The sequence below is a fragment of the Emys orbicularis genome, chromosome 11 (assembly GCF_028017835.1).
Source record: "Emys orbicularis isolate rEmyOrb1 chromosome 11, rEmyOrb1.hap1, whole genome shotgun sequence".
Taxonomy (NCBI): Eukaryota; Metazoa; Chordata; order Testudines; family Emydidae; genus Emys; species Emys orbicularis.
In genome coordinates, this window is record NC_088693.1 from 39,241,008 (window position 1) to 39,529,365 (window position 288,358).

Genomic DNA, 288,358 nt, shown 5'->3' on the forward strand with positions numbered 1-288,358 from the left:
CCCCCTACAACCAGTTCTTCTACTAGGTCCTCACTACTCACCAATACCAAACCTAAAATGGCATCACCTCTCATTGTTTTAGTGACTATTTGGTGAAGAAATCTATCAGCTATCACATCCAGGAAAATCTGGACCCTACTATTATTAGTAGCACTTGTCCCTACAATCTATAGCTGGGAAGTTAAGTCTCCCATAATCACACAGTTCCCAGTAGTAGTAATTTCATTAAAAACATTAAAGAGGTCTCTATCCATATCCAAATTGGATCCTGGGGGTCTGTTGCTCACCCCAAGCACTATCCGGGGAACCCCCAAAATGATTTTGGCCCAGACAGACTCTCTCTTATCCATTCCATCACATCTGATTTCTTTACAGTCTACTTCATCATTAATATACAATGCTACTCCACCCCCTTTAACTGGTTACTTCTTTTAATCCACACAAATTACAATAATCAGCCTAGTAAAGGGTGAAGAAAGCTCAAATTGCTGTATTGGAACCGATTAATGAGACATCTAGTCTAGATCCCCATGCTGACAGCAGCCAAGAGTGTCACAGGAAAGTGCTAAATATTCATAATTAATCAAACTGAGCAAAAACACAGCAGGGGAGATGGAGGAGGATCCTCTAGGGCCAGGTGCAATGAGGTGAGGTGGAGGGATATATGGGGCTTTGGGGCACTTGGTTACAATTCTGCCCCCAAATGGAAACCTCTGCTGGAGTTCTACCTCTCTGAGCACTGCTCAGCTATCCCTACCAGAAAGGACTCTTCTCCAGGGCTCATTATATACTTTGGAAGAGAAAAGTATCTGCATTTGAAATGGACCAGGGGTCCCCTATTTTTTTTTTTTTTTTAATATCCCAATGCAGATGCCTCTCTGCCCTTCCTAGGTTCATATCTTTCTACCATTCTCTCACACACTCCTCAGAGCTACACTGTTGATTACTGTGCTCTGCTTTCAGCACAAGCTAATGTTTTTCTCAGGAACAAGAACACACAATTCCCCACAAGTGCATTGGTTTGGATTTGTTTGTTTTGTTCCCTCCCTGCTTAGTTAGGAGAAACCTTAGTGCTAAAACAGGAAAACACAGATGCCCAGCCCTTCCCCCTCTCTGGTGTTCAGCACAGACACCCTAGGCTGCATGCTTCAGCAACAGTTAAATTAGGGGATTTTCTATTTTTTCCATGTGAGTAAAATACTGGCAGCCCCCTAATTACACTGCTGATCTTCTCATTGGGTGAGCTGAGTCTACGCAGGAAGCCTCCCTCACCCACTACCCAAATGCCTTCTGACAAAAGGAAATGAAACCCCCTCTCTAGGAGCAGGTAACACACACACAGCCAGGCTTTGGGTGGCCAGCAAAGACTTAATACAAACATGAAAATAAACTCAAATTGAGAATAATTTGGTATGAGATGAACTGGACACATACCAAGTTCTTTATTGAGTCCTGGAGCGGTCTCTTCCACCCTTTGTAGTCCTGCTGTCTGCCTACCCTAAAACAGGGCCAGCTCTTCTTATAAGCTCCTGATTGGGTGATGAGTCTCACCTGCGCCGATTAAGCCCCCTTCACCAAGAGCCACAGCGGCTCTCTCTCAGCTCTATAAAGCCCAGGGAGGGAGGGAAAATGCTGCCTACTTTAGTCTCTTTGCTCCAGCTAGGACCTGAGCTTTTGAAATGTAACTCTGTTTTTCAGCTCCACTTCTGCTGCCCCGAATCTGTCCTGCTGCCCCAACCCAGATTTGTAGGGTTCCCCTCTGCTGGGAACTCAGGGGTGGCAAGTGCTCTGGTAGCAGAATGGCAGCTTTGGAGTGGCTGCACCTGGGTGGGAGGGTGGCCCAAGAAACAGCTGCTTTTAAAGAGCAGTGGCCCCTCATGCTGAGCTCAGGGTACATCCTTTCAAGTGTCCTGGCTGAAGCTACACACAAGCAGGTGGAGCCAGCAACATCACACACCACAGTTTGGGAAACACTTTGTAGACAAAGACATGTACGGCAGCAGTTTAGGTTGTTCCTTCCAGCTTACGTTATTTTGGCAGGTGAAGCTTAGTGTGGACAAATACAAAGTGTTTCCTGTATTAGCTAGCTTGGGAGATACACTAGCAGTTCCTGACAAACCCCCTCTAGTCTTCACCAATCTAGATAAATAGGCTGTCTGGAAACACTGCCACTTTGCCATACAACCTCTCTTTCAGATGGTGTGTTCAATACATTTATTATGAATACATTCTCTGTTTCTTGACTCTGTATTTTCTGACGTCAGAAGAGGATAGTCTGACTAAAGAAGGGTTGGAGTCCTTGAGATCTCTCTCCCAATTCCCAGAGACATGCTTTCCTTCCCAGGAATGTCACACATTTTGAACAGTTATTTTTAGAAGATGATGGCCTATTAAAAAGCATACAAATGCACTCTATAGATTCTAGAGCTCACCACAGCACAGGGGTTTGCTCATTGAGCATGGCATTTCCTTGGGTGCTGCTAAGTCACTTTGCTCCGACTCTGTCAGTGAACTCCATCTACACATACATTGTTTCTGTTAAAAAGACAATGGTGTTTCAGCTTCTCTTGCAGTCATTTACAAGGGGCATTCATCTGATTTTCTGAAGTTAAAGCATGTTTTGTTTCTGATTATTTCAAGGCAATTTTAATTAAAAGTGAAGCCAGATTAATTGCAATGTGTTTGCTTTATTAGGCTAGAGCTATTGCTGACACTTTTGAACACTCGAGCCTTATAAAGGCTCACTTGCGCTGCCGGCTCTGGATAGGTCAATGTATGTTGTCACACAGCAGTTTAACAAGTGTGAACTGTGGATCACAGAGACAGATACCATGAAGGGAAAAAGAGGTAGAAAAAGACCTAGAAGCACCAAAGATGGGGGGGGGGGGGATACTTTAAAAAAAAATGTAGGTCCCATAGCAATTGAAACATAAATGACAGAATTACCATAGAAATTTCATAACAATATAGCTCCCAAATAAAGTAACACCCCCGTCCCGAGTTGGAACAAACCTTTATCCAGGCCAAACAAAAGTCCTGAAAGTCCAGGCCAGACTAACATCAGTCCCAGGATACTTAAAGTCCTCCAAAGCTGGCACAGGCCTCTGCCTAAGCTAACTGAATCTATCGAGACTGGAGCAGGCTTTATAGTGCCAACACCCCTCGTCCATTAGGCTACAGCCAATTAGCCCCATCCACCTGACTCAAAACTGAGGCTCCCAGCTGATACCAAACACTGTGGTCTCCCTTTAGTTCCAGAAGCACTACCACCAGTATGGCTTCCCCAGTGTCAACATATTAGCTCAAAGGAACTTGGCCTGGAACTTAAAGAGAATGAAGAATAATTACCCATTAGACTTGCACTCACCCACCAACCAACCCCTTGGGTCTACCTGCTCCCAGTGACAAACTCCTTCACTGCAAAAGTAATGGAACATAACTAAAAGCCACTTGAACAGATTACAGTGACACGTACGATGTTCAGTGGGCACAGGATGTCTGGTGTGTAGATTCAGTTTTGTAAGTATTCATGATACTTAACAGATACCGTATGATATTTTGTACTTCTTTTGCACTCAAAGCACTCTACAAATGCCCAAGAATTTAGCCTGTGCAGTAAGGAAGTATTATTTGTTCTCATTTGACAGAGGGAGAAAACTGAAGCTCAGGGAGTGCGAAGTAACTTGCCCAAATTCACACAAAAAGTCTGTGACCGAGCTGGGAATGAAGCCCACATTGTGAAATTTAGACTTGAGCTTCTTTTTTGTATAACAATAGTATGCAGAGGCCCCTTCCACACTGCCCGGCCCGTGGCACCCTGGGCTCTGCCGGCGATTTAAAAGGGTCTGGGGCTCCGGCCACTGCTGCGGTAGCAGTGGCGGCTGGGAGCCCCGGGCCCTTTTAAATCTCCTGCCCCAGGACAGCTGCCTCAGTCCTGTCCCTCCCGCCCCACCCCATCAGTGGCCAGGGGAGGGGGCAAAAGGGGGCAATGACGTTAAAGCACCGCCACAGCGCTTTAACGTCATCCCTTTTGCTCCCCCTCCTCCCCCATCGGTGGCCCTGCTGCTAGGGTCCCTACCAGCAGGGCCGCCGATGTGGGGGTGGGGAGAAGGGGCAGCGATGTTAAAGCGACATATAAGGGGTCAGCTTGGGAGTGCTGATTAACCCGCTTCTCTCAGACACGCTTTGTTAATGTGTGTGCTCATCTGATTCTGGGGCTGGAAGAACCCAGCCCTGGGGAACCTAGGTCCTGCAGGATAGCTCCATTGGAGGGAGGGAACTTGCAGAAGGGAGAAGTAGAGCTCGGTATGAGAACACAAGTGACACAAGCAGTACATTGATAGAATTACTGAACATCCCCCCCCCCCCGAAAAATAACCCTAATAAATGAGCATACCCCAAAGTAACGGGCAAATCTGGTAACAACACAGCAGGATTCCTTCTTCCATGGCAATTCAATCCCTGCATATGTGGAATATACAGCACGCATGCACCAAAGTGGTGCTAATAACGACCTTTCAACACCATGCAAGTCCATTAATTAACCCACCCCCGAAAATATTCACTCTCTGAATTTAAGGTATAATTAAAAAAAAAAAATCATTTCCGTGTGATTTCACTTCTCCCAACATATCTTCCTGCAGAACTCTCACTCCTGTGACTCCAGCATAAGCCATGCAGGAAAATCCATCAGCTCCCTCATAAGATCCATAGGCCATTAAACCATCATTTCTATTTATCTAGTAAACACACACAGCACTGGTTCCTAAAACTGCACCAGAGGTGACATCTGGTAAGAATGGACACCATCAGAATAAGGGAAAAGATACTTGTTTATTGGTACATGCAATAAACTGACTAACCAACCTCTGGAGCTCCCTTAGTGTCCATCTTCATTGCACAAGAGAAACATCTCAATGGATTATTGTTTGACACCACCAATGAATGTTTCTCTGGTTGATGCATTTGTATTTCCCCTGCCTTTGTTACTTAGTACAAATAAAATAAAATGAAATGAATATTTAAGAAAAAAAAACTTAAATTCTGGAACAAGCTCAGCCAACATTAGTAAATAGGCCACATAAGGATCATAAATGGCAGGACTCCGAGAACCCATATAACTCTATGCGTTGACACCATCCTGGATGGTAAACACTTACCCGTCACCTAAACACTGTGACATCTTTTTAACATCTGAAGATCATAAGAATCCTATGCTGTCTCAGATGACAGCTTGGTGTAGCTGCTGTCTTGCACACAAATGAGCCACATTCTACCCATGTAAATCTAAAGTAACTCTACTGAGGTTACATGGATTTACACTGGAAAAACTGAGGGCAGAATCTGGCTCGTATTTACTGTCACCTGGTAACAAACAGGACAGTTCAATACTGCTGAGGTGAGCTTTGTAGAGACACACCTATGTTATTTTTCTTGGTCCTCAAGTTTACCCATTCCCCTCCAACCCCCTACCCCCTGTTTTTGTTTTTCTAGATAGATAGTAAAGTCTGATCAATGCACATCATGGCTACTTAACAGCTTTATAGCATGTATCAAGGGTATTTAATTTTAAACACACCTTGCCAACCACCTCTTAAGGCTTTAGGGGTTGCTAATTTTTATGTTTCATTCTAACTAAAATATAGCATCCTCCAGGGAATCTTGCTGTTACATCAGTGATTCTGCACCTAGCATCATGCATGACTTGCATACCGAAAGCATTCAGAGCTTTGTAATTCTTGAAAGCTCCACTAATTATGCAGCAGTTCACTAATAGCCATAGTGTGTGCAGTCAATAGGATCTGGGCAGGAGGCCAGCAATGCAACACAATTTCTGTCTTCTTGCTGGTATTGCTGAGGTTCTTGGGGCAAACTAAAACATTAACTAGTTTTCCTGAACACTGTGTCTAACAACTGACTGTACAATAAGATGTGGTACATAATGTTCTGCACTGCGGTTTGAACAAATCTGATATTAGTATCCAAAAGACTATTCTGGCATCTCTGAGGAGCTTGAAGAGGGTGTTTTGTGAGACAAGCCAACTATTGTTAACTGTGGTTAATGTGACCTGTAACAGAACACTATAACCACAGCTAACAATGTGCAGCTTTTCTGATTGACACTCCCATTTCACTTCTAGGTGAAGGCAAAAATTCTATATCTGACTACTTTAAGATTTATTAGACTTGTTTTTCTTAGGTTCATTATGAAAGTATGTTTATTTCATTTCTCTTTTTCTGCTAATAAGTCAGAGGATGATCTAAAAATTTAGTGACAGATCAATACGAGGTAAAAATTTTAAAATGTATATCGACTAATTAGGAACATACACATGCAGAGTATCAGATGCATGTGACATTCTCTATCACAAGCTACACTTGAAGCTCCAAGTGTCAGTACAAACAGAATTCCCCCCCAAACATACTCTACTGAACATTAGGCACTAGGTCAGGGGTTCTCAAACTGGGGGTCAGGACCCCTCAGGGGATCGCGAGGTTATTACATGCGGGGTCGCGAGCTGTCAGCCTCCACCCCAAGCCCTGCTTTGCCTCCAGCTTTTATAATGGTGTTAAATATATAAAAAAGTGTTTTTAATTTATAAGGGGGGGTCGCACTCAGAGGCTTGCTATGTGAAAGGGGTCACCAGTACAAAAGTTTGAGAACCACTGCACTAGAGGGTACTAACTTGAGATAAAACTGGTTTGTCTTATTGCAAATATAAAATGACTCCATGTACATAGTGAAAGAATATGTAAAAACAATATATTATGCCAGTTTAGTATTCTCCCAGATTTATACACCTTTAGTCTTGAAGAATCCCAAAGCTTTCTCCAGTCCAGGGATCATTTTTACTATTATAAACTTTTGGGGGGGAAGAGGTGTAAAAAGTCAAACAAATTTGCCTTCTACTGGGTTGAAAAGAAACTGAACAGGCATCGGTCATTGACAGGACACACTGACGTCTAGGCCGTTAAACAACAGTACAGTAATAGGAAAGCAAGTCTTCATTCTCAACCTTCCATTAGGTACATCATCAAAGCTATATTACAGTGCTGTTCCTGATAAATATCTTTATTTTTAAAGTTTCTGCATTTTCCCCATATCAAGTAGCCTTTTCTTCCCCCATCCCCTGCAACATGAGACAGGACCTGGAAGCAGAGCTCCTTCTTATGGCTTCCCATTTAGACTGGCCTTTAGAGCGAGGAAAGGTACATAAAAAGGTCACACAGTGCTCAAACTCTTCTGTTACCCTGAGCCAGTTTTCAATCACCTTTATTTTCATTTAACCATTTCTGGGATCAAAATGCCCCATTGAACTGCCTGGGGGAGCTGTAAGGCCTGATTCTGATCCGAACTGTGACATTGTGTATCAGAAGTAACATCAGTTAAGCTAATGAGTTACACAGGTGTAAAAGTGATGAAAGAAAAATCACTGTATTAAAATAGGCACCCAGGAGCCACTGATGCCCAGCTTCAAACTTTGTTTAAGCAAAGTTGGTGTTTTATTGTGTGATGTTTGGGGCTGCAGCACCTTTTCTATGGTACGTGGCTAGGAAGAGCCTATGTAGAAAAGCCACCTGGATGATAAAGCTATGTGAAAAGAATAGAATATGTTACAGAGCTAGGGCTCTGATCTGTATAAATGTTTGGTATAAAAACTTCCAAAATACAGAAAAACAAACAATTATGATATGTTCCACCATATCATCTCACATTCTGAACTGACATCAGGAAAAACTCATGTTGTCCATACAGAACAAAGCTAAACTCTGGTACTTCTGTAATTAACAAACAAATTCCTTCTTCCCGGGGCAGATGATGTTCCAAAGGCTCAGTATGTGTGAAAACTAATTTTTAGGTAACAACATTCATAAAATTGTAAGCTCTTTCGGGCAGGAACAGGCTGTATCTTATTAAAGGGCCTTCCAGGCACTACCATATAATAGATGTAATACATAATTAACACAATCTGAATAACAATACAATTTACTCAGTCCTGTATTTTTTTTTGGTAAAGCAAAAATAGTCCTTGACTTAATTGCAGACATCAGTACAGACATGGTGCAGGAAGGTAACACAACATTTAGAGTATCTAGAACATTTCTAGCTATGCCCCCTACCCCGATTCTCACTTGAGCTCAGAGAGCAAGAGAAACGGCTATGTCTTTGCAGTGTGGATGGTACAATGGGGAGAGGGCTCCTTGTACACCTGAGGAGGAAAAGTCACTATTTGGACCTAAAATGTTATGTTTTCTTCTGTGGGAAACAAAGAGTAGTTTGAAACCTTCACTTAAGATGATGACTTCTATGAGTCCCACTCACCACAGTAATGCCTCCGTAAGAAAGAACAGCAGCAATTTACTTCAATACCACTGTTGTCTGAAATATTTTGGGACCCTTCAAGTATTTAAAGATTTAAGTTCTACTGGCTTTTTTGTGAGCAAAATAATTGCTTTTAGCAGTGTCTGAGAGGTGTGGCCAAGCTGATTCCCCAGATGCAATAACTTTATACATACTTGAAATTTCAACTGTCATTGTTTATTACTGTTTTGGCTACATTCTCTACAATTTCAGCAGCATCTTAAAGAGACAGTTAATGTATCTTTATGTACAATGAAAACAAAATGGCTTGCAACATCAAAAACAAGAGCCACAGTTTAACTGTACAATATTAAATGAAAACCTGTGGTAATACAGCCTCCTTTTTCTGCAGCATGGACAAAATTACATCTAGGTATTCAGCATCATGAATGGGACAGTAAAAGGAATAATGTATGTAAGAGAGAGAGTTCTGAAAAATAAGTTTCTACCATACAAGGCAGTTAGAAAATGTTTCACATTTTAAAATATCTGTACAAGCCACAAGAAACATTTCCTTGTTGATAGGAACTTCCAGAAATAGAAAATAACCATGAACAACTTCTATATCTAGTATCACTGTGCTCCACAGGTTGAGAGCACAAGAAACTGACTTAAAGAACTGTACTGTATATGTCCAACACAGATTTCTTTTACATGCCTTGATTGTTAATGAATCATCTACTTTTAATCTCTCTATAACGTACAGCTGACTTGCACTTTAAGGAGGTCATTTGATTCTTCTGCAAAAGTAAAAGCAACATAATTTAGCAGCAATTAAAAGCGCCTTCAAGGAGACTTAAAAAAAATACAATATCCAATTAGAAAAAGCCATACTTTAAACATTTGTACAGGAATAAGTGGCTGAAATTTAATAACTAAAAATATGACCTCTGTACAACAATTTACAATAGCATTAGAAGGGAATTCATCATTATCCTGCATAGAACATCATACATAACCTGTCTGCACTTGGATATATGCTATCATTTACTTTTCTCAAAGGCCTGGAAAGTGGCAGCATTGTCAAAACTTGTGACAAGTATAATAAATTTAAAGAATGTAGATGGGTTCAAAATTAGCTATTTGAGGGATAATGTACCAGAAACTATGCATCACCCTTCAAATCTCAGTGAAACGAGGACACATGGGTTTTGAGGTACAGCCTTTAATAAGACCAAATAGCCAAACAAAAGATTATAACTTTTTCAGAAAAGCTTAATACAGAATACAGCTGTGACACTCACTTCTTACTTTGGTTTCAACCACTTGGGAAGTAGGTTTTTTGTTGTTGTTTTTTTTTGTCCAGACACTGAACCTTTCCTGTGTGTTCAAATTTGTCCATTACTTTTCTTATTTAAATAATGAAAAACTACCCTTCATGTTAGCACTCTCCAGTATCAACCAAATGTACTTTATAAGTATTAAAAAGATTATTTACAGTGTTCCCCAAAAAACCACAAAACCTTTTCTTTACTCTTAAACACAGCACATCGATTTGTGTGCAACAAGCAGTGTCATTCTTCAATGTTTAAAGGTTACAGTCAGAAGGGTATATTTATTCACAGTCCATGATCCATTCCCATCATACAAATGGACATTAAGCAGGAGGACTTCAGTCTGAAAACACAGTAATCAAAGTTGTCCTGTGTAAAAACACTCAAATGCTCACAAACTAGTCTGCATCTGGAAACTATAAATATATCATGCCAGTCTTCACTTGGAGAAATTTCAGTACGAAATAATGCTTGAAGTAGGTGGCGTAGGGGATGCTGCCAGCCCAGTCATATGTAAGTTTCCTGAAGAATTTGATCTTCTCATGTGAGGGAGAAGATAAGGATCGTTAGCCAGCTGGTGGACATCAAATCGATCTTCTTTGCGGTATGCTAAACAGCGTCTGATAAAGGCCTAGAAAAGCAGGGGGGGGGGGAAATTACTACTCTTCCAAATAAAACGAATGCTGCTTATGAGCCAATTCTTTCTCCAGTTGATTTAACAAGTTATAAACAGTATGAAGTTCTAGAAGAGTTGTTGTTTTCAAGCAGCTCAATTCAGCAGAACAATGTAATTTGTAACGGACTAGTGGGTCCCCAGAATTCTGCAACACTTATGTCAAAATGGTAGGAAGGGTACAGCAAATGCAGAGCAGACAGAATTCTATGGCAACTTTCAGTGACGCCTCTGGCATTTCTATGACAATATTAGCTTGTAACAGCAATGTTGAAGATAATCTTCCTTCTTTTGCCTACAAGGTTTTTTCATCTTAAGGATTGCAAAACTGAAAAACCTCTTCACTACCTTTCCCACCACCTATATTGATTTAAAGTTTGGCTTTTGTGCTCTGCTCTTCCCTTACTCTTGACTTTAAGCCAACCATTCCTCAATGGCACTTGTTACCATACTTGTTAATCTGCCAGCATGTAACAACAAAACTAGTGTCACTTAAAAAAAAAAAATCAATCTTATTTGAAAAACTTCATGAACAGACAAAAACTATGGAATCCACATTATACATGAAAACAAACATCCTTTAACACATTACTGTTTTGAAATAATATTTGCAATCAATAAATTGAAGCAAGTGCAGGAGAAGTCTGAGAATGTAGAGAGAGAATGCATGTTAAGTGTGTAGCCAGTGGGTTTCTATGGTCCTTCCAGATACATGCTTATTTTTCCATTCAGTGATGCTAGAAGGGTTGTTCTCTCTAGCAGATTTAGTGATGTTCTCTGTAATAATGAGGATAGCTATGGAAATGTTCCAGAAATAGGATATTGGCACCAGGGGTGGGTGGGAAGGAATCATCTTGGTCCATTTCAGAAAGATTGAATTTGGGAGGCTCTGTGGTAGTGAAATTAAGTAGCTGTCAAACTGTGCTAGGATTATTGAATGTGTAATCAAATGTATTTTCACAAGATCATATGGCATGAAAGAAATTAGCATCTTCAGAATTTAGAAGATTTCTGTAACTTTCCTTTGTGGAAACTGTAGGAAATTCTACTGTGAATCAGATGGAGAGTAGATGAGAAGTTGATTAAACTATTCCATTCTAGTTGTCCTCTGTAAATTAAGAAGGTTTTATCACACTGGTTTGCCTAGATGTGAGAGAATCTAGCAAAAAGCTACTCTTGATGGTCCTGGATGCCAGGCTGAAAAGGCACTGTACCTCTAAGCATCCTGTATTTAAAAAAAGTTGTCTGGAAAATCCCCTCACAGCTAACTCCCAGCCCCCAACCTACTTAGCCCACCTTATATAACCAGGCTTGACAAAATGTGATTTAAAAAAAAATAATTTCCGTGGATAATATTTATTTTTAAACATTTCCCCCCCACCCCAATTTTTAATTGATTTAAAAGTTTCACAGTTGGGGGAAAATCATGGGGGAGGATCAGAAAATAATTTAATAACAGTGGACATTGAGATTCAAAAAGTTAAAGCTTAAAAACATTAACACAAATGATCCTCTAAGTCCCAAAATAAAGTCCATCACCACAACACAAAAGCTCATACTCAGCTCTGGTGTCTTCATCCAATCCTGGAGCTGTTCTTTTATCTAAATCTGCTCTGCACCAAGCAGCCACTACCTGCCCTTCCTAACTAGAGCTCAGCCTTCTTCAGCTCTCTCTCTCTCTGGCTCAAAGCAACCAACCCTCCACTGCTGCTGTCCTGATCTTCCCCTAGTTACTCTCTCCTTCAGGAGTCTTGTTCTCTCTGCAGCCTCTCCTGCAGCTTCCTCTAGCAGCACCCTTACCTCCCTTGATTGAGAGAGGTCCTGGGTAGCCATCCTTCCCCTGCTGTTAGCTCCCATTTTATAAGGCCCCAGGGCCTTCCCTTAAACCCAACTGGACAGCATGTGTACTGGACCCTGCTCCCTCTTAGACAGGCCATTAACCCTGTTACACAATGCTATGGATTTAATTAACATACCATGAAAAAAATAATTAGTATTTAGTTAAGTAATTAGATTGTGGGAGGATTTAGGGAAAAATCCTCCTTTCCCTGATAAAGCAATTCAGTTTTTTACCCTTTGTCCTAAAATAAAGACTGAAGATCAAAGAAAAACATGCATTTGTTAGTGATGCGAATTTCATAGAAACCGGACATAGCAGTTTCATCATAATTTACTGTAACTACTGCGTATCCAATAAGTGCAGGTCTTTATATAAAAGTATATGTTACTTTCCTACTGGAAAATAAAGGAAAAAATCATGCAAATGTATGTGTTTATATATTAATATTCAGCAGTTCTTAGGCATTTTTGGATTTTAGCATTTTAACATTTTATTTAAAAAAAATAAATGAATTACTGAAAATAGTTTGCAAGGTCCTTGGGGCAGGGTTTTGTTTTTAAATCTTTGTGTACCTATAGCACCATAGGAACAATAACATAATGCAAAAGACAGCTAAACACAAATCGGAAGAAAATGACATGTGGATCTTAAAGTGCAGTCACACACTGAAAACTGACTGTAAAAATATCATCAAGAATATCTATGTTTATTTAATCTCAATAATTTTTAGATCAAATTTTCAGTTTACAATGTGTTTTTTCCAACTGCCAGGTCTGTCAATCTGATTTCTTTCTTGCTTCCACATTGTCATCAATAGAAAGTCTGCAAATGCATGTTAGTTTACACTTGGTGTACATATCAGAAAAGAATGCATCACTCTTATATAGGTATTGTGATTAATTGATGCTAATAACAGTAAAAGATAAGTAACAATTAATTGTTGTCATTAATGGCAGCAAATATTACTCAGAATACAGAGGGTAATAAATTGCCAGTTTTAAATAGCCATTTTCTGACTATAACCACATTTAAATAGCTGTTGCCTCATGTTTTCCTTCAATAAATTCAATCACAAAAAACCATTAGGGTCAAACTAAAAGGTATGGGGCATAAACTATTAAAAAATGTAAGCTTATCAGTCACATGCTGTTCTCATATCGTATGTGCCTGTGTCCATTAACTGAATACAAGAGACCCAATTTTTCCAAACCAAGAACAAAAATTACAGGACAAACAATTCTTCTTGAAATGTCTACATAAACTTTACGTGACCCCCTAACTGTAACTTGCTCAATATGAAATTCCTTTTAAGAATATCACCAACAGAAATGTAAGCAGGCAAACCATAACAAAAAGGCTCATTCCAAAAAGATTTTCACATCTTCTTGAAAAGTAGTCTCTACAGTTATTAAATTATGTCTACTTTGCCCTCTTAACTTCCAGAGGCAGAATCTTACTTATTTGAACAAGATTCCACATTGCTCCTACTTCTACACCATTTGGATCCCAAAAGATGTATTCCTTACATTGTTACATTAATTGTTTTGGAACACTGGAAGTAGTGCCCAATTGTCTTCCTATAGCATTATTTTGAACCAGCATCAAGTCTTTTGCTTGAGTCAGGGTCACTAATATCCAGAGTAAGCATAAGAACAATTTTAAATCAAGTACCTCCGATTTATTTTCTCCCCCAATTTCTAGAACCTAGTTCATGGTACAGCTGTCCACAGCTATAATCATCAAAGTCATTGGAATCTCCTTTTATCCTCACTTCTTTGTAGAATCTTGAATGTCCAGGGAGAAGGGGTTAGACCAGTGGTTCTCAAACTTTTGTATTGGTGACCCCTTTCACATAGCAAGCCTCTGAGTGCGACTCCCCTTATAAATTAAAAACACTTTTTTATATATTTAACACCATTATAAATGCTGGAGGCAAAGCGGGGTTTAGGGTGGAGGCGGACAGCTCGCAACCCTCCCTCCCCCGTAATAACCCCGTGACCCCGAGGGATCCCGACCCCCAGTTTGAGAACCCCTGGGTTAGACATTTCTTCCAGTCCCAAAATAATGTGTTTTTTTAAATGTACAGATCTCTGCCCTGCATGCCCTATGGCAGCCCAACTATTTTGATATTCTTGTCCCTCATGAAGTTGATCTGATCTTGAGAACATGTACTACTTAACCAGCCTAGAGTTAATGTGACTGGTACATTATGAATTTCAAAGGGAGCAATGGTAGAAGGCATTTTCCTGGTGCATTCCAGCAGTGAAGCTGGTTCTTCAGATTGAGAAAACTAGGTAACAAACATTCACTATTTTCAGAAGCAGCCTGTTACAAAACAAAATTTTAATGAAATGACTTAATTAGCTAATACAGTGAGGCAGCCAGAGTCTTCTAGGGAATAAACACCAAAACCAGACAGCATCAGTGATGCGAGTTTTTGGGAAGGCCTGGTTTGAAGCACCTTGGAGTCCTTCTGGAACAAAGGCACTATGTAAATGTAAAATGATGAAGTAAATCTTTCCCAGATTACTTTTGAGCATCTGATCTTGGATAAGTTCCAAAAGAGATATATTGTACAAAAAACTGAAATAATTTCAAACTGTAAAGAGAGGCTGTAACCAGGAATATCTGTCCATTGTGTCTTTCCCACTTACATGATATTCTTAAATTAGTGGTAATTTTATAGCTTGCTTCTAAAGTAAATACTCTAAAACCAATCAATAAATTTAGTATTTGCTTCATGCTACTCAATTAGGTTCTAAGAAAATTTACCTTGGCTTCATTGCTTACAACAGGTTTAACTGGGAACTGGACTTCTGTGGCTTTTAATATTGTGTTTTCTTGTAGGATATCTTGTTGTGATTGATTATGACCAAATGGCTGAAAAATAAATTCAGATAAATTTCCTCATAAAGCATCCAGGTATCGATTTCAGTGACAACATATCTTCATTCTAATTTATGTTATTTTAAACTGTCTGTGTGCTCACAAAAATATCTAGTAACACTTTTAAGTAAAATGACATTTTTATGTCAGGTTAGACTATTTGTTCCTCTGCCTCTTGTTTGCAAGAGGTATCAATGAACATAATATCAATGTTCAGAAACGGAAGTAACAAAGTCTTTATGACCACAATTTCAGTGCGTAGTGGAGATATAAGTAGAGAAGCTTGTCTTAAAGCTGTACAAAGTTTTTAAACACATTTTGTCTCACCTTTCTTCCATAAAGACACTGGAAAAAGATTACTCCAACTGACCATACATCAACCTTGTTTGAAATCTTTGGTGGCTCTTTGCCAACTACAAAACACTCTGGAGGCAAGTACCTGTAAAACCAAAACCTTCTGTCACTGCAAGTAAACCCACAATCTTTATATCATGTTCAAACACAAAGTTATACATCTGACTGCACCTGATTCCTTAACACTGGTACAGTTATTTCAAGTCTGTGTTTTGTTTTTTTAAATCAACAGTGACATTGTAATTTTCAATATTTCATAGTGTCAGACACAGATAATAGAGCTAATCAACTATATAGTGAGATTTCAATTTTTAGAAAGTGAAGTTAACGTTAAATAAAATAGACCCTATTCTTTATCTCATATTCCTAGGAGTGGGCAAAATAACTATTGCCTGAGATTTAGAGATTGGGGCCCTAGACTGGATATATACTCCTCTCTTTTAGTTGCCTGTTCTCACAGGAGGTAAATAAATTAAATATGTATTTATTGAAACGTCTGTGTAAACCACAAGATTGTTTTCTACTTATTATAGAAGACGAAAACGTTAAAAACGACTTTACAGTACTTTACATCTATCAACTTTAAAGCTTATGTAACCCTTTCATTACTGTCCCTTCTTCACACTTGATGACCTGCTGCAATGTACTGTATATCAATGAAATGAAAATACACCATATAGTACATACAGTAGGTCAGGGCCGGCTCTAGGTTTTTTGCCGCCCCAAGCAAAAAAAAATTTTGGCTGCCCCCCACCCGAGCCCTGGGCTCTCCCCCCACCACCAGTGCCCTCCCCCACCCACACCCCCTGCCGCCCCAGCCCTGGGCTCCCCACCCCTACAAACGTGATCTCCTCGTTCACCACAGCAATCCCCGTTTACACTTGCAGTGGGGATCAAAGCGTTTCTCCTATTTTTATTTCACTTTAGTATAAATCTCGCCCCCCCCAACCCCATCTTTAGTGCTCCAAATGCACATGGAAGGCATAGGGACTAACCCTCAAACCTTGTACCCGGAAAGGGATGGGGATCTAGTAAAGAGGGTTCAGGCAGAGGAGCGGATGTGGGGGTGCTTGGGGGCTCTACACTGGCAGAGAAGCGGGGTGTGATGTACTCGCAGAGGAGGGTGGAGGAGGAGAGAGGGTATCAGGAGGGTTGCGGGAGAAGAGGTGCAGGGGAAGGGGGAGGTGCGGGAGGAGAGGGCTGGGGGAGGGTACAAGGGGAAAGGTGCGGGTGAAGGGAGAGTACAAGGGGAGGGGGTGCAGCGAAGGAGCGATGGGGGGAGGTACAAGTGAAGAGGCTGCGAGCGGGATGGGGGGGTGCAAGGGCTGAGAGGGGCAGGCGCTGACAGCTGCTTCCCCAGCCCCGTGCAGGCAGAGCCGAGAGGACGGACACTGACCCCCAGGTGCCCGAGCTGCGGGGGTCCCCCGGAGGGGCAGTATCTCCTGCTACCCCGCTCGGAGCCGGGCTCTGCCTTTCCCCACCCCTGGCGCTGTGGGGGCCCGGGGCAAGCAGCGTGGGGCTGAGGCGGGGGAGGTGTGCGGTGGGCTGGGTCCGGGGGCAAGAGGGGGCAGCTCCCTGGCAGCTGGGGCTGCCCAGCCACTCGCCCCATCAGCGAGCGAGCCGGGATCCACGCCCCCTGCCCAGCCCGGTGGCGCCCTGCACAGCCTACTCGGGCGGGGAAACGCCGCGCCGCCCTGGGGAGACAGCGGTGGCGGCAGCAGGACCCCTCCTCCCTCCCTGCATCCCGGGCCCCGCTTCCCTCCCTCCCCGGCTCCTCACACACTCCGGGAGCCTCTCTCGCCGCCGAAGCCCGGGCTCGGCTCCAGGGGACGATGCTCTGGCTCTCCAGCGGCAGGGCTCTGACCAGGGCCGGCTCCCGGCTTTTTGCCGCCCCAAGCAAAAAAAAAAGAAGAAAAAAAAGGGGGGGGGCCGGAGTGCCGCCCCTTGGAAAGTGCCGCCCCAAGCACATGCTTGGAGCGCTGGTGCCTAGAGCCAGCCCTGCAGTAGGTAGTGAATAGTTTACAAGAGATACAATGAACATAGACATTCAGCTTCTGTACATGACAATTTATATAAATTCCTTATAAAATAACTCCCACTTCAAATTATCTTACAGCATTTCCTTCTATGAATCAACCGTTTCGAGACATACTCGGAGACAGAAAACAGCTAGTTTCTAAAGAAAATCCCATCATTTTAGCAATGTGATGTGTTGAAACTTAGTAGTGGTATAAAGGTCATGGACCCTACTATTTTTTGCATTTGTATTAATTTATAATGTAATTATTGCACATGGCATTTCAGACTAGTTAGAGGCCAAGGACCAAAATTTTATAACATAGACCCCCTAAAGTTACGCACCTAAATAAATATTGAGAGGCTTAAGTAGATATAACATCAGAAATAGTTCAAGGTGCCTAATATCTCTAAAAATAAAGCCACTTATTTAAGCTCCTAAATATGGAATTAAGCACCCAACTTTAGGCTCCCAAGATTGAAAATTTTGTCAGCTGATTTTGTGTGTATTTATAGTATAAATGACTACAGGCATTATTATGCTAGTAACAGAACATTAATATATCAATAATTTTAAAAGATGAATCACAGCAAATGATAAATTATACCAAAACATAGGGCCAAGCCGAAACATTAATGAAACAAAAGAATGTATACATAGAAATATTTACACAAGATATATAGCGTTGTGAACTAGAGAACACCTTTAGCCTGACACGGTGACTAGAAAGTGAAAAAGTCAAAAGCAAGTTGTAGAGAGATATCACAATTAGTGAAAAAATTCTAACACATCCATATTATTTAACATTTTCATTTGGCATAAATATTTCCAAATATTAATGTGTGCGTCTCTCTCTCCCACCTTCCTCCCCCTGCCAAATAGGTATAGTGTTTCCTAACTACTGAGTGCTTGACTTTGCAACCTAAATTATGTTTTTTTAACGTGGGGGGTTTTGTGTATAATTTCCTAGGGGTGGGTTCTGTGTTTTGTTAGCTAAAGAAAAAGGTAAAAACAAATTCTATTATGTAAAACTTAGTAAACAGAAAAAACTACAGAACTGATAGGCACAGTGTTAACTTTTCTGTTTAAAATTAAGTGTGAGCCCCTGACTTCTTTCCTTACTGCAGGTAAACTAATGAAAAGAGGCTAAGTGCTCAGAAGAGTTGGCAGATAATGAGCTGGCCAACACTACCCTCCTACTTACTCTTCAAACTCACTAGCAGGATTGACGGGCTGCTATGGCAAAGAGCAGAAAAGCCAAAAGCCCTATCAGAACAGGGAGGGACTGGGGAGAGCAAATCCCAGCCAGGAAGTTTCTATAGGCAATGACAATGCTCACTGCTTTTCCTGTTCTGCAGGCAGTTCTATCGTTACAGCTTTTTGTAAAAGAGCCCAAGTGCATGAGAGAGAAGAGATGGTTTATACCCAGCCTTCATTTCCACCCAACAGATACACTGGTGGGATGTCTCTGGGTCTCCTACCTACCTATTGAAGTTAGGATGAAGGAGGGAGGGGGAGAGTGTAATTTCCCTCTTTGGGGTATCTCAGGCTGGCTGTTCCCTGCCCTACAGCTGCTAAAATCCTCAGTCTTCAAGAGCGAGGGCGTTTCCTACTACAGAGATCTCCAATATTATTAGAGACAAATACTTTTAGGAATGGTAAAGTTGGAGAATAAATGCTACTAAGACTGGTAAGACCCACGTAATCCTGGATGTGATAGATGACAGTTTTCTTCCTCAAATCATCACTGAACCAATAAGAGTTGATGCAATTTTAGACTTGCTTTTGGTAAGTGGTGAGGACATCAAGGAAGAGCTAGTCATAAGAAATAACCTTGGATCGAGTGATCATGGGCTGATTCAATTTAAATTAAATGAAAAGATAATCAAAACCAGGTTGTCAACTATGATTTTTTATTGTAAAAGGGCAGACTTTGGTCAATTAAAAGAATTAGTTAAAGACATCAACGGTACTGAAGAGCAGAAAAAACAAATGTGGAGGTGGGTTGGAATTTCTTCAAATCAACTATACAAAACTATCTGAAATTTGCATCATAAGAAAAGGGAAAAGAACTTGTAGGGAAAGGCTACAGACCCAGCTGGATGAATAACCACCTAAAAAGTTTATTAGGAGTAATAAAGTAACAGAGAACCTATAGGGAATAAGAAAAGGGGTTGATCAGCAAAAAAATCTATATTGTGGAGGTTAGAAAAAGTAGGAGTAAAGCAAGAATTACCAAAAGTCAAGCTGAATTAGCTCTTGCTGTGGACATTTAAATAAATAAGTTTTTTAGTTATATAAATAAAGAGAGACTATGGAAGGACGAGGTTGGGCCATTATGCAGTGTGGATGGGAAGAAGATTAAAGATAATCTAGATAAAGCTCAAAAACAAAATAAATAATTTGCTTCAGTTTTCAGTAAGGATGACAATACAGAATATGTACATGTGATGGAAATGAGTGTCAAGAAATGGAAATTACAACATCTCAGGTGGAAGAAAACTTAAAGATCTTATTATGCTCAAATCAGGGGGACCAGATAACTTCCATCCCAGAACACTGAAACAACTGACACATGACATTGCTAGCCCGGTAGCAAGGATATTTAATAAATCTATCTATTCAGGGGTAATACCATATGACTGGAAAATAGCCAACATCGTATCTATATTTAAGAAAGGGAAAACAAGTGATCTGGCATTTACAGACCTGTTAGTCTGACTTAAGTAATATACAAGGTTTTAGATCAAGTTGTGAAGGAAAGAGTAATTACATTCATAGAGGTAAATGGTAAAGGGGATGTAATGTAATAAGGGTTAACATGACAGACTGACCTGATTTCCTTCTTTGAGAAAATAACTGATTTTTTAGATAAGGGAAGAGCAGTAAACCTAATATACTTGGACTTCAGTAAAGCATGTGACAACAGTATCACATGGGAAATTATTTCTTAAATTAGGGAAGACAGAGATCAGTACAAGTGTTGTAAGGTGGATAAATAATTGGCTGAAGGGGAAAAGGCAGTGGGTTATGCTAAAAGGTGAATTACTGGACTAGAGGGAGATTACTAGTGGAGTTCCTCAAAGATTAGTCTTGGGGCCAATCAACATTTTTATTAATGACTTGGCACAAAAAGTATAAGTGTGCTGATAACATTTGCTGATGATACAAAGCTGGGAGGCATCGTCAATACAGAGGAAGACTGGAATATTCTACAGGAATATCTGGATGACCTTGAAGACTGGAGCGACAGAAATGGGATGAAATTCAATGGTACAAAATGCAAAGTCATTCACTCAGGGTCCAATAATAAGTATTTCTGCTTCAGTTGGGGGCTCATCATTTGGAAGTGACAGAGGAGGAGAGAGACCTGGATGTGTGGGTCTATCACAGGATGATTATGAGCCACCAGTGTGATGTAGCGGTGAAAAAGGCAAATGTGATCCTAGGAAGTATCAGGTGAAGCATTTTCAGTAGAGATAAAGTAGTATTAATCCATTGTGTAATGCACTGGTAAGACTTAATTTGGAATACTGGTACGATTCTGGTCACTCATGTTCAAGAAAGATTAATTTAAACTAAAGCAGGTGCAGAGAAGAGCTAGTAGGAAGATAAGGGGAATGGAGCACCCATCTTATGAGAGGAGACTGGGAAAACATGGCTTGTTTAGTCTAGTAAAATGAAGGCTGAGGGGAGATATGATTGCTCTCTGTAAATACATTAGGGGATATGATTGCTCTCAGGGAGGTGAAGAGCTATTTAAACTGAAGGACAATGCTGGCACAAGAACAAGCATATATAAACTGCCCATGAACAAATTCAGGCTGGAAATCAGAAGAAGATTTCTAACTGTCAGAGGGATGAGGTTCTGTAACAGCCTCCCAAAAGGAGTTGTGGGGGCAAGCAACTTAATTATTTTTAAGAGAGAGCAGAACAAATTTATGAGAGCTACTGTATGATGAGGTGCTCGTGATGTTAGGGGGAAGGGCTCAATTGCTCTGGGGTTCACTTTTGGTTTATGTCTGATGCATCTGAAGCTCATGCTTCAGGGTTTCACCTGGCAACCAGCAGAAGTCAGGAAGGGATTATTCCTTCCCCCCCAGTATGTTCTGGGTGGGTGTTTTTATCTCCTTTCTTTAAAGCATCAAGGAGGACCCACAGCTGGAAATGAGATATTGGGCAGGGCTCTAAGGAAGCACCAAGCATTCTCTGTCTCTCCCAGGTGCTTGGATGATTGGTTCTTGCTTACATGCTCATGGTCTAACTGATCGTCATATGTGGGGTCAGGAAGGAATTTTCCCCTAGGTCAGACTGGTGGTGACCTTGGGGTTTCTTTTAGGGCGGTCGATTAATCGTAGTTAACTCATGCGATTAACTCAAAAAAATTCATCGCTATTAATTGCAGTTTTAATTTCACTGTTAAACAATAGAATACCAATTGACATTTATTAAATATTTCGGATTTTTTCTACATTTTAAAATATATTGATTTCAATTACAACACAGAATACAAAGTGTATAGTGCTCACTTTATATTACTTTTATTACAAATATTTGCACTGTAAAAATGATAAACAAAAGTAATAGTATTTTTCAATTCACCTCATATGAGTACCATAGTGCAATCTCTTTCACGTGAAAGCACAACTTACAAATGTAGATTTTTGTTACATAACTTCACTCAAAACCAAAACAATGTACAACTTTAGAGCCTACAAGTCCGCTCAGTCCTACTTTTTGTTCACCCAATTGCTAAGACAAACAAGTTTGTTTACATTTACGGGAGATAATGCTGCCCGCTTATTATTTACATCACCTGAAAGTGAGAACAGATGTATGCATGGCACTTCTGTAGTCAGCATTGCAAGATATTTATGTGCCAGGTATGCTAAACATTCGTATGCCCCATCATACTTTGGCCAACACTCCAGAGAACATGTTTCCATGCTGATGACGCTGGTTAAAAAAATAATGCATTAATTAAATTTGTGACTGAACTCCTTGGGGGAGAACTGTACGTCTCCTGCTCTATTGCATTCTGCCATATAGTTCATATTATAGCAATCTTGGATGATGACCCAGCATGTTGTTTGTTTTAAGAACACTTTTACACTGCAGATTTGACAAAACGCAAAGAAGGTACCAATGTGAGATTTCTAAAGGTAACTACAGCACTCAAACCACGATTTAAGAATCTGAACTGCCTTCCAAAATCTGAGAGGGATGAGGTGTACAGCATGTTTTCAGAAGTCTTGAAAGAGCAACAGTCTGATGTGAAAACTACAGAACCCGAACCACCCAAAAAGAAAATTAACGTTCTTGGTTGACTCATATGATGAAAATGAACATGGGTCAGTCCACCCTGCTTTGGATCATTATCGAGCAGAAACCATCATCAGCATGGAAGCATGTCCTCTGGAATGGTGGGTGAAGCACGAAGGGACATATGAATCTTTACCGCATCTGGCATGTAAATATCTTGCAACACCAGCTACAACAGTGCCATGTGAACACCTGTTCTCACTTTCAGGTGACATTTTAAACAAGAAGCGGGCACCATTATTTCCTGCAAATGTAAACAAACTTGTTTGTCTGAGCGATTGGCTGAACTAGAAATAGGACTGAGTGGACTTGTAGGCTCTGACGTTTTACAGAGTTTTATTTTTGAATGCAGTTTTTTGTACATAATTCTACATTTGTAAGTTCAACTTTCATGATAAAGAGATTGCACTACAGTACTTGTATTAAGTGAATTGAAAAATACTACCGTATATACTCGTTCATAAGCCAAATTTTTTTAGTAAAAAAGGGAAGCACCAGAGATGGGGGTCGGCTTATGAACGGGGATAGAGAGGGAGAGGTGGGACACAGCCCCTCCCCCCAACAGAGGGAGCAAGCAGAGGCAGCACAGCCAGCAGAGCCAGAAGGGAAGAGGCGGGGCCAGAGTCTCTCCGCTTCTGGCCACGCTGCTCTCCCACCAGCCTCCGAAGCAGCTGCAGCTCCAGGGCTGGCAGGCTGCAGCCGCCCAGCCCGGCCCGCCAGAGCAGGCTGCAGCCGCCCGGCCCGGCCCGCCAGAGCACGCTGCGGCCGCACTGCCCAGCCTGCCGGAGCAGCTCCAGCCAGGCCAGAGACATCCTCCCCTGGCCCCAGATAAAGTGGGAAGGGATGGGGAGAGTGTGGGGGTCCTGGGCTAGGGGTGGAGTAATGTGGGGGGTGGTCACAGGGGTTACTCCCCTGACCCCCAGCTTCTCCCCCCAAAAAGTTTCCCCACCAGTTGCTGTCCCGGCCCATCAGGGTAAGAAGCTGGCGTGCCGGGACACATTGTGTACTTAAGGTTTACCTCCGTGCCTGCGGACGCGTGGTAAACAAACCATCTCAGCCTGACAGCTGCTCATCCTGATGGCCCGGGAGCCAAAGTTGAATTATAGGGTCGGCTTATGAACAGGTCATAAAAATTTTCCATTTTTACGTATCCATCTTGTGGGGGGTCAGCTTATAAACGAACTGGCTTATGATCGAGTATATATGGTATTTATTTTATTTTTACAGTGCAAATATTTATAAAAAAATAAATATTGAGTACTGTACACTTTGTATTCTGTGTTGTAATTGAAATCAATATACTTGAACAGGTGGAAAACATCCAAAATATTTATATAAATAGAATTCTATTATTAACAGCGCGATTAATCACGATTAATTTTTTAAATCACTTGACAGCCCTAGATTTTTTGCCTTCCTCTACAGAGTCTGGGTGCGGGTCACTTGCTATGATTATTTAGTTGTATCTCATTTAATCATTTCCCTGCCACCGTGGGGTCCTTGAGCCCTGGTGCACCTCGGTCCCTCCTATTCGCTGACTGTGGCACTGAATAGGCTAGTCTCCTGTGGATTGTAATATTTTGGTCTAATTTTGGTTGTTGGGTTTAACGTGCAGGTGCTGGATGGTGTTGGTGGCCTGTAATATACAGAAGGTCAGGCTAGATGATCTGATGGTCCCTTCTGGCCTTAAACTCTCTAAGTAGCAGGAGAAGCAGGCACCCCCTCCACTTCCCACATATATTTTTCAAATAAATAGTCATATGAAGATATAAAACTGGCCATGCCCTTCATAGATTTTGGACTTTTGCACAAAGTGAGAGGTCAGTGTGTGTTCAGTCTTACTTTTCCATAAGATTTTTACACTTGCGCTCATTTGGAAAATGTATTTAGACATGCATTTTTTAAAATGTTTTGTTCAGGACATGTGCTGCAATTTCACTGCATGTTAATGAAGTTTCAGGTACGCATGTGAGAAATGCCTAATTCTCAGAGGCCCTCCTAAGGGTCTAACCTAGTGCACAGATTTTAATCAACATACACAACACTGGAAAACACTCCATAACAGTTTTATACTGACACAGTATATATTTATCCTATATGTACATATGTAATAAAAATTGCCAAATATATATTATCCCTACACATATAGTATGGCTGGTCAGTTTTCCAGTCAACTGAACCTTTAAGACTAAAGGAATTATTTTAATGTGTGTGTATACGTAGTCTGAAGAAGATAATGATCTGGGGATCTAAAGTTCTTGGAATTGATAACATTTCTCCCAGGAGGATTTCCCAGTGCTAAGCATCTATGCAAACCCATCACCTCTGGGAGGGCTGTCATGATCTTCCAAAAGCCAAAGGGTTTAATATATATTTTCTTCTTGGAAAATATGTTTATAACATTCTGAACTAAAATGGTGATTCTTTCAGAATGTTCAAATATATATCCTGGCTGCTGCCTTCCTGGAAGATTATGAGTGAAGTATAAACTGACTTCCACAGGAGAAGTAAAAATAGAAACATAGGAATTGCCATACTAGAAGTAATCAAAGGTCCTCCTAGTCCAATTTCATTTTTCCAACACCAAACACTTTGGGGGAAAAAACCTGATAATGAAACCCACATACTGCACCTAACTGTGCAACACTATGCTTTGGGCAAGGGTGATTCTTTCTTACTTCAGCTGATCCCCAGATTTGAAAACAGATTAGCTAACGTAACTGTAGAAGTTATTCGTACTCCTATAAACATTTGATTATGTTATGCATCCTACAAAATTCAGTAATATTATGTTCCTTCAACACTAAGATCCACAGGCTAAATGTTGCACATAAATCCTTTTCCTTCCCCTATTTTACATTTGATGCTTTTAATCCTAGATATCTGAGTAAAACTGATTTTACATTATTGAAATTTGAACAATAAGAGTTTAAATAGCATATCTGTCCAAACTTAAAATTACCAATAAGTTCCTGCCCCTTGTGAAGTTAAGTCCATTCCATCCACACCATAGCTGTCATCATCCATTATTTTAGAGAGACCAAAATCAGTGATTTTTATTTCTCCACATGCTGTTCCATCTACTAGAAGGATGTTACCTAACAACAACAAAACATTATGAATATGCAATCTTATCACAAGAATACTAAATAAATGCTTCTTAACAGGTTCAATCTGCAGCAGTGCCTGATACAGCTGAACACCACCTTTCTACCCTCCTCCTCCAACCATTTTGACCCCTGCGTGGCTCTAAGTTGCTCCCAACTGCAATGGCCCCCCCAAGGGACTGATTGGGTAGCTGGGAAACACCAGATCACAGCAACCCTGGCCATGGTGCTTTTTCCCACTTATTGTCCTGAAAACATGTTCTACCAGCACCACAGAATTCACAGGAAGCTGGTTAAACTGGCTTTAGGGACAGCCTCTATATGCCCCCCAAGAACAGTGCAAAGGGGCTGCAGATGGGCCAAGGATCTCTCCCTGTTTTTAAACTGCACAATGAATTTCTCATACTATTTTTGTTTTCCTTTAGCATTATACTTTATTCATCATTTAAACAAAACTTATTTTTTACCAATCTCTTTCAAAAATATTAAATTAAGAACATAAATGTCTTAATAAAAATATATTCAGAATTGCTCTATATGAGAACAGTCATCCCTGGAACTGTGTGCAAAAGAGCATGCATACTGTACAACTCTATCCTCTCTAAAAGAAAACCATGTTAAAGTTTCTTACTTATTAAGTGGTAGCTTGATGTTGTACGGCACACTACAAAAACACTATATTTGCCTTAAAGGGTTAACAATTTTAGATTCACAAAGACAGTACTAACAAACTAGATGGCCAACTGAAGCCCCAAGGTAGAAGATGGTGTAAATCTTTAGTCTGTTTAAAATGGTCACACTCACTTTATTTACTCTATGCCGAGTCATTATTGGAAGACTTAATGGATGCAGTAAGATTTAAGGAGAGATTAGAATAAAGATGATGGTCATTAGACATGCAAGAAAAATTGGGACTGTTCCAGGCATAAAGGGGCAGCATGGAAGAGGACATGAAGATGACAGTGGAAGGAGGATACAAAGGGAGCAGCTAGGAAAGAGGCCCAATTATAGCAAAGGAGGACAACACTTGTATGCATGAGTGCAATTACACAGAGACTTTAGTGTGAAGACAAAAGCCTCAACTAGACGTAGGTGATGATAGCCAGTGAAAGGATTTGAGTAGACAAGGAAAATGCACAATAAAGGAAAATGATTTTCACAGCAGCATTCTGGAAATATCAGAGGGGAAGGAAACAGCAAATTATTTTCTTTGTATTTCTGAAGGTGTCCGTCATGTTCTCTGGATCTGTGATGGGGTGTCTGCCCCACACAGGCATAAAAGGGGTTAATCATGCCCTGTCCAGGAAGGAGCAATGGAAGTAAGTTCTCCCTGCAGCCCAGAGAGGCTGTTTGAAGTACAGCCAAATAAGGAGGAGATGCAGGGAGCAATCCAGGCCCCGAAGGCTCAGATAAAAGGGAGCTGCAGGGCAGAGTAGGGTCAGTTGCTGCAGGGAGCCCAGCTGAATGCCCTGAGGTAAGGGCGAAGAAGGTGCTAGGGCCACGGGGAAGTGGCCCAGGGAAATATAGCAGCACTGATGGAGGTTATAGAGGAGCAGCAGGAGGCTGCTATTTACTGAGTCCCTGGACTTGGGGCTGCAGTAATGAGTGGGCCTGGGTCCCCCTGCAACTTGTCACTGGGGAAGTGACTCAACTGTTGGACAGAGATCCCCTCCTGGAAGCAGGAAACAAATGATGACCTAGCCAGAGGCCTGAGTTGAGAAGAAGATGCTGCAGTTCTGGGAGCTGAGAGAGGAGCCACAGGCGGGAGCAGAGACTGAGTGCCGGTGTGCAGACCGCAGATGTGGGTGTCTGCCTCGAGCTAATCCTCAGCATGACCAGGAGGAGGCACCAGTCTAGCAATGAGGGCTGCACCTTGTGACAGGTACTTACCCCATAAATTAAAATCACAAAATAATGCAAAATGACTAATGAGTTGAGGCAAGTGATAGCCAAAGAATAGACAAAGATTTCAGTAGTAAAGATGTAAGAGGAATATGGATTTTGGAGATATTTAAGAAGAAATGACAACCAGAAGTTAATCTGAGATTTTCCAACATGGATTACAAATAAAATATGAGAACACAAAATTATTGCATTTTCAGCTGTAACTTTTTTCATTTACCTGGCTTAAGATCATAGTGTATAATAGGGGGCTTGATCTCATTGAGATACCGTAGTGCATTTACTATTTGCATTACAATGGACCTAGCTTCTTTCTCTGACATCAGTTTATGTTGCTTGAGATAGAAATCCAAATCATTGCCTTCACAGTACTCCAACACCGTACAAAACCTAGAGTAAAAATTCAGAAATACAGTCAGATAAGGTAGAGTACAAATTGCCATCTAACTGCACAATCATATGAAAAAAAAGTAAAGACTGATAATGACAAGTTAACAATTTCACGTATATGAATAAAATAATCTAGCTTTTTTAATTAAGGGAATCTGGCATAACTAGTTAATTAAAAACCCAACATCAAAGCATTTGCATTCAACAGAAAAGAGACTACACAAATATTAGTGAGGCCATGTAAAAAAAAGACAGTTACCTTTCCCGTAACTGGTGTTCTTCGAGATGTGTTGCTCATGTCTATTCCACAGCAGGTGTGCGTGCTCACCACGTGCACTGGTGCCGGAAGTTTTTCCCCTAGCAGTACCCATAGGGGAGCGCCCCAGCGACCCCTGGAGTGACACCTCCATAGCGCAGTATAAGGGGAGCCGCGCGCTCCCCCCACCCTCAGTTCCTTCTTGCCAGACAACTCCAACAGAGGGGAAGGAGGGCGGGATGTGGAATAGACATGAGCAACACATCTCGAAGAATGCCAGTTATGGAAAAGGTAACTGTCTTTTCTTCTTCGAGTGATTGCTCATGTGTATTCCACAGTAGGTGATTCCAAGCTATATCTGTTGGAGGTGGGTAGGAGTTCACAAATTCTTGGGACGGAGCACAGCCCTGCCGAATCCAGCATCCTCCCTGGTTTGGGAGACAATTGCATAATGCGAGGTGAAAGTGTGAACTGAAGACCACGTAGCAGCCCTACAAATGTCCTAGATAGGGACATGGACCAAAAAGGCAGCCGACGAGGCCTGTATCGAGTTGAGTGCACCTTCACAATTGGTGGCGGAGGGATTCCTGCCAAGCCATAACAGATATGGATGCACGAGGTGATCCAGTTGGAGAGCCACTGAGTGGAGATCGGCCGACCTTTCATGCGCTTGGCCGAGGCGATGAACAGTTGCGAGGACTTGCTGAATGACTTAGTCCGCTCCAGGTAGAAAGCCAGAGCCTGTCTCACATCCAGTGTGTGGAGGCGGCACTCCTCACTGGACGCATGGGACTTGGGTCAGAGGACCTGCAGAAAAATGTCCTGACCCATGTGATAGGAAGAGACCACCTTCGGGAGGAACGAAGGGTGTGGGCGGAGCTGGACCTCATCTTTATGAAACACCGTGTACAGGGGGCTCGGAGGTCAGGGCCCTGAGTTCCGAAACCTGTCTAGCCGACGTGATCGCAACCAGGAAGGCCACCTTCCATGAGAGGTGTGACCAGGAACACGTGGCTAGCGGCTCAAACGGGAGCCCTATGAGACGGGCAAACACCAGGTTTAGGTCCCACTGCGGGACAGAGGGCCTAACATATGGGAAGAGACGATCCAACCCCTTAAGGAATCCGCCAGTCATAGCATGGGAGAATACCGTGTGGCCCTGCACCGGTGGATGGAAGACCGATATGGCCGCCAGTTGCACCCTGACAAGGGCACCAGGCCCTGGGCTCTAAGGTGAAGGAGAAGTCCAGAATAAACTGGATCGGGGCAGCCACCAGGGAAACGCCCCGCTCGTCTGCCCATCTGGAGAACTGAGACCACTTTGCCAAGTAGGCTTGGCGCATGGAGGGTCGCCTGCTTTCTAGGAGGACGTGCTGAACCCCTTCTGAGCACGTCCTTTCCTCCCTACCTAACCATTGAACAGCCATGCCGTGAGGTGGAGCGCTGCTAGGTTGGGGTGGAGGAGGCTGCCCTGCTCCTGGGAGAGCAGGTCCGGGCGGGACGGCAACGGCCACGGCGGGGCAATTACTAGGCCCGTGAGGGTCCTGTACCAATGCTGCCTGGACCATGCCAGGGCAATCAGAAGTACCCGGGCCTTGTCTGACTTGATCTTTTCCAGGACCTTGCCTATCAGCGGGATCAGGGGAAAAGCATAGAGGAACTGGCTTGACCAGGACAGCAGAAAGGCATCGGAGATAGCCCCCATCCCAGGCCCCCCTGGAGCAGAACCGGGGACAGTGACAGTTCTGCCAAGTCATGAACAGGTCCACCTGGGGAGTTCCCCACTCTTGGAAAAGACTGTGCACACCTCTGGGTGGAGAGACCACTCGTGCAGAGAGGAGATGTCCCTGCGCAAGCAATCCGCCCGGGCGTTCCAGGCGCCCGGCAGATGGAAGGCCTGTAAGCAGATGTCGTGGGCTATACAAAAGTCCAACAGCCTGAGGGCTTCACAGCAGAGGGCAGAGGATTGGGCCCCGCCTTGTCTGTTGATATAGAACATCGAGGCCGTGTTGTCTGTGAGAACCCTGACCACCCGGCCCTTCAGGTGCAAGTGGAAGGCCATGCATGCCAGCTGTACTGCCCTGAGCTCCTTGACGTTTATGTGGAGGGTCAGATCCTGAGCCGACCACAGACCTTGGGTCTGAACGTTCCCCACATGGGCCCCCCCGTCCCAGATCCGACGCGTCGGACACTAGATCCAGCAACAGGGCCCTGCCCCTGAACGGGACTCCTTGAAGCAGGTTTCTCGGGGAGGACCACCACCATAGGGAGGTGATCACTGGCTCGGGTTTTGTCCTACCTGGCCTGGGAGAACTCCGAGGCCAACCAGAGCTGTGGGGCCTCATCCTGAGTCCGGCATTACGGACCACATATGTGCACACTGACATGTGACCCAAGAACTGGAGGCACACACTGGCTGTTGTCACCAGAAACCTTGTGACCGTGTCCATGAGACCCTTCAGGGTCTCGAACCTGTCCGGTGGGAGGGAGTCTTTGGCTGACAAGGCGAACAGGACCGCCCCGATAAACTCTATGCATTGTAACGGGACTAACGTGGACTTGGTGTCGCTTACCAACAGGCCCAAAGTGGTGCATGTGGACAGAAGGAGCGCCACGTGATCCCGCACCTGAAACCGGGAGCTGCCCTTGACCAACCAGTCGTCCAGATAGGGGAAGATCTGGACCCCCTGGCGCCTGAGGTAGACTGCCACCACCGACATATATTTTGTGAATACCCTGGGGGCAGTGGACAGGCCAAACGGGAGGACCATAAATTGGTAGTGTTCCTGCCCTACCGTGACACGGAGGAAGCGTCTGTGCTCCTCGAATATATGAATGTGGAAGTACGCGTCCTGTAGATCGAGGGCGGCGTACCAGTCCCTGGGATCCAGGGAGGGGATGATGGAGGCCAGGGAGACCATGCGGAACTTGAGCTTCACCATGTACTGGTTCAGGCCTCGCAGGTCCAAGATGGGCCTGAGTCCCCATTTGGCCTTCGGGATAAGGAAATAGCAGAAGTAGTACCCCTTGCCTTTGAACTCCCCCGGTACCACTTCCACCGCTCCTAGGCCCAGGAGCCGCCCCACCTCCTGCTCGAGCAGAGCCTCATGCGAGGGGTCCCCCAGGAGGGACGGGGGTGGGGAGTGGTTGGGTGGGGAGGAAGTAAACTGGAGGGTGTAGCCCCGGGAGATGGTGTTGAGGACCCATCAGTCCAAGGTGAGCCGCGACCACTCCGGGAGGGAAGCACACAACCGATTGGAGAAGGGAAGCTTTATTGAGGGTGGATACCTGATGAGACCTGGCAGGGCGCCCCGTCAAAACCGCCTTTCCCCCACTTGCTTGACCTTGGAGGACCCAGGCTGGGTGGCAGGCCGAGACTGCCTCTGTGGGCGCCTCTTATTATCCCGCGAATTCTTATAAGGGGTCTTGTATTTTGAATGGGTGGCCTGAGCAGGAGTCTGCTGCGGCTTGAACTTAGGTTTAGTCGGAGCCGGAACATAGAGACCCAGAGTCTGGAAAGTCGTGCGGGAGTCTTTCAGGCCATGCAGCTTTGTATCCGTTTATTCCGCAAACAGAGCTTTGCCATCAAACGGGAGGTCCTTCAGGGAGGTCTGCGCCTTGCTGGACAGCCCAGAAAATAGGAGCCATGACGCCCTTCTCATAGACACCGTGGAGGTCATGGACCACACGGCCATGTCCGCTGCATCCGAACTGCCTGCAGGGTTGCCCTGGCAGCAGCTGTGCCCTCCTCCACCAGCGCTTTGAACTCCTTCCTGTCACACTCCTGGAGGGAGTCCTCGAACTTGGGCAGGGAGCCCCACAGATTGAACTCATACCGGCCCAGAAGAGCCTGGTGGTTCACCACTCGTAACTGGAAGCTCGAGGACAAGTACATTTTTCTTTCAAAGAGTCCAGCCTCCTTGAATCTTTATTTTTCGGGGTAGGGGCTGGTTGGCCCTGGCGTTCCCTGTGGTTGACCGACTTAACCACCAGGGAGTTAGGAGCAGGCTGGGTGTATAAGTATTCATGCCCCATGGCGGGGACAAAGTACTTGCGTTCCGCTCTCTTAGAGATGGGGGCCAATGAGGCCGGGGTTTGCCACAGGGCATTTGAAATTTTCACCACCCCTTCGTGGAGAGGCAAGGCCATCTGGCCCGGTGCCAAGGAGGACAGTACATTAAACAGGGAGTCCGAGGGCTCCTCCATCTCCTCTGCTTGGAGATGGAGGCTTGATACCACCCTTTTTAAGAGTTCTAGCTGGGCCCTAAAGTCCTTCTGCGGGATGGAGGGAGGAGGGGCTGTAACTGCCTCATCTGGGGAAAGTGAGGAGGCCGGCGCAGTATTTTGTGTCCACTGGCACCGGAGAGTCCACCAGCTGGTCGGTCTCCAGGCACGGTGCCGAGGATGTACATCCCACCGACTCCTTCCTCGGAGGTCTGGAGAGGGAGGCCGATGGTCCTTCTGAGGCTCCGGCCACCGAGCGAGCCCCCACCGGGGGCTGCTTCGGTGGCCACGGTGCCCACTGGTACTGTTGGGCTGGCCACGTGGCCGGGTGCCACTGCACCTGCTGTGGCACCAGCGGAGTCGGCTTTTTGGCCTGGCGGGCCTGGCCCATCAATGGACGACTACGAAGGGAGGCCGGGCTGACATACGACCTGCCGCTGTCCCTGGACTGGGAGGAGCGTCGGCAACGATGCCGACCACGGGACCGCGATCCCAATGTGGAGGACCGTTACTGTCGGTAACAGCTGCTCCGCGATCGGCGCCGGTGGATGAACCCGCGACGGTGAGACGACGGTGATCGACGCCCGCGGCCGCGGTGCAGTGGCGGGGTCCTGGAGCAGGACGCTGAACGGGACCGATGTCAACGTTCGTGCCATGACCGGCTGCAATAGCCCTTCCGAGACGAGGACCTTTGGCGTCATCTGCCTTGGTCCCGTCGGTCTTCGCTCCTCGAGGCGGAGCAGCGCTGAGAGTCTCGGTCAGACAGAACCCAACCAGACAGCCTGGTGGGCGTCGAGGGCGATCCATGTGGACTTTGCCCTGAATGGAGGCTGGGCGGCGAACCGCGTTGGGAACTAACTAACTAACTACAGGTACCATACACTGAACGAACAAGCAGTTTTGGGGATGAGCTACAGCAGAGCAGTTCCAAAGCACCTTCACTGGCGGCAAGAAGGAACTGAGGGTGGGGGGAGCGCGCAGCGCCCCTTATACCGCACCATGGAGGCACCACTCCAGGGGTCGTCGGTGCGCTCCCCTACAGGTACTGCTAGGGGAACAACTTCCGGCACCGGTGTACATGGCGAGCACGCACACCTACTGTGGAATACACATGAGCAATCACTCGAAGAAGAACTTTCCTTTTTGCATACTTAGACAAGTTTCTTGATAACAAACATAGTGTAATCTCTTACAGTGAAATTCTGTGCTGGGTCTCTTAAAGGCGCAACCCAAGGGAAGCATGGTAGTGGTTAAGGAAACTCCTAATCCTGGCCTCCACAGGGAACTGGAGAAGCCCCTGGTATAATTAAGACAGCCCCGGAGGTCTGTCTAAGTTGCAGTAGCTTCCCTGGACTGTCCTATGGACTACAGTGCTACCTGGACTCACTTGCAGTACTGTGTGCTGCAGTCCATCCCAACACGCCCCTTATACGAGGGTGTCCCCAGAAAGCAGCCTTACGACTGTCTTCCACATTGTCTGCACCATGGGGAATTTTCCCCCAGACAGAATTGGGGCTTTTAGAGCCCCTTTACATTATTGCTCCAGTCATTTTAGACAACGAGGCCAGAGCTGAGGTGAGGATGTCACCCTTAGTGTTCAAATACAGTCTTCATTTTAATATAAGTAAGGTATTAAAAATACTTGGAATGTTCTAAAATCAGTGTCATTTCACTTACGTATCTGTATCCAGGGAGAAGTAGTCATAGAGTTTAACTATCCTGGGATGATCCAGTTCTTTGTGTATTCTATACTCTCTGCAGGCATGTCTAAAAGAAGATGTTTAAGACGTTTGTTAACTTTCCATGATCACCAGAACACAGTTCAATTTACCACAAGAATCCTAAGTCATTAATATTTACTTGTGGTAGTTTTCCTTCTTCTCATCTCTCCAGCTTTTGTTAAGTTGGTGTATTTTCACAGCAGCGTATCTTTGTTCATAAAGATCAAAAGCCTAGAAAACCAGATATGGGACAATTACAACCAAAGATGACAAAAAACAACACTCAAAAAGATCCAAATTCAGCATATAATCCACAGATCTACAGACAAATTAAGCAAAATGAAACTATACAGATGTGTTATAGAAAAACACTTCATAATCGTGAAGACCCAGTTAATTTGAAGTATACAAACTTTATTATACAAGCAATACTACATGTAGTTTGTAGAACCATGGTGTTGCATTAGATAGCTTATCATAACATTGACAATTTTGTTCCACTTTCCTCAGATATTTTCTTATCAAGCAAGACTTCTGCCAATTTTATATTCAGAAAAATAAATGTATCCAGAGAAGCTATGACTAACCAAGAGGTTACATCTATGTTTGGGTTCATAAAGGCCCATTTCAGTGGCAAGCGCTCCCTTCTATGGCTGGGGTTAATTATCCCAGGTCCAGAAGGACTAAAACATTTTTAAAATTTGTACCACAAGTCCCTAATTTTCCAATTTGCTGTAATGCATTTTCCTTAGTGTACATATCAGCAAGTCTACAGTCACAATACTGGCTTCTTCCCTATTACCAATGGAGCCTTCGTCTATTGATTATATAAGTATGATCAGTGATGCTCAGCTCAGTGGTGCTCTCTGTGCACCCCGGACTTTCTCCCTGCCTTGCCCTTCCTTGCCAGGAGATGATCAAAAAAAGAAGCAACAAGCTACAAGCCAAACAAGCTACAATCCAAAAACTAGCCAACAAGCAACTCACAAGCCACGTAAGCCAAAAACAAGCCCAATTTCTGTATTTTTTTCATGGGTTTGGCATGTCTAATTAGAACCCTCTTAGTCCGGGAGATCAAAAGTAAGAATTATATAAACAAACGTATGTGGCTATGAAATATTACATTAGCAGACCAAAATACAGATTACCTTATATACTTCACTGAAGCCACCTCGACCAAGTAAATGAAGTAACAAATATCGTTCATTTAATGTGGGATGATCTTTGAACCTTAAAAAGAAAGTAGGAAGACTTCAAGTAACTGTTTGAGATAAATTTCAAGCTCTACTCTAGGTCCCTTCATATTATTTTAACCTAATTTATCTGAGTATTTTTTAATAAGAAAAAAAACTATGTTCAGTAATATTCTACTAAAATATAATTTTATGGTAGCACAGTGTAATATAGCTATGCAGTTTTTAAAATAGTAAATTAATGTTTTCATTCTATAATATCAAATCAACAACTGCTACCAAACACTGCCATTCAGCCACTTAGTTTTGTTCGTCTTTTTTTTTTGCATTTTTGAGAGATTATGAAAAAAGTCTTAAGTTTTACCGTTAAGCTTTTAACTATTTATATTTTTACAATACGTGAGTTGAGTCCAATGAGAAACAAAATTTCAGCTGTTCTTTTGGGTATGTACTGTTTGGGAAACAAGTGTTCTAGCTACTTTTGATTTTCAAATTTTATTGGATCAGTAACAAGACAAATTATATTTTCTATTTGCATTTTACATCTAGTTCCAGTTTCTTGTTTGTTTTCAAAAGAAAAACAAACCCAAAATATTTCTTAACATTCCTTTTTCCCTTTCCCTCATCCCTCAGTTTAGCCTTTGTCCCATATACTACAGCAGGGGTCGGCAAACTTTCAGAAGTGGTGTGCTGAGTCTTCATTTATTCACTCTAGTTTAAGGTTTCGCGTGCCAGTAATACATTTTAACGTTTTTAGAAGGTCTCTTTCTATAAGTCTATAATATATAACTAAACTATTGTTGTATTTAAAGTAAATAAGTGTTTAAGAAGCTTCATTTAAAATTAAATTAAAATGTAGAGCCCCCCAGACCAGTGGCGAGGACCCAGGCAGTGCAAGTGCCACTGAAAATCAGCTCGCGTGCTGCCTTTGGCACGCATGCCATAGGTTGCCTACCGCTGATCTAAATGGACGGTCCATGTAGATTTCGCCCTTTCTGGCTCCCATCTCTGCCTGCAATATTGATCCACACAAACACCCCAGATACTTTTCAAGTTCAGAAGACGGTAGCATGTGCATTTAAGAGGAAAAGCAGTGACTGTACCAGCAACGGGGGAGAGGGGGAGACGACACTGCTACCACATAAAGGAGCATTAGGAGGTTCTTTCAAATGAACCTGTGCACCAAATACTCTTATTGACACAGTGCCCAGGGGAGTTTCAGCTTCTCCCTTTCGGTGATGCCAATGGCTCAGAGAAGCAGCTCAGCTGCAACTCCTGACATGAAACTGACACAGCAGGGACTGGAGCTCTCAGAAGCGGCCCTTAAGACCCGGGTCCCTGCTGCCCAAAAAACTCATATGGCTGCTTCTAAGGACCACTGCGCTCCCCACTGCCTTCCCCTTTGAGATGCAGATCCCCTGCGATGCAAGACCTACCCAGATCACTCCGCAGTTTGAGCATTTTAAACCTGAACTCTCCTGGGGGCTGAAAGCTGCCCAGACAGGGGGCCACTATCGCCCGAACTGAAGTGCCACTGTGTTAGGATACACAGACACAGCAAGAGCCTCCCTGTCTCCATCTGGCTCTTTCCAGAGGCTGCAAAACCCCTCCAACCCCACCGCTGCCCGGCTCCCTCCTGGGCTGATGCAGTGCCAGAGAAGGGGAGAGGAGAGTGGGAGCATGAGGCGGCAGCGGGGCCATGCAAAGAGGGGGGCCAGTTGCGACTCGCGGCGCCTTGCACCAGTCCAGGCTCCCCCTTTAAAGTCCAGGGGCCAGGAGAGAGTCGCATAAGCCGCTCATGCAGCATCTGGGAGCCCTAACACAGCTGCTTCCCAGAGCCCAGTCCCCCCAGTGCTTCCTGAGCCCCGTGGGCAGCGGCTTCGGAACTCACATCCAAGATCACCGAGGTGCCTTTCCGCTGCCCCACGGGGAAGAATCCTTGGCCGGCAGCTGCCTGCCCTTCCTGGAGGAACTCCCTGTCGGAGAGCAGCAGACTGAGTGGGGCTGGCAGCCGGTACCCCAGACCGGCAGCGGGCTGAGCCGCTCAGCCCACCGCCGCTCTGGGGTCCCGGCTGCCGGCCCCACTCAGCCCACTGCCGGCCTGGGGTCCCGGCCACTGGCCCCGCTCAGCCTGCTGCCAGCCTGGGGTTTCTTTCACCCAGGCCGGCAGCGGGGACCTCAGCTGGCAGCAGTATGCCATTAAAAATTGGCTCCCGTGCCACCTTTGGCATGCGTGCCGTAGGTTGCCGACCCCTGTACTACAGGAAGACAAGACACCAGGAAGGTGGTTTAATTAGGCTGCAACTTTAAGTAACCCACCGGGGACCTATTTGGCTATAACTTGTCCAGCAAAGTCACCCTTTCTTGATAATCTGTTCTACCCATACCAACAGCCTCCTACCCCATAAACATGCTAGGACCCTACCACCCTTCCCTCATACAAGGATAAAGGGAGTGGAGAAGAGGGGGTTATGTCCTTACTATGCCAGACATTAGGAGCGCCAACCTCATTCTCCACTTTCTTTACGAGATGCCTTCTCCTAATCCACTTCCAATTCCAGTGCATCAGGGAAGTGGACCACTTTGGAACAATTACCTGCACTGCACACCTATCAAGTTGCAATAAAATTAATTTTACAACCTACCCCACCTTTCAGGTCCCCGGGCTGCTGAGAGGAAGTTGAAAAATGTACTTTGCCCAAGCCAAACTTCACTGAGGGAAAATTTCCTTCCTTCCCAGCCCCAAAACTAGTGATACTCACAGTAAGGCCCCAAAATCCATTCTTACTCTAATCCCAGGAGGAGGGAGGGGAAGCTTTCCTTCTCAGCACAGAATGGCATCCCAGGGCAGGGTTTATAATTCCTCCCTTTGGATACAAAGGAGACAGAGGCTTATGCTGCACTCTTCTGTCCAAACAATGAGCCACAGAGCTCCTCCACAAGCCCATAAGGAGGCTAAGTATCCATAAGGAGGAGAGGGCTCATGTACAAGTTCTTAAAGGGGCCAAGGGTTTTCTTTCTCCTGCTGGCCCAGACAAAGCGTGTCCCTGCTGCCCAGAGGCTGACAGGGGAATGGGAATGAATTGATTATCTTTTTGCCAAAATGTGGAATTTCCTAAATTTATATCTGTAGCACTGTATATTATTGTAATATGTTTCTTCAACAATGAATTGTGGCAATTCTTTAATTTTTTTTATAGCATCCTGTTCTTAACAGTCATATGTGCAAATCATCAGCCTTTTTGAATCTGTTCATTTCCCACTAACATTTTCAGGTTGTTGGGCTTAGCTATCTTCTACCATAGACCTCTTCCCACCCACTCAAAACTAACAAGGGTAAAGTAGTCCTAGTATTTCTGCTAGGAGAAAGTCCATTTGTCCATGTTCATACTGTAACAAACTCCCTGAATCCATCAGGCTTTTTAAGATGAGACAGGGGATGTGTATTTCTCCTTCATAAAATGTGCAATTTTGTTTTTAACTGTTGATCAGATGAGTACAGAGGTTATGACAGAGATCCATGATAAGAATAATCCTAATAGGTATGATTCTTGTATTTGTTGTAGCTGGAGCTATGTATTTCTCATATGCAGTACTACGACCTTTAACCAAATCTTCTTATAATTGTGCGCCCACCATGTGTGTATTAAGAATCCTCTCACCACATTGTTTCCAGCATAGTGGTGAGACACTGCAATGTACTTTTCTCTCTCTGATCTGGGACTGCTTCCTTATAGTTTTCTGCAGAATTTATGTAAGGCCTTGCATGTTAGGGTTTGCCAATAGCTGGGTTTTTATGTTTATATACAAGTGTGGGTTGGAAGTATTTTGGCATAGCCACAGTAACATGTAGTTACTAGAAGTAACAAGTACATGACTATCTACTGTGGCCATCTATAAAACATCAAAAGTTTCATTTCTCATTATCAAAATTTATTTGTCTGTTTTCGTGAACAGATATATATATATATATATCACCAACCCAATTCAGGGTATCAGATATAACAGTGGGGTTGATTGCATGGCTCTAGGGACACAGTGTCCTCCAGGAGCACCAGAAGCAGAGGATCCAATCTATTTTTTAAGTGATGGTACACACCTACTTCCATCCGCCCAACACACACACACAAGATAGGAAGTTTTTCATTTTCCAACACAGAATTTATAATCATCTACTGCAGAAAATCAGCACTGAAGTACATGGACTCCTAGAGAGCCTGTGTAACAGGTACTGTTCTCAATTTCAGAACAGGAAGCATAGTTGGGGCTTTCCTACTCAGGTACTAGGGTTGCCAACCCTCCAGGATTGGACTCTCCAGGAATTAAAGCTTAATCTTTAATGAAAGATTATGTCATGTGATGAAACCTCCAGGAATTCATCCAATCAGAATTGGCGACCACACCAGGTACTATTGCATAGGATAGCCCAAACCTGCCATTCTCCAAGAAACAGTAATTTCCTTCTTGTTGATCCTGTTTTTTTTATTTTAAGTATGCTTTCTTCTTAAGTTACCCAAATGTTCAGTTCAGCTGAGTTATATACATTGGACAGCTACCTAATGTCTAGAATTTTTGTCTTTATAAAGGACAACATTGTGACATTGGTTTTTATGCAAAACATCTATGTCAGTTACTTCTTGAATCCAAAACAGTGGCAAAATATGGCCCTAACGCTACAGCCTCACAGCAATCACAATTTCCCCAGCATATGGCAACCATTAAAAATATTGTAGATTAAAAATTCATCCAATTGTGGGCTTTAACACTTTTGGAAGTGCTGAAATCATATATGTATAGTTTCATTATATCCAAGAGTAAACATAAAATTGAACTTTCTGTATCCTCTACCATTATAGAGTTGTTCACTTTACTCAGTTATGTAATATATAGAGTCACAGTTAATTCTAGATGCAAGTTTTATCTTACAATAGATTACCACACAAATTCAAATGTTGCAATAGATATCAGTAACATATACATGACTTAGTCATTTGCTTTTCTGCGCTTTCTGGAGCTTTGATAAATATGTGAACAATACTGCAATAGAGCTGAATCTAGTGTTACACCAACATAAATTTTCCGCAAGTGCATCAAGATTTCACCAAGTTTATAGGCATTACTTTCAGATGAGTGGGTTGCTTTAGACTCCCCCATAACTATTCTTTATGTCAGAACTGTGATGTAGCAAGTTTTAGATGTTCTGCATTTTCAGCTCTATATGCTCAATCCCTCATATGCCCTGTAAATTATATTATAACCATTATTTTTAGGTAAAATTAGTCCATTTAAGACAAGATAAATATAAAAATAGGGAGAACACCTAATAAAAAGTTATAATATATCCTGTTCAATTTTGGTGAATGTAGTTTTTTAACTATATTAGGTTTTTAAGAATAAACATGCAAAATTAAAATCTAGTGGCTTACTGTGAATTATCTTCATTGTTTATTCTTTTGAGTTCTCGTATGTGAAGATTTCTAACTCTTTCCAAACGTTCGAGTTCTGCTTGTATTTCGGCTTCTTCCTGCAGATGAAATGAATGAACTATAAAAGCTCAATTTACTCACTGTTTGAAAAGGATATTTTTACCCATGCATCAATACTGGTAGTGATGGAGGAACGTTACATTACAAAACCCTGCTGAACCAGAAAATAGAACTGCTTTTCTTTTAAGGCCTGAAAAATTCAGAGATAAGGCATAAGCCTATTTCAAGGAATCCTCCTCTCCATGAAACCTATAAGTAATGGGATGTTCGGTTTTGTTCTGCACTGTGGGGATACTATTCAAACTGAGTGGCAGCTGGTTTTGTACCTCAGCCAGGGAGAGAGATTATCTGGGTCTGAAATTGATGTACACTGTGAAAAAAAATTGAGATGTGCAGTTTTAGAAAAGATGCTTTAAAATATTTTAAAGCTCAAGTGTGAAACAAAGCAAGACTATGAAAGAATATTCATAATAATCTAAATATTATTTAGTTAAGCATTTGATCTGTAACACTGATCAAAGAATTTTTAGTTTCAGAGTTCTCCCATTTATGTTATCAAGATCACAAATGCAGAATGTATGTTGTCAAAGTTTTATGGTGGGATTTTCAAAAGCACCAAGGTGAGTCAGGAGCAAAACCTCTAATTTAGGCACCTTTGAAAATCTCATCTTTACTCTACATACTTGCCTATTCAAACATCCTTTAGTTACAATTCATTTATATCAGTGATACTCAGACGGAGGCTCGCAAGCCACAAGTGGCTCTTCAATGTGTCTCTTTAATGCAGCTCTTTGCAGCACATGATATTAAAACACCATGTGACTGGTTAATAACTTAGATTGGTTAATAATTAAATCAAGATGCTTTTACTATGTTATTAACCAATTAAGTTATCAATTTGCACTGAGTTATTAACTTATTTGCTTTGAGAATTTTTATATATATATATATAAACAATGAATTCACACTGTTGTGGTTCTCTTGAGTATCACTGATTTATATCCCATAGTACAAGTACACAATTTAATGGTCCTTAACTTGCAGAAAGATAGATATTTATAATTGATGTTCTAGCATCAGTAAACATGCTTCCTACAAGTAGAAAATGAGTTCAACAAGTTTGAAATTTAACTTAAATATAAAATCATTGCACCAGCATCATCATCTTATTACTATGACTACTGTGCTGACAATGGAATACACCCTTTATTAGCTTTCTTAGTGTTCCAATCCAGTAGTATTTTGCACACATCTCAGATTAAGGCATTTCTAAACTATTTCAGAATAAGCACTGTGAAAAGAAAGTTTAGAACTTTATTACTACTTTCAAAGAAAGGTAGATACAAAAAAAAAAATTCAGTGTTTTTACATTTTTGTCCTAAAGTGACAACAAAAATCACACTGGTATGCCCTCTACTCCACCTTTCACACATGTTGTAATGTCTAGCATGAGAGTTGGGTATGAACAAGGCTGTTATATTTAACATAGCCAAACTGGGAGTCAAGGATTTTGAGAATTTCTGAGCAGCAGTGAGAAGTGCTTTTAAAATGTGGATCCTCAAAAGAACAGAGAAATGATATCTGAAATCCTGTTTATGTTAATAGAGAATAAACATAATAAAACCTGAAAATCAATACTGGCAGATAATGAATTATTCATTTAAAAAATAGGTGAATCAGTCTACAATTTTTTTCTTTATAAACAAAAGAATTGTGAAATGTTAATAAAAGTTATTTAGCATAGTGTCTACATAATATTTTATCCATTGACATACTGTGTTCTTAAGAACGGCCATACTGGGTCAGACCAAAGGTCCATCTAGCCCAGTATCCTGTCTTCCAACAGTAGCTAATGCCAGGTGCCCCAGAGGGAATGAAAAGGTAATCATCAAGTGATCCATTCACTGTCGCTCATTCCCAGCTTCTATCAAACAGAGGCTGGGGACACCATCCCTGCCCATCCTGGCTAATAACCATTGATGGACCTATCCTCCATGAATTTTCTAGTTCTTTTTTTGAACCCTGTAACAGTCTTGGCCTTCACAACATCCTCTGGCAAAGAATTCCACGGGTTGATCGTGCATTGTGTGAAGAAATACTTCCTTTTGTTTGTTTTAAACCTGCTGCCTATTAATTTCATTTGGTGACCCCTATCATGATTTTATAGACCTCTATTATATCCCCCCCAGTCGTCTCTTTTCCAAGCTGAAAAGTCCCAGTCATCTCTTTTCCAAGCTGAAAAATCCCAGTCTTATTAATCTCTCCTCATACGGAAGCCGTTCCATACCCCTAATCATTTTTGTTGCCCCTTTCTGAACCTTTTCCAATTCCAATATATCTTTTTTGAGATGGGGCGACCACATCTGTATGCAGTATTCAAGATGTGGGCGTACCAGGGATTTATATTGAGGCAATATGATATTTTTTGTCTTATTATCTATGCCTTTCTTAATGACTCCCAACATTCTGTTCGCTTTTTTGGCTGCTGCGGCACATTGAGTGGCTGTTTTCAGAGAACTATCCACAATGACTCCAAGATCTCTTTCTTGAGTGGTAACAGCTAATTTAGACCCCATCATTTTATATGTATAGTTGGGATGTTTTCCAATGTGCATTACTTTGCATTTATCAACATTGCATTTCATCTGCCATTTTGTTGCCCAGTCACCCAGTTTTGAGAGATCCTTTTGTAGCTCTTCGCAGTCTGCCTGGGACTTAACTATCTTGAGTAGTTTTGTATTATTTGCAAATTTTGCCACCTCACTGTTTACCCCTTTTTCCAGATCATTTATGAATATGTTGAATAGGACTGGTCCCGGTACAGACCCCTGGGGGTCACCACTATTTACCTCTCTCCAGTCTGAAAACCCTTTGTTTCCTATCTTTTAACCAGTTACCAATCCATGAGAGGACCTTCCCTCTTATCCCATGACAGCTTACTTTGCTTAAGAGCCTTTGGTGAGAGACCTTGTCAAAAGCTTTCTGAAAATCTAAGTACACTATATCCACTGGATCCCTGTTGTCCACATGCTTGTTGACCCTCTAAAAGAATTCCAGCAGATTGGTGAGGCATGATTTCCCTTTATAAAAACCATGTTGACTCTTTCCCAACAAATTATGTTCATCTATGTGTCTGACAATTTTGTTCTTTATTATAGTTTCAACCAGTTTGCCTGGTATTGAAGTCAGGCTTACTGGCCTGTAATTGTCCGGATCACCTCTGGAGCCCTTTTAAAAATTGGCGTCACATTACCTATCCTCCAGTCATTTGGTACAGAAGCTGATTATGATAGGTTACAGACTAAAGTTAGTACACCTCTACCCCGATATAACGCTGTCCTCAGGAGCCAAAAAAATCTTACTGCGTTATAGGTGAAACCGCGTTATATCGAACTTGATTTGATCCGCCGGAGCACGCAACCCCCCCGGAGCGCTGCTTTACTGCGTTATATCCGAATTCATGTTATATCGACTCACGTTATATCGGGGTAGAGGTGTAGTTCTGCAATTTCACATTTGAGTTCCTTCAGAACTCTTGGGTGAATATCACTTCATAATTGTGACAATACAATGTGTGATTCTGCCAGATTACTGAGCACCATTGTTTCCACAGAACTAGACTTGCATGAAGTGGGGGGGAGTTGACAGCCTTGCCTCAGTGGAATGACCCACTAAGGGAACAGAATACCTTTCTTTGCAACTACAAGCTTATAATGTGAAACATTAGAATAAATTTATTGGTAAACTGATCTAAGCTTGTTCAACAGAAAATGTCAGAGACCATGTTTTCATATTTTCCCTGTACTGTTTGTTACATGCTTCCACTCTAGATAGTTCTGCTTAGAAAATTTAAATTAATTGGAACGTAATTTAGAAAGAATGATAATACCTTACTCTAGAATAACTGCCTCTTTGGTTAACCTTTATAATTACGAAGTGGATTGGAAATCAATCCATACACAAAAGCAAGTAATTATGGAATTACTCTAAGATGACACCTACTAAGAAAAATGTCTCCTAGGAAAGAAGTGTTACCTATACGCATAATTGACTCAAAACTATGTTGTTGCTATCTGGAATATAAATTAAATGAGTATATCTCCAACAGTCTTAAGACACAGATCAATCAGAAGACTGCCAATGGAATCAAGAATCTCTCCCCATGACAGACAAGGCAAAAAACTATCTGCAAGATAAATTTTCATTCTGATAAGAAGGACCAAATCCCCAATTTTCAGCAGCTGGCTAGTGCAAGATGCCTCTTCTGCTGGCAAAACTAAATCAAGTATTTGCTTTTCCTAGTATATAATACTATTTGCATTTTCCTGTTTGTATGTTGTTAACAAGCAAATTTTTTCATATTTAGCTTCACCCTGGCAGCTCTCAGGTGAATACTCTGAAATAATATGCAGCTTCTCATAAGCCATTAGTCTTCTATAAAGAATTTGACACACACCCCTTCTTAAAAAATCCCATTTGTCTCTTCTTGTCCCTGTTATTCTCAGAGACTACAAGGACGGGGGATCCTATTATTTATTGCTTCTTTTGGATTTCTGTTCATATATTATGCAATTCAGTGGTCCTCAAAATGTGGTTCATTATACCAGTGCTAGTCCAAAGAGAACTGGCTGGTCTCGCAGTTTCCAGATGTTACTTCAGACACTAAGGTTTTGAATACCTGTAAACAGGAAAGAACCAGCTAAGCTCTCTCTCCTGCAGGTCACTGCTATGTAAAAATGTAAGAACAAGAACCATGAGGATCTAGCAGGAGAGAAATTTCTTGAGGAACTGGAGAACAAGAGGACCATTTGTAAGCAGCACACCGAGGGAGCAAAGAAAGGAGCAACATGAAAGCATTTAGAGAGTGAAGGGAAGGAGGACCAGGCAGCAAAGAACCAGATGGAGAGAAGGTATGCAGATGGAAAGAAGGAAGAGTTATGGCAGCAGAGAAACACATACCAAGAGAACACTAGTAGATGAGAAGAACCAATAAAAGTGAAGATAAAATGAAAAGCAAAAAGGAGACTATTTTTTCTAAAAAAGGACATCTTTATCACATTAGAGAGTTACAAATAAATATTTTTCTAATATTACTTTTTACAGACACACACAGACTTATTCTGCCACTGATTAATTTAGCTTTATTTTTAAACTGAGCCATTAGTGAACATGGACATATACTTGCTTATATACAGAATTCAAATGTAAAAATATAAATAGAATAATGTATATATAAACTCAATGAAAAGACAAGTCTAGAAACCTTGAGTTTTGGTGTGAAAAATAAAATCTGAAAATCTACATTTTTTTTTGTTTTAAACTAGAAGTCCCACTTCGGTGATTTTGACAATTTCCTTGACTTACAATTAATTTTAATATGAAGTAAATGGAGACACTTTAGTGAAACTTCAAAATGTCTACCTGCAAGAAAACTATCAGTAGACACATATACATTGGATTTAAGCTTTCATTTTAGTTCTCCTGTATTGCTGCATTAGCTTCAACCAAACTACCAGACCAGGTATATTACTCAATTCTAAAATGAAACACAGAATTATTTACAAGTAAAATAGTTTATAATTTTTAAGCATATGCTTAGCTTTTCTCATTTGAATGGCCCCGCTGTATAACAAAGGAACTGCTCACATGAGTAAAGTTAGGCATGTGTGCAAATCTTTGTAGCAGTGGGGCCTTAAATGCTTTTTTAAAAATCTATCTACGACAACTCAACTGTTGCTGAGTCACTCACTGACAAAAAGCGTTTCCTCACGAGAATGAAGTCTGAAAACATGCCTGCTCCAAGAATAGTAAGTGTTTCCAATTTGCTTCTTAACCACAAGAACAGAGTCAAATACATTTATCTTGATTAATTAAAACTAAATATATTTTCTTCTATTGTTCAAGAAAAATGTTTAAAAAACAAATAAAAAGTAACCATGCCAAGACAGAAATGAATGTCGAAAAAACAGTGATATTGGAAAATGTAGATCAGACGCCCAGATCACTGAGGCCATTAATGGTACTCTGTCAAGCAGGAATGAATAATAACTAAGCCTGAGTTTTTGTGTTTAATGCCTCTACTAATCAAATTATGAGGTGATATGCATTTTAACATTTTAAAATCCCCCTTTCCTTCCTTTGTGACACCCTTTTGGCATTTCCTGGCTGATTGAAGCTATTCCAGAATGTGATATAAATACCAAAACTGTCATTGCAACCTAGTCTATCCATGATATTTATGATGTTCCAGAATGATGCATTCTCAGATCTTTATTGAGTCAAAAAGTATCAAGAGAATTCACAGAGAGATTCAGCTTTAGTCACAATATGACAGATATAATTTTCATCTTGAAATGATAAATACAATTGAAAATAAAGGGTTTGTAAAACTTATCTCTGTGCTGAATGCCCCTGACAGCTTGGTTAGTCAGGATATTCAGCAAAGATATTTGACCTTAAATCAATTTTCATTTTTGCTTTAAAACACATTGTTAAAGGAACGGCTGAATTCACGAATTATTCTAACAGAGGAAGTTCATAACAAGAATAAAGCATATCAGCGCACCTGGAATTATGGACAGGGTATTGCCAGCACACCATATTTACTTCCACAGCATTGTTTCTTCTGTACACATACAAACTTGACAGATTCTAACATTCAGAGGTGTGACACTAGAGCACACAAAGCATCATTACACCAAATCAGTTAGCATAATCTGGGCCTAAACATTTTTAAACAAAAGAGAAATTCTTAATCTCCCTTCAGGCTGAAATGTGGCAGTTCTGGAAATGAAGACAGCCAGAGGGGAGAAACAAGAAGTTTTATTTGCATAAATAGAACACTGCTTGGTTACCAACAGTCTTGCTATTTCCATTCTAATTTTTCCACATTAACAATTCTAATTGTGGTATGTGTATAACATTCCTTGCTAGGGCTACGATTCTGTCACAGAGGTCACAGATTCCATGACTTTACAGGACCCCCGTGAGGCATGGCTAGAGCCAGCCCCCAGGCTGGGGGGAAATGGATGGGACACACCGGGAACAGCTGACCAGCGGCCAGCCCCCCCTCCTCCGGGGGGGAGGGGCGCTGAAACAGCTGATCAGTAGCAGTCTCCAGGGCCGCTGGAGCAGCAGCTGGGGTTGGGTCAGCCCCTGTGGGGCTGGAGCTGCAGCAGGGGGCTGAAGCAGCTACAAGCCCCAACAGTGCTCTGTTTGTCGCCCTTCCTCCCTACCCCCTAGGGTATTAATAGTAAAAGTCGGGACAGGTTGCGGCCAATAAACACAATTTCACGAAAGCCTGTGACCGGTCCCGACTTTTACTAAAAATACCCATGAGGGAATCGTAGCCTTATTCATTACATCTTGCATTGAAGCTAAGAACTGCAGTAATATCCCCTTTTCCTAAGCAGAGATCAGAAGTGTGATTTAGTGGAAAGGACAATGAGGTATGGAGCACCTCACTGCAGGAAGCTGAGTCCCCTCAACTCTCAGTGACCTCATCTGTGGGGCCTACAGAAAGGGAACAGTAGTATTGCTTATATTGATATTTCATATTTAATGTATTATTACATAGCTGATAAAATCTATATGCAGCAAATACCATTAATGCCAAAACAAAAATTAAAAGTCACCCTGTCTGTACCAGTCTCATCTGATAAGCTATAACCATTGCGTCAACCTTCCTTCACTCAGTGACCAGAAAACAATAATACCCATACATTATAGAATCATAGAACTGGAAGAGACCTCGAGAGGTCATCTAGTACAGTCCCCTGCACTCAAGGGAGAACTAAGTATTATCTAGACCATCCCTGACAGGTGTTTGTCCAACGTGCTCTTAAAAATCCCCAATGATGGAGATTCCACAACCTCCCTAGGCAATTTATTCCAATGCTTAACCACTCTGACAGGAAATTTTTCCTAATGTCCAACCTAAACCTCCCTTGCTGCAATTTCGGCCCATTGCTTCTTGTCCTATCCTCAGAGGTTAAGAGCAACAATTTTCTCCCTCCTCCTTGTAACAACCTTTGTTATGTCCCCTCTCAGTCTTCTCTTCTACAGACTAAACAAACCCAATTTTTTCAATCTTCCCTCATAGGTCACATTTTCTAGACCTTTAATCATTTTTGTTGCTCTTCTCTGGACTTTCTCCAATTTATCCACATCTTTCCTGAAATGTGACGCCCAGAACTGGACACAATACTCCAGTTGAAGCCTAATCAGCGAGAAGTAGAGTGGAAGAATTACTACTTGTGTCTTGCTTACAACACTCCTTCTAATATATCCCAGAATAATGCTTGCTTTTTTTTTGCAACAGTGTTACACTGTTGACTCATATTTAGCTTGTGGTCCCCTAGGACCCCTCAGATCCCTTTCTGCAGTACTCCTTCCTAGGCAGTCATTTCCCATTTTGTATGTGTGCAACTGATTGTTCCTTCCTAAGTGGAGTACTTTGCATTTGTCCTTATTGAATTTCATCCTATTTACTTCAGACGGTTTGTCCAGATCATTTTGAATTTTAATCTATCCTCTAAAGCACTGGCAACCTATCCCAGCTTCGTATCGCCCGCAAACTTTATCAGTGTACTCTCTATGCCGTTATCTAAATCATTGATGAAGATATTGAACAGAACCGTACCCAGAACCGATCCCTGTGGGACCTCACTCGTTATGCCCTTCCAAATTGACTGTGAACCACTGATAACTACTCTCTGGGAACGTTATGTACCCACCTTATAGTAACTCCATCTAGGTTGTATATCCATAGTTAGTTTATGAGACGGTCATGTGAGACAGTATCAAAAGCCTTACTAAAGTCAAGATATACCACATCTACCACTTCCCCCCCATCCACAAGGCTTGTTACCCTGTCAAAGAAAGCTATCAGGTTGGTTTGACACGATTTGTTTTTGACAAATCCATGCTGACTGTTATTTATCACCTTATTATATTCTAGTTGTTTGCAAATTGCTTGCTTAATTACTGTATTTGCATTGATCCAAGAGGTCAGTGCAGACGAATACAATGGACTCAGTACTTCATGAAGCTAAGCATGCTGTCTCTCCAGTACTCCCAGAATAATCCACGTTAGGGAACATGAAGGAATCAAGTCATTATTCAATACATAACTCTTCATTGCTTACTGGTATTTTGTAAGACAGCTCTAAAAAGTTTTTTTTACACTGTGACAGTATTAGTTTTTGCACTTCGATGCATGGCAGCAAAAATCACAGAGCAAATGACTACACATACCTTTTTAAGATGTCCTAATCTAAGTTTGAAAATTTCTTCCTGTTCATGATATTCTGCTAGAGTCAACCTGCAAAAATAATAATAATATGCAGTTTTAGATTTTACTATCTTATAAAAGATACAGAAATTGACATACACATTAAAATATGAATAACAACAGTAAATAGCATTCTTTATTTACCATTTATAACTACCAACACAAGGTCACATTTTAAATTGTGTCTGGATTTTTTTTTTTTAATAATCTGTCATTCCAGGGCCAAAACCCATTATTTATAGAAACCTATCTGGTACTCTGAAACATTAATTGTCTATGCTAGGACCACTTCCCATTCAGTAGACCACTACGTAGTACGAGATCTTCTCCTTGACCACTCCCAAATCTTAGCAATTGCCTCAGTGCTTGGTTCTCAAAATATGTCACTCAGTGCACTACCACGAAGGAATCCATAGACAGTTTGAAAGAATCAAGTTTAAGACTCAGGATTTCCAGGTCATTGTCTCCAATCATAGAAATTATGGAAGGTAGTTAGGAAGTAGTATGGAGCGGAACTGCGTCGTGCATCCAAGTTGAACAACCTCAACTACCCAGTGAGCTGTAATAATTCCACCCAAAACTGCAAGGAAACAGACTAAACAGATCCTCAAAAGAAGGGGAAATGAAGAAAAGCCAAAGTTAAAACCACCTCTCAGTTCTCATTCAATGTGTCAAATCTAAAGGCTTGATCCCAAAGATGACAAAATGAGTGGAAGAAGATTAATCAGCTCGCTGCCTGACACATTTTCCACTGTCCTGCCTCTTCTGATATTGCAAAGCCTGCACCTTTCAGAACTGAGGCCAAAACTTCAGAATGTCATGAAAGGTCTCCAATACCAAAACAATAAAAAAGAGAGTTCTCCCTCTTCAGGACTGATGGAAGGACTCCCCGAGAGTTACTGCTGTTAGACTTCGGAGTCTTTTATTCTTTGAAGCACCTCGTTCATTTTGAAATTGAAAGGGCACTCCACATCAAATAGGAGTAGGTCTCCACAGATCTGAGCCTTAGAATAATGTAGGAGTACTGAGGAAAAACTAATACCATCGTAAGAATCAAAGCATCTGACATGTCATGCCTGTAAGACATGCTAGGACGTTTTTCTGCTCGTCAGAAAGGTGGTCAATGAGAAGATACATCTCTTCCCAAAGATGCAATTGGTACCTAGCCACACAGATACTAAACATTCCTCACCAAAAGTCAAGCTTTTTGGTGTCTTTACCCAGTGGAAAGGTAAGAACTACCTTGGATTTTTCTCAACCTTTCAATGACTACTGACACCACCAATGAGCCAATACAGGTACAGAAATCCCTTATTGTCACTGCCTTTTTTAGATATGGCTGGGATTGACGTTGGAATCAATCAGATGTCTTTAGCAGGGTCCAGTAGCTCATTATTAATGTAGTGAGACTCTCTTTCTCTTAGTACTGCTGGATTTCATTTAATCAGTTAAAAAGGCTATCTATGGACATGTGAATTTCAGAGCTTCAGTTCTAACATCTCCTGAAATGGGCTGAAATCAGGGGGCAAAATAAACAAGGATGTGACCACTTCCCCAGGAAAATTTGAGGAAGAAGCAGTCCTTCCTTTCAGGACAATGTTGTTGCAAAGTGCCCTACACCTTCTTCCCTGTCGGGTGAAAGGTGGTCATGCACACCAACTGAGGGGACAATTTAACAAATACTGGTGTGGGCAGCAGAGGAAGCGGCAGTGAAGAAAAAACCTTAGCTGTCTGGGAGCAGCAGATGGGTGACTAGCAACAGGTTTTATGACTGATCTTCTTCAAACTCACAAGGGAGAGGAGATGCTGTCATTAAGGCCATATAGCCCATATGCTAAATGGAAAACAAATGAATGGCGCCTCAAATGGCTTGTCCCAATAGACCAGAGAAGTGAGCACAAGTGAGAACATGAGCCCTGGACAAACCAACCACTCCAGTTCCAAGAACTGTCACGATGAACCTGCCAACTGCACAAGACAGCACTAACGCTGAGCCACACAGACACAGAAGGAAGGCCCTGATTTAGATTTCTCCTCAAGGTCCATGTCCAATGTCTGAAACAGAGACTGGATTTGCTAGGTTTCCTTGATTAGAAAGGCAAAGAGCCTCGGCTGCCCAAAGGAGTGGAGTCAAGATATGATGACCCTACACTCATCATGGCAAGAACAAACTATTGGTTTGTGTGTCTACTTCTAGAAACATGGAGAGACACAATGCTCACAACCTAAATCTGCTGTTCTTATGGAGTACTTGGAGGCCACAATCAAAAAGTTAGAGGACCCCCTGATCTAGAATAAAGGCACAAACACAAACTATCACTGGAAACATAAGTTTTATATCAAATCCTCCAGAAATCACTCTGGGCACTGAGTGAAAGTCCTTCAGCCACAGCTAGCTGAAGAAAGGAAGGAACTAAGGCAGTTTAGGAAACGTGGTCCTTTCATAACCTTGGCTACCTACATGCAGGGCCAGGATAGGAAGTTTGTGTGGCTCCAATAGGCACTGCTTTACAGGATGTTCCTGAAGCTCAGTAACCCTTGAGAGGCACAACCCACAAGTATGAATATGCAGAGGTCACCTTGAAAATATATTACATTTCAAGTCAATCTCTCTCCATCCTTCCAGACTATGCCCAGTAAACAACTGTTTTTCTCACAGTATATTTTATTTACAAATCTAATGTGGTTAGAGGCACTGCATGATGCATAAGCAATTTAAAACTGTTGACATTCAATTTTCAGAGAAGCTTATGAAATGCTAAATTTTATTGTAGGCACAGTTAGTTTAATTTGTGTTAGATTACTGGTGAAGAGACAAACCTCATTCCCACCTGGATTCAAAAACAGTTACTTGCTAGAAGTAGGTTTATTGTTCCTTATTTGAACATTAAAGTGTGCTACACCTTACATATTAGTTTATAGAAACTTTAACAGAAATATTACTACTATTTATTATATGTTAAGTTCTAACAATGTACCTGGTGTTAATTTTTTTGGTTTATAGGCCACTACATCATTGTACTGCCCAGGCAAGTCACCCAAATTTTCAGGTTTAGTTTTTCTACTTGTAAAATGGGCCTCATAATTTAGATAGTCTCTTTCATAGATAGATTTCAAAGCTCTTGACAAAAATACTGAAGAGTACCCCTATTTGACTGATATATTTCTCTTCGCTCTCCTCTCACGCAAGAGCAGCTCACTGATTTTTTTCTTATCAAAAATAATCGTCAGGCACAGACCTACCATGGAAAATTTTAGCAGAAAATTGAAAATTTCAGAACGAATGACTGAAGACAAGGAGTTAAAACAGAAATTGTGATGCAACATAATTAAGGCTATTTTTTAGTCACTAGTAGTTTTAGTAAAAGTCATGGACAGGTCATGGGCAGTAAACAAAAATTCACGGCCTGTGACTTGTCCATGACTTTTACTAAAAATACCTGTGACTAAAACTTGGGGGGTGGGGGGGAGAGGGAGGAGTGGGAAAGAGGCGCGGGTGATCTGGGGGTGTTGCGGGTGCTGGGGGAGGTGGCCCAGGACCCTGCTGGTGCTAGAGGGGAGGGTTGGCAGGGGCTCCCTACCTGGCTCCGCATCCTTGCAGCTCCTAGGAGGTGGAGGGGCACAAGCGCCGGCTGCTGCAGCTCCCATTGACCGGGAACCGCAGCACAGAGCCCCCCCGCCCCCCCCCCCCGCTGCCTAGGTTTCTGCAGGGCCATGCCAGTGAGAGCCCCCCACCCCAAGGTAAGTGCCCCCCAACTCCCTGTCCTTAGCCCCCTCCCACACACACAAACTGCTGCCGCTGGCCCAGGGGCTGCCTGAGCCAGCACCAGCCACTGCAGAAATCACGGAGATCACGGATTATGTGACCTCCGTGACAGACTCGCAGCCTTAAACATAATCTATAGTGGATCACAACCAACACGGTGCTACTATTATAATGATCTCTCCTCTAGACATCCCCCCAGGGGAAAAAAAAGTGGGATATGAATACAACAAAATGCTCAAATTCTTCTGCTCATACCTTCCTTACACAACAAAAAGAAAATGTTTCAGGATGGAATTTTTAGAAGTGCTCCAGAGGTAGCCTAACTATTGCAGGTTTTTACAGAGTTAGACCAACACTTTGCACTTTCAAACATCTCTCCGATAATGTTCTAATTCAACATCTTTTCTGGGTCTTATCTATGTCTGTTTTATAGGCTAAGCTGCTTGGGGCAAGGGCGGTCTTTATTTGTCCTGTAAAGACCCAGGCACATTGTTAGTGCTTAAACATGTAATTCTGAAAAATTGCTGAAAACATTTTCTACTTCCTCCATGCCCAACAGAATGTTCCCTCTAAACAAGTTTGTTCAATTAGATTAGCATAACTGACAGCTTAGTATCCCCTCCCACAAACATTTTAAATTAGACACAGGGATCAGAACTGAAGTATTTGCATGAGACACTGCCACTGAATAAATGGAGTGACAGAGGAAATGATGTTTAGGGAGTCACCATGACCAAAACGGCTAAAGCTGAAAAGTGAAGGGAGGAGGAAGTCTCTATGGAAACCAAAATTCTTCTTTCTAAAAGCAATAACTTATTAGCCACTTGAAGAACATAGAATCATAGAATTAGAAGGGACAATTCCACAACCTCCCTAGGCAATTTATTCCAGTGCTTAACCACTCTGACAGTTAGGAAGTTTTTCCTAATGTCCAACCTAAACCACCCTGGCTGCAATTTCAGCCCATTGCTTCTTAACCTCTGAGGATAGGACAAGAAAAATAATTTTTCTTCCTCCTCCTCGTAACACCCTTTTACATACTTGAACATTGTTATCACGTCCCCCCTCAGTCTTCTTTTTTCCAGACTAAACAAACCCAATTTTTTCAATCTTCCCGCATAGGTCATGTTTTCTAGACCTTTAATCATTTTTGTTGCTCTTCTCTGGACTTTCTCCAATTTGTCCACATCCTTCCTGAAATGTGGCGCCCAGAACTGGACACAATACTCCAGTTGAGTAGAAAGGAAGAATTACTTCTTGTGTCTTGCTTACAACACTCCAGCTAATACATCCCAGAATTATTTTTTTTTTGCAACAGCATTACACTGTTGACTCATATTTAGCTTGTGGTCCCCTGTGACTCCCAGATCCCTTTCCGCAGTACTCCTTCCTAGGCAGTCATTTCCCCATTTTGTATGTGTGCAACTGATTGTTCCTTCCTAAGTAGAGTACTTTGCATTTGTCCTTATTGAATTTCATCCTATTTACTTCAGACCATTTCTCCAGTTTGTCCAGATCATTTTGAATTTTAATCCTATCCTCCAAAGCACTTGCAACCTCCCCCAGCTTCGTATCGTCCGCAAACTTTACAAGTGTACTCTCTATGCCATTATCTAAATCAGTAATGAAGATACTGAACAGAATCGGATCCAGAAATGATCCCCGCGGGACCTCACTCATTATGCTCTTCCAGCATGACTGTGAACCACTGAAAACTACTCTCTGGGAATGGTTTTCCAACCAGTTTTGCACCCACCTTATGATAGCTCCATCTAGGTTGCATTTCCCTAGTTTATTTATGAGAAGGTCATGCAGGACAGTATCAAAAGCTTTACTAAAGTCAAGATATACCACATCTACCGCTTCCCCCCCATCCACAAGGCTTGTTACCCTGTCAAAGAAAGCTATCAGGTTGGTTTGACATGATTTGTTTTTGACAAATCCATGCTGACTGTTACTTATCACCTTATTATCTTCTAGATGTTTGCAAATTGATTGCTTAATTATTTGCTCCATTATCTTTCCGGGTACAGAAGTTAAACTGACTGGTCTGTAATTCCGTGGGCTGTCCTCATTTCCCTTTTTATAGATGGGCACATAATGGCTGCTTCCAGAAATTCAAACAGTGGGGGCTGGCATTAAACACTTAATTGCCTTGCTTGAAGTAGAATTAAATTTGGGATAGATTTTTTTTTAAAGACTTGAGGAGTTTATCTGTGCACTTCAAGTTAACAATTGTTAAGGTACATTTCAACTGATTCCAATTAAGTGAGATTATAAAAAAAATTGTTTGTTCGGTAATAAAGAAATCTCACATGGAACCATTAATCACTTGGGACACCAAAAATTATTATGAGCACTGGCAGACAAGGACAGTGTCTACATAGCGCTGTTTATTTAGTCAACTGCATCTAAACACAGGCATTGAGGGTTTCTTCATGTGGTTAGTTGCCATCCTGATGAGTACTTTGATTCACTTTCAAACTCATTAGACAAACATGGTAAATTGTTAATCATCCAACTACATCAGGAAAATGACCTGTCACTGGCAATGCCTCAGCCATCACCTTCTTCTGGTTTTGAAAACTGTTTTTAAACTGTTCATATACAAAAAGCTTCTTTTCAAACCTGGTTTCAACCACACTTTTTTGTAACCAAGCTAAAAAATATTTGTTTTTGTCTACACAAAAAGCTAATCCATTGTAACAACTAAATAAGTGCCAGAGGGACTCACTGCTGACAAGCTTTGTTACCAGATCATTTTTTTCAGCATAGCAGTGTAAAGGTCTCCCTAATCACATACATGTATGTTGTACTAATGTACCTCTGTTTTAGTTCATTAATCTCAGCAGTTCTGTACTTTCCTCCAGCTAGGTATAAATAAAGCCTCTTCCCTTTGGCTATGGGCTAATTAGAACCATTATTCTCAGAGTGATGTGGGCACAGTGATGAGCACAATATGAATGCAGTAATGGTAGATTAGAAAGAGTAAATGAATACTGAATACTAGACTGGAAAAGCATAATTATTAATTGTTTTAACCAGCCACATGGACACGTGCTATCTGTCTAACTCTGTAACGGGGAGCAGCAGTTTTACTGTAGGTATCTTTCAGAGAAGAAGAGGTATCACACTAACAAGTAAGACTACAACAAATCCTAATTAAAAGTTTTTAAAACCCCCTAGAGCTCCTGGCAAAGGAACATGAGAGGGCCTTGTGTTCTGGTGATCCCGTGTCGCATAAAGTACCCCAGCAAATAACACACAATTGTTCAACAAAATAGGCAGGCAGTGTTATACATAAAACAGCAGTTATATCAGGACCAAATTAACATATACAAATGCACAGCTAGTCTTGATTCAATAATGATTAATATGTGTAAACTACCATTCGATTACTAAAATATAAAAAAAAATTGCAATTAACTTATTGGCTATACAGTTGTCAAAAGAAGTCTTCAATGCTCAATTTGTATTCAATTTACATGTAACAGCTTAATCAAACCTAAATTAAATGTGAATTTGAAAATTTTAAATATAATTACTTTGAGAATATTTTGAAGGAAGGACAGGAGTAGCTATTTGTGAATCTGGAACAAATCGGACAAGAGATATTCATGGTACAATTAAATATGCAATGCCTCTTGTGAAACATGCAACTGAAGCAAAATTTATCATCTACTAAAGCAGCAAAAAATCTCAGAAAATTTAACATGAATATAGACTAAAGACTTAGCCAAATATATTGGTCAGGTATATTAATGGCTAAGAGTAACAGTAACAATTGCTTGGCTTTTAATATATAGAACATTTATATTGTCACAAGCTTTGTTTGTATGGTAGAAAGTAAAAGCTACTACAGAGCTGTCCTGCAGATCTAAAAAACAATAAGAATGCTAAAGTCTCTACAAACACAACACACGATTTACAGAATTCCAATGTATGTATTCATTTTTCTTAAGTGGAACAAAGAGTTAGGGATTGCCAAACTGTGCAAGAAGAATGAGCTAGTGCCCCTGAAAACAGATATTCTAGAAAAGAGCCCATATTAGTTCCAGCATTATTTAAAAAGAAAACTTCAGAATACAGCTGCAGAGTGAAGCATGCCTAGCTTATATGAGAAAGAAGCACTTCTTAAATGGTAAGTTATATATGAAAATTTAAGGGTTTTTGTGTTTTAAATTAGCACCTCTGAACAGCCTTCCTACGGTAAACTTTCTGAGAAGCGTCACTTTTAAAAACAAACCACAATCAGTATTAACTTAAAAGGTCTAATGTCAGTTCTAAATCCTGTTGCAGACCCCTTTTATTCTTAATTATTTTGCCACCATGTGCAAAATGTGCCAGAAACATATGATGCAGTGGTGAAGGGGATATTGGATTTGATAATCAGAAAAAGCTGAACATTTTGTTGTCATTGTAAATATTTAAAATAATGATTTTTCTGATGATTAAAGGTCACAATCAAGCTGGGATCTAGCCAATTTCAAAACAGGAGTTTAAAAGAACTTTGAAGTACTGCTCCTGGTGCATTGGCCAACTTTTTGTAGTTTAATAACCACATTATCATATTTGTAAAAATGTGCTTCCCTCCTGTTGTTGTATGGAAAACTCAAACAAAAGAGGAGAAATGGATTATACAGGGAGATAGTGATAATGAATATACAGTATATATGATGAAGTGCAATCAAATGCAAAGTAAACAAATTGAAGGGAAAAAAAAAACTTTTCCTTTTTTTCAATCTCTTTCCATTGTACTTAACTTTACAGTTACTCGTAACAATAGTAGGTAAAATATTTTCAGACAGAAGGATAATTTTTAAATTGATGGTGTCCATTAAACCAGCACTAAAGCATTTAAATTAGAAGACACAAGATCATTTACTTTTTTTTAAGCGCGTTATTAATTTAGATGCAGGCCTTCAGATACTACGGGCTGTATCCAACTCCTTTAAAAGCCAATTGAAAGACTATTATCTTCTTCAGTGGAAGCTGAATTGGTCACCAAAAGCCTTCTTTACATCAGTTTAACTGAAAGGAGAATAAGGCTAACTCCACTGATTTCAGTGGATTTACAAGTGTAGAATACTAGAATTAGGCATGTCTAATTAGAGAACCATAGACACATTGCATCAGAGCAAAACAGACTGATGCAATTTGCAATGATACATTGCAGCTACATAGACTTTGGTGCAAGTTTTGTCAATTTAGACAAGCCATCAGTGAGAACAGAGTAAGTCCCTAACTTGCTGGCATATGGTGTAACTGCTGGGGTTATGCCAATGCTTGCACTGCAGACAAAATGGACAACATCTAGGAAACTATGAAAATGACTGAATTGGTAAACTTACAGCTGTGGTAAACTGGGTCTAAGAAAGGGATCATTTTCTGCCCCATTGACAGCTTTATTTTTCCTCTGTTTTGGTTCCGAATTGGCAGAAGGTGTTTGAGAATTATTCGTAGATGGAGGTTTTCGTTTGGCTAGGAGCTTTCTTTGCCTTTCGATATCTTCCCTTTGTTGATTCACCCATTCTTGTTGCCTGTAAAACCAAAAATATTGCATTAACTATTAATATTTGTACAGATAACAACATTTTAAAAAGCAGGCTTATAATAATGGCAATGATACATTCTAATCCACTGAATTACCATAATCTCTTTTCTTGGTAAAAATGAAAAACTCATGCGGCGTTCTTAACTAACAGGCACTGTAAATGTGAATATTAATTTTGGGGGGCAGAAGAAGAATTTGCATGATTTTATTTTATTTTGTATGTTTGTTTCTTGGTGTATTCTTTGTTGGATAATATGCTACAGATTTGCAATTTGGAAAGAGGATGGTAATTGAAAAGGTTGTACTTTTTCTGCCAGTAATCATTTTTGCACAAATGAAGAATAAGGGTATTTCAGAGTATGTTAAAAAGAAATAGAATGTTCCCTATTAGGTAGGAGTATTCTCACAAAGTTTTGGAAATATGTTGGTATAATTTTCTTTTGGAATAGGTTTCCAAAAGTGTAACATATATACTGTGTTCTCCACATTGGAAACAAATGATATTCTGACAAAGTGGATATTATCGCTTACAACCAACACCAAAAGAAAAGAAAAAGTCAGAGATGTCAATACAGAATATTAATATGGTTGTTTTACAAATCAGATACTTTATCTGAGCTGACCTTCCTAAATAAATAATCAGTTGGGTTACACAGCAAATATTGTGTGTGTGCACAAAACACATAAGGAAGACTGCAAAAGCTAAATCATTAGATATTAACTAGGTCAGGGGTTCTCAAACATTTAATGTGGACCCATTTCTGAAGAGTGTCTTCATAGACCAAATCCCTACGCAATCACAATCCCATTTGCATTCCCACATCTTTCTTGGCAAAACTAGAGTTTCTAGTGAATACATTAATACTTAACAATATAAAGGTCAAATCAGTTTACTTTCCAAAGCACGTCTCTGAAGTCATGAATTAGTTTCTTTCTCCCATTCCACCCTCTGCCCCGTCTCCCCAAGCTCCTTCTCTGCCCCATTCTCTGCTGAAGTACCTTGTTGAGGCAGCTCTTTTCCTGCTGGCGGCTACAGGCTCCTTTCCCCCATCCGCTTATGCTAGCAGCAGCCCCTAGTGGAGGCTGCTAGGTTTGCTCCTCCTCCTCGCTCCTCCTTCATTGCAATGAAGAGCCTGGATGTCTGTAGAAGCTGCTATAATGAAGGATGTGGAGCCAGCACCATGTGACCAGCAAGCCCTCCACAGACCATCAACTGTTCCACTGACCACCAGTAGTCGGTGGACCACAGTTTGAGAATCACTGATCTAGGTTTACAACTTTTTCTATCAATTGTGATGATTAATGAAATGCTGCTCAGTTAGTAAATTCACACTTGTTCTAAGACTTGTTAAAATCAAGTGAGGCCCAATCATCTTCTTTCAAAAAACAACAGGATTTAGCATTCTACATTCTGTCAGTTGATTAAGGGAGTTCTGTACTGTATTCTGAAACTTCAAAAAGCAAAGTGAAATACTACACATGAAAAGCAGCTCCAATCCTAGAAGCTCTTAGTAATAAAAAAATCCACTGGAGGGAACTGACAATTACTGAGAATTTTAAAAACATAACATTGACTAACTTCACAAGATTTTGAAATGCAAAGCCATCTGTCCACTGTTCAGTAAATGAAGCACCATGTCGAACTGTTGTAAAATGCCCGAGGCGTAGTCTGTCTTGCATACTCTTCTCTCTGCTTGCCAGCTTTTCTTGTGTGCTCTAAGAAAATCAAAATATTACCAGTTTTTCTAAAGTGTTTAAAAGTTAGCAAAAACACAGCCCCTCCCTCTAATGTCTTTTTTTGAGTAGTAGATAAAAGAATGATGGATGGAAATAAGTTTCAACTACTCATATTCCAATTAACACTGCAAAACCCATACATGTTATTTTTTCTGGCTTATACATTATCAGAATGGTTAAAAATTCTGCAGTAAGAATTTAGCTATTATTCATAATGATACATGAGCCAGAAAACCCAAGCTTGACTTTACTTGCAAATGTGACATGGAATTGAAAGAATGAGGGAAGAAGGCAGGGGGAATTTGAGCTACCTTTACACTGTCACAATTCAAGGCTGCTCAGCAGGCTGGTGTGTCCCCAGCACAAGAGCTGTCTATGGGATGCTCTACACAGTGGTTCTCAAAGCCGGTCTGCCGCTTGTTCAGGGAAAGCCCCTGGCGGGCCGGGCCAGTTTGTTTACCTGCCGCGTCCGCAGGTTCGGCCGATCGCGGCTCCCACTGGCCGCGGTTCGCTGCTCCAGGCCAATGGAGGTGCGGGAAGGGCGGCCAGCACATCCCGCGGCCGTGCCACTTCCCGCAGCCCCCATTGGCCTGGAGCGGCGCACCGCGGCCAGTGGGAGCCGCGATCGGCTGAACCTGCGGACGCGGCAGGTAAACAAACCGGCCCGGCCCGCCAGGGGCTTTCCCTGAACAAGCAGCGGACTGGCTTTGAGAACCACTGCTCTACACTCCAAAGCAGCCCACACTCCCCCAGTATGATGAACAACAGACCTGCTACATCCTGTTCCCAGCATACCCTGGTGCTGGGGCTAGCAATGGTGACAGCATAGATATTCAAGGTGACCCTCCATTGTGGGAATTCTTCCGCAGTCTCTTGCAGCAGAATGTATGCAAAAATTTAGTTTCTTTTCTTAATGTCCTGACTTGTCTTGTAATCATTGCATTAAACTAATTTTTGTATTCATTTTCCTTGACTTTTTGGGGTTGTTTTTAAGAAAAGCAGTATTGCTAGTGTTTAAGAATGTTGGCATTAAATTTGAAGTTCATATCTCATTTAGGTGAATGGGATGGCAGAGGAGTAAGTACCTGCTTTTGCTGCTCTTAATATTAAGCTAAAGACAGAAGGCAGCAGTGGACTGATTTACAGTGGAAATTCTCCTAGCTCTCTTACGTGCTTTTCACAAAAAGAATGTCCCCAGTTAGCATGTTCACAAGTGGTTTTTCAATCCCCTGTAAATTTATTTTAAAACAGTTTGCCCAAAGTTCAGAAAAAAGACTGAACACCACCCAGAGGAAAAGCCACATGCTAAGGTCATATCTTTTATGCTCAGAAGTTACTGAATTATTAGTGAGCAAAAAAACGTTTAAGTTAAAAAATGCATTTTTTCCCACTCTTCCATATTTCAAAAATGGCTGAAGGGATTTTTCTCAAATTTAAAATTAATTAGTTCTGGACTGAAACCAAAAACTTAGAAAGTTTCAGCCCAAACAGAAAGTTACGAGCAAGTGAAAATGGGGTGGAGGGTTTAATAACGGCACTCCATAGGTAACTATCTATAGTGCTTTCTACCACACACACTGAAAAAATAGTGTTCCACCTTACCTTTTCAATCAGAAGTTTCTTGCTCATTGAAATGCATTTGTTTAACCTTTCTTTATATTTTTCAAGTAGCTTTTGTTGTTCATCTATTTGTCTTCTAAGATCACAGTTAGCCTAAGAACAATATGAAAAAAAAATGTCTATTATATTTCACATCAATGTTATTTTATGGAAAATACTACAAATCAAAAACATATAACTATTATCAATACAAATTTATAGCTTCAGTGACATGCACTAAAGCAGGAATGCCTACATATATAGTAATATATAAACAAAACAACCCTATTCTCAGTATATCAGCCTCATCAGATCTGTATAGAGATGGCCTTACTTTTTTTCCCTCCCCCAAAGAAACTTTAGGTCCATGATCATTAAAGCTGCATACTAGAATGCTACCTACCATTACATAGATTTGAATTGTATCTTAATATTTAAGTGTCAGGGGCATTTTATCAGATAAAATATGTAAATAAATACATCTTATCTAGTACATTAGTACTAGTACTTTTCCACCCTTCCAATATTAAATAGGAAGCTCAATTCTAGCTCCAGTTCCTCTTCACACAAAGGATTTCAGGAATCAAATGGAAATACAGTAATCTCTTTCATAACCCACAGTAAAATAAAATTTCACACTGACAAATTCAAAATATCTGAGGAGTGGAAGGGAGTGAAAAGTTTAAAGCATGCTGTTTGTATTCATATTATGACCTAGGAAGACTGGAGTTATGTTGTTCTAGCTATAACATAATGGAATGTTTGCAATGTTATCTTTATTACTTCTATACAGTTTAGCAGGTAAAGACAGAAACATACAAGATTTTATGAACATATATTAGATAAGATATATACAATTTGTGAAGTTATTACAATCCCTTTTACTCATCTCCTTTAAAGGCTTCTATTTGTTCTATCTGCACACTGTTGTCTGCTTTTTGTCACATCCTGTTTGTCTAGTTGTTGATATAGTTACCTCTCCATCCCTACTACTTCTGGAGTATAACCACCCCAACTCCCTTACTCTAGTACAGGAACTTTCCAAAGTACTTCATTTTTTTCTCATTATAGGCAGTTATTTTGTACCCATGGTACTTCTGTCATGGTAATCTTGAAAACGTAGGTAATAAGAAGTTGTCCTACTGAGGAATGCTTTACTTTACAATTAAAACAAGAAATCTGTGAAAATATATCAAGATTTGTAAAAAGCCAAAGAAATTAAACTAACACACTGCCATATACAATATCATCCTTGTCTGGAGGCTGAAGAAGTCTATAACCATATTTAATAGTTAGATGTGCCAAAGACCTATTTCTTTTAAATGCTGAAGCAGAAAAAAAATGAGATTCATGCACTTAGTTATTGCATAGTATATGCTGCTTTTCAGAAAAAGCACGTATGCAGATTTTAGAGAATATTTTAATCTTCGCAAATCTGGTATTTTTGTCATATATTTATATTGAAAGTTTAAAATATTTTCAGCTTTATAACTTCGTATTATAGTACAGATATTTTCTATATACCATCACTAACTGATATTTTAAATAGACATCTTTTACTCAGTCTTTTACACTTACCCTGAGCAAATCATCTATACGACCTTCTTTCTTTTCCAAGTCTTGATTTTTATTACTTTCCAGTGCCGCTAATTTCAGCATCGTGAGATCAGTCTAAACAAAAACATTTTCAAATATTTAATTCCATTCTTTGGCAGATGTAACACATGATTTTACTCATTTTTGTATCAATATTGTTAATCATTTTAAATTATTATAATTGTCTTTGTCCATTAACAGGCTGGGTTGAGTAAAGAGTTTGGATGAGCCACTTTAACTGATAAAGTTCTTCATTAATTGAAAGCCAATCTATTAAAGAGCAATTAATTTTCTTTTCCAGTAAGGGATGAACACAACATGGCTTGAATGAAAAAGTCTACTAATAATACTGTGTTAAATTGTCTCTGGTCTGAAGTGGTATCCCTCTAAGTAAGGAAATTTTAAACTAACCAACTGCGAAAGACAGAGGGTCAGAGGACTGGGATGGACATGCCAAACGAAACAGCAGTTCAGCAATAAGCATGCTACAGAGCGTAAAAAGGATTGACATTTTAATTGACAAAGAACTTCGACTTTTAGTTCTGAAATGCCATGTTGTATCTGACCATATCTCATTGTCACAGTGGTTGCTATCTTAAATACTGATAGAGCTAGAAACCAACACTTTAAGATCAAATGACAGCCTGAATCTTGAGCAAAAGGTACAAAGCATTCATCTAACTCTAATGGTTCATGAAGTGCTATGCTGGAAGTAATGTGAGCGCAAAATGGTAATCAGAATGACTAGCAGCTCATAATTTATCAAGGACAGAAATATTTTTGCAGACCACTACAAATGCATGCAGAACCTGTAAATTTTCTAAATACTGGTCTTGAACCAGTTATCAGGCATGGAAATAAATGGTCACTGATCAATGTTTTCATGTATTCTAAAAATGACATGGGAAGTGTCTACACAAAAGTGTTTACCTGAGTGATTTTAAATGATAACTGTTTTGGCTGTGTAACAGGGTGGTCCCCAAAAGCTAATGCAGTAGGAGAAGGACTATTCTGTTGAACCTAAAATACATAAACAAAAGATATCAGCTTCAACTTGAAATACTCAGATTGCAAAGTGAAAGTATTATGAATGTCAAGTATCAAAGGGCTAGCCGTGTTAGTCTGGATCTGTAAAAGCAGCAAAGAGTCCTGTGGCACCTTATAGACCAACAGACGTATTGGAGCATAAGTTTCGTGGGTGAATACGTCTGACGAAGTGGGTATTCACCCACGAAAGCTCATGCTCCAATACGTCTGTTAGTCTATAAGGTGCCACAGGACTCTTTGCTGCTATTATGAATGTGTATCTCAAAATCCTGTGAAAATAACTACTTGACCGTTGGTTGTAATTAGCAAGGTAAAATACAAAACATGGAAAGACCATACTCTAACTATATGACAGATCTATCTTTAGAGTATTGTATCTAGCTGTTCACCATGCAATTAATCACATATTTGTTTTGGAGAGGATGCAACATACTCTAAAAGAACTATGATTGGATCCATTTCAAGGAAAAAGGCTGAGAGATTTGGTCTTATTCTCTATGGAATAGGAGCTATTAGAAAGTTTCTAAAGACTGTTACTTACCTTAAGAGGAATAGAATAAAGTTTGTAGAAACAGTCACAATACATATCAATTCACACTAATGCTCAATTAAAAAATAAAATTTTGGCATCAAGCACAGTAGTTAGATAGTATGAACAAAGCTGATCTAATAATTACTCTTGTATACCAAGTCTAACAACTTTTGTCTGGTAACAAGTAGTATCATAAGCTTGCCTCCTTTTCCAATGTCCCTTAGCTAGATTTTTGTGAGGCTTTGTCTGCACTACACACCTTTTAGCGACACGGCTGTGCCGCTACAGCCGTGCCACTAAAAGGCGCACAGCATAGCTGCTGTTTGTCGGCAGGAGAGAGCTCTCCTGCTGACAAAAAACTTCCACCCCCAATGCGCGGCAGTAGCTTTGTCGGCAGGAGAGCGCTCCTGTTAACAAAGTGCTGTTCACACCGACGCTTTTCGTCGGCCAAACTTTTGTCATTCGGGGATGTGTGTGTCTGTGTGTTTTTCACAAAACTGAATGACAAAAGTTTTGTCCTTCAATTTCCACTGTAGATAAAGCCTTAGACTAAGTCTGACAACTCAAAAATAACTAAACTGGGTTTCCTTTAGTTTTGGAGGGCTTCTCTGTCATTGGGGGCCCAGAACAGGGGAAACCTGTTGTATATTATGGAACCAGACATCACTAAGACATCAATCAGAAACCTTTAAGAGAAATCATTTTTGGAGGGGAGGAGAGGGAAAATATAAATTAGAGGGGGGGGGGGCTCTCAAGCAATTAAAAAATTAATCGCAATTAATCGCACGATTAAAAAATTAATCACGATTAATTGCACTGTTAAACAATAATAGAATACCATTTATTTAAATATTCATGGATGTTTTCTACATTTTCAAATATATTGATTTCAATTACAACACAGAATACAAAGTGTACAGTGCTCACTTTCTATTTATTTTTTAATACAAATATTTTCACTGTAAAAAACAAAGGAAATAGAATATTTCAATTCACCTAATACAAATACTGTAGTGAAATCTCTTTATCATGAAAGTTGAATTTACAAATGTAAAATTATGTACAAAAAAAAACTGCATTGAAAAATAAAACAAATGTAAAACTGTAGAGCCTACAAGTCCACTCAGTCCTACTTCAGCCAACTGCTCAGACAAACAAGTTTGGTTACATTTGCAGGAGATAATGGTGCTCACTTCTTGTTTACAATTGTGACGTTCCATATGCTATATGAAAATATGCCTGGAATGTGAATATAATGTAACTGGAAAATGCTTTATGCAAAAGGTCTCTTGTAAGGTATCATTACAAAGCTTATAATATACTGAGTGTATATTATCCTATTTGTATGTATGTATCATTCTTGTATCTAAAACTATATGAAGTTAACTCTGAGGTCCTATTGTAATTATGCAAAGTGTGGGCCATTAATGGTAGCTTAGGATCTTGATGGCTCCCATTAACTAGAACAATTGGTTGTAAATGGCTCTGTTTACTCACAAACCCTCCTGGATACCTGCAGGCCAACCCTGAAAGAATGGATAATGAGGTCTTACAGTGACATGTGATCATGTCACCTGGTACTGGAATCCATCTGAAACCTGGTGCTTTTCCATTTAGAAGGAAGGGTGGGAACCCAGAGAGAGACAAAGGATTCCTGTCTTGTGCCAAAGCTATAAAAGGGGGTGAAACAGAACAAAGGGGGCTGCCAGTCATGAGAAATCCCCTAGCTACCACCTGAGCTGGAACAAAGACTGTACCTGGGGAAAAGATTGGGCCCAGAGTAAGGAGGAGTCTAGTCTGTGAAAGAAGCTTCTTGGAACATCTCTGAGGGTGAGATTTACCTGTATTCAGTTTCTTAATGTAAACCTCTACCCCGACAAAATGCAGTCCGATATAACGCGAATTCGGATATAACGCAGTAAAGCAGCGCTCCGGGGGACGGGGCTGCTTTACCTCGTTATATCCGAATTCATGTTACCGCAAGTGGTTCCTCTGCGCCCGCCTGTTACTTGCTGTGGCCCTCCCTGGGGCCCCCCCGCCCCAGCTCACCTCCGCTCCGCCTCCTCCCACGAGCGTGCCACAGCTCCGCTTCTCCTCCCTCCCAGGCTTGCTGCGTCAATCAGCTGTTTGGCACGGCAAGCCTGGGAGGAAGGAGAAGCGGAGCTGCGGCGTGCTTGTGGGAGGAGGCGGAGGCGAGGTGAGCTGGGACAGGGGGGCCGCAGCTAGTAAGGGGGGGGGGGCGCAGAGGAACCGCTCCCCGCCTCAGCTCACCTCCGCTCTGCCTCCTCCTCCTCCCAAGAGCACGCCCCTCAGCTCCGCTTCTCCTCCCTCCCAGACTTGCCGCGCCAAACAGCTGATTGGCGCGGCAAGCCTGGGAGGGAGGGGGGAGCAGAGCTGCGGCGTGCTCGTGGGAGGAGGTGGAACGGCGGTGAGCTGGGGTAGGGGGGCCCCAGGGAGGGCTGCAGCAAGTAACGAGGGGCACAGAGGAACCGCTCCCCGCTCATCTCCGCCTCCTCCCCTCAGCACACCTCCGCCGCTCCGCTTCTCCCCCTCCCCCTTCCAGGCTTGCCAGGCCAAACAGCTGATTGGAGCGGCAAGCCTGGAAGGGAGGGAGGGAGAAGTGATGCGGCGGCGGCGCGCTCAGGGAGGAGGCAGAGGCAGAGTGGAGGTGACCTGGGGCGGGGAGCGGTTCCCTCTCCCTACCCTGATATAACGCGGCCTCACCTATAACATGGTGAGATTTTTTGGCTCCCGAGGACCGCGTTATATCAGGGTAGAGGTGTATTAGGCTTAGACTTGCATGTTTTGTTTTATTTTGCTCGGTAACTTACTTTGTTCCATCTGTTATTACTTGAAACCACTTAAATCCTACTTTTTATACTTAATAAGATCACTTTTGTTTATTATTATACCCAGAGTAAGTGATTAATACCTGGGGGAGAAAACATCTCTCTATCAGTGTTATAGAGGGCAGACAACATGAGTTTACCCTGTATAAGCTTTATACAGAGTAAAACGGATTTATTTGGGGTTTGGATCCCATTGGGAGCTGGAGATAGGTAACCTGCTGAGTGGTTTTCAGTTAAAGCCTGCAGATTTGGGGGTGTGGTTCAGACATGGGTCTGTGTTGCAGCAGACTGGAGTGTCTGGCTCTACAAGGCAGGGTTCTGGAGTCCAAAGCCATCAGGGAAAACGGGCTCAGAGGTAATTTCAGCACATCAGTGACCGAACCCATTACAACGTCACCTGAAAGTGAGAAGAGGCATTCGCATGGCACTGTTGTAACTGGCGTTGCAAGATATTTACATGCCAGATGCGTTAAAGATTCATATGTCCCTTCATGCTTCAACCACCATTCCAGAGGATATGCATCTATGTTGATGACGGGTTCTGCTCGATAACAATCCAAAAGCAGAGCGGACCGATGCATGTTCATTTTCATCATGAGTCAGATGCCACCAGCAGAAGGTTGATTTTTTTTTTTGTGGTTCAGGTTCTATAGTTTCCGCTTTGGAGTGTTGGCTCTTTTAAGACTTCTAAAAGCATGCTCCACACCTCATCCCTCTCAGATTTTGGACTGCCCTTCAGATTCTTAAACCTTGGGTCAAGTGCTGTAGCTATTTTTAGAAATCTCACATTGGTACCTTCTTTGCATTTTGTCAAATCTGCAGTGACAGTGTTTGCAAATCAAACAACATATGCTGGGTCATCATCTGAGACTGCTATAACATGAAATATATGGCAGATTGTAGGTGTGACGCAGTCTATATAATTTTATTAAAATATGCTAATGAGTGAATATAACGTAACTGGAATATGCTTCATGCAAAAGGTCTCTTGTAAGGCATCATTACAAAGCTTATAATCTACTGAGTGTGATCATCCTAGTTGTATAAATGTACCACTCTTGTATCTGAAACTAGAAATATGAAATATAACTCTGAGGTCCTATTGTAATTATGCAAAGTGTGGGCCATTAATGGTGGTTTGGAATCTTGATGACTCCCATTAACCAGGACAATTGTCTGCAGATGGGTGTGTTTTAGCTGTAAGTCTTCCTGTATACGTGTGTGCTGGCAAGTGGGCAATGAAGTCTTGCAGTGACATGTGATCATGTCACCTGAACTGGAATACATCTCTAACCTGGTGTCTTTCCATTGAGAAGGAGGGGGTGGAAACCCAGAAAGGGACAAAGGATTCCCGCCTTGTGCAAAAGATATATAAAGGGGTGGAACAGAACAAAGGGAGGAGAGGAGCCATCATGAAGAATCTCCTAGCTACCACCTGAGCTGGAACAAGAGCTGTACCAGGGGAAAGAATTGTGCCCAGGCCTGGAAGGTGTCCAGTCTGAGGAAAAAACTTACTGAAGCATCTCTGAGGGTGAGATTATCTGTATTAGGTTTGACTAGACATAGATTTGCGTATTTTATTTTATTTTGCTTGGTGACTTACTTTGTTCTGTCTGTTAATACTTGGAACCACTTAAATCCTACTTTCTGTATTTAATAAAATCACTTTTTACTTATTAATTAACTCAGAGTATGTATTAATACCTGGGGGAGCAAACAACTGTGCATATCTCTCTATCAGTGTTATAGAGGGCGAACAATTTATGAGTTTACCCTGTAAAAGTTTTATACAGGGTAAAACGGATTTATTTGGGTTTAGACCCCATTGGGAGTTGGGCATCTGAGTGTTAAAGACAGGAACACTTCTGTTAGCTGCTTTCAGGTAAACCTGCAGCTTTGGGGCAAGTAATTCAGACCCTGGGTCTGTGTTGGAGCAGATGGGAGTGTCTGGCTCAGCAGGACAGGGTGCTGGGTCACCGAGCTGGCAGGGAAGGCAGGGGTAGTAGTAGTCTTGACACATCAGGTGGCAGCTCCCAAGAGGGTTTCTGTGATCCAACCCGTCACAGTGGGTAAAACAGAGCAGGGAACATACAATTCTCCCCCAAGGAATTCAGTCACAACTTTAATTAACGCACTATTTTTTTTTATCATCAGCATGGAAGCAAGTCTTCTGGAATGGTGGCTGAAGCATGAAGGCGCATACAAATGTTTAGCATATCTGGCACGTAAATACCTTGCAACACCGGCTACAAAAGTGCCATGTGAACACCTGTTTTCACTTTCAGGTGACGCCCGTAAATGTAAACAAACTTGTTTGTCTTAGCCATTGGCTGAACAAGAAGTAGGACTGAGTGGATTTGTAGGCTCTAAAGTTTTACATTGTTTTGTTTTTGAGTGCAGTTATGTAACAAAACAAAACAAAAATCTACATTTGTAAGTTATACTTTCACAATAAAGAGATTGCACTACAGTACTTGTATGAGGTGAATTGAAAAATACTATTTCTTTTGGGTTTATCATTTTTACAGTGCAAATATTTGTAATAAAAAATAATATAAAGTGAGCACTGTACACTTTATACTCTGTGTTGTAATAGAAATCAATATATTTGAAAAATGTAGAAAGACATCCAAAAATATTTAATAATTTTCAAGTGGTATTCTATTGTTTAACAGTGCGATTAATCAACAGCCCCCTATATAGCAAAACTCAAACATTTTCTGAGCAACAGAGTGTAAGGAAGTTTGGAGATCAAATTCTGAAGCTGCCAACAAGCAGAATAAAGTGGATTTGTCCAGATGGGGGAAACAAGACAGAAATGGTCCTTCCACCTGGAGTTAAACAAAGGCAAGTCCAACGTTGACACTGCAAGCCTGTATATGAGGGGAAACTATTTATTTTCAAATTAAATCCCAACTTTCAAATTTCAAAACATTACTAGTAAGGAGAGTTATAAGGGATACAGTAGTCATGTATTTAAATTTAACTAGAATCTGTTGGTTTATCATTATCTTTGCTTATAACAGAACAACCTGGATTGCTCACTATATCCTTCCTAGTAAAAAGGACTAAGAAATTTTTTTGTTAATGTGTGTAGGGTAGATGTGAACAGATGCTATTATGTCCAGTTTTTGAAATTACTTAGTGAAAAAGTTATGAATTTATTTTAAATAAATGACTTGGAATTCAACAACCACCCATACCAGGTGACCATTTACCTGAAGTTATACAGTATAATCATTAACTTGGAGCTTCCCTTCAGATTTTACAACAAAGTTTCAATCAGACAGTAATCCTAGTTTATAAACCTAAAATTTACTGAAAGCATTTTTAAAAATTTGAACTTTATAATACTACTTGTTTGGTTTGAAGAAATAAGAACATAAGAACATAAGAAAGGCCGTACTGGGTCAGACCAAAGGTCCATCTAGCCCAGTATCTGTCTACCGACAGTGGCCAATGCCAGGTGCCCCAGAGGGAGTGAACCTAACAGGCAATGATCAAGTGATCTCTCTCCTGCCATCCATCTCCATCCTCTGACGAACAGAGGCTAGGGACACCATTCTTACCCATCCTGGCTAATAGCCATTTATGGACTTAGCTACCATGAATTTATCCAGTCCCCTTTTAAACATTGTTATAGTCCTAGCCTTCACAACCTCCTCAGGTAAGGAGTTCCACAAGTTGACTGTGCGCTGCGTGAAGAAGAACTTCCTTTTATTTGTTTTAAACCTGCTGCCTATTAATTTCTTTTGGTGACCCCTAGTTCTTGTATTATGGGAATAAGTAAATAACTTTTCCTTATCCACTTTCTCAACATCACTCATGATTTTATATACCTCTATCATGTCCCCCCTTAGTCTTCTCTTTTCCAAACTGAAGAGTCCTAGCCTCTTTAATCTTTCCTCATATGGGACCTTCTCTAAACCCTTAATCATTTTAGTTGCTCTTTTCTGAACCTTTTCTAGTGCTAGAATATCTTTTTTGAGGTGAGGAGACCACATCTGTACACAGTATTCGAGATGTGGGCGAACCATGGATTTATATAAGGGCAATAATATATTCTCAGTCTTATTCTCTATCCCCTTTTTAATGATTCCTAACATCCTGTTTGCTTTTTTGACTGCCTCTGCACACTGCGTGGACATCTTTAGAGAACTATCCACGATGACGCCAAGATCTTTTTCCTGACTCGTTGTAGCTAAATTAGCCCCCATCATGTAGTATGTATAGTTGGGGTTATTTTTTCCAATGTGCATTACTTTACATTTATCCACATTAAATTTCATTTGCCATTTTGTTGCCCAATCACTTAGTTTTGTGAGATCTTTTTGAAGTTCTTCACAATCTGCTTTGGTCTTAACTATCTTGAGTAGTTTAGTATCATAAACTACACCTTAGTTAATAGTTCCGCAACTTCACATTTGAGTTCTTTCAGAACTCTTGGGTGAATGCCATCTGGTCCCGGTGACTTGTTAATGTTGAGTTTATCAATTAATTCCAAAACCTCCTCTAGTGATACTTCAATCTGTGACAGTTCCTCAGATTTGTCACCTACAAAAGCCAGCTCAGGTTTGGGAATCTCCCTAACATCCTCAGCCGTGAAGACTGAAGCAAAGAATCCATTTAGTTTCTCCGCAATGACTTTATCATCTTTAAGCGCTCCTTTTGTATTTTCATCGTCAAGGGGCCCCACTGGTTGTTTAGCAGGCTTCCTGCTTCTGATGTACTTAAAAAACATTTTGTTATTACCTTTGGAGTTTTTGGCTAGCCGTTCTTCAAACTCCTCTTTGGCTTTTCTTATTACACTCTTGCACTTAAGTTGGCAGTGTTTGTGCTCCTTTCTATTTGCCTCACTAGGATTTGACTTCCACTTTTTAAAGGAAGTCTTTTTATCTCTCACTGCTTCTTTTACATGGTTGTTAAGCCACGGTGGCTCTTTTTTAGTTCTTTTACTGTTTTTCTTAATTTGGGGTATACATTGAAGTTGAGCCTCTATTATGGTGTCTTTAAAAAAAGGGCCCACGCAACTTGCAGGGATTTCACTTTAGTCACTTTAGTCCCTGAAGTTAAAGAAAAAATTAAAGACATTAGAAGTGATAAAAATAGACCACTATACTTACTACAGAGGAAATAGATTTCTTCCTGAAAATAAGTTTAGAAAGTTGCACTATTTACAGTTATCATTTATAATCAGCGATTCCCAATTAAGGTTACTTTCAGTGACTGAAAACTTTTGTACTGTAGGCTGAAATTGAACAGATTAATAGTTCAAACTTACAGAAGAAGGGGCGGAATGTGAATGTGAATTTTGAGGAGAACGGATTGCAGGAGATATGCCTCTTACAGGACTGGAGCCGTTTCCACCTTGGTACTGAAGAGGAAACATTGCCAAAGAATTAGTTAACATTCTTATCGAAAATGGATGTAAGGCAAAATAATAATAATATCACTTATTGTATTACTGCACAACCTATATGTCTAAAGGAAGGAGAGTGCAAAAAAAACCAAAACCAAAAAAAACCCCACTATTCAAGATGTAGCTTTCATTTAAATAGAAATTTTACAAACACCTCCAAAGACATTTTAAAAACTAATTATTTTAAACCGTCCATTCCCTCGTCCTTTTTCAGCTCCAGCAAGACCAAGAGAACATTTAAAAGACATTGCTAGCTCATAGTGTAGACATGACTTGTATGTGTGACTTTTGTATAGAAAGCCATGCATTTTGTTTCTAAATCAAGGCAGGTGACAATCCAAACAAATCTGTTGCCTGAGTAGTGCAATACTCTTTACATTTATGCTTGTGAATGTAACTAAATTTAGTATCTTATACAGTTACTTGCAACATTAAAGAAATCAAAAAAGTAATTTTCAAAATAAATAAAAAACTTACTTCAAAATAGTCACTAATTTTGTGACCACGTCCCCCAATACTTTTCCCTGAAGTTAAAGAAAAAATTAAAGACATTAGAAGTGATAAAAATAGACCACTATACTTACTACAGAGGTGAAAAGTACACAATATGTCAAATAAAGTCTTGGAATCTGCTAAGCAGTTTTCTGCGGCTTGGTGAGCCAATGGGTGATCTTTCTATCTAGATATTCATATGACATCCCATCAGCACAGCATCTGAGAACTCCATGCACTTTAACTAATTTATTCTCACATCATCCACATATGGCAATGAAGTATAATTATGCGCCCTTTTTTTTTTTTACGCGAACGGGAAACGGAGGCACAGAGAGACTGACCTGTTCAACTCACACAAGTCGTCTGTAGCAGAGAAGCCAGGAATTAAATCATCTCTCTTAATTCCCACTCCAGTGCCTTAGCCACAAGACTATCCCCATCTAACATGATGAGATGTTCATCATTAATGTCAGCAGACAAGAGATTAGGTGCCAAGCTCCTCCACATTTTAGGCACTCTGTCTCCAGGCTCACCAGTCAACGACTTGCCAAAAATGTCAAATCTGGTTAGCCTACAACTCACTTTCTATACTAGTCCCTTTGCTCAGTTCCTCAACCTGAGTGGGCAAAAACAGTGAGGACAAAATCTAACTCAGGGGTAGGCAACCTATGGCACTCGTGCCGAAGGCGGCATGGGAGCTAATTTTCAGCGGCACTCACACTGCCCAGGTCCTGGCCTCCAGTCTGGGGGGCTCTGCATTTTAATTTAATTTTAAATGAAGCTTCTTAAACATTTTAAAAACCTTATTTACTTTACATACAACAATAGTTTAGTTATATATTATAGACTTAGAGAAAGACGTTCTAAAAACAAACTATTACTGGCACGCGAAACCTTAAATTAGAGTGAATAAATGAAGACTCGGCACACCACTTCTGAAAGGTTGCTGACCCCTGATCTAACTAGAAGTACAGTACCAATTTATGGAGGCAACAATAAATTACTGACCAGCTAACTCAGTAGGCTGTGACAGCTGGGGCAATATAAAGGTGCAAAGGTGCTGAACAGAGTAGAAAGAATGAGTATCACCTTGTGGAGATGATAGCATCTCTTTTCCCCTTGCAAGTCAGTCATAATTCCAGCAGGGGAAGTTAATCCGAGGCTTTAAACCATTGCAGGGACTCTCGGATCATGAAGAGGGAATGAGACTTTCTGAACTCCTGTGTTTGAGACAGGGTACACCTTCACTGTCCCACAGATATCCAAACAGTGTCAGGGGATTTCCTCTGGGCTTTGGTGATCGGACAGAAGTTGGGGGAGGGGGGAAAAATCTCCTGGTTCAGATGAAAAGAAGAAACTGCTTTGGTAAGGAAGCTATAACAAGTGCACAGCATTAATTTTTCCTTAAGAAAAACAAGACAGTTTTGATAGCAAACAAATGCCATAAAAAGCGATAGAGTCCTGTGGCACCTTATAGACCAACAGACGTATTGGAGCATAAGCTTTCGTGGGTGAATACGTCTGACGAGGTGGGTATTCACCCACGAAAGCTTATGCTCCAATACGTCTGTTGGTCTATAAGGTGCCACAGGACTCTCTGTCGCTTTTTACAGATCCAGACTAACACAACTACCCCTCTGATACTAAATGCCATACACTGTCAGCTGAAGGCGACCTCGACTAAAGAATTCCACTTTCAAGGAAAGCACAGTAAGAAGCACCAAAGCTAAGAATTCAACAAGGTTTGAGCAAAGCACTGAGCACCCTATTGAGGACCCAGGGACTTCACAGGAGGCTTAAGATAGGACACAACCCTAAGGAACTTGTCCCAATGGGATGAGTCCTCATTGTGTATCTCTAGTGAAGTCCAAAGAAAGAAGGTAGGTTACTGAGGAGGGAGCAGGAGAGAAAAGCTCCACAGAGGAGTAAGTGTAGTAAACTGCTTGGGGTAAATTAGGGTAGAGTCCTTCAGTGTAGAGAACAGGTGGGCTTTGTATTCTTTTAGGTCCACGCAATGGTCTCAAGATTAAGCACCTCTGGCTCTCCCTCAGAACCAAGAAAGCACCTTGGGAATAGGTAAGGGACCTGGGGAAGCACCATAGCTCTTTTTCCCCTGCTGTTCTAGGCATTTTCTCTAGAATGAATCTAGTGGGAGTGCCCTAAAGTGAGGGGAGGCCACTCAATACGGGTTTACTCCCATTGGCAAGACAGGGGACTGCTGAATTGCTGACTAGACAATCCAGACACACCGGCAGTGATGGTTTGCAGGAAGCACCCACTGTCAGGCTACACTTTCCACTTCCAGAGTGTCTGTCTGTTTCCTCTGTACTATCTTTCATAGTGCCTGTGCTTGAGGTCTAAAGTCAACACATCGATGTGAAGCACTTTTTGTTTTCCTCACTGAGAGGAAGGAAGAGACTGGGAACAGTGCCTGAAAGGGGAGGGAGACTGCCTATCTTTTGCTCCTCCACTGCCTGACACCAGAAAAGAAGAACTGCGGAACCACACTGGGGAACCAAGCCACAGAAAATTTATTTTAAAAAAGAAACACATATGCATTTGTTTTCCAAAAAGTGCATTTGATATTTCAACCATTAAGCTTCTAGAGGTTTTTGTTCATTGGTTTAAGGTAAGCACTGCCATGAAGGTGCAGCTGTCTCTTACAATTACTGTAGACCCCATTAATTGTCACATCATGCTAGATATACAGCTGTTTCAAATTAAGCACTCAAACCTATTATCAGACGCACCTAGAAATACATTATGCTAGGAGATATTCCTCTATTTCCATTAATTGCCTTTACAAAGCATACAAATCATTATACATTTAGACATATTAGGGGCAAGATGGTTTATTGAGAAGCCATAAGAGATCAGGAAAACAGAAAGATGTGAACAAAGGAAAGAACCAGAGGGAAGCTTATTCTAACAAATCTGTACACACCTGTACAGAACACAACAGCATAGTCCCAAATGTATTGTAATTATCATGCTGAGTGACAACTCAGTGATAACTAACTCTACAACACATTAAGTTATTACAGTGTACAAGGCAACTTATATTGACTTATTCTGCCATTAACCAATTCTTACAGTTTTTGAAACACATTAAACAAACCTGTTCCCTTAGAATCACCCTACTTAAGCAGGATGGCATTTAATCACACAGTTTAGTGGATTCCACCACATACTGCAAGTCTCTTTCATAAAAGCCATTTCCCTACACTTACCTACCCCCTACTCTTCATGATTTCAGTAAAGAAAGAGATGGTTTATTAAGGTTTTTAAACAAATGCACCATTTTACCACTTTCTCCATCTCCACACCAGTCTTATCCCTTCAGGTCAGCTTTTAGATAATAGGCAAGAAAGGAGTTTGTCAGCTGAAAAGCATTAAAAGTGATCGGTAAGGGAAAAAACTGGGCTTTGTGCCTTTGCTTCTTTATAAGGAAGGCCAGAAAGGTCATCCTATGCTATAAACAGATTTTTTCGGCTTGTTTTTCACATTTGAAATTCATGTCCTATCTAGCATGGAGGACACTACTGCCTTGTCTACATTACGATACTTTGTAGTTATAAAGTTCTATTGGCAGTAACAGCATTGTAAACAGGGCATAAGAGTTTTTATTACCAGGTTGTCTGCTCTAAGAAATGGTTAAAATTTCCTGCTTTTACTACCACTTGTTCCACTTCATCCAGGGCAGCAATGATGGGAGCACTAGAAGAGCAGCTGTGGGAAATTTCCCAAAAAAGTTTAGAATAGGCAAAGCCTCTGTGAGGTGACTGTACCACAACAGTTAAGAGACCAAGAGTCGAGTAAGTGAAAGGAGAGGCTGTCAGATTGTCTTAAACTATCTTTTTTTAATTAGAACAAAATATATTATACATTTAAATAGCAGTAAACACTCAAATCAAAATGATGATCTAAACAGAAGTATTTTAACGCAACATATCTTCCACTTTGCTTTTTTGGCTTAACATGGGAAGGGATAGCCTACACTTCCCTGAAAAATGTAAAAAATATATATATATTGCAAGGCAAAGTTAGACTGTCTGCATTATTCTTTACATCATGCATAAGTAGCTAGAGGAGAAATTAATCTCGAGGACACATACTAAAAAATTTCCTAGAATAACTTCAATATTAAAAGAAATGGATAAAAGGATTGTTTTATAATGCAAGCCAGTTATTTATTTATTCATTCTAGTTTTCAGAGTATCTTCTGTAACAGTTAACAACATTAACATCTAAAGCATTATAAGGAATGCAGCTGCCTCCATTGTTTTATATGCCGGTGATGTCATCAGCTATTGCAGGGAACATATAAAACCCTAAATTCAGGTCTTGGCAAGACATTACAAGAAAAATTCCCAACTTATTTATCTGTATGTGTGAAATATTGCCACTGTAGCATCAAGCAGACCAGAGATATTTAATAGAAATCAGTTCCAGAGACATAAGTTTTCATACCCAAACAAGTGACTGTGATTTATCAAGTGACTTAAAACCATGTTAACATTAAACTAAGCAGTCACAAATTAACAAATTTCTCCAATCCAAAAATACCAAACATCCACTTGAAGGAGTTCTCTATCTTTGCTCCCAAGAAGGCTCTGTATTTAAAGGCCCTAAACTCCCCCTCCTTCCCAAGTAATTTCCTGGGCAGGTCATGCCTTATCAGTCACTCTGGTAAAGGGAAGGGGAACATCACACTACATTGTCTTTACGAATAAACCCCATAAGCCCTCAGAGTTGGCTCCAATTTCCTTTTAATCAGCTGACATTCTGTTCCTTCAGTTGCCAGAGCCACAAATTTCCCATGTGTACATCACCAAGGAGCCTAAAACCTACACCATCCTGCTCAGACTGGTAAATATACCCTTGGCTCAGGTGCTAGTGGCAGCTAAGCCACAGTATTTTAAAATAGCAACCTTGATCATTAGAATTAATCTACATAGTTTGAACTGCCAGTTCAACAGGCCTACCAGTGATTAGAACAGGTAAAGTATTCAAGTATCAACTCAGAGGCAGAACAAGAACCAACCACAAAGACAAAACAAAAAACACAGTAAATGACCAAGAGGCAAATGAACAATGCTCCTGGCTTATATATTTGCATTTAAAGGGATATTTATTAGTTCAAATGGAACACCAAAACAATAAAATAGGCCCTGTTCTCACAACTACTTTTTCTTTATATGCTAGATAGTTACCCAGAGACTTATGAATCTCTACCATTCCTGCCCTAAAAAGGTCACCTTAAAATGAGACAGGATATTTCAATGAACCCCATACTTGTCTGAACGAGTACCGATTAGTAAGTATCATGATGGTGTTTTGAGGAACAAGCATATACTTGTCCACTAGGAAATGGACGGAAAGCACCACACATTTCACAAAGGCTAAACCAGGGGTTGGCAACCTTTCAGAAGTGGTGTGCCGAGTCTTCATTTATTCACTCTAATTTAAGGTTTTGCGTGCCAGTAATACATTTTAACATTTTTAGAAGGTCTCTTTCTATAAGTCTATAACATGTAACTAAACTATTGTTGTATGTAAAGCAAATAAGGTTTTAAAAATGTTTAAAAAGCTTCATTTAAAATTAAATTAAAATGCAGAGCCCCCCGGACCGGTGGCCAGGACCCAGGCAGCGTGAGTGCCACTGAAAATCAGCTTGCATGCCACCTTCGGCACGCATGCCATAGGTTGCCTATCCCTGGGCTAAACAGTCACTGGATAGTAACAATTATGGCTGGATTCAAGTCAAAGCCAAGCCACATCAGATGGAAATCATCTATTTCACTCTACTGATTCTCTCCCCCCCCCCACCCCACCCCCCCAATTATTCTAATCCTCCCCTATGAACATTTGTTGGATGGAAAAAGGTCACTCAGGACAATAATGGAAATTCATCTGAAGATCAAGCAATTGAAAACTTTAAAACCATGAATTCCTGCTCATCAGCTGAAATAAGAAAAGTAACTGCGGAGGCACACTAGTGAGAAGAATTGTTGCGGTTCTGAACAAATAAGTAGAATGTCACAATGGCAAGAGCTAATTGCAGCCATGCAAAATTCTTTTACACATTTAACAGCTCAGATACAGAATCTACTTGCCTGTCCCTACCCAAGATTGATAATGGGGAAAAAGATATATTTTATTCACCATTTAAAAAAATCCTGTGTCTCATGCAATGAGTGTAGAACTCTGTAAGGCTGTCTAAGGGCTTGTCTACACAGCCCCAGAGTGCAGACTACTGGGTGTGAACTGTAGTGAGCACTAAAGTGTTGCACTGTAACTGTCCTGTGTAGACCCTGCTAGTATGAACTAAAAGATACCTAGTTTGTGTTAATGTAGTCCTGTTTGAAACACGAACTAAGTACCTTCTAGTTTGCGATAGCAGGGTCTATACAGGACAGTTACAGTGCAAAACTTCACTGTGCACTGCAATTCATAACCTCATAGTTTGCACTGCAGGGCTGAGCAGACAATCCCTAAATTTCATGTCTTCAAGCAAATATAATTTGACTAAATGCATATAATACCTAACTGATATCCTAAAATTCAAAAACTGTTTGGTGTACCTTGGCTGCTTTCACTCTGGTTCTCTGCTTTCCTCTTTCTTCCCCTGGAAGGTTCTGATTGTTTCTTCTCTGGAGTCTACAAAAAGCAAATTAATGTCTTTAAATGCAAAAGAATCTGATCCAGCAACAGCTCTACTTATTTATATTATTGTTACATGCAGTAAATAAAAAATCTCATTCTTAAAACATGGTCTCAGTTCAGCATGAATATAATTTCAGATTTTAACTGAAGGAAAAAGATGACAATATGAGTTCTTACTCTTGTACTCTCTCCCTTCAGAAGGTTTATTACACCTGTGTGTTGTGTTTACAGTAGAACATCAGAATTACGAACACCTTGGGCATGGAGGTTATTCGTAATTCTGAACAAAACGCTACGATTGTTCTTTTAAAAGTTCACAAATGAACCTTGACTTAACACAGCTTTGAAACTTTACTATGCAGAAGAAAAAAAATGCATATTTTAACTATCTCAATTTAAATGAAACAAGCACAGAAACAGTTTCCTTATCATGTCAAATCTTTTTTTTTTTTTAAAACATTCCCTTTATATTTTTTAGTAGCTTATGTTTAACACCATACTGTATTTGCTTTTTTTCCCCCATCTCTGCTGCTACCTGGTTGCATGCTTCCAGTTTCAAATGAGGTGCGTGGTTAATTGATCAGTTCATAACTCTGATGTTCGTAAATGAGGTTCTACTGTAGTTTTAAATTCGATAATAAGGTCTTACGGTCAAAGTCTGCTTTTTTTTACTATATTTGTACACTGCCCAGCTGAAAGGGGCCCAAATCCGAGCCGACAGCTCTGGGCACTACTGACTTCCATATACTGCACCGTTTTGATATAAGAATAAAAGTTTGTCAAAGCTATTTTCAAAATGTATCTTTCTACAGGAACACAGTGCTTACAAATGTTTCTCTATGTGATGTTTGTTGAGTGATACACTGTTATCTTAAGTTATGTTCAGTCTAAACATTTAATGAACATTCTGTGAACAAAGCAAGTTAATGTTAAGTGATAAATTGACAAGATTTAACCAAGTATTGATGACATTAAAAAGTAATCTTTTCCTCTCATCCATCCTTTTCTGCTTTCAGTTTCATTGGAAAATAGTTAAGTGATTTTATTATCAAATGTTATTCAATTATTAGCATTTTAATATAGCATCTTAAATAGCCAATGTAAATGCTGAGTATAATTTTAAAACTGTACAGCCTTTACAACTATTAAATATGTCTACACAATCATTTTCAATTTCCCCAAAAGTTAGTTATTCTGCAATTGTAAAAGTATCAGCTTTCTCATCTATAAACCTCTGTAGGAATTTAAATTTCATTTTGAAAAAATAAAAACTCCAATAATTTGTAGAAAAAATATTTCATTTTCTTTTAACCCTTTTCATTCCTTTTGTTTAGTTTAACCTTAAACTGCAAACAGTATTAGCACTCTAATAAGATGTCTAAAATTATACTGGAGGTAATTTTCACTTTTGGTAAATACAGTATTCATATGACAATGCACAATGCATATGCAAAACTCGGGCATATCAGTTCAAATCACCACAAAATGTTTTCCAGAAACCAATCAGCACCTTTCTTCTTCTAATGGAACCATATGAATTACAACAAATTCAAGAGCTATGGAGCTGGGGAATATCTGGTGAACACTCCCCAAATAACAAAGCTGTCTTCACTTATAAACGTCAGCAAAACTTACAAACAAGAAAAAAACATTTTTAGAAGTCCTCCAATGTCAGATTCCAGAACTATGAAGAAAAACACAAAGCTGACATGTTGCCAAGACCCCTATACTTTATGTCAGAGGTGGGCAAACTATGGCCCGCGGGCCACATCCGGCCCGCAGGACCCTCCTGCCCGGCCCCTGAGCTCCTGGCCCGGGAGGCTCGCTACCCAGACCCCTCCCCTGCAGCCTAAGTTCACTGCGCCGCTGGCGCAATGCTCTGGGCGGCGGAGCTGCAAGCTGCAGAGCAGCGGCCTGTCCCGGTGCTCCGGGCAGTGTGGCTGTAGCGCCGCCAGGCACCGGTGCTCCAGGCAGCACGGTAAGGGGGCAGGGAGCGGGGGGGTTGGATAGAGGGCAGGAGAGTTCGGGGTGGTGGTCAGGGGGCGGGGGTGTGGATAGGGGGTAGGGCGGTCAGGGGGCAGGGAGCAGGGGGTGTTGAATGGGGGCAGGAGTCCCCAGGGGGCAGTCAGGAAGGAGAGGGGGGATTGGATGGGGTGGCGGGGGGCAGTCAGGGGACAGGGAGAAGGGGTGGTTGGATGGAGCATGGGTCCCGGGGGGCAGGCAGGAAGGAGAGGAGGGGTTGAATGGGGCGGCAGGGGCAGTCAGGGATGGACGTTCCAGGGGTGGTCAGGGGGATTAGATGGGGCAGGAGTCCGGGGGGGCCTGTCAGGGGACAAGAAGCAGGGAGGGTCAGACAGGTGCTGGGGGCCAGGCCACGCCTGGCTGTTTGGGGAGGCATAGCCTCCCCTAACCGGCCCTCCATACAATTTCTGAAACCCGATGTGGCCCTCAGGCCAAAAAGTTTGCCCGCCCCTGCTTTATATGGTTCAGGTCCTGGTTTACCTGTATATTTTGTGGTTTACCACTTGTTTCTATCTTGGCTTGATAGTTTTTAATTTTGGCCTTTATATTTCCTTTTATAAAACGTATTCATTTGTAATAGTCTGCCTCTAAAAGAATTACTCTCTCTTTCCAAAATCGTGGGTTAAGATAGAAATACAGGTCTATATAAATATTTTATATTTACTTGCAGAACGATTCATAGTAGCACATACAATTTTTTCAAAGAAAAAAAGTGGAAAACCACCAATTTGTACTATGTGTCTCTTAAGTATGTAATGTCTTTCCCTCTTTATAGCAAACTTAATGGTGCTGAGATTTTCAGTTTTTAATAATCGTTACATTTCTCCCATGTATAATTAATGCGTTCGTATTTTTTTAAATTTACTTTCCCCCCTAAATCTTACCCCCTCCACCACTCAGATTTACAGCCATAAACTATAAAAAGAGTTTTAAAGAATTCTCAATCTGCAGAGAATAGAAAATACAAACTACAGTTACAAGGATGACTTTGAATTTGAAACTTATAATGGTGGGAAAGACCAAGGTATTCATACACTATCAGAAGCACTCAAAATCCACAGAACTCAATTTAAGATTAACCATGAATTGCACATAACCAATCTGTACTCCAATTAAAATCTACATACCTTAAATGTGAACAGAATCTAGTAAACTCATGTCATTCACATGTAAAAGGACACTGAAATACAGGTATAGTTTTCAGGAACAAACATTCAGTAAAATTATATACGACTATTTTGTATCAAATAAGTACAAGAAATACAGCATTTTCTAAGGTGTCTTTACATTGTCGCACCAAATCTGCAATCTGATCTGCATGGGTGGAATCCAACCAAAATTAGCTGAGGTCCACCCATGCAGATCAGAACCTATATTTGCAAGGCATTTTTATTAAAATTCTGCCATTCCAAAATCCCAGGTTTTAATACTAGTATTAGTGACCTAGAAAAATGATTATTTCTAAATTCTACTATGTTTTCTGCATCCTTGTCTGGCACACAAAACAAGAGATAAAAGTATCTCATGCATTGAGAAATTAAAAAATATCAAATAAAGATTTATTTTTATATACCACATTATCAGTAACAAAGCATAGCATGATTGCATCAGTACTGCATTACAGTTTGATAATAAACTAACATTCTCACTACAGAAACTAATGTTAGTGTTGTATTTCTAATCAAGATCTAAATTTCTACATTATTTTTCAAAATCTGTTGCAATACAGTTAAGGTCTCAACACCACAAAGGGAAGCTCCACTCACCTTATGAATATATCTTCAGGCTCCTACTGTACCTTTCATATGACAAATTGTTTACCATAACAGACTCTTTATTATGACACCATTTCAAAAACTCTTGTATGTAACATTAAAAGTTTAAATTTATTCTGTTAAAAGATTACATTTAGTGTGAAAACAAACCAGATGTTATTTAAAGGAGTAAAATGCTACAGTCTCTCATTATCATATCTGGCATAACTATAGACCCTTTGAAGAGAACATAACACCTTTTGAAAAATGGGTCAAGAAAGCACATTCTTTTATTTAGTGCCACAATTTTTCTGATTGCTCATTGAAAATGTAAAGACATCCTCCACTTAAATTTTTTAATGAAATCATCACAGCTGCAAAAAATAAAGCCATGGCATGGCAGAATTCCAGAAATCATCTTTCAGCGAACATGGAAGGAACCTGCAGCAGGAGACATAACGCAGCGAATAGTTCTGCTTAGGGCCCTTTAAAAAATTTTTTTTAAATGTGTGGTTGCTGAATTTTGGGGGCTCTTTTGTTACTTGTGGTTAAGAATCCAATATACAAAGATACTTTACAGTTTAGAAATAACCACCCCAGCCTTGGAAATACGGCCTTGTGGTTAAGGCACTGTACTTTGTGTCAGAAGATCTGGGTTGAATTCCCAGTTCTGGCACAGACTTCCTGTGTGCTTGGATAAATCACTTATTCTTTGTATCTCAGTTCCCTATATGTAAATTGAGGATAATGGACCTTCCTACTTCACAAGAGTGTTCGGAGGATAAATTCATCAGTGTTTGTGAGGTAGTCAAATAATCTACAGCCAAAATGCTTCTGAAATAAATGTAGTCAAACTTTACTAATTCTGGGTCACTGAGAATGAAAAAGATGCTTAAAATTGTTGATTGGCTCTAGTTTTCAAGATATGCTATTGGGTCAGTATATACGACCCTTGACTTGGGAATGGCGGAGGATAAGTGAGTTATAAAGGGAAGGGATCTCAATTTAAACCAGAAATGACTAAAATACATCTTTGACTGGATCTATGAATAAATCTATGACTGGGTTTGGACAGTACTTGCTTTTTAGGCAAAACAATGAATGATGCAATCTGAAGCTGGTATTGCGTCATACATGATATGAATTGCATCATGTTATTCCTAGAAGTCATGGATGATGCAATCATAACGAAGCTTACATCACTCTGCTGAACAAATTGCCCTATATCAGCTCTAGAAATCATACAGTGTCGTGCTCTCTTATTTGTCAGTGTTTGATTTTGCAAAGGGACACATTTCTGTTTAGCCGAAGTGAGCAGAAATGCCTCGTACTTGTGTGAACAGTGCAGATAACTTCTGCTATGTTTGTGGTGAAGTGACTTTTGCATCACAAAAGCGCAGTATAACCACTATGGTTAAGAAAGCCTATCACCTTTATTTTGGCTGCAAAATTGGAGATCAGGACAAGAGGTGAGCCCCACACATATGCTGCAACACTTGTGCAACAAATCTTCGCCAGTGGTTGAACAGGAAAAGGAAATCTATGCCTTTTGCAGTGCCAATGATTTGGAGAGAGCCAACAGATCATACCAGCAATTGTTACTTCTGCATGGTGCCTCCAGTTGGGAAAGGTGTGTCAGAGAAGAAAAAGTGGACTGTGCATTATCCAAACATTCCATCAGCTATACGCCCAGTACCCCACGGAGAAGGACTGCCGGTTCCTGATGCACCACAATCATTCTCACTTGAGTCAGACGAGGAAGAGGAAGAGGATGAAACTTCTGGTCCTGAACCATCAATGTCACAGGACCCACATTTTCTCCCATCCTCCTCCTCTGAACCACACCTCATAACACAAGGTGAACTGAATGACCTTGTCAGGGATTTGGAACTACCCAAGAGTAAGGCAGAGCTGTTGGGCTCCAGACTACAGCAGTGGAATCTCCTGGCAGGTGATGTTAGGGTTTCCATGTTCCGTGACCGTCAAAAGGATCTTGTCTCATTCTTCTTCATGGAAGGTGATCTTGTAGCCTGCAACAACATCGATGGTGTGATGGCAGCCCTCAACATCGTTCACGATCCAGATGAGTGGAGACTGTTCATTGATTCATCGAAGACGAGTCTTAAAGCTGTTTTACTGGATAATGGCAATGTTTTGCCATCAATTCCAGTTGGTCATGCAGTCCATATGAAGGAAACCTATGACAACATGAAACAACTTTTGAGGTGCATAAACTATGACCAACATCAGTGGCAGCTTTGTGGCGATTTGAAGGTTGTTGCTCTCTTGCTTGGTCTGCAGACTGGATACACAAAGTACTGCTCTTTTCTCTGCGAATGGGATAGTCGTGCAAGAGATTCCCACTACATCAAGAAAGATTGGCCACTCCGACAGTCATTGGAGCCTGGGAGGAAAAGTGTTCAGCATCCACCACTTGTTGAATCAAGGAAGATTTTGTTACCACCCTTACACATCAAGCTGGGTCTGATGAAGAACTTTGTCAAGGCCATTGACAAAACACAAGTACCTCCGTGGAAAAATTCCAAGGTTAAGTGAAGCTAAGATAAAGGAAGGGGTCTTTGTTGGTCCTCAGATTCGTGAACTTCTTCGAGATGATGCATTTGACCATGCACTGCGTGGCAAGGAAAAGACGGCATGGAAAGCCTTCCAGTTAGTGGCAATACATTTTCTCGGAAACAACAAGGCAGACAACTACAGGTTGTTGGTGGAAAACCTCCTCAAGGCATACAAAAGCCTTGGTTGCAACATGTCACTAAAGATACATTTTTTGCACTCTCATCTAGATTTTTTTCCACCCAACTGCGGAGCAGTGAGCGACGAGCATGGCGAGCGATTTCACCAGGACATTGCAACAATGGAGAAACGCTATCAGGGCAAATGGAGCCCATCAATGCTTGCAGACTATTGCTGGACAGTGACAAGAGATGCTCCATTTAATGAATACAAGAGACAAGCCAAGAAGCGCCAAGTAGACACTGAATAGGACTAAACTATGTACAGAATAGTTTTTTGCCTTTTGTTTCATAATCAATTTTATTTATATAACCCTTTTGCTGATTTTTAAAGTGTTACATAAACAGGACAGGTGAAATATTATCATGTAAAGCAACCATAAACACATGAAAAGACCTAGGTTTACAATTTATGATTAAAACTCTACTATCTACACAATATACATAGACATAAAATGTAAAAACTTAAATATCTTAGAAACAGTAGCCAATCAGTAGTTTTAATTGTCATATTTGAATTCAGCACATCAAAATACATAATAAATAGCACATTTTATCTCTGAAGCAGACGACTTCTCAAAAATTGTAGACCAGTGTAATCTATGGCAGGGGTTCTCAAACTTCATTGCACCGCGACACCCTTCTGACAACAAAAATTACTACACAACCCAGGAGGGTTGTGGGGGCCAAAGTCTGAGCCCCACCGCCCAGGGTGGTAGGGGGACCAAAGCCTCAGGGCTTCAGCCCTGGGAGGGAGTGGGGGCATGTAACCTGAGTCCCACTGCTCAGGGCTGAAGCCCTCGGGCGTTGGCTTCAGCCACGGGCCCCAGCAAGTCTAAGGCCAGCCCTGGCGACCCCATTAAAACGTGGTCGTGATCCACTTTGGGGTCCCAACCCACAGTTTGAGAACCACTGATCTACGGTGATGGATGTCATACAAGATCCTAGATCAGAGGTTCCCAAACTGTGGTATAGGAGATATCTCTGTGGGGGTAAACAGGAGGAATTGTGTAATGGTGGACTGTATTTTACTTATTGCATTTTTATAATAGGCTACTGAGACAAAGCTTTAAAACTCTGTGGGAATTTGTTATATAAAATATGGTAGTTAATTTACTTCAAGACGTACCAATGAGAACAGATACACAGAGACACTGATGTACAGAGCCCTCACCTCCAATCACCGTACAGCACAGGTTTAGTTGCCCAGCAACTGTCCAGTCTAACTGAGCTCAGAACTTAGGGGGTTTTTTCGGTTGTATATGTCACACTATAACTATATCTGTATGTAACAGTGAAATATGAACAGATGGCTAAAGACCAGTAGTGTTAAGAAAAACACACAAAGTATCAGTGATGAGAAGGGTAGAGGTATGTGGGCAGCTGGTAGATCTCGAAGGGGGCACACAACAAGAAAAGTTTGGGAAACTCTGTTCTAGATAATAGGCACTACCCTGATATAGGACCATATTTTTCTTTCACAGAATTGCAACAATGTAGCATAATTTCCAGCGTGTAATGGAACACTTCCACTGTCATCTCCCTTAACTTCCAACCTACACCACTGCAATACTGTTCAAAGAGAGTTCCCAGGCAGCACCATTAATTTCTTTGTATACTGTTAATAGTTCTCCAAGTAGTGCTATTAAAAAGTTAATTATGCATTTCTACATCTAGCAGTAACACTAAATTGCTTTCTAGAATTTTTCTACAAATTTCCTTCAAGATTAACCAGAAAGAGGTAAATAGATTATTGAAAAATTAAAAAAAAAATTCTATTTGAAAAACTGAGAAACTACCCAAGTAGATCATGCTCCATGTCTCAGACAATGCAAGATCTTCAACATGCAGTTATAGTTAGAAAATAAATTTTAAAATAGCAACTTACCTATCAGATTTGCTCCTGGCATACATTCAAAGGTTTTTCTGCTGTCTCATTTTTTTTTTTTTTACTTACATTGTTACTACTTTTTACACTTTTTAGCACTTAAGAACCAACACTGCTTTGGGAGGATGAACTCTAGTCTACTGGTGAATCACCAAAAGAGCTGTTAATTAAGTATCAAATGGAGGGACAAACTGGGCCTAGATCTTAAATTAAACCGGTATAGCCCAATTATAGACAATGTCCCAGAGATTCTCTGACTAGTTATGATGCACAAGCCAGAATGAACACAGATGAACTTTCAGACACAACGTTGAGTTTGCACAGCTGTCAGTTAGAAAAACGTCTCTCTAACTGAAAGTTGGGCGATTTTTGCTTATCAGTACTCTGGAAATTACACAATCTCTCTCAGGGGATTCAAACAAAATAAAGATCAGAGCTAGATCTATGCCACCCTTTAATTCTATCTAACCAGATACAATCTGAAAGCAGTATTGTAATGCCATATCTCTCTCCTTTGCCAAAAATGATGGACAACCCCCCCCCCCCCCACACACACACAGAATTAAGACTTTTCTCTTTAGTGGACTGCCACAGCAGAAAAGTGACAGTTTTGTTCTTGTGGGAAAAAAACAAATAAAAAGTATAGGCAGTCACACCCTTCTGGCCAAGAAAATCATCTATTTATTAATGCCAAGAAAATGCACCCAGGAAGGACAAGATACAACATTTATCTGGGTAGCAGAATTATTCAAAGGGGGTGAACAAACAAACAATGTCAGACTTAGGATCCACATCCTCTTTGTGACTGATAAACTTAGTATCAGACAGCCATCTTGGGGAACCTGTTTTGCAATTGACACACACTTACTAGACAACAGAAATAAGCTTCAGCAGCTTAGGCAGAATCTTAGCTCTCTACCTTATTAATTATAAAAACATAGTTCCTTAAGGGTTAAGTCACCTGGACATGATGAAACTCCTCCTAAAATGAAAGCACTCCTCGCTAACCAGCAATACTTCTAATTAGCAATACTAATTAACACAGCTTGTGACAACAATTCAGAGTAAGCAAACTATCATTCCAGCCAAAGAGTTCAAGATACCCATATTTAGGTCTGGTGCATATTAGATAAAGGACTTGTCTAGACTGGAGATTTGCCCGGATTACAGTAACTCCTCGATTAACGTTGTAGTTATGTTCCTGAAAAATGGGATTTTAAGCAAAACAATGTTAAGCAAATCCAATTTCCCCATAAGAATTAATGTAAATAGGGGAGGTTCCAAGGAAATTTTTTTCACCAAAGACTACACACACACACACACACACACACACACACAGTATAAGTTTTAAACAAACAATTTAATACTGTACACAGCAATGATGATTGTGAAGCTTGGTTGAGGTGGTGAAGTCAGGGGGTGGGATATTTCCCAGGGAATGACTTACTGCTAAACGATGAACTAGCACTCGGCTAAGCCCTCAAGGACTAACACGTTGTTAATGTAGCCCCTCACTCAACAAGGCAGCACAAATGGAGGGAGGGGAGACAGCATGGCAGACAGAGAGAGAGACAGAGAGAGAGAGAGATATGGATGCGCATTGCCCCTTTAAGTACACTAACCCCACTTTAAGTACATTGCCTTTTTAAGTATATTAGCAAGTTGAGACAGCAGCTCCTGTGAGCAAGCTCCCTCTATCCTGAGCGCTGTCATGTCCCCCCTCGCTCTATGGAGATGGGGTAAGCGGGGGGGGGGCAGGAGAAGGGGGGAGGGGGGCACCCTGACATTAGCTCCCCTCTATCCCCCCTGCACAGCAAGCAGGAGGCTCCTGGGAGCAGCTCCAAGGCAGAGGGCAGGAGCAGCACATGGCAGTGGGGGGAGGGACAGCCGAACTGCCGGCAATTGATAGCCTGCTGGGCAGCTGCCGCACAGGGAACTTGGAGGAGCGGGGAGCTGATGGGGGGCTTCCGGTCAACCCTGGTTCCAAGCCCCCACCAGCTAGCTCCAATGGGCTGCTCTTTCTGCAAGCAGTAGACAAAGCAGGCAGCTGCCAAACAACATTATAAGGGAGCATTGCACAACTTCAAACGAGCATGTTCTCTAACTGATCAGCAACCTAACAACAAAACAACGTTAGCTGGGACAACTTTAAGTGAGGTGTTACTGTATAGCCATCGGTATAGCTACGCAGTGCAATATCTGGTGTAGATGGTCAAAGCTTGCTGTTTGCAGCAGGCAAGCCTACCCATATTAAAAATGGGATGAGCTCCAGTGATGCAAATAGTGGCTTTGCTTGTCCAGTTTAAGGGTTATACCAGTGCAGTCAAACTAATGGCAGGCCAATTATGGCTGTAATCAGGACAAATTTCCAGTCGAGACAAGGTGGAACTTACACAGCATCCTGCAACCTAATACATGTCTGAACCTTTGTGTACCCTGAAAGAGGAGGTTATACCTGTAACTGGAGGTTCTTCGAGATGTGTGGTGCCTACCTGTATTCCACTGAGAGTTCGACATGCACATCATGTGCCCAGAATCGGAGAACTTTGAAAATAGTGTCTGTTGGTCTGTGCATGCACCCAGGCTCACCTCATGCTTCTGATCAAGGTAATAGAGGGCAGGGCAGATCAATCACCTCTTCAGTTCCTTCTCCACCATGAATCAGAAAGATCCAAAGCAGAAGGGAAGGAGGGCAGGTAGTGGAATACAGATAGGGATCATACATTTCAACAAACCTCCAGTTATAGGTAAGTAACCTCTTCTTCGAGTAATGGTCCCTATTGTATTCCACTGTCGGTGATTGACAAGCAATACCTAAGTAGGAGGAGGGAGCGAGGATCAGGACAGTAGGGTCGAGCAGAGGACCGCCGTTCCAAAGGAGGCATCAGCAGCCGAGTCCTGCACCAGGGCGTAATGTTTTAAAAATGTGTGGATGGAACTCCACATAGCAGCTTTTCAGATGTCTAGGAAGGTACATCCTGAAGAGATGCCATGGTTGCTGCGCTCTGTGGACTGAGCTCATACCCCTGTAGGGGGAGAAAGTTTCAAGAGCTGACAGAGTAGAATGCATCCGGATACCCATTTAGAGATTCTCTGGGTGGAGATGGCATGCCCCCAACTCTCTCTGTTATGGCAATAAACAGTGTCCAGGACATCCTGATAGGTCTTGTTCTCTTCAGGTAAAAGGCCAAAGCTCATTGCACATTGAGGGAGTGGAGTCTACGTTCTTCTACAGGAGTGTGCGGTTTCAAAAAGAATACAAGTTAAGTGAATGGATTAATTAAGGTGAAACTGTAACTACTTTAGGGATAAATTTGGGGTGTGGGTGTAAGGAAACTGTCTTCGCCGGTGACAGGGGGTCCCAGGTCTTGTGAGGAGCTGGAGATGGTGGTACCAATGGAACACGGCCTGGAGCCAGTGGAGCCCAACGTTTCTGGGACTTAAGACGTATTGAGTCCTCATAGGCAGAAAAATCAGACATCCCATCCACCAGCTTTGAAGTGGACTTAGAGGAAGACTTAGTCCCATGCTTATGACAGTGCTTCCTAACTTCTCAACTAGGCCCCGTCACAGGATCTGTGGGAGTGGATTCTCCAGCACCGGACGCGGACTTTGCAGCAGGAGGGGTACACCTTGCTGATTCAGGATGATATATGGGGGAGTTCCCTGGCCTCGGTCTGACTGGGGTCTCATGGCCATCTCCAGGAGATACTTGTGGAGGCGAAGTGCCCACTCTCTCAGGTACAACTGGGGAAAGAATGGCAAACACTCTACTGAGCCGCAATGTGAGCTTCCTCCAGGCAGTAGAGAGAGCACTGATGGTCGTCACTGAACAAGAAGGATTGCGGGCAGGAGATGCATAGTTTGAAGCACAGAATTCTGAGCATAGTCCGGTACCCGAACATTGGAATGAGGAAAGAAGGGGGAAGGGGGGGGAGGCTGTAATCTGATTCTACTCTAAAACTATTAAAACTACTAATCACTAGGTTTATTTAAGAAATAATAAAACTATTTGCAACTGCTGTGTGGTAAATCCAGTAGGGAGCCTCGAAGGGCCTAGTACACTCCCATCACAAGGCCCAATTAAAAAAGTACAGATTAACTGCTCATTGGAGCACATGGTGCACAAGGGACCCACTGATGCTTACCAAATGCGAATTTACTATAAGAGAAGGTTCCATCACTTGCACTGCAGATTTTCTCTGGAAAAGGGAATCCCCAGTGAGTCAGAGCCCTCTGCCACACTCTTCTCAAGTGTGAGGGTCCATACACCTACACTAATATAAGATGGGCAACAGAGAGCCAGATAGCCAAACAGCACATGGCGCAACAATGTCCTTTCCAGTGCTCTGTGTCTCTCTCCATTAATGGCAACTGACTGACCCCACACTTGGTCAGAATGTCAGAAGCCCACTGTTAGTGATATGCAGTATGTTTTCACAGTGATTCAAGGCAAAGACTGGACAGGGTCAGATGAGGTGACAGCTGAACTAGCAGTGTTGGAATAATTCTGAAAATTGATTTGTCATTGTTATAGGGCTAATGAGCCAGCAGCAGAAAGAGCTTATGTTTGAAATTACAGACTAAAAGGGCTGGAATTGTTCAGTACCTCACTTCATATGTGAAAAAAAATAAGCTATTTCTAATTTCAGCGATATTAAAAAACATTCAAAGCATGACTGGTTCAAATTTACCCTGCTCTTCTCCACCCTTTTATATCTCATTTACAAAGTCCATGTAATTTTTATATAGGTATTCCTCCCAACATGAAAAAACCTACAATTTTTCCTATAAAAACACTTTTTTGGGGAAAATGATGCCAGAAACCCAGAAACTCATCCTTACAATAAGAAAACTAGTTTGCACACCACACAAAAAGAAAAAAAATAAAGGTGGTAAAAATGTTCGTTTCAAATGCTATAGATATTATAAACTGAGGGAAAAGGGCTTTAGAAGTGGAAAATGATCTAATGTCTGATCTTTGAACACATTTCTATATTTCTCAGAATAATAAATACTGGCAAACTAATTAAGTTTTAAGAGTATTTATACAGCTACAACTAAACAGTGGCTAAGGAGGTTTCCCTGTGCTAGTGAAAGTTTTACTGCCTTAAGGTAAAAATTTAGCAAGCTATACACACCATTCTTAGTTCCAATATGAATTTATCATCATTAAGGATACAACAATCACGTAGGTTACGGATTCCATGACTTTCCAGAACTTCCAGGACTTCTGGGGCAGGGCCAGAACAGTTGACCGGTGGCCAGTCCCAGGGCCGCCAGAACAGCTGACCGATCCCTCACCCGCTGGAGCAGCAGCTGGGATTGGGTCAGCCCCTCTGGGGCTGGAGCAGCAGCGGTCAGTGCTCTGTTTGGCCCTATCACCCCCCCAAGGTATTTTTAATAAAAGTCAGGGACAGGTTGCAGACTTCCGTGAATATTTGTTTATTGCCTGTGACCTGTCCCTGACTTTTACTAAAAATACCTGTGACAGAATTTTAATCTTAATCATCATGCAGCATAGCTATATATCAAGTCTTGGGGCGAGAGTCTAATCCTCATACTGTCCCCCTGGTGGTAAAAGGGCTGAAGTAGTATGCAAGTGCTCTAAAGGGGGGATTTCCCTGGTGCAGGCATTGTGAAGACCACTACTTTGAACCCCCCCTCCAGACACCCCACTTGTGAGTCCTAGCATATGGGCATGTCAATGACAGGGCCACAGCACTCAGAGTTATGCAGTTTCTGGACAGAACTCCAACCCCATGGGAAACCCAAGGAAATTGTTGTAACTCAGACAGATCCCCCAGAGCCGTTTGAGTTATGCCAGGGGCCTCACCTGGCCAAAGCATCCCAGGATCAGGAGGGCACAAAGGTGGTTTAAAGGTGGTCTTAATCTTCCCCCCAGCTGCTCTTAGAGGCATAGCACAGAATCTCTCCCTTTTTTTATAACAGGCGTGAGATAAAATACAGTTATTATTTATATATATAATATAGTTAACCTTTCATGATACAATGCAGAACGAACATAAGCTAAAAAGTGAAAATTCTCTGAACACGGGTCCAAAGGAGCTTTTCACAGGATGGCTGGCCCCACTAAATGAAGCAGGGTCCAGCTCCCCTGTGCCAGAACAGGTGCCCCCAGTTTGGCCAGTTAGAGAGCCAGGCAGCACCTGGTACTATAAAGAAACTAGGAGATCTGAGGGAGGAAGAGGGAGACCTAGTGAGCTAAGGCTGCCTGTCAGGAGACTCCCTGGAAAGAGGAGGAATTATCAAGGAAGCCAAGGAAGGGATTAGCCTGCTGACTATCAGAAGTCAAAGCAGTGCCAGGAAGCTGAAAAGGGCTGAGGGCTCGGAAGCCCATGGAGAAGCTAGCCAGCTATCCCTTCCTGGGCGAGAGCGCCATGGTCAGAAAAGGCTAGAGAGGGCTGAAGGCTGAATGCAGTAGAGGAGGTTCCTGCTGGCTCTCAAAACCAGAGAGCTGAAGCGAGAGAAGGCGGACACCTCAGGCATGGTTAAGAACACCAGGGCTGTGCTGGAGACCCAGGACACAGTGAGGGACACTGGGGTTGCACTGGATAGCCAGGGCACTGATGAGGGATGCTGGGGCTCTACTTGATGTACTGTGTGGAGACAGGCCTGAAACTGTAGAACTTGGTGTTGGAACTTGTTTTCTTATGGTTTATGTGCATGGAACTGTATTTATACTTTGGAAGACTGTTTGGACTATTTCTGGAACTACAAAAGGGGAAACTAAGGCAGGCGTGTCTGTCATGCTGCGGCCAACTGCAGGAGGGCACTCCAAGCAGGACGCTCCATGACAGCACTTTTATGAAGTCTTACCATACATATCTCCATCTCAAAAAAATTAGTTTGGTCCAAAGGTGTAACAAATTTTAGCTTTTACCACTACATGCACTTTTTAATCTTATTGTATACATAGAAATATTATATTTTCTTTAAGAAGCTTACATATAAAATATCAACTGCATTAGAACATATTATAAGTATTTTGTTTGCATTAAAATATTGTAAACATACATACCTCCGATTCCTTATCACTTAGAGATCCCAAGCTTCCAAAACTGTGATTAGAACTTTCATTATTTGTTGAGGCCTATTGAGAAAAATAATATATCACATACTATGTTCAGATTTATAAAACAGCTAATAAATTACAGTATTTGCAGTTATGCAAAGTAAGGGTAATCAAATTTCATGCTTCAAGACAAAGTGCTCAACTGCAGAGACCATACGACCTGCAAGCAGAATACCAGATTTGATGGACAAATGGTGTGCTCCAGCACAGTAAATTCTATGTTCTTAATTGCTTCTAAAGCTATTCTGAACAATGTAGTTTGCTATCAAAATTGGAAAGGAAACAACTGTACATACATATCCTCTCTGAAAAGAATGCACAAACACAATTTACAGGATAGACCACTAACTCATGAAACAGTCACGCCAATATAACAGCCGTAAGGAAACCACTTAAATGATTAAGAGGTTAAGGATGAGGAAGTGTCTACACTAGAGAGCTTACAGCAACACAGCTGTACCAATGAAGCTGCACGGCTATAAGATCTCTCGTGTAGCAGCTCTATGCCAACGGGAGAGAGTTCTCCCATCAACACAATTAAACCACCCCCAACAAGCGGCAGAAGCTATATCTGTCGGAGAAGCTTGCCCACCGACATAGCTCTGTGTGCACTACCCCTTATGCGAAACTTATGTCACTCGGGGTGTTTTTTTCACACCCCTGAGTGACATAAGTTTTGCCAACATAAGTGGTAGTGTAGACATGGCCCAAGAAGTATGTCAGATACAGAATCAAGTTATCATTTTGAAGGACTTTCCTTAAAAAAAAAAAAAAAAAAAAAAAAAAAAAAAGTTAAACCTCTAGAATGAGCCACATTCCTCCAGCCTTATTTTAGACCAGCAAAGTATCTGATAGATACTTCTTGAAAGCTCTGACTCCAGAGGATGCATTTATATACCCACTAATGCTAGTAGATTTGAAGAGAGAGTTAACAATTCTTTCTTTTTGTAAGGAATGTAGCCTTCTTGTCTGAGATTAGGATTCTGAGAGGATAAAAAAACCCAAACCCAGGTGGCTATTAGATAGCTTTTAACACTAGGAACCTTATCTTACCTAAGACCTTAGTTCCTCCAGTGCCACTGACATCAGGCAGCCCAATTCTTCTACTGATTATGATCTCTCACTAGGTCTGGTACTTCTTCCCAGGTGACTGCCAGTGCATTCAATATCCTCTGTCACTGTCTTCTACTAGTTCTTCCCTGACTTTCTTAATTTTCTTTTTTCTCCCTTCTTTAACCAATTCAACACTTGCTTAGCATGTCTCCCATCTTAAATACAATGCACATGTCACAACCACCTGAGGCTTCTTTCTTTGGTATGTTCTAGAATGTCCTGCTCTGTCAGTTCCCATACCCTCACATTTGTTATTATGTCTTTCCATGAAATGTATAGAATCTTTCCCAGTCATCTGTGATGGGCAGCCTCCAATCTCTTTTTGTTAGCCACCGTCATTGGCCAACTCTCTGCTCCATACTGTAGTGTTCTCAGTACACTTGCATGATATAATCTGACCTTTAGTTTGGTGTGGAAACCTCTGTTTGACCAGATGATGTTCATCTTTCCAAAAGTGATGTCTGCTTTTCCTAATTGCATATGAATATCCTGATCGCAGCCACCGTCAAATGTCATCACATTGTCCAGATAGCAGAACTCTTCTACCTGTTCAATACCTTTTCCCTCCACTTGCACTTTTGCACCAGTTGTCTGGCTTCCTACCTTCATGATCTTGGTTTTCTTTAATTCCAATCCAATTTTTGCTGCTTCCTATTCTACCTCTGATGTAAGAACAACCATTCAGTTCCACATCATACTTAGTAAAGCAATGTTGCTGGCAAAGTCAAAGTTGTGTAACATCTCCACTAACCACAATCTATGGTGCCTTATTATTACAGACGTGTCTTGTTCACAGCCTGGTTGTTAATGTGTCTTTCACTGGCTCCCAAGCCAACAAGGTCTTTGCTGTGATGTTATCCAGCATAATTCCTACACCTCCTAATACATTCCTCCTCCTGAGTATAAGATTGTAGCACAAACACCATCTTGCCCCTCCTCACCCATCTCCTCTCACAGACATCAAGTATGTTCAGATCATTTATTTTCCTTTCTCATGTAACCTGTGTCAGTTTTCCTGTACTATGCAAAGTACACACATTCCACATATTTATTCTTGTTACAAATTTTATCGTCAGGATTCTCAAGATCTCAGCTTCCTTTTGGCTTTCACTGACATCTGTCATACTTGGGTTTTCAGCCCCATCATCTAACGTCCTCAAGTTTTGGTTTGACTGAGATGTTTCTGTTGTAGAAACATCTCAAACCTAATGGCAGAACCCTCCTCTTTTATCCAAAAACTAATTTATTGCCAGTATTTTCCTACTCTTTAAACATAAATAGTTTTCCCTATATAAAAGGGTTAGACTGCCAAGAAAAAATAAGAAGTTAAACCATAAATATCCTTAGGTTATAAAAATGTATGAAGTCATGCAGCCCGAGAAGTAATGCAAAACAGGACTTTTCTATGGCCTGGTTTATATCTATTCAGAGATCTGTTTGACAAAGAATGGCAACAAAGTCCTTTAGTGAAAAAGCTTGCCCTATTGCCAATGCATTTGATATCTGTTAGGCTGTCCATTTTCTACCTCATTGATCACTGGATTGTTCTCTTTTCTTCCACAAATCCAATACCCAAAAGCAAGGCTGTGCAGAAATATTATGATGCAAAATTATAACTTGCCACAGCAAGTGCTCATCTTGGTATGAGATGAGCTCTTAAAGAATGAGACTGACCTCAGACTAGATGATGACTTGCGAATTAAAGTTCCTATTGAAACATAACCGGAATAGATAGAATTGGTAGGTTTTTCTCAGGGATCTTCCTTGTTATCTAGGAACATCTTCAGGTAATTCTTTGTCATGTCATATCCAGTGTTCCTCTGACATTTGTGTATTTGGACATAGAAACCAACCAGGAGCACCCATTTTGAGAATCTATTTATTATGGTTTTCACCTTATGTTCTGCAAACTTATAATAACTGTTTTGCAGCAGGTTAGATAGAGATAGCCTTTTCATAACTGTTCTTCCCAGGAAATAAGGGGAACTTTCACGTACCTGCCCATCAAGAGAAGAGGAAAGTTCTAGAATCTCAACTAATTGCTTGAACAGGAAACACAGATGTACTTAGGTGCAACTACTGTGTGTCTTGCTGGTTTCAGACAGTAGAAAAATGAGGACGTGGGGGAGGGACATATGTAAAGGAATATCTCGTCGTTCTCTCCCCCAAAATGAAAGCTGTCCTAGAGGAGTCATATATCCCATTTTCGCAGTGATCCTTGAACATCAGACCAAAAGAAACTTTTATAGTAAGTATAATATGGAATCCATAAGCCAATGTTTTTACTGGAATAAGAGACTAAACTAGAAAATAAATCATGTCAACCTACCCCAGATAGGCTACAGCATTTTCTGATGAGACCCATTGTCATATATGGTGTGTGTTTTATAGATAGTATATTTTCTTAAATTACAATTAAATTAACGCTCACAGAGAGGTTTAAATAGCCACCCAATTCTACTTACTTTAGCTCCAACACTGCAACTTCCAGTACTCCCAGTGCTGCCACTCACTACTCCTGTAAATCTGGCCTCTAACAATTCTTGCCTTCTTGGGTCCAGGCTATGAAGCTCATCCATTGCACCTAAGAAAATAATATTAATTAGTTATATTCTGTAACAAACTTGCTTGCACAAGAATGTTTCCAAATAACGTATACAAAATCTTCACTATAGTACAGACCATAACAAGCTGCATGAAGCAACGTCTCACACTCAGCTCTATGGCATATCTATCTGTCTATTATACAGTAACTCGTGAACATCTAACCAATTCCAAAATTTCAGGGAATGTTCCATACTGAACCCTATTAATTTTGGTGAAAATCAGAAATCCAGAAGGGGAAAAAGGAGACACCAGGAGCCCCTTTATCATGTTAGCAGATCCAGCAACTTCAACCACCTCAGTAATTGTCTAGATCAAGGGTCGGCAACCTTTGAAAAGTGGTGTGCCAAGTCTTCATTAATTTAAGGTTTCGCGTGCCAGTAATAAATTTTACATTTACAGAGGCCGGCGGACGGAACCCCAGACCGGCAGCCCGGGTGGCGGATGGAACCCCAGACCGGCAGTGGGCTGAGCCGCTCAGTCCGCTGCCGGTCTGGGGTTCTGTCCGCCAGCTCCTGCCAGCCAGGATCCCGGCCGCCGGCCCCCCGGCTGGGAGCAGAGTGCCACTAGAAATCAGCTCACGTGCCACATTTGGCACGCATGCCGCAGGTTGCCGATCCCTGGTCTAGATCAAAAAACCAATTGATGGCAGCCATTAACACCTTCCAAGCATAACCTCCTCCACCAGCTCTGCCCATGGTCCAATACAACTTAAATATATTGTCACCTTGAATCATAGGCACCGACTTCTGCTGGCGCCGGCGGGTGCTCGACCCCCTCTGCCCTGCCCTCATTCCAACCCCTTCCCCAAAGTCACCACCCCAACTCCGCCCCCTCCCTGCTCCTATTCCAACCCCTTCCCCAAATCCCTGCCCTGGCACTGCCTCTTCCCCGCCTCCTTCCCTGAGCACGCTGCGTTCCCGCTCCTCCCCCCTCCCTCCCGGAGCTTGTTACGCTGCAAAACAACTGTTTTGCGGCGGCAAGCGCTGGGAGGTAGGTGAAGAAGTGGGGTGCAGAGCGCTCAGGGGAGGAGGCGGAGGCGAGGTGGGGCAGGAGGTGGGGAGGAGAGGGAAGCTTGGCAGCCCTGGAGCACCCACTGAGTTGGCGCCTATGCCTTGAATAGTTTGTCTCCCAGACTGAAAAGAAATAAGAATGGTGAGGAGGAAGAGGGAATCAGGGTATGGGGAAAAACAGGCACACAGAGCTCCTGGCATGAGGAGAGACTGGGGCCAATAGGGGAGGAGGACATGCAGCACAGAGTCCCTGCCATTATGTCAAAGGGCTGAATGGAAGTATGAGGGAGCACAGAGGGATGGGGGACGCATAGAAGCCCTTGCAGGGGGAGAATGGGGAACCCTGCATGGGTGGCACAAAGAGCCATTGGCAAGTTGAGGAGAGCTGGAAGCAACGATAGGAGGGGAAGGGGCACAGATTTCCCTCGTATACAGTGAAGGGGGAGTGGTGGGGCACACAGAGCTGCTGACATGAGGGAGGGCAGTGGATGGGTTACAAGAAGTCCCTGACATACAGAGAGAGGGGAAGGTGGCACACAAGGAGCTCCTGGGGGAGGAATGGAGGGACGTGTGTTCAGTGAGCTCGGCCTACAGAAGCAGCAAAGCATGCAACCCTCTAGGTTACATTATAAACCACTTATGGATCTAAACCAATCTGATCGAGGAAGTGGACATTCCTAATACTCTGAATTTGCACAGAGAATGATTTATATTGTGCAACCGCTCTTTGCTTGTTCCAGTTCAACTACTGGATTGTTACATTTTCAAGTGACATTGAAAACACTAAAAAGTTTTAGTAAAGTTTGCTAAAACAAAGTTAAGTTACTTCAAACTTAAAACCACACATTTTACATAGCATTTTTTGTACAAACTATATCCCACTTAATCCTAAAAGATTTTAAAAAGCAAGGAGCATAAATACAGTATAATATAGGGCATCAAGGTGGACTGATTTAAATCAAAGCTATTTAAATTGCTGATTTTAATCATTATTTTAATCAGCAAGCAGAAAATCTTGATTTAAATAATTGACATTAATCTTGTTTTGCATTTGTACTTTTTTGTTATTTTCTTATTGGTTAGTAACCATTAAAACATGTTGATTTTCAACTAAACATTGCCATTACACTAAATTTGGCACTTTTGCTAACCAGGAGGATATGCTGTACCTACACATTTATTTCAGCAATTATATTAGTTTAACATACATTTACTTAGAGTCTTAATTTTGACCTTTTTATTATGTTAGAAAATGGTGAATGATGCATTTCTGATTTATTAGATTGATATTTTTACTCATTATTTCCATCATGCTCTATTTGGATGGAAATTAGAATTCAATTAAAAATGCTTTAAAAAGCATATTTAAAAAAATTAGTTGGATTAAACTACCTTAAAATGTGATGACTAAATAAGAAATTGTTTAACAAAACATATTTTGCTTTTAAGACTAATGATTTATTAAATAAAGCAAGTATTATCTGTAGTTAGTGAACTGTTAGTGATTGTTTTTGGTCACCCTGTCCTTCCAAGATTTTAGAATTGGTAGATCTCATCTTCGCACACCTAGTTTTGAATAGGCCTGCATGAATAACCAATTTTTCAGTTTTGTTGTCAACCTGAAAAAAAAATTGCAAAAACGTCTGTTTCAGATTAACGCAAAACAAAAAACTACAGTTTTTTTTTGACAAAATGAAAAAAAATTACTTTTGGATCAACTGAAACACTTTAGAGTGACCCAAAACATTTTTTTCCAGTTTTTCATTTTATTTTGTTTTTGGTGGCGGGGGATATTTTTTATTCTTTTTTAATTACAAGTAGGTAAATTCCTAAATGAAATTTCTTGCTGAAACAAAAAATTGAAAAAGAAATGAGATTTCCAAAATCTTTTTCTTCATCTGAAACTATTTGCTCGATGCAACTCAAATCTGCAAATAGTTTCGGTCAACCAGAATCTACATTTTATGGTGTGAATAAACTGGTTTCTTAACTTTAAATTAATGAGTTACTGAACCGAATGAGTTGAATAACCTGAAATGAAGAAAATATTCTCTCTGCATCTGCAGAAGAGGCTACCACTGTCAAAAGCTGAGTTAACATTTTCCCAGACTCTGGTTCCAGGTACTTAGCCAGTGATGATTTTATCAGAAGATCAGGTTTTTTGGATCTCCTTTTTCCACAGAGGGTATAGCTTACAAATTATCAGTATTCCTATTAACTTATCCTCATCAAATTAAACATTGTCCTTGGATAGGTCTGGTAATCACGGCAACATTGTAGTTTCCATCCCCATTAGTACAGTACAAAAAGTGAATGTAGAATCTTAGTCATAAGATTTAAAATGTAAATATATAGCACAACCATTTTAAGGAAATACTTATGCTTTTTCTACGTCAGAGCAGCAGGTTGTGTTGCATAATTAAAGCACCAAGATTGAGTGCATCCACGCTACTCACCCTGATAGTGTAAGGTTTGCCCTTACCACATTAGAGGTGCCATACAAAGAATCAGGGAAGGCTTGCTGTTAGCCAATATCATATGCTGTCAGAATGCTTTGTATTTAGGCAAAGTTGTACAACTATGAACCATACCCCCAGAATGTCTTGTACTCATACTAAGCTTTACTGTGGAAACATAGTACGGGTTAAATTATTGTAACCTTTGTTGTTTGTATATGAAGAATCTGTCAGAAGCAAGATATATGTTTTGTTGAGGTGTGCCAAGTATGAATCGTGTGCTAGCTACAGTTAGTGTAGATATCTCTACTGTCTACTGACACTTGGAATGTTACTGTGTGTTGAGAACTGAGTGTAAATGTCTATCATTTAATGCTACTTGTAAGCTTGTCTACTAACATTTAAAATGTACAAAACTAAATAAGAGAAGGAGTGTAAGGTCTGTGGAATCTTCGATCTGTCATAAACAAGGGAAACATAAATAAGAGCCAAAATAAGCTCCCAACTTGAAACAGAGCAAAGATTTAACTGCTGCAAGCCTGTTCTCCAGATTGGTAATGTATTAACCTTTCTGTATTATGCTGATCTATCTTTGATTAATAAACTGATTGAACATGGTTACCTGGTGTTGTATCAATAGAGAAATAAAACCCTCAGAAGATAGGTCTACACAGCATACGTGGCTTCTGGGGCTCGGGGCTGTTTCATTGCTGTGTAGACTTCCAGGCTTGGGCTGGAGCCCAAGGTCTGGGACACTCCCACCTTGCAGGGTCTTAGAGCCTACTCTCCAGCCTGAGCCCAGAAGTCTACACAGCAATGGAACAGCCCTGCAGCCCAAGCCCCGTTAGCCCAAGTCAGCTGGCACAGACCAGTCACATATCTAGTTGCTGTGTAGACATACTCAATATGGCCTTCACAGTTCTAGCCATTTTTTACTCCCTAATTATTATTTGTAACATAGCAGCACCTACTATAAATTGAATAAATTAGGGACTACACTGAAAGGACTTGGGGAGCGGGGAGCCAGGAACCTCCACCTCCTTCAAATGCAGGCAGATTGTTGGGCTTTATTTAGTATTGAGAAGACTTCCATTTATATGGGCAGAGAGGCCTTGCAGATTTAGCAGCACCCAGATGGCAGGAGGCACCTGTCAGTGGCCCGAAGAGTAAGACAAAAGGGTGGAGGGAGAAACTGAAGGACAGAGAGGTGAAGTGACTTGGCCAAGGTCACAAAGCAAGTCAGTGGCAGAGCCAAGAATAGAACCCAAGATTTCTGATTACAGCTGGTCAGGAATTTTCTGATGGAACGTTTTTCCATCGGAAAATGCCGATTTGTTGACAGTAATACATTTTGTGGAAGCAATTGTCAATTTCGACAAATTTTCATTTATAAAAAATGACAAAAAGCATTTCCATAATGTTGGATAATATTTTCATAATGGAATGTTTTGATTTTTCATTTCAAAATGACTTTCATAATTTAATTGATTTTATATTATAATTTAAAAAAATTAAAATATCATATTGGAAAAAACATTTCAATTGACCCAAAATAAGTTTTTTTCCCCCCACAATTTTGTTTCATGGGAAATTCTGAAACTTTTGTTTTTGTTCTACTCAACAACAGAAAACAAAATTTATTCATAACATTTCCCACAAAACAGAAAATCACATTCCTGCCCAACTCCACTCCTTCCTGTTGAGTGTTAATTTTACAAGAAAAAAGCAAATATGCAACAGAGAGCGTAGCAATGAGCAGTATATAATTTTGCTATCTGAGGTCAATATAAAAATTTACAGCTACAAATACTACAGGCTACACCAGAAGACTAGCTTTAGATTTTGAAAATGTGTGTGTGGGGGGGGGAAGACGGGGTTGTTATTGTTAAAGATGAAATTAACAAACAAAGCTTCCCACGTTAACCTGAGTATAAGGCTCAATAAGTTTGTATTATTTGCGTATGTATTTAATTGAACTATTTATTTAACATTAGTAATCCCTGTATATACGACACAACCCTTTACTGTAGAACAATTAAACAGACTTTTCTGTCCTGCACCCTTTTTTGCCCAGGTTACTCATTTTGATTAATCTATGCCCACTCAGGGTTGACTATTTGGCTGTGGTGGAATGCGTGTCAGTACAAAACCACAGCTGATGTTTGTTGTAAGGGAACATGCTGACATTTATTTTGCCAATTCAAGTTGCCTTAATCTCTTCCTTGGTGTTTTTCCTTCACTGTCCCAACATAGGAGTGTAAGAAAATATGTTGAAAGACCGTCAAAAAATGTGATGTTACTGTCTCTCTTCTTTACTGAGGATTCTACTACCAAGAACTACTCTTATGGAATGAGAAACCACACAAGGACACAAATAAAACAAATATTCCTTCATAGTACACATGCTTCACTTTGCATATGGGCTGAAATTAAACATCCAGGAAGCAGACACATTCAGGAAGTCTGTTGTTGGCACAGTCTTCCAAAGTGCAGTAGATATGTGAAGTAAATCACAAGTGTTTTTTCACCAAATATGTACACATAGAGCCCATTTTTTTTGGCAGTGGTGCAGGAGAATACCATAATTGGTTTTCTAGCAGTCATAGTGCTGCCTCAGGAATTTAGATTATGAAAGGCCCTTTATTTTACTCATATTTAACATCATATTGGGCCTATAAAATCTTCTCTCTATATTCTCCAAAAATATCCCTACGCTGTTTAATCACCCTTTTAAAATGTAACACTTTCAATTTTCACTTTAATTTACTGAAAAAAGCTGTTAAAAATTCTTCTCTTAAAATATTTATTTTATTTCTGGCTTGATTTTTCAAAGGTGTTGAGCACCTAAAACTTAAGTTGATTTCAAGTGGTATCTGTAAGTGCTCAGTATCTTTAAAAACTATAATTTATTCAGTTTACAAAACAAAACAAAAAGGCACCTATTTTAAAAACATGATCATTTAAACAGATTCAGGAACATATTTACAATGCAGGATATGGAAGACCTTTTATAAAAAGAATTTTAAAGTTCTACAAATTATAGCAATCTGGTACACCTTATAGCAATCTGAACAGTAAAGACAACTTAAACAATTTACCTCCTTGGAAGAATAACATTGACTTAATACACGCTATTGGTAATGGAAGCTATATCTGAGAAAGACCCGTTGGCCAAAGAAGCTGACTTTCCTCGCTCCTACCCCAAAAACCACCTCACTAAAAAAGGCAAGTTTATCTTTAATACATTCAAATTTCACTTACAAGATTTTTCCCAAGTTTAACCATTCACTTTTCTGACATGCTAATAGGAAAAGTGAAATATGTAAGAAAAGTGAACTATAGCTTTACAGTAATACCTTTTATCAAGCCTTTTCCACCAATATATCACATCCCATCTCAAAACTTATTCCGCTTTTAATTTATTTGCAAACACCAAAAACTGTTAGGCAACTTCTTCCAGTAAAACTTTATCCTCTGTAAAAATAAAGTAGGTGCCGATGAATCTATATGGTTTCTCTAGAAAATACTTAAATATTAATCTTAACCAGGGTGGATAAAAATCAATAATTTAAAAATAAAAAAATTAAAAAACTTTTTTTTATTTAAATCGTTTTTTTTGATAAAATGCTTTTTGAGGACAAAACCTATCTAAACATAGTTTTAATTAAGATACATTATAGCTCAAAGATATCTCATCATGGAATAGGGATTATAAATTCTAATTCTATAGTATGAGACAATATATTCATGTAATGTTTAAGAAAAGTTTTGTAAGTGAGTTCCAATAGTTCATGGATTAGGGACCCAATCCTATAGGCTTCTAGGGGCTTCTGTACAGATTTAGGTTAATCTTTCTATCTACCCAATGGGACTGAGTGCTCAGTCTAGAAGATACCATCAGAGATGCTTAGTTTTGCAGTTCTGAAACTGTAGCTTTGTTTGTCCAGAGACAACATGCTTGGGAGAGATAGCTCAGTGGTTTGAGCATTGGCCTGCTAAACCCAGAGTTGTGAGTCCAATCCTTGAGGGGGCCACTTAGGGATCTGGAGCAAAATCAGTACTTGGTCCTGCTAGTGAAGGCAGGGGGCTGGACTCGATGACCTTTCAAGGTCCCTTCCAGTTCTAGGAGATAGGAAAAATGTTTTAAAATAAATATACAGACGTGAGAAACAACAGACCTCAACCCTACTGTCCCTCTTCAAATTTGTGTACACAGAGTCAATCCCTTACCTCTCTCTAAAAGTGCAAAGTTTCAAAAAAGTTAAATGAATAGAATATTGTTGGTGGCGGAATAGATCTGGACAAGGAGAAGTCTGGAGATAAATGTGAGACGGGAGGGACAGGCAGTAGAAACAAAAGTGAAACTGTTTGAGCAGCATATTTCAGAAGTCTTGAGGTCTTTCTGAGTGTAGCCTTCATTGATTTGAGATCTACCATACCATTCTCTCACTAGAAGGGAAAAGCAGGCCATGAAAGAGACACAGTTTGGGAATATTTTAATGAAGTTCCTCTACCTGTGGGTGAGACAGGGATGCATGCAAAATGCGAACAGTGCAACCAAGAAATGCAAGGCCTGGTTGCCTCAATGAAACAACATCATGAGAAGTGTTCCTTCTCAGGAGGAAGCTGCGTTGAAGATGATGAAAGGAACATGTCTGAACATTCAGGATCTTCAGGTTGGTAAACTTTTTTATTTCATACTTCTTTCTTAAGGACTGCCTGTCTTTCTTCAGGACTATTCTTGAATTCTCATGTATGAGCAAAAAATATAGTTGTTACTCTATGGTACTATCATTTTCGATGCAGTTGTGATAAAAAATAAATAGCTGAAATAAGCAGATCTTCCTTTTACAATTTCATCTTTAAAGTAGTACTGAGTGTCAGTGAATGCAATGAGTAATACTAAATGAGCAGTATGGTAATAATAATGAAATAACTGCCTTGACTTATTTTGTTAAGGAGAATCCATCCTCAACTTACAGGATTCTGAAGACTATCCGTCTTCAAGATCACCATAATTTTCTACAGTTTCAGAGTTATCTGCCAATGATAGTGTTTCAGTCACAGCATGTATGTCACATAGCCACAGTATATCATCTGTAGCAAAAAGAAAAAAAAATCTCCATCATCCAGAAACAACCATAGGTAAGTTTGTGATAAGAACCAGCAGATTACAAAAAGAGGTAATTGATGAAAAAATTGCCCGGTTTGTTTATGCAACAAACTCTCCTTTCCGTATAATAGAGAACCCACACTTCATTAACATGGTTCAGTCATTAAGACCAGGATACGGTCCACCCAACAGAGCAGATGTCACAGTCAAATTGCTGGATAAAGTGTATGAAAGAGAAATTGAGCAGTGTGCAAAAGGTCTAGAGGGTAAAATTGTTAACCTGAGTCTTGATGAGTGGAGCAATGTGCACAATGATCTTGTTGTATGTACTTGTGTGACAACAGAAGAAGGGAATGTCTTCCTTACAGAAACAATTGATACATCAGGAAATGCACACACAGCAGAATACTTAAAAGAAGTAGCAGTAAAAGCTATAACAAACTGTGAACAAAAATTCAAATGTCTAGTATGCAGCTTGGTCACAGACAATGCCGCAAATGAATCCAAGATGAGAAAAAATTATTTAGGAGTGAAGAGAGTCCCAAGCTAATAACATATGGCTGCAGTGCTCATTTGATGCACCTCCTAGCCAAAGACTTCAGTGTTCCAGAAATAAAGGCTAATGCTGTTGAAATTGCAAAATACTTCCGTAACAACCACTTTGCAGCAGCTGCTCTGAAAAAAGTGGGAGGAACCAAACTAACTCTCCCACAAGACATGCGATGGAACTCAGTAGTGGACTGTTTTGAGCACTATATTAAGAACTGGACTAATCTGATGACAGTTTGTGAACAAAATTGTGAAAAAATAGATGGCACTGTCACAGCCAAAGTTCTCAACATTGGGCTTAAGAGAAATATTGAACACATGCTGAGTACCTTGAAACCTATTTCTGTAGCCTTGAACAAAATGCAGGGAAATAGCTGTTTTATTGCTCATGCCGATGAAATTTGGAAGGAACTGAGTAAGATCTTAAAAAGAGAAATATGCAATGACGGAGTTAAATTACGAGCATTAAAAAAACACGAATGGGACAAGCACGATCTCCAGCTCATTTTCTTGCAAATATTCTCAATACTCGGTACCAGGGTCAAACCTTAACTGCAGAAGAAGAGGAGTTGGCTATGACATGGACATCCAGCAATCATCCCTCCATAATGCCAACTATAATAAACTTCAGAGCGAAGGGTGAACCAGTCAAGAAATATATGTTTGCGGATCATGTTTTAAAGAAAGGCACACCAGTGAACTGATGGAAGTCACTTAAGCACTTGGATTCAGAGACTGTTAAGTGATAATCTCACTTTTAACAGCAGTAGCGTCTTCTGCCGGTGTAGAAAGAATATTTTCTTCCTTTGGACTAATTCATTCCAACTTGAGAAATCGTTTGGGACCTGAAAAAGCAGGAATGCTTGTTTTTCTTTTCCAGATTATGAACAAACAGGAAAATGAAGGTGAAGACGACTGAATTAGCTACAGAAGACAGTATTTTAAGTTTCTCATGTTGACCTGGCTGACATAGTTGATTTAATTATTGTTTTTGTTGTTTTAAATATTTCATTTAACTATTTTAGTTAAAAACAATTTTAACAAAAACAAATCTTATTTTAAAAAGCTTGAATGTATAACTAAATTCAAAAATCCATATGCTTGTTTTGTTAAAATATTATATGTTTGCTGTTGAAGAAAAAAATCCAGAATACGTAACGTTGTTGTTTTAGTTAAATAAAACAATTTAAATGTCTGACTGGTGATTTTCTCCTCCTAATACAGCATGGCAAGAAAATCCTCCAAATATTAATGATTAACCTGTTGAATTGGAGATAGTTCACTTCTCAATGACTTCATAAATATCTGCTTCAATTACCTTTGGTAAATGAAATAACCAAACAATCATTCATTTTCTGATATAGCTGTAAAATTAATCTGAAAAGTTTTCAAAATAAATCACTTTAAAAAGGTATACTGTGTACCTTCTAAAAATGAAACCTACATCTATCTCTGAGTTGTGAAGAATATGTATTAAGTTTATAACAACCAACAAGCATGCACTTTTATGTAGAAATCCATGATTAAATCGAGTCTTCCTGACTATTGATTTAAGATCAAATCCACCCTGATCTTAACTGATTAACTATAAGCAAGTTTAGCTGACATGTTTTCTCCCACCCTTTATCTGCCATGACTATCTACACTATAAGTTCTTCAGGGCAAGGATTGTGTTTTACCACATTTAAGCACAATCTAATACCTGCTGGGATCTCTAGGCATTACTGTAATAAAACTAATTAAACAGGAATCTCTTAAAATTGTTTGCCCTTCAAGCATTCTTATCTTGTGTACTGTACTGTTTGCAATCATGTCAAAGAAAATAATGGTAAAAGCTATGTGATAAGCTGGTTTCTAAAAGCAGCACACGCTTTCAGATGTACCTACATACCCTTACATGTATTCTAATGACCTACCCCCACAGTGAGAACTTATTCCTCTGAAACATACCATAAAGCAGAGTTATGAAAAGCAGAGAGTTTAAATGGGCAAGAAACAGAAGCAGCATAAGTTTGTTAGGCGGGTACAGTTACACGATTGGTCTTTTGCTTCATTACTATCAAAATGCATGGAGAGTGTACATTTTATAAGTGTAAGGGCACTACAACATTTTAAAATAAATAACTTTAGTTTAGAAAATGACCTACTTTATACCATGTGGAGCACGACCATCAATGTTTTGATCTACTGGATTATTTGAGAATCACTACCAAAGTTCAAAGTAATTATGAATACCAGGATAATCTTAATAATTATAATACATTAATGAGCAATGACTATATTATGTATATCAGACATTATAACAGCCTTATTTTATTATAATGATGCATTTGAGTGTTTTTATATAAGGTATATAGTAATAATGCTTATAGGGTCTTAAAATATCTGTTAACCAGATGCATTTAATTGTGTTATCCTGGCAATGAGAATTACTAATTGATAGAGGATGAGTCTTCCACACCACAGAAGATCACACCCAATCCTCCTCTCCCATCCTTCCCCCCCCCCTCCCCCCCCCCCCCCCCCCCCGAGTTAAGATCCCATGCACATCAGGGGCTGAATAGGACTCTTTCAGACCTTATTTCAGTTGTTCCTTTGTGGAGGACTCAGAACATAAAACACAATCAGTTCAGCCAGAATACTCCATTTTCACCTGAGGGGAATTAGGTCAAAACAAAAAAAATCTAATCCAAACCTTCCTGATAACAGAAGAACAAAAGAATACTGCTGCGGCCAATCCTTGTTAGTTCTAGTGAAATACTTTCTACTTCAATACCTTCCATTGTAAAAGAAAGCATTCATTTACAGATTTTACTTAGTTTTCCAAGAATAGGTAGGCTTGCTCCATGATCCTTTAGTCAGCAGTTGCACAAATAAATTGCCTACTTGTTTCCTCAAAGCTGCAATAAGCCTTTTGAGGTCTCTGGAGATCTCAATCTCCAATGTAAATGATTGTAAACTATTATCTGAGGACATATCTAACTACTATCTAACTACAAGAATTTCAACTGCTCTCCAATTATCTTAAGTTTGTTTGTGGGCAACGGGGACAATTCAGTAGAGTGGTGTTGAAGTAGGAAAGAAATTGCTGGGTACACAATGGTTGTATAATTTGGATTTGATGTTGGTTGCCTTTTCATCTGCTCTCCATCACATTTTCTGTTATTTACTACCCCCGTGACTGTGACATAGTTTACTAAATTTTTTTCAGACTTCATGCTGAATCTATATTTTAAATAGTTCTTTCAAATAGGCAGACCAACTCTCTAAGCACATGCATAACATTGTACAAGAGTAATTAAACCAGACACTTACAAAATGGCTCAATCCCAACAAAAGACTCATTGCTAACAACTCCAGATTTTCAATGAACACCCATCATCCCAACCAGCGAAGATTGGAAGGGCAGATGTGCCTTGCACAGTGCCCTGAATAGCGAAGACAGATTTTCAAAACTTCTAACTATTAGGTTACAAAATGAACTTTTTACCACCAGCTCTCTACCTAGATTCTTACTCTTACTAAATTAGTTACAGGTCAGAAGAATAGCATGGTGACCTATATGGGCAGAGGTGAAGAGGCATGGCATTATAAGTAAGGCTGCAATTTAGTCACTTTGGTCACAGAATCCGTGACTTCCAAAGACCTCCATGACTTCAGCCAGCGCCGGTTGGAAGCTGCAGAATCCCCTGCCGCCTGTGGAGGCAGGGAGCTACAGGGTACCCCTGCCGCCCCAGGCCACTGCGGGTGGCAGGCAGACCTCCACAGCTCCCCGCCGCTGCAGGTGGCAGGGGATCTGGCAGTGGCACGGGTAACCCCCAGGATTCCCGGCTGCCACTGGCAGCACAGGAGACCCCCGCCACTCCTGGCCACCACAGGCAGTAGGGACCCCTGCCTCTGCCAGCCCCGGCGGGCGGCAGGGGATACCCCCGGAGCTCCCGGCCATCACGGGCAGCAGGGGGGACCAGTGCCTACGCTCCGCAGCTATGGTGGCGGTGGGCCCCCGCAGCTGGGAGCCACCATAGGAGGGAGACCCCGTAGCTCCAAGCCCCCACAGGTAGTGGGGGTCCCTGGAGCTCCCAGCCCACGGCAGATGCCCAGGCTCACCCATTTTCTCATGGATATTTTTAGTAAAAGTCAGGGACAGGTCACGGGCTTCTGTGAATTTTTTATTATTGCCTGTGACCTGTCCATAACTTTTACTAAAAATATACGTGACAAAATCTTAGCCTTAACTATAACTAATGCTGTTGTCCCACAAAATCAGTGCTTCTCTAGCTATTCAGCTTTCAGAACCTGGGGCGCTCCTTTTTCTTTTTTACACTTAATCAAAAACCCAACAATACAAAATAGCCAGTTATGAAACAGTCTCCTAAAGAGACAAATCTATTAGCCAGAATCACCAAAGTTCATTTGAAGAAATTCAATATGGAAATTCCAAACTTCCACTGAGAATTTGCTTGATGAAGAATGCCTCAAGCCAAATATGTTAAAATCCAAAAGTCCTACTCTTAGGCCTCGACAGCATTCAATACAGTCAGGATACTGCTACCCTACCAAAGAAGTAGTAGCAGTCCAAGGAATTCCCTAAAATGTTTCAAATCTTTCCTCAAGAGCAGTGTCCACAAAAATCCCTCACTTCTGGAGTATACAAGATGCAAGTTCTTTGCCAAATATTTGTCTTCAGAGCTCAATAAGATTAATGACTTGAAAAAAATCTTCCAGATGAAAGTTGCAACATTAACAATCCAATTGTTGGAACCTTGCATCCTTTGAGTAATGCATTCTGCTTCTACCTTCTATTGGGCAATTCTTGATTGTCTATTGCATACAAGTATATGATGGATCTTCCTACTAGCATTCTATAACCACAAGCTTTCCTAAGAGCTTGGAGCTGCTCTACCTGCACCAACTAATAGCCCACTTGCATACAGTACGTTAACGTATCAAGAAAATCTGGACACCCTAAAGGAGTCTTAACCCAAGGTCTGTGAATTTGACCCATGCCCTTCCTGGTTTGGGAAAGAGTCAAGAACAACTCGTGCCACTCATGACTAATAGCGTGCACCTCATTCAGGGAAAGAGCCTTCCCTTCCTCCTTAAAACATGCAACAGTCTGACCAACACAAAAAAACTCCTTGGATACGTCAGTTCTAGCCTAGTGTCAAATGGTCCATTCCTGAGCAAGCCCACAAAGCAGCTAGTTAAAGCTTCAAGTGCATTTAACTGAAGCGAATATCCTAGACCAAGCACAATCTAGATTCAGACCAGGTCATGAAACTGAAACCACTTCAGTAGCACTCATGGATGATTTGCTGGCAAAGTAGAAGAGAAATAATTATTTGTATGGTGCTCTAACACTGATTATACTACCACCATAAGCTTTTCTCCATCACTGGTTTAAATTAAGAGCTACATCAGCACCTGTTGTCAATCTTCAGCACCCGATCTCCAACTGAACAAGCTACAGATCTTATAATGCAGGGACTCCCTCTACAGCAGCTTTAGAAGCATACTTTTGTCCAAGTGCTTTAAAACTATTAATCAATCTGCAGGGCGAATGAACATTTTTCTTTAAAACAGTCATTACAGGGGCAGAAACTCACCTTTGGATTTAATTGTTTCACAATACATTAATAATTTGGCCTATCATCTTGATTCTTCCATTTAAAATTTAGTCACTTCAGTAACTGTTTTTTAGTATTTCAATTTGTAAAATCATAAAATGCACTCATCGCATTCTCTTGCACTGAACAATTTAATTTCACAACAGAATTTCATATGCATTAGACAACTCTTTCTATCCTAAGATACATAGATACCAGTAGATAAACCAAATCCCACCTCCCAAGAAAACCACTACAAAACTACCAGATGGAGATCTTAGAGTACTTTAACATGATCTGCTAAAAGAAGAAATATTTTTCTTGGCAGTCCCATCAATCATGATGGCCTCTTCAACCAACACTCCTCCTCCATTCTGATCCACTTGATAGAGAGTAGGTACTCTTCAGTCTCAGAGTGAGACTCTAAAAGACTTGCTGTCTGAATCTCTCTGTACACTTTTGAAGGATAAACTAAAAGAGTACATAGACTTTGGAAAGGTTCTCTTCCTTTCTGCGGATACATTGAAAAGAAGACTAAGTCTTTTCCCCCAGCAAAGTGAAGTAGTCAAATCAGCTTTTCTGCATTCAAAGAAATGAAGCATTTGGTGCTATGGTAAAAAAGCCATGGCGGATGAGTTCTGTTTTGTCAAGCATTCTTCCCATTACATTACTTAAATAAAGGGAAAATTTTTTATAACTGTTTCATTCTATCTTATAATAGCTTGGAACTTTGCAATTAACAGGACAGCAGCCTGGCACAACTGGACAATAGGCAAAAATGTAAACTTTGTCAAATAAAACTTAAGTCTAAACAAGTGGAAGAACAGATTTTTACTAAGAAGCAGGACCGTTCCAAATACAACACTTGGGTTATGGGGTGGGGCAGTGAAGATGAGAAAACCAAGCTGGCCTCGGTTGTCAAAAAGAATCCTGAAAAACTTTCTTTTCTTAAAAGAAAAGCATGTTTATATGAGAGAGAATTACTGATGTTGCACGAAAACGTGATGGTGATGGCAGCAGAATGGTGTGAAGCCAAGCAGAAGTAATACGAGAAGGAAAAGTTCAAAACCAAGATAGCGACAATAAAATGCAGCCCTTCATTTATCAGCACACTTGGAAGTGAATCACAATCCCAAGACCATAATTATCCAGTATCGGGGACACAGGAGTCAAGTCATCCCACTTAGCAGTGAAGGAGGCAGACAGCAACATGAAGTATCTACAAGTTTGGGGGAGGGGGGGGGAAATATATATATATATATATATATATATATATATATATATACACATACATACACACACATATGTATGTAGGTGTGTATATATTTTTATACACACACACACACACACATACATACACACACACACACCTAGCACCACTATAATAGGTAGATAACCAAAATCTACACCACACATTTTACTAATACCAAGGAGCACAAGCTTTTCCACTAAAATAGAAATAACTACTGGCAGGGAGCCAATAAAGTCCCTACATCCGCAATTCAAGTGAATACAATTCCTTAGTGACATTAACTTCAATATCTCAGTTTCTAATGGTTAGATGGATGCAGACCCCTATGGTTAGGAATGGTGCAGGAAACATTAGAATTTACTATTATGAATGAAGTGTCATTTTAAATACATAGTGAAATTAGAGTGTGCTTCATTCACTGAACTCTTTACTTTTGCCTTGAGTGGTTATGGTCAGAAAAGTGAGTATAAAAACAGCACCTCTACATAACTTCTCCCATGTATTTCACGTCACACCTGTTTACTAACAGATAAGCTTACGACTTATAGCACTGCAAAGCAAATACAGCTATGGAAGAGTGAACTGGATTCTGCACAGTCTTATGCATAATCCATGACATTATCAGTTAAGATCTCATTCTCAAATCTTTATTACTGGTAACATGTAAGAGGCAGAGAACATAGCTTGATTTTCAAGTCTAAGACCGAGTATGCAATTCTGGCAGCTAGAACACCATTATTTGAATTGAAAATTAAGAAAGTGTGTAAGTTAAGAAAATCAAGAAGTGACTCAAAACAACATATGGAGGACCATCAGATCATTATTACTTATTTTTCTCACTGTACCTGTATTTTAACTTTGATGAAGTTCTAATCTAAATCTGTTTCCCACTCTGTGCCTACAGCCAATTCTCCCTTGCCACTCCAATTTCTTACTTCAGTTCTTGTCTCAAAAGAGAGCCCTCCCACACCTGTGATCACTCTTCAGTCACAATGGCCCAACTCCTACCTAATGCTTACTTCCTCCTCTACATGGTGTCACCTTTAGTCTATATGATGATCTGCTTCATGACAATGACAGTTCTCAGCTGCCTACTCCCTAAAAATCAACACACGAAGCACAGGACAACTGCAAAAACAGGCAGGGTAAATTTGGATGAGGTCAAGAGTCAGGATCCATTTTTCCATTCCAATATTTTCTCCCCATAGAACACCTTTGTCCTTTCCCTCTCAACATTCATGCTGAAAGGGAACAAAATCTTCATAGAGCCAACAGTGTTGTAAATGTCTCAAACTAGGACATAGAAAAGAAAGGAACAGGAGAAGGAAGAAGACATACAAGGAAGAGTATAAAGGAAGAATTAGTGCCAAAGGTTTGAAAAGTATTAATTAGTACTTTGTCAGTGTTATACTCACCAGCAATGCCATCATTGATTTCCAAGACAATTCTGGGGATTAACAATACACAACTGGAGTATAGTCCTGCAGATATTTGAGCATTACACTGGTTGCCATTTAAGGAGTTAACATCTAAGCTACATTTATTGTACATTCATAGATCTGAAAAGGTTATTTTCTCATCTAAGTGATGGGGGAAATTGTGGTATCACCGTTATCACTGTGATTACTGGGGATAAACATTGACATCTCCTATGGGCACTTGCTTCCTAAGAGGATATACTCCATGGTAGTGTGAAAAACAAAACAAAAAATCCTCATACCAAAACACAAACCTGGAAAAGGAGAAATTAATTTTTTAAATGTAAAACAAATATTCTAGGGCTGTCGATTAATCGCAGTTAACTCACGCGATTAACTCAAAAAAATTAACTGCAATTAAAAAAGTTAATTGCAATTAATCGCACTGTCAAACAATAGAATACCACTTGAAATTTATTAAATATTTTTGGATGTTTTTCTACATTTTGAAATATAGTGATTTCTATTGCAACACAGAATGCAAAGTGTACAGTGCTCACTTTATATTATTTTTTATTACAAATATTTGCACTGTAAAAATGATATACAAAAGAAATAGTATTATTCAATTCACCTCATACAAGTAAACTTTGTATTCTGTGTTGCAATTGAAATGAATATAATTGAAAATGTAGAAAACATCCAAAAATATTTAAAATGGTATTGTTTAACAGCGTGATTAATCGCGATTAATTTTTTTTAATTGCTTGACAGCTCTAAAATATTCATACGTTTTTGTGTAAACATTCCACTTCAGATTTTAAATCTTAAAGTTTTGTATTAAAAGAAGAAAAAATGCTTTTCATTAATGTTTTAACTTCTCGTGCATGCTCTAAATAGGGAATTGTGGAAAGGAAGTTTACAAGAGAATGATTAGCGTTCCGTCTTAGTCACCAATCAAATCTCTGAGTTCCAGAAACGTCGTAAAATTATATCTTATTGGGCTGCTTGGCTGGAATCTTCATCCTTTGTTTAGTTACAGAGGCCGCAGAATGCAGCATTAAAAAAGAAAAGCCAGGAGAAAGTCATCACCCCTAGCTTATGTATTATTTTGACTGTGAACTCTGCAAAAGAGGGAACACCAACTCTTGGCTCTGCAATCTAATATGCATCCCTAAAATTAGATGCATTAAAACTGGTGGTGGTCAAATTGGCGGTGATTAGAAATTGGTTGATTTGTAACAGAATGACCTGTTGACTTTGATTTGATAAATTCTCAAACATTTTGATATGTTTCAGTCTCTGCTGGGATACACTATGGTGATGAAATGGTAGATTATTGCTGACAAAAAGTAGAGAACAGGGAGAGGCTACTGATTTCATAAATTTCCTGTACAGTCAGAAGACCTATCATAGTTTCTGCAAATTCAGACTCAGCAAATCTGAAACTGATGGGTGTGTCCTCCAAATATTTAACTGACAGGCAACAGGAACTGGTACTTCTCAAATCCAAAAAACTTCTGCAGCTGATTGAGCTGAACTATTCACTAATGCTAATATTGACTTGTGTCAGATGAGGATGTGAAAATGACTGTTTTAGACATATACATACACATGCAAGGCAAAAAAAACCCAACAACCTGAGCTTACAGAGTCATGAAGCAATATTCACCAAATATGTGATTCCAAATATTATTTAGGGATTCTATATGCAATCTAAACAGTATAATGAATTTGTGGAGGCAATCTTTTACAAGAGCTGGACAAAATTCAAAGATTAACAACTTCTCCATGCTTGGCGGTTTTATATAGGCAGGATTGGTAGCAGCACCTATTATGGTTGCCTGACACTTGCCATTACAAGACCCTAACTTTAACCTTTTGGGCTGACTTTTCCCTGCTGGACATTTGCCTCAGGCTGAACTTTTGGAAAATTTCAGTCAAAATGATTCAGATGTTTTCAAGAATGAAACTACGGGAAAAGATGTGGTTTTGCTCATAATAACCCTGCCTCATTCAGTGCACAGGCTGGATTTGTTCTGGGGATGAAATAGTAAAAGATGAAAATGAAGTAGTAAAGAAGGCTGTCACCTGCAGGACCCAGCCTCATTTGCTGCAGAAGTGGAAAGATACGCAATGCATGAGGCAGGGGATTGCAGAAAGAGAAAGGATGTTCTCATGGTGAAGGCAGCTGAATGCTGCCCTGGAGAACTGGATTCTATTGCTGCCTGTGCCACAGAGTTCCTGTGTAATGCTAAGCAAGTCAAAAACAAGCTTTTCACAGGTGGTCACTAACTGTGTGTTCCTCATTTGCCAAGTGCCCAGCTTGAGACCATGAGGTCTGATTTGCAGAAGTGCTGAGCACTCACAACTGTAACTGAAGTCAATCAGAGCTCTGAAAGAACACTGAAAAATCAGGATCCATGGTGCCTCAAAATGGGCACCCAAAATCAGTGAATACTTTGGGTGTTAATCTCTCTGTGCCTCAGCTTCCAACCTGTAAAATGGGGAGAATAATACCCCCTTGTTTCACAGGTTTTATGAAGATAAATAAATGTTTGTGAGGCAGATACTATATGAATGTGATAGAAAAAACTGGAAGGAAATTAAGAATTCTGTCTTTTAGGAAGGGTTTGAATAGTATGCAGCAAATAAGGCCAGAGGATCACACACTGAGTAACTAGGCGATAAAGCAGTGGTTCTCAAACTTTTCTACTGGTGACTCCTTTCACATAGCAAGCCTCTGAGTACGACTCCCCCCCCCCCCCCCGCTTATAAATTAAAAACATTTTTATATATTTAACACCATTATAAATGCTGGAGGCAAAGCGGGGTTTGGGGTGGAGGCTGACAGCTCACAACCCCCCATGTAAAAACCTCACGACCCCGTCAGAGGTCCCGACCCCCAGTTTGAGAACCCCTGCGATAAAGTCAGATAGCTGCTCATAAATTCTGTAGAGTCCATCCTAAATGAGGCAAGGACCCTGTGGAAAAAAATAGCATGTGATCTTGTAATTATAGACTGTATCATAGCATACATACAAATGGGGCAAATTAAGGTTTCACATGCAACCTTAATTCTTGCATTTCCTAACTGCTTGACTTTGCAACCTTAATACTGTTTTTTTATGTACGTTTTGTGTGTAATTATTAAAAGATGGTGAAACCAACCTTTTTTTTTTAAATTAAAATGAATTTGCCATTACCACATCCCCATCGCTGCCTACAGCAACAATTTAAAAGGTATACACTAGTTTTGACCTCATTTAGAAAATTTCAAAAACTATTCTTTGCTGACAAAAATTTACCTAGATCAATGACTAGACAAATAAATGAAAACTCCCAAGTTTCACTGCACTTCATTGGTGGTGTTCACAGGAGTACAACGAGCATTATTAGAACAAGCATTAAATTATCAATTGCTTTTAAGGAAGATTTAAAAGGCACACTCATTTCTAACCACCACCAAACAAGCACTTGTGCTAAACAATGGCAATGACAGTCAATTCCAATTCTGCCAAAGTTTCAGTCACTTCCATTAGGCAGTTGTTTCTGAAAACATTCTGGACAAGTAAACTTGACAATCTCTCACTTCAGGTTATATCTCTTATGCATGAGTAGACAGGTCCACGCGATATACAAAATTCTTAAAATATCTTTGCTCATGTTTGAGTGTCAGAGAAGAACTGATGATTATCGGTTGTAAACATTTTAATATTCCAGTGTTGCTCAAACTAGGAGGCTGCCTTCCCTAAGGAGGCTTGAACCTCTTTTTGTGGGAGATAAGGGAGACAAAGGAAATTTAGAGAGGAATAGCTATTCTCTGTTCTCTCTCTCTCTCTCTTTTTTTTTTTTTTTTTTTTTTTGAGGATTTAGGAAAACAAGAATCCAGTATTGAATACTGGCTATTATTACTCAATGGTGAATTGATGGTTCCTTATTTGCTAAGTACAAAGCTGAAATGATGCTAACAAGGGGGAAAATGTAACCGTGTTCTCAGCCTAGAATTAAAATATACCTTTCAGTCATTCCCCCACCACCACCAAAAAAAAACCCAGTAATCGTTTATTCTGCACCTCCATTCCAGTTACACTGGGGGCAACCTGAGTACTTGTTCTGACCTCAGGGAAGACTGTTGTCTAGGTAAAAAGTTGTGTAGTGACCACACAACTTTTAGTTAACTTCAATCCACGTAAAATCTCAAAAGCAAAGAAGATTGTCAAAATGAGTTTGCCAGTTCAAAACAGCATTACCAGCCTATCTACAGTAGGAAAATTTAAAAAGTCTTCAAAAGATCTAGTTTCCAGCTATTGTTTCTTAAAGACAATGTAAATATAACTGAGAATAAAGTTAGTAATTTCAACATTTATTTTTATTCTATTTACTTTTTGCACTTCAGCCTGAAAGTGAAAATAAGTCAATTTCACTTTTATGAAAGTAGCTAAAATAATCACAGCAGGGACTATGAATCTAGCCGACTCTCAAGGTCCCTATTTCACCTGCTCCTTAGGCCTGGTTTACATCTAAAAATTAGGTCGATCTACATATATTGCTCAGTGCTGTGGAAAAATGTCATGACCTGCACAATGTAGTTAAGTCAACCTAAACCCCACTGAAGACACAGCTAGGTCGACCAGAAAAATTCTTCCATTGACCTAGCTACTGCCTCTCAAGGGAATAGATTTAAAAACTTTTATTAAAGCTAATATTTAAAATCAAGTTTACACAAGTTAAGAAGGAAGGTACTGTACATCTGGGGTCAGACTTGAGTTATGAGAGATTACAAGTATCGGTTACAAGATTCACAAGATACATACATAGCACATAACCAGCATAGACCCAGATTAGGGTGTGGGAGTTTTTTAAAGCGTCAGTGAATAAGTGATCTCAGGTATGCCACCCATAGAATGTATTTAGAGTCCAAGTCAGTGTTGGTGTAGCGCAGGGGTAGGCAACCTATGGCACGCGTACCGAAGTCGGCACACGAGCTGATTTTCAGTGGCACTCACACTGCCCAGGTCTTGGCCACCGGACCGGGGGGCTCTGCATTTTAATTTAATTTTAAATGAAGCTTCTTAAACATTTTAAAAACCTTATTTACTTTACATACAATAGTTTAGTTATATATTATAGACTTATAGAAAGAGACCTTCTAAAAACGCTAAAATGTATTACTGGCATGCGAAACCTTAAATTTAGAGTGAATAAATGAAGACTCAGCACACCACTTCTGAAAGGTTGCCGACCCCGGTGTAGCGAATAGGTACATGGGTGGGGTACATCCCCAACAGAAAAATCTACACTGCAGTTACATGGGTGCACCTGTAGCGCTTCTAGTGTAGACATACCCCTACCTTGTGCTGGAAGAGTTACTTTTGCCCCTCTAATCCCAGTGGAAAAGAAACAGAAGATAACTTTGGGTTTATGCTATTTGATACTGTGCCTTTAATTTTTAAGATAGTTAATTTTGCACACTAAATATTAAGAACCTTTTAATCCATTCTGCAGTCTGAAGGTCATGGCTCCAATCAGTGACACTATAGCACTCATTTGTCCATCTTTCAACAAAAAGATACCCAAGGGGTCACCTTAAATGCATTAAGGTGGCGAAACAAATCAGAAGCATTAATTATACTTCCATAATATACAGGACAAACCTGAACAAATGCTTTGGTTTGGCAACTCAAACCTCAATCCAAAAAGTTCTTTGTTAAATAGCTTTATAATATGTATGGTGTACATAGAACATTCTACTCACCCAAAAGGCTAGAGCATGGGACTGTGAATCCAGTGATGAATGTTCTACCCCCAATTTACTAGCTTCCCGTATAATCTTAGGAAGTCACTTAGGCTCTGTAATGTAGCCATGTTGGCATAGCTATGCCAGCATAGTCCCCTAGTGTAGATGCAGAGAATGCTGACAGAAGGAGGAGTTTTCCTGGTATAGGAAAAGACAGTTACCTTTTCCGTAACTGGTGTTCTTCGAGATGTGTTGCTCATGTCTATTCCACAATAGGTGTGCGTGCTTGCCATGTGCACCGGTGCCGGAAGTTTTTCCTCTAGCAATACCCGTAGGGGGAAGCGCCCCAGCGACCCCTGGAGTGGCGCCTCCATGGCACGGTATAAGGGGAGCCGCGCGCTCCCCCCACCCTCAGTTCCTTCTTGCCAGACAACTCCGACAGAGGGGAAGGAGGGTGGGATGTGGAATAGACATGAGCAACACATCTCGAAGAACACCAGTTACAGAAAAGGTAACTGTCTTTTCTCCTTCGAGTGATTGCTCATGTGTATTCCACAATAGGTGATTCCCAGCTATATCTGTTGGAGGTGGGTAGGAGTTCACAAGTTCTCGGGACGGAGTACAGTCCTGCCGAATCCGGCGTCATCCCTGGTTTGGGAGACGATCACATAGTGTGAGGTAAACGTGTGAACCGAAGACCACGTAGCGGCCCTGCAAATGTCCTGGACAGGGACCTGGGCCAAGAAGGCAGCCGACGAGGCCTGCACTTGAGTTGAGTGCGTCTTCACAATCAGGGGCAGGCAAATACCCGCCAGAGCAGAACAGGTATGGATGCACAAAGTGTTCTAGTTGGAGAGGCGCTGAGTGGAGATCGACCGACCCCTCATGCGCTCAGCCGAGGCGCCGAACAGTTGCGAGGACTTCCTGAATGGCTTAGGCCGCTCGAGGTAGAACGCCAGAGCCCTCCACACATCAAGCGTGGAGGTGGCGCTCCTCACTGGACGCGTGCAGTTTGGGGCAGAGGACCAGCAGAAAAAGGTCCTGACCCATGTGATCGTCAGAGACCGCCTTCGGGAGGAACGCAGGATGCGGGCGGAGGTGGACCTTGTCCTTATGAAACACCGTGTATGGGGGCTCGGAGGTCAGGGCCCTGAGCTCCGAGACCCTCCTGGCTGACGTGATCGCGACCAGGAAGGCCACCTTCCACGAGAGGCGTTACAAGAGGCATGCGGCTAGCGGCTCAAACGAGGGCCCCGTGAGATGGGTCAACACCAGGTTCAGGTCCCACTGCAGAACCGGAGGTCTAGGATATGGGAAAAGATGGTCCGAGCCCTTAAGGAACCGGCCAGTCAGAGCATGGGAAAATACCGTGTGCCCTTGCCAGGTGCACCCTGACTGACTAGGGCGCCAGGCCCTGGGCCTTCAGGTGGAGGAGGTAAACCAGAATAAACTGGATCGGGGCGGCTACAGGGGGAACACCTTGGTCCGCCGCCCACCTGGAAAACTGGGACCACTTCGCCAAATAAGAGTGGCGAGTGGAGGGCCGTCTACTTTCAAGGAGGACACGCTGAACCTGTTCCGAGTATGTCCTTTCCTCACCGCCTAGCCACTGAGCAGCCACGCTGTGAGGTGAAGAGCTGCTAGGTTGGGATGGAGGAGGCAGCCCTGGTCCTGAAAGAGCAGGTCCGGGCGGAGCAGCAACGGCCACTGCGGAGCTACCGCCAGGCCCGTGAGGGTCCTGTACCAATGCTGCCTGGGCCACACCGGAGCAACAAGGAGGATGCGGGCGTTGTTCATCTTTATCATCTCCAGGACCCTGCTGATTAGAGGGAACAGAGGAAAGGCATAGAGAAGCCGGCCTGACCAGGACAGGACAAAGGCATCGGAGATAGCGCCCCTCTCCAGGTCCCCCCGGAGCAGAACCGGGGGCATCGCCGGTCCTGCCGGGTCATGAATAGATCCACCTGGGGAGTTCCCCGCCTTCAGAAGAGCCAGTGGGCCACGTCCGGGTGGAGGGACCACTTGGTTGCAAGGAAAAGTCCCTGCTCAAGTGATCCGCCCTCGCGTACCGGGCACCCAGCAGATGGAAGGCCTGTAGGCATATGTCGTGGGCTATACAGAAGTTCCACAGCCTGAGGGCTTCATGGCAGAGGGCCGAAGATTGGGCCCCGCCTTGCCTGTTGATATAGAACATCGAGGCCGTGTTGTCCGTGAGGACCCTGACTACCTTGCCCTCCAGGTGCGAGCGGAAGGCCATACACGCCAGCCGCAGCGCCCTGAGCTCCTTGACGTTTATATGTAGGGTCAGGTCTTGAGCTGACCACAGGCCTTGGGTTTGAAACTTCCCCACGTGGGCCCCCCAGCCCAGGTCCGACACATCGGACACCAGCTCCAATGATGGGGCCCTGTCCCTGAACAGGACCCCTTGGAGCATGTTGCTTGAGGCAGACCACCACCGTAGGGAGGTGATCACAGAGTCCAGCACGGTGAGGACCTTGTCCATCCTGTCTGTGGCCTGGGAGAACATCGAGGCCAACCAGAGCTGGAGGGGCCTCATCCCGAGTCTGGCGTGACAGACCACGTACGTGCACTCCGACGTGTGACCCAAAGGCTGCAGGCAAGCCCTGGCTATTGTTACCGGGAACCTTGTGACCGAGTCGATGAGACCTTTCAGGGTCTGGAATCTATCTGGAGGGAGAGAGGCCCTGGCCAACGTTGCGTCCAGGAGTGTCCCAATAAACTGTATCCGCTGGACCGGGACTAACGTGGACTTGGTGGTGTTTACCAACAGGCCCAAGGCGGTGCACATGGACAGGAGGAGCGCCACATGATCCCTCACCTGCGACCGGGAAGTGCCCTTGACATGCCAATCGTCCAGATAGAGAAATATCTCGACCCCACAGCATCTGAGGTAGGCCACTACCCCCGACATGCATTTTGTAAACGCCCTGGGGGCAGTGGACAGGCCAAACGGGAGGACTGAATTGGTAGTGATTCTGTCCCACCACGAAATGGAGGAAGCGCCCGTGCCCCTCGAATATGTGGATGTGGAAGTACACATCCTGGAGATCGAGGGCAGCGTACCAGTCGCCGGGATCCAGGGAGGGGATGATGGAGGCCAGGGAAACACACGGAACCTGAGTTTTACCATGTACTGGTTCAGACCTCACAGGTCCAGGATGGGCCTGAGCCCCCCCTTGACCTTTGGGGTAAGGAAATATCGGGAGTAATATCCCTTGCCCATGAACTTCTCGGGCACCACCTCTATTGCTCCTAGTCCCAGGAGCCGCCCCACCTCCTGCTCGAGCAGAGCTTCGTGTGAGGGGTCCCCCAAGAGGGACGGAGGCAGGGGGTGGTTGGGCGGGGAGGAAGTAAACTGGAGGGTGTAACCCCGGGAGATGGTGTCGAGGACCCATCGGTCCAAGGTCAGCCGTGACCATTCCGGGAGGAAAGCACACAACCGGTTAGAGAAAGGGACCGTTATTGGGGTGGATCCCTGATGAGGACTGGCGGGTTGCTCCCAAGAATCCTGTCAAAAGCGCCTTTTCCCCGCCTGCTTGCCCTTGGGGGACCCAGGCTGGGGGGCAGGCTGAGACTGGCTCTGAGGGCGTCTCCTATAGTCCCGTTGCTTCTTATGGACGGCCTCATACTTCTGGAGGGCGGCCTGAACTTAGGTTTTGCCGGAGCCGGGACATAGAGGCCCAGAGCCTGGAGGGTCGTGCGGGAGTCTTTCATGCCATGCAGCCTTGTATCCCGTCAAATGGGAGAGCCTGCATGGCCGCCTGCGCCTCACCGGACAGCAGGAGCCATGACACCCTTCTTATGGACACCGCGGAGACCATGGACCAGCAGCCGTGTTCGCTGCATCCAAAGCTGCTTGCAGGGTTGTCCTGGCAGCCACTATACTCTCCTCCACCACTGCCTTGAACTCTTTCCTATCGCGTTCCTGGAGGGAGTCCTAGAACTTGGGCAGGGAACCCCACAAATTGAATTCGTACCTGCCCGGGGCGCCTGGTGGTTTGCCACTCTTAAAATAAGCGGGGCCCTTTTTTGTTTGAAACAGTATCCATATTTGGGGGGAAAAATAATCACAAACGACGAGCACACTCCATAGAGTGCATTAGAGCACAGGGGCACTCGTTGACACAAAATGGAAGAACGTCTGAGTTGTCATTATTAAATCCACATCCATCTTGAACAAACAGAATTGAACTGATGTGCAATATAACCAGTTTGCATCCAATCAGTGACTTAAAACAGTTGTAATGTGTATTTGTATGCAAAGAGAAACCTGTTTAATTTTCAGAGCTACTGAGCCCATGTAACTCCTGATGAAGTCAACTGGAGATTTGAGCATTTAACACTTTTGGAAGTCAGGCAATATAGTTCTATATTCATCTTTCTTGCTCTGAAAGCATGGAATAAGATTCTCTGGGGGCATTTTTTTTAAAGATACATTACATTTTAAGCTTTTAGTAGCTACATTTAATAATTCTGGCCATTTAAAAATTGGCGGTTCTCATTTTTTCAGCAGTTTGCTAGAGCTGGAGGAGGCAACAGAAACTGGAGAAAGCTTCGAACATTAGAAAAGGCCGTCATTTTTCCAGAGCAAGCTACCACCCAAACCAATTCCTTGGTGCTGGAAACTCTTAACTGATCTCTAACCCGCACTCCTCACATGTCTCACATCTCTGGTGCCAGTTCCTGATTCAGTTTTCTGACCAAAAATCTGCAATGAAAGATTAATTAGACAGGAGCAGGTCACTGGGAATGAGGGAAGGAATAAGCCTCTAACACAGACGTGGGTAAACTACGGCCCGCAGGGCCACATCCGGCCCCTGAGCTCCTACCCCGGGAGGCTAGCCCCTGACCCCTAACTCTGCTGTTCCCCCTCCCCCGCAGCTCACTGCGCCACGGGCACAATGCTCTGGGCGGCAGGGCTGCGAGCTCTTGCTGGGCAGCGCAGCTGCAGAACCACAGCCTGACCCGGTGCTGTGATGTGCGGAGGCGTGGCTGGCTCCAGCGGGGCGGCAAGGCTGCCTGTCTGGGCAACGCGGCTGTAGCACTGCCAGCCACCAGTGCTCCAGGCAGTGCGGTAAGGGGGCAGGGAGCAGGGGCGGTTAGATAGAGGGCAGGGGAGTTTGGGGTGGTGGTCAGGGGGCGGGGGTGTGGATAGGGGTCAGGGCGGTCCCCGGGGGGGCAGTCAGAAAGGAGGGGGAATTGGATGGGGTGGTGGTGGGGCGGGGTCAGGGGCAGGGGTTCCGGGGGCGGTCAGGGAGAAGGGGTGGTTGGATGGGGCAGGGGTCGATGGGACAGCAGGGGGCAGTCAGGGGCGGGGGGTCCGGAGGCAGTCAGGGGACAGGGAGTGGGGGGGTGGATGGGGCAGGGGTCCCAAGGGGCCGTCAGGGGACAGGGAACGAGGGGGGTGGATGGGGGGCGCATCAGGGGGCGAGAAGCAGGGGGGTCGGATAGGGGGCAGGGGCCGGGCCATGCCTGGCTGTTTGGGAAGGCATAGCCTCCCCTAACCAGCCTTCCATACAATTTCAGAAACCCGATGTGGCCCTCAGGCCAAAACGTTTGCCCGCCCCTGCTCTAACAATTCTGTCTCCAGGGCATTATTATGGATGCACACCACATGCACAATGCCAGCAGACCAACATTGAGGGGAAAAAAATAAAAAGCAGTCCCTTTAACTGAGTTCTCCTCCCCTTGCCTCCTGGACAGCCACCCGCTTTACGCTGTCTTCTCCATTTTGACTACTGTAAAAGTTGTCAGAGGGCAATAGTCAGCAGAAGTTATTTCATCAAGTGTTTACAAAGTCAGCATCTGTCTGTCCAGTAGAGACCAAAAGAATTGTCTTCCTCATCCTTAGGTCTTATTTCTGAATTTGACAGTCCTTCTCCCAAATACTGAGTAAAAGAAGTCTCCGATCTCTTCGTGGCCACAAAGTTTTTGCATCATTACAGTAAGATCAGTTAATTGAGTCAAGTGACTTCCACACACAATTAAGAATAAAGAGTAGACTTATTTCCTACATTTTGCCTATGAGACATGCATATTTAGTGTCAGTTTTCTAGTCATGTCCTTACCTTTTGTTAGGGTATTAGATGATCATTGTTCTACAACATTCAAAGATTTTCAAGAATAATGTAATTTTAGTATTTTTTCCTTTCATAACTTCACTGGCATCCCCTGATGTGGCTTTTCATTCTCCAGACACTCTGAAAAAGTAAACTCAATTGCCAGCTTTCAGAGCAGCATTCTGTCCCATTTTCTACCCCAAAACTAATTTTTAGTTCAACAGTCACAAGATAATACAAATCTTTTTCTCCAGCCTCTGCTCTTATGTCAAGAAGAGGGGGGTAGAGGAAAGACATGGTACAAAACTATAAAAAAATCCAAATGCACAGAATAAATACCCTAGAGCTACCACACTGAGGGAAAACTGGTTCTAATCCCTCAGAGTGCAAAATAACTGTTACTTCAATTTCCACCAAGTCTGCTGCTCTTTTTCTAGCTTGCTTTACATGGGATCATAATCTTCTGCATACTTTGATTTCAGGAGCCAAGAATACCTTATTTCAGATTCTGCACACATTTCTACACTTCTGCTACAATATAGGGAAAAATAATCACTGAACTAGGTGGCAGGACCATCATGAAAGTAGGAAGAATAAGGCTAGCTCCAGCATCTTTGAAATAAAAATTCTGATCCAGTACCTGATGATGTACTTTCATGAACAGCACATAGTAGAGATGCTTTTAAGACTGAATCTGACTGTGGCTGATGTTTCTGAAAAATATAAAGTGTCTTTTGGAAAGATTCATAATTCATTGAAATTCTGAGATATTGTGCCTCATTTAAGTGTTATTCTTCCTCTATGTAAACAAAAAGAACAGTCTACTTTTGTTTTGGTTTGGTTTTTTTAGCAAATGGTTCACTAAAGTAAGTCAGTTTTTAGCCAGACACTTCTTTAAGCCGGCTTTTTCTAGAGAAGTTTTTCACTTCACTGAGCACGCTTTCCTATCCCACCCCTCAAATTACTAAATCATGTTCCATACCTCTTTGCAATGGTTTGGTCATCCCGATAACAGAGGCCCCAAAGAAATCAGTAAGCATAAAAAGGTGAATACAGAGACGATGCGGAAGAGCATAGAAGATTCAACATTATGTGTCTGTCTGCCCCATTCCCAAACTTCAAGATGCCTCTTTTTGCAGCATGCACAGGAAGCGTTAGCATAGCAAATAATGCTATGAGCAACAGAACCACGACAAGGTCCTTCCTGAGTCTGTTGAATAATGTTTAGCTTGGGTGCAGGAAATAGTTGATTAGAAGACTATAAAGACAGACTCACATAACATCAGTAACATGCTATTTCCACAGAATTGTTACCCCTTGATAACACGGAAGACATAAGGTTGCATTATGAAGATCAAAATTATTTGTACTTTTATCTTCCTCCACTTCTATAACTGGACTAGAGAAGAGACCAATAAATCATATCTTGGGAGTAGCAGCACAAAAAAACATGTGCAGTGGCCAAAAGGGAAGAATGATCATATTGGGTGTAGGAATCCTGATATTTAAGACATCATCCCAGATTCAGTAATCCCTTCTCTGCTCTTGAGAACAATACTGAGACTGATTCAGCTAGGGATGATGGTATGAAAGCATATATTCCCCTCTCTTTTTTTCATCTTCAGGGTCCCAACTACATTCTGAACTTGCTCTTTCTGCATCTAAGACAATAACAATACGACACTCTGCAAGAGAGAAACACCAAGAAGGAACATCCCTCTTGGAAGTGTTTCTACTTGTGAAGAACTATACTGAACTGAGACAGCTGTGAAAATTACAAATAATGAAACATTTGCTAAAAATATATTCCTCAATTTTAGCAGATTTTTGGCTACACGGTACTTTTGAATGAGTCTTACAAAGAACCAATAGAAGGGAACACTATGAACTTATATAAACTAGATGCAACACACCCAGAGCATGTTTTCCACAAGCAGTGGTGTCTATGTTGTTCTTGGAATTTGTGGTAGTTTAACAGCTAATGCCATTTTTTCCCCACAAATTGCTTACCTGCAGCAGTTTTTTGGATTATTATGCACTGCCTACAACACAACTAGGTAACCAAAGGGAGAAACTTTCTGATTTGGCACAAGGACTTAAGGTGTATTTTCAGCATCATCAAGGCATACAATGTGTTAGCTGACAAGTTAACACATTTAAAATATACTTAGCTCCTAGTGTAGCCAAAGACAGTGATGACAGAAAACTTACCAGCTGGCTCCAATTAACTCTCACTATCTACAGGACTTCTCTCTAAACATTTAGGGAGTTCAAATGAAATTGAGAGATTTTGATAAACATTCTGCACCTTCAAAAAACATCTCCACTGTCTATTTTAATAATAGCTTATGAGTGGGGGTGCTGCTGTGATGATGGAGGAAGAAGAGGTGCCAAGTGTCTACTCTGACCAAGCACTTCTAGGGAAGTCTTTGTTCAGGATAGTTGTCCGTTCTGGCAGCAACTTGGGAAGTACCAAGAACCATGGGGCTGGGGCACTGGGCATGTCCATTTCATTTTCTGTGTTCTTTATAATGTTAAAACTCCTCCTCTCAGGCCCCTCGTAAAAGTAAGAACAGTCATTTCCATCTATGCTCCCTGCAATGAAAGTCCTCGAACAGGAACTGCATGCTGAATCTCCGAGGGTCGCTACAACTTATTCCTGAATTGAGAACATCTTCACTTTATTTGGAGTCTGCAGGAACACTTGGGTGCTACTATGACTGTACTTTACTGAGACAGGGGACAGATTAGAAAAGGTCACCACAGCAGAAAATGAAAATGAGTGCACACATTTTTGAGTCTATGGAACGTGACTGCCTCTCAGAAACTAAAAAGTACAGAAAATATCCTTAGTTTTGTTTTATAGCATTTCTTAATATACTGAAGCAGTAGTATGGCATTCCACTCACCACAATCAGGAAGAACTATTTTATTGGTTATTTTTATGATGCTCACCAAAAGAGTATCTGAGGATCCAACAAACAATGAGTTTACCCTATAGGGAAGGAACACATCCCCATTTTACAGATGGGAAAATGATACACAAGAGGAGAGACTAAGGGACTTTCCCACGGTCATACAGGAAGTCTGTGGCTGAACTGGGAAAAGAACCCAGACCTCCTGAGTCCCAATCCAATGCATTAGCCACAAGACCATCTCAACTGAGAGGTCAAGACTCAGACCTATTCAGACTAAATTTAGGCTTTTTTTGGGCTGTAACATATGTCACTATCTGTTAGCACGGAACTCATCATCCTTCCTAATTTGTTTGGATGCTGAAAGATCTTTAAAATCCAGAGCAATGCTGACAGCAGAATGAACATCTGACCAAAGGATCACTGGAAACCACTACCAGCCAAACACATTTTCTGTACTCATTATCAGGAGACAAGTAGGAAGCTTTGAATGTTCAAGTCAGTATTTACCATGAAATGGCTGCTCTGTCACAGTTTAAAATGGCAGAGGCCCCATGTTCATGTCCTGTCTAACAAATACAACAGTGGTTTCTTCACTCAGAAAGGGCAGATGGGGGAAATGAGGTCATCTGGCAAGCAGAAGGAAGGGGTTAATGTCATAAAACTTTGATATGTCTATGCTTCCCCCGCTGTGGAGGAAAGGCAGAGCCACAGCAGAAAAAACTCATTAAAAAAAAGTATATGAAAATTATTATTGGTACATTTTGTTCCAACAGTAAATATGAAAATTATTTATAGTTCAGGAGAGATACTAGACCAATTATTATTTTAGAGCAGAAGCAAAAATACACCATCATTTTCAATATCTGACTAACTTTAAAACTCAGGTGAACACATTAGAACTTTCAGATGCACACTGCAGAAAAAAAGTCTTATTACACCATCTCTAATTGCAACTGTAAGGCCAATGGATTGCTTTGCTTTCAAAACTACCACTATTTTAAGCTGAAGTTCATGTGGCTCAATCAACTTTCAATTATTTTCATTTATAAACATTTGTACAACATATGTAGTACATAACATACTAAAAACACCTATGTTAAAAGAACATTAGTTAGGTTGCAAAGTCAACCGCTTGAAAGTTGGGTTGCCCACACAACCTTAATTCTGTCCCCTTGTGCATATGTATAAATCATTCTAAAATACTCCATACTATTTCCCCCCCCCCCCCCCCAACAGGAATCTTTCCTCTCTTAGGCCAGGTCTACACTACCGCGGTAGTTCGACAGCTGGCAATCGAAGTTCCGGGTTCGATTTATCACGTCTGGTCTGGACGCGATAAATCGATCCCGGAAGCGCTCGCCGTCGACTGCGGTACTCCAGCTCAGCGAGAGGAGTACCGCGGAGTCGACGGGGAGCCTGCCTGCCGCGTGTGGACCGCGTCTGAACCGCGGTAAGTTCGAACTAAGGTATGTCGACTTCAGCTACGTTATTCACGTAGCTGAAGTTGCGTACCTTAGTTCGAATTTGGGGGTTAGTGTAGACCAGGCCTTAGTGTACAGGAAATAAGGCATCAGTTCAATACTTTTAAGCCTCATCATTCAGTGAGAGGCCCTGCCTTACTTACTTGCGCACCCTCCTAGCTCTGCACTGAATGTAGAATTATTCATTTCCTCAGAGTCTTTTCTAAGGCACTTATCACTGCAGCATCCACGCGCTTCAAACATTAATACATTTATATACAGCTCTCCCATGTGAGATAAAAGTATTACTCCCATTTTGGAGATGGGAAAACAGAGAGATATGCCTAAGGCCACACAGTGAAAAAGCCTACTTTGCTACTCAAAACCTGACTGACTCAATCCTGCACTCATTCCTCCAGTCCACAATGCAGAATTACCACAGGTTCCGAGTATCCATAGCTCCCACTGACTTCTGTTACAGGGACTCAGCATTTCTGAAAATTCAGAGCTCAGGGCACCCAGAAAAAAAAGACCACCACAATTAGTGACTACTTGCAAACATTTTAGTTTAAGTGACTTGCTCAGTTTCACCACAGAAAGTCAGTGGCAGAAACAAGGACAGAATCAAGCTGTGTGTGGCATTCACCTGTCTTAACCATAAGACCATCCTTTCTCTTCCTGCTGGCCCCATCTAATTCTCAAATTCACACATTCCAATTTCTAGAGTAGGAATCCTAGAGACAATAGCTTCATTCACATGGCACCAATTCATTTTCCGAGACCAGTCCATCCTGTGCACTGACTGAAGCACTGTGAAGAACAACAGTATGTGACCGGTTTGGGTTAATTAGAGTATCATAATGCATATACAAAAGAAGCAGCGTTAAGGTTGTATGGGCAACAGAATCTGGCATTTCCTAGTTTTCAAATGTTTGATGTTGCAACCTAAATAGTTCTCTTTTAATGTCATTTTTGTTTGTTTTAAAAGGAGAAAGGTAAAAATGTTATGTACAACTGTAGCAACCCCTACATCACGCATCATCAGCACTGTTTGAATCCTGAACCTTCAGCTCTATAGCACAGACTTCTACCACTTAAGCTACAGAACAAACTACATTAGTTAGTAGCAGGAGAAAGCAGTTATTCTGGATAGGGGTAGATGGACTGCTGAGCCCATGCAATAGTTGAGGGAAGACTTACACAGCTCTTAGTTGGAGATGGAAGGCGCTCCTGTATCATATGTTGTCCCCAGGGGCAGGGATGGGCAACTCATGCCATGTGCTCAGTCTTAAAGGTTGTTAGAGGGCCTATCCACACACATAGCAACTAGACACCCATGGCAGGCCTGTGCCAGCCGACTCAGGCTCACAGGGCTCGAGCTGCAGGGCTGTTTCACTCCTGGGTAGACTTCCAGGCTCAGGCTGGAGCATGGGCTCTAGGACCTTCTTGGGATTGGGCCTGATCCCAGAAATCTACACAGCAGTGAAACAGCCCCACAGCCCAAGCCCCGCGAGCCCAAGTCAGATGGCACGGGACAGCTGTGGGTGTCTGGTTGCTGTGTAAACATACCCAAAGTGAGCCACAGCTGGTCCACTCCTCTATAGCTCTAGCAGCAACTAGGCTGTAATAGTTACTAGATAGGTGATAGCATAAATTATAGATTGGCTGATTAGTCAGGCTCTCTTAATTTAATCTTTGTTCACGCTCCTAACCTCTAGGCACATACAGAATCATAGCCCTACATGTATTTCAACACAACTGATTCTATATGTCTGCTTTTAGAGGAAGACTCATTTTTAAAAGTGTCATTCAACTACACTGAAAATTTTCCAAACCAAAAGATCTGGACAAGTCTGAGATCTTCTGCCTTTCTCCCCCTTCCTGCCAATGACACCCAAGGAGGAGGTGGCCCACATTCACCTTGGCGTGAATCAGACACAGACTGAACAGTTGAGAGAAGACTGGCCCTTGTCCCAGCATGCAAGGCTGAAGGACATGAAGGACAACTTAGGGACACATGATACAAAGATTTATAATACATTTTGTCATACACGCCTCTTAAACAAGACTTGCTCTCTGGGTTTACCATTTTAAGTGGCTGTTGAATGGACAAAAAATGATGAAAATTACTAAAAACCTGAGAATTAATTAAGGATAATTACATAAAAACTGTCAAGCAAAGAGGGATAGTTTCACAACCAACATTTGCCAATTGAAAAAGAGGCTGAGGACAACTGGGGACACCCTACTCATCTTCCGTATCTACTTTTGGCTAGTAGGCATGTGGCAAATTTTCCAGGCCCTGATAGAGTACCACATAGAGCGGGCAAGTGGGAATTGCTAAACAAGTGACAACAAAAAGGAATGAAGATTAAGGAGACAGGGACATTTACTTACCTCTTCCCTCATGAAGTGTCATTTTCATCCTCAGAATACAAAATCAAATTTTGATAGAGTAAAATTAAATGAAAGCATACTGGAGTTTTCCCTTTTGTGAATCATACAATTCTTGCTATACTATTGTTACATCAATTCCAAGAACATTCCAACAAAGCAAGAGTAAAACAAGTATTAGATGCTGCTTCAGGAAAAGGCATAATTTTTATTGACTACACTTTATCAAAATTAATATGCACATAAGGCCACTCATTGAAAAATTTCCAAATTTGTGGCACATGCTAACAAAAACCACCACAGCATACAATTTCTTTTGCTAGTATTGTTCAAATAGAAATCAGTCTAGTCTCTAATTAAACCAATTTATATCCTTAATAGCTATCGCCCTACATATTTTGCTAGCTTAGGTCTAGTGCAAGGATCAGCAACCTGCAGCTCTGGAGCCGCATGCGGTTCTTTGTCTGCCTCCTTGCGGGTAGCTGTTTTTTGAGGGGGTGCAAGGTGCAGGCTCTGGCCGGGAAGCACTTACCACAGATGGCTCCCATTTGGCGTCGCAGCAGGGCTCGCCCCACGCCACTCCTGGAAGTGGCTGGCTGCTGGCAGATCTCTGCACCGCCCCCACAATTTCCATTGGCCAGCTGTGCTGGGGGTGGGGGCAGAACATGGAGGCAACTCCCCCCCCCGCCAGTGGCGTGCAGAGACGTGCCAGCAGCCAGCCGCTTCCAAGAACAGTGTGGGGCCAGAGCCCTGCTGCGCCGCCAGCCGGGAGCTGCCTGTGGTAAGCACCTCCCGGCCAGAGCCTGCACCTCGCACCCCCTTCCACACCCCAACCCTCTGCCCCAGGTCAAAACCCCCTCCTGCACCCAAACTCCCTCCCAGACCCCGCACCTCCTCCTGCACCCCAATCCCCTGCCCCAGTCCGGAGCCCCCTCCTGTTTATATTCAAATTCAAATGGCAGGAGTCGCATGAAAAGTATTGGTGAGGAGTAGTAGTAACTTTAATATGTTTAATTATTATTAGTTGATAAATTCTAACTCTACAAGTAGCTTTGCGCGTGATGCGGCTCTTGAACTATTTTGGTCAAAGACAAAAACAAAAAAGTGGCTCCTCTTCTTTGAAAGGTTGCCGACCCCTAGTGATTCAGTATTCTAGTGATTCAGTATTTGTTGGAGTTACTAATTCACCATTTTGTAATTTGTTTTCGTATAGTAAAGACATTTTTCTAAATGGACTGCAGGCTAAATCGTTTATTTGTTTATCAGACTAGAGAATTCCGCTATAATAAATAACAACACATTTTACTTTACTGAAAAAAATGCCTTCCATGCTCTATCTTCAGACAATACCTACAACAAAACCAATACATTCAAAATACACTTCTACCCCGATATAACGCTGTCCTCGGGAGCCAAAAAATCTTACCGCATTATAGGTGAAACCGCATTATATCGAACTTGCTTTGATCCACCGGAGTGCGCAGCCCCGCCCCCCCCGGAGCACTGCTTTACCGCGTTATATCCGAATCCATGTTATATCAGGTCGCGTTATATCGGGGTAGAGGTGTATCAAATATAATTTAATGAAGAGCAACTGTAAATGCCCTGGTCTTAAATTGAAATTTTAAAAATAATGATTTCTATTACTTATAAGATTTCACTGTATTTTAGAGCACTAGAGAACACTAAGGCCTTGGCTACACTTGCAGATGTACAGCGCTGAGAGTTAAACCTGACTTCGTGCAGCTGAGTAGGGAAAGCGCTGCAGTCTGTCTACATTGACAGCTGCCAGCGCACTGTCGTGGCCACATTTGCAGCAATTGCAGCGCTATTGGGAGCGGTGCATTATGGGCAGCTATCCCACAGAGCACCTTTTCCTATTCTGGCGCTGTGGGTTGTGGGAAGGGGGCGTGGGTGCAGGGGATTCTGGGTCCTGTCCCAATGCCCCGTGATGCATCGCTTCGCATCCCAGAAATCCTTTTGTTTCCGTCCACCTTTGGCGCCATCTTTCAACGGTTTCTGTGCAGCGCGATCTGTCTGCGGGAAATGGAGTCTGAACTGCTGAGGCGTATGCTGACGAGTCTCGCCAGCACGTCAGGTTTGGCTGTCGAACTATTCCTTAAGATCCAAAGTGACAGTGAGAGTGAGGGTGAGGAGTCCGAAAATGCTATCGAGCCGCGTAACACGTACGACACAAAATTGCTTGTGGCATTCACGGACCTGCTCAGCACCGTGGAACGCCGCTTTTGGGCTCGGGAAACAAGCACCGAGTGGTGGGATCACATCATCATAGAAGTCTGGGATGATGAGCAGTGGCTGCAGAACTTTCGGATGAGAAAAGCCACTTTCATGGGACTGTGTGAGGAGCTTGCCCCCACCCTGAGGCGCAAGGACACAAGATTGAGAGCTGCCCTGCCAGTGGAGAAGCGGGTGGCTATTGCAATCTGGAAGCTGGCAACTCCAGACAGCTATCGGTCGATCGCAAACCAGTTTGGAGTGGGAAAGTCGACCGTTGGAATCGTGTTGATGCAAGTTTGCAAGGCCATTAATCGCATCCTACTCAGAAGAACCGTGACTCTGGGTAACGTGCAGGAAATAGTGGATGGCTTTGCACAAATGGGGTTCCCTAACTGTGGAGGGGCGATAGATGGGACGCACAATCCTATTCTGGCACCACCCCACCTAGGATCCGAGTACGTTAATCGGAAGGGGTATTTCTCTATGGTTCTCCAGGCGCTTGTGGATCACCGTGGGCGTTTCATTGACATTAACACAGGCTGGCCCGGAAAGGTGCATGATGCACGCATCTTTCGGAACACTTGGCTGTTCAGGAAGATGCAGGCCAGGACTTTTTTCCCAGAGCGGAAGATCACGGTAGGGGAAGTTGAAATGCCCATTGTGATCCTTGGAGATCCCGCTTACCCGTTAATGCCATGGCTCATGAAACCCTACACAGGGAGCCTTGACAGCAGCAAGGAACGGTTCAACTACAGGCTGAGCCGGTGCCGAATGACTGTGGAGTGTGCCTTTGGCCGTTTAAAGGGCCGCTGGCAATCTCTGTATGGGAAGCTGGACTTGGCCGAAAACAGCATCCCCGCGGTTATATCCGCGTGCTGTGCCCTCCATAATATTTGTGAAGGGAAGGGTGAAAGCTTCACTCAGGCATGGACCTCCGAGGTTCAACACCTGGAGGCTGAATTTGCACAGCCAGAGAGCCGGGCTATTACAGGGGCCCAGCGCGGGGCTGCAAGGATTAGGGATGCCTTGAGGGAGCAATTTGAGGCTGAAAACCAGCAGTTATATCTGGTGCCCTGCACAGGAGTGAAGTGCAGTAGTTCAATCTTTAGGAATCAGTGTCTGCTTAGCAGACAAGCAGACTTGCAGTGCCTGTTTATTTCCTGGGCTAAGGAGTCTTTTACTTTATGCAATAATAAAGAATGTTTTCAAAGCCGAAGAATCCATTTATTGAAAAGAAAAAAAAAATATTTATTGAAAAGAAACAAGGGGGTGGAGTGGGGAACAGTACAATCACAGATTCGCGTATGTCCTGTCTGGTGTGCTGTGCAGTGAGTGCTGCACTTCAGGACAGCTATACTGCATGGTGATGGGGGTTGAGTGCAGAGGGTAAGGGTCGTGGTTTTCAGGGCTGGGTGGTGAAGATACTGGTGTTGGAGGCAGCAGGTGGCGTGAAGAACACAGAAGTTGGGGAAAGTGGGTTGGAGGTGACAGTGGGGCACAACGGAAAGAGTTTTGGGACAAGGGCTGTGGGGGGGGTGGCGTTTGCGGTACTGCTCCTCTTTCTGCATGGCTACCAGCTCCTGGATAGCATCTGCTTGGCGCTCCAGGATGCTTATGAGCCTATCAGTGCTTTGTTGCCGGTGCGCGGTGCTTTGCCGCCGGTGCGCTGCGTTTTCCTGGCGGATCCTGCTTTCTCTCTCCCTCCAGTTCTGTGCTTTCTCATTCTCTTTAATAGATTGCCGCATCACTTCTTGCAGCATGTCTTCTTTGCTTTTTCGCGGTCTCTTCCTGAGTCTTTGCAGTCTCTGAGCAGGCGATAAGAGGGACGGCTGAGGTCTCACGGTTGATGCAGCTGTATAGGCAAAATGCAACATTTAACAGAGGCTGCATTGTTTATACCAGACAGAGTAATGATTCCCCCCGCACTTAAGGAATAGAAAACACACAGGGTCTATACAATAGCATAATTTTCCCGTCCGAAACAGAGCACACATATCCCACGGGAGCCTCAAAATGGTGAGTAAGGGGGGCTGATTGTTTCAGGGCTGCACTGTCCTCTGGGTTTCTGTGCCTTGGGGAGAGCCAACAGCTTCAGGGGGCACCTGTACTGAACACTGTCCCAACATTTTCCACAGGAGTTCGTCCTGGACGATATCTCACTGCTGAGGGTGACCTGGGAAGCAAGGGAGGGTCTTCTACTGCAATGCGGCTTCCGCCCTGGCCCATATGCAGCTTGCCTGTGTGCAGCAATGGTCCCCCCGCCCCTCGCGGCACAGTGGCGCGGACACGTTAGCCTGGCTGGGACAAGGACCACGGTGGCTCTCCTGATAAACCTGCGCAAGCACATTGCACACGTTCTGGATGAGACATTCGAGGAGATTACTGAGGCCGATTACCGCGATGTGATAAACCACATCAATGCACTATTCCGCATCTAGGCATGCATGCCTAACCCTCCTCTCCCAAAGAGCCCGCACCGAAAAAATTCCTTCCCGAAAAAAAAACCCGCTTACCGGGAACCTGCTCTTCTGTTTGTCCTCCACCAAGTACCGGCTGCTGCGACTGGCTACCTTCCTCCTGGCTCGAAAAGAGCTCCTGGCTGCATGGCTCCAGGGATTCCGGGGTGTCTCCATCCGGCCCACCACCACATCACTCCCGTTTTCCACCTCCTCCTCCTCCCCCCCCCCACACCGGCTCTGAAGTGTCCATGGTGGTGCTCGGAGTGGAGGTGGGGTTAACCCCAAGTATCGCATCCAGCTCTTTGTAGAATCGGCAGGTCGCGGGGGGAGCACCCGAGCGGCCGTTTGCGTCGCGGGCTTTGCGGTAGGCACTCCGCATCTCCTTCACTTTAATCCTGCACTGCAGGGCGTCCCGGTCATGGCCCCTTTCCATCATGTCCTTTGATACCTTCCCGAAGGTATCATAATTCCTACGGCTGGAGCGCAGCTGGGACTGTACAGCTTCCTCCCCCCAAACACTGATGAGGTCCAGCAACTCGCCATTGCTCCATGCTGGGGCTTGCTTGGCGTGTGGAGGCATGGTCACCTGGAAAGATTCGCTGATAGCACTCCACGCCACGTCGGGCTGAGCAAACAGGAAGGGGATTTTTAAAATTCCCGGGGAATGTAAAGGGCGGGTCACATGGTTGGTTACCTGAAGCCAGGGCAGTAGAGTTTGAACTGATGACCAGAGTGGCTAGAACAGGCATTGTGGGATACTGCCGAATAATTCTGGAGGCCATTCACAGCGCATTGGGCGGCCACACTGGCGCCGCAGCGGCAGCGCAATACTCGCTATTCCTCTCGGGGAGGTGGAGTACATGCAGCGCTGCAACCATGGAGATACAGCACTGCAAATGCCTTGCCAGTGTGGACAGGGAGTGAGTTACAGCGCTGGGGGAGCCTTTACAGCGCTGTAACTCGCAAGTGTAGCCAAGGCCTAAAGAAGGGGAAATTTGTACTTTCCTGAGAATGTCCTTTTCTTGGACCTTCAAGTAAATGTGAGTTGGCTTTTATGACCCCATTTGTGCTTGTATGGATTCTTTGATTTTTCAAAATATTACACATTTCCTTTGGGGGTACCGAATCATTTAATCAATTATCTATTTTAAGCTGTCACTAGACCACATCTGAGGTAGTAGTGTCTCCACACCTCCTGCCCCCAAAAAAACAACCCCAAAACAAACAAACCATGAGCAAATCTCTAGTCTCCCTACCAGGCAATCTGACTCATTGAGCAGTGGTTCCCCCAAGTCATGCTGTTTACTTGGCACTAGTAAAGATTCTGAAATTGTAATCTGATCTAAATTTTCTTCCCCTACCAAACCTATTCCTATGCCCTCTTAATGAATGATCTAAGATCCAGAGGAGCGATTGCTTTGCATGAGAGGACTTCCCAATTTTTTAGTGGCTTGAAGTCTTCTATGTTGCTTCACAGAGAAAGTGGGGGTATGGATGGGTGATCCATTTTTAGTTGCTTCTTCCTCCTTCCCTTGATCTGAGTAGGAAAGCTCTTCCTCCACTGGCAATGAACTAGGTGAAGATGATGGAATTCAACTTCCTCCTGCATTTGGATTTACTTGACTTTTGTCTCTTACAATACTAGACTGGCAACAAATCAAGAGACTTTTCTGCCAAGTTGGGAAGGTCAAACGGTTGCAAGTCAGAAACTTCACTATCAACATGGGCTGCTCTGAGCTAATGTCAAAATCTGGACTCAGGATGATCTCTTCCTTCTTTAGGTTTTTCTTGTATCCCTGGTTAGATTTTACATGTATCGGAGGGATGATGCTGGGGAAACAGTGTAACTCCTGGGCAATATGTTACAGTAAAACTTCAGAGTTAGAGTTATGAATTGACTATCAATCACAGACCTCTTAGGGAACCAGAAGTAAATCAGGCAGCAGCAGACACACCCCCCCAGCAGAGAGACATCCCCCAAAAGCAAACAGTACAGTACTGTGTTAAACAAACTACAAAAAAATAAAGGGAAAGCAGCATTTTTCTTCTGCATAGTAAAGTTTCAAAGCTGTAGTAAGTCAATATTCAGTTGCAAAACTTTTGAAAACCATAATGTTTTGTTCAGAGTTACGAACAACCTTCATTCCCAAGGTGTTCGTAACTCTGAGGTTCTACTGTACCTTTTTGTTGTCTACTTCTTTGCAACAGACCAAGACTTTTGTTTCCTAAGGACTGTGGCTTAAGAATTAATCTTGGCTACCATCTACCTGGGAGTCCAAGGCAGGGATAGAAGCCACAGGAGGAGCGAAGTTTCCCATGGGTATAGCTGAGAGGCTACACTTTGCATTGGAGGACACAGTCTCTTTGGGGAAACAGACTAACAAACAGCTACTACATTTCTAGTGGCACCCTTGCTAAATTTACAGCAGGTAGATACCAGAGACAGAGAATCATTAATCCCACGCCGCAGTAGTGAAGTCTCAGGCAGGTTGCTGGGGGTAGCTATAGTGAGACCAATGCCAGCTGAGAAGCCATTACAGCTGTATGAGCCACTGGGGAGAGAAATGGCTGCAGCAGATACACAGCACGTTGCTGTAGAGAATCACTGCTATATAGTTAGTTGCCTTCTTCACATCTTATTCTCACCACTGCATCTGCTGTTCCCTCCTGCTCCAGAGAGAAGAGAGACTCGTATGGAGAGGAAAATCCACACAATTAAGATTGAGAGACATAAAGAGGACAGAGAAACCTTGGTGACCAAGCATTCCATTTGTATTGCATGGCTTTGGTCCCAGTACAGCTATCCCCAGCAATCTGCCTGAGACTTCACTACTGCTCCATGAGATAAACTATTCTCTGCCTCTAGCATCCCCCTTAATTTTGAAACTAAGCATTTGTGCATCTTCCAAGCAACTGGGGAGGAGGAGATCAAGATACACAATTGCAATGTAATGCAAAGACAGATTATGTTGCTTTAAATATTAATAAAATTCACAATCCTATTTTTAAAAGCCAGCAATACCAGAAAAACTAAGATCAAGATATTTGGATTGGCAACACCAATTTTGAATTACAATCTGATATCTGAATTTTGGAATATCTGTACCTTATTAATCAATTGGTTGGTTTAACAGACCTACATTCATAGATTCCAAGGCTAGGAGGCCTTGGATCATTTAATTGGATCTCCTGTATAGCACAGGCCATAGAATGTCCCCAAACTAATTCCTAGAGCAGATCTTTTAGAAAAACATCCAATCTCAATTTAAAAATTGTCAATGATGGAAAATCCAACACAATCCTTGGGAAATTGTTCCATTGGTTAATTATTCTCACCATTAAGAATTTAAGCCTTAATTGTAGTCTGAATTTGTCTAGCTTCAACTTCCAGCCACTGCATCATGTTATATCTTTCTCTGCTAAATTGAAGAGCCCATTATCAAACAGTTGTTTCCCATTTCAGGTGCTGACAGGAAAAAGTGAAAGCAAGAACCAATTTTTCAAATGAGGTGCTAAGAGATTGATTTTAGCAGTATTTCTGAAATATTTTGTCTGTGAGTTGAATAAAGTTCTAGAGTAAGCTTAGAACAAATATATTGGAGCATTAAAAAGAAATTTAGTAACTAACCTAAAGTTTGAGTTTGCTAGTTACAACTTTAAGGAGATATATATACTGTATACCAAGGAGGGAGAGGAATTATTTCAGCTCAGTAGTAATGTGGACACGAGAACGAATGGATATAAACTGGCCGTGGGGAAGTTTAGGCTTGAAATTAGAAGAAGGTTTCTAACCGTCAGAGGGGTGAAATTTTGGAACAGCCTTCCGAGGGAAACGGTGGAGGCGAAAGACCTTTCTGACTTCAAGATTAGGCTTGATAAGTTTATGGAGGGAATGGTTTGAAGGGATAACGTGATTTTAGTCAATTAGGCATTAACGTGCCATCGCGGGTAAAATGAGGATCCGGCTGTAGAATCTTGCCTGTATGCTCGGGGTACTGCTGATCGCCATATTTGGGGTCGGGAAGGAATTTTCCTCCAGGGTAGATTGGCAGAGGCCCTGGAGGTTTTTCGCCTTCCTCCGCAGCATAGGGCAGGGCTCGCAGGCTGGAATATTCTGTTGTGGGTGGGTCAGCTTTTGTGGCCTGCATCATGCGGGAGGTCAGACTAGATGACCATATTGGTCCCTTCTGACCTTAAAGTCTATGAGTCTATGAGTCTATGAGTATATTTAATTTAAACTGACTTTTCCTTAGCATTAACCGTTTGGGATGCTTTAGAATATATAGCATATACCAAATGACAAGGCACTGATAAGATCCTGTGGGCATGGAGTATGCTATCAAAGGTTATTTCTACACTGCAATTAAACACCTGCAGCTGATCCTTGTAAGCTGACTTGGGCTCACAGGGCTCTGGCTACAGGGCTGTAAAACTGCAGTGTACACGTTTGCACGTTTGGGCTCGGGCTGCAGCCTGGGCTCTCGAGTCCCAGCCCAAATATCTACACCAAAATTTGCATGAGCCCTGCAAGCCCAAGTCAGCTAACATGGGCCAGCCATAGGTGTTTAATTACAGCCATAGGTGTTTAATTACAGTACTGGTGTCAGGGTGGATTTGATTTAAATCACTAGTTAAGAAGACTCCATTTAAATCATGGTTTTCTACATAAAAGTGCATTCTTGTTGGTTGTTATAACCTTCATACATAGACTTCACAACTCAGATAGCTGTAGGTTTCATTTTTAGAAGGTACACACTACACATTTTTAAACAGTGATTTATTTTGTAAACTTTTCAGATTAATTTTACAGCTATATCAGAAAATGAATGATTGTTTGGTTATTTCATTTACCAAAGGTAACTGAAGCAGAAATTTATGAAGTCATTGGGAGGTGAACAATCTCCAATTCAACAGGTTACTCATTAATATTTGGAGGATTTTCTTGCCATGCTATATTAGGAGGAGAACATCACGAGACAGACATTTAAATTGTTTTATTTAACTAAAACAACAACGTTCAGTATTCTGGATTTTTTTCTTCAACAGCAAACATATAATATTTTAAGAAAACAAGCATATGTCTCTCGCTTCTCGCATTTATCTCCAGACTTCTACTGCTTGTCCAGATCTATTCTGCCCCCAACAATCTTCTGTTCATTGAACTTTTTGAAACTTTGCACTTTTAGAGAGGTAAGGGATTGACACTGTGTATACAAATTTGCAGAGGGACAATAGGGTTGAGGTCTGTTATTTCTCACCTCTATATATTATTTATTTCAAAACGTTTTTGCTGTTAACAAGCATTTTACCTCTGGAGACACAAATCCACAGTTTGCGAACTGCAAAACTAAGCATCTCTGATGGTATCTTCTAGACTGAGCACTGAGTCCCATTGGGTAGATAGAAAGATTAACCTAAATAATCTATACAGAAGCCTGTGGAATCCCATAAAATTGGGTCCCTAATCCATGAACTATTGGAACTCATTTACAAAACTTTTCTTAAACATTACATGAATATATTGTCTCATACTATAGAATTAGAATTTATAATCCCTATTCCATGATGAGATATCTTTGAGCTACAATGTATCTTAATTAAAAAATATCTTTATATAGGTTTTTGCCTCAAAAAGCATTTTATCAAAAAAATCCAATTTAAATAAAAAAAATCGGATTTTTTTGATTTTTTAAAAAATAATAATTGATTTTTATCCACCCTGCTTGGTGCACCCAAAGACAATGAAAGTTGCCCTTCATAGTTTGGCTTCGGGTCTCAGCACTCATGGGGGTTAGTATTATCTCACCATCATTTAATAACACAATTTAATTACAAAGCAGTTGCTTCACTGACGGACTCAGTGCAGGTAGTCGATAGGAAGAATTAAAACGAGGCTGGGCTTGACACAAATACTCAAATTAGATTAATGAGAATTTAATGTGCTGAGAAAAACACTGCTAGTTCAGAATTTTTACATAAATTGTAAAGATAAATATATTTTAAACATTAAACTGCACTTATTATTTTAACTCAAATATGAACAAAAATAATATTTCTCATACTAATTTTACATTCCTCAATACACTTAGTTACGACAGTTATTTCTGAAAGCATATCCTGATATTCAGTACTAGATTACATAGCACATCTGCAAGATAGCTTTTTAATCTGCTTCAGAGTATATTCCGCATGCTAAATATATTTGTGAATGTTGATGCAATATTAACATAACCAAATGGCATCTAAATCCATAACATGGCAACCATTTGTAACTCTTAGTTCAATTAATGGTTGCCTTTTTCTTTTTTTTAAAAGGAGAGCAGCAGTAATAAAATGTATTTCTGTGAATAAATAGATGCTAATTAATATAGTAACAACAGAGTTAGGTATAGACAGCAAAAGAAATATTCTTCATCAAGATAAACCAACTGCCTAGAACAGTACCTTCTATTTCTCTTTTAAGTCCTGCCCTCACCTAAAGTACAGAAAAAAAAAAACAGTCAAACCTCTCGATGTACCTTAAACATACAAAACAAAGGAGGGATCCCTGTTCAGAAAAAAATGATAGGTGTGATCCTGAGGGAGAAAAAGAGATGGTGCATTTTGGTAGCATATGCCATGCGATAACAAGTACCTTATTAATTTCTCCATCCTGGTACATCATATCAACTTAGAATTCAGTTAAAGCAGACTAGTCTATTGACTATTCTATTTACAACAGATGCTTTGGTTTATGACAAGTCCTTAGCAAAGAAGATTCTAAGAATAAAAATGTTTCATTTTCCTTGGCCTTGTTTGAGCTTCCCAGAGAGGCCAGCTTTCAGTTTCAGAAACAGTTGTAAATACGTATGCCTTTCTTTTTAGACATAGAAAGACAGCGCAAATGATATTTTAAAAGAAACAACTTGTTTAGCCCCAAGTTTACCTTTCCTTAAAAATTTGTTTGTTTTCGGTTTATTTCTCAAGAAAAATGCAAAAACAAAATGTAACAGCCAAGACGACATTTAGAGGAATACAAAAGTTACTTTAATGATTTCAGAACAAAAGAATGCAAACATACACGACCATTGCTTTTAGTTCTCCCCCCCCCCCCCCCCCAAAAATTTTAACACTGGAGAGAGCCAGTACATGGCTATATGAGTAGTGCATAGTAGTTACAAACATAATTTAATAAAAAGATGTCACATAAGCCATGTTATATCACAAATGCATTAATACATCTGTTTGATTAAAAATCTGTGTGTATTTTCCATATTTCGTTTCCAATAGACAGTCAAATACTGCTTTGAAAGAGAAATTTATTTCAACCATTTAAAATAAACTGGAGTGAGGCTGATTTTTTTGTTTCAGTTCTTAATAGCCAACATATAGGATGCACTGACTGCCAGAGAACCCAAATGCACTTTAGTTGGAGCACATTAAACACCTGCATGGATGCTCTCACTCAGAAGTCAAAGTGGCCTTAGTTCGCTGTATCTTGCAGGAGAATGAAGCTACAGGGAACTAAGGCCACTTTACTTCTGAATGAAAGAATTCACAAGTTTTGGAGGGCATGGGAGAAGTTGGAAGTTTTAAAGCACTTTAATTTATGTGCATTCACTTCACACCTTTTGATTCACCTTAACTTTCCTGAGTGTCCCCCGTGAAGACAAGCCCTAATAAGAGTTTAGCATCTTTTAGGAATACTGTATGGGGATTGGTCTGAAACACATAAAAAATGTCCCTATAAAAAAAGAGGATAAGATATGGGCCTCAAATTTACTATTTTACTTATCAAAAATTACATTAGCTTTTTTTAGGGGTAGTTTTAATATACACTTTTATTGATATCTTTATATATCATGCCTTGATTCAGATTTATAATCTAGAAGATGATGTATGTTTTGAAAATTATAACTTTTTGTACTGTAGCATAAATTCTAGTTCAAAAGAAAAATGCTAAACTTAGCTCTTATATTAACAACTTTTATTTTGACCATTCTTAACAGGGCCAAACTTTGAAGACAATTGTCAATCTTGGGGGGGGGGGTTATTTTCATATTAAAAAAGTGACTAACAAAGTAATTTTGGCTTAATAAAGAATTATTAAAACATCTAATGTAACAGCAGCAAAAATCTTTCACCAAAAAACATTTGGAAGAATTTGCCATCTGTTTAGCATAAAGTTTTTCCTGCCAATTTAGAGTTACTGTGACTTAAAATGTGTTCATTATCCATCAGATCTAATGCATTTTGCAAAAAGGTAAAGAATCTCCAGTACAATGGCTTTAAAATATATTTTTACATACAAGGTATGAAGAAATATTTGCAAAGTATGTTAAAAAGCACAACTACTTCAAAAGAGTTATTATACCCTCATAGACTAAGTCCAGAAGGGACCATCAAGTCTGACCTTCTGCACATTACAGGTGAAAAGAGCCTCCCCCACTCACTCCTGTAATTGACCCAGAACTTCTGGATGAATTACTGAAGTCCTCAAATCATGATTTAAAGACTTCAACCCTTAAATGATGCAGACTAGACATGAGATTTGTTGTGTTGTTTAAGAGAATGTCTCTCCTTAAAGACAGGTTTCAGAGTAGCAGCCGTGTTAGTCTGTATCCGCAAAAAGAACAGGAGTACTTGTGGCACCTTAGAGACTAACAAATTTATTTGAGCATAAGCTTTCGTGGGCTACAGCCCACTTCTTCGGATGCATAGAATGGAACATATATTGAGGAGCTATATATACACACATATAGACAGCATGAAAAGGTGGGAGTTGTCTTATCAACTCTGAGAGGCCAATTAAGTAAGAGAAAAAACTTTTGAAGTGATAATCAAGATAGCCCAGTACAGACAGTTTGATAAGAAGTGTGAGTTTTGTATAAGCACAGTGGGTAATTACAACGATGTAACTTACAAGAAATTTTGTCATTTTAAGTCACCAATGCCAACTAAGCCATCTTACAATATAATATTCACTTGCCTGCTTAAAAGAGTAAACCTCTTTTTCACTATAATTTTCAATTATGTTTAGTTTTTTAATTAATCTTAAAATAAAGTTAAAAAGAGAACTCTGGGATACTTTATTTTGTTTTTACTGTGTTACCTGGTTTGTAATGAATCTGCTGATTCATTATTGGATGCATCCTCTCCCATTACCTGTATTTAGAATGATTTGGAGAGATAGGATTTGGCTACTGGTCATCCAGGGTAGGGACCCAATCATTAACAAGCCAGTAGAGTATACTTGGGGTCTTGAGTGGCCAGATGGAGGAAACAAGGCACAAAAGAACCAGGAATTGCCTGAAGGCCAGTTGCATGTAAGCAGCGGCTTGTGACTAAGGCAAGGTAGCAATGCCTGATAGAGGGTCACAGACAGAGCCTAGAATAGCTAGGACAAGGAGGATCAGAGGGTCTCTGGGTGTGGAAAAGAGCATGGCCTAGTGCAAGGCTGAGAAAGGGACAGCAACACAGCAAGGAGGCCATGTAGCTTAATAGATAGGGGGTTGGAACAGACTCAGTGGAACTGCTGAGAAATAGAAAATCTAGTGCAGAGGAGAGGGGATGGAGGGAATCAAGTAGGAGGCAGGGAGTTAAGCCAGCCTCAGCCAAAGGAGTGTAAGGAACAGGGTGTGTCGCGTAGTCTGTCCTGCCCAGAAGCAGAAGCCATTCAGCAGTGGACATAGACCAACAGTTGAGTGGATGGCAGAGTGACAATAGAGGAGCCCCTGATGCAACCATCGGAGCACCAGCAGCACACCACCACCAAAGCTGAAACCAAGGGTCTACTACGGTTTCTTTCTCTCCAAATCATGTGGGCTACGAACAGCAGCTTGGGCATTTAAGGCAAAGAACCTTTGGTATCCTTCTTTTGGGTTGCCTTTACATATGTCGTCTGGAAGTTCTTTCCTTTCCTTTTGTAATTAACCTTTAAGATTTATACCTAGGGTATTTGCATCCTCTCTCCAGCCAGTCATAGTGAACAATTCTCCTGTACCTACTAGAAGCATGTGAATGTTTACTGGAAAGCCACCAAAAGCTAAATTTGTTGACCAAAGTGCTTGGAGTGTCTATATCATATGCCTCTGAGGCCTGATTTATACTTAAAACTTTACAACAGCAAAGCTATGTTGGTCGGGAGGGGAGCGGGTGATTTTTCACTGACAGCTTTTGCTGATATAAACCTTAATGTAGACACTTCTAAACAACAAAAATAAGAGATACCAACAAAGGACTTGCTATACTAGCAAGCCCTTTCTAGTGTAGAGAAGGCTCCGAAAATTACCAAATATCTAAAAGGATTTGGGATATACTCACAGTGACTTCTTTAATGGGGTTAGTTACAGTATTACTTTGGGCAGATTATTGTGTCAAGCAGCCATCAATGATTGTTTATTTATTTGAAAATGCCAGTAAAGTGCATGCTGGACTCTAATACCAAGCAAGGCCCACTAGTACACAGTATGGTTGGGCTTTGTTGACCTTCAAAAAAGACTGTGAAATTTAACTTTAAATTTAACTTTTAACTCTGTATCTGGTGGCATACAGAATGCATAGTATAGCTCTCAGGATTTTTCATTCTGAAAGATATTTGCAGATTATGTTACCTTTAAAATAAGTGGCCACCTGTAATTAAGTCAGTAGAAAAAAGAAAAATGTTCCCCTTCGTTGGAAAACAAAAACAAAAACAGATAGTGCAGTGGAGTTTAAGGTACTGACATCACAAAGTTCTGTTATGACATTCTTATCCTGATGTGTTTCAGGAAGCAACAAATATTTGCGGTAGCTAGTAGCTGAAGGACAACTGAGTAGAGTCATGTCTACACACAAAGATTGTTCCAAATTAACTGTACAGGTATAAAGCATTACAACCCCTTAGCATGGGTGCAGTTATATCAGTATAAAAGAGCATTTATAACCTCTAGTGTGGACGCAGCTGTAATATTATATCAATTTAATCATTTTGGTAAAAACAATCAACCCCCTACCTGAAACAGTTAAACCAGTATATAAAAACTGTGTATAGACAAGGCCTAAGCTTTCAATTAGTGATACGCTGAGCAGTAAAGACAACTGAGAAGCAAATTTATTTGAAGTGTATATTACCACTCTTAAGTGAATCCACTTAATGCCTGCATTTTATGCACAGAATATTAACACTATTTTTCAAAGTCATCTAGGATGTTCCTCTTAACTTGTTTATTTACAGTACTGAGCACTTAATACTAAAGTGGTGAAAGTTTAGCTCAGATAGATGCACATAACTTTTAATGATGCACAAAGTGCTGTACTAATAAAATTATCTGGTAACATAATGCCTTATATTCTATAGATATAGGCCAAGAAAGTCAATTCAACTACTATTTAAATATTATGTGCTAGATTTTAGTTACTATATAAGAAAAACAGTATCAAAGTTACAGAGTGCAGTGTTCTGTACTGCCAAGTTTTTATGCTCTACATGCAAAGAAAGAAAAACAGCAGCCTAGAATCAATGTGAGGCAGAGTTAACATAACTTGGCTACCTTCACTATGAATTTCCATACTTCCAAAGGTTTGGGTTTTTGTAAATTTAATCTTAATTCTGAATTTCCTGGGTTTTCTGAAGTTTGTGTTTACTAGTAAAACTAACATTCTTGAAAGATAACATTTACTCAAACCAACGATGTGTACTGCCTGCAGCCTTATCTTCATCTCAATGAAATTTCCCATGGGTTACTGGTTGGTTGGTTGTTTTTTAATTTTTGTACAAATTATTTTAAGGGACACTGAATAAGAGCCCTCCCCCTGGAAATCCTAGAAGATCCACAAAAGTGGAGGCCCAATCCAACAATCCAGAGAGAAACTGTGGAGGAAAGGGGAAGACGTCTCCTTGGTCTGCTGGCCACACAATATTGAATACTTACAAAAGTCTCCATCTATATCCTGCGGAGGGGGATCTATTTGACAAAAACCTAAGGTCAACAGAAAGAGAGCCCCACACTTGCAAACTTATGTAAGTACTCAAGATACTGGCTCATTTCCTACAGAAAGAACACAAGAATATAGCTCCCCTCGTTTTGACTTCCTAAAGTTTGAAGTGTCAATGCTTTCCTCCAAAGGTGCACAGAAAAGGGGAAAGTGTAGCTGGCTAGAAGTTGGAAGCCAGCAGAAGCAAGGAGATATGGTCAGGTAAGATCTCCTGTAATGCGCCTGCTGTACCCCACCCCCATAAAGGGCAAAAATACAACTGATTTTAGTGACCTTTCCCATTACTCATTTTGTGCACATCACAAATCCACATAATATGGCATGACTGTCAGCTTAACAGGAAACCTACAACAAGAAGCTCAGCACACTGGTAAAGATATGTAGGGAAGCGTAAGCCAGTACTAACATTAAACCTTTTCTTTCATGAGTGCTACATTCATTCACATTTTAAAACAAAATAAATGCAAAGTATCACCGTGAAAACTGAATTACCTCCCAGATTTCTTGCATTGCCTTATCTCACCTGACTTCTTCCATAAAACGATTCAAAACTCAAAACACATCTCCCATTACATGTCAAGAAACAACAAGAGACAGTGGACTTGCTAAAGATTTACCTGTAACTAATTTGCAATTGTTGAGTTCTACACTTCACACAAGTAATGATAACAGGGAAAAAAAATCCCTGAAAGTTGCCCAAGTATTCATGTATTTAAAATTTAATTTAGACAAGGAACCACTCTGAACGGGCTGCCTTCATGTTCATACCTATGAACACCACACTATGTGTAGCATGCACAAGGCAAACCTGCATTTGGGAACACTGCCCAGATTGGGTACTCTTCAGAGCAGGGACTGAGTTTTCATGTTTGTACAGACTGCACCTAGCATAGTATGGGTGCTATACAAATAATAATAAGTATTAATATTTGTCAAGAAACTTCTAGGAAAAAAATTGCCAAAGTCTGTCAGTATTTTTACAGGAGCTCCTCAAATGTCTAAGTATTTGCAAAGTTGTATCAATGTAATACATATAAAACTTACATTTCTACCTAACTAGTAAATCATGTGCATTAAATTTTGGGCCAATTCTACTCCGTTATACTGGTGATTTTCAGATATACAACACATTTATACCACTGTAATTTAGAGCAGAATCTGGCCTTTTGATTTTTACTGAAGTTTTCACTACCAACAGCAATATTTGGTAAGTACTTAAGTAACAGATGTTGTGTGATACACAAAAAAACAGCAAAACATAAGATATTCAAATACATTCCATCACCCTCAGCCTCTGCATAACTTGTAGGCTATAACTTGCACAATCAAGTGTCTCCTTCCTGTACCTAGTAAAGGGCACAGAATAGGGTGTTCCAACCAAAAAAAGAAAATACTTTAAAAGAATGCTAGTCATAGCTACAGCATTAAAAAATAATCGGCATTTCCAAATTTCCAAGCACTAATCAATGGGAGAACAAACAGCTATGAATCTATTACCTAACAGATCTTTAAAACCATCACTCATTTACAGAGCTTACTGATGTGCATAACTGGAAAATAGTGCAAGTCTATTTTATGGGACATATTACCTTGATGTGAGGTTCTTTTGACATGCAAGTTTCCTTTGCGTTAATGTAAGGTGTAGTGTTAATGCCCAACAGGTAGAGATTTATTTAAATAAATAAATAAATAAATAAATAAATAGACTATATCTCACATAGTGCAAGTCTATTGTTAAATAGCTGATTTTTATTTTATGGGACATATTACCTTGATGTGAGGTTCTTTTGACATGCAAGTTTCCTTTGCGTTAATGTAAGGTGTAGTGTTAATGCCCAACAGGTAGAGATTTATTTAAATAAATAAATAAATAAATAAATAGACTATATCTCACATTCTTTTCAAACAAAAATAATTCAGTAGCTCTACAGTAGGGAAGAGGCAAAAGCAGAGTCTGCTGTTTTCACACAGGGAATAAATGATATTAATATAGTATGTAAATACACTATGCTATCCTGCAACACAGAGCAGGTTTTGTGGTTGTTCTCTAACCTCTGAATTGCACAACCTAAATTATTGTAGCCAGAAAAAATAGTAATAGTTAGCCAATTTTAAATAAGAAACATAAATGTAAAATTATGCCTCTGTGTATCGTTTTTGTCAGGGCTGTTCAAGCAGCACTTGTTATGCTGCTCACTCATTAACAAAAAGAATTACAAACATAACACTGCAACAGTAATTTAAGATTTATATACCAAGTATCCCAATTATGACAGGTGAATAAATGCATCCAAAAATATTAAAACTTCACAAAGTAAAATATGTACTATTCTAAGCCTGGTAAATCTAGTCCAAACTTTTATTTATTTTTATATATATAAAACACAAACCACTGTTTCTCTTATTAAAGATTCAGCTTGAGGGGGCGAGAGTACAAAATGCTTGCCACTTTACTTGGCATCTTTAACATATGCCATACATCCAACCTTTCCATACTGTATATCTTCTGGAGCGTATTCATGCCAATCTCAGATCTAGGAGCATGTGCAAAAGTCACAAGGAATGGTGAAAGTCTAACAACTACTGGCATGGAGACTGAGAACACACTCATTCTTATACATTTTCCAGAGGCTGAACACATTGTCAAGTCTTGAAATTGTTCACTGATAAAACTTGTAGTACTGCACAAGTGTCCTCTAAATAAAACAATCCAATTTCTCTCTAAGACCTTATTAGCCTATTTTAAGTTTGAAAGTTTTCAGCATGGCTACCAGTGTTCTCTACACAAGACAACAGAAGCACTCAATATTCTGAGGCCATCAATACTGAATAAAACATCCAAGTCAAATTATACAACTGCTTAATATGCATATTTTTCCCTTTACAAATATATGCATTTGAGTATAAAAGTTCTCTAGCAGTAACTGGTGTACAGCAAGCAGTCATTTTAGTTAAAAGCACTGAGCATTTCACTAGCTGTATAATTGCTACATCTTGTGGCAATGTATTTCAAGTGCAAGGAAGAGAAAAATGGACAATAACTGAAATAGAATAAAAAGAGACTTGTTTGCACATAACCTTCATACAGATATTCCCTGCAAACACCCACAACACCCTGCTCTCACTGTCGGTATAACACAAGAGGGGAGGAGCAGGGGAGGGAGGAGAAAAATATTATCATCTAAGATGTGATGGAGGAAAGGAGAAAGTTGCAGTCGTTCTGTGGTGGTTTTAAGGTGTCGTGTCACTTTTGTCTTCCAAATTAGCTGCTCGGAAAAGTGTCTCCCCGAGGGGAACAAATTCCTTGATCTCGGTCTCTTTTTCTACTCCACCTCCATGATGCCAAAAGGACCCGACCCTTTCCATTAAGCAACAGCAGCCACATTCACCCAGTACATCCAACAAATCACTTTTACTTTGTAATATGAGGTGGAGAATAAAATTTGGAAAGGAAAGGAACAGAGGATGCAAGTCTCTCCCATAAAAATCACAGAGAAGGGATGAAAAATTAACACGTACACTTAGCCCCTTCTATAAGGATTGTCAAGGAAATGAACAAACATTAATCAATCCCCCTCCGTAGCCCTGGCAAAGGTGGGGGAAGGAGAATATCGAAACGCTTTTGCTGCTAACAAACAGGGATGGGGGAGAGATTGCTGGATTTAGGGACCAGGGGGTGTCTCCCGATTGTCCCTCAGGAGAAGGCAGGGTCCCCCACGGCAGGATCTGGGGGTCCCCCCTGTGCTGAGGGGGAAATACCCCTGCAATGAGGACAAGACTCCCGCCTGCCCTCACCCCCATTCACCGCGCACCCGGCCCTACGAGCCTAGGACTGGCCTCCGGCGGCGGCGACGGCTGGGCCCCTCCCCGAGGGCCGGGCCCCCCTCGCAGCGCCGTGGGCACGGAGCGCGCTATTTACCTTCCTTGAGCGGCTTGCCGGGCGGCGCGCTGTGCAGCAGGGAGGCCGCCGCCGCGGAGCAGCCCTGCAGGCTCGGTGGGGACGTGGAGAGCCGGGACCAAGATGGCGGCCCCTCCAAACTTCCACTGCTACTTTGGACACTCATCAAGCTACTTTCCTGGAGCCCGGCAGTCGCCGGGGGCGGCGGGGGAGGTGGCGCGGCGGGGGGACACCCAGCGCCGCGCTCATGGCCGGGGGGGCGGCCCGACACCGGGGAGAGGAGGCCGCCGCGGGGACAGAGCTCCGGAGGGAGGCGGGGCGCGAAGGAGACAGGGCTCACGGCCGGCGCAACCTGCCCGCACCTCTGCACTGCGTCGCCGCGGCCGCCGCCGAGCAGCCGCCTGTGTCTGAGGCTCAAGCTAACCTCCGCCGCCGGGGGGGAGGGAGCGAGCGAGCGGGCGGGCAGACGGGGAGGGGTCATGCGCAAACACCACCACCAGCGAGCGCCGCGCACCTCCAGCGCGCCGGGCAGGGCAGGGCAGGGCAGGGGAACCCGCACGTACACCTGCCCCCGCCGGCCGGCTTGGCCGGCACTGCCGCCATCCCACCCCGCCGGTAGGGGCACTGACCTCCCCACACACACACACACACTACACTACACTACTGCCCCGCACTCCGCCCTGGCACACACACACCCCCACACACACAACTGCCCCTCACCATCCTGCCTGCTGCCCTGACCCCCCGCACACCCAATACACTACAGCCCCCCACCCCACCTGCTGTATTGACCCCACACAATACACTACAGCCCCTCACACCGTCCTGCCTGCTTCACTGACCCACCACACACAATACACTACAGCCCCTCTCACCCACCACACACAATACACTACAGCCCCTCACACCACCCTGCCTGCTGCACTGACCCACCACACACAATACACTACAGCCCCTCTCACCCACCACACACAATACACTACAGCCCCTCACACCACCCTGCCTGCTGCACTGACCCACCACACACAATACACTACAGCCCCTCACACCCACCACACACAATACACTACAGCCCCTCACCCCGCCCTGCCTGCTGTACTGACCCCACACACAATACACTGCAGCCCCTCACACCGCCCTGTCTGCTGCCCTGACCCACCACACAATACACTACAGCCCCTCACACCACACCACCTGCTGCACTGACCCCCCCACACACAATACACTACAGCCCCTCACACCACACCACCTGCTGCACTGACCCCCCACACACACAATACACTACAGCCTCTCACCCCACCCTGCCTGCTGTACTGACCCCACACACAATACACTACAACCCCTCACACCACGCTGCTTGCTGTACTGACTACACATACAATACACTACAGCCCCTCATCCTGCCCTGCCTGCTGCACTGATGACCCCCACACAAACACACAATACACTACAGCTCCTCACACCACCCTGCCTGCTGCACTGACACCCCCCCCTTGCACACTACAGCCCCTCACACCACTCTGCCTGGTGCACTGACCCCCACACACCTACACTACGGCCCCTCATACCACCTGCCTACTGAGCTGACCCCCCCACACACACTACAGCCCCTCACACCACTCTGCCTGGTGCACTGACCCCACACACCCAATACACTACAGCCCCTCACACCACCCTGCCTGCTGCACTGACCCCTACACACACACTACAGCCCCACACCTCACACAGCCCTGCCTGCTGCACTGATGTCCCATACACGCACACCTACAACTCTTCACACCGCCCTGCCTGCTGCACTGACCCACATGCACTCTAACCCCTCACACCGCCCTGACTGCTGCACTGACCCCCCAACACGCACTACAGCCCACCACACCTTACACAACCCAGCCTGCTGTACTGACCTACACACACACACACAACCTCCCACAGCTCACCCTGCCCTGCCCGTTGCATTGACCCCCTCACACACAACCCCCCACACTTTAAACTGCCCCAACTGCTGCATTGACCCCCAACTACACACACACAGCCACCCACACCTCACACAGGCATGCCTGCTACACTGACCACCCCCATGTACCTAATAGCCCTGCCTGCGGCAGCCACCCTCAACTTACACAGACCTGTTTTCTGCACTGACCCCCCCTTCCATACACACCCCACCATCCTTGCCCCACACAGCCACATAATACAGCTGTGTCTGCTGCTTGGACCTTATCACCCCTCTACCTATCACAGCTGTGTCTGCTGCACTGATCCTGCACAGTGCAGTTGTGCCTGCTGAATTGACACCCCCACATACACACACACACACCTCACCACTACCTTGTCATATACCCCTAACACAGCCCTACCTGCTGCATTGACTCTCCCATACACAGACCTCACCATCACCACCTATCCACATCTGTGCATGGCATTGTGGGATGGAATTCCACTACATTTTCCTCCTCATCTCTTCTCAAAACCCATCTCTGCTTCATGCCTATGAGAAATCAGCCAGTTAATGATGGCTTGAGAGGCAGATACAGATAGTTGGTACTTTATCTAATTATAATAATAAAGATAATCCAAATGTATTCACAAATTGCATATATTTGTTTCCCTTTCCTCAGACCTTTTATTTGTCACATGTATTCTTAGATTCTAAATGCTGCAGGGCAAAAACCATGTCTGATGTGTTTGTGTAGCACCTAGAACAAGGGAGTCTCAATCCTGTTGGGGACCTCTGGGCTCTACGATAGTATAAATATTTAGCAAAAATAATGGCCTGGTATAGTATGTCAGTACTGTATATAATTTGTAGATATGATTTTTATTTTTTTTAATCTATGGCTAATATAGTATTATATATTTAAATGTATTGAGTAGTATTAAGGCACAGGTACAAACATAAGGCCTAGTTCCTCATTCCCTGCACACCCAAAACTCCCATGGACTTCAGTGAGAGTTTTGGGTGTATAGGGAATTCAGTGTTAGTAGTTTCTAATTTGTAAATGCAATTTACTGCTGAGGACAGCTTTGATTATTAATAATGCCATGATTCTCAAGTCTACCATGCCAGACACAGACAACCATCTTCTCTATGAGGCAAGTTTAAAGACTGGGACTGTTCATCATAGAAAAGAGATGATTAAAAAGGGATATGAGAGAGGTCTATACAATTATGAATGGTATGGAGAGAGTGAATACGGAAATGTCACTTACCCCTTCATGTCACCCACTGAAATTAACTCCATACAGAACAGCCAGAGGAGGAGGAGGTGATGTGATGCTGCCACCTCCTACCTTACAGCTTTTAGCCCAGTGGTTAGAAAACTCACCTGGGATGCAGGAGATAATCCAGACTCAATTCCCCTCTCAGCCTGATGGGGACCAAAAAAGTTGAGCAGGGATCTCCCACCCTTCAGGAGAGCACCCTAAACACTGGGCTATGAGATATTCTGATGTGGGTCTCATCCAGTCCTTCCTACTGAAGCTGTTTCACTGTGGATAAATAAAGACTCACTGGACCGGGGTACTAGACTCTTGGGGTATGTCTACACTGCAATTAAAAACCCGCAGCTGGTCCATGCCAGCCGACTCAGGCTCATGGGGCTCGGGCTAAGGGGTTGTTTAGTTGTGGTGTAGATGTGCGAGCTCAGGCTGCAGCCCAAGCTCTGGGACCCTCCTACCTCACAGGCTGCACTTGTATGTTTTCATGCTTTTCTTCACAACCCTGAGGGCTAGAATCTCACCTCTTTTTTTTTTTTCTTCAATGAAAGCTGTTTCTCATGCAACATCATATTTCAGCAGCTGTGGCTTTCAGAAAAATATTAAAACACACAAGGCTCGTGATAAATTGTGGGAGTTGGTAACACGGTTGACAGTGGGACTAGTTGTGTGACTAACTGCCCATCACTAAGGAGTTCACAAATCCGGTTCTATTTTAAGCCAAAAAAGTGTAAGAGGAGGTAGCCAGCACTGGGTGAGGGGAGTGGTTGGGGGGATGTTTTGTAACTCAAGCAATGAAGAGGTTAACAACCTGCCCATGGCATAGGGAACAAGGGAGAGAGGAAGGGAGTTGAAGCTTGGTCTCACCACACACATTACAGCAGTGGGGCTAACAATGTACTCCAATAAAAGCGCACAATTACAGAACTTTACCAAACATTCTTAACATAAACTGGCTTTATTTTAAACATTAAGGTATGGTAAACTCCACATTTATCCTCAGCTCCTCTTGAGGAAGTGTATTCCATTTTCCATGGGCCATCTGCTGAGAGTTCTCTCCCTACTCCAACACCCTTCACTATCATTGCTGATAATTCTACAGTTACCAAGGGTCAAGAGAGAGACTTCATATGGAGGCAGCAGAGATGTTGGGGAAAGTTTATGTAATAGAAAAGGGGATTTTTCAGATCTTGACCAGGACACCCTTAGTACGAATTAATTATATTTTTTATTAAAGTAACAGAAAAAAATGAGGACCTTAAAATATCACTGACTCTGGGCTGAGTGTGGCTATTAAACCTATACCTTAGAACAGGGGGGAAACTCCACATTCATGTGGGATTGGGGATGGGGAAGAAACATTTCTGTGGCAAGATGACAAAATGAGTTTGATTTTTGTTTTTGTTTTTTTTAAATGACTATTGGAAGGCTGCTCAGAGTTTTGGAATGTAATTAGTCCTGGCAGGGATGTGTTAATAGACATGACTGGAGGTGATAATGTCAAATGTATATGATAAACAGTTATTACCTAGTTTGGCAATTTATCCCCACTTGCATTATATATATTGCATCCTTCCCTCACCCATATTGGCACACAGTCCAAAAATTAGTCTCTTCCATCTGCTCTATGGTGTTGAGATTAATTGTTCTGCCCTCCCTGCTCAGGGTTCTTCTTAGGGTTTCTTTTGGGCGTTTACTCACACCACTTGGTTTCCACTTGATAACTTGATGTGGGAATCTGTGTGTTGGCATCCAGAGTACATGCAGTACTAACTACAGTAGTTGGTTGAGTTGTTAATTCATTGCAACTTGTGACGGTTTCTGGTGCAAATAAAAGGATAAAATGAACAGTTTCCAGAGGTAAAAGACCTAGGATTTTGCTGATGGGCCTTGGGCTCAAGGGATAGGGTGAGAAACTTGTGGCCCTCATGGGCCAAGGTCCTCACCCTTCTGTGCCATATGTCCCCCTATCAAATTCATGGCCATGATAAACACATCATGGACCATGAAATCTGGTCTGCCCCTGTGAAATCTGGTCTTCTGTGCGCTTTTACCCTATACTATACAGATTACATGGGGGAGACCAGCATTTCTCAAAGTGGGGGTCCTGACCCAAAAGGGAGTTGTAGGGGGGGGGTCACAAGGTTATTTGAGCAGTGTTGCGGTATTGCCACGCTTATTTCTGCACTGCCTGCAGAGCTCGGCGGCTGTTGGCCAGGCACCCAGCTCTGAAGGCAGCGCCCCTCCAGCAGCAGCGCAGAAGTAAGGGTGGAAATATCATAACACCCTCCCCCCCGAAAATAACTTTGCGACCCCTCCACTACTTCTTTTTGGATCAGGACCCCTACAATTACAACTCCATGAAATTTCAGATTTAAATAGCTGACATGACATTTATGATTTTTAAAATCCTATGACCGTAAAATTGACCAAAATGGATCGTGAATTTGGTAGGGCCCTACTCATGGACTGGGGACTGGTAGGACTCATAGTGAGCTGATCCTGAGCAATAGGCTGAGGAGAGCCTACCCTGAGTTACAGTTTATATGGTAGGAGCCCTATAACCCCTGCACTGGAATCACTTAAATGCCTGGTATAGGCAGGAGCGCCGCCAGCTTTTCTGCCGCCCTAGGCGGCGGAAGGTCCCGCCCCAAAATGCCGCCCCCCCCAGAGGCAGCGGAAGGTCCCGCCCCCGAAATACCGCCGTGGTCACCACCCCCCAAATTGTGGTGCCCTAGGCGACCGCCTAGGTTACCTAATGGGTTGCGCCGGCCCTGGGTATAGGAGAGTATGGATGATAGGCGGGTAGCGCCCCTCTCTGTGTCCAATTTTACTAAAAGTTGCAGCTTATCACTAAAAATCCATCCATGTATCCATCTTTAATTCACCACTGTGTCAGGATCAAATGTCCAGCTCTTTCTTCTGATTCTGTGGAAACAAACTTCTGATTGGGTGATTCTTGGCTCTCTTGGTTGGGTAATGAAATCTTTCCAACCAATGCCCAGAATATTTTGTAGGCACCTATTTTCAAAGGCGTCTAGTTTCCTGTATAACATTTTGGGAGATCTCTAGCTTCCACGATTGTTATGTTAGACCTGAGATTACATCTGAATTGAAAATTCTGAGATCTGTTCTGGTGCTATATACCTTTGATTTCCATACATTGTTGAGTTTAATAAATGCTGTGGATGCCTCTCTTACCCTTGATATCAATTCCTTCTTGGGGTCTCCATTGACCAAGCCAACGCTGACCAGGTAGTTTCTACTTTCTTGATATTTTTGCCCAGTGATGTGATGTTACTGCTTGATGTCTGGGTTTCCAGGATGTTTATTTTAGCATAACTAATTCTGAGCCCTGCTTGGCCTGCTGTTTTTGCCAAGTTGTTTGTCTTTACTTGTAACTTTTCAGAGGTGTCACTCAGTAGCGCAATACCATCAGCAAAGTCCAGGTATTTGCCATCTACCCAGACTATACCAGTGTTTATGTTGCTAATATACTTCTTCATTATCCAGCCTATAGCAATGCCAAACAACAGCAAGATGAAACACAGCCCTGTTTCAGATCAGTGTCCATGCTGAACCACTCGGTTGTCTGGTTGTCCACCTTTACAGAGCACTTTACATTTCTGTATATGGCCTTGGTGATGTTGAAGACTTTAGTTGGGATTCCATAGGCAGGGCCGGCCCCAGGCACCAGCGTAGCAAGCAGGTGCCTAGGGTGGCCAATGAAAAGGGGGGCGGCACATCCGGCAGCAATTTGGCGGCGGGGCCGTCACTCCCTCTCGCAGTGAAGGACCTGCCGCCGAATTGCTGCCGTAGAACGAAGCGGCTGTAGAGCTGCTGCCGATCGCGATTGCAGCTTTTTTTTTTTTTTTTTATTCATTTATTTATTTATTTTGGTGCTTGGGGCGGCAAAAACGCTAGAGCCGGCCCTGTCCATAGGACTGAAGAATACTCCACGATGTATGTCTGTCCAGGCTGGCAAATGCCTGTTGAAAAATCAATTAAATTGATGAGGAGGAGAGCTGCCCATTCTATACATTCTTCTGTGATGTCCTAAGTGTGACTATCTAATTTACATGGGATCTCTTGGGCCTGAATCGAGCCTGTGCTTCTCTAGCTTTGCTGCACCTTGATGTGGCTGCAGGTCCCAAGTCTAGATAAAGTCAGTTACTGGAGCATGAGAATAATGTTTCAAACACCAAAGATGTCACAGATCATGAGGGAGATAGACAACTATGGACTTGAAATTTTGGGCATCAGTGAAAGCAGATTGACAGGTCCAGATAAGGAACACTTCAAGCAAGAAAAGAAACATCTCATTTATCTCCACTTACATGGTAAAAATGTGTGTGTGTTTGTGTATAATGCATTTATTTTGTGACTAAGAAATAGACACATTTTAATATTTTTTTTTAATTATGATTGTTTATTTTAGTTTTGGTACACTGGTATATTTAATAAGAATATTTATTATTTATGTAATTTCTGGGATCACGGTTTCCTTGTAACTCACAGCTGCCTATCAAGTATTACATGCTAATTGCGTAATGTATATACTGTAATACATGGATTCAGAGTAGATAGCTTTAATTCCAGAGGATTTAAATTACTGATTTTAAACAAGATTTGAGTCACCTTTAAAAATAATTGCTTTAAGACGGTTTTACAAAGCCTAAGCTAATTTGAAAATTTGTGCTAGTACATTTTAAAATTAAATGTTATAATTAATTTCATTATAAATGCTGTTTTTAAAACTGACATTTCAATCATGTCTTATCTGACTTTTACAAATTGCTTTAAGAAAAAATAATAAAAAAAACATTGTTTTGCTCAAATTCTTTCTAAATATGATTTTTCTACCTGCCATTCCCTTTTGCATTTAACTACAAAGCCCCTTGTTGTAAAGGTGCCATAGCACAAAAGAAAATCAGGTTCAAAAACTGTTAAAATTATGAGATATTGGGACAAAAACATTTAATGTCACACTCTACCATGCACACAGGGCCATCTTTAGGATGTATGGTGCCCTACGCAGTATTATTAAACTGGTGCCCCTATGCCCAACTTGCTCTGAGCAACACAAACAAGCTTATGGTATTGGAAAACTTGCCACATACACTTTATTAAAACCAGTTTAAACAAATTAAGCACACTATAATGCTGATGGACTATACTTGCACTAAAGAAGTAGCGCTATAGAAAAAATTCTGATTTATTGACAGAATGATGCAAATAATATAATTTTTTTAATTTGTCAACATTTTATTGGAAATTTCTATGAAGAGGTATTGAAACAAGGATTTGTTTTTAATTAAAAGCAATCTTTCTGGCTTTTTTGGCTGCAAAATCAGTAATACTGTCATCGTATGACAAAGACAAAGTGATGTCTTGTTCGATTGCAAGAATAGCAAGACCAGTCAAGCATTCCTGACTCATTGTAGAACGGAGATAGTTTTTAATGAGCTTTAGTTTTGAGAAACTCCGTTCTCCTGATGCTACTGTTACAGGAATTGTCAGTAGAATACAAGTGACAACGTACACATTAGGATATATGTCAACAAGTTTGCTGGTATGAATAAACTGTACAGTGTCCATCACTGACTTTGCATGTGGCAACATTGATGATAATGTAGTCAATTCTTCATACAATTCAAGTCCATTTAAATCAAAATTATCACTGTGTTTCAGGAGGCTCTCTAGATTCTTGCACTTTGTCATTAGCTGCTCTTGTTTTCCTATTTCGTTGAATTCAGTTATGTCATACAAAAATCCAAACTGTTCATGGTGTACTCGTAAGGTATTAAACATTTCATCAACGGCAGATATTGCTTTATGCATCACAACATTAAAAAATTCAACCTCAAATTTCTTTTCTGGATCTTCTATGGGCTTATCTGCTCCTTCATATTCCGCTTGCCGTTTTTTTCTCAAAACTCTTGTCACATTCGGACATGGAAATTTTGGTTCTACACTGAGTGCCTCTGCAAACTCTCTTGCTGTAACCTGTGCTTCTTTGAATCCATTTTCTCTGTATTTCACTAAAATGTCTTGTGTGTTGTTTAGTAAGGCAAGTGTTGAATCAAACTGCATCACTGGACTCTGCATTATTTTGCTTACACTTGAGATTTTAACAAGAATGTCATATCAGATTATGACAGATGTTAGAAACTTGAAGCTGGATATTTCAGAGGCCAATGACTGTGCTTCACTTTTAGATTTTGGATCTCTGGCTTCTTCCGAAATAGCAACCAGACTTCGTAAGCTTCCTCAGATTGATATCTCAACGTTTTTACACGTTCTACTCTGCTTTCCTAGCGTGTCTCAGATAGAGGCTTAACGGTAATACTACTGACATATGCTTTGAATATTTGCCATCGTTGAGTGGAAGCCAAAAGAGCATGTAAATGCATTGCAGCAAACCAAACAAAGAAATAGCTTCTACAGAAGACTTGGCCATATCACACAAAATCAAATTAAGATTGTGGCATGCACACAGAACAAAAAAGGCTCGTGGATTTTCTGCCAGCAATCTAGCTTGCACGGCATAAATGCATCCTCTCATATTGGCGCCATTATCATAGCCTTGTCCTCTAATGTTCATTACAGACAATCCCATTCATTTTAGTTCATCAACGAGAGCTTGAAGAAGTCCAAAACCTGTAGTGTCTTCTACTTCTAAAAATGTGATAAATGATTCCTTAACTGTAATCTGTGCTGAATCACTAATGTCGACAAATCTCACTACTAATGTCATCTGTTCTTTATGACTTATGTCCGGAGTTCAATCTAGAATTACGGCAAAATATTTTGCCAAAGAAACCAATGAAACAATTTTGTCTCTCACTTTACCACTCATTAGCATGATCAGTTCATTTTGAATTCTTGGTCCCAAATAGCGATCATGTATTTCATTTTCAGTTACTCTTCGGAGATGTTCATTCATCACTCTGTCAAATTTTCCCAGCAGTTGTAGAAGGCCCAAGAAATTGCCATTTTTGGACTGGTATAATTTCTCAACACTTCCTCTAAAAGCAAGATTATTATCTATTGTTGAATATCTATTGACAAGCAGACATTCAAGAACATGACTCCAATGCTGCTTCTCTGACTCCAGCAATCTTTGATTTTGGGCATCAACAGTTGTCTGATTTTGGTGAAAACTGGAGGGTGTAACTGACTGTTATAGTGCTGAGTTACCCAACAGTCCGATGATATATATGACCACTCTGGGCTGAAGTGTGACAGGCAATTCAAAGACACAAGGCAGGGATGGACCTGGTGTCAAGACTGGTATACCATCCTTGGGCATACCTTCAAAAGGCCTGCCTGGCCCCGCCAGGATATCTATGTGAGCCTGACTGGAAGGCTGAGGTATAAGGAAGGGGTTGGAGTTGCTTATAACTCTTCCCTTTTCTTTTGTAGGGCTGGGAGGTGCCGTGAACCTGGGAGGTTGCTGGGCCTAAAATGCTTCCTGGAGGCAAGAGGCATGTAAAGGCCCAAGGAGTGAAGGGTGGCCCTCGAGTCCTTGAAGATTGGAGTCCGTCTGTTTGGAGAACAGGGGGGTACCCTCAAAGGGGAGGTCCTGGATGGACTGCTGCACTTCATGGGGGAGGCCCGATGATTGGAGCCATGAACAGCGCCTCATGGTGACTGCTGACGCTATGGTCCTGGTGCTGAGTTGGCCGCATTCAGAGCCACCTGGAGAGAGGTCCTGGCCACTGCCTTGCTCTCCTCTAGGATGACCGTGAACTCCTGCAGCAGGGAATCTTTATATTTGGACAATGAGTCCCACAGGTTAAAATCGTACCTCCCCAGTAGAGCCTGCTAGTTGGAGATATGCAACTGGAGGCTGCCCGTCGAATAAACTTTGTGTCCGCACAGGTTCAATCTCTTTATTTTTGGGGGTCCTGCTCATTTGCCACTGACACTACCAGGCACCCGGCTGGGAGTGGGGGGTGCAAGTAAAGGTACTCAAACCCAGTGGCTGGGACATAGTACTTCTTCTCTGCCCTTTTGAGGTGGGGGGGGCAGAGAAGGAGGAGTCTGCCATAGTGCCCTGACGGGTCCCATCACCACCTTGTTAACAAGCAAGGCCACTCTGGAGGGAGCCACTGCAGCCAGGATGTCAATTAAGCTATGTGCAGACTCCTTGAGCTCCTTGATTTCCAGTCCCAAGTTTGCAGCGACCCTTTTCAGGAGCTCTTGGTGGGCTCTGAAGTCATCCGGTGGGAGTGGATTACTAGAGCCTGCAACTGCCTCTTCCAGGGATGATGAGGAAGAGGCCTATACCAGAGGAAGGCTGCCTCCTCTTCCCCCACCTGCACCACGTCCATTGGGGCCATTTCTTGGACATCGACACCGGGGTTGGTACCGGAGTCAGGGTCCGGTACCAGACAGACGAAACGGTGGCTCACCTCTCGGACACCACTGAGTATGAGTGGTGGGAAGGGGGGCCTAGTACCAGGGGAAACCCCCATGAGTTCCAATTCTGCCACTGCATTGGCCAGTGGCCCGGTGGCCATGCGCTGGCCAGGGGGCTGGTACCAAAGTCCAGTGAGTAGGTCAGGAACCGGTAGGACTTAGATGGAGCAAAGGATTCCCCTTCAGACTCCGAAGAGGATTCTTCTGAAGACCATGGCAGTGCAGTACCCGCGTCTGTCTCCGGGCAGTGCCGAGGACCTGGGGACCGGTGGCGGGCTGGAGATGGCTGTATTGGGACCATGGAGGGTTTGCCCCTGGACAGTGCCATAGTGGACCTCACTGCCCCTTGTTCCCTTCCACCCCCGGTCACCTTGGTTGGCAGGGGGCCTTGAGGCGTTGGCAGGATCGGGAGGGACATCAGGTCCTTTGCCACCTGGAAAGCCTATGGGATTGAAGGGGTCCACAGGCACATGGTCCCACAGCCGCTCCCAGGAGTTGGAGGCAGGTCTCAGACCGGACTCAGTGGTCTAGGCGGAGTTGCTGGTGCCAACACTGGCTCTGGGGAGGTTGAGTGGCCTGGCGCAGGTCTCAGTACACTGGTCACTCCCCCTTTGTCCCTCTTCAGCACCAGAGAGCACCTTCTCTTGGGGTGCTGTTTCTTATGCTTCTTCCTTGGCACCAGGGATGGAGAACAGTGCCAGGAGCACGGAAGCCGAAGTGCTCGGCATCAATTCAGAGCAGCTTGGCTCCAAGACTGGTCTGAGAGCTGTCTCCATGAGTAAGGCCTAAATCAATGTCCCTGTCCTTTTGAGTGTGCGGTCTGAATCCCCTGCAGATCTGGCACTTCTCTTTAATGTGTTTCCCTGAGGCACTTTAGACAGCTAGAGTGTGGGCCACTCACTGGCATCAGCTTGCCATAGGAGGTACAGGCTTGAAGCACGGAGCCTGGCGCATGCCCAGCCCCTGGGGCAAAAGTCCCTCAACGATAGGGACAAGTATTATCACTACCATATACACTAACACTAACTAAGAACTATATACACTAACTACAATAACTATACAATATATGACAGGAAAGTCCAAACCACTGGGAGCAAGGATTGTTCCAGGCAACCGTCACGGGCAGTAAGAAGGAACTGAGAGGGTGCAGGGCCGGTGGGACTCCTTATACCAGCACATACGTGCACGGCTCCAGAGAGCATTAGAGCTAGTCCTACGGATACCACTGAGAGAAAAATCTCCGGCAACTGTGCACACGCTGTGCACACACCTAGCATGGAATGAACATGAGCAAGCACTCAAAGAACATCCATTTCTTCTGCCACTGGGTCACATTTGCAAGGCTACTGAGTAGGAGGCCAGCTTTAATTTCCAAATACACTATTGCACCCAGGATTTATAAGTGCAGTAATGTGAGAAGGTTTTTCAGCAGTATCTCTGGCAGACTCCAGGTAATTACTTTTTCACTTGCCTGGACTGGATTTTAGTTTATCCGTGTGGTAGAATATAGGATTTTCTTCAAGCTTGTTTAAAAGATATGGAAAAGCAGACTCCAACATAAAACAACAAGACATTCTAATAACATAACAATATTATTACAATAGTTACTATAACAACTATTTGGGGAAAATGTCAAAGGAAACCACAATAGCTTCACCTATACTATGATTTTTGCATGCACAAATGCACAAGTAAATAGTTACCCAGTTTGTGCACACAAAATGACAATTAGTGCATATAAATACAGGTTCTTGTGGGTGTACATACTTTTAGAATTGCTTCCTTTTAAACCAGCTCAAATTGTAATTGCATTTTAAGGCCCCATCCTTCCCACACCTCCTCTAGGGACGAGTTATATTGTATATAGCCTGGAGTGGCATCACAGTGAAACAGTTTGTCTCTCATCTTTTCACCAACTCATATTCTCAGTGTGTCCCCATAGCTATTCCTGCCATTCATCAGAATTACATCCGTTTGATTCTGCTGCTTCTGATCAGCAGTGGCAGAGGCAAAGATGCAATCCTTGTGTGTAAGACAGGCCAGTACAGGAAAATGCAACATTCTCAGAATCCTGCATCTAACTTAAAACCCAAGCTAACAGGAGTGAAATGTCTCAAGGCTACCCCTCTGCTCCTTTGAAGAGTTTATTGTATATCCTCTCTCTCTCTCTCTCTCTCGTCCGGTTTACTTCTCAACACTAGACTGGATTAGAGTTAGGGAGAGCAAAAGCCTCAGGGAGGGTGAGAGGATTCTTCTTTTTTGGGACACGTGACTTCTTCCCTGGTTTGCTCCTGAGACTGGCAGCCATTTGCCTCTATTTTACCTAGTACAGACGGGAAGAAAGAGATTAAATGGGCGTCATATATGGCTCTCCCTTGCTCACCTTTGGAACTTAATGTCAAGCCAGCCCGAGAAAAGCAGTAAAGAGGTTGTGCAAAATCCAAACATTATATAAATAAAAACTGGTCATTTGGGATAAGAAATCTACTGGATGGAAGACATTTTTGCCTCTCCTATCACTCCAAGATAGCTTCAAAGTAACTGTGGTTCATTCAAGATGCTGTTGAGTCCATGAACCACTACCTTTATTACTGCAGCTTTGGGTTAGACTATTGCTTGTTATTAGCATGGCTGCAAATAGGAATTCTGTGAATGCAGCCTTGTGGACTGTAGTCGGAGGATGGCTCATATTGTGGTAGAAGAATCTGTAAATAAGGTCATAAGTCAAGGACTCAAATTTGCAAACCTATCCAGAGAGCAAGAGCAGATATTAAACACATGCTACATTATGCAGGTGCCACTGACTTTTAACAGCACCTAATCAAAGAGGCTCAAAGGTCAAAAGGGACTCATTCATCTTTCATTTTTAATCTGCTTGATGGCAGCAGTGTTTCATAGCAGCCTCAAAGCAAACAAAGTCAGGCAAGAAGTAGCACATAATAATAATACAAATTAGAGATGGAAAAGACCATCCAGTCCATCCCCTGACCAGTGCAGGATTTTTCAAATAATATTTTCTACAGCTTTGTGAGGTTTCAATTAATGGGACTTCTATTCGTTCACTTGGAAGGCTATTCTGCAGATGAACAGACTTCATGATTTAGTTGTGTTGGTCCTGCTTTGAGCAGGGGATTGGACTAGCTGACCTCCTGAGGTCTCTTCCAACCCTAATCTTCTATGATTCATCATTAGGACATTTTTTCTAACATTCTATCATTGTTTATTTTATCACTTTGCTCCTAATACCTCATCTTTAAAATTCTTGCCTCTTCTTGGGGTTTGCTCCATTCATGTATTATATAAGAAAGTTATGTTGCCCATTAGCTGCTAGAGTCCCTACTGCTTTGACTATCATTTACCCAAAGTACTCATATGTCATTCTTTTAATCTTGCCTTGTATGTCAATCCCTTTTTGGAATTTCTCTGAATTCCCTCCCATTTGTTGACACCATTCTGATAATAAGATGTCCAGAATCAATCATTCTAAGTGTGGTCTGAGACAACATTTGTGCCAGGGATAAATCTAGTGCTGTGTGTTCCAGACATTAGAGGAAAACACCTAAATTATGTATGTACAGAAAATTGATTAACAGTCCGCTTGAATCCATGAAACATTTCTGGGACAATTGCTCAAGATATTGCCTGTTTGTATAGGAAAATGTAGACTATTCAGCATAATATATAAAAGCCAAAATTTGAGGATATTGAATATTCAGATGTGCAATAAAACACCAAAATGAACGTTTCTGAATGATAACCTCCATTAAATGCAGTTACATTAGGGATTAATTTGGCCCATTCTTGAGGAGAACCTCAATTTTTTCTGCAAGGTTAGAAGTCAATGACATCTTTCTTCATTACCTCATCTCTTTGGGCTTCTAAAATTTATCCAGTTTTGACTGGAAAATTATCCAGTATTCCCCTTTTCTCAGCTTCCCCCACCACAACCCAAAGGTGGAGCATTCATCCTTTCATGAGCTAGAAAGGAGAATTTCCATTTGCACTCAGGAAAGCTTAAGGTTCTTGAAGTGGGTCACTACAAAGCAATTCAGAGGCTAGCTTTATTATGAGCCTTATTTCATCATTTACAATGACATAACAGTTCCCTTACACAGATAATAATCACAGCCAAGTTTGATACCACAGGGCAACAGTCAGTCTTAGAATCAACTGATTCCAGCTATATAATCAAACACAAGCTAAGAAAAGCTAACACTGATGTATAGGATTCTCCATAATTTGGAAGAAAACATAACACAGTACATTAAAGCCCCCATTATAGCTGTTATTGTGGCAGTGTCTCAGCATTCAGCAGGAGGTTAAGTACATTGCTGCTGCAGCAAGCACCCAAACAGCATTCAAAGAGGAAGAAGAAGTGCTTCTCAGATTATTAATTCAGCTGAGAGGAGCAATGAGAGGCACAAAGTAGAAGTCCATTTTTGAAAAGGGTGGCTGAACTGAATTTTGGAAATTGACTACTGGTAACAGTTACATAGAGAGGGGGCAGGATACCGCTATGCAATAGAATCTCATTTATAAAGTTCCTTCTCATGCAAACATGCTAAGGAGCTATATTCCTAGCTGAGGTCATGTATGACCCTTTTCCATCAGCCATACTAAAAAGTGAAAGCATTAATCTCACCTGCAGTAATATTTAGAGAGGGACTTTTCCTTGAGTTCAGTGGGTGAAGGGTGCGAAATAGAAATGTGTGCATAATAATATTTGGTTTTCAAAAGGCAAGACCTGGGGATAGAAAGCAACCTAGCGTTGGAGAATCAGAGAAAAATTACTAAACAGAAGATAACAAGGAAATCTAAGAAATAAGATGATACATGAACATGAAAGGCTTTAGAAGGTTTATTATAAAATGTGAGGTTATTACTGATAAAAAAGAAGAATCTGCATCATATCTGAAATACTGTGATGAGCTTCAAGGAGTACCTCAAAATAACTGATGACCATAAAAGCATCCTCATTCCTCCCATGCCTACCCCATCAATATGAGGAAATAATTGATCATACATAACCAGGAAGTGGTGACTAAAATTAATACACTGCTTTATTTTGCTCCTACCACAGCTATTATTGACCACAGAGGTCATTTACATAAGAATGGCCATACTGGGTCAGACCAAAGGTCCATATAGCCCAGTATCCTGTCTTCCGACAGTGGCCAATGCCAGGTGCCCCAAAGGGAATGAACAGAGCAAGTAATCATCAAGAGATCCAACCCCTGTCGCCCATTCCCAGCTTCTGGCAAACAGTTAATTGTTATCTTCTCTCTTTGTTACTACCTTGACAATATATTAGCAAAGGTTATCCTGTACACATTAAGTTAGGTGATACTAGCAGCAGGGCTGCACTCTAGGGGCAAAATCCTGGCCCTATTTTCGTTCATTGCAAAGCTTCCTTTGACGTCAATAGGGCCAGGGTTTCACTGTAAGCGTTTCTGCATGAGGAGTTGTAGTAGCCCTTTCTACATCCTCATTCCTTTCCCTGGGGAAAATTTACCCCCTTGCTTTATACAAATGCTTTGCAAAACTCAACACACTATAACACTGCAGGTACAGTACTTTATACCTTTTCATTGCAATTCAGAAGTAATCCTCACCTCATCTTCAGCCTTCCAAAGGAATGCTCACCCACCCTGTTCAGCTCTCGCTGAAGCAACAAAGCTATGTCTGTCTCTGGTGGTGTAATCTGGGTAAGGTTTCATGATCTAAGGGAACAAAGGATCTATATGATCTTATAAAATGTACTGTGGGTACCTGTAGTTTAGATACTTCAAAATTAGTAGCACTGTAGTAACACAGTCCCCACTAACCAGCCAATGATTAGACCTTGTTACAGCCACAGCCGAGCTTAAACTGCTAAAGCTGGTCATTAAACTTAATTGTCAGGCACATGTAGACAGCCTGGTTCTCACTTGACAGTTTTTATTAAAAATTCCCACTCTCTATTACCAGTGCAGTTCCACCCATGGTAGCAATGGCTGGAGCCCTTGTGTAGACATGGTGTTGATGGCTGATGGCCTTTTAATAACCACATCATCTGTGCTTGTTTAACCATCATGTAACTTAACTTCTAATTTCAAAAGAAGACTATCACTTGCTCACCTGAGCCAGGGGTGTCCCAAAAAGTGAGCTCCCCTAGTTTTCAATAGCCTGACCAATGTGTAAATCAGGTTGGCCTGCTTGGGCCTTACACTCAGAGAAAACCAAAAAGTCTCTCGTTGACCTAAATGCGAAGTGCAGTCAGCAATGGACTCTGAGCCACCTTGGCTTCTTGGATTATGGTAAAGGACCCAATCTCCATCCCTTGACTTCCCGCAGGAACTGCCATTTGATAGAAGCAGCCAGCCCTTTTCATTTGCCTACTGGACCCTATCAGGCTACTGCCTGCTCCCAGCCCTTCTAGCCACTGGAGGACCAACTCTCGTTTGTTCCACCAGTAGCTGACCCTGGGAGACCTTTCTAGGCAATGCAGGAAGTCTAAAAGGCTCTGCACTTATCTTCTTGAAGGGCTGCTTCCTGGGGTGGGGTGCACCAAAGCAGTGGGATTTCTGGCAGGAGGCAGCAAATGCCTGATACACCCCATCACAGAAGCTAAGTGCCAGCCAACTCTTCTTGTGATAATGTGGTCCATCATGAAAACATGTCATGCATCACAATGGATGTGATGCTGACCAGGGTTCCCATAATGATGTGTACTCTGGATAATAAATGTCTCTCTGATTCATTTGTGTTCCTTGCTGATTTGTGCCAGAGCTCTAGCCCTTTTCTCTTCACTGTTTTCATTTTCTTGTTTGATGAGAGTCCCACAGTGCACCCAGAAATCAATATTCCAATTTATATAAGAAAAGCAAATTGTGAATTTTTCTGTATAGTTTAGCCTAAAATGAAGCTCTCAGGTCATTTGTGAATAGGGATAGCATATGTTAAAGTATCTATATTCATTTATTTATCCATGCTTTGTAGATAAAAAAAACACATAATAAAAAAATTAAATTTTATATACATCAGGTTCTATTCCGTTCCACATAAGTTCTCATCCAGTGCTTTTAGTATCCACGCGCCTTCCAGTAGTGTATTAAGCAAATGGAGAAGTGCGTGCAGTGGAGTGTTTTGGATTTTTTAAAAGCTATATTGTGATGGGGTGGTGCCCTCAAGCATGCCCTCTTGTGGCACAGCATGAGCTTGCTGGCTGGCTGCCCTCTTTCGCCCCCTCTTGTGGTCTTGCAATAGTTTACTCAGAGCCAGGAACTGAGAACAAGAGGTCCCTTTGTGGGTCCCATTTATTAACTCTTTTTACAGAGTACAAAGAAACCCCCTCATAGTTAGTCCCTTAAATCCAGTATCATTTCTGGTCTTTATTCATTGATAGCAGATCATTAATCAGTGCATCTAAATCATGCACAATCAGTAAAGCTTCCCAAACAATCTGGATCTGCTCTGTCTGTGCCCATCCACCAACCGATAGGCCACCTGCATTTCTGGAGTTCAGTACATTAACTCATGAAGAAGTTCTGGACACTCTAAGAGAGTCACAACCCAAGACCTGTAAATCCAACCAGTGCCCGCCTTGGCTTGTGAAAGAGTCATGAGCAACTGGTGCTGCTCCTGACTGAAATAGCTAATGTCTCATTCAGGGAAGGAACCTTCCCTTCCTCCTTCAAACATGCAGTAATCTGACCAACATCAAAGAAACCCATACTGGAGACATCAGTTCCAGCCAACTACTGATCTGTTCCTGAGCAGCTCACAGAGAAGCTAGCCAGCATCTACAAGCTCATCTATTTGAAGCTATTATCCTAGACCCAACACAATCTGGATTCAGGCCAGAACTGGACACCATACTCCAGCGGAGGCCTCACCAGTGCTAAGTAGAATGGGACAAGTACCTGCCATGTCTTACATACAACACTCCTGTCAATACATCCCAGAATATTAGCCTTTTTTGTAACTGCATCATACTGTTGATTCATATTCATTTGTGATCCACTATAACCCTCAGATGTTTTTCAGCAGTACTACCACTTAGCTAGTTATTCTCCATCTTGTAGTTGTGAATTTGATTTTTCCTTCCTAAGTTAAGTACTTTGCATTTATCTGTATTGAATTTCATCTCTGAGTTCAGACCAAATTTCCAATTTGTCAAGGTCATTTTAAATTCTAATCCTATCCTCCAAAGTGCTTGCATCCCTCCCAGCTTAATTTTCCAAGTCATTAATGTAAATATTTAATAATAGCGGACACAAGATGACCCCTGCGGGACCCCATTAGATACGTCTTCCCAGTCTGACAGCAAACCATTGATAACTACTCTGAGTACAGTATTTCAACCAGTTGTGCACTCACCTTAGGCCTGGTCTACACTAACCCCCCAATTCGAACTAAGGTACGCAACTTCAGCTACGTGAATAACGTAGCTGAAGTCGACGTACCTTAGTTCGAACTTACCGCGGTCCAGACGCGGCAGGCAGGCTCCCCCGTCGACTCCGCGTACTCCTCGCGTCGAGCAGGATTACCAGAGTCGACGGCGAGCACTTCTGGGTTCGATTTATCGCGTCCAGACAAGACGCGATAAATCGAACCCAGAAGTTCAATTGTCTGCCGCCGAACCAGTGCGGTAAGTATAGACAAGCCCTTATAGTAATTTAATCTAGACCGCATTTCCCAAGTTTGCTTATGAACATGTCATGGGGGACTGTGCAAAAAGCCTTAATAAAATCTACTTATATCGTATCTACAGCTTCTGCTTATCCATTAGGCCAGTACGCCTGTTGGAGAAGCAAAATAGGTTGGTTTGGGATGATATTGATGAATCCATGCTGGCTATTCCTTATAACCCTATTATCCTCTAGGAGCTTACAAACTGATTGTTCAATATTTGTTTCAGTATCTTTCCAGGTATCGCTATTAGGCTGCTGGTTCATAATTCCCCAGGTCCTCTTTGTTGCCCTTATTAAATATAGGTACTACATTTCCTCTTTTCCAGTCCTTTGGGTCCTCACCCATCCTCCATGAGTTCTCAAAAATAATTGCTAACAGTTCAGAGATTGCTTCAACTAATTCCTTAAGTATCCCTAGGATGAATTTCATTAGGCCCTGCCCACTTGACCTGCTCTTTTCCTTTATTGGCTTGCATTTCTTCCCCCTTGCTGTTAATATTAATTAGATTAAGTATCTGGTCACCATTAACTTTTTAAGTGAAGACTAAAGCAAAATAGGCATTAATACCTCAGCCTTCTTGATGTCATCAGTTATTCCCACCCCCCCCACCCCCCCGCTAAGTAGAGGACCTACACTTTCCTTCATCTTTCTCTTCCTCCTAATGTATTTAAAGAATCTTTTCTTATCGCCTTTTATACCCTTGCTATGTATAACTCATTTTGTGCCTTCTGATTTTGTCCCTACAAGTTTGTGCTATTTTTTGTACTCATTAGCAATCAGTTCACATGTTTCCAGTTTTGGTAGGATTCCTTTTTCTTTTTTCTAACCCTTTTTTTATTTTTATTTTTTCCTTTCTGCATTAACCCATGGTTTTTGCCATCAGCGCTCAAATTTCTACCCCTCTGTCTTCATTTGATGCAGGCTGTCAAAAAAACTAAGGAGATCTGTGTGGGTGATGGGGAAGAAGGAGCCATTAGGAGACCATCATGTCAGTGGCTGAGGCTAGTGTACAATGATCATATTCACCAGATCCTAGACTCCTTGGATCATGAGAGCAATTGTCCTTATATTGTAAACCATCATAAAGACAACAGAGTTAATACAGCATTCAGTTGCTATGCAAAAATCTGAGCCTACTGTTATTAGTTCATCGACAAAACATTCTACCTTTTTTTCCCCACAGAAGAGCTAAACTCTGATCTTCTTACTTGCACTGGTGATCAGTTACTCATATGAGTAGTCTCATTAAAGTCACTACTCATCATTCTAAGTAAGGGAATTCACAGTCTGATTTTTGTTTTATGATTGATGTAGGTGGATATGGAGGCCTGTAAACTACATTGTAATTTTAAGTGTTTAAAGGTAATATTTTCCCACAAATCACTGATAAAGTTTTACATACTTGAGCCACCTTGGATTCCAACATTATTTTTATATTATATATTAAGTGCCCTGAATATTTCCCAAGGCAACTATGAAAAGATTCCCGAAAGGTTAAAGGTTTTCATCACCTACTGAAGTTCTGTCCTGGATCCATACTGACTTTCTAAAATATTTACAACAGGACCACACAGAAGTGCTGAAATTAAAAAAGGACTGAAACAGGCATATTTAACATAGCTTGTATATTCAGATAGCTAGATTTCTTTCATATACCTACCAGATTCATACATTTCTGTCTTAACTACAAGGGCAATAATTTTCATGACCACTATCTACAAGAAGAATTTTCTGCCAATGCACATTGCCCACTGTATAAAAATAATAATCTCAGTCTACATTTTGACCATCCTCTCTGGCTTCTAAACATACTCATTTTCAAAATCTTTGTTCAGTAATACAGGAGTCCGGTTATCACAAGACAGTGGCGATGAAATGACAGGGACCTCAGAAAACTATTCAAGAGACCGGCCTTTTACTTAATTCCTCAACTGGATGAAAGGTACTGCAGGAGTGAATATTATTATTATTAAGTAAATGCCATGCCATGCCATCGTAACAAACAACTAAAATTTGAGCTCACAAAGTATTTTGAATGGGAGCATGCTAATAGCCATAGGAGCTGTATTAAACAATGGAACTCCTAACATGTCAGAATCCCAGCCAAGCCGAGTTGTTGGTAAAGCTGCTCCTCAATGGCCAAGGGAGTTTATGCCATTCAGTTCAAAGTCCTTCACAAACGCTATTAGACTCAACATAACTGTAACGCAGCTGAACCAGTTTCCAAGGGTTAGTCTTTCATTTAGGCAAAGCAACATCTGTGCAATAGTACAGAAATCTAACATGGATTCAACAAACCAGCTGAACAGGAAAGGCACAGATTCTCTAAATGCAAATAATTCAGGTACTAAATGAGTTTCTTAAAGAAAGCGAAGAGAAACCTTTTCTCTGTCTAATAAATGAGAACACAGAACAGTTTAGTTTCTTCTTTAAGAATTCTTTGTATTTTTAACTCATCCTGCTGGTTCTATTACTGATCTTCTGTATAAGGTGCAGCTACCAGTTCTGAGCTGCTTCTGCCCTATATAGTCTGAACAGCAAAATTACCCTCGTACTAAGGCTCTTATAAGAAGTTAAAAGCTAGTTTTAAGAAGTGATGATAAAAATAAAAAGAACATTGACTGATATTCTAACAGTGCATGTTTTAATTTCCCCTCCCCTTTCATTTACCTGAAGGATCCTGTGTTTTCATCCCTGTAACAGTTAAATCAGAAATATCTAAAAAGGTACAGAAAGAGCAGCCCAATATTCATTGTCGCAATAAAACAGGTGCAAATGTCTAAGGCTCAGCATGAGCAGTAGCACATAATGGCTACAGGTTTGATTACTCAGTCACTACTCTCCAAGGGTGAAACCCTGGCGCCACTCAAGTCAATTGCAAAACTTCCTTGGCTTCAACAGAGCCAAAATTTCACCTTTAATATACAATTAATTCTTTTTTGCACAGTGCTTTGGGATCACATCATTAGAAAGGCATTACATTAAAAAACTCATTCTGTTCAGCTGCTCTGTAATGTTATTGTGGGCCTTATTTGGCAGTGGCTTGTCGATTGGAGTTAATTTCAAGAACATTTATTACAGTAAGCATAGACTTACCAGTTAAGTCTAGTCTCACCACATAACACTCAAAAGGGCATCTTCAGAACTAATACTGATAATCAACTCTTGGGATGTAAGCCTTAACTCAAGAGAGATGGTGGTAAAACATTAAAAAATGGAAACAAGAATTCAAAATGAGAATAGTGTGCACCTAACTACCTGATTGGTGGAGATCACAGGGGGATTTTATCCTCCTCTAGAAAAATGTACAGGAATCATCAGATGATGATCAGGTGAGCAATTCCCACATAGTCACTTTCCCTCAATTCCCAGGAATATGAACATTGGTGGCCTTAGCTTAGACCTTTCTATTCCCCATGGTCTAAAACATTCTTGCTAGTGAAGCATTTATGTTATATTAACCACTCTGTAATTATGGGAATTATTTTAAAGTCTTAAATGATGTGTTTCATAGGCAAAGCAGGAAAGCTAAATGGATAAATTCTATGATAAACACATTCTAATGCAGGGATGCCAAACACCTGGACACCATGGCATATTGTGAGTTTGCCAAGTCTACGTTTCCATTTTTAACAATGTATATTTCTAGCCCTAAAGAAATTGCAAAGGAAACTCTCCAAATGTGACTTGAGCATCACTGATACAGTAATATCTTCCTGAGTATGCAGACAGCTTGAATCAATGCATTTAGGAGGTGTGATTACCCCCTATTATTTCCCACTAACCATTATTGTTATTGTGACGGGTTGGATCACAGAAACCCCCTTGGGAGCTACCACCCGATGTGCAAAGACTACCCCTGCTCCTGTTTTCCCTGCCAGCTCAGGACTCCAGCACCCTGTCTTGCTGAGCCAGACACTCCCGTCTGCTTCAACACAGACCCAGGGTCTGAATCACTTGTCCCAAAGCTGCAAGTTTACCTGAAAACAGCTCACAGAAGTGTGCTTGTCTTTAGCACACAGATGCCCAACTCCCAATGGGGTCTAAACCCAGATAAATCCGTTTTACCCTGCATAAAGCTTATAAACTCATAAATTGTTCGCCCTCTATAACACTGATAGAGAGATATGCACAGTTGTTTGCTCCCCCAGGTATTAATACATACTCTGAGTAAATTACTAAATAAAAAGTGATTTTATTAAATACAGACAGTAGGATTTAAGTGGTTCCAAGTAGTAACAGACAGAACAAAGTAAGTCACCAAGCAAAATAAAATAAAATGCACAAATCTATGTCTAATCAAACTAAATACAGATAATCTCACCCTCAGAGATGCTTCAGTAAGTTTTTCTCAGACTGGACACCTTCCAGGCCTGGGCACAATTCTTTCCCCTGGTACAGCTCTTGTTCCAGCTTAGGTGATAGCTAGGGGATTCTTCATGATGGCTCCTCTCTCCCTCTGTTCTCTTCCACCCCTTTATATATCTTTTGCATAAGGCGGGAACCCTTTGTCCCTCTGGGTTTCCACCCCCCCTCACTGGAAAAGCACCAGGTTAAAGATGGATTCCAGTTCAGGTGACATGATCACATGTCACTGCAAGACTTCATTGCCCACTTGCCAGCACACACATATACAGGAAGACTAACAGGTAAACACAGCCATCTGCAGACAATGGTCCTTGTTAATGGGAGTCATCAAAATTCCAAACCATCATTAATGGCCCACACTTTACATAATTACAATAGACCCTCAGAGTTATATTTCATATTTCTAGTTTTAGATATAAGAGTGGTACATTTATACAAATCGGATGATCACACTCAGTAGATTATAAGCTTTGTAATGATACCTTACAAGAGACCTTTTGCATGAAGCATATCCCAGTTATGTTATATTCACTTATTACCATATTTTTCTAAAACTATCCCAGTTACATTATATTCACTTATTATCATGTTTTTATAAGACCATATAGACTGCACAACGTCACAGTTATAATTATTTGTATTACATAACACCTATGAGCTCTTGTCCAGAACCAGGACTCCCTAATTTCACTGTGGTGTTAACTTTAAAGTTTGGTGATGACTTTGATTATTTAACTGCAGCCCATTTTAGCAGATAGGGATAGGAACAAAGCCCATGAGAGTCGGAAATGAAGAGTTGCTGCAGGGAAGAAAATACAGAGGGGAGAAGGAGCAGAGACAGGGAAGAGGGAGTGGAACAAAGGGAAGACGAAGTAAGCAATTTTCCTACTGAGTGATGCTGAATGGGATAACAAGGTATTGAACACACAATAAACTATAACAAAAAGTTTAGGCTCCTATTACCCCCCACCTCTGTCCCGATTTTTCACATTTGCTGTCTGGTCACCCTATATGCAAACCAGTCAGTGACATCAGTGGGAATTCTGCTGGGGACTGAGTATAGTATGGAGTGCTAAATCTATCCCCCCAGAACATATTCCATAATCAAAAACGGCATTCAGTCTTCTCCAGAAAATGAGTTTGACCGCCCTGCCCTAAATTATTGGCTAATGCGTGTAGCACTTTCCTCAAGTGGAAGAAATCAGAACTACTGAGCTGTGTGTGATAGTCCCTATACATCTATAGCAGCAGCCAGCAGAAGTGTTCTTTTAGGCCATGTTTTAGGACCTGATCTTTTGGAGCCTGGGATCTGAATTCTATCTTCATGCTGCTGTGAAGTTCTGAATGGCCATCATGTGAAGCCAAGCAACAGACATGAAGTCGAGGCTGGGCACAAATTTATTACAGTACATTGTGGTAGCAGTGGAAGTGGAATCAATGAAGTGATCTGCCCAGTTTAACCAGAAACGTGATGGAGATGGATCAGGATCATGTTCCTCTGAAAGCTGAGCAGCTCCCTTTTCTGCCCTTGCGACAGACAGCACAGATGCAAATGCTTCAAGATTTAGTTAGCAGCACAAGACCAAAAGTTGGCTCCTAATAGGAGCTAACGTCGGTTGGATGCAATGATGAGGTACAGTAACTCTTCGCTTAACGTTGTAGTTATGTTCCTGAAAAATGCGACTTTAAGCGAAACGATGTTAAGCGAATCCAATTTCCCCATAAGAATTAATGTAAATGGGGAGGTTAGGTTCCAGTTTTTTCACCAGACAAAAGACTATAGATATAGATATATAGATATATAGATATACACACACACACACATACAGTATAAGTTTTAAACAAACAAGTTAATACTGTACACAGCAATGATGATTGTGAAGCTTGGTTGAGGTGGTGAAGTCAGAGGGTGGGCTATTTCCCAGGGAAAGCCTTACTGCTAAATGCACTCGGCTGAGCCCTCAAGGGTTAACATATTGTTGTTAATGTAGCCTCACACTCTATAAGGCAGCACAAATGGAGGGAGGAGAGCAGGGCCGGCTTTAAGCCGATTCGGCCGATTCCCTGGCATGGGGCCCCGCGCCTAAGAGGGCTGCCAGCGGAACAAAAAAAAAAGCCCCGTCCTGCTTCTCCAACCTCCCTCCAGCGCTTGCGCCGCCATACAGCTGATCAGCGCAAGCCTGGGAGGGAGGGGTGAGGAGGAGGAATGCAGCGTGCTCGGGGAAGAGGCGGGGCCAGGGCAGGGATTTGAGGAGGGATCCAATAGGGCAGTGAGGGGGCGGGGCTGGGGACGGGGACAGGGCGGGGATTTGGGGAGGGATCCGAGGGGGCAGGGCTGGGGCGGGGACAGGGCGGGGATTTGGGGAGGGATCCAATGGGGCAGGGAGGGGGCGGAGTCGGGGCAGAGGGGCGCGAGACAATTTGCATCCCGGCGTGGGGCCCCGCACCTGCTAAAGCCGGCCCTGGAGGGGAGACAGCCTGGCAGACACAGACACACACCCTGTGTGTGTGAGAGAGAGAGATGCGCATTGCTCCTTTAAGTATGCTAACCCCACTCTAAGTACATTGCCTTTTTAAGTAGCTCAGCAAGTGGAAACAGCAGCCGCTGCTAGCAAGCTCCCTCCTTCCTGAGCCCTGTGGTGTCCACCCGCCCTGGTCTATGGAGATGGGGTAAGCGGGGGGCAGGAGCGGGGGGGGGAGGGGACACCCTGATATTAGCCTTACACACACACACACACACACACACACACACAGCAAGCAGGAGGCAGGGCCGGCTCCAGCTTTTTTGCCGCCCCAAGTGGCAAAAAAAAAAAGGGAAGAAAAAAATAAAACTGATTGGGCTGCCGCCGAAGAGGAAGGGAGTGAGTGAAGGACCCGCCGCCGAATTGCCTCCGCAGACCCAGACATTCCGCCCCAATAACGGACGGAGTGCCGCCCCTTTCTATTGGCCACCCCAGGGACCTGCTTCCTTCACTGGTGCCTGGAGCCAGCCCTGGCAGGAGGCTCCCGGGAGCAGCTCCAAGGCAGAGGGCAGGAGCAGCACATGGCAGTGGGGGGAGGGACAGCTGAACTGCCGGCAATTGATAGCCTGTTGGGCAGCTGCTGCACAGGGAACTTAGGGGAGCGAGGAGCTGATGGGGGGCTGCCGGTCTACCCTGGCTCCAAGCCCCCACCAGCTAGCTCCAACAGGCTGCTCTTTCTGCAAGCAGTGGACAAAGCAGGCGGCTGCCAAACAACGTTACAAGGGAGCATTGTGCAACTTTAAACGAGCATGTTCTCGAATTGATGAGCAATGTAACAATGAAACAAAGTTAACTGGGACGAATTTAAGTGAGGAGTTACTGTAGTAGGAACTGATTCCAATTAGCAAAAGCCAGGGCCGGCTCTGGCTTTTTGGCCGCCCCAAGCAAAAAAAAAAAAAAAAAAAAAAAACGGGGCAGCCAGAATGGCAAAGCAAAAAAAAAAAAAAAAAGCAGCCGTGCCGCCCTAGGATTGGGCGGAACGCCACCTCGAACAGTCTGCCGCCCCAAGCACCAGCTTACTCAGCTGGTGCCTGGAGCCAGCCCTGGCAAAAGCATTCTGGCAAGCCAATCACACTTTTACAAGATTTCAGCCTCAATCCCTATAGCCATTTTGCCAACTTCCCTTTTTACCTTACGTTGGTGTCTGCCAGGAAGACTTGAGAATAGCATTTTATTATCAACTCCAAATCCCTTCCACTGACCATTTGCTCCATGAACCACCCTTTCATTTTGAGGTTATTGTCCATATTCTTGCTATATATGCAAACTGTGCACTCAAAGTTCAAAAATGAGCAGAGAGTTTCCATGCCCTCTAAACAATAGCACCAGGACCATGCCAGCTTTGCCATTTAAGATTAGTATCATGTAAGCTTATCTACATGATATTTGCCACCCTCTATTCTACATTATTATGATGGGGCTAGGGTCATGGGCATCCGGTTAAGGTTTCATCTTGCTCCATATTCTTATTTTCATCCACCTAAATTACTAGCAAGAAATCCCCTTTTACCTTGAAAATTGGCCTTCGGCCAGGGGAGTCTTATTTTTCCCAAAGTTTGAAGATAATTAATTGATCAAACTGTTTTTGAAATAGAAGCAAATAAAAATGTACTAGTTTCAAATTTTAACATATATTTCTAACTCTGTTTCTGTAAGTCACATATGAGTGACTGACTTTTAAAACCACAAACTTTAAATATTGTTAATATTCCTGGAAAATGAGGGCAAAGCTAAATCATCATCACACAGGCAAAGTCTACTGAGGATCCCCGCGCCAGCCAGAATGTCCACAGTTAATACCAGGCATTGTGTAGAGAAGTACATGTAGTGTAAGAGGGGCATATTTTGCATGCTTAGGAGGGGCATTAACTAAACCCCGCCCAGTGAAGGCAGAGCCCCAATGACCCCAACTTCCTGGAAATCCAAACAAGCCAAAGAACACAGCATACAATAAGAATAATGATTTTTTTCTTTTTATGGCTAACAGATTGGCTACCATGAGCTGTTTCAGTACTAAAACATTGTGTCTAATACGATGGTTAATTCTTCAGATGTTAACATCACTCAGGCTCTCCTGGAAAGGTCTGAAAACTCACTGCTGATCTCATCCGTTAGGCTTGGGTTAAAATGCAAGAAGCCCGAAGCTGTCATTGTTCATGTATTGACATGTGGAGATTTTTGTTTAACTTCATATTTATTCACTTTCTCTAGGAATACAAAGAATACTTTTCACTTTTATAGCACCTTTCATCTGAGGATCTCAAAGTGACTGACTAACATGAATCAAAAAGTTGCAGCAGCTTGAAACAAGAATGCTAAAAGGGGCATGATGTGTCAGAAATCACCAAGAACAGCATGTGCAACATGATCCTACAAAAACAATACTGCAGACAATCCAATCCATTCCATTCCACTCTCATAGACACAAGGAAAACTCATTGAAAACAACACTCAGTTAATATTTAGCAATATTACCATCTAGTAAGATTTTGGCTTACACAAACGGATTTTTTTGTTAATTGATAGCAAGGCCAATCAAGGAGAAAGAGAACAAACATGAAACAATGGGAGGTCATAGCATAATGTAAATAGTAACGCCATTACTTTACCAGGTATTTTCTTGGAGATGACTTCTTTGCATTTTGTTGTGCTCTCCCTAGTAATAGTAGTATGGAGTTAATCTGAAAAGCGGAAAAAATACATTGGTTAGTGCATTTTTTCTTCTTTATGATATATAAAGAAAACCTGAAAGGGTTTTGACAAGTGTTTGGATTTTTTCTGCTCATTTTTTAATTTGATCTTCCCTAATTTTGCTGCAGCACTTGCTGAGGGTTACAAAGAAGCAGTTTAGAAGTTCTCTCAGCCCCTAATTAAAGGGGTGTTGAATATTTTAAAATAAACATATTTTCTCCCCAGAGATTCTCAGGCATTTGAGTTAAAGAGGTATTTATGAAAAACCAGAAAGAAAGAATTTTAAACAGCTTTAATAAAAAATCACTTCCCATCTAATTTTATCAGGGTTCATTTCCTTGGCTGTGATGTCAGGACTATAACAGGGTTTAAAAGAGAACTAGATAAATTCATGGAGGTTAAGTCCATTAATGGCTATTAGCCAGGCTGGGTAAGGAATGGTGTCCCTAGCCTCTGTTTGTCAGAGGTTGGAGATGGATGGCAAGAGAGAGATCGCTTGATCATTACCTGTTAGGTTTACTCCCTGTGGGGCACCTGGCATTGGCCACTGTTGGTAGACAGGATATTGGGCTGGATGGACCTTTGCTCTGACCCAGTATGGCCATTCTTATGTTCATAGTACTTACTATCAGTTCTCCAGTTACTTAAATAGTTTTGCAGGATAGACAAGGCCTAAATTCCTAAAATAAAAAACATGCAAGGGGGAAAAATAGCCAAACTTTTTATTACACAAGACTTTCTGTCCTTTTACAACATAAACAAGCAAAACAGGACACAGACCCATTTTTCCCCTTTGCAAGAAACTTTTAAAGGTGAGAGATTATTAACAAGATTAATTTTTGCAAAATCTCATGGGTGAAATAAATCTGTCCCCATTATTTCTTCAACTTTCTTTTCTAAAATACTTTGGGCACATGTTGGTCCCGATTCTGATCATGATTATGCTGATGTAAATCTGGAGTATCTCCACTGACTTTACTGAGAATCCTTTGGATCTACACTGGTGCAACTGTCAGAATCTGGTCCAAAGCCTTGAGGGGGTTTACCTTTGAAATGAACCCTTGAGCTCCCCTTAAAAAGTTACTAGGTTTTCATTGTTTCAAAGCAAAACAAATATTTACTACTTCTTTACTTTGTCTCCAGCCAATTGATGCAAGAAGGAAACAGTTTGGTTTAGTACCTGGTGAAATATATTGAAAGGTGCAATATTTTTTAATACATTGCACAATGTCTGTCATTTAGTTTCCTTTTAGCTGCTCTCATTTGTTTTGAAAATAAGCGCATGTAGAAACAAATAAGGTTACAAACAAGGTTTCTGCTGAAAATGTCTATTGATTTCTCATAAACTTCAGTAAAATAAAGTATAGACTTTATTGCCAATGTGATTTTGTATTTTTTTCTCTCTCTCTGTGAGCACGTGAGAGTTTTCCAATTTAAAAATAGGCCTTATTTCACAGTTTGGTAACTGACATGTGGTATTCATTTAGCCTACTAATATTTGCTCTTGAACAATGATAAGAGATATTTGATTTATCTGGAATAAAATTATTATTATTGTGTTTGTCACAGTTTTCATTTCAAATCAAATGCTCAATGGCCAATCATAGTCTCAGTACCTCACGCTTTATTGACACACACTTTGGTTGTTAGGTCACAGAAATGCAGAGAGAATGAAAGTGATGGATTTTGACAATTCTGCACACCATCTTTGGGCCTAGTTCAGCTCTGGTGTAAATAGGCTTAGCCCTCATTGGCTTCAATTGGAGTTACACCCACTTATACCCAGGATTAATGAGATCCATCCCTTGAGTATTCATAGGCGTTTCATTCCAGGGATGCACCTTTCACTTATTTGTATTCTATTTTGTTATTTATTTTAAACTAAACTCTGGTTCTTTTGTTTTTTAAAGAAAAAATGTAAAAGGGACTCAAGTATTTTTCACTCAAAATGATTGTTTTGAAAACAAAAGCCATCTTACAAAACCAACTATTAATAGAAATGTTTTCATGAAATGGCTTTGTCAGTTCAGTGTTTCAGTGCCAGGATGTGCGTATACTTACAGTGATCATCCTAACTTTGTATGAACCACTCCATCACACCCTCATGAGTATACACAGGCACTGCAAGTTCCACAAATGGATTTTAAAAATCCCTGAGAAATTTCACTGCAGCTACTTTCTAAAACTAAAACGAAGAATTTCCCCAAATTAACTTGGAATTTTGTTTTAATAATAATGAAAATACATGAGGAAATACCCAGATAATCCAAGATCGTCACCATTTTTCTGACAACCCTATTGCCTTCAAGGCTATTTTCAGATCTAAGGTCTCTTACTCTCAAGCCTCATCATGAGTCACTAAGGTTCCTCTCTCACTGTAATATTTGCTGAAATTGAGGGACCGGGTAAGACAATTGAAGAAGGTTTGAGTCTGGAGTGTAGGTGGGTTTGAATCAAGTTTGTGCCCTGCTAAAACCCCAGTACTATAGCATGGCTTGGGAAAATGATTAAGTCATGGTCCAGTGCTATCTACACTGCAAAAGTTGGACCATGTGCTAGGCTGGAGGACCGCTAGGTTGTAACTGAGGGCCCTCCACCCCCAACACAGTAGTTTTTTAGTATAAAAGGGAGCCAAAATGTGCACATCAGATTGCCCTATGAACAGGGAACAGAACCACCTCACAAACAAGTTCCTGGTTGTTCAGGAGATTCAGGCTTGTTCCTGATCTCAGATAGGCCCTGACCCTGCAAACACACACACACACACGTCAACTCTCATGACTCTCTCACAATATTTGACATTGTTTCTTAAAGCCCCAGTTCTTGGAGGCAAGTGACTACCGGAGAATCTCAGTTTTTATTTTTGTAAAAGTACGTTTCTTGCCATAATGATTGCAGAGAAAAGTCTGAAAACATGACCTGAGAGAAGCTACAGGCTCAGAAACCACACAGCAAACAAAAAGAACCACAAATTTTTTTTACTTCATAATTTTGTAGCCAGTCTCATGATTTTTGAAAGCCCATAATTGATAATACTGCATTCTTAACTTTAACAGTGGAAGTATTTCCATTCATTCCCTACATTTCACTTCAATGGGATATAAGCCCGTGTAAATCCCCAAAGCTGTGGAGAGAACGAGAACTGTTCACCTTGTCAGTGAGCTCACATGTTGATAATGTAAAATTAAGGGTTAATATTGCATAACAACAATAATAGCAGAATGTGCCATTTGCAGCCGTCAGATCTATGCCCCACCAATATTTCCTCCAGTGCCAACATTATACATGATAAGCAGAGTCCATGGATTCCATATGTTACTTTTTTCTCAGCTAATTTAATAACCATCTATCTATAAAAACCACATCAAGTTTCTGTTATTATTAAGAACATAGATGAGCCTGAACAGGAATCTTGATCCAAACACCCCTGGACTCTGAAATGGGTATTCAGGAATAAATATCTGAAGGTCAAACAATTAGGCCCTATCCAGAACCCCAATTCTGGATTCTGTCAAACACAGGGAGCTTTGAAATCTGGACCCAAACACAGATCAAATTTTTGCAATTAGGCCCTTTCTCTATAATGGGATGAACCAGAACCCAAACACCTCCAAAATTTGCGGAGGGGGGAATTGAGTCTGGTTTTCAATTTTAGCAGAATTGGCTCACCTCTAGTTTAGAATAAAAATCACCCTTATCCTGGCACTTGATTGACAGGTTATCCTTCCTTTTGGGAATACCTAGCACTTTCTTTCCACCTTCCCACCCACTTTACTTTCTTATTTGTGTCAACCATACTGAACATCAGAGGAAACGGAACTGGCTGATTCTCCAGAATGACATCTAAATATTATGCTCAATATGTCAGACATTAAAGCAAACAGAGACATTAACATCCTAAAAACTTTTCCATGTGAAGAACTAAAGGCCAAAAATAAGACTAGTGGAATGATGGGTTCAGATGAGCATCATAGAGTTTAAGGCCAGAAGGGACCATTATATCTCGTTTGACCTCCTGTATATCACAGGCCACCAACGCCCCCTAGGACCCACACACTAAACCCAACAACTGAAATTAGACCAAAGTATTACAGTGCACAGAAGACTAGACTATTATGTGCCACTGGCAGAGAACAGGAGGGTCTAGCTGCACTGATGCCCAAGAACCATGCAATGGCATGGAAATTATTAAGTGATGTACACCCAGATAATCCTGGCAAGTGACCTGCACCCATGCTGCAGAAGGCAGCAAAAACCACCCCAAGGTCACTGCCAATTTGACCGGAGGGAAAATTGCTTCCCAACCCCACATATGATAAATAAAGATAATGGATTTCAAGAATGCAGATTTTAGCAAACTCAGGGAGTTGGCAGGTAGGATCCCATGGGAAGCAAGTCTAAAGGGAAAACAGTTCAAGGGAGTTGGCATTTTTCCAAAGATACATTATTAAGGGCATAAGAGCAAACTATCCCACTCCATAGGAAAGATAGGAAGTATGCCAAGAGACCACCCTGGTTTAACCAGAAAATCTTCAATGATCTGAAACTCAAAAAAAGAGTCCTACAAAAAGTGGAAACTAGGTCAAATTATGAAGGATGAACATAAACAAATAACACAAGTATGTAGGGACAAAATTAGAAAGACCAAGGCACAAAACGAGACTAAACTAGACATAAAAGGTAACAAAAAACATACTACAACTACATTAGAAGCAAGAGGAAGACCAAGGACAGGGTAGGCCCGTTACTCAATGAGGCAGGGAACAATAACAAAAATGTGGAAATGGCAAAAGTGCTCAATTATTTTTTTGTTTTGGTTTTCATCAAAAAGTTCGTAGCGACTGGCCATTTAACACAGTGAATGCCAATGAAAATGAGGTAGGATCAGAGGCTAAAACAGGGAAAGAACAAGTTAAAAATTACTTAGACGAGTTAGATGTCTTCAAGTCACCAGGGCCTGATGAAATACATCCTAGAATACTCAGGGAGCTGACTGAGGAGATATCTGAGCCATTAGCGATGATCTTCAAAAAGTCATGGAAGACGGGAGAGATTCCAGAGGCCTGGAAAAGGGCAAATATAGTGCCCATCTATAAAAAGGGAAATAAAGACAACCTGGGGAATTACAGACCAGTCATCTTAACTTCAGTACTGGGAAAGATAATGGAGCAAATAATTAAACAATCAATATGAAACACCTAGACGATAATAAGGTAATAAGTAACAGTCAGCATGGATTTGTCAAAAACAAATCATGTCAAACCAACCTAATAGCTTTCTTTGACAGGGTAACACACCTTGTGGATGGGGGGAAGTGGTAGATGTGGTATATCTTGACTTTAGTAAGGCTTTTGATACTGTCTCACATGACTTTCTCATAAACAAACTAGGGAAATACAACCTAGACGGAGTTACTATAAGGTGGGTGCATAACTGGTTGGAAAATCATTCCCAGAGAGTAGTTATCAGTGGTTCGCAGTCAAGCTGGAAGGGAATAACGAGTGGGGTCCCGCAGGGATCGGTTCTGGGTCCGGTTCTATTCAATATCTTCATCAGTGATTTAGATAAAGGCATGAAGAGTACACTTATAAAGTTTGCAGACAACACCAAACTGGGAGGGGTAGCAAGTGCTTTGGAGAATAGGATTAAAATTCAAAATCATCTGGACAAACTGGAGAAATGGTCAGAAGTAAATAGGATGAAATTCAATAAGGACAAATGCAAAGTACTCCACTTAGGAAGGAACAATCAGTTGCACACATACAAAATGGGAAATGACTGCCTAAGAAGGAGTACTGCAGAAAAGGATCTGGGGGGGGGGGGGTCCATAGTGCATCACAAATTAAATATGAGTGAACAGTATATCACTGTTGCAAAAAAAGCAGACATCATTCTGGGATGTATTAGCAGGAATGTTGTAAGCAGGACATGAGAAGTAATTCTTCTGCTCTACTCCGTGCTGATTAGGCCTCAACTGGAGTATTGTGTCCAGTTCTGGGCTCCACATTTCAGGAAAGAAGTGGACAAATTGGAGAAAGTCCAGAGAAGAGCAACAAAAATGATTAAAGGTCTAGAAAACATGACCTATGAGGGAAGATTGAAAAAATTGGGGCTGTGGAGTCTGGAGAAGAGGTGAGAGGAGACATGATAACAGTTTTCAAGTACATAAAAGGTTGCCATAAGGAGGAGGGAGAAAATGTTCTCCTTAACCTCCTAGGATAAGACAAGAAACAATGGGCTTAAATTACAGCAAGGGTGGTTTAGGTTGGACATTAGGAGAAACTTCCTGTCAGGGTGGTTAAGCACTGGAATAAATTGCATAGGGAGGTTGTGGAATCTGCCTCATTGTCTGACCTGCTCTCAAAAAATCTCCAAACACCTGTCGGGGTGGTCTAGAAAATACTTAGTCCTTACCATGAGTGCAGGGGACTGTACTAGATGACCTCTCAAGGTCCCTTCCAGTTTCTATGATGATCAGTTAAGCATGTGACCAAGAAACAAAGTACATTTGCTAGATCTCACACAACATAACAGCACTGAGAGTCCAAAGTTGCAGCTCACCTATTTAAACAGCTCATGCTATTTGGAAGGAAACAGAAACCAGAGAAAGTCTGACAGTAGAGAAAAAGAAAACGAATGTTTGCCTGCACATCTGAATCATCCAACACAGGCAGCTTCAACTAGGCATAATTAATCAATTGCACATACATTTATCAATTCAACTTTCCTTTTTATTCCCTTCCCTTTCACTATTTATGGTGACACTGTGATGAGTCATAGGAGAATGAAGCCGACAGTTATGTACCTCTTTTCTGCATTGTACTGAATTTGTCAACTTACATAGACTACTAGCTGCTATATCGGGGCGGACAAACTTTTTGGCCTGAGGGTTGCATCAGGTTTCATAAATTGTATGGAGGGCCGGTTAGGGGAGGGGGTTGTGGCCTGGCCCCCACCTCCTATCTGACCACCCCTGGACCCCCGCTGCCCCATCCAACCCCTCCTCTTATTCCTAATGGCCCCCCTGGGACCCCTGTCCCATCCAACCACCCCTTCTCCCTGTCCCCTGTCTGCTCCCGGAACCCCTGCCCCTGACTGCCCCCCCGGGATCCCTGCCCCCATTCAATCCTCTGTTCCCCTCCCCCCGACAGCCCCACCCCTATCCTCACCCCCGCCCCCTGACCACCACCCCAAACTCCCCTGCCCTCTATCCAACCCCCCCACTCCCTGCCCCCTTACCATGCTGCCTGGAGCGCTGGTGGCTGGCAGCGCTGGAGCCAGGCCATGCCGCCGCCACCACGCAGCACAGAGCTCCGGGTCAAGCTGGGCTCTGCAGCTGCGCTGCCCCAGGAGCTCACAGCCCCACCGCCCAGAGCATTGCGCCGGCGGCACAGTGAGCTGAGGCTGCGGGGAAGGGGAGACAGCAGCGGAGGGGCCTGGGGCTAGCTTCCCGGGCCAGGAGCTCGGGGGCTGGGCAGGAGGGTGCCACGGGCCAGATGTGGCCCACGTGCCGTAGTTTGCACATCTCTGTGCTGTATAGACTACCTGTTGGAATATAGATGAGTTCACTTCCATTTTTTTAAATGGTGCTTTCCCCTCTACCTTGATTCAATAACGTTTGCTTAGGAATTACCCTATAGCATCAGGCCAATGGTATATCCTGGCTCTGATGCTGGCCGATACTAGATACTTCAGAGAAAAGTGCAAGAAATCTTGTCCAGTATTAGAAAATGATGGAATAATCCTGATCATAGGAGAAGTTTCTTCCTAAACCCAAGAGTTAGTGATTGGTTTATGCGCTAAAGAATGAGGGTTTATGTTCCTAATTATTTTTAGCCTAAATACTGTAAATTTTCATTTTTCCATTCTCCATGTACCTGTAGAGTCTTCATTTTTGAAATCCATCTAAGCTCCTAGTCCCAATGATATCTTGTGACAGTGAGTTTCTCAGGTTAATTGTGTACTACCTAAAAAAAATTCCTTTTATTAGTTTAAGTTTGTTGCCTTTCAATTTGATTGAATAACCCCTTGTTCTTGTATTATATGAAAGGGTAACTAAAACCACCCAACTGACCTTCTCTATACTAAGCACAACTTTATACACCTCTACTGTGTTCCTGCTTATTCATCTCCTTTCTAAATTAAAAAGTTCTAATCTTTTCGCTCTGTCCTCATATAATGTCTTTTCATGCCTCTAATAACTTTCGCCATCTATTACTGCTATATCTTTTTTGAGATCGGGAGACCTGAACAGAACACAGTATTCCAAATGAGCCATACCCTGAATTTACATAATGGCATCACAATAGTTTCAGTACTATTTTTATCCCATTCTTTATACATCTTAACATTTTGTTTGCTTTTATAATTGCCAATACACACTGAGCAGTGGTTTTCATTGAGCCGTGCATAAAAATATCCAGGTCTTTTCCCTGTGTGGTTACAGTTAATTTAGAATGCATGAATAGCTCAGATTATTCTTTGCAATATTCATTACCTTGTATTTGTCAACAGTGAATTTCATTTGCCCCTGAACTGCCCGTTTCACCTAGCTTTTATAGCTCTCTCTCAATCCCTCACAGACATCGCTAACCTACATAATTGTGGGAAATCTGCAAATTTTGCCACTTCACTGCTCCCCCCATCTTTTCAATGGCATTACATCAGGGATGCCTTTGGCCCACAGTGAGCTAAATGATGTGAAGGATACAAGGCTTTATTACATAGGCATTAGATTTAACACTCCTGAGGGATCTTGAGAAGTAAGGCCCTTTGGCTGTCTCTCTCATTAACAATGTTTCTGTTTGGGTTGGCTGTTGTTTTCTAAAAATAAAAATGTTGAAGATATGTTCCTGCCAGAGAGAACTGTGTTAGAATCCCACATAAGGTTCAAGGACTGTCCAGCTGTGATTTCTTTTGAAACAATTTTTTCAGTTTATATATATTCACTGAAGTTCTGTCGAACAGATGCACATGTAACTGAAGCCAGGACTGGGAGGAACTTCAAGGTGCTAATCTGGACATACAGCATTGATTTAAATGGAACACATGGAATAAATTTAGTTGTTCTACCTTAATTCAATAAACATAATCAGTGTGTACAGACTTCTGTTATATTTTGCATTAGTGTCACAGGAGGTTAGGATTTTAGCTTCTGCAACTTTACAGTTCTACTGGAAAAACATTTTTTCCCAAAGAAAAAGAATAAGCAGGTACATCATATATCTTCCTGCAGTTTTAAGAACACATAATATGGCACATATAAACTAAAACAAATAAAATATTCCATATATTAAAATATGTTGTGATACATATGGACTAAAGGCAAGCATATAATATTTCACCATAGTCAAAAGATAGTAGTGCCCAAGGGGGAATATGCTTTGGAGGTGGGTGAAAATTTTTTATTAGTTTTAAATAGCTCTGCTTTAGTTAGTATTAAAATTCATTCTCTTCCCCTTCCCCCACGTAAATACAAAAAAACCTATGTCAAAAAATTATTATGGTTGTAGAGTCAAGCACTCAAAAGTTAGGAAATGCTAGGATTAGGGTTGTCCATACAACCTTAATTTGGCTCCCTTGTGCATATGCATTATGGTACACTCTTAAATTACATGCTCACATACAACTTTTTCCACAGGACAGTTTTCACACACAGCAGGAAATGGTTTCCTTCTGTTATTGGACTTCCTGTCACCTCACTGGGCATGATGGGTTTTGTTTGCCCTCATGAGATGAGGTGGGCTTTGTTTTTATAAAAGAGAGGCATGTTGCTGCTGTTCATTGGAACTGAAATTTTAGCTATATCTGTTAAGAAACAGGGCACTTAAGAATTAAAGTTAATTATTAGAAGGTGTTGGTTATTTTCTCTACCTTTACCTGCCTTTTGTACTTGTTTTCTTGGTAACTTTGATGGTGTTGGTCCTGTGTGATATTGAGTCTTTAGATCTTTTTTTTCCTCTTACCATGTGATGCATGTGGAAGCTGGGCAAAAAGTACATCCCACTGACAAAAACAAGTGAAAAACCAAAGCCCGATTCCAGCCTGTTTGTGAACACAACAAATTTGGTATTTTTACTACAATGTTTTTGCTATGGCAAAACTGCTTTATCTTCCAACAAAGCTCCTTATCTGTTCCCATTGGCAACTTTATGAGGCCAAGGACCAAAAACGTTCTGAAACATAAAGGCTTTTGCCTCTTAAAAAAGGACAATAGGCATGTACCTTATGAAAGAACGAGCTCAGATCTCAAGAGATCAATACTATTGTTCCAAGTAACATCCCTTTTCTATAGTAGGGACATTCTGTACATTACACCCAATTTTTCCTTCTCCCTGTAAATTAATTATAAACCATTCTTAGGTTTGGTTGCACTTTCCCCTACAATTCTCTCCGTGGTTTCTTTCTGCCTCCTGTTGCAACCACTACATTGGACCCTCTCCCCCCCTTTGGCAATACTGGTGGCATCTGTTCTCCATACCAGCACTAGAGTATTTGCAAATACTTTGAGACTACATCCTTGATTACTACTTAAAAAAAGTTAAATTTCTTAAACCAAGACACAGAGTGTTATACAGGTTAAAGAGTTTCCAGTTTGCATCTGGACAGAACATCTGCCTTCTTCCTCGGGCTGTCAAGCAATTAAAAAAAATTAATTATGCGATTAAAAAGATTAATCATATGATTAATCGTGCCGCTAAACAATAAAATACCATTTATTTTAAATATTTTTGGATGTTTACTACATTTTCAAATATATTAATTTCAATTACAACACAGAATACAAAGTGTACAGTGCTCACTTTATATTTATTTTTGATTACAAATATTTGCACTGTAAAAAAATTGTATTTTTCAATATTCATACATTTCAGTTTTCAATATTTTTCATCTCTTTATCATGAAAGTTGAACTTACAAATGTAGAATTATGTACAAAAAAACCTGCATTCAAAAATAAAACAATGTAAAACTTTAGAGCCTACAAGTCCACTCAGTTCTACTTTTTGGTCACCCAGTCACTCAGACAAACAAAGTTGGTTACAATTTGCAGGAGATAATGCTGCCTGCTTCTTGTTTACAATGTCACCTGAAAGTGAGAACAGGCGTTCGCATGGCACTGTTGTAGCTGGCGTTGCAAGATATTTACGTGCCAGATGCGCTAAAGATTCTTATGTCCCTTCATGCTTCAACCACCATTCCAGAGGACATGCTTCCATGCTGATGATGGGTTCTGCTTGATAATGATCCAAAGCAGTGCGGACTGATGCATTCATTTTCATCATCTGAGTCAGATGCCACCAGCAGAAGGTTCATTTTCTTTTTTGGTGGTTTGGGTTCTGTAGTTTCCGCATCAGAGTGTTGCTCTTTTAAGACATCTAAAAGCAGGCTCCACACCTCGTCCCTCTCAGATTTTGGACGGCACTTTAGATTCTTAAACCTTGGGTCGAGCGCTGTAGCTATCTTTAGAAATCTCACATCAGTACCTTCTTTGCGTTTTGTCAAATCTGCTGTGAAAGTGTTCTTAAAATGAACATGTGCTGGGTCATCATCCGAGACTGCGATAACATGAAATAACGCAGAATGCAGATAAAACAGAGCAGAAGACATCCAGTTCTCCCCCCAAGGAGTACAGTCACAAATTGAATTGACGCATTTTTTTTTAAAATGAGCATAGTCAGCATGGAAGCATGTCCTCTGGAATGGTGGCTGAAGCATGAAGGGAATGTTTAGCATATCTGGCATGTAAATACCTTGCAATGCCGGCTACAAAAGTGCCATGCAAACGCCTGTTCTCACTTTCAGGTGACATTGTAAATAAGAAGCAGGCAGCAGTATCTCCCGTCAATGTAAACAAACTTGTTTGTCTTAGAGATTGGCAGAATAAGAAGTAGGACTGAGTGGACTTGTAGGCTCTAAAGTTTTACACGGTTTTGGTTTTGAGTGCAGTTAGGTAATAAAAAAAATCTGCATTTGTAAGTTACACTTTCATGATAAAGAGATTGCACTTCAGTACTTGTATGAGGTGAATTGAAAAATACTATTTCTTTTATCATTTTTACAGTGCAAGTATTCGTAATAAAAATAATATAAAGTGAGCACTGTGCACTTTGTATTCTGTGTTGTAATTGAAATCAACATCCAAAAATATTTAATAAATTTCAATTGGTATTCTATTGTTATAAGTGCAATTAATCGCGATTAATTTTTTTTTAGTTAACTGCAATTAATTGACAGCCATACTTCTTTCATTCCTCCCCTTATCAATTTTTATAACATTTCAGACTACTCTGATCATTTGTTTTTCCATTGGAGTAACCACAGTCCTATACTTATTAGCCTATCCTATGGCTTCTGAAACGGCCACCATTCAGCACTCTAACTGCAATGCATGGAGCAGAAACAGCCAATAAATGAAGCCTGTATTGTTCCAGGCCTTAAGAGAATTCAACTGGTCAATCATGCCGAAAAGGAGTTTTTGTTTTATCTGGTGCCATATATTTGTTAAAACTAGAAACATATACACATACACACACAAATCCTATATCCATTATCAGCATATTATTCTAAGTCAGAGTGAATGGGTTTTTGTTAGTATGAGCCTATGAAAAATCCATGTTACCCACATACAAACAAGACTAACATCTCCTGGAGTTTAACAATGATCATCACCACCATCACTTAGGAACTTCCACAACCGAAAATGCTTTTTGTTTCAGCCATGCATAGAACCAGCTATAGGCGCCGACTCCGTGGATGCTCCGGGGCTGGAGCACCCATGGGGAAAAATTAGTGGGTGTTCTACACCCACCAGCAGCCAAGCTCCCCTCACCCCCCACCCCACCTCCTCCTCCTCCCCTGAGCGGGCCGCATCCCCGCCCCTCCGCCTACCTCCCAGCATTTCCTGCCCGGCCGCCGCCAAACAACTGTTTGGCAGCGTTAGCACGCTCCGGGAGATGGGGAAGGAGCGGGAACGTGGCGCGCTCAGGGGAGGAGGTAGGGCCGGGGGTTTGGGGAAGGAGTTGGAATGGGGGCAGGGAAGGGGCGGGAAGAGACGGGGCCTCATGGAAGGGGTTGAGGCAGGGCTGGGGTTGGGGGGGTGTCGAGCACTCACCTGAAAGAGGGGAAGTCGGCACCTATGGAACTAGCAACATAGTGTAGAAAGTTAATATAATGTATTAGCAGATGTGTATTTATGTTTACTCTTTCCTAAACTATGCAGATTGTACAATAGCCTAAAACCCGTAGCCAAATTTAGGGACTGGAAGAACACAGTGAAGCTTTATTCTCTGACTTGGTTTATATTGCAGTTTAGTTACAGGCCTGAATTATGCCTTATATTAGATATCGCTGACTTGAAAGAAAAACAAATAGCTGCTTTACTTTAGAGCATAACATCTGACATCAATGGGAGCTTTGAATGTACAAGGTATGCAGGATCAGGACCTAACATGGGATCCCTTACTGCTTTTGATCTGTGAGGCTTATCTAATTTTCTTAAAAATAAGCTGGTCCTTAACACTGCCAAGAGTAATAAAGATTCTTACACTTCAAAACTTCACCTCTTCCGCCAAGCAGGTGAATAGTGATTTTGCCATTTTAGAAGACAATCATTTTTCTTAGTTTTGTAGTTAATATCTGATAGAAAAACTATGATGCTAAGACTGCACCATGCTTACCAGTCAGACAAAAATCAAAAGGGAGAGACCTTGGGGACTCCACTGGCTGGATGGCATTCAAAGTTGCTCATGTTCAAAACCCTTTTAAAATATCACTGATGTTTGCTTATTCATTCACCTGCTTCTTGCCCTCTGTCACTGAATGTTAAGTGACTAAGACTGGAAGGATTCGTGTCTATTGCTTTAAATACTAGTTCAAGTGGTCGTATCTCATGGTCTGGCTTTGAAAAGCAACACCTGCCTCTCAGGGTGTTTTTTCTTTTTAAAACCACTTGAAATGTTTGTGTGTTCTGTGGATCTTATTTCCATCTCTCTACAGTACAGATCATATTGCTTTGTGTCTGGATTCTAAGACATTGGGTGAGGACTCAAAAACCCATCTCTCTTCTGTGAATAATGATACAATATCCTGGATGCATCTATTATACTGACTTAACTATTGTTTATATTACGCTATTGTGATAATACGTCACACAATGGGTTTCTCTATCTTGCATCCTTCAGCTGTTTCAGAGCTGTTTCTGATTCAGACCAGGAGAAATAAGCAATTTTGGCTGCAATATGCTCCCCTCCACCCACATAAATGGAGGACTGCTTGTTTTTGACATTCCTTTCTTGTGTGATTTTCAGGTCACCACCTAAGGAGCTTTAAATATATTATATACGTTACAGTTATTATTCTATCTTTCTGTGACTTATGATCCTGTTGATTATGACCTGAAGTTACCTTTAGGCTTTTTGGTGTTATTCTGTATTTTAAAAGCAATCAATAAAAAAAAGTTTAATATTTCTTGTTTTGAAACTAAACAAAATGTGTCATTAATACATCAAAGATATAATTTGTTGACTTATGAATAGCAGGTATTTTGGAGTTGATGTCATCTTCTGAATTAATATGATATATTGGTAAGGATTACATTAGAGCTGGATACGTCTGAAGACATATGAAAAAGACTTTTCTGCACTATAGTGTAGTAAGCTGACATGACTTTAACAGGACGTGTGATGCAGAGTCAATCCATCTCTCGTTCAAGGATGTTAATGGAACACTCAGAAGCAGTCTGTTGAGTATTTGTCCTTACCAGACTGAACCCAAAATATCAGAGGGAGGCAAGCTGGAAAACCTCTGAAACTGGACTCATAGTGTTTTGTCACCATGAGAGTCCTGCTGGGTTTGAAAGATGAATGAATAAGGATTAGATACTAAATCACTGTTTATAGTTTAAATGTAGAGCACATGATCAGTCATCCTTTAAAGTGGAAAAATATTGTTTTAAAGTACATTATCTAATAATCTTTAAAATTTAGATTTATAATAAAATTTTGTTTATTTCACTGTTAATCATTCAACCAACAGGCACTTTCCCATGCTCTGAATGCCCTTGCAACAATTGAAAATTACATTAATATTTTTTTTAAAACCAATAAATATCATATACATATAGTGGACTGCTCATCCCTCTACGAATAAGATCAATAAACTTGCCTGGCCAAAATAACATATTATACAGTTAGATGGATAATGCCAATATTACATTGTGTTGATTTGTTGCATTTTTTAACTAATTTGTCTTTTGCATGAGGTGTCCTGAGGTGCTGACCAGCTGTGGTCAGGAAAGATCTCAACACTTTTTGCAGTGGTAGGGATGTTAACCCTCCCTATGACCTGGTTAAATTTCAATTGGGGGTAATTACATTCTGTCTCCTGAAGATCCCCATTATAGTTCACAATAAAAGTGATATTCTTCACTTCTTGTCCTAAACAGTGGTGTAGCATATCTCTGCAGTTATAGAGCTACCATATTTCACCCTACATGTGGCTAAGTCTCAATGGTGGATAAATGATTTAGTGCCAAACATTGCAGGCATAGTGCACACAAAATTCCCACTGACTTCCACAGGAGCTAGATGTTTAGCAGGAATACAGGATCAGGTCCATAAAATTCTTCTGTGTGAAATGTAGAAAACAAGGACTTACGTTTCTGTAATCTACCCCAGGGCCTAACAAGGGTCTAGAAATTTAACAAAAGTACATTTTAGATGAATGGGAAGGAAAATGGTTTGGATGATCTAGTAAGGTCTTTTCCATCTATAACTCCTGTGATTTAAAATGCTATGGGTCTAAAATGATCACGGTAGATAAAAAGTTATGAAGACTTCATTTTGGCACTGAGAAGAATGGAAGAGATTAAGATGCAATGGGCATTATTTCCTACCTTCTACCATGCTATATGCTCGGAGAGGGAGGGGGAAGCTCTGACCTTTGCCACATATTTAAAATAACTTACCTGTACAGAATACATTAAAAGTGTAACAAAAATATTTTGACAAATTAGGGACATTTCACATCTACCATAATGGAAGGAATCATAGAAATGTAGGGCTGGAAAGGACTTCAAGGGGCTCATGTAGTCCATCACCCTGCACTGAGGCAGGATTAAGTATACCTAGACCATCCCTGGCAGACATGTGTCTAATCTGTTCTTAAAAACTTCCAAGGACAGGGATTCCATAGCCCCCCTAAGTTGCCTGTTCCAGTGCTTAACTATCCTTATAGTTAGAAATGTTTTCCTACTATCTAACCTAAATCTCCCTTGCTGCAAACTAAACTAATTACTTCTTGTCCTACCTTTGGTGGACAAGGAGAATAATTGGTCACCATCCTCTTTATAACAGTCCTTTACACATTTGAAGACTGTTATCATATCTCCCCCTTAGCCTTCTCTTCTCTAGACTAAATATGCAAATTCCTCAACCTTCCCTCATAAATTATGTTTTCAAAACCTCTTATTTTTGTTGTTCTCCTCTGGAGTTTCTCCAATTTGTCCACATCTTTCTTAAAGTGTGGTCACAGTACTCCTAGTACCTTTTCTATAATTTTATCTTGCTTTATTTTTCAGCGTCCAGAAATCAGCTGTGCGCTACCAGCAAACTAGGTGGCTGTTGCTTGCATAAATAAATACAAATAAAAATACAATGGTTAGTTAGGCCAGACTCAAGCAACAAAAGGAAAGAAAGCTAAAAGCTTGATGGGAAATGTGCATGTGTAACGCCCGTAATGTCTGGCCCGAAATACTTTACCCTCCACTGAGACTTAACCGCCTGTAGGGTGCAATGTGGTAGTTGTATAATATTTTGATACAAACACCACCAACCTTCCAAACAAAAGGTGCTTCTGGTAATACTTACTTCATCTTTTAATAAGGTTCTCTGTAAACCAATACTTCAGATTAAGGAGAGAGATGATATGTATCAGAATAAGTATGTCTGTGAACTGGTAAAATAAATTGATTTGGCGCTGATGGTCTATATCTATCTATCTAAAAAGATTCCAGGAATGTCATTCTGAAGCCTAAAATGGCTGCTGAGTACTGTGAAGCAATGGAGGCAGCTACAAGCTCTTTTTGGTCGGAATATCACCAGGTTGAATCATCATTGGGTTTTGTGGTCTGTTACCATCCAGTTTTTAAGAACACAGCTATTCTGACTTTACAAATTACACCTGCACAGCCATAGTAAGGCATGTGTCTATGCCATGCCAAGAGTCCTAAACCAGCGTGATATCAGAGGTAATTCAACCAGTCACCATTCTTACTCTACAGCTAATTTGCATGCAACAACTTAACTGGTTGTATGAGGGAGACCACACAGATGGTGGATTTCTTGGCCCAAATGCCACACCTGTGTGCCCAACTGTCACCTGCAAAAATCAACACAAATCTCCAGTACGCCCCCAACAAACACAAATCAACACAACCACTCACAACCAGCATACATAAGAATCCCAAACAGACATTGCCCTTCACTGAAGCATACACCTATTCACCACCTACATAAATTAACACAAATCTCCCAGCACAATGCTCCCAGACACAAATCAAATCAACACAACCAGCATACACTCCAAATACACCTAGTCCTTCACTGTAGAACAACCCCTCCTCTTCTGCTACCCTTACAAATCAACACAACTCACCCAGCAAACACAACCCACACACAAATCACCACAGCCACCCACACAACCACCCCATACATCACTCTCATGCCTCGAATGTCTATGGAGTCAGTGTGAAGAGATGGAAACAGCTACAGGCATGGCTGAAAGCCATTTTTGTTTAGCATATCACCAGGTTCAAACAGCACTGAGATTCGTGGTCTGTTACTGTCCAATTTTTAAGTTCTCTGTCATTTTCCACACAACTTTATGAATTACGCCTGCATGACAACATGGGCTTTCAGCTACTAGCCTAGAATATATTGCTGACATTAATTCTTCAATGTGTGCAGACTATTTAGATTAACCTGAGAATGCTCCCTGTTTATCATTGTATCATGAGCTAAATGAACCTGACAGATGATGTCCTTATAGAAAAATAACTCTGAGGCCAAAAGCCAAGGACTTTGTTAGCACAGGACAGTTATTATTGAGTTAACAGGACTCACCCTATTGAGTTAACAGGACACTTGCCTATTTCTTAAGCATAAATCCCTATGCTCTGTCTACTGCCCTTGGAATCCCTGGATTTATCTCTGCAATGACCCTTTGTGGCCTGTCAGGGCACGACTCATACAGCCAGGGGTCTCTGCTGATAGGTTTGCTGTCTCTTGCAAGGTCCAATGTAGCAGTGCTTTAACCCTCTAGCCAAGTCACACTTCAGTCCTACCCCTTCCAGGGTATTAAGGTTCATAAGAAATCAGAAAAAAAAAACCCTCAAAACCATGGTATGATGAACCTGCTGAACCTGCAGTGCTTGTCTTCAATCAGGATTTCAACCAGTCTTCCAGTGTCTGGTCATCCCTTCCACCAGGAGGTGAGGTGAGGCAAGGTGACCTCAACCTCAGTTTCTGTCTGCAACCAGGCTTCTCTCACAGCAAGAGAAGCCGAGCTCTGATCTCCTTCCTGGTCAGCCTTGAATTGGGATAAGTTTCCTCCTTTTAACTCCCCTCCTCCAGGCCTGACATCTCCTGCAGGTACAGCAGGGCAAGGCCAATTGGGTCCGAAGGCTCTCATTAGCTCTCTCCTTCCCAGTGTTAGGTGTTTCTGCCCATCACAGTCCCCAACAAACATGACTGCCTCAACTTCTGCCTCCTTCCCCTACCTCATCCCAGTCTTCTCAATAAACCTATATCCCCCACTGCTACTTAGCCATTGGGGAAGGCTTAGCTCCCTCATCTAATTAAATACAATCCTTTTTAGCTTCATTATACTGTATTTAACATTTCAGTTTAGGTGGGGTAACTAGATAGGGAGGAGATAAGAAGTTGGAGTTGGCATGTTAGTTGTGAGCACGTAGCTGGGGAGTGGAGTTCTGAGACACGCAGCCAACCAGAATGGAGGAACTGAATGATGAAAGATATTGAAGAATTTGGCTAATGTCCCTCAGAGGATGGACTGCCTACTGTTAGTAAGAAATAACAAGTCTTTATGCAAATCAGAAAGGAAAGAAGGGACAAACTCCGTCAGAGGAACCCATCTTCAGATAGAGGAACAGAAGGCATATGCACAAAGACAGTTCCTCCAAGAGATGAGGATCCACTTGTGAAATGCAGAAAGACTGTGGTGTAGGACAGTGGCTCTCAACCAGGGGTACACGTACCTCTGGGAGTACACAGAGGTCTTCCAGGGGGTACATCAACTCATATAGATATTCGCCTAGTTTTACAACAAGCTACATAAAAGCACTAGTGAAGTCAGTACAAACTAAAATTTCATACACTGTCTTGTTTATACTGCTTTATATACTATACACTGACATGCAAGTACAATATATGTATTTCAATTGATTTATAATTATATGGTAAAAATGAAAAAGTAAGCAATTTTTCAGTAATACTGTACTGTCACACTTTTGTATTTTTATGTCTGATTTTGTAAGCAGTTTTTAAGTGAGGTTAAACTTGGAGGTATGAAAGACAAATGAGACTCCTGAAAGGGGTACAGTAGTCTGGAAAGGTTGAGAGCCCCTGGTGTAGGGGAGTTCTCAAAATATGTCTACATGGCAATAAAGCACTTGCGATTGGTCCAAGTCGGCTGAATCAAGCTCCTGGGGCTTGGGCTGCTGGACTATAAAATTGCAGTTTTTTTAAATGTTTGGGTTTGAACTTGGGCTGGAGCCCAGGCTCTGAGACCATGCGAGGAGAGAGGTTAGGAGCAGCGATAACTATAATAATAATAATAATATATGGAGATATACCTATCTCCTAGAACTGGAAGGGACCTTGAAAGGTCATCGAGTCCAGCCCCCTGCCTTCACTAGCAGGACCAAGTACTGATTTTTGCCCCAGATCCCTAAGTGGCCCCCTCAAGGATTGAACTCACAACCTTGGGTTTAGCAGGCCAATGCTCAAACCACTGAGCTATCCCTCCCCCTATGAGAACTGGCATTCCTGTGCTCAAACCATATAAGACCATTCCATTTCAGTCTAAAATTCTCTTCACAAATTATGAGAATTGCAGCAGCAAGTTGACTTGTTATATTTTAATATTATTGTTTGACTATTCAAACCAAATAATAAGAGGTCATTGAGATATGAATAGGTTAGTGCACAGCCATTTTATTATGTATACAAGCAGAGACAAAAGACATTTTTCCACATCACTTCTTAACAACAAAAAAGTACATTTTTTTAAGAAAATGCTTTCAGTTCAACATTTTTCCTGCCTTTTCAGCAGTTAACACCGGATCCACAGGAAATATATATGCACTCACTTGTTTTGGTCTCTGGGGAATCCTATATATTTTGCTATGAGGGTGCCTATTGGCGGCTATTCTGAGGTAGCTGAAATGGTTTTTGGAACTTGCCTTGTATCCAAACTCGCTGCATTTTCACTTTTTTCTTCCTGTTGACTTGTAATCGTCGATCAACTAGATTCTGCACTTCAACTAACCCAGCCAGGGTAAACATGTTGTGGACCTCATCTGTTCCCCAAATGAGAAGTAGAATTATTATAATTAAAAAAAAAAAAATGATACAGCCAGTTAAAGAATTTACCAATTTAACACATATACTGTAGTTCATCAGAGCTGGAATCAGCTCTACTTTGTCATCTGATAACCCAGAGCTAGAACAGTCCATGAGAAATCGTTCTGTAAAAGAGACAACCTTTGTGGCATCACTGAGTTATAATACAGTATAAAATCTCACACCTTGGGTCCAGAACATATTGCTCATAGTATATAACAACCTTTCTTCAGGGCTCTAAGTTACACTGGATTTGAGGAAGGCAAATATATGACATTTTGATCATTCTGGATATGTCTACACTGAAACAAAAAACTTGCAGCACCAAGTCTCAGAGCCTGGGTCAATTAACTAGGGCTTAGGGGCTTGGGCAGTGGGGCTAAAAATTGCACTGTAGACATTTGGGCTCAGGCTGGAGCATGGGCTCTGACAATCCCCTCAAGGGGTCTCAGAGCCCCACAGCCCGAGCCCCACAAGCCTGAGTCAGATGACGGGCCAGCCGCAGCCGTGCTGCAGGTCTTATTGCAGTGTAGACGTACCCCTTGATTTCCACAGAAATGTATAAAAACTACTGTATAAAACTACCTTTAACATCTTCTGTGGTGAGTCCCAACTGCTAATGCCAATATCATTCTCTGTCACTGCACAACCTCAGCTAAGTGCTGTCTTCTATTGATAAGCAGGTGCTACTAATCTGGCTGGGCACCCCTTTCAGTCACCCCCTGGACTGCTGGGTAGGGAATGTAAGCCTTTGTGTCCCTGATCTCAGAATGTTTTAAGCCCGTGGAGCCTGAATGGAGTCCAGCCTCTGCCCCAAGGCACGCTCTCTGTCTGTGTCTACACTGCACACTCCTTTCATCATACATACTTGCATAGCCCCCCCCAGCACAAGTAACAGCAGCAGCGTAGCCAGTGAGGCCCAGTATAGGCAAGTGGAGAAAAGACACTTCTGAAGGTGTGGATATGTATGCTTTCTACTCACCCAAGCCCTGCCTCTCCAGCTACACTGCCATTTTGAGCAATGTGATGTCCCACTGCTGGAGCCTTTCCACTCTGCAGGAAGAGACTCCACCAGCGGAGAAAGGCTCTGGCAGGGGAAGGAGGCGGGGGAAAGGCTCCACCAGCTCCCCGCTGCTGGAACCTTTGCCCTCTGCCAGAGTCTCTTCCATGAGATGAGGAAAGGTTCTGGCAGGGGGGAGGCAGCAGGGAAAGGCCCCACCGCCATGAAAGGCTCCAGCAGCAAGGAAAGGCTTTGCCAGTTCCCCGCTGCTGGAGCCTTCCCCACAGTAGAGAAAGACTTCAGAAGGGAGGAAAAGCTAAGACAGAACCTTTTCTCAATGCCTCCCCCCTGCCAGAGCCTTTCCTTGCTGCAGTGAAGGGCTCCGACAGCAGGGAGTTTTCCTTGCTGCCTCCTCTCTGCCACAGCCTTTCATTGAGACTCGTAGCTACACACCGCAGCGTGGACGCAGCTTGCTTTTTGCTAAGGCAGGTTGCTACATGCCACAGGCAGTGGTGTGTAGTGTAGATGAAGCCTCAGAGCACAGACCTGCTGCCTAGCACCCCATCCTGTGAACTCCATCTTAAAGGTCTGAAACTTCTGATTAAAGTTTAACTTCCTCAAGGGCATACAGCAGTTGTGAAGCAGTTAACACAAACACACACTTTGCACAAAGTCTAACACATTAATACTCTTTTATAGTTAATCACATAGAAAATAAAGGGAGTACAGCGCATACAAAACAAAGAACACCACACACCCTGCTGCAATTTCCTTCCCACTACAGGGCATTCTTTGCACTGGGGAGTCCCTTGGGTTGTCCAGAGTCCTTGGGGCCATCTGGGCTCAGATAAGTGGGCAGAGCTCCACTGCCCCCATGAGGCTGCTACATGCTGGATGACTTTGCTGCCTCCTATCTCATGCTTTCTTTTCCTATCTGGACCTCTCTGTTCCTGTGTGGCTTGCTATTTAAATCCCCTCCCCCTCTTTTGTTCTGTGCTTTATGTAACTTTTCACTGCTCCTACCTCCAAGGGGTGAAGCTAAAACTGGTTTTCTAAGGATGCAGCTGCTTTTTAGAATAGCCTCTGTAGTCAAAGTGCCATCATTAACATTAAATATTCCCCAGTGTTACTCTCACATGTGTACCTGCTACAGGACCTGTCAGCAATGGTGGATCCACATACATACAGGCACTCATGACCCAGCAGTTTTTAATAACACAACTTCACCATAGCAACCAAATTTCATAAGCTGTATAAATGGAGCCAGAATTTACCACAGTAGGCACTCCCCATTTTCTGCTAAGGATTAAGAGATCCCTTGGCATGTCCCCCCACCCCCATAGCTAATATCTTAATCCCTCCTACTCACTTCCCCAGTCTCATATTACACAGATGTCAGGCCAGACCCTTGGCTCCAGCTGTACTGCACACAGTGCAGGCCAGGGAGGTACAGGCAGCATAAAACTCCCCTTTGCGTTCCCCAAATCCTTGGCTGCTGGGTGTAGGGCCAGTGCTCCTGTGCCAGGTTTTGCTCGTTGCTAGCAGCCCTAAGAGGCCAACAGTCATTCACAGAGCCATGGGTGATTCTACTCAAGCCAGAGATACCTGCCAGAGACAGTCAGGATCTGCCAGAAGTAAAGCACCAGCACATGCTCTCCAGTCCATTATCTGGCCCAGCATGTTTACTTCAAGTATAAATGATATTTCAAACATCTCTTTCACAGTAGGAAGGATCTTTAAGAAAGCATTAGAGGTGAGACTCTTCAGAGGTCTCAAAATGTAGTAAAATTCCAGTAAAACTTGAATGTCCCCAGACCCGTGGGAGGGGGAAGAGCCACATACTGAGACTGCTCTATGTATGGGTCATGGGAACACAATCAGCTCCTAAGAACCACCGTTTAGCTGCTTAATGGTATTTCTTTAAGAGATCTGATTTTAGATCTCATGCCCTTGTTAATCAGGAGCTAGCACCATGCAAGTCAGAGCTAAATCCTGTGTAAAATTGCAGATGCTATCAAAAGTAGGTCGAAGGTTGTGACCCATAAACCCCTCAGTGCCAACTGGCAAGGGAGTTACAGGAATATCCTGATAATGGTATGTACATTCTGGTTTACCAAAGAATATCATGTGAGATCTTAAACGAAAGCCAGGGTTACGCTGGTCATTAATATTGTTGTACAAGGTATGTACAAATACTATGTAAGGAGTTTTGTATGTATACTAAAAATATGTTCCTCAAGTCTGTATTAAGGCAGAGTTGACAAACAGGTTTCTGTCAGAGAAAGGATGTTTATTCACCTGTCTCTGTAGGTCTGCGTGCAAATTAAGCACTATAAGTTAACACAAAGGGAAGTCATTTACAAAGTCAGAGGGGAAATATGAAGTCAGCAGGAAGACATTGCACCTGAGAATAACCTACGGTGGGGATTGGCCAGACTCTGGAGGTACAGGCAATGAACTTTAGGGAATATAAAATGAAAGCAAGGAAGACACCCTTTATCCTACACCTAGGAAGTCATCGAGCAGTGCTATTGCATTCATGAAAATGGATCACAACCAGGCTTGGTTGAAGCACTGCAGAGGACATCTGGATGAGACAAACTTATTTAGATTGGAGATTAGCCTATTAAATTTAGTCTCTGTGGATTGTATTATGATTTTGTTTTATATAACCCATCTGTTTCCATTATACTTACTCACTACCTCTTAAATCTTGATTGCTGATGATAAACTTATTATTGTTTTCACTATAAATAAATCTCAGTGCTGTGGTGTTGTACAAGGAGATGATCCTGAGTTGAATCATTCAAGCTGGTGTGCACACTGTTCCTTGGGGACAGCAGGTCTGGTGTTACTATGGGTGTTCAGTAGATAAGGGGTTGAACACTACAGGGGAATGCTTCAAAGGGGATCAAGGACTCGTGTGCACCTATGGTTAACCTGCAAGGCAAAGTCAGGGCTGGCAGAGCCCAGAGGAGATTGTTTGGGTGGTTAACAGACTGGAGGTGTCAGGGAACTGAGAGTTAAGCACAAGCAATTCTCCCTCTCACCGGAGGCAGGGAGGTAACTAGGTGACTCATAGTCCTGGATACCCCAAGAATTATCATAAAGGTACCTAATTAGTTAAAACTGCTAATCTCCAGTAGGAAACTCCTTCCAGTATAGACCTACTTCTTGCTAAAATTGATCAACCCAGTCCTAAGAATTTAAAAAGAAGAAAATGGAAAAAATGGACTATACACTTTTTACTGGTCCCATAAAAACAATTGTGTGCTCCCTCTGCCAACTCTGTAGCTGTCATTCATTAATCTGATATAGCGACAGATATAAAGCAATGATGCTAGTGCAGAGGTAACTTATTTATAAAGGGTAAAGAGGCACTCAAACTACTGTTAAATTAAAATAGTTGAAGTATGATAACTTCAGCTTCAATGACACAGCTGAGGAAGGGAATCAAAGTCTGATGCTGGAAAAGAAAAGATCTTCCACAAAAATTAGCTTCATGTTTTTGAAAAATGGAGAGTTAAAGGGGTATGAAAATTACTTACATGGCTTTTTAAGAGGCTTTGTACCCCATGTCATCTAAAGAGACACTCAGAACTTTTCTATAAAACTGAAATTTGTTTTACCTTCTGTAAAGAAATAAACTCTGGTACCGTCTCCTCGTACATAAAAATTCTCTGACAAGCAGCGGCCTAAAAGATAAAAATTGTGAATAGAATGACTGTGCTGTCCCTTTAAAAGATATGCAAAGTGAAAAATAAATACTAAACAAACAAATGTCTCTTAGGAAATACCTTTTTTAAAACGAAGCTGAGATGTATCGTATCTTCCGTAGTCTCGAAATAACAACATCCCTCCAGGTTTCAATAATTTGGCCAGTCTACTTACAACTCCTTGCATCCTTAGAAAATAAAATGTGACACTGGTGTAACTCCAAACATTGCTTTTCTCTTGTCACTAGGTTCAACATGTTGTTTTTGAGGTCTCAGTGAGAAGGGACTGTCTTCAATCACATAAAAATGCCAGACACTAACAAACAGCTTTAGTAGGAAGAAATTTTTTTTTTTTTTTTTTACAAAGATGCAAAGGCACAAAAATGCAAAAGGAACTTTTATTAAATAATATAAAAAGGGGGGGAGAGGGAATGAGTCCTTTCCTCCTCTGTAGCAAAATATCAAGAATGGATTAAAGTAAGATTCTTGAGATCCAATCCCTCATGATCAGAGGAAGCCTGGACCTGCAGTGAGTTACAGGTAAAGCAGCAGGCAGTTGCGTGGCATACAGCTGAATGAACAGCCAGCTACCAAGGTAGGATGGGTTGGGCTACCTGCCAGGATAGGGTGAATCGGGCTGTCTCTTTTGGCAGGAAGATCAAAGACTGTGGAGCAGGAGGCAGACAAGTAGCTCTCTCTCTAATCCAGCGATTTATCTAGGTATTTATACCATACACACAACAGCGGACTACGAGTGTCTATCCTAGGGGAATAAAAGGAAGAGTTTGAGATCTGTCGATGGAGGGGAATTTGGTAGGAGAAACTTGTCTGAAGATACTGGCAGGAAGCAGAGAGGGGAAAAGTCTAGCATCCTCTGAAGCCCTGAAATTTTGGTGGATCTGGGCCTTGTCTAGCATTAATCTATCCTTACCAAAGATCACTGAACCATTTGCATTTACTGTAGGAGTAAATGTCACGCTCATGAAAAGGCTCTTTGTTCTCCTCTCTCCTTTCTTTGGCCAGTTTACCTTGATTCCCGCTTGTTATTCTGTTAGTACCACTTTAGAAGGACTCAGAGCGGTAGCCGTGTTAGTCTGTATCAGCAAAAACAACACGGAGTCCTTGTGGCACCTTAGAGACTAACAAATGTATTTGGGCACAAGCTTTCGTGGGCTAAAACCCACTTCATCAGATGCATGGAGTGAACATGCATAATATGCTTACTGTATCTTTCACTCCAAGTTTATGCCCAAATAAATTTGTTAGTCTCTAAGGTGCCACAAGGATGCCTCGTTTTTTCTTAGAAGGACTGTGTGTTCTGCAAGGCATGTGTAATCTGACAGGAGTTTAAAATTGAGCAAGCCTTAGATTAAAATGTAAAACACTCATCATTTAGGGCTCAATTGTGCCCTGGTCTTCCACAGCTGCACGGGGTAAGGTTGCCTACACCCCTGCAGGGCCACAGAAGACTCTCTCACAACACAGCTCCTGGCACGGGGTCAGGGCAGTAGCTTCATTCCTGACACTCCCCTCCATCCCACAAGCAAGTGGATAGAGAGTGTGGAAGCAATGGATCTACTCCTCCTACCAGCCAGCCAGTGGACCTGGCTGGGTGCTAAGTGGGGGAGGAGTGAGTATGCTGCACCCTGAAAAGAGCTGTTGTGAGATACATCCTCCTCTAATACAAGATATGAGCATTGAGGCACCGCACTTCCAAGGGGTGTCTCTGAGGTACAATGCCTCCTGGGCTCCTCCCCCAGCTCACACACTGGCTCATGCTTAAGGCTAACCCTAGAAGCACAATCTAGCAAGAGAGCAGAAGCCCAGTCTTGCTCCCACTGACTTTGAAGGTGCAGGATCAGGCCTTAACTAAGCAGAAAAGGAGAATTATGACCTAAGAAAAACCATTCAAAAAGAAATGAAATCCTGTGCTTAAATTCAGAAATAGAGGAAGAAACATTTAAAGGGCCTCTGTTTTATTCATACACAAAATTTGCACGTTTTTGCCCAAGCAAAAAAGGGGCAGCTGCATGTACAAACGGGCATAAGAGTTCTCAGAGCAAATAGGTGGGCACAGAATTAGAAACTCCACACATGAAAATGTGTGTTCTGTGCACTCACATGGGGATATTGACAAATTCTACACGCACATGAAGTAGGAACCCTTTGAAAATTTGGCCCAGTATAAATACCACATGGCATGGAGAAAGGTTAATGGCTTCCAAATTATCTTGTTTTTGAGAACAACATAATTTCAAAAGGGGTCTGCTAGCAGAAAAGAAGAGTGTTGCTTTAAAAGTAAAAGAACAGCAACTGTCAAAACGAGAACACAATAGCTAACAACAAAGGTGCTGAATGAGAATGTATACATCCCAGAAACTTACATTTCCCAGGCACCCAAGTGTTTTATTTAAGGCTCTGCATTATCATTCTCTTGGTGTTCCTTGTCATTTCTTATATTTCAAGCTGTTAGACAATTGTTATAAAAATCAACAAGGGTCTAGATTACAATTTTTTTATGCAACCACTTTATTTCTTGGGGATATTGTAATGAAGAAAGTATCTTTTAGTACTTAAACTTTTGGAGACTGGATTATACTGCATAGGAATCTACACACAAAAATCTGTATGCATATACACATATAAATGCCCATGTCAGCATTCATTTGGCTAATCTTGGTGGCGGGGGAGGGGAATTGTATTCTTAAGGGTCACTGGGAAAAACACTCTCCGAAATTTTGTCTGTGAGCATTTTATCATTTCTCCCATAGACAAAAGGTGTGATAAAAATATATTTTGCCTGGTATCCTCCCCACTGCATTGCTGCACTTACACAAATTTCAATCTACTGTCTGAATTGTGTTTGGAATCTGCACCCAGGCTTAGCAAAACGCTCTTCTGCACATGACTCATATGCTCATCTTTGCACAAACAGGAAGGAGAGATATGCTTTCTGGGAAAGATAGAGTTTCTGCAAAAGCTAATGATTAATAACTCAGCCATTCAGGCAAGAAAACAGTCCTCAAATGTAAAACTGACTCAGGTGAGTACTGTTCTAATGTTTGCTGAGCATGGATGGCCATATTTAATGCAGTTCTTAAAACAACACACTTACCATTACATGTGCAATATGCATTTCCTTTTGTACAATCTGGTTAAAGGAGCAGTTGAGTAGTAAGCGTGAATAATATATACCCTTTTGTATTTTTCCCCATGAGAAAGAATATTCTTTCAAAATTTGCCAGTGTTAGCTGGTTCTTTAGATATTGAGAGTTGCTTCAGTAATAAAGCTAATAGCTCCCAACCCAATATAGTGCAAATTAGATTAATTTGCCTAATCCAAACAAGCCAGGTACTCTTAAGTGATCTTCTTCATAAGAGGCCAATATGTATGCAGTTGTGTGCAACTAATGAATCGTAGCCTGGGTCTTTATCAACATGTTGTAAGTTGCTAAATCACGGATATTTGTTTTTGATCACCAAGAATAATTTCCCTCTGGGAGACTAGTAGCCTGTTTCTGAATTTGTAACTTTCTTGAAGCACTGTCACTTTTAATAGGTATATGTCTTGCAAGAAGAGGTTCATTTCATTTTGATGGTGACAGGAGACTCACTAATGAAGTAGTTTGACCAGCTTCTCTCTTAGATTCCGAAAAGGGGAAAGCGGCATTTAAAATGTCCTGCATTATACATAATGTCGCTTACTAAATAATACATTCAAGATTCATCATCTCACTTTGATATTCTTGAAAACCACTAGTGATAAAAGAGCTTTAACACATTTGCTTTGCCCTTTAGTCTTCATTTACCTGTCAGGATGAATGGCAGAGAGCACAAAGACAAGGAGAATGACATCCTGGATCTCATCTGGAAAAGGGTAGGGTAAGGAATCATCACACACATCATGAACAAAGGCAGAACACCAGGCTGAATTGTAGGACAAGTGTGACTGTAATGATACAGATTAAGAGAAACACAGAGAGAACAGTAGTAGTTAGTCAATTTACCATGACCCAAGAAACGTTTTTTCGATTATTCAGTTTTGTAAAACATTTCTCATAAAGCTGATTCTGTTCTGGGATCTTGCTCAGGGCGAGAGACAGGCCCACTGGCGGCATTCGTTCCTCTCTCTGCAGAGAAGGACTTTGTTCTTTGGAGTATTAAAAACTTCAGTTCAAAGTTGTCAAAGCCATTGTGCTCCATTTCACAAGAATGGCCTCCTTGCAGCTTTCTGAATGCAGGCTCATGGGTACACCACACTTTCTAAAGTGAAGACTTGAAATACCTTTACTAGCTCCACTGCTCCCGACGCAAAATCACAGCAGTACAGAAAGGCTCCAGGGGTATTGCTATGAACACAAAACAAACATGAATTAAAGAACTGCTATTGTACTAACCACATGCAGCTCTTTGGGGTACTCCACAGGTTTGATCAAAATCCCTTTCACTGGTCTCAGCAACATGCTTTATATTGTCCAGCACTAAGCAAACAGGCCAGAGCTATAGGAATATCTGCCAACAGTTCGTGGGGTGGGAATTGGGAGTGGGGACACCAAGCTAGGAAGAAAGTAAAGTGGAAAGCAAGAGAAGGAAGACACAACTGGATGGAGTCAGAGAGAGCCATCAAATACTTGTGACGATGCCCAGGTGCTGCATTGCATCAATATGCAATAATGGGTCACAATTTCACTCTGAAATCATTTTGTGGGTTTCTGCAACTCCACTCAGAGATTTTCTGGCACTGGCCTATGCATGTAATTTAATTAGCAACATGAAAAATATTTATTTCAGCTTCAACGGAGGAAATTACTTAACAGTTATTAACTGTTCTGAAGACGTTTGGGTTCCCAGGTGTCATTTGTGCTGGCTGTAATCAGATTATGTGGTTTTGATTGTTTCCTTCCATTACTCTGGGCCTTTTTTCATCAAAATACATGTCGGTTTCCTGTAGTGCTAGCTTCCCTTCCCCTCACATTCACTGCAAAGCCAGTTGCAAATTTTCCTCACATCAAAACATCAGATGTCAGGAACCCAGGGCAGGATTTTTTCAACTCTTCAACAATCAGTGTAAATGAGGGCGAGTGAAGCAGCAGTCCCACTAATTAAGGAACAGGATTAGCCCTCAGAAAAACCATCTCTCCTAAAGTGCTGGAGAGTTTGGAAAGGAAGTCTCATCAAAGAGAAAAATGTGTCCCTGTGCCCAGCAGATTCTGCTGTATACCCAGCTCTAAGGGGGCTGAGCAGGAGAACCCTCTTGGACCAAGAGCAGCCGATCTTGATTTCACTACTGAGCAAAACCCTCATCAGCCCTATGAATACTTAAGAGATGTATTCAGGCAACCAATGGAATTACAGGTCCAAGACTGGATGTGAGATCTTGTGGAACCTGGAACCCCTAGCATGACTGAGGGTAAGCAGCTGGGTTTTTGACTGACCTAGTCCTACTTATCCAATTGACTCACCAAGGTGTATAAACAGCTGTTCTCTTCTCACAAAGTGGGAAGCAAACTGCATGAAAAGCCTCTGTCAAACAACAGGGATAGTTCTGGTCTGGACAGTTATTTCACGGCCAGCATGTCTGGCCCCTAGGCTGAGGCGTGGCCAGGCAGCTCTGCGCGGTGTGCGCTACCCACAGGCACCGCCACCGCAGCTCTCATTGGCTGTGAACTGCGGCCAATGGGAGCTGAGGAGCCGGCACCGGGGGGCAGGAGCAGCAGTAAGCGGAGCTTCCCTGATCGCCCCTGCACCTACGGGACGGAGGGAAACGCCAGCCGCTTCCGGGAGCTGCACAGAGCCGGGGCAGGCAGGGAGACTGCCTTAGCCCCACTGCACCACCGCCCGGACTTTTAACGACCTGGTCAGCGGTGCTGACTGGAGCCACCTTTTCGACCAGGCGTTCCGGTCAAAAACCAGATGCCTGGCAACTCTAAGCACTAACTGTGTCAAATACCATCCCTTTTTATTTTTAATTTTGGATCATTAAAAAAAATTAAAAAATATTCCACAGAAAAGGGAAGGTTTTCTTTCAAGCACAGTGTGAATCTACATTGTATTACTATTCTTTTGTGCAAACAAAAGGCAATTTTACATTGCCAAATATAGTGTGAATTGTACTTAGATACAAGATGTGCCCTCCAATAGATAAGAGATGTTTCCATCAATTCAAATATGAAATCAATGCATATTCTTAACTGCAATGTATTCTTAACTGCATTCAGACTTCAGTTACACCTCTGTGTTTTAAATGCTAAATACTATGTAGTTAACGCACCTATCAGGTCACATGCAGGATTTGCATACAAACTGAGATCACTGAGTAAAATACTGATTAATAGGAGGACTCTTAATTATAACAAGTTTTGCAATACAAATAATGCTTCCTGTATAATGCACACCAGTTTGAGTTTTTCCCCATATACATACCTAATAATGTCTTTTCTCCCACACAACACTACTTTCTGTTGTTTTCATTGATAATGCGGGTTTCTCCTTTCACAATATAATCTGACGTTTAGGGGAGAAGGATTGTTTCAGGGTTAAGGCCTGGTAGTTTGGAGACTGGATTCTTTTGCTAACACTGCAACACACTTCCTGTGTGACCTTGGCACACCACTTTGGGTGTGTCTACATAGCAGCTGGGAAGGTGCTTCCCAGTGTGGGCGGGCAGACAGACACACACCAGCTCTGCTCGAGCCACAAGCAGTGTGGTGACAGCTCAGGCTACCCTCGTATGTACCCAGGGGTCTGCCGGTTTGTATTCACGCAGCTAGCCTGAGCCACTACCTGTGCCACAGTGGCCACACTGCTATTTTTACCATGCTATCTAGAGCAGAGCTAGTGTGTGTATGTCTCCCTGGGCTGGGAAGCATGCTCCCAGCTGCCCTGAATCTCTCTCTATCTGAATTCCCACATCTGTGAAATGGACACAATAGTGCTTATACCACAGGAATGCTGTGGCTAACAAATGTCTGTGAAGTGGACTGAAGTCACTAAAAAAGTGCAAATTATTAGTATAGGGCTGCAGAATAACAATTAGTGTGTTGCACACAAGTTTCAGAGATAAGAGCAGAGAAGAGTCTGTCCCTTCCCCTGATGTGTGGACATCGTTTCCAGTGAAAGCTAAGAACATGCACGGAAAGGAGAACATTCTCTCACAACACTTCCTTCTAAAGACAAAAGCTATGTGGATGGGATGGGATGGAGGGTTCAAGGGATTAAGTAATGCAACATGGAACTTTGGGTCTCTGTGTCACTAAAACTTGAGCTGCTTTAATCGAGAATATGGACCAAATTCAGAAGTGACATAAGGGGTCAAAGATAGCACTCATAACTTCTTGCCAATGTGGTAATATACACCACCATTTCTGTCACCTCTGAATTTGGAACCAGAAGTTGATACTATCTGATGGCTGTTCAGTGACCTGTATGACAAGTATTGGTGGTCTCAGGCCGGTGCCACTAGACTGGTGTAAACACCCAAACTAACACACGCGACAGACACTTTTGTTAGCAGTTGGCATGAATGAGCCTGAAGACTGACCTACCGCCTCAACACCAGATGTTTTCCCTTCTAAATCAAAGCCGAATAACTGGCTCAGCACCATGGGGAACAACTTGCATGGCTACTGCCACATTGTCCCTGTTCTGTGGGTAACTAGAAGACGCTGGTGTCTAGGACTGTCAATCCAGCATTTCTCACAGCATAAGACTAGCTTAAAACTTTTGTTTCATTCATGTTGGGCATGTATTTGGGGGGACTGACACTGCTTACCATATAACTTTCAAAATAGGAAAAGCACTGTTTCCAGCACCACAATCAACCTGGAATTAAAGCAGAAACAAAAATTTAACTAAACCATCAAATAACGCCTGTATCTCAGGGTTTTAGTCACAAATTAACTGAAACCATTACAGAGGTTAAAGAAGCAAAAAAGGGGTAAATGGCTTTATTGCTCCTTACACCACAACTCTCAGAAGCACTGACTCTTCCGCTATACTTATGGACCAGGATCAGGTCCTATACTTTTTCCCAGGGGCAACTTCACAGGAAACTGTAGTTTTCTTGTACAATTTTGCTATTTTGTCTCACAGCATTGGTTTAGACAGAGCAAAATATTTTAAACTGGGATTTTCAGATAGGCCTAAGGGAATTAGAAGTACAACTCCCAATGACTTTCAATGGGAACTGGGCATCTAATTTTCTTAAATCCCTCTGAAAATTTCAGGAACAAGGCAAAAGTAGTGTTGTGAACTCTGAATAGTTGTTGCCTTGATAAATATTAAGCAACCGTTATATTTGAAGCCATCATTTGGAGTTGTAAATTATGTGTTGAATATCTGCAGTAAAATACCTCTAGCATTCTGTAAGTAGCACCACTGCCAGGGAAGGATTCTTGCTTCACAGGTTCTTGTTCACAGTTCTTAACATGTTTGTTGTCAGTAACAGGTTCTGCTTGGTTTTTGTTGTATGAGTGTCCTTCCACAGAAGTTAAGCCATCCACCAAATTGTTCTGGCAATAATCTTTGCCTTCTTCAAACATTCCAGGAAAGCCCACATTTGTGCAACTGTTTGTAGCATTCAGTTTTACAGGATAAGAAGATTTTTCCTCTTTATTCATCTGATTTTTCCTTCCTTTTGGAAGAATTTCTGGAAACTCCAGAAACAGCCAATTACGATCCTTGAAAAAGTTATTCTTATGAGTGTTGTAAAATTCATTCCAGTATTTACTAGCTTCTCTTTCATATTTGTCTGGAATTAAAAAAATGGGCACTTAATTGTCATCATAAAACAATATGACATTTAAAAATGAAACTAGATAATAGCAGAGATAAAGGTTAAGAAATTTGATGCTCTCCACATGGTGTTGTTTAAATCAAATATCAAGTCTTATGGCCCAGTCCTTTCACCTGTGTTCAAGGAAAACTACTACTGCATTTAAAAAGGATTTTACCTGCATAAAGACTATAAGAACAGGCTTTCTACATCTTTCATTCTGTTTTTGTTCAGTCATGCACAAGGAAAATGTCACCAAAATGCACAATAACCTGCTTACCTAAGTTTTATTTCATATAAACCAACTCTTAATACTTCCATTTTTATAAATAAGCGATAGATTTAATTTATATTAACTAACTATAGGGAAAGATTTATGAGCCTCTAGAAATGGGTTTGCAAAATCCATGTGTACAGCTATATTGCAGACAAAGTTATTACATGCAAAATTACCAAGCAAATATTAGAACATTAGGATAAAATATTAGTTAGGAGGCCAAAAATAAATATCCCTGGTGTAAGCTGATGCAACTGCACTAAATTTGGTCCCATGGTTCTAATATTGTCCCATCCAAAAATCCATAAGCAATATTATAAAAGAATCTAAATACCTATGGATGTGTAATACGCAAATTTGCAAACCTGCTTTCATTTACTGTAACAGCTCACGTACACCTATACACACATACAAACACATGCACCTGTACATTGTTCAGGAAATAATAAAGCCATAAGCCAAATTATAAAAGCAATGCATCATTTTAGTTAAGCTTTCTCTGCTCTTTCCCCTAAATTAAGGGACATGAAATTGAAATTAATACTCTATCATGACTTATGAATTTATATGAACAACTGCAAATGTTTTGCTAACTGCAGTTCTCTCTCTAAATATATGCTATTAGAAATCCACTCCTTCAGAGCCATATTCACTGATCGGTGTTATTGCATGTGGCCAATAGCAGCCCATACTCTTTTAACCATACTACTGATGTGCTATAGAAAATTATAACATGTGCAGGGGTAACAGGAGTGCTTGTTTACTTTGCAAACCCTTTAAAGAGATCTGATAAAAACTGGCCCTTTGTGCTCATGAATTCTGATTTCTCAGTCAATTTATTTAATATCTAGTACATGATTTAACAACTATTCCATACAATATATACTGTGACAGACCCAGACCAGTGCGGTACAGGAGTCTGGTAGAGGGCAAATATACTGGTCACTGGATGAGTAGTTTTCTGTTCCCTGAGTGACCAGAGCAGGGGCTGCACTAGAGTAATCAGGAACCTGCTAGAACCAGTTAAGGCAGGCAGGCTAATTAGGACACCTGGAGCCAATTAAGAAGAAGCTGCTAGAATCAATTAAGGCAGGCTAATCAGAGCACCTGGGTTTTAAAAAGGAGCTCACTTCAGTTTGTGGTGTGAGTGTGAGGAGCTGGGAGCAAGAGGCGCAAGGAGCTGAGAGTGAGAAGGTGTGCTGCTGGAGGAGTGAGGAGCACAAGCGTTATCAGACACCAGGAGGAAGGTGTTTGGAGGAGGCCATGGGGAAGTAGCCCAGGGAGTTGTAGTTGTCATGCAGCTGTTACAGGAGGCACTATAGACAGCTGCAGTCCACAGGGCCCTGGGCTGGAACCCGGAGTAGAAGGTGTGCCCGGGTCCCCCCAAACCTCCCAATTGACCTGGACTGTGGGTTCTTCTAGAGGGGAAGGTCTCTGGGCTGTTCCCCAACCCACATGGTGAATCTCTGAGGCAAGAAAATCCGCCAATAAGCGCAGGACCCACCAAGATAGAGGAGGAACTTTGTCACAATACATACAGGGCCACTAGTTCTATACCACATTTCTCCTGTCATTTTCCTTTGTATCTTAAAACAAAATTGCCTACAATCACTCCAATTTTTCAAAGTTAAATAAAGCTGAGAACAGCCATTAGAGATGTTTGGATTAGGAGAGGTAGTGAGACGTGCCAATGGGGTGACAGAATACCGTGTAGTAGAGATCTGCATAATTCTTTATTAAAGGGCAAGACCCAGTCATGCTCAGTAATGGTGCAGAGTTGTTTTACACTGCAAGTACAGAGTTAACTGAGGTAATACATACTGGATTTCAAAAGTCTGTCGCACTTGTATAGATACTTGATGATAAAAATGCAAAACCAAGCCTCCTTCTCAAAAGAGTCTTAAATTACTTTCATCTCTTTGTTAGATTCACAATTTTTCCTAAATGTCTGATCAAAACACAATTAAAAAACCTTGCATTTAACTTCCCTATATGATTTCTAGATTTGATAGCTTGTTTAATACAGGAGCACAATGCTTAAAATTAAAGCCTTTAAAATTCAGGTTCAGTAGTAACACTAGTTTGTTGGGCAGTCTTTTTTTTTTTTTTTTTTTTTTTTTAACATCCATCTTTCACTGCATTGTGTTATTGTCAATTAGTTTTCCTATCAATATGACAGAACCCATCATTATTAAATTAACTCATTTAACAATTTCTTTATAAATTGATCGGAAAAGCATGCATTACTCATCAAATTCAACCTACAATGCTCCTGCGCGACTGTCTCTCTTTGTGGTTCAGGCACAGAGACAGGTAATGCAGTTTCCAATGTAATTGAATTATTAACTTTCCTTTCTTAATCTCTGAAAATTTCATAAGTAAGACATGTCAGTCAGCCTAGCTCCTGGATCATGGTTTTTATTCGCTTCTGTTTATTTTATTAAGCTGCCCAATTGTAGCACTTTCCAAAACCTGGGAAGGCACACAGCTCAGTGGTGCACTGAGCTTCTGAAACTAGGATCCTGCAGAAATTGGTTACTTTGCCTCATTTTTTAATGGACTCTTTTGTGCAGTTGCTCTGCCACAGCCTGTAGCCCTTCTTGAGAAGAAGCTGAACATGCTAATAAGCAAACCAAATGCTCCAAAGTGGTATCATCAGTCCATTCAGTTTTGCATTTCCTGGTTGTACTGAGGCTTGTCACAGCTATTTTATTTTAGTGATATTACAGTATTGTGGGAAACTCATTTTTTCCCCCTTACTGCAGTGTCCAAGGCACCAAAAGACCTGCTCATTAGCTTCAGTCTAGTTCATTGTTAATATAAATAGGCCAAAATGTGATCCCACTTGCAGAACCAAGCTGGAGTTTTTGGAAAAATATTACTGGCAATGCTCGTCTAATTCAAGTTTTAAACAGAGCGACATTCATAGAAAATGTCCTTGGATTCTTACATTTCTTGGCAATAAGCAAATGCACGCTCATTTTATTTCTAGCAAGTGCAAACTAAATTATAATTGACTTTAGATGATAAGTAAGAATGTCACATCAACCACATGTATACACAGTTAAGTTTTCAACCAGGGGCTCATTTTCAACGGTTTTCAATAAATAGATGAAAATATTAAATGTGAAGTTTAAAAGATAAACATTATCTTTGTGGATTTAGATAAAGAATGAGAGAATGGAGAGAATGTAAAAGAGCAGGATGACAGGAAGGCCCTAGAATAGAGACATTTTTCAGTCTGGTGTGCAGACAATCACTCCCATTAACCATGATGGGAAAGCATGCCCTATTCTCAAGGTATTATGCGACAAAGAAATAAGTGTCAGAAAAAAAGCCTCAATCACAAGGTATTAAAAGCGATGAAGAGCACATTACAGAAGTAGTATTCATGGGTAATTCAAACACACTCCAATATAATGACACAGTCTAGTTTGACAAAGTTCAAGACCTGCAACCCCCATTGTTACCTTAATGCACACAAAAATAACTGTTTTCAGAATATCCTTCTAATAATAGAAAGATTATTGGCCTCCAAGATTAATGCAGCGATAGATTTAATGCCCCAGTTCTGGGAATGTACAAAAACCAAACAGAACACACACAGGATTCTGGATTTCTTGTACATGGAGACCTCCCTCCAATTGCCCCAATCAACACTATCCATTTCGCCAGGTACTGCAATAATCTATATTGCTGATTTTTTCATCAAAATATGCAGTGTAATCTGCCTTACTCTCCTCCTGCATGCCAATGGTTCAGAAACTCTGTGGTATGTGCATGTGTGCAGAGGAATGCTAGTTTTCAATTATGGGTAACAGGATCATTCGGGATATGAATTCAGTGAGATCCAACTGTGAGTAGAAATTCCACTATGATGATACCACCAGTGTGTATGTGTCACACTCTTTGCTTACTTCCTTAAGAAGATATTCTACAGACAGGGCAAAGCCCTGAACATTTTAATTCCTTTACTCCCCTAATTCACCATCCTTCTGAAAGAGGGAATATATAGCCAGCCAAGGAAACCCCTTAGTTCACAGGAGTCACCTTTGAATGATATGAGAAAACACCTTCTGCCCAGCACAATGTCTCTAAAGCATTTCTAGCTCAAGCTGCCTACGGCATAAAGCTGGGACCAGAAATCCATCTCAGATCTCCTGAGAGACAGCACTATGCACATCCACTAGCCCACTAAGCTGATCTGCAACCAAATTAAAAAGCAAATGTGAAAATTTTACATGAGAACTTTAGATTTCATCACCCCCAATGATTGCAAATTCACTCCCTTTCCCTATGGTGACAGCATAAGCAACAATGGGGGCTTTAATTTGAAGCATTGTAAAGGTTAGGATTCACAACTCTGGAAATCGCAATTTGCAGATTTCATCATATTAGGCTGAGACCTGTTGCCCTGGAGAAAGGGAAAATACTTAAGGATAATTGAATAGCTAGGTAAAGGTGAATGCTTTTGGACAAGTTTGTCGTGGTTAATAAGACAAAGGTAAATGAGCAAAAAGTGGATTTAATCAAGGAAAAAATATAAATAAAAAAAGAGCATTCTGGGAGCATTAGAACTTCTTAGGAATTATGGGTCCATTACCTTGATCTTCTGGTTGAACCCGCACAAGCGAGTTCTCTGTTGCTTTTTCTCTGGCCCTTTCTTCTTCCTCTTGTGACCACTGCATGTGGTCCCTGCAAAAAGACAGTTGCAGAACATGTTTTTAATATGATTTCTCCATAGCCTTTTGGGGGGACTGCTCGCAAATTAACTACATTGTATGTTCCAGTGTCATATAAATACATTCTGGTGCAAGATAATTCTTTCAGCTGGTCCTGATGCAATCTGGAGCTCCTACAGTTCTTATGTTTAGTTCTTTTGCTTTGTTCTGAGTTCCAGCAGCCTCTGTGCTGACAGCTAATATAATGTCCTCTCCTAACTGTACACCCTATTGAATGACTCTGTGGCATGTTGTCTTTTTGTTGCTCTCTCTGTGAGACTTTCTGTAGCTATCCCTTTGCTCGATGATTTATTCTCACATTGGCAATGGTAGAAATTGTAGTGCTGCTTTCTTTATATTTTTGTAATTTAAAAAAAGGCTCTCTTGCTAGCTTGCATTTATCTATGTTGTCTTGTTCTTGTATAAAGTTGATTCATTATGTTGGAGCGACATATTGTATATTACATTCCAACAAAAACAATGTGTCACCTTAACTTTTCCTCCGTGAGTTTATAGTTATACAGTTTGGTATCCTGGTGAGCTGAAGTATGTCCTATAGAACTGTACTTTTTAGAAACAACAATTTAATACAAGAATATATTCATTGGGTTGGTGAAAGACGTTTGCAATTTCAGTGTATACTTATTGATTACAAAAACATAGATACAGCATCCAAAAGGATGGTGCTATAAAGCAATTAATAGCCAAGCATGAATAACCAGACAGGAATAAAGATTCAGATCTCCTGGCCAATTAATAACTTGCAAATGTCAACCAGACTAGAGTTAATGAATACTGGAGCCAATGCCCTACCATCGCCCTAGGTCTCCAAAACACACTTTGATTTTTTGCAATGCGAGCAAATTCCCAGGAATGACGCAGGTTCAAACCTGGGAGTTTGTAGGCGTTAAAAAAAATCTAAGCTTTTGTGTGTTACAGATAATGATTAATCACTAGTGACATAAATCTCAACCAGAAGAATGATTAAACACAGACTTCCAACTAAAATGAGGCAAAATAATTAGCATTTTGTTTTCATCCCTGGGTTTAGCATGCACCTTGCAAGTTAATTCTGTTTATATGCATTTATTTCGCATGTCACGTTAGATGCATACTTGACTGAGTCTAGGGAGATCTATTAGCACAGATTCTGATCCAAAGAATCCACGTGTTACTAATGTTTATCATGTGGAGGACCAAAGATCATCTAGGTAGGAAACTAGTCGCTGCTGAGACAGGGAACACATTTCTATCCAGAAATTCTTACAGCCTATATGGAAGAAGGAAGAGCAATCAGTTTCTGAAAAAAGGCGAGCTATGCTGCAATACTTTGTGGTTCCAGAACGCATTGTGTAAAATGGTCCACCCTGATCATTTAACAGATTCATGTCATACCTTAAATGGACCAAAATAAGGACCTGACCCTGACAAGTGCTGAACTCTGGCAATTCCTATTCACTCTAATGTAGCTCTCAGATCAGGCCCTAAGGACCTGCTAAACTCCCATTTACTTCAGCATAAACAGGATTGGGATTTAACTTGTTTACTTTAACTCCTTTCTAAGACTGTTTTCAAACTGTAAGCTTTTGGGGGGGAAATCTTCATCTTCCTCTCTGTTTGGAAAGTACCTCATTTTGGGTACTGCCACAATATAAATAATCATCTCAAATACAGTAACTCCTCACTTAACGTAGTTATGTTCCTGAAAAATACAACTTTATGCAAAACTATGTTAAGCGAATCCAATTTCCCCATAAGAATTAATGTAAATGGGGGGGGGGGGTTAGGTTCCAGGGAATTTTTTTTCGCCAGACAAAAGACATTATATACATATACAGTATAAGTTTTAAACAATTTTAAACAAACAGTTTAAAATTGTACACAGCAATGAATGATTGTGAAGCTTGGTTGAGGTGGTGGAGTAAGAGGGTGGAATATTTCCCAGGGAATGCCTTGCTGCTAAATGATCAACTAGCACTCAGCTGAGCCCTCAAGGGTTAATACACTGTTGTTAATGTAGCCTCACACTCTACAAGGCAGCATGGACTGAGGCAGGAGGGAGGAAACACAACAGACGCATGGCAGTAGCTGCAAACACTTCTCTGCAAAAACTGAACATGATGATGAGCTCATGCTATCCAGCTGGAATGCACCACTCCCTCCTGACAGCACATGCACAGCTGCAGAGGTGCTGACTTTCCAAAGTGCTGAGGGGTGCATGCATGAGTGAGAGAGAGAAACGTGCATTACCCCTTTAAGTACGCTGACTCCACTTAAAGTATGTTGCCCTTTTAAGCAGATCAGCCAGTTCAGACAGGAAGCAACAGCTTCCAGCAAGCTCCCTCCGTTCTGTTCCTGAGCCCTGTCCCCCTCCTCCGCTTTGTGGAGAGGGAGTCTGGAGCAGGGGGACATCCTGATATCAGCACTCCTATCCCCCCATTCCCCAGCAAGCAAGAAGCTCCAGGGAGCAGCTCCAAGGCAGAGGGCAGGTCAGGAGAAGCATGGCAGTGGTGCGAGGGCCACCTGAATTGCTGCTGGGCAGCTGCCAAGCCACATACCTTACAGGGAATTTAGGGGAGCTGATGGGGGGCAGGGGCTGCTGGCCCCCCCCGGTTCTAATCCCCACAAGGAGGGGCTGCTCTTCCAGAGAATCCTGCAAGCAGTGGACAAAGCAGGCAGCTGCCAATTGACGTTATAAGGGAGCATTGCGCAACTTTAAACGAGCTTGTTCCCTAATAGATCAGCAATGTAACAATGAAACAACGTAACCAGGACAATGTTAAGTGAGGAGTTACTGTACACACTAGCAATAAAGGTTAATTTTATTTTAGCTTGCACATTAAACTTGAACAGGGCCAAGTTCTTCTGCTTTAAAATGCACTGGACACAATCTTTGAGCATATTACTAACGAAGCTACATTTATTTTCAAACAAGGCCAAGTATCATTCAAGACTCCCCCCAGCTAAGTTATTCCAGAAATCAGCAGTTTCAGACATGTTTTTCACAATAGAAAAGAAAATTCTTACATTATGAAGAAGGGGACATGTGAGCTGAAATGAGGAGCAGGGGAAAGGAATATGTCAGGCCAATTCCTGAATGTGAAACATAGAAACTAAAAAAATATAAAAAGCCTTCTGACAGTTAAACAGCATGTTCACATGGGATATGGCAAACAGACACTGATGCAGGCAGCATTACATAGGGAGGTCTCCACATAAAGATGATCAGAGGCTAAGATGTGGACAAGCCTGCTGTCATTAACAGTTATACATTTTTTCTCTCTCTCAGCTGCATGCTTGCTTTAACAAATATTTGTCATGGGCAAAGCAAGGAAAATCCCACCCATGTCTGATTTTGCTGCGTTTCTCTTAGAGTCAATGATGTAATAGAGCACGTTCCACACCCATTTGCAAAATGTGATGTCCTCATGCCACAGTTTGGACACTGAGGTTTAGGACTGATGGTAGGTAAAGATATAGAGTGTGACCCTTACTCTATGGCATCAATGTGAACTATGGAGGACAGGAAAAGCAAGTATCAGAACAATGGAATAGGTGACATCCTGGAACATCAGTACAGTTTTACTGTTCTGAGGTAATTCTCCCATGCTCTCATAAAGCCAGATATTTCCTATGCACTAAGGACTAAATTCTGCTCTCAATGACATGGGTCTAACTTATAGTGACTGCAGCAGGAGTTATACATATGTAACCGAGAACAAAATTTGGTATTAAGTGTAAATAGAAACTTTGTCTTACAAGCAACGAATAATGTTTGCAGTCCCCTAATAAAATGGAAGACAAGAATCCCTCTGCTGACATTAACTGAAATCAGTGCTCAAACATGCACTGGCTGCTCAATTCCCAACCATACACGGGCATCTCGTTCTGTGTTTTGAGGGTTTTTTTTTTTTTTTTTTAAATAAATTTAATTCAGCCAGTTTGCCCAATCTGCTGTTCACAAGATGCAGAGGAAGATAAGAGATGCACATGTGATATGTAATAACTAAAAAATCAAATCTGGAGTCCTGAAGAAAGCCAGCCCGTCAGCCATGTGTATCACAGAGGGGAAAGGAAACTCCAGAACTCTGGTGGCTCTTAAAAGACGAGAAAGTCTTGACAACCTGCCTTGTTCATTCTCTAATAGTTAACATAAAAAACAGCATTCCCTGCCTATCCCATGGGAAATCAGTTTACACAGGGATGTGCCTCATGCTATGCTAATGTGCTTTAGGTATCATGGAGGCCTGAAGTTTTCATTCTTAATTAATGACTTGCTGCTTTTGCTCCAATGATATTTTCATTAAGCTGAATGAAAGACTCTTGGCTTTTCCCTAAAAGTCTGTATAAGATGGGTGACATGTCTCACACACAGTAGCAGGACTAGAGCTTGGATGCTTTAAAGGAGACTGCTTGTCCTTTCATACAGGCCAACTAGAACTATGATAAAGCTTACATAAATACTTTAAACACTTCTTTCAATAGTGCTCTCTAAAGGGACCCTAAGAGCTCTCCATCTCAGCTCCATCAGGATAGTATTCACTTGAGTATGTCTGATGTAAGATCAGGCAATTCTATCTTCAGTTTATTACCCACTTTCCACTAACTTTCCTATTAACGGGGAAAAAAACTGCCCCACATCTCCACACATGAAAACCCAGCAGATTACTGGCCTGAACAGAGGTTATAAATGGAAGCAGACATTTTCTGCATTGTTTTGCATAATTAGTCACTTCTTTAAATGATGAAAGATCATGCAACAAGTATCTAGAGAAATATACCAATATACTGAAGGCAACACGAAAGGATACAGGACCACTTTAAGCAAAGCCCCACCCAAATATCTGCCAGCACTGCCAATAAATCCTACATGGGTTTAATTGGGAAATCAGGGTTACCTGTTAAATAATAGGACTACATAATTAATAGTACACCACCACCACATTAACCAGGAGAGAGAAAATTCTGCAAACCAGCACATTATTTAATGAGCTTCTTAGTATACATCTTAGAGGAAGAAGCTGCATAGCTCTCTTATGAATATGCATGTAACTAAAAACAAAGCTTGGACTGGCCCTTTTTGTGTTTAGCTCTCTTGGTCTTGCTTTAAAACATTTGCCCCCATCCACTGCAACAGTTATAGGCTTGAAACATGCTCAAAATAGTAATATACAAAGAAAGGCCCAGTTTAAACCTTTCCCTCTATATTATATAATCATGATTGTGGTGATATTTCTATCCTGAGTTACAATACTGTGACCCTGCTGTCTTTTATGTTGTTGACCTATTTTATCTGCTTTTTTATTGTCAAAATTCTACTAAAAGATGGTTTGAAAAGATTTTGATCATACCTACCTGTTGGACAAATAAAAGAGACTATTAAAAGATCCAGTAACTTGCAAACCTTATTCAGGACCATGGGAATTATCATGGTGGATCAGACCTGAGGTCCATCTACACAGTATCCTGTTTGTGACAGTGACTGGTATCAGGTGATTCAGAGGAAGGTGAGAGAACCCTGCAGTAGGTAGAGACAGGACAATCTGTCCCCACATTAGCTCTCATCCTGATCTCTAAGACAATGCCTACACAGCCTGTGGAAGCACGCCTCCCAGCCTGGGTTGACAGATTTGGCTAGTGAGGCTCATTCCAGCACTCTAAAAATAGCTGAGTAGACAGCACTCTGAAGTTGCAGCTGGGGCTGGAGCTCAGGCTCTGAGGCTTAGGAAGGGGACTGGGCTTCAGACCGCCATCTCAAGCCCAAGCTGCAACTCCAAAGCATGTCTACACAGCTATTTTCAGAGTGCTAGTAGGAGCCTCGCTAACCCTAGTCTGTAGACCTGGGCTGGGAGGCTCACTTCTGAGGGATGTGTAGATCTACCCTAATACTTAAGAGACTGGCTTAAATTCTAAAGCATGAGGTGGAATACCCCTTCCATGTTCCCTGTCCAATCCTTTTTTGTTTCTTATTAAGGCTCAACAACTTCCTGACACACTGACTTCCAGTTTACATACACATAGTTTTTCACACAATTTCCACCCTTTTTATTTCAAGGGATGTCCCCATGTTCTTGTGTTATGAAATGGGGGAATAGAAGGTCCAGATCTCCCTTCTCTAGATCACTCATTATTTTCTATATTTTTATATCACCTCTTATTTATCTGTACCTTAAGGTAAACAACCCCAACCTCTTCAATCTCTCTTCATAGAGATAATTTGCATTAATTGACAGTGAATTTCATTGGCCACTGTGTCGTCTATTCATCTAGCTTGTTTAGGGCTCTCTAAAGTTCCTCACAGTACTCTCTGGTCCTGACTACCTAAATAACTTTGTGACAACTGCAAATGTTGCCACCTCATTACTCACCCAATTTCCAGATCATTAATACATAAATTAAACAATACAGAATCTAACATGGAACCTAGAGGCACCTCTCTGATAACCTTTTGCCATGATGAAAATTGCCATTTAACCTTACTCTTTGCTTTCTGTCACCAGGCCAGTTTTTGATCCATGACAATATCTCACCCCATGACTACTCTTTAGTAGCCTAATAGACACTGAGCACTTCAAAACTAACAACATCCACATGAAGGTTAAATTATATCAAATTTCAAGTTTGCTTGTTCCTGGCCTCTATTCTATAGCTGTTATCCCTTTACACACACCAGCACCCATCCCAGAAAAAACGGTTACCTACCTTTCTGTAACTGTTATTCTTCAAGATGAGTTGCACATGTCCATTTCGTTGTAGGTGAGCGAGCACCTCATGCACAGTTGTTGGAGAATTTTTTCCCTTATCACTACCCATCAGGGTGGTCCATGCACCCTCTGTCGCCACACATCACTGAATGCTGATATAAGAGGGCAGAGACATTCCCAGGCCCCCTCAGTTCCTTTGTACTGGATAGACTCCGATAGAGAGGAGGGCGGGTGGGTCGTGGCATAGACACGTGCAACACATCTTCAAGAATAATCGTTACAGAAAAGTCGGTAACTGTTTTTTCTTCTTTGAGTACTTGCACATGTCCATGCCACTGTAGGTGATTCACAAGCAAACGTAGAGGTGGCCTCCGAGTCTACCTGACCTGTGACTGTAAGACAAAACCCATCCAAAATTGGCATTGCCCCTGGAATGACAGGAAATGGCATAATACAAAACAAAGTGTGGACTGATGATCAACTTGCCACTTCACAAATGTCTATGACAGGTACTTGTGCCAAGAAAGATGCAGATGTTGCCTGCACTCTAGCAGAATGTGTCAATACCCTAGCTGGTGGGGTTATATTAGCCAACTGGTAGCATAAATAAATGCACAAAGAGACCAAGGATGACATCTGCTGAGTAGACATTGGTCTGCCCTTAGCTCTGTCCACAATTGCAATGAACAACTGAGGATTAAAGGTCTTAGTATGCTCCAGATTGAAAGCTAGAGCCCTTCTCACATCCCGCGAATGCAGCCTCTCCGAATCTCTAGGAGCATGATGTTTCGGAAAGAAAGTCGGTAAATAGACTGCCTGGTTAACGTGACAATTAGAGATACCTAAGTGAGAAATTTTGGGTGAGGGAGAAGATAAATCTTATCCCTATGGAAAACTGTAAGGAGGGCCTGTTACTAAGGCTTTCAACTCTTCCACTCGTCTGGCCAAGATAATGGCCACTAGAAATGCTACCTTCATAGACAGGTGCAGCGGAGAGCAGGCTGCAAAGGGTTCAATGGTTGGGCCCATCAATTTTGCTAGGACCAAGTTCAGATCCCAAGGAGGGATGGGATGTTGCATGTGTGGGTACGATCTAACCAAACCCTTTAGGAGTCTGTTGATGATGGTTTTGGAGAAAAGGGATCTACTATCCACCGAGACATGGAAGGCCAAAATAGCTCTATAAGACTGCATCTGGTAGGCTAATAGCCAAACTCTGTTTTAGATATAGAATACAGTCCAGCATGAGGTTCAGGGGAGCCCACCCTCACGATGTGGCTTTCTGATGGGACCAAAACACAGAAATGCTTCCACTTAGCCAGGTAAGTGCTCCGAGTTGAGGGATTTCTGCTATTCCAAAACACTTTCTGAATATCCTTTGAGCAGGATCTCTCAAATGGTGTTAACCACGAAGTACCCATGCTATCAGACGAAGGTCTCAGAAGCTGGGACAGAGAAGATGACTGTGGTCCTGGGAAATGATGTCTGGAGAGACAGCGGAGGCTCGATTGACCTGGCTAGTAGGGTTGAAAACCAGTGTTGATGAGACCATGCTAGTGCTATAAGGAAGAGACATGCAGGATCTTATTTGACTTTGAATAAGAACCTGGGTAGCAAAGGAATTGGAGGGAAGGCATACAGGAAGGAATTCTTCCAGGATAGGAGAAAAGCATCTGTCAGTGAGCCTGGGCTGAGACTTCCCAGGGCACAAAGCTGATGGCATTTTCTGTTGGTTTTTGTTGCAAACAGGTCCACTTGGGGAGTTCCCCAGAGCTGGAAGATGGATTTGGCCATGTCTGGACACAAGAGCTAGTTGTGGGGGTTGGAAAAGGACTTGCCCAGCTGATGCGTTAATGTGTTGTTTCCCTGAAAGATAAGCAGCTCTGAGATGAATTGAGTTGTTTATGCAAAAGTCCCAGAGGCAAATCATCTCTTGGCACAGTTGGGTTGATCGTGCCCCTCCCTGCCTGTTTATGTAAAACACAGCTGCAGAGAGTTTTCTGTTAGAATTAATAAATTCTTCCCTACTACATGGGGGAGGAAGGCCAAGGAGGCTAGAGGGACTGCTCTTAACTCCCTGACATTTATGAGTCTTTAGAACGTAAGACAACCAGAGACCCCAGGTCTGCAGCAACTCCATATGAGCTCTCCAATGCAGGGATGATGCGTTTGTGACTAAAGTGAGGGTTGGTAGCGAGGGGAACAAAGGGGATGCGATGTTACACCCCATATTCTTCATAGAAATATGGTTATGATATGAATATGGCATTACTAAGATATACATGAGCCATCAAGCACAGACGCCACTCCATTTGAAAGATCTTGATGAGCTCTGCAGTCCTCTGGTGGTGGTGAATCACCTGCCAGCTCGATAACCTCATCTGGTGATGAGGAAGAGGTTTTTAAGGAGGTGGCTGGTCTATGTCTTGCCTGAGTGACCTCTGGCTGGTCAGTACTGACCTCAGTGCCAGGAACTGGAGAATTTGGTGCCAATGCCTCCAGAATGCTCTTGAAAATAGTGAATAAGACGGTTGAGGGGAGGTCCTAGCCGGAGGGGGGACACCCCACGGTGTCCAAAATGGCGAGCAGTATGGGCCTGGGACCAATCCTTGTCCAGACCATTGTCCCTTAGAAGAAGGTCAGTTCTGAGGTTACTGCATGACCTATGGTCCCCATCCTTGACAGGATAGAGATAACCTCACCTCTGAGAGTCCGAAACGTCTGACAATGGAGGGACAGAACCAGCTGGGATGGGAGACAGATAGCCTGAGCCCAGGGATGGCATTACTAGGGATATCATCAGAAGCTTGCCTCTCAACTGCACTGGCTTTTGCAGAAGCTTGGGAGGTAACAGTACCGCAGGCTCTTGACGCAGTGAGGTAGGAGCTGCAGCATCAATACCAGCTATAAAACCTTCTTGAACTGCAGGCAATACAGGTACTGAGATGCTAAGCAGGTCCCTTGCAGCTGCGTATGCCTCTGGGATGGCTCGGAGCGGCACTCTGCAAAGAACTCTGCAAGGAACTTTCCGGGTACAGCCTTGATAGACCTGGTACACGTTTTGGAGGTGGCAATCTCCTGTTTCTAGGTGATGAGAGCTCCAAAGAGAGCTTCTTCCCTGAATGTTACGCAGAGTCTCTGCCTTTCCTTGGCTTCAGTACCCACACACTTGATCGAGGTACCAAACTTGAGGAAGGCCTAAGTCTTTTCTTTGGTATCAGCAAACGGGGCAGAGAAGCTACAGATATCTCCGCTGGGGCGCTCCACACTGAAGCTGATGTACCTGGGCCGCTTTCCCCATGTGATGACACCGAAGGAGGGCAAAGCACTACCTCCGTAAGTAAGCACTCAAGCCTCGCCACTCTGTCTTTCTGTGAGCAGGACTTGAATCCTTTACAAATGTGACATTTGTAACTAATGTGGGATTCCCTCAAACATTTGAAGCAGGCCAGGGGAGGGTTGCTGACTGGCATAGGCTTAGTGCAAGTCCAGCAGGACTTAAACCCCGGCGGGTGAGACATCATTCCAGTACTAATCCTACTAAAGATCCTGGTAATGCAAGATAAAAAGTGGTCAAAAAAGACCTAAAATGAAAACCTAGCACTAAAACCTAGCTACAACTCACTACACCTCTACCTCGATATAACGCTGTCCTCGGGAGCCAAAAAATCTTACTGCGTTATAGGTGAAACCGCGTTATATCGAACTTGCTTTGATCCACCGGAGTGCGCAGCCCCGCCCACCCCGGAGCGCTGCTTTACCGTGTTATATCCGAATTCATGTTATATCGGGTCACGTTATATCGGGGTAGAGGTGTAACTTCTACAACTACAACTAACAAAGGAGTGAGGGAAGCACTTGTCACAAGTCTGGAATCGTTCTGACAACCATCACAGGCAGTAAGAAGGAATGGGGCAAGGGAGGAGTCAGGGGCAGCTCTGCCCTCTTATACCAGCATGCAGTGGTGAGCAGCAATAGAGGGGTATTGCCGTGACCACCATGACGGGTGCCTCTGATGGTACCAGTTGACAGTACCTCTCCATCAACTGCGCACAAGGTACGCACACAACTCCTGGGGAATGGACATGTGCAACACAACTCAAAGAAGTGTTATGAATCAGTATCAAACATCAAGCTTGAAGAGGCAACTCACCACATGTTATGTTCAAAAACTTTAGTAGGATCAGTTAAAATCCGTGACCCAAGTGGAGCAATTGGTCGTCTGTTACTTTGGCACCTCTGCTGCATCTTGCTTTTCCTCAGATATGAAGCAGAAAGCCTTTTAATGACATTCATTTTGATCAGAGACCTGTAAAAACACAATCCATTGAAATTATAGCTTTGCTAGAACTTAATCGTATATGTCACTTAGAAGAGACCTTGGTCAAGTAATCAAGTTGCAATATGGGCTTTACTGATGCAGGTTGTTTTTTAAAATCAATTAAAATGCTTTTTTAAAATGTTAACAGCTTTCAAGAGTGCTAGAAACCCAAATAACCCAAAATATGCACTGCTATATAGAAAGCAGAAAGTAAAACTTGCCAATCTACTTTCAAAGTCCTATTAGGCAGTGACAAAAAGCCACACACAATGGTGAATCAATGCATTGATGTGTTTTGCTTTTCCATTTGAAAAATGTAAAATGTTATTAGTAATCAAGGTAAGGAAATTATTTTTGGATTATTTTGTTTTTACCTTGACACTATCCCTTTAAAAAAATAATCAAGAAGTGATCAGAGAGCAAACCATTTGTTCTAGTGGAAACATACTGGTATTCTGCTTGACATTTTTCACCCCACTCACTAGGTTACGGTCTTCAAAGGATTTCATTCTAAAGCTGTTACTGTGGTTTCACTCTTTAAAATAGAAAGTGAAAGATTCAGAAATGTATTATATACAGTATGCACATGACACCTTTCAAAAATTTCTACTGCGTATTGTAGTAATTTGTATTCAATGCCTCATCTGAAGTGAATGTTTTCAGATGTTAATTCTACATCCATGTGAATTATAAAGTGTTTGAGATTTTTCTGTTAAACATGTAATTCTAACCTGGCACCTCTGTATTTTTTACATTATAGTTACTCAAAAATGTTAACTCTGAATTTGTTCAAACAAGTCTAATGAGCAAAGATGAGAAGTATGTTGTAGTTAGTACCAGCATTCTGTCTTGTTGTGGCTTTTCCCCCCCATGTCCCAGTTGATGCAAGCTCTTTTTTTTAGTAGAGTAAAAATGAAATGCTCCTCCTCCTACTTTTACCCTGATGTGCCTTTGTTCTTTCCTCCTTCAAGTGCTCTGCATATTACAAAAAAAATGCTACTAAGTCATTATTTTTAGAGTGCTCTCTCTGCATAAAACATGCATATAAATCTAATGCATGTAGCATTGAGAACACAAAATGTAGTTACAAAGAAGCAGGCACTATTTAAATGCAAACATTATTCTGCAAACTGGCTAAAAAATGAAGGTTTTATCTTAAGGAAAAAAAACAGTAATGCACTATATGATTGACCACAAGTCTTGCACTGTGAACAAAAAAGATTCACTAGATGTATGATCTAAATCTTTGTAAAGGAATCAGTTAAATAACGTGAACAATTCCTCAGTTAAGATGCGCTTCTGAATGATTAATAATTTAGAAATGCTATTGTTTATTAATTTTAAGCCTTTAAGAGAGAGAGAAGAAGATTAACATTTCCTTGTATTTGTCTGAAGGCTTAAAAACATATTTCTAGGTTTCCAATGGCAAATATAACAACAACTGGTACATTAGGGCTGCTGTACCTGCTATATAATAGCTTCTTTGTCAGTACACAGGTGCCCCCTTATTGCAACGTGTGATTTCACACGGTGAAGATGTTGCACTTAATCATATAACAAAACTATTTTTTCAATCAAAACCATTTCTAATTTTGATCAATTCACTATGTCTCTTGGCAACATATTTGGGTAACTAAAATGATAATTCCAATTTACAATAAAATCACCACAATAAAATCATTTAGGCTCTGATTCGGCAAAGACTTTTGCATGCAAATTGTAATATTCCCTTCATTGGGATTACTCGTGCATAAAGTTAAGTATGTACATAAGTCTGCAGGATCAGGGCCTTAGCTAATTTATTTTATTTACAATAAAACAACAGAGTCACATCCTATCTATCAGCTAAAGCTACAGTACAGCTCTGCAACAGCATGCATATAGACTGCACACAAAAAGTTATTAGAAATGCTTCTGTACAGTTGCTAGGATTAAAAACATACCCACTGCTCCATAATGTAGGATTTATATTACATGAAATTAATACTATTTTAAAAGATACAAAAAACAACAAACCAACCCCCCAAATCCAATTGTGATCGCAAATCATTAACAGATTATATAGATGCTTAGAGGCAAATTATGTTATTACATTACATACTGTTTCAAAATCAGCTCTTCCTTCATTTACCTGCCAAGGCCTGAATTCATGCCCTGAATTTCCTTTGTTATAATTGATGTTCAACATAAAATAAAAATGATTCAGATGCTAGGCATAATTTTGGTTGGCTCTCTATCTCATTAAGAACATGAAAAGATGCACAGATGGGATACATAGACAGGTGGCTAAAATGATTTGGCATGAGTAACAGGTAACATTGGGATTTGTATGAGAATTTGACCTTTGTATGTAGCTGACTAATTGCTGAAACCTGCAATATTCAAAACATTGCAAGGATATAGGGGAAAGGCAAATGAAATATGGAAGCTGGAAGTGATAAGAATGCAGAGGAAAGCCCTGGAACCAGGCTTAGCACTGATGAGCTGACGGAACTACTGATCATGTGATTAATGGGCAGTGTGGCTACTAAGCAAAAAATTTCAAAAAGCACCTAAGTGATTTAGGAACCTAAATCCCATTTTCAAAAGTGCCTCATCGCTTAATTGCTTCTTTACCTGATTTTTTTAATGATCTATTGAAAGAGGTAACCACCTCTCTGCCAGATATCTGCATACTGTGGAGTTTGAACATGCTGGTTATTTGGTACAAAGCCATAGCCAGGAATAAGCAAAATGACTATACACTTGATTATTATAGCAATAATAATCTGGCCTCCATTTGAAAACCCCTCATCTTCCCAGAAATTACCACCCACGGGATTTACATAAAAAATTACCAACCACTGTAAGCAGAGCCATTTATCCAGCAAGAACACTAGAGGAATAACACACTAGAAAAGGAGTGGAAGTTGTCCTTCCTGTGGAGTGATGTGTTTAAGCTTTTAGAGGTTAGTGGTGAGATGTTCTATTTCTAATTATCATCTCGACAACCACAAACTCTGCCTCTCTGCCTCAGCTGAGCTAATGGAGGAGACTCTTAAAAAGAAAAGAAAAAAAGCTACACACTCAGTGCAGCTTTCTCACGGCGCACACACAGAGAAGCCGTTATGTGTAAACTGCCAGTTGGACTGGAAAGTATTATTTTTTTAAATTGAAGTTGGCATTTGAGCTTCCCAATAGTGGTCTCCACCCTGATGGAACTTGAGATTTGTAAAACAGACAGGATGGGGAAGGGAAGAGCTGATTCCATCCTGCTTTAAATAGCAGAGTCAAGTTTTCTTCTGACTGGAACAAGAGATCAACACCAGGACATACTGTAAACCACTAATCATGGAGGAATAAAGGCCAGAGGAGTATCAGCTCTGAAACAGGGGTCAGATAAAAATCAAGCAAAGGAATCTTCTACCTGAAAATTTGTTTCCAATAAACTATGGCAAAAACAATTTGTTGTTTGGTAGCTCTCTGGACTACAAAGCTACTGATTCATTATATCTGCAACCATTGGACCTGCTGTTGTTGTCACAGTTATATTTATAAGGGGACTAATGGGGCTATATTTGTAATAATTTGGGTTACTCTGTTTACCTTCTTAAGAAATAAGATATGCTGAAAAAGTTGAACTTCATACTATTACTCGGCACTTACAAACTTAGTTGTACAAACATTCACAACTCTCCTGTGAAACAGATACTGTACTACTGTATTTTATTACCAAAATGCTACTGAGGCTCAAAAGACCTTAGCTATGCAAAACATCTACAAAAGATAAGAGGCGCCAGCGGACATAAGGTGGAAGAATCAGTCCTGGAAAACAGAATACTCTGAGTTGGCGGTGGACAAATTACCTAACATTGCACACTGATGTTTCTAAGGTCCAGACATAACCTGAGAATAGCCTAAACCAAACCAACAAAAATAGTCAAAATGGACTTTTAAAAACCAGTCAGTCTCCATAGCTCAGGCATTGCAGCAAAAAGATATATTAATCTTGCCTTAAGCAGTGTGAGGAGACTGATATTACAGCCTCTCTGGATCTTCTTTGCCATAACAGGGACAACATGACAAAGTCATTAACCTCTTGTGAAAATAAAGCTGCAAAAGAATTCACAGCAACTGATGGGTTAGAAAGCTGGGAAACAGTGCAGAAAATTACATAAAGAAGCTAGAAAATAAAACAGATTATTTGGAAAGAAAGCAAGGGCTTTGCAGCTGGTGTATTAAAGTACAGGAATTTGGGAGAGAAAAATGGAAATGCTGGAATACCACACAAGAGGAAACAGATGAGTTCTGGGAATCCTTAAAGGTGAGAAGGGAGTAGAGTCAATGGGATTCAAGGGGAAAGTTATGTCACAAGTGTAAAATCAGGTAAAAGTGCTTTTAAAAAATTCCTCATCAGGCACCATTATTGTAGTACCGTCAGACAAACTGAAAAGGACAGACTTTAATTCTACTCTGTGATTCTACTCCGAAAAGTCACTCTAAATATGGCATTGTGGAGTTCCATATTCATTCTCTCTCAATGGTATGATGATGTGCTCAATTTGTAAGTAAAATGATATTTTTCTAGCTGCCAATCCCGCAAACAACCTGGAATCAGAGATTCAAACGTAGTACTTTCCTTCTCATGCACCATCACGGGCAGTGATGCAGGCCAGCTCAGGCCCACAGTGACTCCTGTGAAACCCCACTGCCTTCCAAGGGTTTGCACAGATTTAACTATGGGAAAACTTAGTCAACAATTCTCTTTATACATAAGAAGGAATAGAATCCAAGTCTCTTTCTCAGCACTGCAGGGTCAATACAACTAACTGAAGTTATTTTTGCCACTAAGGTCAGCAGATATGACTCTGAATACACACAAGGAGTAGATCAGTTGAGTTTAAGAAGGCACCATTTTTACAATCATCTTTCAGAGTAGAACTGGTCTTTAAAAGTAGCTAGGGAAAGAGGAAATGTTTTGTACAAGGGGGAAGAGAGCTTATATTTTCCTGACCGTATCTCCCAAACCAAGCGCTGTAGGAAGGAAATAAGTCATATAAAACAGCCTTTCTGGAAACACAGATTTGCTAAAACCATCAGCTGAACTATAAGGAATACATTCTTTGGGGTAAAAATTCTGCAGCTACTGTCGGCTCCTGAAAAACCAAGACAACACCCAGCACGCACTAATGTGGAAGGGGTGGTGAATTAAAAATGTTTAAGATTATGGAATAGCCATACTGAATCTGGAGGGTGGTTTTTTTTTTTTTTTTTAATTTTATCCTATTTTGGCATTTTTGGAGATTTGTTCCTCAGTCACTGTTCTCCCTTCTGGAGATTCCTGTTAAAATTATTCTGCTAGATAACTCAAGTCTGTGATGAAGTGCAAAGCTATAGGTGAAAAACAGTAAGTTATCAATATTTCTTTGCTAAGAAATAATAGTCATACCTCCACCAAAAGGGAAATCTATTTTATTTAATAATGTATATGAATTGGAGTGTGAATGGTGTGTTGAATTTTTTTTTTTAAGGGAACTGCTCCAAATTATCCTTTGTAGCACTGAGGGAATCTACTGTGTTTGTTAATACAGTGGTTCTCAAAGCCAGTCCGCTGCTTGTTCAGAGAAAGCCCCTGGTGGGCCGGGCCTGTTTGTTTACCTGCTGCGTCCGCAGGTTCGGCCGATCGCGGCTCCCACTGGCTGCAGTTCGCCGCTCCAGGCCAATGGGGGCTGCGGGAAGCGGCGCGGGCTGAGGGATGTGCTGGCCGCAGCTTCCCACCGCCCCTGTTGGCCTGGAGCGGTGAACCACAGCCAGTGGGAGCTACGATTGGCCGAACCTGCAGACGCAGCAGGTAAACAAACCGTCCCGTCCCGCCAGGGGCTTTTCCTGAACAAGGGGCGGACCGGCTTTGAGAACCACTGCGTTAATATGTTTTTATAAACATTACAGTTAAAAGAAAAATGTAAATGCAAGTCAAGTTGAGCTAATATGAGTCAACAGTGTGATGCTGTTGCAAAAAAAGCAAACATGATTCTGGGATGTATTAACAGGTGTGTTGTGAGCAAGACACAAGAAGTCATTCTTCCGCTCTACTCTGCTCTGGTTAGGCCTCAGCTGGAGTACTGTGTCCAGTTCTGGGCACCGCATTTCAAGAAAGATGTGGAGAAATTGGAAAGGGTCCAGAGAAGAGCAACAAGAATGATTAAAGGGCTTGAGAACATGACCTATGAAGGAAGGCTGAAAGAACTGGGTTTGTTTAGTTTGGAAAAGAGAAGACTGAGAGGGGACATGATAGCAGTTTTCAGGTATCTAAAAGGGTGTCATAAGGAGGAGGGAGAAAACTTGTTCACCGTAGCCTCTGAGGATAGAACAAGAAGCAATGGGCTTAAACTGCAGCAAGGGAGGTCTAGGTTGGACATTAGGAAAAAGTTCCTAACTGTCAGGGTGGTTAAACACTGGAATAAATTGCCTAGGGAGGTTGTGGAATCTCCATCTCTGGAGATATTTAAGAGTAGGTTAGATAAATGTCTATCAGGGATGGTCTAGACAGTATTTGGTCCTGCCATGCGGGCAGGGGACTGGACTCGATGACCTCTCGAGGTCCCTTCCAGTCCTAGAATCTATGAATCTATGAATCATGCCAAATGCAAGAACAAAGAATGATTGACAGGTAAGGAAGTAGTAAGTACCTTAGACATAAAGATATCATTTATTTAGAGAATCTTTAATTAACTAATACAAATGCAGTGAGAGTGAAACAACTAAAAGAAGCAGTTTTGAAAATGAATTATGCAAGGGAAATTGCGGGATATGGTTGCCAACCAAAAGGAAGGACAGACCAGATAAAAGGCTTCTTGGACTCATTACATCCAAAACAACTTGTGCCCCTATTTTATCTTTTTACTTGTAATTAGAGCTGGTCAGGAATTCTCCAATGGAACAGTATCCATTGAGAAATGCTGATTTGATTAAATCAAAATGTTTTTTAGGAATGTACTGATTTCCTTGAAAATTTTGTGGGAAATTATCAAAACATTTAGTTACAAGAAGGTCAAAATGGTTAATTTTGATAAGGTTCAAACTCTTTCTTGCAACTTTATTGTTTCAACTTTTACATTATATTTTGTTTATAATTATAAAGTCAAAACAATAAAATCAAAACAAAACATTCTTGACCATATCAAAATGCAATATCCTGGAATATTTTCTTTTACGAAAAGTTCAGAGATTTCAACTTTTCATTGAGATTTGGGATGAAAAACCGTATTTCAAAATTTCAGAATTTCTTGCAGGATGGAAATTCCATTCTTCACCAAGTTCTACATGTAATAGCGTTTGTCTGTGTTAATCACGCCAATTGAAGATTTTTACTCTTAATGTGCACTGAAAGGCACACACAGCAAAACTGGTGCCTGTAATTACTCCTGATGTAGAGATTTTAAATAATGGACATGAGGGAGATATTGGTGACCCTCAGTTCAGAGTTCTTTGTTACCAATGCTTGCTAATTTAAAGGGATAGGCTCACTTTTTTTTTTAAATGTTTAGGTCCAGATCCCGCAAAGACTTAATTCTACACACGAGTAGTCCCAGTGGTAAGTGTTTGCAGCATCTAGGATTTATATACAGATATGTACTGCCCTCCAAAAGGTTGAAAAGAACCCGTCCCACTTCTTTCCATATTAGGGTATGCCTACACAGCATTTTGGAGCAAGCCTCCCAGCCTGGGTAGTGAAACTCGGGCTAGTGGGGCTTGTATTAGTGCTCCATTTATGACTCTAAAAATAGCTGTAGAAACAAAGGTTTGCAGTGGCAACTGAAGCTAGAGCTGGGGCTCTGAAGCCTAGGAAATGGGGTGGGCTTCAGAGCCTGACCTCCAGCCTGAGCCACAACTTCAAAGTGCTGTCCATACAGCTATTTTTAGAGCACTAACACCAGCCCCACTACCCCGAGTCTGTCATCCTGGTCTGAGAGGCTTGCTCCAAAATGCTGTGTAGACGTAGTTTTCCCCTTTTACATGTGACAACTCACATCCCTTTTTGTTACTTATAAAGCTGAGTCTATCAAGCATCTGACTCACTGACTTCTTTGCCCCCATCAGCATGGAAAGAGAAAGCCATCAATGGACATCATAGCTCTGGGCACAGGCTTTGCTAAATAATTTGTGTATCCCCTGCTTGCTGGTGCTGCAACAGCAAAGCAAAGCAAAGTTAAGGTTATGCATGAACAGTGATCTTAAATCAGTGATAGATCTTGAGTAAATGAGTATTAAGAAATTAAATACTTCATCCAAGCTATAAAAATAGTAAAATCTAATGTGAGGACTTTTAAAGTGACAGAATCTGTTTAGAATATTTCTGTTTTGCAAATAAAGGTTTGAACTCTTCACAATGTTCATTTAAATTACTAAAAAGCCAAAAACTACACAGTCACAAAACTGGTCAATATGTTAAACTAGAATTATGCTAATTTTAACTAGTAGTCCAGCTCTTGATTTATAACTTAAATGCTCTTAGACGTTGATTTAACAAAATATGATTAAATCTCTGGATTAAATGTTTTAGTTGTTTAAAAGCTACTTTGTTTTATAAAACAGGCATTATGAAAGGAATAGTTTGTCTGGCAAAGGTTCTAAACATGCAGGTGTCCTAACTAAATGCACAGGCTAGGACACATTAGCTAACCCATGGAGGCAGAGGAAGGGAAACTGTACTTTTCTCTTACTGCTTTTAAAATATCGATTATTTTTTTCAAATTAACTAAAGCAGTCAAAATTTACATTTGTGGGCAAAACTACTTTAAAACATCCCTTTCACATGACATATTCTCTTCAGCTATTTCTTTTAAATGTCCTTTATATTTATTATAGGACCACTTTATGTATTTATTTTGATTTGTTAAAAATGTCTATGCATGTTCTAAGCACCTATAGAAAGCTAAACAAGCATACAACTAAAAAAGATAAATAGCCTTAACACAAAATAAACTTTTGTACTATACCTAAAACTTTAACAAAGCTTAACGGATTAATTCATCACGACCATGAAAATCACAAATTACCTACAATTTATATTTAAGAACTCCACTGTTGGCCATTACAAATCCATCCACCCACCTCTCCAAGAGAGCCCTGAGAGTCTACATGGGCTTTGACCATGCATAGCATACCCTGAAGGCCAACAAAACCTAGTCCTGCCAGACCAGGAGTGAGTTCCAGAGCTGAGCACCACTCATGGAAAAAACCATCAGGAACCTCCCACCTTAGTTTGAGCAACTGCAACTATCACAGAGATCATGCATTTAGTTCTCTTCATTACAATGAGTAATTAAGCTTGAATTTTTCTAAATAGTCAGAATTTCATGGTTTAGGGATACATCTCTTTTTATAGCACCAGCTAAGGACACTCAGGCTTAAAACTTATGACATCTAAAACTTAGGTCAACTTAGCTATGGCACTCAGGGGTGTGAAAAATTCATAGTTAAACCATCTTAATGCCCAGTGTAGACACTTGTAGGTCAATAGAAGATTTCTTATATCAACCTAGCTACCACCTCTCAGAGGGGTGGATTAACTACAGCGATGGAAAACTCCCTTCCATCACTGTGGCAAGTGTCTACACCACAGATGCTACGGGGGCACACCTGCAGCGCGATAGCTATGCCATTGTAGTATCTGTAGTGTAGACATAGCCTCAGTGTTATTAGCATTAGTCCCTCACTGGCAGGTGTGCACCTGAAACATACTTTCCTCTCACTAGCCTGCACAACATGAATAGTTTGACTCTCCCCTGTTTGGTGCAAGTACACTCTCTGCACTACCACTTGAGTTTCTTCATTCACTCATTCGTTTGTTCGCAGCCATTGCTACGGCTTGGCCTGAAGGCGACTGCTCCACAGACATGTGTGGCAGCAACTCCATCGACATGTGTGGCAGCAACTCCATCTTCCCTTGGCCCTCAAAATATTTTTACATTTTTAAGATAATTTAATACTTGTTTAAAGTGCCAGTGTATTTGACATCCCTAAAGACTGAAGTCCACTATTTCGCCTCACAGACAGTGGTAGCACAAGCTTCCACACAAGCCCACCAGTGTGCCTCACTCCTGATCTGCAGACCTCTTCAGGCAAGAGGATGATTACCATGGGTATTCAGAGCTCAACTTCTCTGCTGACAATTGCTATCAGTTGTGGAGGTGCGCTTGTGATATCTATCAAGAGATGCAAGAATAAGAAGTCCAACACGTTATAAGTCTCAGGGAACTACTACCGAGATGAAGTGCTTTACATTTCTAAGCCACTTATCCTGCAAACTTCACGTATATCAATAAGTATTTCTAGGATTGGGAACTGAGTCAATACAAATCCAGCCCAGTTCAACAGTGACCAGAATTCATTACCTGGTGATAGCTGTTCAATGGTACAAATACAATGAGTTTGTGAAATCCATTAGTTCCATATCCACATGTACATATCAGACAAATCACCAACAAAACCAAGTCTCCATGAAGATTCAAATTACCCTTCTATCCTTCTGTATTGGTTATACAAAAAATAATTCAGTCTCCATAGTTTTCCGTCCAGCAACTTTCACATCCCCAAATTTATATTTAAAAAAAACAAATGACCAATATTATCACTGGCATCTCACTAAAGAGCATGACTGCACAGAATAGCGAGTACAGTTTCAGTGAGTTGCACAGTATAATTGCCCTGCTAATATGGTTGAATATTATTGAAAAGTAACAGTGCAGAGCATAAATAGACTTTTCTTCTTTTCCCCTGCTCAGTTTAACGGTATTTTATTTTCAATGAGGGAAATAAAAACAAAAAAATTGGAAAGAAATTCCCACTTAAATTATCTTGTCTTTCCTAATCATAAATACATGCTATACATTTACTCCCCTTTTTGTTTTTTTTTAAATAAATGCATGATAAAATGCCTTCATTTTTTTTTTTTTTTAATTTGACAACATGTGTGTACTAGTTATATTGTCTTTCGCCAAATGTATGAAACCTCATTATAAGAAAGCAAAAAAATCATTATAGTGAAATATTAAGGCCCTAATCTTGCAAAGATTTACCCATATGCTTAACTTTTGTGCACAGAAGTAATATCGCTGATACTACTCTCCTAGGCTTGGTCTACACTTACCCCCCAAGTCGAAGTAAGGTACGCAAATTCAGCTACGTGAATAACGTAGCTGAATTCGACATACCTTACTTCGAACTTACCGCGGTTCAGACGCGGCAGGCAGGCTCCCCCGTCGACTTCGCGGTACTCCTCTCGCTGAGCTGGAGTACCGCAGTCGACGGGGATCACTTCCTGGTTCGATTTATCGCGTCCACACCAGACGCGATAAATCGAACTCGGAACTTCGATCCGCAGCCGTCGAACTACCCAGTAAGTGTAGACTAGCCCCTATAAAGTTAAGCATGTGCATAAGTCTTTGCAGCATCAGGGACTATATGTGTGTCCTTAACTTATTCTTATTTACACCAGCACTGTAAATTTTCATGATCTTTATAAATTAAGGCATTTTGCTTGTGCTGACTGCGGTTGATTTACTGAAAAGTGCCAATAACATTTTAATAAAAAAAAAAAAACCATACCTTCAAACTGTTCTTCTAGTTTACAGAGAAAATCCTTTAAAATAATCGTAGGGCCTTTTTACTAATTTTCTCCCCGGGACTGCCTCTCTGTGTATAGCTAAAGGGACTGTTTAAGAAGTAAGAACAGTAGTACATTGCACAGGGTTCACAACATCAGTTATTTCCCACTCAGGCGCCCCACAACCTTTCTACATAGCAACGTCTAGCCCCCAGGATTGGGTGTGACAACACCTTCCCATCTGGCAACACACTTAAGAGGACCTGCGGGAGCTCTGCTCAGCGCCCCAGCCCTGCTGCTGGGGTAATACTCTCCATGCAGCTGGAAACATGAATCCGGAAGGACAGGCAGGCAGGCGCCACACGCGGGAGGATGCGCACAGAGAGGGCAGGGCAATGGATTCGGGGAGTTGTAGTTTTGGCGCGTCATTGGGAAGCGTCTGAAAACTACCCTCCCCGGCGCCGAGCAGCGGCGGGAGGGGAGGGCGCGGCCGGGGAGAGGCCTGGCCGGTGCTGCTGCTGCTTTTGTCAGCTGCTGCCAGGTGGTCTGCAGCACAGACACGCTGGGGACTGACGGGGGCAGTAAGTAATGGCTGCTGGAAAGTGGTGTTAGTCTCCTCCCCCGCCAATGGCTTGTGGTGCATTCCTCTCAGAGCCGAGCCCCGCCAGGCTCCAGGCGCTACTGTCAGCCCAGGGCACGGGCCTGCTGCAAACTGACCGCGAACAGATTCATACATATACATAGCAACGGCCCGGGTGAGCTGCCACTGCCAACAGGGAGAGCACCGGGCTCACGGACCCTCTCGGTCGGGCCGCGGTGGAACGGGCCCGCGCCTGGGGCTCGGGGAGGCGGCTGCTGGGCAGGATCTCCTTGTCTGCATCCAGGCTGGAGTGTAGCGAGGGCTGTGCAGGCCGTTCTTTCCCGGCTTGTGTACCCTCTGCCCGCGGAGGGCTCCAGGATTTGGGGGAGGGAGAAGGAAGCATCAGCAAGGGGGCCCATAATACTTGTGGCATTGAAAGATGATCCGGCACATGCATTGTTGTCTCCTTGTATTGAACAGCCCCCGCGCTTGCTGCCTGAGTCAGGAATTAGAAGGAATTCGAGCTTTTCCCAAGAAATAAAAATGTCTCCAGATTCAGCCGCTTCCTCCTCCTCAGCCACGAGACTCTCCTCCAGTGCTTTTAAAATTCACAATGTCTGCCGCCTTCTAACCAGGAGATCTCACGGATTTTATACAAAAGATGCGGGAGTCGCCCACAGAAAAAACATGGGAATCCTAAGAAAGCTAGTATGTCAGGTAACAGCTTCTAACATTTTCCAGCAGTGACTCAATCCTTGCTTGGAACCTGATTTCTTCATTCCAGATGTTGTGAACTCCAGTCTAGTGCAGGAATTTGGGTAACCTCTGGACCAAACTCTGAACGGGAGAAGTTTGTGAGAGAGCGAACAGTGTGAGTTCTTGATTAAGGATGAGAGAGTTAGCAATACTATTAAATTTACCTCCGAAAAAATCTGGAAAAGATGCAACATCTTTATCATTCAAACCTGAAGAATATCGTCTGGTGGAAAAAATGGCATTACCATTTGTAAATCAAACTTTTATTTTACATTACAACAGTGTTACTGTGTGACTCTTTTACTCAGATTTCTTAATCCTGGGGACTATTATTGTACACGATTATATAATATTAAAATTATGCTAACAATGTAAGGGACATCATCAACTTTAAATTTGACCTCAAAACTCTAAGGGTTTGTCTACATGTGCAGTGGTGCAGGCTGCCCCACTATATACCCCTGGGGGAATTCTGTGCCAAATTTGTCAAAATAACACAATATATACTCACACCAGTTTCAATTATTTTGGTAATTTCTTTCAAAATACCTGTCAGCAAGTAGGTCTGTAACAATACGACAAAAATTCAGGATTTTTTTTTTTTTTTTTTTGACAAATAGATTCCTCACTGGGCATATTAATACAGTATTTTGAGTAATGTATTTAAACTACAATACAGATCTATATTTCCTCCACCCCTCAGAAGCAGTGCAAAGGCTTGAGGTAGGCAGGGGTAACGGAGGTGCTGAGGGAGAGGGAAGGCGCCTGGGAGAGAACCTGGAGGGTTGTTGGGTGTGAGTGGGAGAAGTATGGAACAGGGTTTTTTCTTAGGGAGTAAGGAAGCCTCCCCCATACAGCCCCTGGCTGACCCCATGTGTCCCTGCAACCCCTACCCCTTCTCCCTCATGTTGCCCTGCAGCCCCCTAGCCCCCATCCCCATGTGGCCCTGCAGCAGGGGTGCTGGAACATGGAGGGCCATGCCCCCCCCCACTTTTTACCAACCATAAGGGCAAGTGACAGGGAGGAGAGGAGCAAGCAGGTGGCAGGGTCTTGGGGGAAGAGGCTGTGCGAGGGCAGGGTCTTGGGAAAAGGGGCAGCGTGAGGGTGGGGCTCAGGAAGAAGGAGTAGTGTGGGCTTGCAGGGGGCACAGTTTGGGTGCCTGTGGCCCCCCCCCACTTTTAGGGTGCTCCTGCCCTCCCATTCAGCCCCTGCTCAATGCTGTCACCCCATTAGCCCTTCTGAACACCAGTCTGTGAACCCCCCATATCCCATAACTCTTAACTGGGCTCTGCGGGCAGAGCACTGTGAGGAACGCAGCCAGCTGCTGGCAGTTCTGGCGCACAGTGGCCCCTGGTGGGCAAAAGGCAGAATGTATTTCCTGCAGAGGGACATGAATTCTGCATGTGCACAGTAGTGCAGAATTCCCCCAGGAGTAACTGTAGCACTTTAGTGAAGACTCCACTACACCAATAGGAGAGCTTCTCCCGTCGGTATAGTTAATCCACCTCCACAAGAGACAATAGCTATGTCGGCGGGAGAAGCACTCCCATCAACATAGTGCTGTCTACACCAGCAGTTAGGTTGGCATAACTCAGGAATTTTTCATACCCCTGAATGAGTTATACCAGTATAAATTAGTAGTGTAGATCTGGCCTAAGTGCAACAGAATTGTTTCCACAATTAAAAAAAATCAATAGTTTTCTGTAAACAAATAAACATGCCTCTGAAGTGGAAACCAAACATTGCAGCACTGGGAAACTGAAATTGCAGCTGATTATAAACCAGAGGGAAACTGATTTAAATTTTGTTATTGCCCAAGCTGAGAGAAATGTAGAAATAGCACACATAGGGATAACTAAATTAGTATTTAAAAATTACCTTAGTTTTAACAATCTAAGGGGTTAGGCCCCATTCAGGCAACCAGATGTGTGAAGGGGGATCCCGGCACCCACATAGGGCCCCACTGAAGCTAATAGGGCTTTGTCTGATTATAGCCCACCTACATGCATCTCATAAAGGATTGGGGCTTTAATGAATACAGATACAATTATTTACAACCCCATATCCTGATATCATTAATGCACATGAGTAACTTTATGCATGTGAGTAGTTCAAGTGAACTCATTAACATCTTGCATTCTTTATGCAAGCGTGTAAACTCCTTCCCGTGCCTTCCTCCAAACACCAAGAGTAGGCTGGATCCCAAAACTCCATGAATTCAATGGGATTACTAACATATATATGGGTACTTGTGCATATTTGCAATATCAGAGCCTATCATTTTTAAGTTGAAAAGGTTGCATAAAAATTTTATTACCAATTTTATTTTTAACCTGTGTCAGTTAATAATAAACATTTATTTTCCATGGTGCCCATGAATTGGTAAAGCTTCTCTTTTCATTTTTTTGTCCCTAGTTTTCTTGTAAAGGCCCATTCATAAATTTTATTACGTTTTCCTCCACCATGTACCCCACTCCAACTTTTCTAGACTTACTTTTCAAATACTTTTGAGTCAAAGCCCTGCTTGCCTTATTTCAATGCCTACTGTATTCACAACTGGATGCATCCAGTGTACAATCATAGAAAGAAGGAAAGCAAAATTTAAAATGGCTAGATAACTCCAGGAGACTTATTTATTTATTTTAAAAGTCCTTTATGTGTTCAACAGACTATGTTCAACTAACATAAGTTACTAAGCGGTAGGGGCAAGTGAAATATTTTCCAAAACCACAGCTTGTCATAAAAGCCTTCTTCTACTCATTGTCTATTTCAGGAAAATACTAAATTCAAGAATGTTTGGACAACTCATTCCACATCTCCTATTGCTTATGAGCGTGGAAGAATTTATTTTGACAATTATCGGTGCTGTGTGAGCAGGTAATTATTTGATTGCTAAAAATTGCCATTATTTTTCATTTTAATACTCAGGCTTTGATCTTAGAAACTCCCACGAGTTGTCCCACTGAGTTGAATGGGATTACTTGTATAAGCGCAGATACCCATATGCCTAATTGTTCGCAGGATTGGACCCTTATTTTATTATCTAAAAGGGTGTCATAAGGAGGAGGGAGAAAACTTGTTCACCTTAGCCTCTAAGGATAGAACAAGAAGCAATGGGCTTAAACTGCAGCAAGGGAGGTCTAGGTTGGACATTAGGAAAAAGTTCCTAACTGTCAGGGTGGTTAAACACTGGAATAAATTGCCTAGGGAGGTTGTGGAATCTCCATCTCTGGAGATATTTAAGAGTAGGTTAGATAAATGTCTATCAGGGATGGTCTAGACTGTATTTGGTCCTGCCATGCGGGCAGGGGACTGGACTCGATGACCTCTCGAGGTCCCTTCCAGACCTAGAATCTATGAATCTATGAATCTCTTAAGTGTTAGACAATAGCTGTATTGCATTGCTTTTGGCAAGGTAAGGCCTGATCCTGTGAGGTGCTGCTTATGTTCAACTATCACTGGACTTTAATGGGAATTGAGGATATTCAGCACTACACAGAATTCAAATTAAACAGACTGAACACTAGTTTTATTTCTTGTAGTTGTCACTGGGCCTCAGTGGGTCACAGCTGAGGATGCCAAATTCAGGACAAACTGCTGGGAAATAGGGCACTCACCCTAAATTGGTGGTTATTCTATCATTAGATTATACCAAGCCAGTAACAAAGGTAATCGTCTGTCTCGGCACATTGATTAACAAGAAGTCAAAGATGCAGTCTCTTTAGGCATTACAGCCCTTGTCTCACCACGCAGACGTTGGACTCTATGATGAGTGGTTACTAAAAAACAATTTAATCAAACATAGGGTTCTTTTACCCCCAAGAGATCAGGCACATAGGCAGATCAATGTATAACTGAGATCTTACCCAATAATCACGCTGATGCCAATCCTTTAGTAACTTGAAACTAAAAGTTTAATAATAAAAGAAAGAATAAGAGAGTTGTTAATGGTTAATAGATCAAATAATTGCAAAGTTCTTATATCAGGTTTGTAGCAATGATGGATTAAACTGCTAGCTTGTAAAGTCTCTCAGGTGACTTCCAGAAGATTGGAATCCACAGTCCAGAGAATCAGGGCAGAAAAGAGGCAAAGTGGAGATATTTCAGGGGTCTTTTATATTCTCTGCCATGGGCCTGGAAATTTACTGTCTCAAAACAAAGCTCACAGCCCAGATTGTGGAAAGTTACTGGCTCACGGTGGAGTTCAGGATCATGTAAGCATATCACATGTCCTTACATGGCTTGATGACTCACAGGGGTAGCCATTGCCTATATTCTTGGTGAGGCATCCACAGGAAGAGCTATCTGGGCGGAATGGGTGTCTTCTATGACTCATTGTTAGAGTGAAGTGTCCTGAATGGGTTATCAACACTTAGCTGATCTGGCTCTAATATAAATTCTATCCAGTCGGTGTTACCCAAGAATACCACACATGTTTAAGATTAGGGCTGTCAAGCAACTAAAAAAATTAATTGCGATTAATCGCATGATTAATTATACTGTTAAACAATAATAGAATACTATTTAAATATTTTTGGATGTTTTCTACATTTTCAAATATATAGATTTCAACTACAACCCAGAATAGAAAGCGTACAGTGCTCACTTTATTTTTTATTACAAATATTTTCACTGTAAAAAACAAAAGAAATAGTATTTTCAATTCACCTAATGTAAGTACTGTAGTGCAGTCTCTTTATCATGAAAGTTGAACTTACAAATGTTGAATTATGTACAAAAAATAACTGCATTCAAAACTAAAACTAAAACATTACAGCCTACAAGTCCACTCAATCCTACTTCAGCCAATCACTCAGACAAACAAGTTTGGTTACATTTGCAGGAGATAATGCTGTCTGCTTCTTGTTTACAATGTCACCTGAAAGTGAGAACAGGCGTTCGCATGACACTGTTGTAACCGGCGTCGCAAGATATTTACGTGCCAGATGCACTTTAACGGGAGTTGAAGATACTTCTTATCTTGCAGGATCAGGACCCTTTTTAGCATGTGATTTCCAGCACATAAAATGCCTTGTGAATGATGTCATTTAATAAGTCCAAAAGAAGAAGACAGAACTAGAGACAGAGTTCATTTCAGGAAACATGTGTTGCTAAATTCTTAAACCATACAAGAATTATCAGCTTCTGGCACCCATGCCATGAAAGGCACAACACTGATACAGTGGAAGAGATTCCTCCTGATGGTACTTAATGGGTCAAATTCTGCTGTCAGCTACACAGTGCAAGTCAATGAAGTTACTCTAGATTTACACAGGTGTAACTCAGAAGAATTTGGCACAATAACTTGTTACAAAATGATAGTTCCCCCCACCTCAAGTTCTAATCTATATAGGTTCTTATATCACTCTCATGACTCTAGAATCTGAGCACCTTCTTGTAGTGCAATCAGCAACGTGAGTAACATCTGTCATTTGTGCTTCATTCTTTTTCTCCTCCTCTCCCCAGGGGGAGAATTGTGCATGCTGTGAAGTATTTTGTTTTGGTAGAGTTTTAATGTATGTGTGTGGGTGCTGCTATGATTTTGCATTAGAGAAAGCAAGGTGGAAGAAGTGTGTCATGCACTTGGAGCTGCAGGTGGTAAGGTTTTTGATGGTCTTCTGTTCCTGAGTTAATTTTAATATTTTCTGTTTAGTTCTTTTTTTAAGTATGTTACTAAAATAAGAACATTATTGGTACATCTCTTGTCTAAAATGTTTACCTAGACGAAAAGTGATCTTTTTAATGGGATCTTACAGTAGGGGCTGGGGGTACCCAAATTCTGAAATTAGCACAGAGAGACAGTTACCAAAATAAGAATAGCCTAGCATGCTGGGAAGTTCAGAATGCTGACTGCATGAGGAGGAGGTCATGATTTATAATAGTGCATAAACTGACCTGTTGACAGAGTTAGTTTATAAAGTAGACTGATCGTTTATAATCTTTTTTCTCAGCATTGCACGAGAGCCAAGAATACTTTATCAACTGCCAGCATGTTCTAAATCAGAAAAAATAGAGGATGCATTATTATTGGAATGCCCGTTGGTAAGGTTACTTTTTACTGACAAAATTGAAACCAAACATTTCAAAAAATGGGGATGATGTTTATTGCAAATTATGGTCAGTTTCTGTCCTCAGATGGCTGCATATGGCTCCCATTGAAGTTGGAGGGAGTTTTGCTGTTACTTCGTGGAAGAAACCAAGTATTCAGAGACCATATTATCAACCTGCTCTTCTCTTTCAGTTAACCTAAATAACTTCAAAGCAGTATACATTAATATATTATGCTCTTCTTTGCTTGGAGCAATTATTTAATGGGTCAGTTGCACTGTTTGTAACAACATTCTTGTTAACAACTATCACAGTGCTTGTCAGGAATGATGATCTTCACACAGTAGAGAAGTGAGAATTTTTGCAATGAAATGGGCTTAGACACTAGAGAACACTCTCTCTCCTCTGAGTTAAGTAATCATCTTTGAAAAAATTCCATGAAAATACAGGGTTCATTTAAAGTTTTCAGAACCTGAGCTTCAGTCCGAGCCAAACATCTACACACTATTTTTAGTGGCATAGCATGAGTCTGTAGATGGGGGCTCTGAGACTTGCTGCCATGGGTTTCTGCTTGCCATGTACACATATCCTTAATGACTACCGCTGGTCATAACTCTACTGGCATTTTAACTCACTATTTTCATTTGTGCACAACTTTCTCTAAACTTCATTTTTTGACTGAAATTGTCATACTTTCTCTCAGACCAAAGGTGACTTTTAGGGAAAAACGGAGCGGTTTTCTCATATTAAGATTTATTTGCGTCTGGCTAACTCAAATAGGGGAACACTAAAATATGACATTTTGCACATGGCAAATTCTACTGGGAAATAGTCTGGTAATTTTTGAGAAAAATTAGTAAATATTTTAAAATGTGCATTAATGAATGCAAACTACAACACTTTTATAGTTTTTTTAGTTATGTTACTGCCTATGGTACAATAATATCGTGCGACTTTATAGTGCCACATTTCTCCACTGTGCTGCTCCTAGATTTCTGCCTCCTGTAAGGAGCTGAGTGTCTTTAACTCCCACAGGAGTTGAGGATAGTCAGCATCTTGCAGGATCATGCCCGTACGGAGAAATGCAGTTTAAATCCCATGGAGTCATGCAGAAACAATTGGATAACTCCATAGTGTCAGAGAAAGTACTTTCTTTTCTCTTTAAATGCATAGTGCCACATTAATGTAGTGTTTAGGTTGCATATTTGAACACAAGTGTCATAAAAATGTGAAAGTTAAGGTTCCAGGAGTAATGTTTGTTTGTTTACTTAATTTAATTTGTGTAAATGTATTAAAAATGCCTGTTTTCAAGAATTAATGGCCTTATTTTCAAAGATGTTGTGCCAATATGGCTCCAACAGCAGCTCTTTAAGCCCTGAAAATCTTAAAAGAATTGTACAAAAAATGGAAACATGGATGAATTGCCAAAGAGGAGAACAAAAGAATAGCATAAGCATGTAGGGACATAATCAGAAAAGGTCAGGCATAAAATGAGGCCTGGTCCACACTTAAAAATTAGATCAATCTAGCTACGTGGCTCAGGTCTGTGAAAAATTTTGAGCCCTGAGTACCACAGTTAGGTTGACCTAACCACCGGTGTTGACGCAGCAAGGTCAGCAGAAGAAATCGTCCGTCAGCTAACCACTGCCTCTTGGTGAGGTGGATTAAATACATCAACAGAAACCCCCCTTGCGTCAATGTAGGAAGTGTTTATGCTACAGCGCACAGCTGCAGTGTGTAGCTGTGCTGCCTTAGTGGCTGTAGTGTAGACATATCCTGAGTTACACCTAGCAAGGGATGTAAAAGGCAATAAAAAGAGGATCTATAAATACATCAGGAGAAAGAGAAAGACAATGGAAAGTATAGGTCCTCTACTTAGCGGAGAGGGAGAGCTAATAATGGACGACATCAAGAAGGCTGATGTGTTTAATGACTATTTTGCTTCAGTCTTCACTAAACAGGTAAATTGTGATCAGATAAATAACAAAATTAATATTAACAAAGGGAAAGGAACACAAGCCAAAATAGGGAAAGAATAGTTTAAAGAATATTTAGATAAGTTAGATGTCTTTAAATCAGCAGGGCCTGATGAAATTCACCCTAGGGTACTTAATGAACTAGTCGAAGCAATCTTGGAACCATTAGTAATTATCTTTGAGAACTCATGGAGGACGGATAAAGTCCCAGAGGACTGGAGAAGGGCAAATTAGTACCTATCTTTAAAATGGGGAACAAAGAGAACGCAGGGAATTTTAGATTAGTCAGCTCAACTTCAATACATGGAAAAATACTGGAGCAACTTACAAAACAATCGATTTGTAAGCAACAATTTATACATAAAAATCCAACTACTTAAAGTAAAATTATTAAAATCAGATAAAGAATAGAAGCAAAATTCAAAGGAGGGGTACCAAAATAAGAAGGGAAGGAAGTGGGTAGAGAAGAGGAGGAGGTAAGGGGGGATGCATTGAATAGGATCATTCATATACCTCAGGAAAGCATGCCATATCACTGAGAATTTTTCTTCGGTTTTTCTGTTACAGCATACAATGCTTTCCATGGTGGCCAAGCTTACAGAGTCCCTGCTCCAGTCTTCAGTTATTGGTCATTTTTTGGATTTCCATTTTTGTAGTACTAGTCTTTTAGTAATTATTAGTGCCCCGCTGAGCTAAAGGTTTTCAGATTTATTCAGCTTCCAGTTAACATCCATTAGGTTTAAGGTTGCATGTTTAGTTTGTAACACAATTTTATTATGTTATATGTGGATATAGGAGGATTCCCAGAATGTCTGGGTTAAGTTAGCACCTGCTGAATCATAGTGCCAATATTTGTTTCACTTAGCAGCACCTGTTTGAACAGTGCATCCTCCAGATGATTTTCTGATGGATTCATTTTAAATGACAATCCAAGGAACAGTTTGGAGCACTGGCTAAAATTTGTTTCCATTGGCTGGCAGAGAGAAATTGGCCTAGTTTCTCCTTCCGTTTCTTTTTTAGGGAATCCATGTTTAATTCAAATTTGCTGGCCAAATGTGCATATAGTGTTGCTGTAGGTCTTGGCAATCTGGGTAATATTTGAGAAATGAATGCAGTTCAGGTGGGTCGGGGTAGCACAGGCATTGGGGCCCAACAGATGGGAGATGGCACGTTTAAGTTGGACATATTGCCACTCCTTCTTAGTCTGTAGATTGAACCTTTCTTTGAATATTATAAAAGGGAGGAAGGAATCATTTTCAGTAAGTTGAATGATGGTCAGAATTCCTTTCCTAATTAAATCTGGCCAAATGATGGGGTTGTCTGCTATACAGAGTTTCAAGTTACCCCAGATAAAGAGTCCTTGGTATGTAGAAGAGGGTGATTTTTAAATTTAGTAGACATAGTATGCCAAGTATTTCTGTCTGCCACAATAGCTGGAAGTTGTTCTTTAGGGAATCAGTAGTAATCCAAGTGCAGCCCATTGGAAAGGGGTAAAGGAGCAAACAGTTCTGCTTCCAGCTGGAACCAATCTGAGTTTCTAAAGCACAAGGGAATGAGCCACTGTGCTGGTGGCTAAGGATTATTGCTTGATGGTTGGGACATCTAAAACCTGTTTTGACAAGGAACTGTAATCTTTGGAAGGAGATTCTGGGTTTGTTACCAGCACCCTACAAAACAGACCTGAACATGGTGTCAATTTTGGTAAAATAAAAAGGAGAAATATGGGTAGGAAAGGAATTCAGAGTAAAAAGGATGCTCAGAATGGCATTCATTTTGATTGTTTATTTTTCCCCACAGGGAGAGAGGTAGTGCCTTCCATCTATGTAAATAGTTTGCTAACTGCATGATTAATGGGGTGAGGGTAACCTTGACTGTGCTTTTAATTTCCTTAGGGAAGAGGATGCCAAAATATCTGAGATTTGTCTTTTGCCATCTAAATATCCCTAATACTGGTAAAGCCACTTCCATCTAAATCCAATGAGATCTTTATTGTTTCAAATTTATCCCAATGTATCTTGTAGCCAGAGAATTTACCAGTTATCTATAGTTTGTAGAATATTTAGAATAGATTGATCTGGATTTTTAATAAGTAGGAGGATGTCATCTGCATTTAGAAAAATTTGTCTCTTGAGTCTCTGATTTGTTGTCGCCTGAGTCTCTGATTTGATCCATTGAATATTTTGGTGTTCCCTAATTTGTACTGCAAGTGGTTCTAATGCTAGATTGAATAGGAAGGGGGAGAGAGGACATCCCTGTCTTGCTCCCTGAAACAGATCAAAGGGGCGGGGAGATATTGTGCTATTTGTTATATTCCAATCCCAATTCTCAGATCCTAACAGCTTTATTCATGAAATGAAGGATTTTTCCAAGCCAAATTTATCCAGGGTCACAAACAGATATTGCCAGTTCACTCTGTCGAAGGCTTTCTCTGCATTGAGTGAAACAATTCCATGGGAATTTCTAGAGTGGGAACTATGCCTTTTTAAAATAAATTCCACCTGTTCAAGGTTAACCATTTCATTCATTACTTTTTCCAGTCTCTTAGCCAATATTTGTGAAAGTATTTTTACATCAGTATTGATTAATGAGATGGATCTATAGCTGTTACAGTTTTGCGCATCCTTACCTGGTTTAAGTAATACAGTAATTAGGGCTCCTCTCATAGTAGGAGGTAGCATACCTTTCTTTAAGGCATCTTAGAAAAGTATAACAGCTTAGGGGCCAGAATGTCCTTGAAACTTTGATAGAATTCTATCAGTAGGCCATCGAGGGCAGGAGTCTTGGCCAGATTCATTTCCTCCGTGGTCTTGATTAATTTCTCTAATTGCAAGGGAAAGGCCAGCCTGGTCTGCTGTTCTTATGAGATTGTGGGCAGTTAAGAGCTTTAATAAAATTATTTAGTTCTTCTGGGTCAAGTGAATCATTATTGTAAAGAGCCTGGTAGAATTTCAAAAATTGAGCATTGATCTCTTTTTGATTAGTAATAACCTGCCCTTGTTATGATTTGAGTGATAATATTTGTGATTTTTCTCTGCTTACTTTTAATCTGTATGTGAGAATTTTCCCCAGTCTTAGCCCTGACTCCCATTATGTCTTGTGTGAGTCTAAAAAGAGCAAATTGGGGGCTTGTGCTGAAATCGGTCTATTTACTTCTTACCAAAGATTGATTAATTTTTAAAGATTTTCTTGGTAGGGCTAGTTTGCACATTCTATGTCCATAGCTATAAGTTGTTTGGTTAATTCTAGGACCTGAGCCTGGCTAGCCCTCTTCCTACCTGCTGAATAGGAAATAATCCTGCCCCTAATAAAAGCTTGTAGTGTATCACATAGGGTGGATTGGGATATCTCTGGTGGGTCATTTGTTTAGGAAAAAAACTGAATTTCTTCAGTGACATAGTTCTGAAAATGTTTATCTTTCACAAGAGCGGAGTTCAGTATCTGTCTTGGGAGGCGTAGCATCCTGGTGCATGATAAGTGATCATAATAGACTTGATTTCATTATATGAGTCTACCAGATTCAAAGAAATCAGGAAGAAATCTATTTGTGAATATGTGGACTGCAAGGAGGGAAAAAAAGTAAAATCCTTCATCCAAGGGTTCCGTAACCGCCATACATCTTTTAACCCCAATTTTTCTTTATAATCTTTTATAATATTTCTAGTATGTGATTGTGTATGTTGTGGATGGCCTGATTTGTCTAAAAAAGGGTCCAATACATCATTAAGATCTCCTGTGATGATGATTGATTCTAATGGCATATTAATTAATTTTGGGGGGAAAGTGTTTTTAAAAAGTGGAGCATCTTTATTAAGAACATAAGAACATGAGAATGGCCATACTGGTTCAGACCAAAGGTCCATCTAGCCCAGTATCCTGTCTTCCAACAGTGGTCAATGCCAGGTGCCTCAGGGGGAATGAACAGAACAGGTAATCAAGTGATCCAGCCCGTCGCCCTTTCCCAGCTTCTGGCAAACAGAGGCTAGGGACACCATCCCTGCCCATCCTGGCTAATAGCCATTGATGGACTATACTCCATGAATTGATCTAGTTCTTTTTTGAACCCTGTTATAGTTTATTGGGTCCACATACATCAATGGGTATATATAGAGTCAGAGATCATAGCCTTCACCAACAAAAATTACCTTCCTGATCTTCATTTACATCTAGAATTTGTAAAGTGAGTCTTTTATGAAACAATATTGCTACATGTTTGGCTGCAGAGGAGAACTTGTTAAGCACCCCTCCACCCATCCTAAATGTCTCTGCCTCCAAGTCATTTCATGGGTTTCTTGTAGGAAGATATCTGCTTTCAGAGTTCTAAGATGAGTGACAATAATTTTTCTTTTTATAAGATGATTAGCCCCTCTGATGTTCCAGGAAACATAGTTTATAATATTAGCCATAAGGCGTGCTTAGGTCAAATATCTTTTTATCAGGTGGCTGAATAGTGTCATTGCTTGGGCTGCATTTCTGGATTCCTCCTCACCGCCCTGGGGATATGAAGAGTGGCCTCATCACTCATTCCCCCCACCACTCAAAACACCCAACTGGGGCATAACTGGATTCCCTTTAATTTTATAAAGGAGAAATAGTCTCATATCAAGGGAGGGCGTGGTTTCTGCTCTATTCCCAACAACAAAAAAGGGTGAAGAAGGCTACAGTCTCAACTTAAGCACAAGTCTATAGTGGATATATAAGAAAAAGTTATACAAATTGTTTAAACAACCTTATTCCAACATAACCGGATCATTTGCAGATAAGGGTTCCTTAGCAGAACAGTTTTGTCTAAACTTTGCCCCTGGAGCCTTGTCCACGCTGGATTATAGTGTAAACTCCATAGTCACATTACCCGTGTAAATCAGCATAACATTTATTTCAACTCTAACAAAAATAAAAACTAAAGGAAAAAACTGAACTAATATTACTGGGGGAAAAACAGACGGCTACAACTACACTGCATACAACAGTGTCATAATAACACATTCTCAGTAATTTGGTGAATCATAAACAGCAATAATAATAATTATTCTTGGATAGGATTTTAGGAGATCAAATTTCTTTACAGTTGGGGAATTGAAACAGTTCATCATTCAACTGAAATCTTCATTACACTATTTAGATCTGATATCTCTTATAAGTGCACATTTAGGGCAAATGGATTGAATATTTCCAGATTTACTATAAACCCAAAATCTAGGAAATCAGATGGGGATGAAACAAAATTATCAAGGAAGGGGAAAGGGGAGGAAGATTTTAAAAATAAAAAAGGTGGGGAGGGGTTGGAAAAGATATCAGGAGCAAGAGTGCCTCAGACAGAAAACAAAATCATGCTTCTCTGTGGAAGCTTAACCGGTCCATGGGTGTAAGGAGTGCACGGGTCCAGTTAAGCAATTTGGTTGGAGTGAGGGTCTTGAATGTGGATATGCTCCTGGTACACTGGATTAATGAGGGGCATGGGGTAGGGTGGATGCAAGCAAAGCAGGTATATCCGTATTGTAACACTCCAACCTGCTCACAGCAGCAGGTGGAGCACATAGTGGTTTCTTGAGTTTGGATGGAGGGTCAAAATTCAAATCAGAGATGAGATCCTTCTTCCCAGCCATTCACTTCCCAGCCAGCCCCCTCTGCTGATGAACCACAGAAGTTCAAAGAAATGAAAAGTAAGGGGACAAAATGGTGGACTTGTCCTTTACAATTGTTTTGTTAGACTGAGAACTAAATTCCACCACTGCAGTGACTGATCTGGTAAAGTGGTTTTAATGCATCCCATCTGTATCTTTTACAAGTTTTTTTTTTTTTGCTGTAGTGAGATCAGACACCTTTCAACTTCTTCTGCTGTCATAAAACCATCTTGCCCTCCTTTTTAACTTTGAAAGTAGAAGGGAAGGAAATGAAGTAGTCCAAACCCAATCCTTTGGCTACAGATCTGTTAAATTTAGCTCTCTTCACCACATCCTTGGTGTAGTCATCAGCCTGTGTCCCTTCCACGTTAGATTTTTAAGTTCTTTTTTAAGAATGAGTTCCTTAAAACTATTTAAAAAATCTTAGTCATGGCCTGGTGCTTTGTATCTGGAGTGGATTTTTGCACAAATGAGCGATGGACTATCTCAATATTTAACTTTGATTGGGGGGGGGGAAGAGACAAAAAGAGCTGGCAACATGGTAAATAAAAATTCCACAAGCTTCCGTTTTTCCAACCCATCTTGGAGACCCACAATTCTCAGATATTTTTCTCCTTGATCTTCCCTCGAGATCATTAACCTTCTCCTGCAGTGTTTTAGTAGTCCTTTCCTGTTGCTCTGAGGTTATATTCATAGTACTCACTGTGTCTTCTACTGAGGAGATTCTGTTTTCAGCTTCCTCTAGTGTTGATGCTGAGTCTTACAAATTGGCTTGATATGTACTAGTAATAGTTTTGATTTCAGTTATCTCTTCAGATATTTTTCTCAAGATAGATCACTTGAGATTTGTTTTAGCTAGTCCAGAATTTCATATAGTCTCAGAGGAGCAGCCTCTCCCTCGTCGGCCATCTTGCTGCAAAAGGGCTGTCTGACACCTTCTGCTTTTTAGGATTTTGTAGAAAGTCTGGAGATGGAACAGCATCCGTAATGGTATTAAATTAAAAGAAAAGAATTCTAGAATATCTGATTAATATCAGATATTAATATCCCACTCAGGCGTGGGAGTGGGAAAGCGAATCAGTTGCTGCTGGTTGTGGATTTTAGGAGGTGGCAAAAGGTAGTTATAAAACTATGCATCCACCATTCCCCTAGCGGCTCCCAGAAGTCCTACCACCTACTTTAAAACTGTTGCACTCTTGTGTCTGTATGTTTCATTTTTATTGCAGGACATTTTAATTGTATCTGCGTTTTAGTCTGGGTTTGTAAACACCATCCATCACTAAGATAGTGATTTTGTGTTTGGTCTCTACTTACATCTTTTTTGAACCTGCAGTTTTGTAAGCACAATTGGCATGACATCCAACTGCTTAATATTAAGCAGTTGGACTTCTAAGGCCTTGTCTGTGTGTGGGAAATTGACCAGCATAGCTGTCTGGAATAACTAGATATTCTGAGGCTAGGTCTACACTGCAGCGGGGGTCCGACCTAAGATACGCAACTTCAGCTACGTGAATACCGTAGCTGAAGTTGCGTATTTTAGGTCGGCTTACCTAGCGGTGAGGACGCGGGAAAGTCGACCGCTGCCGCCGACTCCGCTGCCGCCTCCTGCCGAGGTGGATTTCCGGAGTCGACGGCAGAGCGATCAGGGATCGATCCCCGAAAAACCGATTGCTACCCGCCGGATCAGCGGGTAGTGAAGACAAAGCCTGATATAATTTATTTATTCTGTAATAATTCCTTGTGTGGATGCTCTATTCCAGAATAAAAGTGACTTTATTCTGGAATAATTACTCCACTCACAAAGTGAGTCCATATAGGAAGCTATTCTGGTATAGTTTATTCTGCAATAAACTATACCAGAATAACTTTGCCTGTCAATTTCTCCATGTAGATTCAGCCTAAGCGATATCAATTGCACCTACAAACAATTGTGCCCACAGTTATTTGTGCCTGCAAACTGAGTGTGAAAAGGGAGGATGGTGTTCAAAAATCTGGCCCCTAATCTCCATCTAGGCCAGATAGTTTGCTTTAAAAACTATAGAAAGTAGGCAATATGGCTTTCCTCATGTACACATTCAAACTTTTTACTGATAACTTCTTTTTATATAGGGGGAAACGCTTCCCAGTCCACCAGACTATAAATCTTCTCTTGCAGTTTTGACTGCTCATAACTGGCTCCTTCGTCTCTCTGCTAATACTGGAGAAATACTGGAAAAAATATACCTCCCACCCTACTGCAAATTCAGGTATTAATTATTGGCTGGGCTTTCTACAAGTAATGTTTTAATTAGTTATGATTATAGCAGTACTATAGGAGAAAATCACTTAATTTGTAATATATTAAAGCTATTTTGTTCCTATGCATTCACAAAGCTCTGTTTAACACTATTACTTTGGAAGGGCAGAATCTATATTCTTTAGAGAGAGGTCTGTAAAATACATTTTTCTGGATGAAATTTCTCTCAAATTCACGGCAGGAAAAGGATGAAGCCCAAAACTCATCAGCAAATAACACCGTTCTTTTCAGACTCTGTGGAGGTGCAAGTGGTTGAATAGCATGGAGGTGAACTATCCTCCAGATCAGAATGAAGACATGTTGTTGGTGCAATGAATGGCAGCATGCAGTGCTGGTCCCATGCTGTACCTACTCTATGGATGACTTCAAGGCTCTCAATCTGGCATCTTTCGTGAGCACAGTTACCACACAGAATTTTCTTTTAGAAAAGTTTTAAACTTCAGCACTGTAAATGTTCAGGACTTGAGTTTACACCTACATTTCCAGTTAACTCATCTGGAAAAGCAAGAAAACCACAAAATCAGGCTATCACTGGCTTTTCTCTGCCAATTTTACAACTTTTAATATTACAATAACAGCATACCAGAATGTACCTTTTAAGATGTGAAAAGCGAACTTCATAAAACAAGGAAAATCTTATCAATTCAGAAATAGGCAATTTTAACTTATGAATGTTCTTTTGCACAAAGTATCCATTTTTCCATTTAAGAGGAGGGCAATTACTGCTACTGGAGAACTGCAAGCTTTTCTTTCAATTCCCAGAGGAAATGACCCTTTTTATGCTGCAGAATCAGAAAACTGGTTTATGAAGGGAAAGGGGAAAAGTGCATTAGCCAGTCTTAATATATTAAGAGCTTGGAATAGTGCTTGTCTCATTGTCCCAGATAAAGTGAGCCAGATCTTGGCCCGCAACTCCATCACTGTTGTGCTACTCCAGGTGCCCAAACATTCTTTACCCCAGATGGTTTAACAAGCAGAGCTTGGCCAGATACTGGGATCTGTTCCAGCATCCACATGCTCTGACTTGTGTTATAACCTGTATTACAAAAAGCTTTTCGTGTGAAATGGTGCATTTGCCTTAAGAAAGTCTAAAAAAATTATATTTAAAAATGCATTTTTATCACCAATAGGTACCTGAGCTGGGACACTCCTCAAGAGATTATGGTTGTCAAGTCAGCTCAGCATAAACTTCCAGCAGCAGCACAGCAGGTAGGTTTACTCAAGCATTCTGTGTGGTGAGGTATATATAGCCAAATATTTACAGGATAGGTCCAGAGGTTCAGAGAGAATTCTTTGTGAGCTGACCCTGTGGCATTACCTAATGCAGGTATGTTAACACTCTCCTCTTTTATGTTACTAGAAGAGAAAACATGACTGACTTTGTGATTAGAGGACAGAACCGGGTCAAGAGACCCTCATATGGCTTTGGGTATGACTACAAGTTCTCTGAGCCTCAGTCTCCCCTTGGGAAAAAAAGGTGATAATCCTTCCCTAACTCACAGGGTGTTGTAAGCTCTGAACAATATTTATCATGGTTTCATACTGTTAGCTTCATGTCCTAGCATATAATATTGCCTGAGATACCATAACTAAGTTCAGTGTTACTGTTCTTCCCCAGGCAGGCATCCAGCAATCTGTGCTATTCTTTCTTGCTGTATTCAGAGTTCTACCTCTGAAATTTATTGGAATGCTGGAGATAAACAAAAAAGTGAGTTACTTTCTATATTAACTATGCTTCAAGGTGTAGTAATTTTAAAAGCATTGTGTTGCCTCATTGCACGTCCCAATAATGCAGGACTAATTTGTATAATGCAGTGGCTCATTTCCCTAGTGAATGTAACAGTATCCCACTTTCCTTGGATAGAAACAACCACAGAGTGATTCTTCACACAAGTGACCTGCAGGGAAAATACCAAGTACATCAGGTCTGTTCTGTAGGTGCTAGGAAAGGTTGTTTGAAACTAATTCCTCCTTAAAGGAAGAAGAGAGTTGGGAATTGGTGGGTGTTTGTGGGCAGTGGGGTTTTTAAGGAAGCTAGCTGTTAGTATCAGAAACTGGTGAAGTGCTGATCCATTGGTGCAGATGAGTATCCTTTCTCCAGCTCAGCCATCTAGTTGGTGCTGAAGGGAGCTGAGACCTCTGAGGCAGAGGGCTTGGAATCAGAGCAAGCCCTCCTAAGCTCTGCAAAACATGACCTTTTTTCTGCTCTTCTGACTGCCGCTCTCCCAACAGGCCCTAGTGCCAATCTTCATGCCCCTTTTTTCTCCACTGGCAGACTGGCCAGTGTGGAGGACAGAGATGGCCTTATTCCAACGTTTACTGTTGATGTAGCTCCAAGCAGCAGGGATTGTCTTTTTTGTTACTTGTCTGCCTAAGCTTAGCACAGCAAGACCCCAATTCTTGACTGGAGTTCTTAGCCCCTACAGAAATAGAAATAATTAGAGCTGGGCAGAGAAAAGTAATTCTGTTTTGTGGAGGATTTTGACATTTGGTTTTGTTCCAATTCAGAATGAAAAGCAAAAATGTTGAAATTCTCTGTGAAAGGGAATGGACCCTGGTTCTGCCTGGCAGGCTGCCCCGGAGCCACAGATCCTGGAAGCCCTGGGAATGTGGGCTGCCAAGGACTTGGAAGCTTGGGTTCCCCAGCATGCTCACAAGCAAGCTGGCAGGAAACCAGGCAGGGTTTCATCAGAATCCTGTCTAAGTTCTGTCAGAACTTCGCCGAAATCAAGCTGTCTCCGTGGAACATTTTGATTTTGACAAATTGGCAAATTCCAATGAAAAAACATGTCATTAGAAATTTTCCAACCAGCTGTACAAATAGTGACTAGTTCTGTGGAGAGACAATGTGGATTCAGAACTAATCCCCACTGATTTGACCCCCTCTGCCTGTGAAGCAGGCAATACATGTATTTCTAAGACGGCCAGAATCTGACAGCATATATTTGGGATGTGGTTCCTGAGATGTGCTGTGGATCCAAATGGTTTGGGTTTTTTGTCCTACATATGGGCCAAAGAACATCTGATTTGATGCTTGTTTTTGGCTTTTCCTCTCCCCCATTTTAACCACATTTCCATAAAATATATCTGATTAGCAGAGTGAAAACTTTACTCTTCATAAATGCTTTATAAATGTAGGAAGAAATGCAGCTTGGAAGCGCATGTGTGGCCCATTAATATTAGGAATAAAGTTCATCTGTTTACATCCAGCAAAAGTTTGTTTGGATTTTTTGTTGTTTTCCTTAGTGGAGATGCGTGAGGCACTCTGGACAAAATGAATATTGCAGTGTCATTAAGAGCTATAAGCACCTCTCCACTGACCTATCTAACTTGGGTTCAGGTTCAGAGCTTAAACATCCAATATTGTATCCTGACTGATGCATTAGCAACATAATTAACTTTTCAGCTATATGCTGTCCTGGATCCCTGAGCAGAATGAACACTTGCCTCCAGTTATAGCAGCAAACCAGGAATCAGGATTAAAAGATTGTATTTCCAGCTCTGCTACTGACTTATCATGTACCCTTAACCAACTTCATCACTGTGTGAATTTGTAAAAACAGGGTAACAAGTTACCTGTTTTAGAGGCATGTTGAGAATGAATGTCGGTAAAGATTCTCTGACTTCAGATGGTACAGAAGTGCAAAGTCTTATTATTGAAGTACAAAAGAATAGCTGATTTGCAAAACCATCTAAAAGAAAACATCTGTCAGCAATTTTGCAGAAGAGTGTAGCAGGAAATGAGACTAAAACAAAGCGAGTCAATTTCTATGTCAAGCAGCCTTAGTGTTTTACATTTTCTTTTTAATGATCTCTTTCCTGATGGAATATTTTCTTTTCCTTGAGCCAGATATTTGGGAACAATGTAACAGATGTCGCTCTCTCTCATGGAATGCTGATTGTGATGTACAGCGTGGGTCTGGTCAGACTCTATAGCTTCCAGTCTCTCTCTGAGCAGGTAATGGAGCATGGAATTTGACACACAACCTACTATACTTTGAGGAAACTGATTATTATTAATTTAGCACTGTATATGAATATGACACTTTATTATAGGAGAAATGCACCAAACAAAGGTTAGAATCCATGCTCTAAGAAAATTACAGTCTAAGGTATGAATGGGCACAATACCTTACCAAACAATTCTAATAGCATTATTCTCAAATTGTAAAATGTACGTAGGGTGGGTACTGACATAATAGAGATCTTACTCAGACACCACATAGAGACAGCTTACCAAAACAAGTATCTACAGACTGCTACATGTCATGTCTGTCGTAACAGGAAGAAGTATTGAGGTTGGAAACCAATGGGCAAGGAAGTCTCCTTGATATGAAATGGAATCAGAGAAAGTTTAGGAATAATATTCCCAGATTTACATTTTTAAAAATCAGTTGTAGAGCTGGAAGTGAATTTAAATTCTTTCAGCCAAAAAAAAAATCTACTAGTACTTAGAAAATAAGATTTTAGGTTTAAATGGACCATTTGAGTAATGCAGTAAAACTGAACAGCAAATGTGTACATCAATAAAACCAATTTGTTTTGCATTATTTTAGTTCACAGAGCAGCAATTTGATTTGGGATGCAAATGCAACTGGAATGGTAAAGTTGGAATTGTAGGAAAGTATCCATTTGGACTTCCTTGTAACATTAAAATAACAGGTATTTTATCTTTGCATTATCGAGACTGATGGCTGTTATGTTTTATCTGTGGATCTTTCATTGCTATCAAAAACATTTAAAACTGCTGTGTCATGTTGTGTTGTAGTGTACCTCTACTTTTAGTTGGGTATTCATGTTATAATTCAGAATGTTTTCTGTTTTACTTCCAAACCCAAGATTTTACTAAATAGGACTTCTACAGAAAGTTAGAACAGGAACAAAACGGCTTCAGAAACTAAAAACTGTGCATAAACAGGATTCCCTTCACCTACCACTGTAATACAGCCACTTCTGCGGTGGAACGTGATAGCTTTTCTGTGTGCGATTTAACAGCTACACAATGGTTAGGGCCCTACCAAATTCATGGTCCATTTTGGTCAATTTCATGGTCACAGGATTTTTTAAATAATAAATTTCATGATTTCAGCTATTTAAATTTGAAATTTCACGGTGTTGTAATTGTACGGGTCCTGACCCAAAAAGGAGTTGGGGGGGGGGGGGGTTTGCAAGGTTATTGTAGGGGGGATTGCGGTACTGTTACCCTTACTTCTGCACTGCTGGTGGGGGACAGCACTGCCTTCAGAGCTGGACAGCTAGAGCGCGGTGGCTGCTGGCCGGGATCCCAGCTCTGAAGGCAGAGCCACCGCCAGCAGCAGCGCAGAAGTAAGGATGGCATGGTACGATATTGCCACCCTTATTTCTGCACTGCTGCTGGCAGGGCACTGCCTTCAGAGCTGGGCACCTGGCCAACAGCTGCCACCGTCCAGCCGCCCAGCTCTGAAGGCAGCGTAGAAATAAGGGTGGCAATACCGCAATCCCCCTAAAATAACCTTATGACTCCCCTACAACTCCCTTTTGGGTCAGGAACCCCAATTTGAGAAATGCTCGTCTCCCTCGTGAAATCTGTGTAATATAGGGTAAAAGCACACAAAAGACCAGATTTCACGGTCCATGACGCGTTTTTCATGGCGTGAATTTGGTAGGACCCTAACAGTGGTATAACATAGGAAGTGAGAAACAGATTACTGTATCTAATCTAAACCGCGGGGAGAACTCAAGGGGATAGAATGTAATTTATCCAATTGCAGTTAGACCACTCTAGCTGTCCATACTGTGTCAGTCACTTTGAGCTTAATTCTAAGTGAAAAACTAACCTATTTTAGAAAACAACTCTTATGTCCAGCTTACAAATATGGCATTCTGTACTATTACTTTTTGAGTGTAAAGTTCTCAGATACAAAAAGCATCTTTATACCAGTGCATCCGAGATCAAAATCTTAAGGTGGATCCCAAGCCCAGGACTTCCCCATCTCAGCACATTAATTGTTTTTTCTCTAATTAAAGAAAATCTGGACTTTTTCCTCCCCGCCTGCAAAAGTAGGAGCCTCCTACATTAATATTTGGGCACAAAAGTGCTAAGCAGTTGCAAGCTCCCACTGCTGTCAAATATGCACTTAGAATACCAATTTTAGGCTCCCTTTAAAAAAAAAAAAATCTTGTGCCTTTTGTAGTCAATATTTTAACAAATGATTTTCCATATAAAAAGTGCATTTTATATTTACATTAATTTTTATTGAAGAATTTCACATAGTAATAGCAGACAAAACAAGCCAGATACTTCAGCCTAATGCAAAGATATAATATAGAGCTAGATAATAATCTAAAGCTTTAATTATGTAACATCTTATGAAAACAAGAAATGAGACCGTATGATGATCTAAATTGGATCAAGTTCTGCAAAGGAGAGGGAGTTTAGGAAATCTCTCTTCAGTTTCCTCTCTGATGTAGTACACCTCTACCCCGATATAACGCGACCCGATATAACAGAAATTCGGATATAACGCGGTAAAGCAGCGCTCCGGGGGGCGGGGGGGGGGGCTGCGCACTCTGGTGGATCAAAGCAAGTTTGATATAACACGGTTTCACCTATAACGCGGAAAGACTTTTTGGCTCCCGAGGACAGCGTTATATCGAGGTAGAGGTGTATACTAAACCATGACTTAGTGTTGATGCCCTGTTGAGAATACGCCTGTGTGAGTTTTGAAAGGCAGCTTATATTAGATACATTTCCAAGGCTTGTGGATCGTTAGAGTTTTGGATCATGAGTTTTAAAGACAAAGTAAAAGAAAAAGAAACCTTTTTGATCTTGAACTTTATTCAAGAACAGTTTTTGGTTAGGACATTTTCAGCTTCTGATGAACATTGACTATAGCTGCTGTTTGAAGATAGTTACATTCCTGTGGTTTTTGAGTTGTTTTCTTTTATGAGTGAGATGGCTGATTTAGCCTGTGCAGTGACATTTAGTGCTTCCATGAAGAAGCAGCTGATCTTTTTGAAGACTGCAGAGTCTAAACTTGTGCTTGTTGAAACTTAACTGTTTGGGAAGCTATGTGGAAGGCTTGAAAGCTATGGGGACTTGAAATCTTGTATTTTTCCACAGAAAAAACACATCCTGGGAAAAAGCAACACATGCTTCCCAGCATTGCTCTGCAAGGGTAACCCTGACCTGAAGAGACCACCTCTACAGATGACAGGGTAGAGTAGTCTCCATGCGTATTCAGTTCTTGGCCTCTCTGCCAAGACTGACAACAACATAGGTGACGTGAACACCTATACAAGAGGAACTGTACAGAGATCAATAAGTTAGTGCACAAAGGTCACCAAACAGCTGTTGGCTGGTAATGATTTTCATGTACTACTGACCCTGGCCAAATTTGAAAGAGGCAAAAGGCGCCTTTAAACCATCATAAATCTACTATCTCCTGTTTAACCCCCCCCCCAACATTTATTATGTGAGGATCTAATAGTTTCATAAAAATGGAGAGGAAAATATCTCGCTCATTATTTTTCCAAATTTAGAACAAATATACTAGTACCGCCAGGAGCAAATCAGGCTTTGCATTTAGATGATACTGGAGTATTTTGTGGAAATGAACTAAAGAGGCTCAAATAATGATTGAAAATTGACATTTCTAGGAGGAGCTTTTAAGAACAATGACAGTATTCTAATAAACAGTGGACTGCTGGGTAATGGGAGAAAGCAACACATAAGAAAGAAAGGAGAGGTGGGAGACAGTGATAGCAGCTGCTGTGGTTTTGGAGTCTGATCTTTAAAATCGTTGGCAAAAGACAACATAAGTGTAAAAAGAGAGACTCGTGAAGTCTATACTTTGTAAGGCTGTTGTGGCGTAAAATGGGCTCAGAGTTAGTAATTTAGTCCATCCCCCTGAATTTTTTCAGGATTCTTAGTAGTAAATGTTTTTATAAAGAAAATAATCAGCCTGTCAGGGAATGAGGTTTCATGAGGTTTTCCTCTAATTTTTTAACCAATTCTATTTGCTATCAACCCTCTGCCAGTACTTCTAATCTACCACATATTGCACTTTTCCCCCCAGAGACATCATTTATTATTAATCCTACGTTATTAAATCTTGCTTAGAATCTCCCTTTTTACTAAATGTTAGATCAGAGGCAGTCGTCTTCACTTCCTGTCCTAACCTACTGGCTGCAGCTAAATAGCTGCCACTTTCCACGTCAGATATGGCTTCATTTCCATGATAGATAAAATAACAGGAGTACTTGTGGCACCTTAGAGACTAACAAATTTATTAGAGCATAAGCTTTCGTGGGCTACAACCCACTTCTTCGGATGCATATAGAGTGAACCATATATTGAGGAGATATATATACACACACATACAGAGAGCATGAACAGGTGGGAGTTGTCTTACCAACTCTGAGAGGCCAATTAAGTAAGAGAAAAAAAAAACTTTTGAAGTGATAATCAAGATGGTTCAGTACAGACAGTTTGATAAGAAGCAAGTGTGAAAATACTTACAAGGGGAGATAGATTCAATGTTTGTAATGGCTCAGCCATTCCCAATCCCTATTTAGCCCTGAGTTGATTGTGTCTAGTTTGCATATCAATTCCAGCTCAGCAGTCTCTCGTTGGAGTCTGTTTTTGAAGTTTTTCTGTTTTAAGATAGCCACCCGCAGGTCTGTCAAAGAATGGCCAGACAGGTTAAAGTGTTCTCCCACTGGTTTTTGAGTATTATGATTCCTGATGTCAGATTTGTGTCCATTAATTCTTTTGCGTAGAGACTGTCCGGTTTGGCCAATGTACATGGCAGAGGGGCATTGCTGGCACATGATGGCATATATCACATTGGTAGATGTGCAGGTGAACGAGCCACTGATGGTATAGCTGATGTGATTAGGCCCTATGATGGTGTCACTTGAATAGATATGTGGACAGAGTTGGCATCGGGATTTGTTACAAGGATAGGTTCCTGGGTCAGTGTTTTTGTTCAGTGATGTGTGGTTGCTGGTGAGTATTTGCTTTAGGTTGGGGGGTTGTCTGTAAGCGAGGACAGGTCTGTCTCCCAAGATCTGTGGAGATCACAGATCTTGGGAGACAGACCTGTCCTCGCTTACAGACAACCCCCCAACCTAAAGCAAATACTCACCAGCAACCACACATCACTGAACAAAAACACTGACCCAGGAACCTATCCTTGTAACAAAGCCCGATGCCAACTCTGTCCACATATCTATTCAAGTGACACCATCATAGGGCCTAATCACATCAGCTATACCATCAGTGGCTCGTTCACCTGCACATCTACCAATGTGATATATGCCATCATGTGCCAGCAATGCCCCTCTGCCATGTACATTGGCCAAACCGGACAGTCTCTACGCAAAAGAATTAATGGACACAAATCTGACATCAGGAATCATAATACTCAAAAACCAGTGGGAGAACACTTTAACCTGTCTGGCCATTCTTTGACAGACCTGCGGGTGGCTATCTTAAAACAGAAAAACTTCAAAAACAGACTCCAACGAGAGACTGCTGAGCTGGAATTGATATGCAAACTAGACACAATCAACTCAGGGCTAAATAGGGATTGGGAATGGCTGAGCCATTACAAACATTGAATCTATCTCCCCTTGTAAGTATTTTCACACTTGCTTCTTATCAAACTGTCTGTACTGAACCATCTTGATTATCACTTCAAAAGTTTTTTTTCTCTTACTTAATTGGCCTCTCAGAGTTGGTAAGACAACTCCCACCTGTTCATGCTCTCTGTATGTGTGTGTATATATATCTCCTCAATATATGGTTCACTCTATATGCATCCGAAGAAGTGGGTTGTAGCCCACGAAAGCTTATGCTCTAATAAATTTGTTAGTCTCTAAGGTGCCACAAGTACTCCTGTTATTTTTGCGGATACAGACTAACACGGCTGCTACTCTGAAACCTGTCATGATAGATAAAGCGACTCCTCTCAGAATAGCTGGCTGAGCACTTTGGGATCTTGAGATGCGTGGGGTGGGGGAGGAGAGGAAGAACTAGCTAAATGTAAATTCAGGTATTGGATGCAGTCAGACTACTTCAAGCTGTAATTTTGTTCAGTCTCACAAGTTAAGCAGCATAAAACCAGGTCAGAATTTGGCTGAGACATCTAGGAAAAACTCAAGTTGCTGCAAGAAGTACTGTGGCTGATTCAGTTGGTGGCATTTTTTCCCTAAAGCAGCACCATAACCAATGCCCCAGCACAGCACAAGAGGGCACTTTACTGCTGTAAATTCAGTCTTTCAAAGGAGGCATCAAACTGAAGTCATAATCAGTTCTTGTCATTAAAAGTACCACAGTATACTTTACCAAAGCAGAGATGTGGGCCCTATTGCTCTGGCCAAAGTCCAGCTTGGGTAATTACATACCACCTATTTCAATTCCCCTTGTAATTTCAAATAGTCTTCACTTTCTGTCAGATTGTTTTGTAGTATTGCAATATTCTGTTAAACAGGGCTGTTTTTCAGCCCAAAAGTTGGGTCCATGTTAGTGGCTGTAGAAATTATTTGTAGGATACTAGTTAGTAAAGGGTTGTAAAGTTTTCTGGTATCCATTTAGATTAAAGTTGCTATGTAAATACCTTCTCCCATTGTTGCACGGAGGATTTATATGAGTAGCTTATTAATGCTGAATGTAACTTGCTCCACGTGAGCTGAAAGGAGAACTAGATTCCTTTTGCCATTTACTGCACTGAGTCCTAAAATTTTCTATTTGTATAATTTATAAACTCAGCTGCAGATTACATTCATTGTGATTCCCCCATTGTTTTCTTAAGAGAGATGAGTGGGGGAAATATTAAAGTTCAGACACTTTCTTGCACGTAATGCTAGGGTTACCATATTTAAAAATTAAAAAAAGAGGACAGTCCACGGGGCCCTGGCCCCGCCCCAACTCCGCCCCTTCCCCGACCGCTCCGCCCCTTCCCTGCCCCAATTCCGCCCCCTCCCCTGAGCGCCCGCATTCCCCCTCCTCCCTCCCAGCCACATGAAACAGCTGCCCGAGCGCTACCGGCTTCGGGCAGCCCCCAGACCTCCGGACCCTGCACCCCCGGCCGGGCACTTCCCTTCCCGGGCTCCGGCGGCGGCTGCTGCGTGCTGCTCCCTGACTCCTCAGCTCTGTAAGAGCCGAGCTGCCCGAGCGCTACCGGCTTCGGGCAGCCCCCATGCCTCTGGACCCTGCGCCCCCGGAGCGGAAGTGCCCGGCCGGCGGCGCAGGGTCCGGAGGCAAGGGGATTGCCCGAAGCCGGTAACGCTCGGCTCTTACAGAGCCGAGGAGTCAGGGAGCACAGCAGCCGCCGGAGCCCACTCTAAGGTAAGCCAGGGATGCCGGCAAAGCTGGGAGTATTTTTCCCGGACATGTTCGGCTTTTTGGAAATTCCCCCCGGACGGGGGTTTGATTACCAAAAAGCCGGACATGTCCGGCAAAAACCGGACGTATGGTAACCCTACGTAATGCCAGTTTGCTAGGTAGAAGTTAGTTGCCCATCTGTACTGTATTTTTATGTGCACAATGACATCAAACACTGTAATGAGTTTTTAGATGTTTTTAAGAATGAATAATTTAATTAGAATTCTACAGACGAATGGAATTATGAGGCTGTTAATAATGATCTTAACATTACACAATGTTTACAGATACCCCACCTTTGCTATTTGAAGTGTCTTCCCTGGAGAACTCATTTCAAATTGGAGGATACCCTTGGCATTACATCATCACACCTAACAAGAAAAAGCATAAAGGAGTCTTCCATATTTGTGCTCTGAAAGACAATGCTTTGGTAATATATTCACATAGCAGCCTCACTCACCCTATCATCTGAGTAACACTTGGAACAATAAAGATTTTCCCATTCTCTCCTACAGTGCCCTCTCAATGTGCTGCTTGCCCCCTTGGCCAGGGAGTGCCATACTTAATGGGCTGCAGCTATAGCCCAGCAATGCTGCTTCTGAAATTGCCAGAAGAATCAACACAAAGCAATGGAAATATTTTCTTCCCACCAGTGTTGCTTCTGGTGCTTCCTACCGTCCCCTGCACCCATAGCATTACCTCCTCTGTGTTCCCAACTCAACAGTGATGGGTTGAGCTGAGTCTTGTACCTATACCCTGCATGGTGCCGTGTTGTTTCCCACTGTCGACAACCATTTTACAAATAAGCTGCTTTACTATTTGGCATCTGATCCTTCTACTCCTGGGTGAATTCTGCGCCACTGTGCACGTAAAGAATTTATGTGCCACACAGAATTTTTTTCTCCCGCAAAAAATACATTCTGTTGGAAAATTGCTGTAATTATGACTTTCGCCCATCAGAGGCTGCTGTGGTGCCAGAACAGTGCAGCCGCTCCCAGGCTAGCCCTAGCTGCAGATAGGGAAGAGAAGAGGCTACCTTCCTCACAATGCCCTGCCCCTGGGGCCAGGTCAGGAGGCTAGGGGATGGTCAGCATTGGGCACATGAGGCTGCTGGGGAGGGGGATCACAGACTGGGGTTCATAAGGGCTAATGGTGCAGAGACAGACTGGGGCAGGAGCTGAATGGGAGTGGGGGTGCAGGGACACATGGGGACAGAGAGGGGGTGCAGGGCCACACAGGGTTGAGGGTCAGGGGGCTGAGTGGGGGTGCAGGGCCAGATGGGAGAGGGGTGCAGGGCAACATGGGGATGGGGGATTGGGGGCTGGCTGAGTGGGGATGCAGGGACACATGCAGATGGGCAGATTTGCCTGACTGAATGGGAGAGGCTACGGGTCAACTAGGGTCTACAAGGGGAAGGCTCCCTAACAGTCCCTCCCCAACCCCCCAAAAAGCCTGTTCTATATTTCTCCCACTCACACCCAACAACCCTCCAAGTTCACAACCAGACTCCTTCCCAGCAATTACTTCCCTCTCCCTCAGCTCCTCTGTTATCCCTGGCTCTCCCAAACCGTTGCACTGCTTCTGAGGGGGGGGTGAGAAATACAGTTCTATATTGTAGTTTAAATAAATTATTACTCGGAGTTCTGCATTAATATGCCTAGTAAGGAAGCTATTTGTCAAAAAACATTTTCTGAATCTTTTTTGTTGTCTGTATTGTTACAGACATACTTGCTGACAGGTATTTTGAAATAAATTACCAAAATAATTGAAACTGGTCTGATTATATTGTATAATTTTAACAAATAAAATATGCAGAATTTTGCAGAATTTTAAAATATTGTGCGCAGAATTCCCCCCAGGAGTATCCTCCTTTTGTGGTTTCTCTTTCAAAATGTTTTTGAACACTATGTTTATAATTGTGTCCTTTTAAAAAAAGTTGTATTATCCACCATTTCGTCATTTGCATGAGCTCACTTTTTCAGACTTTATTTTGGCTTCCTTGTTCAGGCTAAAAACATGTCTATAATATTGGCCTGCCAGCTCAGGATTCTTCAACTGGGAAGTTTCTCGTCTATACGTGTCCCCATCTCTTAGTCTGTTGAGACCAACGTCCCTTCCTTCCTGTCTCTTTTAACATCAGAATATACAGGTCTTCAGTCTCATGGTGAAGTACAGCTGTACAAAATGTGGTGTTTTTGCTTCACAGGTCCCAGGCAAACCTCTTGCCCCTGGCTTTATTTTGTGTGAGTTCACACCCACAAAAGTTTGTTACAAATTAACTCAAAACAAAACTCTGCCAAAATGCCTGAATTTTGCCTGGTTTGAGGCTGAAATCATAAACCTTCCCAAGTTCACAGACCTCAGTAAGCTTTTCCACGTATCCGCCCAGGTCTTGGGTTTGTTTTAAAACTCAGTGCTAGTATAAAAGCTTTTCATAGGTCTCGTCCCAAGTCAAAGCTCACTTTGTTTTGAATTGCTGAAGTGTTTGCAGGCTAGGTCTTTAGTTTTCAATGTGTAGTTTCAGGAGAAGTAGGAACAGGTCTAATCATGTTAAAGGCATTGTTCATTAGATACTAAACAATGTCACAACCCAGTGTGATGGAATTTCTTTAAGTCTTAGTGTTCCATAAGGGTGTGTTATTCCCCTTACTGATTCAGCTCCACTGCTTCTTCAACTTTTTGTAATGTCTATATGGTTCTACCTAGTACTGTAAACGTAGATGGGTGGGAGCTGAGCTTTTCCAGTTTAATCAGATCTAAATATAATCATTCTAAGTCTTCTCTTCCACCTTCAGGCAAAAAATGGCATACAGGATATGAAGTGCTGTTCATTAGAACCCGACTGGATATATTTCCATCCAGATACTTCAGGCAGAATAATCCACGTGGGACCAAATTTGATAAAGTATGAGCAATAATTTTTTTTCAGAGCTTGTTGTTTTCATTAAAGAGGCTACTGGGTAACATCTAATTCACATCCTGATTTTAGGAGATGGGTAAGAGTTAGGATAATTATGGGGTTTCCAGGAGCAATGCCATTGTTAATGTGTGTAGTGTCAGAAAAGTACATCTGTAAAAATGACATCATGTGGTTTTTTTACAAATTCTCTTTTTTTCTGACCTCCACATAAACTTGCACATTAAATAATTAACATTATATACAGTTACGGAAGGGCAAACTGGATCTTTCGTGATACATGAGGTAGGAAGAACCCAGTTTACTCTCCCATGAGAGAGTGCATGTATATATAACACAAAATTTATTATCTGTGCAAATTTATGGTAATGGACCATAGAATACCATTGGCTTGCTAAATAGGGATGAGAATATCATAGCTCTTGCAGCCTTAGGGTGTTATGATCCCAATTGTAACTATAAAAATGACTCCATCTTAGATATGTTTGCTTGATTTCTTAACATGTTTTTTGATACTGTAAGCAATAGAGAGGCAGTGCAATTAGGAAAAATAAGCTGGATTATGTTCTGCCTTGTATATCCTCCAGAACGCGACATTCTTTTGGAAGACACTACTACTAGTGATGATACAAGAAGCCAGAAAGACCAGAGTTTAATTTTCAGACACCAGGTTGAGTCTAGAGCACTATTAAAGGGCCATCTGCCAGAAAAGGAGCATGCTGGGAAAGGCTCCTATACAAAGAGTGAGCCCACAGTTATACTTAATAGTGCTCTTTAGAGAGAATAAGCTGTAATTCTTGTGTATGAAAATAGCTCTGAAAAAATAGTAAAAATAGCTGTGATTTTGCTTACATAGGAAAACTTTTCTTTAATTTGTATTTTGCTAATCTATGTAACAATCCAGATGCTTTTTAATAATTCCAGCTTCCACTATCACAAGTTCATTCACATGCCTTAAGAATAAACCTTTGAGACCCAAACCCCTTTTTGGGTGCATAAGCTTTGATCAACTAATGCTGTGCATTTTCTATTTCCTACCAGCAGATTTTAACCTGTTAAAACAAATGTGACTTTATCATTCAGACCATTGACCGTTCTCTACTGTCCGGCAGTCTTCGCTTGCCATTGCTTCTCATTGATTTCCTCTCTGTACCTCACCCCAAAGTTCATTTATGGGAATTTCATTCCAAAGTTTGCAAGTTTTTTAGCTTTGCACTGAAAGGGCACTTTAAGTGTAAGCAGAAAATTAACTCCTGAGGGAGCCAAGTAAGGAATCAGGCCAGATTTGCTCTTCCAATGCCATCTGAAAAGAGTGGAACTGGGCCAAATTTTATCCCCTCCACTACTTTTAAGATGATGTACAAATGAGCCCAGCATATCTGCCAGTCATTTTACTTCCCCTTCCTGACCCATCAATTTTAAATTTTGTACACCCTGGGATGTCAGCTCTAGAATATGCACAATTTGATTTGAATGTCTCATCTTCTGAGACTCCTACAGTGACAAGCCCATGATAACTTACTTCCTAGCCCAAATATTCCCAGACTGTTCCCCCACCATGGTGAGCATGCAATTGCTTTCTGATACTCCTACCATGTTCTACTGACAGTCTGATACAGACCCTCATTCTGTTCAGCTAAAAGATCTGGGGCCTAAGTCCAGACTGCAAGAGAATGGATTTGGGATAGGGTGGGCGGGAAAGAGGACAGAACAATGTCTTTCTTTTAACAATGAAAATTGTGGTTATTAAACTGAACGCACTGTAAACAAGTGGCCTTCCTTGAGGCAGCCCTGCCAGTGGTCCCTTGCCTCAGTTTCTCTCTTGGGTTCCCAGTAGGTCCACATGAGCTTTTTCCTCTAGTCCTCCTACAGTTTATTAGCCAAAACACAGTGCAAACATCCCAAACCAAATGTCCCACAGCATAGTCCACATCAACCCTGTGCAAGTAATCTTTGAGCCCTGGCTTCATTCTCACCATCCTGGTGTCTTTTACCAGATGTGGACTCTTGGAGTCCTCCTCTGACCCTCCACCCCAGCCCTTTCTTCTGGGGCACAACCCACTCTTCCTAGGGGGAATTCTCACAGTCTCTCCACTGGGACCCAGCTGTCTGGCAAAGAGACATCAGCAGGTAAGCCTCTCTGCTGCTCCCCTTCCTGTAGCCCTCTCTGGCTTTTGGCTTCATCTCTCTGGCTTAGAGGCAGCAGGCACTTCCCTCTGCTGTTCCTCCTGTCTTCAGGTCTCTCCTGCCCAGCTTGGGGACATTGGCCAGCAAACCCCTCTTGCTGCTCTCTCACAGAAACCACCTTCTCTCTGGCAACTCTCATCTCCGAGTCTTCTCCCAACAACCCAACGTATCTCACCAGGCTGCTTAGAGTTCCCCAAGTGCTGCCCCACCCTATTAATTAACCCAACTGGAGCACTTGGACTGGAACAGGAGAGCTGAGCCCAGTTTCACTTAAAGGGCCAGCTACCCTGTTACACAAACCAATGACAATCATCTTATTCCATACCTTTTTTCCCCCAAATAGAAAATATATTTTAAGGAGACTGCTTAAGTGCTGGTTCTGAAACTTTAGTTGATCATTTCTTTACTTTTTAGAGTTTAAAATCTCCGCTCTCTATAAAATGATGTATCAGAGCTTTCTCCCTCCCCCCAAAGGAATAATTTTTCAAACTTAACATTATTAATACAAGTATACTTATGGGGGGGTTAATTTCTGTTGCTTGAATGTATTTTAAAAGTTAAATGCATGCATTGAAGCACAAAATGTTTTGGTCAACTCCCACAAATATACAGTAGTTCTTATCGCAGAAGACATCTTTATTTACATTGATCTACATTTTAATTTTAAAAATATTTTGAAAACAGGACGAGAACTAAATTTTGTCAGAGGGAAAATATAGTCAAGGTTGTATTTTTGAAGCCTAGTTCGGGAAATATCTAAACAACAAAGGCAGATTTCACTCTATTATTTCCTGTAAGGGATAAAGACTAAATTCTACTTCTGTATTGTCCCCTTTTCCCTAAATGTTATGTTACTGTGGCTCATTTTATCAAATTTAAAAAAAAATCATTTTATGAATAAAATTGGGCATATTTCTGTAGAGAATTAATGTTCCCTAAGGGCTAGTATGGCTTATTTTCTATTACGGAGTGGCCACTATTTGTTTTGTGGTAGTGTCTAGAGGCCCTATTAGAGGGTCATTGTACTAGGCAATGAATACACACACATCCCACCCCCAAAGAACTACAGTCATAGTTATCATATGTTGCTTCCATCAGTGGATCCTGAGCTGATTCAACAGCTTTGTAAACACGTAGGAAGAAGTGTAAAACACTGATAATTAGCAATGGACCCAAGCTAAAAGCCCATATCCAAGCCCTCTTCTGAACTTTGGAAGAAGTCAGATCCAAATTTCAATTGTACAGCTCAATCTCGTAGCTATTCCTGAGGTTCTCTCAAAGGAAAACTTGCATATGGAGTGGTCTCAGTAGTATGCATTATGGAATGTTAAAGTTTAGTGACATAATTCTGACCAGTCCTCCCCTACATGACTCCAACTTAGGCTGAGAAGTACTAGGACAAAGAATTACCACCAACCTATAGCACCCGGAGAATTTATAAACCAACCAGCATCAGGAATTCTAGAAGAAACATCTGCAGACTTCCACATAGTGGCTGTGAGCAACGGTAGAATTCAATAAGGAAACATACTGTATATTCTAGAACTGATGTGCTAATCAGATGTAATAAAATAACACAGATAAATGTGTTACAGTAATAACATCTTTAAAATGTGGTATATATTTACCCTGTACAGTATTTGAAAGAAGTTATGACTGTAACTTATCTGTGCTATTTTAGTACATCTGATTTTAGAAATCACAGCATGTTAGATTTTAACATGACTCATTTTATATCTTCTTCTTTTTTTTTAAGGATATTGAAGCTGAAGGAAATTGAAAATAATAAATACCAACAAGAAATAGCAGAAGATTTTGTCATTGTGGCCAACAGGCAGAACAATGTGAGGTTATAGCAGGAAATTCTTAATACAAACAGTACATTTTACTTTTGCATGATTATATAGTGTATGTAGGTGATTTATATGCATATGTATATCAGTGTATTGTGTGGGCCTGATCCAAAGCCTATTGAAAGACACTTTGACTTCAACAGTCTTTGCATCAGGCTTGTGTGAGAGGAATTTCAAAGACAATTACATTTTCAGGGTATCTCACTGAAACCTTCTATCACTTTTTAGGTTCTTGGCATCTATTGTGAACAATGCAAATAGTTGCCTTGGGTGTAAACCTTAAGTAGCATACAGAGATGGATTTCTTTGGCAAGGAGGTGTCACTGACTTAAGTCATAATTATATGCAAATTTGATAGTGATCAAGTTCAAATGGCTGAAAAATGTCAAGCCTGGTGAAACAAACATTTGTGACACCACAAAAACTAAATGGGAATGCTAAAAAGTTCAAGCCCCTCTCTGGTGAATGTCAGTGAAAAACCTTTGATGACACTGCTGTAGCTTAGAACTGCAGTTTGCTTCAGCAGAGACTTGTAGGGTTTTTCATAGTTTATGAATGCTGAGCCCCTTGCAGTCAGTGACACTGCTTTTGAAGTTCCCCCATAAATAAAAATGTGTGTATTTAAAATCTACATAATGTCAATAGTAAAACTCCCATTAAATCAGTAGGGGCAGGAGTAGTGCCAAGTGCATGACACTCCTTTTCTTTTCCTTTTCCTAGGATTTTGTTTAGGGAGGATGATCTTGGCTTGGGAATAGGAGTCAAGAGATGTGAGTTCTAATTCTGCCACAACCTTCTCTTGTGACCTTCCTTAGCTAAGACACGAAGGGCCCAATTCTGAGAGGTGCTGAGGATTCTCAACTCCTATTGATGTCCAGTGGGAATTGAGGACACTCATCACATTCAGGATCAGGCTCTTAATGCTGCTATGCTCCCATTTTCTCAACTACGCAATGGGGATAATAGCACCCACCTCACAGGAGTGTTGCAAGGATATATTCATTAATGTTTGTAAATCACTTTGAGAAAGTAGAAATAATGTGAAGATGGTGGTTTAATAAGAACACAAGAATGGCCATACTGGGTCAGACCAATGGTCCATCTAGCCCAGTATCCTGTCTTCCGACAGCGGCCAGTGCCAGATGCTTCAGAGAGAATGAACAAAACAGGCAATTATCAAGTGATCCATGTCATCTAGTCCCAGCTTCTGGCAATCAGAAGCTAAGGGACACCCAGAGCATGGTGTTGCATCCCTTCATTTTTTTATTGGCAGTCTTCTTTTACTCACCAGTGTACCTATTTGCTAAATTAAGGGTCTTCCATTTAAGAGATCCTTATCAGCTGGATTGCTGCCTGATTATTTGTATCATAATTTCCTAAATATTAGATTATTGATGTAGGCCACATAGGCACAACCCAATTGACTTCAAAGTGGTTGTGCACAGCCAGGTGCAGGATTGGGACCTAAATTGCTGGCTTGACTTCGATATTTCTAACTAACCTAATTTTTCTGTAGAAACTGTAATTACCTCAAGTCACTAAAAAATACTCCAATCAACAAAAATAATTGAATCAACAACATTACACAATCTACGTGCTAGAATTTCTACAGTGAAATTAGGTTCACTGGCATATCAAGGGATAAAATAGAGGAAGAACAGGATAACGGGGGAAATCTTTAAAGATGTGGAAAATGTTCCTGTTTCCTCTGCAGGGATTGGGGAACGAAATAGTTTTAAAGGAGGAAAGGCGGTTTAGTGCTGTCTTTTCTACCTTGTATTATATTATATCTTTATATAGTTTTAATCTCAAACAATCCTAAAATGCTTCACCAACCACATGGGGCAGGGATCATCTTTTTGCATTTGTACAGCATAGAGCCATGACTAGGGCTCCTAGATGCTATAGTATTACAAATAATAATAATAACCACATAGAGCATATTAAAGTCCAACCCTGGAATAGATGGTGGCAGCCAGCCTGGGCATAGCACAATAGTGGAACAAGCTTTGAGGGAAGTTTGGCAAAAGGACACAAGGGCAAGGATACCCTGCTCCGAAGGAGTCTTCAATGTCCTCTCAGCTCAGACAGGAAATCAGATTTTTAGGAGGGCTGTAAAACGTCTCAGCTAAAACAATGAATGATGCTTAATAAAATGATTAATTTGCTCCTGTACAGACTGTCTATACTTTCTGTTTACTAAAGATAGCGTTGCGTTTTAGTCTTTTTAAAAGCTTTACTAAATTTCAAATAAAATGAATATACTGCTAAAAAAAGTATACACATCCTATATTATTACCTGCCACGCAGACTTACACTATCTCTCTTTTTTTTTTTAATTCTGTGTCTAAGGCGAACAACTCAGTAACTGTAACCGCTTCTGGCCGAGTAGTGAAAAAGCGTTTTAACCTGCTGGATGATGACCCAGAACAAGAGGTAATTGTGAAACAGTGAGCTAAAAAGGACCAAAAGATTGGCCAAGGAGTTGAGCCATCAAGGCTTATCTCTCGTTACAAGTGCAGTCGCTGGAACTTTTAGCTACATTAAGCTCTACATTCATTCTTTATCCCTCTCCTTCTGCTGCCTTCATTCCCCTCCCTTTGCTTTCTTCTCCCATCTTTATCTCTTTCTTCTTCTTTGTTGCTATTGGTGCCTGAAAGAGTCTTCCTCATTTAAGGACTGATCCTATTCCCATTGAAGTCAATGGCAAAACACTCAGTGACTTAAGTGGTATGAGACCAAACCCTTAATGTGAGAAACTACAACCATTCTCTCCTTTCAGATCTCTCCTTAAAACATTTCTACTGACAAACTTTTAAGCAGTAAATAAAGAAACAAAATTTTAAATTATATTTTTGCTTTGAGACTGGATTGTCCGATTCCCAGACTCTGGTGTGTGGTGTCTGAACTACATTGTCTCTTCACTCTGCTGTAGTATGTAAACTCAAGCCAGGGACCATCTCTTCCTCTGCTTTGAACAGGACTGAGCACACACTGATACATTATTGACTGTGAACAAAAATACTCTGTCACTAGTCACTCATGAAATTTTTCTTTGTTTTCAATAAAATTGAACAGTTTAAAAAAAAGTGGGTGGTGGTGGGAACCCCGGTGACACCACAATTCAGGTTTAAGCTACAATGTGGCTATATAAAATCATAGGACTGGAAGGGACCTCAAGAGGTCATCCAGTCCCCTGCACTCATGACAGAACCAAGTATGATCTAGACCATCCCTGACTGGTGTTTGTCTAACCTGCTCTTAAAAATCTCCAATGATGGAGATTCCACAACCTCCCTAGGCAATTTATTCGAGTGCTTAACTGGAATATGATAAATATGCAAGAACACTACAGAGCAGGTCTGATCCAGATCCTCAGATTAACTATAATGTATCCTTCCTGCTTGCTGATCTCTTCCCAGTTTTATTTCTTCTTTATTTCATTCATTCATTCATTCAATCTTTGCATTTTGTTTCAACTTGGACAAGAAACAAGTATGGGAATTTCTAGTTCATGAGGCTGGAGCTTGCCCCTGCTGATAGTCTTGAAGTGCAGAAAAAGGGGTGAAAATCTTGAAGTAGTCTTCTTTTTCATTTTGTTAGTTTATATTCATTTTATTTTACCCTGGATATAAATACATTATAGTCTTGAAGACTATGAAGAATGTGTCAAGCCTGCTGTGACTTTGCCACTCCTAAGTAATGCAGACATCGCAAACGGGGTGGGGAGCAGAAGGGGATGTCAGAGAGAGAGAAACTGGTGGTTGAATCCCCCAGGATTCAA

At 41.5% G+C, this 288,358-nt stretch overlaps 3 protein-coding genes across 4 annotated transcripts in view; 1 reads left to right on the plus strand and 2 right to left on the minus strand.

Moving 5' to 3' along the window:
* Positions 1–10,090: 10,090 nt before the first annotated feature.
* On the minus strand, positions 10,091–157,504 carry TLK1 (tousled like kinase 1). 2 transcript variants are annotated; one of them, XM_065413228.1, is made up of 22 exons: positions 157,360–157,504; positions 100,651–100,769; positions 97,019–97,090; positions 81,478–81,553; positions 74,876–74,922; positions 74,261–74,353; positions 73,787–73,789; positions 65,482–65,571; positions 64,534–64,626; positions 62,959–63,069; positions 61,199–61,335; positions 59,417–59,605; positions 50,263–50,329; positions 40,948–41,045; positions 35,477–35,558; positions 34,468–34,559; positions 34,285–34,374; positions 27,958–28,127; positions 25,691–25,826; positions 15,363–15,474; positions 14,922–15,029; positions 10,091–10,267 (listed from the first exon to the last, which is right to left on the minus strand). In XM_065413228.1, the coding sequence occupies exons 1-22, from the start codon at positions 157,502–157,504 to the stop codon at positions 10,091–10,093; spliced, it is 2,307 nt and encodes a 768-aa protein (XP_065269300.1). The 2 variants fall into 2 exon arrangements, with proteins under 2 accessions (XP_065269300.1, XP_065269299.1); XM_065413227.1 differs by lacking the exon at positions 73,787–73,789.
* A 49,982-nt stretch (positions 157,505–207,486) lies between these two features.
* METTL8 (methyltransferase 8, tRNA N3-cytidine) lies at positions 207,487–249,311 on the minus strand. Its single transcript, XM_065413444.1, has 10 exons — positions 248,975–249,311; positions 237,218–237,373; positions 226,243–226,334; positions 220,941–221,338; positions 220,361–220,410; positions 216,875–216,938; positions 216,399–216,538; positions 212,671–212,777; positions 212,503–212,568; positions 207,487–207,830 (listed from the first exon to the last, which is right to left on the minus strand). Exons 2-10 carry the CDS (start codon positions 237,358–237,360, stop codon positions 207,667–207,669), a joined length of 1,224 nt encoding a protein of 407 aa, XP_065269516.1. The 5' UTR covers positions 237,361–237,373; positions 248,975–249,311; the 3' UTR covers positions 207,487–207,666.
* Positions 249,312–249,489: 178 nt separating this feature from the next.
* Positions 249,490–288,358, plus strand: part of DCAF17 (DDB1 and CUL4 associated factor 17) — a 41,364-nt gene continuing 2,495 nt past the window's right edge. The window contains exons 1-13 of the mRNA XM_065413592.1: positions 249,490–249,553; positions 250,033–250,269; positions 253,082–253,185; positions 256,260–256,350; positions 266,063–266,199; positions 267,380–267,458; positions 267,868–267,957; positions 270,100–270,207; positions 270,806–270,911; positions 277,905–278,047; positions 280,413–280,522; positions 284,478–284,565; positions 286,927–287,010. Coding sequence (XP_065269664.1) covers positions 250,096–250,269; positions 253,082–253,185; positions 256,260–256,350; positions 266,063–266,199; positions 267,380–267,458; positions 267,868–267,957; positions 270,100–270,207; positions 270,806–270,911; positions 277,905–278,047; positions 280,413–280,522; positions 284,478–284,565; positions 286,927–287,010 — 1,314 coding nt within the window. The 5' untranslated portion in view covers positions 249,490–249,553; positions 250,033–250,095. The remainder of the gene's footprint in view (positions 249,554–250,032; positions 250,270–253,081; positions 253,186–256,259; positions 256,351–266,062; positions 266,200–267,379; positions 267,459–267,867; positions 267,958–270,099; positions 270,208–270,805; positions 270,912–277,904; positions 278,048–280,412; positions 280,523–284,477; positions 284,566–286,926; positions 287,011–288,358) is intronic.

Coding starts and splice junctions, on each gene's coding strand:
- TLK1 (XM_065413228.1), bottom strand. CDS start 157,504: ATGAGTGTCCAAAGTAGCAGTGGAAGTTTGGAGGGGCCGCCATCTTGG. Junction 74,354..74,875: donor AAATTAGTGACTATTTTGAA/GTAAGTTTTTTA, acceptor TTTCCTCTTCAG/TACCAAGGTGGAAACGGCTC. Junction 64,627..65,481: donor TATCATTTAAAATCACTCAG/GTAAACACTTTT, acceptor GTTTTTGTTTAG/ACTGATCTCACGATGCTGAA.
- METTL8 (XM_065413444.1), bottom strand. CDS start 237,360: ATGAATGTCATTAAAAGGCTTTCTGCTTCATATCTGAGGAAAAGCAAG. Junction 226,335..237,217: donor GTTTTTGAACATAACATGTG/GTGAGTTGCCTC, acceptor GTCTTTTTGCAG/GGACCACATGCAGTGGTCAC. Junction 216,539..216,874: donor GAGCAGTGGAGCTAGTAAAG/GTATTTCAAGTC, acceptor GTATCATTACAG/TCACACTTGTCCTACAATTC.